Below are 219,592 nucleotides of genomic sequence, written 5' to 3' on the forward strand. Positions count from 1 at the left end.
TCTTCTAGGCAACAAAGCATTGGGCCTTGCTTTTTCATCCATTCAGCTACTCTGTGTCTTTCTATTGGAGAGTTTAGTCCATTTACATTCAATGTTATTATTGCTAAGCAGGGACTTACTCCTGCTGTTTTGTTATTTGTTTTCTCACTGTTTTGTGGTCTTCTTTTTTTTTTTTTTTCCTTCTTGTCTTTTAATGAAGGCGATTTTCTCGGGTGGTATGATTTTTTTTTTTTTTTTTTTGAGACGGAGTCTTGCTCTGTCACCCAGGCTGGAGTGCAGTGGCCGGATCTCAGCTCACTGCAAGCTCCGCCTCCCGGGTTTACGCCATTCTCCTGCCTCAGCCTCCCGAGTAGCTGGGACTACAGGCGCCCGCCACCTCGCCCGGCTATTTTTTTGTATTTTTTTAGTAGAGACGGGGTTTCACCGTGTTAGCCGGGATCGTCTCTCGATCTCCTGACCTCGTGATCCGCCCGTCTCGGCCTCCCAAAGTGCTGGGATTACAGGCTTGAGCCACCGCGCCCGGCCAAGGGTGGTATGATTTAATTTCTTGCTTTCTTGTGTGTGTGTATCCATTGTGTGTTTTTTCTTTTTGAGACACAGTCTCACGTACTGTGTGCTTTTTGATTTGAGGTTGCCATGAGGCTTGCAAATATTATCTTATAACTCATTATTTTAAACTGATGACAACTTAACACTGATTGCACAAACAAACATAAAGCAAAAAAAAAAACTAATAAAAACTCTACACTTGAACTTCATCCCGGCGCTTTTTAACTTTTTGTTGTTTCTCTTTGTCTTTTTTTGTTTTTGAGATAAAGTCTTGCTCTGTTGCCCAGCCTGGAGTGCAGTGACACGATCTCGGGTCACTTTAACCTCCACCTCCCAGGTTCAAGCGATTCTCCTGCCTCAGCCTCCTGGGTAGCAGGCGCCCACCACCATGCCTGGCTAAATTTTTTGTATTTTTAATAGAGATGGGGTTTCACCATGTTGGCCAGGCTTGTCTCGAACTCCTGCCCTCAGGTGATCCACCTACCTCGGCCTCCCAAAGTGCTGGGATTACCTGCGTGAGCCACCGGGTCCAGCCTCTTTATGTCTTACTGTATTGTTTATGTCTTGAAAAGTACTTATTATTTTTGGTTGTTTCATCATTTAGTCTTTCTAATTAAGAGTAGTTTACACACCACAGTTACAGTATTATAATACTTTGTTTTTCTGTGTGCTTACTATTACCAGTGAGTTTTATACCTTTAGGTGATTTCTTCTTGGTCATTAACATCCTTTTTTTTCAGATTGAAAAACTCCCTTTAGCATTTCTTGTGGGATAGGTCTGGTGTTGATGAAATCTCGCAGCTTTTGTTTGTCTAGGAGGGTCTTTATTTCTCCTTCCTGTTGGAAGGACATTTTTGCCAGATATGCTTTTCTAGGGTAAAAGTTTTTTTTCCTTCAGCACTTTATGTCATGCCACTGTCCCCTGGCCTGTAAGGTTTCCACTGGAAAGGTGACTACCCCATGTCATGTATTGGAGCTCCATTGCATGTTATTTGCTTCTTTTCTCTTGCTGCTTTTAGGTTCCTTTCTTTATCCTTGACCTTTGGGAGTTTAATTATCAGATGCCTTGAGGTCATCTTCTTTGGGTTAAATCTGCTTGGTGTTCTATAAACTTCTTGTACCTGAAAGTTGATATCTTTCTCTAGGTTTGGGATGTTCTCTGTTATTATCCTTTTGAATAAACTTTCTACCCCTATGTCTTTCTATTTTTTTTTTCTTTTTTTTTTTTTAGGTGGAGTCTCACTTTGTTGCCCAGGTTGGAGTGCAGTGGTGCAATCTTGGCTTACTACAACCTCTGCCTCCTGGGTTCAAGCAGTTCCCTGCCTCAGCCTCCTGAGTAGCTGGGATTACAGGACCCTGCCATGACACCCGGCTAATTTTCATATTTTTAGTAGAGATGGGGTTTCACCATCTTGGCCAGGCTGGTCTCAATCTCCTGACCTTGTGATCCACCCGCCTCGGCCTCCCAACATGCTGGGATTACAAGTGTGAGCCACTGCACCCGGGCCCCTCTGTCTTTCTCTACCTCCTCTTTAAGGCCAATAACTCGTAGATTTGCCCTATGCTTTAATAACTTTAATTATGATTTAGTAATAGATTTGCCCATAGATTTAAAACTCTGATGAATTCTTCAGTATGTCAGTTGCATTTTTTAACTCTAGAATTTCTTCTGGATTCTTTTTAATTATTTCAGTTACTTTGTTAAATGTATCTGATAGAATTCTGAATTCCTTCTCTGTGTTACCTTGAATTTCCTTGAGGTCCCTCAAAACAGCTATTTTGAATACTTTGTAAGGTCACATGTCTCTGTTTCTCTGGGATTGGTCCCTGGCACCTTAGTTTGTTTGGTGGGGTCATGTTTTCCTGGCTGATCTCGAGACTTGTGGATGTTTGCTGGTGTCTGGGCATTGAAGAGCAAGGTATTTATCGTAGTTCTTGCTGTCCGGGCTTGTTTATGTCTGTCCTTCTTGAGGATGATTTCCAGGTATTTGAAGGGACTTGGGCCCCACGATCAATAATGCTGTGGTTTTGGGGTTTTTGTTTTTTTGTTTTTGTTTTTTGTTTTTTGTCTTTGTTTTCTTTTTGAGACAGAGTCTCACTCTGTTGCCCAGGCTGGAGTGCAGTGGCGCAATCTCGGCTCACTGCAAGCTCCGCCTCCTGGGTTCACGCCATTCTCCTGCCTCAGCCTCCCGAGTAGCTGGGACTACAGGCACCCGCCACCACGCCTGTCTAATTTTTTGTATTTTCTAGTAGAGACAGGGTTTCACTGTGTTAGCCAGGATGGTCTCGATCTCCTGACCCCGTGATCCCGTCTTGGCCTCCCAGAGTGCTGGAATTACAGGCGTGAGCCACTACGCCCAGCAGTGTTTTTGTTTTTGTTTTGAGACAGAGTTTCACTCTTGTTGTTGCCCAGGCTGTAGTGCAATGGCATGATCTCGGCTCACTACATCCTCCACCTCCCGGATTCAAGCAATTCTGCCTCAGCCTCCCGAGTAGCTGGGATTACAGGCATGCACCACCACATCCAGCTAATTTTTTGTATTTTTAGTAGAGATGGGGTTTCACCATATTGGCCAGGCTGGTCTCGAACTCCTGACCTCAGGTGATCTGCCCATCTCAGACTCCCAAAGTGCTGGGATTGCATGTGTGAGCCACCCCACCCGGCCAACGCTGTGGTTTTTGAAACCTCATAGAGGTACCGCCTTGGTCTTGGATAAGAGCTGGAAGAATTGTCTGGATTAGCAGGCAGAGACTCTTGTTCTCTTTCTTTACTTTTTCCCAAACAAATGGAGTCTCTCTCTCTCTGTGCTGAGCCACCTGGAGCTGGGGGTGTGGTGATACAGGCACCTCTGTGGCCACCACCACTGGGACTGCACTGGTCACACTTGAAGCCAGCATAGCACTGGGTCTCACCCAAGGTCTGCTGTAACCACTACCTGGCTACCACCTATGTTCACTCAAGGCCCTAGGGCTCTGCGACCTGCAGGTAGTGAAGCCATCCAGGTTTGTGTCCTTCCCTCAGGGTGATGAGTTCCCCCAGTCCCTAGGTGGGTCCAGAAATGTTGTCTGGGAGCCGGAGATTATTGTCAAAAACCTTAGCAATTTGCCTCTTCTTCTATTCCATTGCAGCTAAGCAATGGAAAATACAATACAAAGTCCTTACAATACAAACTGCAATACAAAGTCCTTCCTGCTCTTCCCTCCACTTTCCACAGATGGGGATTCTCTTCCAGTGGCCCCCACCCCCGCCAGCCCATGGTGGGGGGTTCTGGCAGACCACAGCTGATGTTCACTAAAGCCCAAGGGCTCCTCAGTCAGCTTGTCGTCAATGCTGCCAGCCCTGGGACTCACCCTGCAGGGAAATGGCCTTCCCTCTGGCCCAGGGCAGGTCTAGAAATGCTGTCCAAGAGCCTAGGCCTGGACTCAGGGACCGCAAAAGCCTCCTTCGTGCTCTGCCCCACTGTGGCCAGGCTGGTACCTAGGGTGCAAGACAAAGTCCCCTTTACTCTTCCCTCTGCTTCCTTTTTTCACTTTCGCCACCAGAGCTGGGAGTGTGCCAGGTCACACCTGAAGTCAGCATGTCTCAGAGCCCAAGGCCCATGGTGTACTCCCTGGGTATTGCTACCGGTTATTCAGGGCCCACGGGTGATGAATCCTGCCAGGGCTGGGTCCTTGTCTCCAAGACAGTGGGTTCCCTTCTGCCCCAGGGTGTGTCTAGAATGCTGGTGAGCTAGGGCCTGGACTGGGCACCTCACTCCTCTACCCAGCGTCCTCTTCTACTGTGGCTGAACTGGTATCCAAGATGCAAGACCAAGTCCTCATTACTCGTCACTCTTCTCTCCTTGAGCAGAAGAAATGAGTTACTTTCATTGTTTTGCCAGCTCTGCACCCCGGGGTTGGGGGAGGGGTGGCAAGCACTCTCTGAGCCACCCTGGCTCCTGGCTCCTGGCTCCTGGCTCCCTGGGTCATGTGCCACCCCAGTCCTCTGGCTCTGAGCCGAGCCCAGTACTAGGAATTGCTGAGGAACCACAGTCCTTGTGTCCTAGACTGTCTTGCAAGTTTACCTAGGATCCCTGAGTACTTTGACCCGTGGTGGCGAGGCTTGCCCAGAAACTCAAGTTCTGGCCACTGGAATGGGCGATTCCCCTCTGGCTAGGGCTGGCCCAAATGCTCCCTTCTGGTGTGGGTGCTGACTGAACCCAGCGTGGCTTTGCTCTCTGCTGTGACAGGGCAGCCCTGAGTCCAGTGTCATGCACCCCAGTCACTGCTCTCTCCCTCCCACAAGTGCACAGACTCAGTGCTGCATGGCCTCTGCCAGCAGGTGAGGGAGCAGGGTGGTGTCAGCGATTTAAGACTGTCTTTCCCACCCTCATCAGTGCGTCTTCCTGTGATATGAAGTTAAAACCAGGTACTGTGATGGCTCAGCTGATTTTTGGATCTTGTGACGGTGCTTTTCTGTGTGCAGATAGTTGTTAAAATTTGGTGTTCCCATGGGGGTGAGGAGTGGAATGAATGCTTTGCCCCCTTTCTTTTTTCTTTTTTTTTTTCCCCCCTGTTACAGGGTCTCCTTCTGTGGCCCAGACTGGAGTGCAGTGTGCGATCACAGCTCACTGCAGCCTCAACTGCCTGGGTTCAAGAATTCCCCCACCTCAGGCTCCTAAGTAGCTTGGACCTGCGTCACCGCACACGGCTAATTTTTAAATTATTTGTAGTGACAGGGTCTCGCCATGTTGCCCAGGCTAGTCTCAAACTCTTGGACTCAAGTGATCCTCTTGCCTTGGCCTAAAGTGCTGGGATTACAGGTGTGAGCCACCACATCCAGCCTATCCTTTACTTCAATGTAGCCAATGGCACACAACAATAACCAAGGGATTGTATATTTAGCTTGTTTCTTGTTATTTTACATTTCCTTACACATCCACTGTGCCAGCTCCTTGGGAGTTGGTTCCATCATTTCTAAATTCTGTAACTAACTTTACCTCTCATAACTGATCACAGTGCAGCTACTGTGTCATGCCATAAGTGACACAGTAACTATGCAGGAATAAAGCTCCATCAGCCACCTCCTTTACCTTCCTTTTTCCAAGTTAAGCTTGCACCAAGTTTCAGAGAGGGTAATTCTAGTGAATCACACTTCTGAAGCCAGCTGTGTCGGGAGTCCCCAAGATCTGCCCCTCTCAGTTCAGTGATTTGCTATAAGAACTCAACGGAATTCAGAAATGCTGTTATACTCATTGTCATGGTTTATTACACTGAAAAGATACAGATAAAAGTCAGCAGAGGTCAGTGGTGCCCAGGACAGAGTCCAGCAGACACACAGCACAGAATTCCCACTGTTGTCTTCCAGTGCAGTCATACAGACAGTGCTGTATTCTCCCAGCCACAGTGTGTGACACATGTACAGGACACTGCCTGTAAGGGACCTCCACCAAGCCCTCATGTTCAGAGGAGTTCTGGGGGGTTGGTCTTGTACGTATGGAGTACTTGAGTGGCTGACATTAGGTATGAAGTCTCCTGCCCCCTCTAGAGGTCAAATTGATACAGGCAGATCCAAGGTCTCTACCATACATCACCTTGTCAGCAAACTGGCATGGCCTAAGGCTTCAGGAATTCAAAGACACTGTTACCAGGCAGAATACTACCAAAGCACACAGCTCATCTTCCAAAAACTGGTCGAGGTCTTGTTCTTTTTTCTTCAAGATACAGAGATGCTGCCTTCCCCAAGCTGATGAGTCGACCCTTTACTGCACAGAGGCTCCCTCAGCCTGGAGGCCCACATTTCAGGCCCAACTGAAGCCAACGCACCAGAGGCGGCAGTCCCACCAGCACCATCACAACAGTGACCTCTTTTCATAACAGTAGACAAAATTCAGCAGGAAAATAATGTTCAATGTAGAATTCTAGGCCAAGCATGGTGGCTTACATCTGTAATCCCGGCACTTTGGGAGGCTGAGGCAGGCAGATCACTGGAGGTCAGAGGTTCAAGACCAGCCTGGCCAACATGGTGAAACCCCGTCTCTACTAAAAACACAAAAATTAGCCAGGTGTGGTGGGCGCCTGTAGTCCCAGCTACTTGGGAGGCTGAGGGCAGGAGAATCGAACCCGGGAGGTGGAGGTTGCCATGAACCAGGACTGTGCCACAGCACTCCAGCCTGGGCAACAGAGCAAGACTCCATCTCAAAAAATAAAAAAGAATTCTAGACCCAACCAAACTGTTAGCCACATATAAAGACAGACATTTAAGACATCTTACGTCTCATAAATACCCTCAGATGAGCTGTGACATCTGCAGAAATAACACATTGAAATTTACCATTTGCTGTGCGACATGAAAAACCTGACAAAAACATCAGTCTCAACTTTTTCAGAAGTCTGGAAATTAACTAAAAGCTCATAAATACCCATGAGCATTTATTCAAGAAAAATGGAGGGCCAGGCACAGCAGCTCAGACCTGGAATCCCAGCCCTTTCAGAGACTGAGGTGGAAGGTTCTCTTGAGACCAGGAGTTGGAGACCAGCCTGGGCAACATAGCAAGACCCCGTTTCTACCAAAAAACAAAAAGAAAAGTGGCTGAAGCTGAGAATGGCAAGCTATGTGGTATTTTAACTTGTTCTGTTCATATCCCCCCTCTCCCCAGTTAGGAGACAGACTTGAAACAAGACAGTCTGCATGGCCCCACAGAAACCTGAGGAAGCCCCAGCAGCTGGAGCTTCAAAACCTCATTCCCAAGCCAGACATGATGGTGCATGCATGTAATCCCAGTACTTTGGGAGGCCAAGGCAGGTGGATCACCTGAGGTCAGGGGTTCGAGACCTGCCTGGCCAACATGGTGAAACCCTGTCTCTACTAAAACTACAAAAAAATCAGCCAGGCATGGTTGGTGGGTGCCTGTAATCCCAGCTACTCTGGAGGCTGAGGCAGGAGAATCACTTGAACCCTGGAGGCGGAGGTTGCAGTGAGCCGAGATTGCGTCATTACACTCCAGCCTGGGCGACAAGAGCAAAACTCCGTCTCAAAAACAAAATTATATGGGCTCAGTGGTGCCTGTAGTCCCAGCTACTTGGGAGGCAGGAGGTCTACTTGAGGTCACGACTGCAGTGAGCCGTGATCCTGCCACTGCACTCCAGCCTGGGCAACAGAGTAAGACCCTGTCTTTTTTTTTTTTTTTTTTAAGTCAACATATCCTGAACAAAGGATCCTCCATAACGTTCCCACCAGATTTCTAATCAGAAACATGGAGGCCAGAAAGCAGTGGAGGACGACGGCCCTCAGGCAGCCCTGAAGGATGTTGTCACAGGCTGGGGCAAGGGCCTTCAGGTTACTAACTGGAAGCTCTGGGAACAGCCCTGTTGCAAACAAGAAGCCATGGCCAGGCCGGAGCCCAGGAATGCGGGCTGGGCTGGGATCCAGGCGACAGCTTTGAGGCTCACTGGGAGCAGCCTCTGGACAGGAGAAATCCCACGCAGGAAACCTCAGGCATGGCTGAGAAGCGCAGTACTTGGTGCTGGGTCTGTATGTGTGTGTGTGACAATGCGTGTGCCGAGTGTCAGTGTGAGTCTGTGTGCACGTGAGTACTGTCTTCGTGTGGGTGATTTTGTGGGTGTGTGATCGTGTCCCTCCAAGTGTGGACAAGTGTCTGGGAGTGGACAAGAGGTCTGTGCACCATCAGGGGTGTGCATAGCGTCTGTGCATGTCAAGAGTGCAGTGTGAAGCGAAGGGACCAGGCCCATGGCGCCTCTGATCATCATGAGCTCCCTAAGGCCCCAGGTAAGTGCCAGTGACAGATAAGGGTGGTAAAGGCCACTCTGGAACGGGTAGGTGGGGTAAGGAAAGGGGAAGGCCATGTTCTGGAGGAGGGGTTGTGACCACATTAGGGTGTATGAGCCTAGCAGAGAGGTGGATGGCAGGGTGCAATGAGACCTTGGTTATCCCAGAAGCCTGTGCGGGCTTGAGAAGCTGGGAGTGGGGAGAGGGAGTGACTTCTCCAACCAGGCCCCTCCACCACCCTACCCTGGGTAAGGGCCTGGAGCGGGCAGCAGGGGCAAGGACCTCTGGAGCAGCCCCTACCCGCCCTGGCCTGACCCTGTACCCACTGGCAGTACAATCAAAACAGCAGGTTGGCTCACAGCAGAGGGCAAAGGCCATGATCAGCTTCCTTTATAAGGGAATGATCACGCACTTGGTGTGTTGAGAGTGTCCTGCCTGGTCCTCTGTGCCTGGTGGGGTGGGGGAGCCAGGTGTGTCCAGAGGAGCCCAGGGGGCAGTAAGGCAGCTATGGAGCTAGATGCACTGGTGCCCCTGGCTGTGACAGTGGCCATCTTCCTGCTCCTGGTGGACCTGATGCACCGGCGCCAACGCTGGGCTGCACGCTACCCGCCAGGTCCCCTGCCACTGCCGGGGCTGGGCAACCTGTTGCATGTGGACTTCAAGAACACACCATACTGCTTCGACCAGGTGAGGGAGGAGGTCCTGGAGGGTGGCAGAGGTCCTGAGGATCCCCCACCAGCAGCAAACATGGGTGGTGGGTGAAACCACAGGCTGGACCAGAAGCCAGGCTGAGAAGGGAGCGGGTTTGGGGGACTTCCAGGGGGAGGGCATTTGTGCATGGTACGAAGGACTGGATTTTCCAAAAACCAAGGAAGAGTAGGGCAAGGGCCTGGAGGTGGAGCTGGACTTGGCAGTGGGCGTGCAAGCCCATTGGGCACAATATGTTATGGAGCACAAAGTCCCTTCTGCTGACACCAGAAGGAAAGGACTTACGAATGGAAGACAAGTCAGGGTCTTTTAAAGTCAGGTCTTTAAATCAGGAAATCAAGGATGAAGGGTGTGCAGTGACCTGGTTCAAACCTTTTGCACTGTGGGTCCTCAGGCCTCACTGCTCACTGGCATGGACCATCATCTGTAAAATGGGATGCTAACTGGGGTCTATCGGCAATTTTGGTGACCCTTATAAGGTCATAGCTGGGTGATGCATCCAAACTGAGTTCCTCCATCATAGAAGATGTGAACCCCACCCCCACCTCAGGATCATGAGGCCGGGTCTCCTCCTTCCACCTGCTCACTCCTGGTATCCCCGGGGGTCGCCCAAGGCTCAGATAGGACTAGGACCTGCAGTCTGGGGGGGACCCTGGCTTGACGGAGGCCCTGACCCTCCCTCTGCAGTTGCGGCGCCGCTTCGGGGACGTGTTCAGCCTGCAGCTGGCCTGGACGCCGGTGGTCGTGCTCAATGGGCTGGCGGCCGTGCGTGAGGCGCTGGTGACCTGCGGCGAGGACACAGCCGACCGCCCGCCTGTGCCCATCAACCAGGTCCTGGGTTTTGGGCCGCGCTCCCAAGGCAAGTGGCGGTGGGCACAGAGACCTCATTTCCGTGGGCCCTGGGTGGGCGGTGACCGAAGTCCGAGCTGGGCGGAGAGGGCGCGGGGTCGTGGATGTGAAACAGAAAGGCCAGCCAGTGGGGACAGCGGGCCAGGAAACCACCTGCACTGGGGAGGTGTGAGCCTGGGGATGAGGGCGGGGCTTGTGACGAGTGGGCGGGGCCACTGCCCAGACCCGCCAGGAGCCAGGTGGGTGAGGATGGCGCCTTTCCCAGCTGGAATCAGGTGTCGACGAGGGGGACGGCGCATGCGGGATCTTCCCTGAGTGGAAAGGCGGTCAGGGTGGGCAGAGAAGAGGTGGGGCAAAAACCTGCCCCAGCCAGGGAAGCAAGGCAGGTAAGCAGAGTGGGCCCTGTGCCCAGCTGGACCAGGCGAGGGACTGCGGGAGACCTTGGGTAGCGCTGGGTTGGAGTGGGTGGCAGAGGGTGGGGCCAAGGACTTCATGGCCACTCGCACCTGCCTGTCCTGCCCCTAGGGGTGTTCCTGGCGCGCTACGGGCCCGCGTGGCGCGAGCAGAGGCGCTTCTCCGTGTCTACCTTGCGCAACTTGGGCCTGGGCAAGAAGTCGCTGGAGCAATGGGTCACCGAGGAGGCCGCCTGCCTCTGTGCTGCCTTCACCGACCAAGCCGGTGGGTGATGGGCAGAGGGGCACAAGGCAGGAACTGGGAAGGCGGGGGATGGGGAAGGTGACCCCTGACCCGCATCTCCCGCCCCCAGGACGACCCTTTCGCCCAAACAGCCTCCTGGATAAAGCAGTGAGCAACGTGATCGCCTCCCTCACCTACGGGCGCCGCTTCGAGTACGACGACCCTCGCTTCCTCAGGCTGTTTGACCTAACACATGAGGCACTGAAGGAGGAGTCAGGCTTCCTGCGCGAGGTGCAGAGCGATGGACGCCGGGGTCTCTGCAGGGCGAGCTCCTGAGAAGTGCCAGGGCTGCAGTAGGGCCTCCGAGGAACAGGATTTGCAGAGGGCTTGGGAAAGGACATTCCTAGAGAGTCCACTGCTAGAGGAAGGGCCTGGAGGAGAAGGGGAAGTCTCAGACAAGGTCATGGGAGAGGTGTGCCCGGGTCAGGGGGCACCAAGAAAGGCCAAGGACTGTGCCCCCTGTCCGTGGTGATTTCGATTTTGGGTTTCTCTTCTGGCAGCCCACGGCAAGGAGAGAGGGTGGAGGCTGGCACTTGGAGAGGTCAGTGGTGGAGACAGGCAGGCCCTGGGTCTTCCCTGGAGACAGCTGGGGCCTGAGACTGGTCCAGGTGAACACAGAGCACAGGAGAGATTGAGACCCCGTTCTGTGTCTGGTGTAGGTGCTGAATGCCGTCCCCCTCCTCCTGCGCATCCCTGGGCTGGCTGGCAAGGTCCTACGCTCCCAAAAGGCTTTCCTGACCCAGCTGGATGAGCTGCTGACCGAGCACAGGATGACCTGGGATCCAGCCCAGGCACCCCGAGACCTGACTGAGGCCTTCCTGGCAGAGATGGAGAAGGTGAGAGCGGCTGCCACGGTAGGGAGCAAGGGTGGTGGATTGAGCATCCCAGGAGGAATGAGGGGAGGCTGGGCAAAAGGTGGGGCCAGGGCATCCCGGCAAGCAGCATCTGGGCTGATAGGTACAGAATGGGAGGTCATTAGGGGGCTACCCCAATATGTCCCCTGAGCACCCTCTTGGCCCTGCTCAGGCCAAGGGGAACCCTGAGAGCAGCTTCAATGAAGAGAACCTGCGCATAGTGGTGGCTGACTTGTTCTCTGCTGGGATGGTGACCACCTCGACCACGCTGGCCTGGGGCCTCCTGCTCATGATCCTGCACCCGGATGTGCAGCGTGAGTCCAGCTGGGGCCGAGTGCAGGGGGCGAGGGAGGAAGGGTACAGGTGGGGGCCCGTGAACTTAGCTGGGACACCCGGGGCTCCCAGCACAGTCTTGAAAAGGCTCCTGTAAGCCTGACCTCCTCCAACACAGGAGGCAGAGTGTCAGGGCTACCCCCTAGGTGCTGACCCATTGTGGGGACGCATGTCTGTCCAGGCCGTGTCCAACAGGAGATCGACGACGTGATAGGGCAGGTGCGGCGACCTGAGATGGGTGACCAGGCTCGCATGCCCTACACCACTGCCGTGATTCACGAGGTGCAGCGCTTTGGGGACATCGTCCCCCTGGGTGTGACCCATATGACATCCCGTGACATCGAACTACAGGGCTTCCTCATCCCTAAGGTAGGCCTGGAGCCCTCCTCACCCCAGCTCAACACCAGGCCCTGGTGGTAGCCCCAGCATGGCCACTACCAGGTGGGCCCAGTCTAGGAACCCTGGCCACCCAGTCCCTTAATGCCATCACATCAACTGTCCCAGCTTGGTTGTGGGGTCCAGAGTAGAGGCAGGGCTGGCCTGTCCATACAGAACCCCAGTCTAGTGGGGTTCTGATCTGTCGATCAGGACCTGCCAGAATGTCGGACGACCCAATGCCTGTAGGGAGAGGGGGCAGCGTGGGTGCCCCTGAGAGGTGTGACTACGCCCTGCCATGGGGTCAGAGAGGGTGCCCAGGAGCTTCTCAGGTGCAGGACTAGTTGAGAGTCCAGCTGTGTGCCAGGCAGTGTGTGTCCCCCGTGTGTTTGGTGGCAGTGGTACCAACATCTTAGAGCCCAGTCCCCACTCTCACCCTGCATCTCCTGCCCAGGGGACGACGCTCTTCACCAACCTGTCATCGGTGCTGAAGGATGAGGCCGTCTGGGAGAAGCCCTTCCGCTTCCACCCCGAACACTTCCTGGATGCTCAGGGCCGCTTTGTGAAGCCAGAGGCCTTCCTGCCTTTCTCAGCAGGTGCCTGTGGGGAGCCCGGCTCCCTGTCCCCTTCTGTGGAATCTTGCAGGGGTCCTGCCCGGGAGGCAGGCTCACTGACACCCCTCCCCTCCCCTCCCCTCCCCACAGGCCGCCGGGCATGCCTCGGGGAGCCCCTGGCCCGCATGGAGCTCTTCCTCTTCTTCACCTGCCTGCTGCAGCGCTTCAGCTTCTCGGTGCCCGCCGGACAGCCCCGGCCCAGCCACCATGGTGTCTTTGCTTTCCTGGTGACCCCTTCCCCCTACGAGCTTTGTGCTGTGCCCCGCTAGAATGGGGTACCTAGTCCCCAGCCTGCTCCCTAGCCAGGGGCCCTGATGTACAATAAAGCAATGTGGTAGTTCCAACTTGGGTCCCCTGCCCAGGCCCTGGTTGGGAACGTCCTCCCCAGGGCAGTCCCACCCCTGCCTCATTCCTGCTTACCCCACCACCTGGCCGCGTTTGAGACAGGTATGTTGAGGTTGAGCAGATGTCAGCTAGCCTTGCCCATAATCCCATGTCCCCACTGACCCAACTCTGCCCAGATTGGTGACAAGAACTACATTGTTCTGGCATCTGGGGGAAGGAGCCAGAATGGGCTGACTAGAGGTGTCAGCCCTGAGTGTGGTGGAGAGGGCAGGAGTCAGCCTGGAGGCCCACATTTCAGGCCTATCTCAGCCCACCCCTCATCAGGGGCAGCGGTCCCGCCAGCACCATCACAACAGTTACCTCCTTTCATATGTGACACTCCAAAAAGGAAGACAAATCATGGCATCAGGGACTATATGCCAGGGCTACCTCCCAGACCTCAGTCAGCAGGTGCCAGAACGTTCCCTGGGAAGGCCCCAAGGCCCCATGGAAGCCCGGGACTAAGCCACCGTCCTCAGCCTCTGTCACCTCACCACACGACTGGCCACCTCTCTGGGTCCTCAGACATGCCGCTGTCCAGACCCCTGACCAGTGGCAAGTTTGCCCTCGGGGCCAGGCTGGAGCTGGAGAATACTTGCTGGGCTCCAACCCTAGGTGCCATCCTCCCGGTACGGGGTCAGGCAGGGCCCACAGGCTTGGCCAGGGGCCATGCATGAGCCCTGTGGGCCACAGGCCTGCCCTAGGGACAGGAGTCAACCTTGGGCCTATGAGGCACTGGGGCGGGCAGAGGAGGAGGTGGTGGCATGGGCAAGCTGAGAGCCAGAGACCCTGACCCTGACCCTAGTCCTGGCTCTGCCATTACCCCATGTGACCCTGGGCTTCTGTTTCCCTTCTGCCAATGAGAAGGCTGCTTCAGCTGCCCTGAGTCCTGTCTTCCTGCTCTGCCTTCTGGGGCTGTAGCCCTTGCTGGCCTGGAGCCCACCAAAGGCAGGGACCGCTGTCCTCTATGTCTGTCCTCACCGACATAATGGGCTGGGCTGGGCACACAGGCAGTGCCCAAGAGTTTCTAATGAGCATCTGCTTACCTGAGTCCTGGGCAGACCCTCTTAGGGAACAGCCTGGGATAGAGAACCACAGACACTCTGAGAAGCCACTTGAGACCTCTTTTGCCAGAGGACCCTACAGCATCCCTGGCAGCGGTTCCCGCCAGCATTTCTGTAAATGCCCTCTTGCCAGGGTGCGGCCCGGCTGTCAGCACGAGAGGAACGTTGGTCCATCCCCTGGCACCGAGTCAGTCGGAAGGCCGGCCAGGGCCCCCTTGTCCCTTCCAGAGACAATCCATTGTGGTGACGTGGCTCGGTGGCAGGAAGTGCTGTTCCTGCAGCTGTGGGGACAGGGAGTGTGGATGAAGCCACACTGGGTTTCTCTGAAGACGGAGGCCCCAAAAGGCAGCAGCAGGGCCTATAGCAGCAGCAACTCTTGGAATTATTGGAAACTTTTTCTTCACAGTTCTGAGTCTTGAGGGTGTTGGAGGCTGAGAGCCAGTCCAGGCAGAGCTCTGTCATGAGCACGGGGAACCAGTCCCAGGGCCTTATGCTCTTTGCTGTCCTCAGAGGCCTCTGCAAAGTAGAAACCGGCGGCCTTTTGAGTCCCCTGCTGGGAGCAAACCTCCCTCTGAGATGCCCGGGGGCCAGGTCAGCTGTGGTGAAAGGTAGGGATGCAGCCAGCTCAGGGGAGTGGCCCGGAGTTCCTGCCCACCCAAGGAGACTCCTAGGAAGGTCCAGGTACCTGACTCCTGGGCTGTTTCCCTCCCCTCCACAGCTCAGGAAGGCGGGAAAGGGCTGGGGTGTGTGTGACCCTAGCAGTCGCTGAGAAGTAGGATGGAAGCAGCGCCCTGCAGCACGCTGGGCCGGTGGTCTTACCAGATGGATACCCAGCAATTTCCTTTTGAACCTTTTTATTTTCCTGGCAGGAGGAAGAGGAACCCAGCAGTGAGATCAGGCAGGTTCTGTGTTACACAGACAGGGAAACAGGCTCTGTCTGCAAGAAGTCGGTGGGGCCAGGATGAGGCCCAGTCTGTTCACACATGGCTGCTGCCTCTCAGCTCTGCACAGATGTCCTCACTCCCTTGGGACAGCAGCTTGGCCTGCTGGTCTTGAGGTTGAGCCAGCCTCCAGTACTGCCTCCCTGCCCCGCTGCCTCCCACTCTGCAGTGCTCCGTGGCTGCTCAGTCGGACCCATGCTGGAGACATTCCAGTTGAAGCCCCGGGCTGTCCTTACCTCCCAGTCTGGGGTCCCTGCCACCTCTTCTTGCTCAGCAGGAATGGGGCTAGGTGCTTCCTCCCATGGGGACTTCACCTGCTCTCCCTCCTAAGACAAGACAGCAGCCTCCTCGGGGGCAGCATCATTCAGTCCTCCAGGTCCCCTGGGGATCATGACCTGCAGGAGGAATAAGAGGGCAGACTGTGGGCAGAAAGGCCTTCAGAGCACCTCATCGTCCCGTTCTCACACTGGGGTGTCGCAGTCCTGTGAAGTTCTTCCTTTTCAGTTGAGCTGTGGTAACCTTGTGAGTTTCCTGGAGGGGGCCCGCCACTACCCCCGGGACTCCCTGCCATGTGTCTGGGTCTAACTGAGCTCTGATAGGAGAGAGCCCCAGCCCTGAGCCTTCCAGGGGAAGCCTTACCTCAGAGGCTGGCTTCTTCCTACTCTTGACTTTGCGTCTCCACAGAGGGAGGTGGGAGGGGTGACACACAGCTATGAGTGGCGAGCAGTCCTTCCCTGACTGGCCCATCCTCTCCAGGTGCAGTCCCCCTTACTGTGTCAGCCAAGGGGGCCAACATAGCCACCGCACTCCAGGGGTAGAAGAGTGCCAGCCCTTACCCACCTGAGTGGGCACAGTGTAGCATTTATTCATTAGTCCTCACACTGGCCTGACAGTCTCCCCTATGGGCTGCATGACAAGGAGAGAGAAAAGGCTGAGGTGAGATCTGTCAACACCTCAACCTAAAAAATCTATAATTGAACCGGCCACAGTGGCTCATGCCTGTAATCCCAGCACTTTGCGAGGCGGAGGCGTGTGGATCCCCTGAGGTCAGGCGTTCAAGACCAGCCCGGCCAACATGGTGAAAACCCCGTCTCTACTAAAAGTACAAAAAATTAGCTGGTCGTGGTGGCGGGCATCTGTAATCCCAGCTACTTGGGAGGCTAAGGCAGGAGAATTGCCTGAACCTGGGAATTGGAGGTTGCAGTGAGGTGAGATCACGCCATTGCACTCCAGCCTGGTCAACAAGAGTGAAACTGTCTTTTTAAAAAAATCTATAATTGATATCTTTAGAAAGATAAAACTTTCCATTCATGAAATAAGAATAGGAGGCTCTAAAATAAAAATGTTCAAACACCCACCACCACTAATTCTTGACAAAAATATAGTCTAGATGCTGCAGCTCATGCCTGTAATCCCAGCATTTTGGTAGGCTAAGGCAGGAGGACTGTTTGAGCCTAGGAGTTCAACATCAGTCTGGGCCACCTAAGACCCTGTCTGTACAAAAAATTGAAATACTAGCTGGGTGTGGTGGCACACACCTGTAGTTTCAGCTGCTTGGGAGGTTGAGGCAGGAGGATCACTTGAGTCTGGGAACAAGGCTGCAGTGAACTATGATCCTGCCACTGCACTCCAGCCTGGGCAACAGAAAGAGACCTTGCCTTAAAATAAAAATAACATAATAATAGGAATGCAAAATCTAATCAAAGTATACAAGCTAAACTTGAAAAAAATATTTTCCAGAAAGAACAGAGAAGAGGTCAGGAGCTCCAACAGCTAAATTGTTTAGATGTTTCTGAAAGAGGCAGCAGAGACAACAGACTAGGAGGCAGGGAGAGATGTCAAATAAATACATTTCTTTTTTTTTTTTTTTTTTTTTTTTTGAGGCGGAGTCTCGCTCTGTCGCCCAGGCTGGAGTGCAGTGGCGCGATCTCGGCTCACTGCAAGCTCCGCCTCCCGGGTTCATGCCATTCTCCTGCCTCAGCCTCCCGAGTAGCTGGGACTACAGGCGCCGCCACCACGCCCGGCTAATTTTTTTTTTGTATTTTTAGTGGAGACGGGGTTTCATTGTGTTAGCCAGGATGGTCTCGATCTCCTGACCTCGTGATCCGCCCGTCTCGGCCTCCCAAAGTGCTGGGATTACAGGCTTGAGCCACCGCGCCCGGCCACATTTCTTTTTTGTCAAGACAAGTTCTCAGAGATGAAGAACATGAGTTTCCAGTTGAGAAGGAAACATCAACTGTTCAGGACAATGAATGAAGGGGACTCGCCCCTGATTTTGTTGTCAAGAAATTTCACAGCACCGAGGACAGAGCGGAACCTAAACACTTGCAGAGATACAAACAAAAAAGTCTGAGCTTTAGGAATTCAACATTCATCAGACTTCTCCACACCAACCTTTGAAGCTATAAGATAATGAAGACCTTCAAAATCTGAGAGAAAATATTTCCAATCTAGAATTCTATACCTAGCCAAATGCTATGCAAGTATGAATTGAGATCTTTTCAGATACATGTCTCAAGACTACCCCTCAGGAAGCAACTGGAGGTTGTACTTTACTAAAAGGAGAAACGGAAAAGAAGATAACATGGGACCCAGCACAACAGGCAGGGAGAGCCCCTGAGCATAAGGGTGAATGGGGAGCTCAGGAGGACAGCTAGGCAGCAGACCTCCAGGGTGCCCCACCCAGATGGAATCAGGGAGATGGAGGGCTCCTGAGATACGTCTCCATGAAAATGATCATATGGACAAATGACCTGATCTGTCTAAATGCATTGCAAAAGAGATTTCTATTTTTGGCAGAAAATCTGAATGAATGAATTATATAATAGATGCACAGAAAACTAAAGAAAGAGAAGAAAAACCAAAATCATGACTTAACTGGGACTACTGTCTACATTTTTTGTTTTGAGAAAGTCTTGCTCTGTTGCACAGATTGGAGTTTTTTTGAGATGGAGTCTTGCTCTGTCACCCAGGCTGGACTGTAGTGGCATGATCATGTTTCACTGCAGCCTCCACATCCTGTGCTCAAGTAAGTGACTCGCCCACCTCAGCTTCCTTAGTAGCTGGGATCACAGGGCACCACCACACCCAGCTAATTTTTTTTAACAGACAGTGTCTCCCAATGTTGTCCAGGCTGGTCTCAAACTCCTGGACTAAAGCGATCCTCCCACGTTGACCTCTCAAGTAGCCAGGACTACAGGCATGAGCCACTGTATTTTTCCAATTTTTTTTTTTTTTTTTTTTGGTACAGAGTCACACTATGCTGACCAGGCTGGTCTGGAACTTCTGAGCTCAAGTGATCCTCCTGCCTTGGCCTCTCAAAGTGCAGAGATTATAGGCGTGAACTCTCACGCCTGGCCTGTTTACATAGTTTAATAACATAAATCTTCGATACTGATCTAATAAAAATCGAAATATGCCTTTTAGAATGGCTTTCAAAAAGAACAAATGCTGGAGAGGATGTAGAACAACTGGAACCTCTTGGTTATTGCTGATGAGACAGCCACTTTGAAAAAGTTTGAGTTTCTTACAAAATTAAACTTACACTTACTATATGACCCAAAAATTCCACTGCTAGCTCTTTACTCAAGTGTAAGGAAAATCTATGTTCACACAAAACTTGTACATGAATATTAATAGTGATTTTATGCCCCAAACTAGAAACAGCCCAAATGTTCTGGCACATCCAAACAATGGACCACCACTCAACAATAAAAGGAACAAACTACTGATATACATGACTAGATGAATGTCAAATGCTTTGTGCTAAGTAAAATAAACCAGACTGAAAAGGCTACCATACATTTCCATTTATATGACAATCTTCCATTTATATGACAATCTTGCAAAGGCAAAACTACAGGAACAGGAAACTGTTCACTGATTGCCAGGGTGTGGGAGTAGGAGGAAGGGTTGACTACAGGTGACTATTGAGGATTTTTTTTTTTTTTTTGAGGCGGAGTCTCTGTCGCCCAGGCTGGAGTGTACTAGCGCAATCTCGGCTCACTGCAACATCCACCTCCTGGGTTTAAGGTATTTTTAGTAGAGACGGGGTTTCACTATGTTGGCCAGGCTGTTCTCAAACTCCTGACCTTAGGTGATCCACCTGCTTTGGCTTCCCAAAGTGCTGGGATTACAGGCGTGAGCCACCGAGGCCAGCCACTTTTTTTTTTTTTTTTTTTTTTTTAAAGACAGAGTCTTGCTGTGTCACTCAGGCTGGAGTGCAGTGATCACTGCTCACTGCAGCCTCAACATCCCACACTCAAGTGATCCTCTCACTTCAGCTTCCTGAGTAGCTGGGACCACAGGCACACGCCACCACGCCCAGCTACTTTTTAATTTTTTTTTGTAGAGACAGGGTCTCACTATGTTGCCCAGGCTGGTCTTGAACTCCTGGGCTCCACCAATCCTCCTGCCTTGCCCTCCTAAAGTGTAAGTGAGTCACAGTGCCCGTCCCTTAGATTCTCTCTTTAACCTCTAACTCCACCCTGTCTTCCTCACATTCAGCAGAGAACACAGGCACCATCAGATGGGCATTTCCTCAACTTTCGGCCACCAAACCCATTCACTCACCGGCTTCTCATGGGCCATTTCCTCTTCCGGGGGGGAAAAGAGGAGGCTGCCCTCCTGTCTCCGAAGCTAGCCTTGCTCCTGTGCCCCATTTCATCTGGTCTTCTCACCTGGGCATTTGGGGATCTCGTCTCACCTCAATATTCTCCTTTTCCTTTTTTCTGGCTCCTTCCATCAGCATCTAAACACATTGCTGATCTCTTCCATTAAAAAGAAAAAAGCCCTTCTCCCTTGAATCCATATTCCTTCTCCAGCTACTGTCCTAACTGACCCCCTACCCTTCACACCAGTCTCCTGAAAGTGGTGTTGGCAGGGGGTGTATTTACTGCTTTCTACCTCTCCCGCACTCCACAATCCACTTCAACCTGTATCTGTCCCTATAAGCCTCTGAAACCCCCTCACTAAGGTCACCAATACACTCCTAGTCACCAAACCCAGCTGACCCTTTCTTTTTTTTTTTTTTTGAGACAGAGTCTTGCTCTGTCACCCAGGCTGGAGTGTAGTGGCATTATCTCAGCTCACTGCAAGCTCCGCCTCCCGGGTTCATGCCATTCTCCTGCCTCAGCCTCCCGAGTAGCTGGGACTACAGGTGGCCTGCCACGAGGCCTGGCTAATTTTTTTTTTTAATTTACTTACTAGTAGAGATGGGGTTTCAATATGTTAGCCAGGATGGTCTCGATCTCCTGACCTCGTGATCCGCCCCCCTCAACCTCCCAAAGTGCTGGGATTACAGGTGTGAGCCACCGCGCCCGGCCCCAGCTGACCCTTTCTTTAACGACCTCGCCTTTTCTCTTGGCTGGTTGACCTCTCATGCTCTGGTTTACCTCCTGCCTCCCACTCCTTTCTCTCTCTCTCTCTCTCTCTCTGTCTCTCAGTCTCTGTCTATCTCTGTCTCTATTTCTGTCTCTGCCTCTCTCCCTCTCTGTTTCTCTGTCTCTATCTATCTCTAACTCTGTCTCTATCTCTGTCTCTATATCTCAGTTTCTGTCTCTCTCTCTCTGTCTCTATCTCTGTCCCTGTCTCTCTCTCTGTCTCTCTCTGCCTAAATCTCAATGTCATTTTTCTCCATGTCTTGCTGCTGACGACAAAGACTCTGAACTTCCACCTCAGACACTCACTTCTAGGCCTTTGCATGTGCTGTTGTCTACGCTAGAAATCTGCAGATAAGCCTTTTACCATATCAGTGTCAGGCAGCTTATCTACCCCCTCTTGGGCTCTACGACCAAACCCGAGAGGAGCATTGGGGCCCAGCTAACTCTGGGAGTTCAGTGCACCGGCCCCCCCTTTTGCATAGAGAGTGGTGTCTATGTGTGACATCATGTCTTAGGGGGACTTTATGACAGGACAACCTCTTCAACCTTGGCCAGAACAGCCGTCAAATGCCTCAGGGTGGCTTTAAATCCCCAGCAGTGAGAGACAGCCCCTTTGTACGTATCTCGTTGGTTCAATTCAGCACAAACAGTACTGGTTGAGCAGCTACAATATGCCAAGCTCTGTGTGAAGTCCCATAGAGACACAAAGGTGTGTAAGACTCAGTCTTTTTTCTTCCTTTAAGACTGAGTCTTGATCTGTAGCCCAGGCTGGAGTACAGCGGCATGATTGTGGCTCACTGCAACCTCTGCCTCTCGGGTTCAAGAGATTCTCATGCCTCAGGTTACCAAGTAGCTGGGATTACAGGTGTGCATCACCATGCCCAGCTAATTTTTTTGTATTTTTAGTAGAGACAGGGTCTTGTCACATTGGCCAGGCTGGTCTCAAACTCCTGGCCTCAAGTGATCTACCTGCCTCGGCCTCCCAAAGTATTGAGATTACAGGCATAAGCCGCCACTGCACCCAGCCAAGACTCAGTCTCACTGCATAATACAATAAGCATATTTTCTAAATCAAAAACAAGAACACCACCTAACAATTGAATGTCATCTATTCATTCATTCAACCAGTGTCCGCTGAGCTTCCATTTTGGTCCAAGCACTATGCTGAGAGAGTCAAAGGTAAACAGGATATAGAGCCTACCACTGAGGAACTTGAAGACTTCAAACAGACATCTTATGGTTCAAGACAATAACTTCTACCTTCCTCCAAATTTCTGTAAATGGAACAATAATTACAAATCTACAGGTGGTTGAAACTGAGGGATAGATGCCTCAGTTTCACATACACATGAAACATTCACCAAGATAGGCCATATTCTGGACCACAGAACAAATCTCAATAGATTTTAAATTTATTTCAAGTATGTCCTTCAACCACTGTGGAATTAAAAATTAGAAATCAGTAACAGAAAGATTCCTGGAAAAAGTATGAGCTCAGACTCACCTAACCCTGCCCCAACCTGATGGTATTTCCCTACCCACCCTGGTAGCTGATCACAAAAGCCATCAACTCTTGAGAGCTTTATGGCCCTGTCCACCACCTGAGAAATCCTAATACTTATCCTGACCAACTTAGGGCAAGCTTATATCCCCCTCCTAGTATTGCAGCTGGTGTTCTCTTGAAAGCGCCACCTCCTGGCTGGAAGTCAACCAAGTCAGGACATTACATCAACTCACAACAGAATAACCCTGCCCCAAGGAAGGCGAAAACAACAGCTAATTCCACTGTCTGCAACATCCTGGCTAACCAGAGCTCCTGAGTCTGTCCACGTGACAACTTCACTGCTAGCATAACCAGCATTTGAGAAAGCCAGTACAGTAAACAAAACTACAAGCAAGGACTCTCACACTCACAGTCTACTTTACTCCCCTCCCACCTCCACCAGAGCAGGTGCTGGTATCCATCGCTGGGAGACCTAAAGACGGATCACATCACAGGACTCTTTGCGGACATTCCTTAGCACTAGCCTGGAACCTGGTAGCCCCACTGGGTGGCTGGACCCAGAAGAGCAATAGCAATCACTGCAGTCTGGCTCCCAGGAAGCTCCATCCCTAGAGGAAGTGGGAACCCATCACACCAAGGGGTCACTCTGTGGGGCAAAAGAACCTGAACAGTAGCCCCTGAGTTCCAGATTTCTCCCCTGAAATAGTCTACCCAAGTGAGAAGAAATCAGAAAACTTGTAATATGACAAAACAAGGTTCTCTAATACCCCCAAAAGACCACACTAGCTCCCCAGAAATGAATGAAATCAAGAAGACATCTCTGAATTGCCAGATAAACAATTCAGATGGTTGATTATTAAACTGCTCAAGGAGATACCAGAGAAAAGTGAAAACAAACTTAAAGAAATTTAAAAAACAATACAGGCTATGGATTGGCCAGGCACAGTGGCTCATACCTGTAAACCCAGCACTTTGGAAGGCTGAGGTGGGCTGATCACTTGAGGTCAGGAGTTTGAGACCAACTAGCCAACATAGTGAAGCCCCATCTCTACTAAAAATACAAAAATTAGCCAGGCATGGTGGTGCGTGCCTATAATACCAGCTACTTGGGAGGCTGAGGCAGGAGGATTGCTTGAACCCAGAAGCCAGAGGTTGCAATGAGCTGAGATTGCACCTCAGAGACAGAGTAAGACCCTGTCTCAAAAAAAAAAAAAAAAAGAGAAAAGAAACGAAAAACAGAAAATATAGGCTATGGATGAAAAATTCTCCAGAGAAATAGATATTATAAGAAAAAAAATCACAATTTCTGGAAACGGGAGACACAGAGAGATACAAAATGCACTGGAAAGTGTCAACAACAGACTAGAACAAGTATGTAGGATACAGTAAAATTCCTCTTCAAAGGTTTAGCCTGTTAACTTCTTTGTTCTTTGTTCTCAAACTCAACTTTCTTGTTCTCTATGCCTCATTGCCCCTACGTACTGTAACTGTAAACAACATCCCTGTCAGTCCTAATCAATAACTCACATCTGTTCCCCTGGCTACCCGCTCTTCACCCATTCCTCCCTTGGAAACCGCACGTCCCACCACTGTAACTCACATTTCCCTTCCCTTCCTTATTTGGGAAAGTATTCACAAATAGCCAATCGGGTCATATTAGATGGTGCGGTCCAACCCCAGCCCATGGAGGAGTGACACAGAGGTAGGGATTGTGTTAGGAATAAAATCCCTGCTTTCCTTTGTTTGGTGTACTCTTGCAATCGTGATTGACACAAGCAGCACCCTTCTGCAAAAGTAAATTGCCTTGCTGAGAAAACTTTCATCTGAGTGCTGGTTTCACTTTGCAGTACCGAGCATTTATCTCCAACAAATCTGGGGCTTATCTGGGATTCCCATTCTCCTCCGGGGAAGGGGTCTCTGGTCACCTCTCATAAAGAGACGTGTCCCACTGCCTCGTTGCAGTGGCCTCAGGGTGAGGGATCAGGACCCAGCCGGTGTGACAAATAAACCTGGACTCTCAGCAATGTGGGGGAAAAAAGGCTTGCAACACCACAGTGACCAGGTAACTTTGTGCACAGACCAAGGTAAGAAACATCACTGGGGTGACAAAGCATTTCCTTGGTGGTCAGGATATTCTGGAGGTTGAAAGTGTGTGTGAATGATCGCAAGCATTACTGCTTGCAGTGCTGCTTGTGTGAATGGTACTAAGTACTACTGCTGTGTGGAGTGAGTGGGTCCTATCTGCGGTTCCATGGTCATCTCATACAGCTTAGGACGGATCCTGCTGTGGGGTTTATACTGACATGCCAATGCTAAGAGGGATCTAAATTCCCCTCCGGGAAGCGACCAGAGTGGACGAAGCAAAAGAAGGATGCAAGGAACCTCCAGCAGGTGGGGCTAAAGGATATAAATCTCTAGTATGAGGGATTGAGTCTCAAAAAGCCTCCAGAAAAGACGACGCAAGAAATCTCTAATACAAGGGATTAAGCCTCAGCAAGCCTCCAGAAAAGGATAGGCAATAAATCTCTAGTACAAGGGATTGAGCCTAACTAGGACTCAACATGGGAAATATCCCAAGCAAGACAGGGAGTAAAAAGGATAAAGATAGCAATAAAGATATTCCTGCTGTTAGTCCCCTAGGTCTCATGTTAAAATATTGGAAAGATAATGAGAGAACTAAACATAAGAAAAAGCAGGCCGGGCGCAGTGGCTCAGGCCTGCAATCCCAGCACTTTGGGAGGCCAAGGCAGGCAGATCATGAGGTCAGGAGATCGAGACCATCCTGGTTAACACGGTGAAACCCTGTCTCTACTAAAAACACAAAAAATTAGCCAGACGTGGTGGCAGGTGCCTGTAGTCCCAGCTACATGGGAGGCTGAGGTGGGAGAATGGCATGAACCCAGGAGGCGGAGCTTGCAGTGAGCCAAGATTGCGCCACTGCACTCCAGCCTGGGTGACAGAGCAAGACTCGGTCTCAAAAAAAAAAAAAAAAAGAAAAGAAAAGAAAAAATAAAGAGCAACAAATTAAAAAACACTGCTGTTTTATTTGGACTCAGGGACCCTATCCTCAAACTGTGATGTGTCAATTTTTTTTTTTGAGACGGAGTCTTGCTGTGTTGTCCAGGCTGGAGCGCAGTGGCACAATCTCATCTCACTGCAAGCTCTGCCTCCAGGTTCACGCCATTCTCCTGCCTCAGCCTCCCAAGTAGCTGGGACTACAGGCACCCGCCACCACACCTGGCTAATTTTTTGTATTTTTTAGTAGAGACAGGGTTTCACCTTGTTAGCCAGGATGGTCTCGATCTCCTGACCTCGTGATCTGCCTGCCTCAGCCTCCCAAAATGCTGGGATTACAGGCATGAGCCACCGCGCCCGGCCGCCAACTTCTAATTCAATATGTAGATAAAAGTCCAGTCTCTCAAGAAGAACAGGTCTATGCTCTTCGTTGGAGGCAGGGACCTGTCCTCCTCTTTCCCTTAAAGACAACTAGGGAAAAACCCAATCCAGCACCTCAAAATGAAGAGTCAGAGGGCCATCCTGCTTCTGTCTCCCAACATCAATGTCACCTCATGTCTCTCCTGACAAGCGGAAAACTTGGTGTTCCTTGGAAGCTTAACAGGATGCAGTGAGCTTAAGCCTTTCCAAGAGCTTACCCATCAGTCTGCCCTTACTCATCCTCAAGCAGATGTACGGTGGTACTGTGGTGGACCCTTACTGGACACTCTGCCAAGTAACTGGAGTGGTACTTGTGCTCTTGTCCAATTGGTTATCCCTTTCACCCTGGCATTTCATCAACCAAAAAAAACCACAACACTGTAAAATAAGAGAAGGCCCTTATGGTTTTTTTGACTCTCAAGTTTATTTAGATGCAATTGGAGTCCCATGGGGAGTACCTGATAAATTCAAAGCCCAGGACCAAATAGCTGCAGGATTTGAATCAATATTTCCATGGGTAACTATTAATAACAATGTAGACTGGATAAATTACATCTATTATAACCAACAGCAGTTTATTAATTACACTAGGATGCTGTCAAAGGAATAGCTGCGCAGTTAGGGCTGACCAGCCAGATGGCCAACAGAATGGCTAATTTTTTAGCCTAGGCATGATATTAGCTGAAAAAGGTGGAGTTTGTGTTATGATTAAAACTCAGTGTTGTGCCTTAATCCCGAACAATACTGGCCCAGATGGGAGTATAACAAAAGCCTTATAAGGACTTACCATTTTATCTAATGAATTGGCTAAAAATTCTGCAGTCAATAACCCTTTTTCAGGATGGCTAGACAGGTGGTTTGGTATACAGGTGCGCCACCACACCCAGCTAATTTTTGTATTTTTAGTAGAGACGGGGTTTCATAATGTTGGCCAGGATGGTCTTGATCTCCTGACCTCAGGATCTGCCTGCCTCGGCCTCCCAAAGTGGTGGGATTACAGGCGTGAGCCACCACGCCTTGCTGAGTAGCTATTCCTATATCACACAAACAGACTTTAAAGCAACAACAGTTAAAAAAGACAAAAAGGAACATTACATAAGGATGAAAGATCAGTCCAACAGGAAAATATCGCAATTCTAAATACATATGCACCTTAATGCTTAAGCTCCCAGTGTATAAAATAATTATTACTAGATCTAAGAAATGAGATAGATGGGCTGGGCACGATGGCTCACACCTGTTATCCCAGCACTTTGAGAGGCTGCGGCATGTAGCTTTTGTTAGAGTATTTTCTCTATGTATTTTATATTTTGGATGCTATTATAACTGGGTTTTAAGAAATTTTAATTCTCAATTGTTTATTGCTATTATATAGCAATATAATTGATTTTAATACAGTGATCTTGCATCCTTCAACCTTGTTAAGCTGTAGTAGTTTTTGGATGATCTCACAGCATTTTACACACAATCCTGTTATTTGAAAATACAGTTTTATTTCTTTCTTTCCAACCTTGCATTCCTGGGAGTGAATGCTATGGATAATGTTGAGGTCGGGAGTTCGAGTCCAGCCTGGCCAACATGGTTAAACCCCATCTCTACTAAAAATACAAAACTTATCTGGGTGTGGTGGCAAGCACCTGTAATTCCAGCTACTCAGGAGGCTGAGGCAGGGAAATCACTTGAACCTAGGAGGCAGAGGTTGCAGTGAGCCAAGATCATGCCACTGCACTCTAGCCTGGGCAACAGAGCAAGACTCCATCTCAAAAACAAACAAACAAAAACAGGTAAAGATGACACAGATTAACACCCTCATAAACACAGATGCAAATATTATTAACAAAATCTTATCACATTGAAAATAATATGTAAATATATACAACATTATCCATAGCACTTACTCCCAGGAATGCAAGGTTGGAAAGAAAGAAATAAAACTGTATTTTCAAATATCAGGATTGTGTGTAAAATCCTGTGGGATCATCCAAAAACCACTACAGCTTAACAAGGTTGAAGGATGCAAGATCACTGTATTAAAATCAATTATATTGCTATATAATAGCAATAAACAATTGAGAATTAAAATTTCTTAAAACCCAGTTATAATTAGCATCCAAAATATAAAATACATAGAGAAAATAATCTAACAAAAGCTACATGCAAAATCATATACTAATAATGAAAAAACATTCCTGAGAGAAATTAAAGATGATCTAAATAAATGAAGAGCCATACCATGGTCATGAATCAGAAGACTCAACATTTTAAATATGTCAGTTCCTCCCAAATTAATCTATAGATTCACTGTAATCACAATAAAAATTCCAGCAATTTTCTTGTTTAAATTGATTGCTGTTTCTAAAATTCACAGAGGAATGCAATGCAGGCCAGGCACAGTGGCTCATGCCTGTAATCCCAGCACGTTAAGAGGCCGAGTCAGGTGGATTGCTTGAGTCCAGGAGTTCGAGACCAGCCTGGGCAACATGGTGAAACCCCGTCTCTACAAAAGGACAAAAATTAGCTGGGTGTGGTGGTGCATGCCTGTAATTCCAGCTACCCGGGAGGCTGAGGCAGGAGAATCTCTTGAACCTGAGAGGCAGAGGTTGCAGTGCACCAAGATTGTGCCACTGCACTTCAGCCTGAGTGACAGAGTGAGACTCCATCTCAAAAAAAAAAAAAAAAAAATACAGGTATGAACATGCTTCAAAAAATAAAAATAGAGTCTCAGCATAGAAATAGGAGATATAAGGAAGAATCAGATAGAAATTTTAGAACTAGAAAATATAACAACTGAAATAAAAAGCTCAGTGAATGGGCTCAAAAGTGTAAAAGAGGACAACACAAGCAGTGAACTGGAGGACAGGACAACAGAAATTACCCAATCTGAACAACAGAGAGAAAATGGACTGGAAAAAGTAAACAAGAAAGAAAAGAAAAGAGGCCAGGCGCAGTGGCTCACACCTGTAATCCCAGCACTTTGGGAGGCCAAGGCGGGTGGATCACGAGGTCAGGAGATCGAGACCATCCTGGCTAACACGGTGAAACCCCATCTCTACTAAGAATACAAAAACAAAATTAGCCGAGCATGGTGGTGGGCACCTGTAGTCCCAGCCACTCGGAGGCTGAGGCAAGAGAATGGCGTGAACCCGGGAGGCGGAGTTTGCAGTAAGCCAATATCACACCACTGCACTCCAGCCTGGGCAACAGAGTGAGATTCCATCTCAAGAAGAAAAAATAAAAAAGAAGAAGAAGAAGAAAAGAAACAAACAATAAAAACAACCTCGGGGATCTGTGAGGCTATTAATAAAGGATCAGAGTGGGGCGTGGTAGCTCACCCCAGTAATCCCAGCATTTTGGGAGGCAGAGGCAGAAGGATTGCTTGAGTCCAGGAGTTTGAGACCATCCTGGACAACACAGTAAGATGCCATCTCTACAAAAAATACAAAAATTAACTGAGTGTGGGGGCCGGGCACAGTGGCTCACACCTGTAATTCCAGGACTTTGGGAGGCCGAGATGGGCGGATCACAAGGTCAAGAGATCAAGACCATCCTGGCCAACTTGGTGAAACCCCATCTCTACCAAAAATACAAAAATTAGCTGGGCGTGGTGGCAGGTGCCTGTAATCCCAGCTACACAGGAGGCTGAGGCAGGAGAATCACTGGAATCCGGGAGGCAGTGGCTGCAGTGAACCGAGATCATGCCACTGCACTCCAGCCTCACGAAAGAGCAAGACTCCCACTCAAAAAAAAAAAAAAAAATTGAGTGTGGTGGTGCACACCTGTGGTCCCAGCTACTCTGGGGGCAGAAGTGGGAGGAACACTTGAGCCTGGAAGGTCTAGGTTGCAGTGAGTCATGATTCTGCCACTGTACTCTAGCCTGGGTAACAGAGTAAGACACTGTTTCAAAAAAATACATTAATAAATAATCAAATGAACAAATATTCAAAGAAAACTTTCCTACTTGGTAAAATGCATAAAACAATAGATTCAAGAAGCTGAGAGAATTCCAATCAGGATAAACCCAAAGAAGTTCACACTGGGTTTTCTGGAGCAAGATGGCCAAATAGGAACAGCTCCAGCCTCCAGCTTCCAGCACGAACGACACAGAAGGCGGGTGATTTCTGCATTTTCAACTGAGGTACCAGGTTCATCTCACTGGTGAGTGCTGGACAATCGGTGCTGGTCAGCTGGTGCAGCCCAACCAGCCAGAGCCGAAGCAGGGCGAAGCATCGCCTCACCTGGGAAGCGCAAGAGGGAAGGGAATCCATTTTCCTAGCCAAGGGAAATTGAGACACCCAACACCTGGAAAATCGGGTAACTCCCACCCTAATACTGTGCTTTACCAAGGGTCTCAGCAAACGGCACACCAGATTATATCCCACACCTGGCCCAGAGGGTCCCACGCCCACGGAGCCTCCCTCATTGCTAGCACAGCAGTCTGAGATCTAACTGCAAGGCGGCAGAGAGGCTGGGGGAAGGGCGCCCGCCATTGCTGAGGCTAAAGCAGGTAAACAAAGCCTCCAGGAAGCTCAAACTGGGTGGAGCTCACCGCAGCTCAAGGAGGCCTGCCTGCCTCTGTAGACTCCACCTCTGGGGACAGGGCATAGCTAAACAAAAAGCAGCAAAAACCTCTGCAGATGTAAAAGACCCTGTCTGACAGCTTTGAAGAGAGCAGTGGGTCTCCCAGCACGGAGATTGAGATCTGAGAACGGACAGACTGCATGCTCAAGACTGCATACTACATGCTTGAGTAACCCAACTGGGAGACATCCCCCACTAGGTGCAGACCAACACCTCACACCTCACATGGCTGGGCACACCTCTGAGACGACGTTTCCAGAGCAAGAATCAGACAGCAACGCTCACTGTTCAGCAATATTCTATCTTCTGCAGCCTCCGCTGCCAATACCCAGGCAAACAGGGTCTGGAGTGGACCTCAAGCAAACTCCAACAGACCTGCAGCTGAGGGTCCTGACTGTTAGAAGGAAAACTAACAAACAGAAAGGACACCCACACCAACCATCAGTACGTCACCATCATCAAAGACCAAAGGCAGATAAAACCACAAAGATGGGGAAAAAGCAGGGCAGAAAAGCTGGAAATTCAAAAAATCAGAGCACATCTCCCCCTCCAAAGGAACGCAGCTCATCGCCAGCAACGGATCAAAGCTGGACAGGGAATGACTTTGACGAGTTGAGAGAAGAAGGCTTCGGTCAATCAAACTTCTCAGAGCTAAAGGAAGAACTACGTACCCAGTGCAAAGAAACTAAAAATCTTGAAAAAAGAATGGAAGAATGGATAACTAGAATAATCAACACAGAGAAGGCCATAAACGAACTGATAGAGATGAAAACCATGACACGAGAATTACGTGACAAATGCACAAGCTTCAGTAACCAACTCGATCAACTGGAAGAAAGAGTATCAATGATTGAAGATCAAATGAATGAAATGAAGTGAGAAGAGAAGTCTAGAGAAAAAAGAGGAAAAAGAAATGAACAAAGCCTCCAAGAAATATAGAACTATGTGAAAAGACCAAATCTACGTCTGATTGGTGTGCCTGAAAGTGAGGGGGAAAATGGAACCAAGCTGGAAAATACTCTTCAGGATATCATCCAGGGGAACTTCCCCAACCTAGTAGGGCAGGCCAACATTCAAATTCAGGAAATACAGAGAATGCCACAAAGATACTCCTCAAGAAGAGCAACTCCAAGACACATAACTGTCATATTCACCAAAGTTGAAATGAAGGAAAAAATGTTAAGGGCAGCCAGAGAGAAAGGTCAGGTTACCCACAAAGGGAAGCCCATCAGACTAACAGCAGATCTCTCGGCAGAAATTCTACGAGCCAGAAGAGAGTGGGGGCCAATATTCAACATTCTTAAAGAAAAGAATTTTCTTTTTTTTTTTTCTTTTTTTTTTTTTTTTTTTGTTGAGACGGAGTCTTGCTCTGTCACCCAGGCTGGAGTACAGTGGCCGGATCTCAGCTCACTGCAAGCTCTGTCTCCCAGGTTTATGCCATTCTCCTGCCTCAGCCTCCCGAGTAGCTGGGATTACAGGCGCCCGCCACCTCGCCCGGCTAGTTTTTTTTTTTTTTGTATTTTTAGTAGAGACGGGGTTTCACCGTGTTAGCCAGGATGGTCTCGATCTCCTGACCTCGTAATCCGCCCGTCTCGGCCTCCCAAAGTGCTGGGATTACAGGCTTGAGCCACCGCGCCCGGCCAAGAAAAGAATTTTCAACCCAGATTTTCATATCCAGTCAAACTAAGTTTCACAAGTGAAGGAGAAATAAAATCCTTTACAGACAAGCAAATGGTTAGAGATTTTGTCACCACCAGGCCTGTCCTACAAGAGACCCTGAAGGAAGCACTAAATATGGAAAGGAACAACCAGTACTAGCCATTGCAAAAACATGCCAAAATGTAAAGACCATCGATGCTAGGTAGAAAATGCATCAACTAATGAGCAAAATAACCAGCTAATATCACAATGACAGGATCAAGTTCACACATAACAATATTAACCTTAAATGTAAATGGACTAAATGGTCCAATTAAAAGACACAGACTGGCAAACTGGATAAAGAGTCAAGACCCATCAGTTTGCTGTTCTGGAGACCCATCTCACATGCAGAGACACACATAGGCTCAAAATAAAGGGATGGAGGAAGATCTACCAAGCAAATGGAAAACAAAAAAAAAGCAGGGGTTGCAATCCTAGTCTCTGATAAAACAGACTTTAAACCATCAAAGATCAAAAGAGACAAAGAAGGCCCTTACATAATGGTAAAGGGATCAATTCATCAGGAAGAGCTAACTATCCTAAATATATATGCACCCAATACAGGAGCACCCAGATTCATAAAGCAAGTCCTTAGAGACTTACAAAGAGACTTAGACTCCCATACAAAAATAATGGGAGACTTCAACACCCCACTGTCAACATTAGACAGATCAACGAGACAGAAAGTTAACAAGGATATCCAGGAATTGAACTCAACTCTGCACCAAGTGGACCTAATAGACATCTACAGAACTCTCCACCCCAAATCAACAGAATATACATTCTCAGCACCACATCACACTTATTCCAAAATTGACCACATAGTTGGAAGTAAAGCACTCCTCAGCAAATGTAAAAGAACAGAAATTATAACAAACTGTCTTTCAGACCACAGTGCAATCAAACTAGAACTCAGGACTAAGAAACTCAATCAAAACTGCTCAACTACATGGAAACTGAACAACCTGCTCCTGAATGACGACTGGGTACAACACGAAATGAAGGCAGAAATAAAGATGTTCTTTGAAACCAATGAGAACAAAGATACAACATACCAGAATCTCTGGGATACATTTAAAGCAGTGTGTAGAGGGAAATTTATAGCACTAAATGCCCACAAGAGAAAGCTGGAAAGATCTAAAATTGACACCCTAACATCACAATTAAAAGAACTAGAGAAGCAAGAGCAAACACATTCAAAAGCTAGCAGAAGGCAAGAAATAACTAAGATCAGAGCAGAACTGAAGGAGATAGAGACCCAAAAAACCCTCCAAAAAAATCAATGAATCCAGGGGCTGGTTTTTTGAAAAGATCAACAAAATTGATAGACCACTAGCAAGACTAATAAAGAAGAAAAGAGAGAAGACTCAAATAGACACAATAAAAAATTATAAAGGGGATATCACCACCGACCTCACAGAAATACAAACTACCATCAGAGAATACTATAAACACCTCTATGCAAATAAACTAGAAAACCTAGAAGAAATGGATAATTTCCTGGACACTTACATTCTCCCAAGACTAAACCAGGAAGAAGTTGAATTCCTGAATAGACCAATAACAGGCTCTGAAATTGAGGCAATAATTAATAGCCTACCAACCAAAAAAAGTCCAGGACCAGATGGATTCACAGCCGAATTCTACCAGAGGTATAAGGAGGAGCTGGTACCATTCCTTCTGAAACTATTCCAATCAACAGAAAAAGAGGGAATCCTCCCTAACTCATTGTATGAGGCCAACATCATCCTGATACCAAAGCCTGGCAGAGACACAACAAAAAAAGAGAATTTTAGACCAATACCCCTGATGAACATCGACGCAAAAATCTTCAATAAAATACTGGCAAACCGAATCCAGCAGCACATCAAAAAGCTTATCCACCATGATCAAGTGGGCTTCATCCCTGGGATGCAAGGCTGGTTCAACATATGCAAATCAACAAACGTAATCCAGCATATAAACAGAACCAAAGACAAAAACTACATGATTATCTCAATAGATGCAGAAAAGGCCTCAGACAAAATTCAACAGCCCTTCATGCTAAAAATTCTCAATAAATTCGGTATTGATGGAACATATCTCAAAATAATAAGAGCTATTTATGACAAACCCACAGCCAATATCATACTGAATGGGCAAAAACTGGAAGCATTCCCTTTGAAAACTGGCACAAGACAGGGATGCCCTCTCTCACCACTCCTATTCAACACAGTGTTGGAAGTTCTGGCCACGGCAATCAGGCAAGAGAGAGAAATCAAGGGTATTCAATTAGGAAAAGAAGAAGTCAAATTGTCCCTGTTTGCAGATTACATGATTGTATATTTAGAAAACCCCATCATCTCAGCCCAAAATCTCCTTAAGCTGAGAAGCAACTTCAGCAAAGTCTCGGGATACAAAATCAATGTGCAAAAATCATAAGCATTCTTATACACCAGTAACAGACAAACAGAGAGCCAAATCATGAATGAACTCCCATTCACAATAGCTTCAAAGAGAATAAAATACCTAGGAATCCAACTTACAAGGGATGTAAAGGACCTCTTCAAGGAGAACTACAAACCACTGCTCAGTGAAATAAAAGAGGACACAAACAAATGGAAGAACATTCCATGCTCATGGATAGGAAAAATCAGTATTGTGAAAATGGCCATACTGCCCAAGGTAACTTGTAAATTGAATGCCATCCCCATCAAGCTACCAATGACTTTCTTCACAGAATTGGAAAAAACTGCTTTAAAGTTCACATGGAACCAAAAAGGAGCCCGCATTGCCAAGACAATCCTAAGTCAAAAGAACAAAGCTGGAGGCATCACGCTACCTGACTTCAAACTATCCTACAAGCCTACAGTAACCAAAACAGCATGGTACCGTTACCAAAACAGAGATATAGACCAATGGAACAGAACAGAGCCCTCAGAAATAATACCACACATCTATAGCCATCTGATCTTTGACAAACCTGACAAAAACAAGAAACGGGGAAAGGATTCCCTATTTAATAAATGGTCCTGGGAAAATTGGCTAGCCATAAGTAGAAAGCTGAAATTGGATCCTTTCCTTACTCCTTATACGAAAATGAATTCAAGATGGATTAGAGACTTAAATGTTAGACCTAATACCATAAAAACCCTAGAAGAAAACCTAGGTAATACCATTCAGGACATAGGCATGGGCAAGGACTTCATGTCTAAAACACCAAAAACAATGACAACAAAAGCCAAAATTGATAAATGGGATCTAATTAAACTAAAGAGCTTCTGCACAGCAAAAGAAACTACCATCAGAGTGAACAGGCAACCTACAGAATGGGAGAAAATTTTTGCAATCTACTCATCTGACAAAGGGCTAATATCCAGAACCTACAAAGAACTCAAACAAATTTACAAGAAAAAAACAACCCCATCAAAAAGTGGGCAAAGGATATGAACAGACACTTCTCAAAAGAAGACATTCATACAGTCAACAGACACATGAAAAAATGCTCATCATCACTGGCCATCAGAGAAATGCAAATCAAAACCACAATGAGATACCATCTCACACTAGTTAGAATGGCAATCATTAAAAAGTCAGGAAACAACAGGTGCTGGAGAGGATGTGGAGAAATAGGACCACTTTTACACTGCTGGTGGGATTGTAAACTAGTTCAACCATTGTGGAAACAGTATGGCGATTCCTCAAGGATCTAGAACTAGAAATACCATATGACCCAGCCATCCCATTACTGGGTATATACCCAAAGGATTATAAATCATGCTGCTATAAAGACACATGCACACATATGTTTATTGCAGCACTATTCACAATAGCAAAGACTTGGAATCAACCTAAATGTTCATCAGTGACAGACTGGATTAAGAAAATGTGGCACATACATACCATGGAATACTATGCAGCCATAAAAAAAGGATGAGTTTGTGTCCTTTGTAGGGACATGGATGCAGCTGGAAACCATCATTCTCAGCAAACTATCGCCAAGAACAGAAAACCAAACACCGCATGTTCTCACTCACAGGTGGGAACTGAACAATGAAATCACTTGGACACGGGAAGGGGAACATCACACACTGGGGCCTATTGTGGGGAGTGGGGGGGGGAGGGATGGCACTGGGAGTTATACCTGATGTAAATGACGAGTTGATGGGTGCAGCACACCAACATGGCACATGTATACATACGTAACAAACCTGCACATTGTGCACATGTACCCTAGAACTTAAAGTATAATAATAATAATAATAATAAAAAAAGAAGTTCACACCAAGACACATTATAGTCAAACTTCTGAAAACAAAACAAAAAAATTTTTTGAAAGCAGCCAGAGGAAAACAATTTGTTACTCATATAGAAAAAATAATTTGAATGACAGCTGATTTCTCATCAGAGACAACAGAAAGCAGAAAGAAGTGACACAGCATTTTTCAACTGTTTAAAAAAAAAACTATCAACTCAGAATCTCATATCCAATGAAAATATCCTTCAAGAATGCTGGGGGAAATCAGAAAATTCTGAAAGGAAGGAAAACTAAGAGAATTTGTCACCAACTAATATGCCCAATTGGTTTTTTTATAAAGTGCTGATGCAATTCAACAGAGGAAAAATGGCTTTTCAACAAATGGCTCTGGAGTAATCAGATATTCATAGGCAAGAAAATGAACCTTGAACTAAGTCTTACATTATATACAAAAATTATGACAAGGTGTAGTGGTTCATGCCTATAATTCCAGCATTTTGAGAAGCTATGGAGGGTAGATCACTTGAAGTCAGGAGTTCAAGACCAGCCTGGCCAACATGGTGAAACCCCGTCTCTACTAAAAATACAAAAATTAGCTGGGTGTGATGGTGTGCACCTGTAATTCCAGCTACTTCAGAGGATGAGGCACTAGAATCATTTGAACCTGGGAGGCAGAGGTTGCAGTAAGCCAAGATCATGCAACTGCACTCCAGCCTAGGTGAGGGAGTAAGACTCTGTCTCAAAAAAAAAAAAAAAAAGACCACATAGACCATGGACTCAAATGTAAATCATCAAACATCTAGGAGAAAATCTAGAGCTACGCAAAGCATTTTTAGTCTTGACACCAAAAGCACAATCCATAACAGGAAAAATAATAAACTGGATTTCATCAAAACTAAGCACTTTTGCTCTGTGAAAGACCCTGTTCAGAGGATGAAAAGGCATAGAGGGGATAACATATTTGCAAACTATGTATCTGACAAAGGACTAGTATCTAGAATATATAAAGAACTCCCAAAACTCGAAAGTAAATAATCTAAATAAAAAATGTACAAAAGACATGAAAAAGCACTTCACTAAAGAGAATATACAGATTGGAAATAAACTTGGGAAAGGATGTTCAATATCACTAGCCATTAAGGGAATGCAAACTAAAACTACAATGGGATATCCTGTACACTTATCCAAATGGCTAAATGTAAAAAGTTGCTACACCAAATATAGGAGAGGATGTGGAGAAACTGTATCACTCATAAATTGCCAATGAGAATGTAAAATGATACACTTATTCTGGAAAACAATTTGGCAGTTTCTTTTTTTTTTTCCTGAGACAGTCTTGCTCTGTCACCCAGGCTGGCATGCAGTGGTGTGATCTCAGTTTACTGCAACCTCTGCCTCCCGGGTTCAAGCAATACTCCTGCCTCAGCCTCCCAAGTAGCTGGGATTACAGGCAGACACCACCATGCCCGGCCAATTTTTGTATTTTTAGTAGAGATGAGGTTTCACCATGTTGGCCAGGCTGGTCTTGAACTCCAGACCTTGTGATCCACCTGTCTCAGACTCCCAAAGTGCTAGAATTACAGGTGTGAGCCACTGCACCCAACCTAATTTGGCAGTTTCTTAAACAACTAAATATGCAATAACCATGTGACCCATTGCACCTGGGCATTTATACAGAGAAACAAAGACTTACGTTGACAGAAAAGCCATACACAAATGTTTATAGTAATTTGATTTGTAATAGCCAAAAACCAAAACAACCCACATGTCCTTCAAGGGGTGAATGGTTAAACAAATTGTGGTGCCTCCATACCATGGAATACTACTCAAATGTAAAAAGGAATAAAGTATTTATACATGTAACAAGCTTGATGAACCTCAAGAAATTGATACTGAGTGGAAAAAAAAAAAAAAAAGCCTAGCCAAAAGGTCATATAGTGCATGATTTCATTTATATCATAATCTTGAAATGATCAAATTATAGAAATGGGTACAGCAAGGTGGCTCACGCCTGTAATCCCAGCACTTTGGGAGGCTGAGGTGGGAGGATTGCTTGAGCCCAGGAGTTTGAGACGAGCCTGGGCAACAAGGTAAGACCCAGTCCCTACAAAAAAAATACAAAACAATTTAGCTGTACATGGTGGTATGTGCCTGTAGTCCCAGCTACTTGGGAGGCTGAGGTGGAAGGATCTCAAGGGGAGGCTGCAGTGAGTGAAGACTGTATCACTACACTCCAGCCTGGGCCACAGAGTAAGATGCTGTCTCAAAAAACAAAAATTACAGAAATGAAGTTCCTTTGTCAGGGACTAAGGAGGGGGAGAGGGAAAGGCAATATGAAGAATCCTTGTAGTGATGGAGATAGTCTGTATCTTGATTATATTAATGTCAATATCCTAGTCGTGACATTTTACTACCGTTTTACAAGATGTTACCATTGGGGGAAACTGGGTAATGGGTACACCTGACCGCTCTGTATTACTGATTATACAAATGAATCTATATCATCTCAACATAAACATTTAATTTAAAATGTGCCATATAATATAGGAAAAATGATAAAAGTCACTCTCTTCCTTATCGAGACAAGAAAGAAAAGCAGAAGTATGAGGCAATGTGTGGCTGTTATGTGGGCTCTGAGGAATTGTTTCCAGTTCCTGATACCTCCCCCTTGCTTTGGCTTGCATCTTGGAGCCCTATGAGCCCATATGCCACTGGAATAAAAAAGACCCTCTGCTCTTAACACTGACTTTATTGTGATCTCAGAGAAGAAGGACACAAACAGATGCTTGGCCATCTTAGGCAGGGGATCTTTAAACTGAAGCCAAAAGAGGGGTGGGGGTGAGGAGAGAGGCAGTAAAACACTGAACTGGGGTAAGAAATTCTGGGATCTGGTTCTCACTCTACTAGCAACTACACAAGTCCTTTAAATGCTGAGGGCTTCAATTCAACCCAATTTAACATTCTCTGGGCACTAAGGACAGTGGCGAAAAGAGGCCAGGTAGGTAGTTAACCCTTATCCCTATCTATGTCAACACCTATCACCAAAAAGAGCAATATTATTTGCTACAGACACTGACATTTCTCAATCTTGGATAAAAGTGCATGAAAGGGGCCGGGCGTGGTGGCTCACTCCTGTAATCCCAGCACTTTGGGAGGCCAAAGCAGGTGGATCACCTCAGGTCAGGAGTTTGAGATCAGCCTGGCTAACATGGCAATACCTCGTCTCTACTAAAAATTCAAAAATTAGCCGGGCATGGTGGTGGGTGCCTGTAATCCCACCTACTCAGGAGGCTGAGGCAGAATTGCTTGAACCTGGGAGACAGAGGTTGCAGTGTGCTGAGATTGTGCCACTGCACTCCAGTCTGGGCCACAGAGCAAGAATCCATCTCAAAAAAAAAGTACATGAACCTACCTTTAGAAATCTCTATTTGGGCCAGGCGCGGTGGCTCTCGCTTGTAATCCCAGCACTTTGGGAGGCCGAGGTGGGCAGATCACAAGGTCAGGAGATCGAGACCATCCTGGCTAACACGGTGAAACCCCGTCTCTAGTAAAAATAAAAATAAAAAAAAAATTAGCCAGGCGTGGTGGCAGGCGCCTGTAGTCCCAGCTACTCATAGCACCAGCTACTCAGGAGGCTGAGCCAGGATAATGGCGTAAACCCAGGAGGCGGAGCTTGCAGTGAGCCAAGATCGCGCCACTGCACTCCAGCCTGGGCGACAGAGTCAGACTCTGTCTCAAAACAAAAAAAGAAATCTCCATTTGTATTAATCCATAATTACAATGTAAGTAAAAAATAAGAGGCTTAAGATGCAAACGCAGTTTGAAGACAATCTGCTGGATGTTCTCCAACCATCCCCCTGAACAAGGCTGCTGCCCTTCAGTGGCTCTTAGTCACTAAGATCTACTCTGAAAGGTGTGAAGGCTGAGATTAAAGAAAGTTAACAGAATTCTCATAATCTGATTAGTAGACAAAGGAAAAGAAAACTAACATTTATCAAACATCTGTGTCCACCTGACACTCTTCTAGGCACTTCTTATTATATACGTTGTCTCATTTAATCCTACTGTGTGGTAGTCATCCTTATCCCCATTTTATACATGCAGAAACCAAAGTTCGTGGAGGAAAGGTAACTTGACATACAGCTTGTAGCTGATGTCAGGGTCTGACTCGAAAGTTCAAATTCTTTTTACTATATACTACATTGCCTCTATCACTATGGAGGATATTTATTTTCAGAACTGTTCTGTTCTTTCCCAATTTTCTAAAATTACTCTTGTTAATAAGAATAAATAAGGTTTTTTCCCCTTTTTAAGGTATGATAGCAAAAAGGCACCATTCACTAAATTACACTGAACTCTACACATTTAAAAAATGATCAAGGGCCATTTCCGCCCCTCAGTGGCTTTACTGTGATGTAATTTACATACTATAAAATATCTCCTTCACCCATTTTAAGTGTAAAACTAAATGAATTTTAGTATATTTTAAAAGTTGTACACTGTCATCACAAACTAATTTTAGAGTATTGCCATAAGTCTTAAAAGAAACCTTAAGGCCGGGCAGGGTGGCTCACCCTTGTAATCCCAGCACTTCGGTAGGCCGAGATGGGCGGATCACAGGTTAGGAGTTCGAAAACAGTCTGGCCAACATGGCAAAAACCTGTCTCTACTAAAAATACAAAAATTAGCCAGGTGTGATGGTGCACGCCTGTAATCCCAGCTACTTGGGAGGCTGAGGCAAGAGAACCGCTTGAACCCAGGAGACGGAGGCTGCAGTGAGCCGAGATCGCACCACTGCACTCCAGCCTGGGTGACACAGTGAGACTCCTCTGTCCACTGCCCCCTGCCCAAGAAAAAAGGAAACCTTGTGCCTTTCACATTCAGTCCCCATTTTCACTCTCAGCATCTGATAACCACTCATCTTCTGTCTCTATAGATTTGTCTCTTCTGAATCCTTTATATAAGGAGAATAATATGATATGTGCTATTTGTGTTTAGCTTTTTTCGCTTAGTGTATTTTCAGGGTTCAACATTGCTGAACAGTATCCATTACATGGATATACCACATGTATTAGGCCCTTCTTGCATTGCTATAAAGAAATACCTGAGGCTGGGTGATTCGTAGAGAAAAGAGGTTTAGGCTGGGCGTGGTGGCTCATGACTGTAATCCCACACATTGGGAGGCTGATGTGGGTGGATCACTTGAGGTCAGGAGTTTGAGACCAGCCTGCAACATGGTGAAACCTTGCCTCTACTAAAAATACAAAAATTAGCCAGGCGTGGTGGCGTGCGCCTATAATCCCACCTACTCGGAAGGCTGAAGCAGGAGAATCACTTGAACTCAGGAGGCAGAGGTTACAGTGAGCTGAGATCGTGCCATCACCCTCCAGCCTGGGCAACAGAGCAAGACTCCACCTCAAAAAAGAAAAAAAAGAGAGAGAGGAAAAAAAAGAGGTTTAATTGACTTAGAGTTCTGCAGGCTGTGCAAGCATGGCTCCAGCATCTGCTCCTGGTGAGGGCCTCAGGAAGCTTCTAATCACAGCAGAAGGAAAAGGGAAAGCAGGGATGTCACATGGTGACAGCAGGAGCAAGAGAGCAAAGCGGGAGATGCCATACACCTTTAAACAACCAGATTGCAGATGAACTCACTCATCACCAAGGGGATGGTGCGAAGCTGTTCATGAGAGATCTGCCTCCATGATCCATTCACCTCCCACCAGGCTTCAACTCCAACACTGGGGATGACATTTCAACATGAGATTTGGAGGGGACAAACATCCAAACCATATTACCATTATTTTGGGTTTTGTTTAGGTTTGTTTTTTTGTCACCCAGGCTGGAGCACAGTGGTAGGATCATAGCTTATGGTAAGCTCGAACTCCTGGGTTCAAGAAATCCTCCTACCTCAGCCTCCTGAGTAGCTGGGACTACAGACACGTACCACCATGCTCAGCTATTTTAAACTAATTTTTGTAGAGATGCAGTCTCACTACATTGCCCAAGCTGTTCTCAAACTCCTGGCCTCAAGCAATCCTGAGATTATAGGAATGAGCCACCATGCCTGGCTGACAGACCACATTCTATTTATCCACTTATCAACTGATAGCCATTTGGGTGTTTTTAGTTTTTGGCTATGGTGAATAATGCTGCTATGAACATTTGCATACAAGTTTTTGTGTGGACAAAAATTTCTTCAGGGTAAGTACCTAGGATTGGAATTGTTGGATCATATAGTAAGTCTACGTTTAACTCTTTTTTTTTTTTTTTTTTAAATAGAGTCTATTTTGCCTAGTCTGGTCTCAAACTCCTAAGCTCAAGCAATGCTTCTTCCTGGCTATATTTAACTGTTTAAGAAACTGCCAGACTGTTTTCTCAAATGGCTACACCATTTTACATTCCCACCAACAAAGTATGAAAGTTCTAATTTCTCTACATTCTTGCCAACACTAACTTTTGTCCTCTTTTTTTTTTTTTGAGATGGAGTCTTGCTGTGTCACCCAGGCTGGAGTGCAATGGTGTGACCTTGGCTCACTGCAACCTCCACCTCCCGAGTCAAGCAATTCTCCTGCCTCAGCTTCCCTAGTAGCTGGGATTATAGGCACGCACAACCATGCCCAGCTAATTTTCCTATTTTTATTAGAGAAGGGGTTTCAACATGTTGGCCAGGCTGGTCTCGAACTCCTGAACTCAAGTTATCTACCAGCCTTGGCCTCTCAAAGTGCTGGGATTACAGGCGTGAGCCACCGTGCCTGGCTGTGTCTGTCTTTTTTATTCTAGCCATTCTACTGAGTGAGAAATGCTATCTCATGAGGGCTTTGATTTGTATTTCCCTAATGGTTCATGATGTTAAATGTCTTTTCATATACGTATTGGTCATCTGTATATCCCCTTTGGAGAAATGGTTATTCAAATAATTTTCCCATTAAAATAAAAATTTCATCTTTAAGAGCAGTTTTGAGTTCACAGCAAAACTGAACAGAAAATACAGGGTTCCCCTACCCGCCCCCACCATCAACATCAGGCACCAGAAGAAACATTTGTTACAAGCAATGGCGCTATACTGACACACCAGTATCACCCATATCCCATAGTTTACATTCGGTTTCACTCTTGGTGTTGTACATCCTGTAGGGTTTGACAAATTTGTAATAACATGTATCCACCCTTATATCGTCCAGAGTAATTTCACTACCCTAAACATTCTCTGTGCACCACCTCTGTGCATTTCTCCCCACTCCCAGCCCCTGCCATCTTTTTACTCTTTCCATAGTTTTACATTTTCCAGGATGTAATATAGTTGGAATCATACAGTATGTAGCTTTTTCAGATTGGCTTCTTTCACTTAGTAATATGCATTTAAGGTTTCTCCATGCCTTTTCACGGCTTAATAGCTCATTTCTTTCTAGTGCTCAATACAGTTCATTGTCTGGATATACCACAGTTTATTTATCCATTCACCTGCTAAAGGACATCTAGGTTGCTTTCAAGTTTTGGCAATTACAAATAAAGCTGCTCTAAACATCCATGTGCAGGTTTCTGTGTGGACATAAGTTTTCAGCTCATTTGGGTAAACACTAAGAAGTGCAATGGCTGGATCTTCTGATAGGAGTATGTTTAGTTTTGTAAGAAAGCCAAACTGTCTTCCAAAGTTGCTGTATCATTTTGCATTCCTACCAGTAAGGAGAGTTCCTGTTGCTTCACATCCTCACCAGCACTTGTGTTGCCACCCTTGCCCATTTCTAAATTTGGCTATTTGTCTTTTCATTATTGAGTTGTAAGAATTTTATGTATGCTAGATACAAGTCCCTTATGGAACATGTGATTTGCAAAATTTTTCTCAGGCCGGGCGCGGTGGCTCAAGCCTGTAATCCCAGCACTTTGGGAGGCCGAGACGGGTGGATCACGAGGTCAGGAGATCGAGATCATCCTGGCTAACACGGTGAAACCCCGTCTCTATTAAGAAATACAAAAAACTAGCCGGGCGAGGTGGCGGGCGCCTGTAGTCCCAGCTAGTCGGGAGGCTGAGGCCGGAGAATGGCGTGAACCTGGGAGGCGGAGCTTGCAGTGAGCTGAGATCCGGCCACTGCACTCCAGCCTGGGTGACAGAGCGAGACTCCGTCTCAAAAAAAAAAAAAAAAAATATTTTTCTCTCGGTTTGTGAGTTGTTTAGAGGTCTTTTTTTTTTTTTTTTTTTGAGAAAGGGTCTCACTCTGTCACCCAGACTAGAATCCCGTGGCGCAATCTTGGCTCACCACAACCTCCGCCTCCCAGGCTCAAGCAATTCTCCTGCCTCAGCCTCCCGACTAGCTGAGATTACAGGTGCCCACCACCACGCCAGCTAATTTTTGTATTTTTAGTAGAGACAGGGTTTCACCATGTTGGCCAGGCTGGTCTCGAACTCCTGACCTCAGGTGATACACCCGCCTTGGCCTCCCAAAGTGCTGGGATTACAGGTGTGAGCCACCACCCCCGGCTGATATACTCATTTTATAGATGAGAAAACTGAGGCACAAAGAGACTAAGTTACGTTACAGCATTGGGGTTGAAGCCCAGGCAGCTGGTGCCACAGTCGGTTTTCTGACTCTCACAGCACCTATACCATGATATCTACCTGTGTGATTCTAACTGCACCATTGCAGTCCAGTCTAGGTGAGTCTCACTCTGTCTCAAAAAAAAAAAAAAAAAAAGGATATATCAACATTATCTCACTGGTGTGTTGTGGGGCCTAGCCAAGTTAATGTACCTAGAAAACTAGAGAACAGTGGCTACTAAGGACATCTAAGGACACTTCATATAAACCTTAAGTGTGTTACAACTTCTTAAGTCAGTACTGAAGTTCAAAAGCTTCCATTTTATTATTATGCTTTATACTTTATGTATGTTACGTGCTTCCTTTTTTATAGCTCACTTGAATATACATATACATTTTGGAAGATAATAAGGAAGAAAAAAGTATATCTGGTCTTTTAAACCTTCGAAATGGGAAAGTTTGGACTAGATGCAGGGGTAAGCTCAGTCCTGGCCCCTGGCCCTTCCCCAGTACTCACAGGCTCCTGTCAACTGCACCTTCAGAAAAAGACCGAGACTCTTAGGCAGGAGTCAGGCAGGTGGGGGGCGATCTGTCACGTGACCTCGACTCCGGCCCACCTGAGTTTCCTCATCTGTAAAATGGGGATGCCGACGGTACCTACCTGACCTGAGAGCGGAGAACACTGAGATATCTTGCCCGTGGCCTGCCCTGTGGTTAGCTGTCCTTTTTTCCTTGACACTTGTAGGTTCCTCTCGTGGGAAAACGCCAGCGAAGAGAGACACCCAGAATGGACGATCTAAGGTTCCTTCCAGCTTCCAAATTCTGGTCTGCTTTTCAGAGATCCAGGGCTCGGGATGCGAATGTCCCTGTCTACGATGGGGCTGCCGTTACAGCCTTCCTCCCGGGGCTCTGGAGACGCGCCGGCGCTTTGACACCTCTCTTGTGCTAAGGAAGAGTCGGTTTACAGAAAAACAAGTATACCCTGGCCCTGCAGAAAGCCGCCAGGCGGCAGGGCAAGCGCCACCGCAGTCCAGGCGCCATTATCTGCCTCAGCAGTTACCTCGGGGGCCCGCCGCGAGGAGGTTCTTCAAGGCCTGCGCGTCCACGGACACTACCAGGGAGCGCGGCGGGCAGCCGGATAGCAGGACGCTGACAGAAGTCCCGCAGTCGCTCGGCGTCCTCGGCGCCAGCTCACGACCCAGCGACCACCCTGATGCCCAAGCGTCCCCTGGCGGCGACGCCGGCCCGTTAGCGCGACAGATAGGTTAGTCCAAAGGCCAAGCGGCGCTTCTGTAGATGAGCATGCGCAACCCCCACCCTTCGCTCAGCCAGAGAGAGGCTTCGCAGCCAATCGGAGAGCCTTACAGTCATCCTCCCGCCCACCCAGCATACAGGCGGGGCATTCCCCCTCAGCCAATGAGAAAAGACATTCGCCCGCGGGTCGCACGCGCGGCTTGCAAAGAGGTGGGGTTGTGGAGTGGATACTTTGGCAAGATGGCGGCGAGCGGCGTCCGCCAAGCTGCGTCTACCGCCAGCACCTTTGTGAAGCCCATTTTCAGTCGGGACACGAACGAGGCCAAGCGGAGGGTGCGCGAGCTCTACCGCGCCTGGTATCGGGAGGTGCCGAACACTGGTGAGAGGTAGCGGCTTACGTGGGGACCCGGAGGCCGCCGCTCAAGGTCGTAGCCGGCCCAGCCGGGGTTTCTCATGGGCCGAGCTGAGGTCACCAATTTGGGCAGAGGCGATTGCGGGTGCTTCAGGGGAAGAGCGTCACCGGAGCCTACCACGGGCCGGATCCGGCGGCGCCGTGGTCAGACCGGCCGTCCCCAGCATTCGTACGGTGCCCTCGGAGCTTTGGTTTGTCCCCCGCAATTGGCAGGAGGACGAGGACTGTCAGTGACACACTCACTTTGTGGGTGAGGCAGCGGAGGCACCGAGAGGCGAAGTGATGTGCCCAGGGCCCAGGCCGAGCCACTGGTGTACCTGGAACCCAAAGTCTAGAGTTGCAGAGTGTAATTTAGATGCCCGTTGGATTTTTTGTTTTGTTTGTGACAGAGTCTCGCTGTGTAGCCCAGCCTGGAGTGAAGTGGCACGATCTCGGCTCACTGCAACCTCTGCCTCCTGCGTTCAAGCGATTCTCCTACCTCAGCCTCCCGAGTAGCTGGGACTACAGGCGTTCGCTAGCACGCCTGGCTAATTTTTGTATCTTTAGTAGAGACGGGATTTCACCATGTTGGCCAGGCTGGTCTCCAACTCCTGACCTCAAGTGATCCGCTGGCCTTGGCCTCCCAAAGTACTGGGATTACAGGCGTGAGCCACTGCGCCCGACCTGACTCGGTGTTTTCACATGGCGCGTAATGCTAGTCGGAGAAAGAGGTGTTTGGTTTTTTGTTTTTGTTTTTGTTTTGAGACGAAGTCTCAGGCTGGAGCGCAGTGGTGCGATCTCGGCTCACTGCAAGCCCCGCCTCCTGGGTTCTCGCCATTCTCCTGCCTCAGTCTCCCGAGTAGCTGGGATTACAGGGGCCCCCCACCACGCCCGGCATATGTTTTTGTACTTTTAGTAGAGACTGGGTTTCACCGTGTTAGCCAGGATGGTCTCGATCTCCTGACCTCGTGATCCGCCCGTCTTGGCCTCCCGAAGCTTGAGAAAGAGGTGTTTTTGAGTGAGCTGGAGCATGGTGCCACTCCTCAGGGCTGTCTTGTCCCTGCTTGTGTGTGTGTGAAGAGGCGGTAGAATGTGGTGGTTAGGAGCATGGACTTTTATCCAGGCGCTGTCCTCAACTAGCTATGTGACTTTGGGCGAGGTATTTCATCTGTTCCTGTTTCTTCATCTTTAAAATGGCAATGTGGCCGGGCGCGGTGGCTCAAGCCTGTAATCCCAGCACTTTGGGAGGCCGAGGCGGGTGGATCACGAGGTCAGGAGATCGAGACTATCCTGGCTAACATGGTGAAACCCCGTCTCTACTAAAAATACAAAAAACTAGCTGGGCGTGGTGGCGGGCGCCTGTAGTCCCAGCTACTTGGGAGGCTGAGGCGGGAGAATGGCGTGAACCCGGAAGGCGGAGTTTGCAGTGAGCCGAGATCACGCCACTGCACTCCAGCCTGGGAGACACAGCGAGACTCCGTCTCAAAAAAAAAAAAAAATTAAATAAATAAATAAAATGGGAATGATAATTCCTTCTTCAGAAAGTTACTGTATTAAGTTAAAAATATCTAGAGTGCTTAGAACAGGGCTTGGTGCATATTTAACTCATTAAATATTAGCTGCTGCCATTGTTTTTGTTGTTATTTTTGTTATTTATAGGGCTTACCTTAGCAGCAGCTTCCAAGCAGAACCCGGTTCTTTGACATATGAGAACCGTCTCTGCTCCACAGAGTCCCTGTCCTCAAGCTGACTTTTGGAAAAATTGCTACTGACTAGAACTTAAACCCACGCGTTACTAGAGAAGGAGAAACTTGAGTGATCCGCTGGTTCAGGGGCTGCAAATTCAGATGCCTTCAGGGGCAGGCAGATAAAAGATGTGTGTGGGGAGTGACAGTAGCAGTGTGTATGTGTATGTGTGTGTGTTTTGGGGTGGTGCATTCAAATTCAGAAGTTTGAAAACATAATGTTTACCTGGCAGAATACTTCTAGGAGTACCCAGAACCCTCTCTGGTTGCAGGAGGAAGGAGCTGGGGGAAGGAGGACCACATTGAAAAAGGGTGGCTTGTGAAGGGTAAATCAGTGGCCAAGTAGAAGACAGAACTCAGGTATCCTGACTCTGAGAATCCAGCTCTTTCTAAACCATCCCCTCCCAAGACCTTCCCTCAAATTCTGTTTTGGGAAGAAAGTCCTAAAGTCAGAAGGGTCTTGAGAGGAGGAAAAGAAGGCAGAGGGTTACAGGAGCCTAAAGAGCAAGGGAAGAGGAGAGAAAAGAAGGGGTCAAGGAGTGTGCATCCCTTTGGGGAAGATCAGTGATCTGCAGCTGGCCAGTTACACAGACCTGTGCCACATGGGTTTTATGGTATCCATCATCAGGACTCCAGCTGAGGAATCAAATCAAGGAAGGGGAAAATAGTGTCAATAACTTAGACAGCCTGAGCATTAATAAACAAAAGTAAAATTTTAAGTATTTAATGAAAAAAATAGTATTGATAACTCACTTTTTTTTTTTTTTTTTTTTTTTGAGACAGTCTCGCTCTGTCTCCCAGGCTGGAGTGCAATGGCGCGATCTCGGCTCACTGCAACCTCTGCCTCCCGGGTTCAAGTGATTCCCCATGCCTCAGCGTCCCAAGTAGCTGGGATTATAGGTGCGCGCCACCATACCTGGCTAACTTTTGTATTTTTAGTAGAGATGGGGTTTCACCATGTTGGCCAGGCTGTCTCGAACTTCTGACCTCAGGTGATCCGCTGGCCTCAGCCTGCCAAAGTGCTGGGATTACAGGCATGAGCCACTGTGACTGGCTGATAACTAACATTTATTAAAATGCTTACATATGACTCACCACTATGCCTTATTTTAGGGTGGGCTCTAATAGTGTCCTTGCCTTGTAGATGAGAAAACTGAGGCACATAAATTTGTCTCAGATGACATCGTTAGGAGGTAGAAGAGCCTACCTGTAAACCCCTAATACCCGGCTCTTAGCTTCTACTGCAGTTTTCCCTGAATCTCCCAGGGCCCAGTTTTGCATGGGAGCACAGGGATAGAACTGCCTTTGAATCCTTCCTTGGAAAAAATATGACATGCTGTTTGCTGGCCGTAAGGTAACAGGAGACTTTCTATAGAAACAGTTCATTCATTTAATTTCCATTTCATTAAGTATCTGTTGTACTTCAGAGTCAGTACTAGATGCCTAGAGAGATACAAAAATGAATAAAACACAACCCTGCCTTCAAGGGTCTGATGGTCTAGTCTTATGGTCTAGTCTATTATAGGCATTTAACCAGATAATTAAACCCAAGGTATTATAGAGGTATGGGGGAAAAAGTGTGACAGTTTTAACAGCCAGCATTTGGATCATGCTTTACAAGGTGTCACTTGATTTTTCACTATATTCCTGTAAAAGAATTAGGTTAGAGTTTATTTTCTTTCCTATTTTTTTTTTAGATGAGATGACAGGCTAAGGAGGCTGTACCCCAGGCAAGATCATAATTTATAATGATCTGGAGACCTTACCCAGCTTATTTGACCCCTAATCCCACATTATTTTCCATTATACTATGCTGCCTTCCCATCTAAGAATACAGGCCTTGTGCCTTGTATGAATGCAACCAAAATGAATTGGAGCAAATAACTGAGAGCAGTATCGGATTGTCCTTCCGAATCTGTCAGAGCCTTCTGGACTCAAGAAAGCCTTAACAATAACTTCAGAAAAGCACACAGAGACTGTGGAAAAGTCACCTTCACCCAAAAGGGGTACTTCCTTTTGAGCCTCTCAGATTTTTTCAAATTGAAATAGAAGTATTCAGGATTCAAAGAATAAGCCAGGAATTTGTGAGTTGAGAAAGAACAATTGGAACTGATTTACATCAGGGTTTCTCAACAGTGGCATGTGGGCTGGACGATTGCTGTGCAGGGCTGTCCCCTGCATCATAGGATGTTTAGCAGCATCCCTGGCCTCTACCCACAAGATGCCAGTAGCACCCACCCCATGGGTGTGACAACCAAAAATGCTTCCAGACACTGCCAAATGTTCTGGGGGGCAAAATCATTGCTGGTTTGCCACAGATTTAGACCAAGGAACGATTCAGTCTACGGCTAGGCTATTTCCATTTGCTTTTCTGCAGCCTTTCTCGCTGGTTGGGGGGTGCATTCAGAGTGTTGGGATGGGAGGAGGGAGCCTGGGACAGACCTATATGGAATTTGTCTTTCTAGAGACAAGGGTTCTTAATCTGAGGATGGGCACTCAAGGATCTGTAACCTCCTGAAACTGTAAGTAAAATGTTGCATTTATGCATGTGAATATTTTGCTGATGAGAAGATTCATCACCCAGTGCCCTGCTGTGTAGTAGTTCAGGAGATCATGAGGAATGGGAGCTGATGGGCACAAGCTCCCATAAGTATGCCCAGAGAAATACTGTTTTTTTGTTCCCAAAGTTGGTCAGGAATCTAAAATAAAAAATGCAGGAAAGATAAGCACTGATAGTAGGGGAAGATTCCTCATAGTCTCTTCCTTAAAAGAGCACTGGATTGTAAAAAAAAAAAACAAACCCTGGATTCTAGACACACGTGTACCAAGGACAGGTTTGGTCAGGTGTGGTAGCTTACACTTGTAATCCCAGCACTTTGGGAGGCAGAGGCAGAAGGATCGCTTAAGCCCAGGAGTTCAAGACCAGCTTAGGCAATGTAGTGAGACGCCCGTCTCCACAAAAAACTAAAAAAGTATGGGCGTGATGGTGCGTGCGTGTAGTCTCAGCTACTTGGGAGGCTGAGGTGGGAGAATTGCTTGAGCCGGGAGGTCAAGGCTGCAGTGAGCCATGATCATGCCATTGCACTCCAGCCTGGGTGACAGAGCAAGACCCTGTCTTAAAAAAATAATAATAAAATTCCAGGTTCCATATTAGTTTGCATTTATTTTTGCATCTGTCTTCTTATTGTCCCTTTGTCTGCTCTTTACTGGAATTCCTAATATACCTTGGTGAACAGCTCTGTGGGAGGTAGAACTCAAATTTATAGTGTTTGCCATTTTCCATGGTATAAATACTCCCACTATGATTGATTTTTAAGTGAAGTCAGTGTGGACGGATTTGGGAAGAGATATGTAAAGTTGGCTCTCCATGAGAGCCTGCTCCAGCACACCCTAGACACTTACTTCTAGTGAATGATCCTCTGTCCTCTGTGGTGTTAACATTGACCTATCAAGCTGGGATGCCAGTTCTCCTAGTAGATTTCTGCTGTTGCTTTTTCCTTGGTTGGATTAGAAACTTTGTTTTCTTTGCAGCATGGCCTGATATGTCTCTCAGCAGAGGCTTTATTTTTCTATCACTGTCACTAAGTTAGGAGTAAAAAGATTCAGGTGAGGTGCAGTGGCTCATGCCCATAATCCCAACACCTTTTGGGAGGTCAAGGATTGCTAGAAGCCAGGAGTTCCAGACCAGCCTGGGAAACATAGTGAGACCCTGTTTCTACAAAAAAAAAAAAAAAAAAAGGCCAGGCGCGGTGGCTCAAGCCTGTAATCCCAGCACTTTGGGAGGCCGAGACGGGCGGATCACGAGGTCAGGAGTTCGAGACCATCCTGGCTAACACGGTGAAACCCCGTCTCTACTAAAAAATACAAAAAACTAGCCGGGCGAGGTGGCGGGCACCTGTAGTCCCGGCTACTCGGGAGGCTAAGGCAGGAGAATGGCGTAAACCCGGGAGGCGGAGCTTGCAGTGAGCTGAGATCCGGCCACTGCACTCCACCCTGGGCGACATAGCGAGACTCCGTCTCAAAAAAAAAAAAAAAAAAAATTCAGGTTCAAACTTTATTGCTAATTCAATCAGAAAATGGCCTTCATCGTTTTCAGAGCTGGTTATGATAGTTCTGTAGGCCAGGGTGAACATGTCACAGGAATGGCCACAAGACAAGGTATTCCAAAGGAATACACTGGTTTCCTTCACTACAGTGCTCATTCTAGCCTGGGAGCCTTGATTTTGCTGTCCCCACAGCCTAGTGTACCTCTGTCACCCTATGTGTATCCCACCTACCACGTAAGACCTTGTTCATGACCTTGTCATCAACAAATCCACTGATGGCTGAGCGTCCCAGGGGGTGGTAATGCATGTAACTAAAACCTAATTTTCAAAGGATATCCGTACGTCTCATCTGAAGTTCCAGGTTACTGAATCTTTGTCACTATTTTAGGAGCTTAATCAGGGATTGTTGAATATTATGATTTTATGTTTATATTCATAGCTGGCTGTCCCTCCAGTCAGAATTTAACACCTAGACAAGTGGAGCTACATCTTAAACTTTGCTTCCTCTAAGTAACCTAAGATGGTATTAATTGCTTGTTGGATTGAAGCCTCCCTAACCTGCATAAACCCCTAGCAGTCTCCCTCAACTCAAAGTTTGTATAGTACTTAACAGCCTAGGCCACATCCTTTTACATTAATTTCAATCCTGTTTTCTTTTGCCGATTGTTCCATATAAAAATAATGCTAATGTCTATTGAGAGCTTATTCCATGTGAGGCACTATTGTGAGCATTTTGCGTTGTCTCATGAAATCTCCACAAGAGCCCTGGAGTTATATGTGCTGTTATTGTCTTCATTTTATTGATAAATAAATACACTCAGCCAGGACAATGGCTCACGCATGTAATCCCAGCAACTTGCCGGGCTGAGAGGCAGGAGGATCACGGGGGCCCAGGAGTTCAAGGGTGCAAGTAGCTATGATCACACAGAGCAAGACCCTGTCTCCAAAAAAATAATTTTTTTTTTTTTTGAGACACAGTCTCACTCTTTCACCAGGCTGGAGTGCAGTGGCACCATCTCAGCTCACTGCCACCTCCGCCTCCCGGGTTGAAGTGATTCTCCTGCCTCAGCCTCCCGAGTAGCTGGGATTACGGGCGCCCGCCACCACGCCTGGCTAATGTTTGTGATTTTAGTAGAAATGGGGTTTCGCCATGTTGGCCAGGCTGGTCTTAAACTCCTGACCTCAGGTGATCCACCCTCCTCAGCCTCCCAAAGTGCTGGGGATTACAGGCGTGAGCCACCGCACCCGGCTAAAAAAATAATTTAAAAAAAATACACTCAGGCACAAGAAAGTTAACTTACACAGGATCATATACCTAACAAAAGTTGGGATTTGAACCCAGGTTGTTCAAACTCTTGAACAATGCTTTACTGCCTCTTCAAATTCAGTGGTCTTTTTCCCCAAACAAAATAATAAGTTCCTTGAGAGCAAATGCCATGAATCACACGTCTCATCCTCAGGCACCTAGCCTAGGGTCAGGCTAATTTTTGGTGAAGGAATGAATGGGCGACCTGTATGTGTTCAATGAGTATCCTTTGACTCTAGGTTTTAAAAACATGTTTTAACCATACAATTTCTACCCTGAGTCATGTTTTTCTCTCTAGTACACCAATTCCAGCTGGACATCACTGTGAAAATGGGACGGGATAAAGTCCGAGAAATGTTTATGAAGAATGCCCACGTCACAGACCCCAGGGTGGTTGATCTTCTGGTCATTAAGGTAACTGACCCTCCCTGACCAATTTAAAAGATCACCAACTTGTTCACTACTTCTCAGTCTTTCCAAATGAACATTTTGTCTCCAAGTTTAGAAAGCAGCTACTGGTTCAGCAGTGATTATTGCTGTATTTCAGAGAAATACTTGAACTTGGAGGTTATCATCTGGATAAATAGATAAGATTCATCAAGGCAACATCCACTGGGACTTGCATTTTATAACCAAAAAAAAAAAAAGATGTAGGGAGGAAAGTTTGAATTCTTCTTGAACCTCATCCCTAGAAGTTACCACTTCACCTGAATGCCAGTTTACAGCTGGAAGAGGCAGTTAGGCTGGTTATGAGTCCTGTATAAATGGGGTCAAATCCTGGGGCTGATTCTGTCCCCCTGGCCAGTCACATTAGCATCAATGGGAGCTTCAGCATAGACCAGTCAGTAACAGAAGAAATGATAAGCAGAAACATAAGCCAGTCAGGTTAGGTGGTCATGGGATAAGAGCCTGTTAACCTATATGTTTCTCCTCTTGGTACCAGTTAACCACAGAGTTAAAGAATCTTTGAAAGGTCTCAGAAATCATTTACCCCAACCATCTCATTGTCCAGACATAGAAACTTTGCCCAGACAGAGTAGTAACTTGCCCAAGGTCATTCAACAAGTCCATGCTGAGCAGAGAATAGAATCCTGGCCTTCAGTGTCATATGCCTTCAACTTGACCACTGTGACTGACGACCTCTCTCCTCACTGTTCAGGGAAAGATGGAACTGGAAGAAACAATTAAAGTATGGAAGCAGCGGACACATGTTATGCGGTTCTTCCATGAAACAGAAGCGCCAAGGCCAAAGGATTTCCTATCCAAGTTCTATGTTGGCCATGACCCATGAAGTCACTCAGTGGAAAGGTTCATGTTGATATTATTTTAGAGCACAAATAAACTCGCTATACGATGGTCACTTTGTGATAGAATTCCATTGATAAACCAATTTTCTGAAGCCTGTTTTTGCCTGAGCAAGTGGGGCTTTGGTATACACACCACCTGTTCTTTCCCTTTTCTTGAAATGTGGTGTTTGCTGTAAATTGGATTGAATTCTTTTTCTCAGAGCCTTGCATGTCAGTAAACAGGAAGGAAGGAGGCCATCTGTTCAAAAACTCTGACACTGGCCATGAGGCTGGATAACTTGTTAATGTAGTAGTTTCTACAGTCCCCATGATTAGACACCTTTGTGTCAGGGCACAGATTATCCAAAATTAGCCAGCTCTTGCTGTCAGAGAGGGATCAGAGCAGCACTAACAGGCGCAAAAGTAGAGCTGTCAAAATGGGCTAGTTTTCCTTGGGTTCTGAAGAAAATGGATGTGCAAAGGCTTGGCTCCACTACTTGTAACAAGCTCTAGCCCTTAAAATGAAATTAACTTCCTACTCAGGCACCCTGCTAGGTGCACAGCTATTCAATATACACACAGAGAACAGAAATATTTCTACTGTCTTTGCAAACTCTGGTCTACCTCTCAGTGGCAGGAAAATAAACATCAACCCCAGTTCAAGAACTGATCTCTGTTTGGATGGTAGTCTTCTCTCGTCCTTCCCAGGGCAATCCAAATGATAGAGAACGGGGTTTGGAATCTATAGGCATCATCACTGAGGAGTCCCATACTTTTTTTTTTTTTTTTTTTTGTAGAGATGGGGTCTCCATTGCCCAGGCTGGTCTTTTTTTCTTTTTCTTTTTTATTTGAGATGGAGTCTCGCTGTTGTTGCCCAGGCTGGAGTGCAGTGGCGTGATCTTGGCTCACTGCACCCTCCGCTTCCCGGTTCAAGTGATTCTCCCTGCCTCAGCCTCCCACGTAGCTGGGATTACAGGCGTGGACCACCATATCCGGCTAGTTTTATATTTTTAGAAGAGACGGAGTTTCACCATGTTGGCCAGGCTGCTCCCAAACTCTTGACCTCAAGCAATCCACCCGCCTTGGCCTCCCAAAGTGCTGGCGTGAGCCACTGCGCCCAGGCTGGTCTTGAACTTTGGGCTGAAGTGATCCTCCTGCCTCAGCCTCCCAAAGTGTTGGGACTACAGGCCTCAGCCATTGTGCATGGCCCCAAAACTTAAGGCACCAAGGATCCCTTTATATTTTCACCTTAGGAACCTGAGGAAAAAACTCAAAAATGTTTTTGTGTTCTCTCACTCAGTAACAATAAACACGTAAGGCCGGGCGCGGTGGCTCAAGCCTGTAATCCCAGCACTTTGGGAGGCCGAGGCGGGCGGATCACGAGGTCAGGAGATCGAGACCATCCCTGGCTAACATGGTGAAACCCCGTCTCTACTAAAAATACAAAAAACTAGCCGGGCGTGGTGGCGAGCGCCTGTAATCCCAGCTACTCGGAGGCTGAGGCAGGAGAATGGCGTGAACCCGGGAGGCGGAGCTTGCAGTGAGCCGAGATCGCGCCACTGCACCCCAGCCTGGGCGACACAGCGAGACTCCATCTCAAAAAATAAAAAAAAAAAAAAAAAAAAAAAAAAAAAAAAAAAACAATAAACACGTAAGACTTCTGTGATCAAACGTATGAGGGTTTCTCCCCACACTAAGCAAGCAGTCAGTTCTGCAGCAGACACCAGCTGGCTGTCCTCCAATTCTCTTCCAACACTATCTACCTGGAGATAGCATCAGATTCCACAGGTTTGGGGCTCAGTCCCACAAGACTGCTCCCACCCCCATTAGACAACATTCACAAGTCCAAGCCTCCAGCACTTGTGAGGTTCAAGTTGGAGTTCCCATGACCCCTTCTTTTTAATTTGCTGGAGCAGCTTACAGAACTCGGGAACACTTAGGTCCATTTACTGGTTTATTGTAAAGGATATCACAAAAGATACAGATGAAGAGATGCATAGGGTGAGGTATAGAAGAAGGGACATGGAGCTTCCAAGTTCTCTCCAGGCATGCCACTTTCCAAAGCCAAGTGTTTTGTTCTCCGAAAACTCTGAACGTGTCTTCTTGGGCCTTTTATGGAGACCTCATTGGATAGGGATGATTGAAGCATGGACAACGGTGGAAAAATGGGAGTAGACAAAAGAGGCATAATCTAATACAGATGGAGTGGGGAAGTCCAACAAGGCCTGTCCACATTTCTTCCTCCCAGGTAAGGGAAAGAATCCCTTCTGAAATGGGGGTCTCATGACCTAAAATCAGACAAGGTAGGTCAGAGAATTCTTTTTATGGCCAACTCGAAGACAGGCAAAGGAAGATTATACTTTTAGTTTCTATGGCCTGCCTTGGGGAGAAAAAGCAGCAGGTGAAAGGAGGTCAGGAGAAGGTCTGAGAAAGAGACTGTTGTTTTCTGAGGCCCAAAGTGCCCAACATTGTAACAAAAGCCTAAAACAAGGGCTTTGGGAGTTATAAGCCAGGAAATAGATGAAAACCTATATATATCCTCATATCACAGAACCCAAGTTTTGAATCATTCTAGTTATATTTAAGTAGTATGCTAACAAGCAGAGCGTACTACTTAAATGACTGGCACTGAACACAGAATGGCATGAGGCTTTAGTTAGGCCATGTAGCTTTCTTAAGGGAAAATGCGCAGTTTCTGTTGGGCTTTTGTAAACAATGAAAATCGTTCCCAGGCCCCCAGAATAGTTCACCGGGCTCCACTGCAGCCTGGATAGCCTGGGCCTGTTTCTCTCATGAATAAAGGACAGCAGAAACAACCGCACCAACTAGAGCCTAGGCATACTGAGAAACTGCAGCAATCACTCAGTCACACACAGCTGATATTTATTATGTTTATTCATAATTTGATTGCTTGTTTGTGCAGTGCTTAGTGGACAGCACATCTCAGGGAGCCTGCCAGAGCCTGGGGTAGGATATGGTCATGGACCATACAGGAAGCTTCACCAGACTGGGAGGCTGAGGGCCTTCCCTGAGCCCTTCTGCTGATAGGGAAGGCAGAGAAGCTGAGAGCATCACCATTTCTTCAGTTACTGCTTTCTCCTTTCTGTAATGCCTGGAAGAAAGGAAAGCAGCAGTGAACTGGGCAACAGAGTAGCCTTCCATCCGCAGACTGAAAGAATTCCACAAAGTGCTTCTATCAAACATGGCAGGAGAAAGGCAGCTTTGAGCACGTTTGATTGTTTATGCATATGTTAACTGGGCATTCACCACGGGCCAGGCACTGGGGGCCCAAATGTATAAAAAACGTCCCCTGCCAGCAAGAAGCTCAGAGTCTAGTAAAATTTTGGTTTGAGTGTGTTTAGACACATGATACCGAGTATTTGAAGAGAGGTACTGGAGGTACTGGTTGCTCAGAGGAAGGAGTAGTCAACTTTCAAATGAAGGGAGGAAAGGAAGACTTCAAAGGCACTGTAGAATGGGGTGGAATTAAGACCCAGAGCTCTCGGAAACAGCCTTCCATGTGGGAGGAACAATGAGCCAATGTTTGGGGGTGGGTATGAGTGTGAAAACTCAAGAAATGGTGAATACTGGGAATCGGTGTGTGGCTGGAAATATGGAAGATGAGACTGGAATAAGAGGTGTGACCAGATTATGGCAAGCCTTGAATGCCAGGCTAAGGAGTCAGGAGTGTCCTCATCTCTGACAGTAATGCCATGAAGCACATATTAGAGCACATGAAGTTGGCTGGGCGCAGTGACTCACGCCTGTAATCGCAGCACTCTGGGAGGCCAAGGTGGGTGGATCACCTGAGGTCGGGAGTTTGAGACCAACCTGACTAACATGGAGAAACCCTGTCTCTACTAAAAATACAAAATTAGCCAGGCATGGTGGCACATGCCTGTAATCCAAGCTACTCAGTAGGCTGAGGCAGGAGAATCGCTTGAACCTGGAAGGCAGAGGTTGCAGTGAGTTGAGATCGTGCCATTGCACTCCAGCCTGGGTAACGAGCGAAACTCCGTCTCAAAAAACAAAAAACATTAGCCACCAAGTGGGTCAATTCATTAAAGCTTCTGCCCTCATTGTCCAAATGCTGCTACCAGGCCAGACTGCATCACAGACAGATGCTCCACCCTGCTTCCTGGTCCATCTAGGGTAAAGCAAGTCTTACCTGTTAGTCATCATCATCGTCATCCTCTGGAACAAAAATGTCATGTTCCTCAAGTAGAGCAGCAAAGTTCTTGCTAATGAGTGTCCCGACATAGAGAAAGGGGATCACAATGGAGAACACACGAAGAAGGCCAAAGGACATCTGCAGAGGGTCAGAGTGGCAGCTGTGAGCTCCAGAGCCCACTCTGGCAGGACCAAAGAAGACCTGGCCCTCTCACGGACATACCCTCCTGTGGACCTCAGACCCATCATAAGCAACTTGATTTTAAAATCCTTGGAAAAATTCAGGGCAAGAAAAGTAATTAGAAAAGGAGAGGGCCAGGCAGGGTGGCTCACACCTGTAATCCCAGCACTTTGGGAAGCCAAGGTGGGTGGATCACCTGAGGTCAGGAGCTTGAGACCAGCCTAGCCAACATGGTGAAACCCCGTCTCTACTAAAAATACAAAAAATTGGCCCAGCGGCCGGGCGCGGTAGCTCAAGCCTGTAATCCCAGCACTTTGGGAGGCCGAGACGGGCGGATCACGAGATCAGGAGATCGAGACCATCCTGGCTAACACGGTGAAACCCCGTCTCTACTAAAAAATACAAAAAACTAGCTGGGCGAGGTGGCGGGCGCCTGTAGTCCCAGCTACTTGGGAGGCTGAGGCAGGAGAATGGCGTAAACCCAGGAGGCGGAGCTTGCAGTGAGCTGAGATCCAGCCACTGCACTCCAGCCTGGGCGACAGAGCGAGACTCCGTCTCAAAAAAAAAAAACAAAAAAACAAAAAAATTGGCCCAGCATGGTGGCGCACGCCTGTAATCCCAGCTACTTGGGAGGCTGAGGCAGGAGAATTGATTGAACCCAGGAGACAGGGGTTGCAGTGAACCAAGATTGCACCATTGCACTCCAGCCTCGGCAACAGAGTGAGGCTCTGTCTTAAAAAAAGAAAAAAGGCCAGGCGCAGTGGCTCATATCTGTAACCCCAGCACTTTGGGAGGCCGAGGCAAGCAGATCACGAGGTCAGGAGTTCGAAACCAGCCTGGCCAACATGGTGAAACCCCATCTCTACTAAAAATACAAAAAATTAGCCGGGTGTGGTGGTACACGCCTGTAGTCCCAGCTACTCAGAAGACTGAGGCAGAAGAATCACTTGAACCCAGGAGGCGGAGGTTGCAGTGAGCCGAGACTGTGCCATTGTACTCCAGCCTGGGTGACAGAGTGAGACTCCATCTCAAAACAAAAAAGAAAAAGGGATAAGGTGACTGTTATGGCCATCAAAGTGGATGAAAAGTCCACTGGAAAGAAAAGTCTCAGGCACCCTAGACATCTAAAGTTAGGACACAGCCTGCTAATTACTTTAAATCCCTACAGGCAGACGGGTGCACCAGTACTAGGAGGGCCAGACTACGGTGAGCTCTATCTGAACACGAAATACACGAAAACCGATGACAGAAAGATGTACACTGAAGGGATATTCTATACAGTTCATTAAGTAACACGTTCCCTGATGCCTGAGAAATTTGATTTAAAAATTTTAGAAACAGATGTATTTGAAAGTAGGCATGTATTTACACTCAAAGACTATTTAAATGGATTGGGAGAATGTCAGTAAAATCTCAGCAACGTTTCTCTCGTATTCCTAGAATTTAAAAAAAAGTTTTTTGCAACTGTTTTGATAAGGCAGGTCTTTCCCAACATGGACCTGCAGTCAACTGTGTGAGTTAGCATAGGCCAGACTAGCTTTAAGAGAATGTTTTTTTTAACTCCCACACCACACAGCCCTGCAGTGCTAAAGCAAACTTTTGTTGGATATAAGGGACTGTTTCCGTTTTCCCTAGAAAAACTCAAGCATGTGACAGCGTTCAGTGTTGGAAAAAGATAGAACCTGATGGGGACGGTACCAGGAAGAAACCCGGATGCCGCGGCCTCAGCGATGGCCTTGGATACTAACTTCACCGCTCTAGCCCGATTGTTCATTTGAAAAACCGTGATTTTAATAATTCCCTGCACATCTATCAGGACTGTAAATCACATGAATACTAGGTGACAACTCATAAAAAGATGAGGCCCATCCCACGTACCCTTTATTTACAGAATCCTTTCACAATTCATATTTCATCCCATAAACTAGGAGACAGGCAGGGCAGAGATTACAGGACTGGTCTAAGCTAGAAGCACACGGCCTAGTCTTCTGACTCCAGAGGTGCAGAGCACCCCACCTCTCATGACAAACTAATGTGAAAGGCCATCTTCCTCAGCGTTTCCCCCCATCTTCTGTCTACCTACCATTTTCTACACACCTGTCAAAATTAGCAACTCATTAGCGTATTTATTCTTGGTCCGCCTTCCAGTCTAAGGTAGTCGTTATGATTGGCCTTCGCTCCCGTCAATCAGCGCCGCCCTCACGCACTCCCCACAATGATTGGCCTCAGCCCCTTCACCCCGTCTCCAGGCAGACACTCACTTTCACCGGTTTGGGTAAAATGGCGCCGCTGCGGGTAACGATGACTGACCTCGACGGTACCAGGCTCTGGCCTAAGCCACTCCGTGCTGCGGCGACATCGCCATCTTTCCTCAAGCTAGGACCGCTTCGGAGAGCCCCGGACCTGACTGGTACCAGTGCTAGCCAGCGAGCCGCTCCGGACGCCATGCCCCCAGCTCCGCCCCTCACCAGGGCACCCGGACCCCACCGCCCGGCCCCGGTGCCGCCCTCGGGAAGAACGCCGCCCGAAGCCTCGCGAGACTTTGAGGAGCACACGAGAAGCCCAGCCCTCGCATTCGCGCAGTGCTGGCGGCTCCTGGGGCGGTGGGAGGTGTTTGTCACTGGCCGGCGTAGTGACGTCACGAGAGCAGCGGCGCCGCCCCGGCTCCCTACGTCCGCGTCTTCCGGGGCGGGGCCGCGGTCCTGGGTCCCGCACCTAGGACTGCACGGTGGCCGGAGCAGGACTTAGTGGCCGGCTGTAGAAATAAACCCAGGGAGACGAATGAGTAATAATGAAAAAGCTTTACTAGTGTTTTAACCGCGTACAAAACACTGTAGTAATAAGAGAAGGGCCCGTCAACAAAATGCAGTGGCTGCGGAGCTTCCAGGCAGGGCTGGGGAACAGGCCGGGCGCCCGCCCTGGGCGCATCTCCGCCTCCTGGGGGTAAGAGGCTCCGAGCGTCCCCCTTAGGCCTAGTTGGGTGCGGGTCAGCCCTGCCCAAGGCCCCACTGAGGGGAGCCGAGGCCAGGAAGAGGCAAGTTTTGTGTGTTTGGGAGGGGGTGTCTCCTCCCGGCCTCTGCGTCTTCCCCCCTGGGGCGTCAGTCTGGTTAGGCTCTGGTGACCCAGCCGCTTTGCCTCCCAGAACAATAGAAAAATCACGCTCGATGTTGGGAAGAGTAGCAAGGAAAGGTCCTGGCAAGTACACCCTGGGTGACAAACAGGGCTATGAGAGTTTCCAGGTGGTTTCTCGAGCAGCTTCAGTTTACCGGAGCCCAGCCAGGAGGGAGAATTTTAGCACAGGAAACGGAATCCCGTGTCCAAACTTCTAGAATACCCAGGACTGAGAACCAAAGCAACAAACATTACCCAGGGAGCCACGCTGCCTACCCACCTCTTCTTTAACCCCTCACTTGGCAGCTCCAGGAGTTGGCTGCTGAAGACAGAGTACAGGAGGGCATTTCGTTGACATAAAAAAGCTACAAGCCCCTTCTGGGGCAAGGTCCAGCACCATCTGTTAACAGGGGAGCCGGGGAGAAAGGATGGGACCCCAACACTCTGAGCAGAGTAAATCTTCACTGGCCGAAGACCCTCTGCCTCAAAGGGCCCTACCCAAACTGCTGAGTGAGGATCCCCAATCTTCCCACCCCTCTCAGGAAGAGCTGGGTCCCAGAAACTCCTGTGACACAATAAATCCACTTTCTCTGACAGTGTCAGAGCCTCAAGCCAATACTGCAGCCTACCTCGGATTTAAATGCACACGAGACTCCCCAGGTTGGAAATTATGGCTCCAGAGCCTGGTGTATAGGTCAAAGGTAGGGCAAGTCTGTGACACTCTCAGGTGACATTTCCCACTTCCTTCATTTCATTAACATCCCCTGGGAGGGGCCAGTCAGGCCAGTGCAGTCAGGAGATAGGGGTCTTGCTCTGTGGTGTCTAAGTCTCCTTTCCTCTGTGGACCTCAGGAAATAAAGAGGATGGAAGGAATGGTCCCTCAGTCCCTTCCAGACACACGGGTGGATCTGGAATCTGGAGAATGCCTAAATAGCAGGAAGGAGAGAACCCATGTCCCCTCCCAAAACACAACGTTGGAAATGGGTAAACATTTAACTCCTAAAAAAGAACTGGCCCTGGTTTCCTGACTCAAAGGGTCCAGACTTAGGGCTTATCCTGTTCCTCACATTTTGGCTGGCTCCTCTGGGCCCTCTGCTGCCAACACTGCCGCAGCTCCATGATCTCCTGGCCATACCAGTCATGCAGGGTAGAGAAGCAGGAGGTCTCAGGGGACACAGGGCTCTGCCCCCTGCCTAGGAGGAGGCTGGCAGGGCCCTGCAGCTCCCACTCAGCCAACCCCCGCCCTGAAGACCTGCTGCCCCCTTCTTCAACCAAGCCCACGGGGCTGCTGTCCTTGGAGAGGGAGTGGCCATTCTCCAGGCCCACAGATCGGTGGTTAGGAGCCTGGGGCTTACAGCGGCTGGCAACAGACTTCCAGGATGAGCGGCGTTGCAAAGCCAGGCTCTGGCGTGCGTCCTGCAACTGGCTCTCCAACTCACGTACCACCAGGCGCATGTAGCCAAAGCTTGCCCGAGACAGCGCCTTCACCCAGGCCTCCTGGGCCGCCGGCCCTTCTGCGGCCAGCAGGTGTGGGCGCACTCCAGGAGCATCAAAGCAGATGGCAAAGGCAAACTCCTCAGGCACGGGAGCCTCAGCCAGCTCCACTGTGCAGCCTTCCAGCACCACCAGGCTCAGCGGGGCCCGGCCCTCGCGACTCTCAAAGGAGAACAGCAGGTTGCCCTTGAGGACAAACCAGCATCTTCGGCCAGTGCCACTAGGGGTTGATGGGGTTCCTGGGCCCCCCCAGGTGCGCAGGAAGCCCGTGTGGTCTGCTGGGGAGTCGCTGAGTGCATAGTGGGCTACACTCCTCTCGTTCAGCTTCATGGCTCCCACAGGAACTGTGAGGCGAGAGAGATGGCAGCGGATCAGAGAGGGAGGTGGTTCTGTGCCCCACTGGGGAAGAGCACTGGCTCCGGAGGTGACCTGGACCCCAGCCCTGGGGCTCCTACTCGCTTGCTGTGTCCGTAAGGCCCCTAAAGTCTCCTGAGAAGTGGGCTCGTCTTTCCTTCCTTTTCTCTCAAAGGGATGTTGTGAGGATCATGCAAAAAAAAAAAAAACTGGACGTTGGCGGACTTGGAGAAAAGAATAACAAGACTGCATCAGACAGGAGGCATGGCAGGACCTGGGCAGGGCTTTCTAAAATCCAAACAAACAGGCGTCAGCTGAGCTGAAATGGACCCCAGACCCATCGAAACCACTGTGCTTAAACTATTCCCTGATCTGGGGTCCTCTCAACTCCAACTCTGAGGCCAAGCTTCCAGGGTTTCCATGACCCTCCTGGGCCTCTACTGGCCTCTTATTTGCATATAGCAGTTGAATCTTAGTGACCTAAAGGCAGAAGCTGAGGCACAAAATACAACTTTAAAGAATTTGGCCGGGCGCGGTGGCTCAAGCCTGTAATCCCAGCACTTTGGGAGGCCGAGACGGGCGGATCACGAGGTCAGGAGATCGAGACCATCCTGGCTAACACGGTGAAACCCCGTCTCTATTAAGAAATACAAAAAACTAGCCGGGCGAGGCGGCGAGCGCCTGTAGTCCCAGCTACTCGGGAGGCTGAGGCTGGAGAATGGCGTGAACCCGGGAGGCGGAGCTTGCAGTGAGCTGAGATCCGGCCACTGCACTCCAGCTTGGGCGACAGAGCGAGACTCCGTCTCAAAAAAAAAAAAAAAAAAAAGAATTTACTTGAGTGAGAATAAGGACAAAACAAACTTCTAAGTTGTCATGGGGTGTGATGCATTGGGCCTTTCCTACAAGCAGGTTTTTATAGGCAGAAGGGGGCAAGGATGACAAAGTTGTTTGGCATGAATTCTCCTTGGTTTATAGAAATAACATTGATTGGCGGGGTGCGGTGGCTCACATCTGTAATCCCAGCACTTTGGGAGGCCAAGGTGGGGGTGGATCACCTGAGCTCAGGAGTTCAAGACCAGCCTGGCCAACATGGTGAAACCCCATCTCTAAATACAAAAATTAGCCGGGCACGGTGGCGGGTGCCTGTAATCCCACCTGCTCGGGAGGCTGAGGCAGGAGAATTGCTTGATCACAGGAGGCAGAGGTTGCAGTGAGCTGAGATTGTGCCATTGCATTCCAGCCTGGGTGACAAGAGAGAAACTCCATCTCAAAAAAAAAAAAAAGAAATAATATTGATTAGTGATTGGCTATACATTGTTGAACTATAGGGTAAGAACTGGAGGGTGTCCAGTGTACAACATTTTATGGCTACTTGGTGTCGCTCTAGAGCCACATAGCAAGTGGCTTCAAGAGGTAATTCTTGATCCTTTTGTAGTTCATGAGTGTGATGATTGGGTGTTCACGTGCATGTGTGAGCCATGCCACCCTCGAACCTTGTTACCATGTGGGCACATTACTGACCTGACATGAAGAAAATAAAAAAGAAAAAGAGATAATTCTTCAGCTCAAGGGAGGAGTAAGACTTGACAGCTGTTGCATTTCAATATGTCTGGGCCTGATTATTTAAAGGGGCTCCAGTTCCTCAGATAAAACATTATTTTTCTCTCTCAATCTGCAGCCTTCAGGGCCAGATGGGGACCTGCTCTGTAAACAAGAGTGTAGCATAAACCCAGGTACAGCTGAGAAGATCTAACCGCAACCATTGAATGTGGGTGCCCCCAGGATCATGAACGACACTTAGTCCAACTGTCCTTACTCATGGAAAACCAAGGCCCAGCGCAGGGAGGGGAACTTGCCCAAGGTTACATGACCGATGAAACGCAGAGCTTCGTCTCCCAAATCTCTCACACTGTACCACTTACCGGCAGGGCTCACTGGGGGAGGGCAGGGACCTCTTGTCTGGCCACACAGCTCAGCCCTTGGACCACCTGGTTCCCAGGGAGCCTGCAAAACAATTCTCAAGCCCAGTCAGCTTATCCCAAAGAATGAGAACTCCTACTCCACCTTCGAGGCCTAATGAAACCACAGCCTCCACCAGGAAGCCTTCCGTGACCCCTGAGAATCCCCCCACCCATCTACCCAGCCAGGAACCCCTGAGCAGCTTAAGGGGCTGGGTCCCCTTTTCTTGACCTTTACTCTTCAGACCCCAGCTTTCTGCCTGAGTCCAGGTCAGAGCTACACGTGCCCTCATGGTTCCTAGCTTTTCCCTTCTAGCACCTCCCACTCAGTTTCTTTGTGGCTTTAACTGAAGTCACCTAATCTGGGAGGCCCTGCATGATCACCATATCATCTAAGGTGGCCCTGACCACCAAGGTGGCCTGACCTGAGGTCATCTGACCAGTAGACCCCCCATTTCTGGTTTCCTTCATCTCACGACCATGTCATTTGTGTTTACAGCACTGTTCCCAGCCCCAGAATGTCTAGGGTGGGGCTCGGCTAAGTTCTCAGGAGAACCCCAATATCCAGCACTGTGCAGGGCTCAGAGAGGCCCTCAGGAGGGATCTGTTGAATTAATGGGAATACATCAGTGGACAAATCAAAGTCTCCCGCCCTCCTGGAGCCTACAGTCCCACAGGGAGAAACACACTATAGGCAAACAAAATAAATGCTAATAAATTAATGAAAGAATAATTAGTGAAATAAGAGATACCAAAAGGACCGGTAATACTAAGGGTTATGGAGAAAAACAAGTCAGGCCCCTGGATGGGGAGAGAGGCCATTCCAGTAGGGGTGGCCCAGGAAGCGGGAGGAGGAGATCACAGATATTTGCCAGAGGAGTGGCCTCACTGGGGGTCCTGGGCCCAGCACTGGGGCACACGGAGGGGGTGGGCAGCCCGTGAGGCCATGCCCCCTCCCCTCTCCCGCGTCCGGGGAAGGGCGCTTCCTCCTCTCCACCAGCAGGGGGGCCAGGCCGCCCGCACACCCGGCCTCCCGCCTGCCCCGTCGTCTTCCTGGATTCTTTTGTTGGAGGAGAGGCGAGCTGGGGTGCGGGACCGCAGTGCCAGTGGCCACTGCGGGGAGCACCAACCCGGCTGTCGCCCTAAACAGGGGTCATCTCGGTCAGGGTCTCCCTGGCTACCGCCTCGGTTTCCCCGTCCTCGTGTCGGGGCTGTTACCCACCACGTCCCCGCGGCCACGCCTTCCCTGGGGCCACTTCCTCCCGGAGCCCGCCGGGTCCACTCTCACCTCCCGCCGCCGATCGCACCGATGCCCAAGAGGGCGATCTTGGCTCGAGACCCCTCGCCTCCGCCTGGGCTGCAACGTGGCCGCGGGAGCTGGGAGACCCCGCCCGGGAGGCTGGAGTTACCGCCCCTCCCCGCCCAGTATTCAACCGGCCCGGGATCTCCGAGGCGGCCTCGGGATCAGCGAGGGCGGGAAACTGAGGCCCGAGAGGGCGTTGAACTGCCCGAGCCACAGAACTGGTCGGTGCGGGCGGCCTCGAACCCAGAGGTCCCCCTCAGATGGTCCGCGGGCCTCGGTCCCGGCCCACCGTCCGGAAAACTCAGTCCATCTCTTCCTCTCTGGTCCCCCTCTCCCTGCTAGGCCTACTTCCCCGGCAGAGCCAAACCAGGGACGTCTCGCTCTGGGCACCTCCTAAGGGCGGGCTCCTACACAGCCCGCGAGGGCTGGTCAAGCTTTTTGGGCCGGTCAAGCTTTTTTGGCCACCCACCGGCCCACCGGGGTCGGCTGATTTCTGCCTCTGGAAATTACCCATTTCTGCTTCCCTGGCCTGAAGCCCACCAGCAGCCCCCAGGCTCTGCCCTAGTGGGTCCAGGAGGCGGCCTGCGGTGAAGGTCTCGGGAATGCACAACCAAACCCAAGAGACTAGAGCTTCTGGAAGGCCCTGGAAGCCGGAGGTGTCCTCAAACATCTGCCCATGAACTTGGCTCCCACCTCAGAGCCTTTGCCCTTACAGTTCCTGCAGCCTAGAATGGCCTTCCTTCCCACCCCCAGCCGCAGCTCCACTCCTCAGGATGCCTCTGGACGCAGATTTGAGTCTCTGCTCAGAGGTCCCCTCTGGGACCATTGTAAAGCAACCTGCCCTGCAGTCTGTGTCCCATCCCTGGGGTGTTATTTCCATCAGAGCACTCACTGCTAGAGTAAACTCTCCTATGCTCATGCTTTTATTTTCTTGTTTATTGCCTGTCTCCCCTACTAAATTTTGTTCAGTTAATACTATATAATAATAATAAATGTGTTAGAAGGTAATAAGTGGCACGGAAAAAACAGAGGAGGATAAGGGAGACGGGAAATTGTGGGAGTAGGGAGGTTGCAATTGCAAATAGAGTGGTCAGGGTAGGCCTTACTGAGAAAGTAACATTGGACAAATACTTGAAGGAAATGAGGGAGCCAGTCATGCCAATTCCAGGCAGATGGAACAGTCAGCGCAGTGGCCTCAGGCCTGCTGTGTAAGAAGGCCAGTGAGGCTGGGAGGCCTGGGGAGGGGGTGGCAAACAGTAGGAGGTGGGGGTGGAAGGGGTGGGATGGGGCTCTGTAAATCTGGGAGGGCTGTTAGTCTAGACAGGGCTGTGAGGAGGGACCTGAGAGATTTCAAGGCGTACTCTCGCTGCTGTGGCGAGAATCAATGTCAGTGGAAGCTGGAGACCAGTGAGGAGCCTGCTGCCACTATCCAGGCGAGATGTCACAAGGGCGGTGAGAGCAGGGAGGGAGAGGCAGCCAGATTTAGAATGGCTTTTGAAGGTAGAGAACACAGGATTTGCTGAGGAGTTGGATGTAGGGAGTGAGGGAAAGAGCAGGAAGGACTGCACAGTTTTGGCTTGAGCACCTAGGAGAGTTGTCATTATCTGAGATGTGGAAAGTGGCCGGTGCTTGGTCTGGGTTATGTTTGAGATGCCCAGTGGTCATCTGAGTGAAGGTGCTGTTAGGGGTCAGAAAGCGATGCCTAAAAAGATGACACTTGGGCATGCTGAGTACTTTGAACCAAAGGACACTGGAAGAGCCTCAGAAGCCAAGTCTCTCTCTGACCTTCTCCTGCCCCCCTTCTTTCTCCCATTTTTCTCCTGCAAGGCAGGCCATAGAAACTGAAATTCCTCCTCCTTAAGGTGAGTTACAGAAACTACAAATATTGGCTGGGCGCAGTGGCTTATGCCTGTCATCCTAGCACTTTGGGAGGCCAAGGCGGGCGGATCACAAGGTCAAGAGATCGAGACCATCCTGGCCAACATGGTGAAACCCCGTCACTCCTAAAAATACAAAAATTACCTGGGCATGGTGGCGTGCGCCTGTAGTCCCAACTACTCGGGAGGCTGAGGCAGGAGAATCACTTCAGCCTGGGAGGTGGAGGTTGCAGTGAGCAGAGATCACGCCACTGCCCTCCAGCCTGGTGACAGAGGGAGACTCTGTCTCAAAAAAAAAAAAAAAGAAAAAGAAAAAGAAAAAAAAGAAACTACGAATATTACTGGAAACATCCCCCACCTTTCTGTGTCAGGCCTGGCCATAAAGGAATTCTCTGACCTACCTTGTCTGATACTAGGCCATAAGACTCTCATTCCAGAAGGGGTCCTGCCCTCTTCCCAGCAGGAGGGAATGCCACACAGAGAGAACAAGAAGAATCTGAACAGACAGACATTACTGGGTTTCCACACTCAGCTATTAACATCAAATCATTCCCTTTTGTCTAATTGCATTTATACAATTGTCCATTCCTTATTCCTTTTTTCTGTTGCCCAGGTTGGAATACAGTGACATAATCACAGCTCACTACAACCTCAACTTCCTGGACTCAAGCAATCCTCCTACCTCAGCCTCTCAAGTAGCTGGAACCACAGGCACCTGCCCGGTTTTTTTATTTTTTTGTAGAGACGGGGTCTCACTATGTTGGACACAGGCTGTCCTTAAATGTCTGGCCTCAAGCAATCCTCCTGCCTCAGCCTTCCAAACTGCTGGGATTGCAGGCATGAGCCAGCAGACCTGGCCAGGGGTGTCCATTCTTCATCAGAGACATAAAAATAAAGTTTTCCCTGAGTATTTGTGTCTTCATTCCTGAAGGCTCCCAAGTCACATAAAACATTGTGTAAATCAATCTGTTATGCTTTTTTCTTGCTAACCTATATTTTGTTTATAGGAGTGTCCGCTGTGACCTTTGGGATGAGTAAGGAAAAATATCTTTCTGCCCCTACAATGCCCAGAACAAAGCATTTGCCAGCTAGCAGTTTCTCAATAAATACTTGATGAATGAATGAAGAAGGAAGTAGCCGAGCCTGTGCGAGCAGTCCCTGAGCGTCAGGCGGGGAAGGGGAGCCGGCTGCCTTTGCTGGAGCTGCGACCGCCTGCTTTGCTGCCTCCCACGCATCCTCCTCGTAGAGACGATTAATCCCAGACTTCCATTTTCCTAGCGGCTCACTAGGGTGGACCTTGCTTCAGAGCAGTCTCTCATTTCCTCTAATCAAAGCCCTCAGCAGGTATTCACTGCACGGCCGCTTACTGAGCGCCCACGGTGAGGCTGGCACGATCCTCGCCCTCGTGGTCCCCACAGAGGTGGAAGCCTCGCGGTGTCCGGGCCACGAAGGACAGCCCCAAGCCGGCTCTGCCAATGCTAGCCTCGCTAGCACGCAGGGCGGGACCCCAGTGGGGAAGGGCTTGGGGAGGCTGGGAAGCTGGGCCCCTATGGGCGGGGCACAGCGTTGCTAGGGGGGATTCTGATAGGTTGCGCGGAGGGTTGCCTTCGTGAGGCCCCGCCCTCACTGGAACGCTTCAGGCTTATCAGGTTACCGGAATCGAGTCCGAAGGGGCCGCGGGTCTGAGCGCTTCGGTAAGATAAGTGCGGCGGGAGGGGGCTCTGCGGTTTTGGGGGGCCCAGGGCGGGAACCCGGACCCGGCTGGGAGTCCGGAGCCTGGCCGCAGCCCTGCCCCTCCGCTCTTTCTGGGCGACCTTAAGGCGGTCGCTGCCTTTTTCTGAGCCCTGACCGGGCCGAAGGCGGCCCGTAGGCGCTCAGGACTCCCAGCACTGCAGAGGGTGTAAGGTCTGACATCCAACACACATTGTTCAGTATTTCTGAAGGAAGAACTCAAGCTCCGGGAAGTGAGGCTGGGGACTGGGCGGGCAACTTGGGGACCGAGTGTAGGATCCACGTCCAAGGTTGAGGGCGGCCGAACTAGCCAGGCAGCCGTGACCCCAGTGCTTTTCTGACGTTTCTTAGCTTCCAGAGCCCAATACATACAGCTGATACACGCAGACCAGATCTGGTCAGGTTCTCGGAAGCTGAGTCCAGAGCAATGCTGTTGAAGACAGGTACCTACACCGGCTGGGGTGGCTTGGGAGGTAGGGGTGAGTGCTAGAGTGCTACAAGGAGGGCTTTGACTGGTGCTTCTTCCCTAATGTGGGTATGTGGGGAGACAGGTTCCCTCTCTCTTTTACTTAGAGCTGGGCAGGAAGGGAGGAGATGCTTCCCCATACAGGAATCATTTATCCTTTAAAGGGGCCCTTCCTTTCTCACTTCCTCCCCCTCAAGTACAGAGGCCCTATCTGATGTGATATCAACATGTACGGAGAACCGCCTGTACAGTCCCTACAGTAACTCCATATTACAGATAAGGAAACTGAGGCCCGAGGAGGAAAGGGCTTACTTAGGTGAGCTGATTGGGTGCCCGTCCTGGCTGGCTTACTTCTTAAGCCTCTCTGAAGCCTCTTGAGGGTCTGTGGTAGAGAGCAAAGAGCCCTAGACCGGGGCTCAGGAGTCCTGGAGTCTGGCTAATGGCCCCGACTTAAGGATTTTTCAACTTTACTGTGGAGTGAAAGCGACACACATTCAGTAGAAACCACAGTACCTATACAACCATTGTGTTTCAGTATTCAGTAAATTGCATGAAATATTCAACAATTTATTATAAAATAGGCTTTGTGTTAGATGATTTTGCCCAGCTGTAGGCTAATGTGCGTTGTCGCACCTTTTTTTTTTTTTTTTTTGAGATGGAGTCTCACTCTGTCACTCAGGCTGGAGTGGAGTGGCGTGGCGCAAGGCTCACTGCAACCTCCACCTCCCAGGTTCAAGCAAGTCTCCTGCTCAGCCTCCTGAGTAGCTGGGACTACAGACACTCGCCACCTCAACCCGGTATTTTTTTTGTAGTTTTAGTAGAGATGGGGTTTCACCATGTTGCCCAAGCTGGTCTTGAACTCCTGATTTAACGGTGATCCGCCCACCTTGGCCTCCCAAAGTGCTGGAATTACAGGCGTGAGCCACCGTGCCTGGCCTGTCGGCATTTTTAAGGTAGGCTAGGCTCAGCTATGATGTTTGGCAGGTTAGGTGTATTAAGTACATTTTTGACATAATATTTTCTTTATTATTTTGAGATGTGGTCTCGCTCTGTCACAGCCCAGGCTAGCATTCAGTGGCACGATCTCAGCTCACTGCAGCCTCCGCCTCTGGGGTTCAAGTGATCCTCTTGCCTCAGCCTCCCGGGTACAGCACACGCCACCACGCCTAAGTTTTTGAATTTTTAGTAGAGACAAGGTTTCACCTTGTTGGCCTGACCTCAAGTGATCCACTCGCCTCGGCCTTCCAGAGTGTTGGGAATGCAGGTGTGAGCCACTGCACCTGGCTGATGTGATATTTTCAACTTACACTGGGTTTACGAGAACATAGTTCCATGGTAGGCCTAGGAGCATATGTACTGTTAAGTTCTGTATATGGGATGGGAGGAGCTGATGGGGGTTATGGGAAGGACATAACTTCAGGTGTTAGTTTTGCTAATTCAAGCACTGCTGTGGTGACAGCCAGACTTCAAGCCACTGCCTGGCCCAGGCACCATCCTCCCACTTACTGCTTTGCAAGAGCCAGCCATTGCAGGAAGAGCCAATTCTACCCTAAACCCAGAAGTCTAGTTTCCCTTATATATAAGCAGGCAGCCTCTGTAGGGCTGAGCAACATACAGATGGGATGGGATGAGGGCTGGAGCTGTGGGGGCAACTGACAGTCACCATCCCCTCCTCCCTTGCCCCCTAGTGCTCTTGCTGGCGCATGTGGCCCAGGTGCTGATGCTGGACAATGGGCTCCTGCAGACACCACCCATGGGCTGGCTGGCCTGGGAACGCTTCCGCTGCAACATTAACTGTGATGAGGACCCAAAGAACTGCATCAGGTGAGTAAGGTCCACACCCACCTAATGAGCCTTGCCCAGGGCCCTGCAGAGTTGGGGGCAGGAAGTGGAGGGTCCAGTAGAAAACAGGACAAGGTCAGAGTTCTTCATCCCAGAGACTGCAGCCAGAAGTCACTCGGACTGTCTGACACCTAGCCCCGTGACCTGCCTGGGGCCTCTGTAGGGACTGTCAGGCCCCAGCCTGGTCACGAGGCAGAGACCTTACATGAACCCAGCCCCTGAGATAACTGTTAGAAGGTCAGGCCAGGCCCCGGTACTTCCCCTGACCCAGTCCTGCCTTTTGGCCTGGGGCCAGCCACTCCTTTCAAGCCAGCTTATGGCTTATGGCACAATCCCTGGTGGTCATTTACACTGATACCTGGCTTAGGGCTCAGCAAGGTCATGGTTTTTATAGCCCAGATTCAATCAGAGCTGAGGCAGGGTGTGGGTGAGGGCCGGGCTGGGTCCCTGAGCTACCCCATCCCTCCGCCCCTCACTAGTGAAAGGCTCTTCATGGAGATGGCTGACCGGATGGCACAGGATGGATGGCGGGACATGGGCTACACATACCTCAACATTGATGACTGCTGGATCGGTGGGCGCGATGCCAGTGGCCGCCTGATGCCAGATCCCAAGCGCTTCCCTCATGGCATTCCCTTCCTGGCTGATTATGTGAGCCTGACCCCTGCCCTGCCCTTGGCCTCAGGGCTAGACCACTTCTTTCACCCTGCCTTGCTCAGGGCTCATTTACATGATTGAGATCTCACAGTCTAGCAGGGGGAAACAGACAAATGAACACCAACTTTGGGCCCACTGTGGTGAGAGCCAGAAAGGGCATCTCACGCAGTCTGGGATTCCAGGAAGGTTCCCTGGAGGAGGCAGTTCTTGAGCTGAACCCAGAGAGATGGCATTGGAGGCGGAGAGGATGGCAGGAGCAAAAGCCTAGGGGCAAGAAACAGCCGCTGGGAAGTGTGTGTTGGGGAAGAGGTGGGCCATCATGGGCAGAGGCCAGGCCAGCATGCTGGGATCACCTCCTTTGGTCAGTGGGAGTCACTGGAGGTTTAATGGAACCGGGTCAGATGTGCCTTGAGGAGGCTCTCTGAGGGTCCTGCTTGAGCCCACTGTGTCCTCAAATCCCCACAGGTTCACTCCCTGGGTCTGAAGTTGGGCATCTACGCCGACATGGGCAACTTCACCTGCATGGGTTACCCAGGCACCACACTGGACAAGGTGGTCCAGGATGCTCAGACCTTCGCCGAGTGGAAGGTAGATATGCTCAAGCTGGATGGCTGCTTCTCCACCGCCGAGGAGCGGGCCCAAGGTGAGTTACACAGCTGGCTGGAGTACACAGGCAGATGGGGAGGGTGGCCATGGAGACCCACCCAGCGCCCTCCTGGCTGAGCTTCCCAATTCCCCCCACCCAGCGGTTAGGGGGATTGTGGCTCCCAGGCTCCCTAAATATGGGTGGCAGCATAGCCCACCCCAGAAGCATCTGAGGCTCTGGGTATGTGGGAAGGCACCTACTCTTTGGAGCTTGTGTCTTCACATCTGTTGGGAAAAGGTCTGGGCTAAGGCCCCAGACTGCCTCCTGCCCCTCCTCAGGACTGAAACAGACTGGGCTTTCTCTAGGGTACCCCAAGATGGCTGCTGCCCTGAATGCCACAGGCCGCCCCATCGCCTTCTCCTGCAGCTGGCCAGCCTACGAAGGTGGCCTCCCGCCAAGGGTAAGCCATTCTGCGCCCTGCCTGATGGCGCTTCCCACACCCAGGCCTCCTTGCCTTCTGAGTGCCAGGCTTCAGGGATGGGGCCTTCCAGAGCCAGGGCTGCTCTCACCACAGGTGCCCATATAGTGATTTGTAGGTGTCTAGAGACCTGTGTAAGTACCCCAAAAGAGCTGATGGGCTCAGCCAGCCCAGAGAGGTGTGTGTGTTGGAGGGAGGGGCAGGCCTTAGAGAAGAAGCCCTTGTGAAGTGGGCTGAAGGAGTTGAGATCAGAGGCAGGAGAGCCATCTGTGCTGGCACACAGCGCCCAGGATCCCAGGAGGTGCCCATTAGACAAGGAGACCCAGAATGCTGGGGAGGTCAGGCAGGTGGGGCCGAGCCTCGGAGTGGCCTGTGGGCTCATGAGGGGTCCCTCAGCATGTCTGACACCAAAAAGGGTGGGCTCAGGCCTGTGGAGCTGAGAAGACAGCAGACAGCGGTTTCTCATGAGAGAACATGGGGGTGGGTGGGTGTCAGGGAGGGTTGTTTGTGGGTGCACCAGCCTGGGCCCACACCCTGGGCTTGACCCAAGCTGGCATGAGAGGGCAGGGTAGGCTCCTGGCACCAGCATGCACAGAGGGGAAACCCCAGTAGCCCCAGAGCAGGGCCACCCTCTGAGGCCCTCCTCATCCTAAGCAAGCTGGTGGGTCCTGTTCTCTTCCCCCTTTCCCACTCTGTGTCTCCTACTGAGCCTCCCCAACTCCTGTGTGGGTCTCTGGGCTGCAGCATGTGATTCTGGTGCTGGACTCTGCGTTCCCCTCGACATCCAGGTGAACTACAGTCTGCTGGCGGACATCTGCAACCTCTGGCGTAACTATGCTGACATCCAGGACTCCTGGCAGAGCGTGCTCTCCATCCTGAATTGGTTCGTGAAGCATCAGGACATACTGCAGCCAGTGGCCGGCCCTGGGCACTGGAATGACCCCGACATGGTACCAGGATGGAGGGGGATGTCCCTAGGCCCACCATCTGTGACGACCCTGTTCCCCACTGCCCTGTGCTCTCTTCCTTCCTGGAGGCTCACTGCCGGGTTCTAGGTCAGCACTTCTGAAATTTGTCCCTGAACTAGTTGCTTTAGACTTGACCTAGAAGCTGGTTTCCAGGGCCCCATCCCCAACATTTTTTTTGTTGTTGTTTTGTTTTGAGACAGAGTTTCGCTGTCTCCCAGGCTGGAGTGCAGTGGCTGGATTTCGGCTCACTGCAAGCTCCACCTCCCAGGTTCACGCCATTCTCCTGCCTCAGCCTCTCGAGTAGCTGGGACTAGACACCCACCACCATGTCCAGCTAATTTTTTGTATTTTTTAGTAGAGATGGGGTTTCACTCTATTAGCCAGGATGGTCTCGATCTCCTGACCTCATGATCCGCCCACCTTGGCCTCCCAAAGTGCTGGGATTACAGGCGTGAGCCACCGCGCCCGGCCCCATCCCCCACATTTTGCATCAGAATGTTTAGGGGAAGAACCTGGGAATGCCCACTGTTAACCATCTCCCCAGGCAATTCTGTTGTTTCTGAAAGCTCAAGAACTTGGGTCTGTAATGATCCTGGAATAAGATGTTATTGCTGTGCAGGTTGAAGATCATGACCTTGCTATTCCTAGTGCCTGGACTGCCCTCCCCCGTCTGCCTCTGATCCTTTTGTCAATGCCCTGCCTTGTCCTCCACAGGCACGACTGGCCCTCACAGTCCTGCTTCTAGCCCTTCCGTTTTATCTCAGTCATTGCCCTGTGACATTTTGTTGTTGCTGCAATTTATAGCTTTATAATTATGTTAGTCAACAAGCATTTACTACCTGATTGATTCTATGATTATAAGAATTACAAGTGCTAAGCCAGGAGGAGGGAGCAACCTGGAGGAGCAAGAACTGGCCTGCTGTGGAGTCCCAGCTCTAGCTCTGCCAGTTTACCTTGGGCAAGTAACTTAATTTGTTCTGTGCCTCAGTTTTGTCAATTGGAAAATAAGAATAGTAGCTACCTTATAGGGTTGTTTTGAGCGTTAAAATAACTGAAATGCTTGGCACAGTGATGGACACATACACAGTGCTTAAATTGTTGTCACTAAGCCTGTAACTTGTGTCCTGACTATGGACTGCTTGCCCTGGGGTCAGGAGTCCCCTTGGTCCATTCAGCTGTGGCTAGGGCACATGGGTGTGGCCAGTGGTAGGTGCAGGGACTTTGTCCAGTTCTGTTTCCTACCACTGTCACCCTGGAACATTTATTGACTTTACCTAGTTTATAAGCTTTTTGACAACAGGAGCCCATTTGATCATCTGAACAAACCGCAATGTAGCCAGGGCATATTACCACCCCCATCATCCCCGCGGGGTTTTTGTTTTTTATTTTTTGAGATGCAGTCTTGCTCTGTTGCCCAGGCTGGAGTGCAATGGCGTGATCTCTGCTCACTGCAACCTCCGCCTCCCAGCTTCAAGAGATTGTCCTGCCTCAGCCTCCCGAGAAGCTGGGACTACAGGCGCCTGCCACCATGCCCGGCTAATTTTTTTTGTGTGTGTGTATGTTTTTAGTAGAGGCGGGGTTTCACCATGTTGGCCAGACTGGTCTCGAACTCCTGACCTCATGATCCACCCGCCTCAGCCTCCCAAAGTGCTGGGATTACAGGTGTGAGCCACCACACCCGGCCTATTTATTTATTTAGAGACAGAGTTGTGCTCTTGTTGCCCAGGCTGGAGTGCAATGGCATGATCTCTCGCCGCAACCTCCGCCTCCCAGGTTCAAGTGATTCTCCTGCCTCAGCCTCCCAAGTAGCTGGGATTACAGGCATGCACCACCACGCCTGGCTAATTTTGTATTTTTGGTAGAGACGGGGTTTCTCCATGTTGGTCAAGCTGGTCTCAAACTCTTGACCTCAGGTGATCTGCCCTCCTTGGCCTTCCAAAGTGCTGGGATTATGGGCGTGAGCCACCACACCTGGCCTTTTGTTTTTTGAGTCAGAGTCTCACTCTGTTGCCCAGGCTGGAGTGCAGTGGTGCAATCTCAGCTCACTGCAACCTCTGCCTTCTGGTTCAAGTGAATCTTGTGCTTGAACAAGTAGCTGGGATTACAGGTGTGCACCACCACGACTGGGTAATTTTTATATTTTCAGTAGAGACGAGGTTTTGCTATGCTGGCCAGGATGGTCTCTAACTTCTGGGCTCAAGTGATTCACTTGCCTCAGCCTCCCAAAGTGCTAGGATTACAAGCATGTGACACCTCACCTGGCCATCTGTCCACCTCCCTACCACCGACTCCATGTTCTTGATGGAAAATAAAAGCTGATGCTCAGATGGAAAGTAACTTAACTCCCCCAAGGCCACAGGGCTGGGGAATGGTGTTTGCTGAACCAGGCCTCCTCCACATGCAGCCATCTTTCCCTAATCCCTAATTGCTCTTCCTCAGCTACAAGTTTGGGGATGGTCCCTGTGTCTACCTCCTTGAGGAGATCAGAGCTGACTACTCCTCTTCTCTGTCCCCAGCTGCTCATTGGGAACTTCGGTCTCAGCTTAGAGCAATCCCGGGCCCAGATGGCCCTGTGGACGGTGCTGGCAGCCCCCCTCTTGATGTCCACAGACCTACGTACCATCTCCGCCCAGAACATGGACATTCTGCAGAATCCACTCATGATCAAAATCAACCAGGATCCCTTAGGCATCCAGGGACGCAGGATTCACAAGGTACTGGGGTGTGGAGGGAAGGAAGGGGAGGGCTGAGGAACTGGGCTCTCCTGAGAGAAAGGCTGCCAGCCTCCCTGGGGGCAACACCTGGGGAGGTACAGGAGTTGCCCAGTCCCCAACCAGGGCTCACCCATCTGGTTGCTTATGATTGTTGAGGACTGTGCTAGGAGCTGCTCCAACTGTCCTCCTCTTGCTGGGTGAGACCAGGGCTGAGCAGGACAGCTGAAGGGAGTCGGGGATGAGAGGCATCAGCCATGTAAGTGCACACAGGAAGGGTGAGGCACAGGGCTTCTATACACCTGCGATGGCCTGCGGAGAACTTGGGCTTCCCTCCACAGCAGGAGGAGCTGGTTTGTTTTTGAGACAGGGTCTCACTCTGTGACCCAGGCTGGAGTGCAGTGGCACAATTTCGGCTCACTGCCATCTCCACCTCCCGGGTTCAAGCAATTCTTGTGCCTCAGCCTCCTGAGTAGCTGGTACTACAGGCGCCTGCCACCACGCCCAGCTAATTTTTGTATTTTTAGTAGAGACACCATGTCAGACTTGTCTCCAACTCCTGGCCTCAGGTGATCCACCTGCGTTAGCCTCCCAAAGTGCTGGGATTACAGGCATGAGCCACTGCACCCGGCCAGGAGAAACTGTTACAGTCAAGGAATACAACGACTACTAGTGGCTGCTATTTATTGAGTACCTACTATGTGCTGGGAGTTTTAGATACCTTTTCTCAGCAAGGTAGGTATCTTGCCATTTTACGAATGAGAAAACTGAAACTTCAAGAGTCTGAGTAACTATATCGCAAGGCTACACAGTTGGTACAAACAAGACTGGACTTCAGTGTCACCTCAAAGCCTTTGCTATTTTTTTTTTTTTTTTTTGAGACAGAGTCTCACTCTGTCACCCAGGCTGGAGTGCAGTGGCCGGATCTCAGCTCACTGCAAGCTCGGCCTCCCAGGTTTACGCCATTCTCCTGCCTCAGCCTCCCGAGTAGCTGGGACTGCAGGCGCCCGCCACCTCGCCCGGCTAGTTTTTTGTATTTTTTAGTAGAGACGGGGTTTCACAGGGTTAGCCAGGATGGTCTCGATCTCCTGACCTTGTGATTCGCCCGTCTCGGCCTCCCAAGGTCCTGGGATTACAGGCTTGAGCCACCGCGCCTGGCCTTTTTTTTTTTTTTTTTTGAGATGGAGTCTCACTCTGTAGCCCAGGCTGGAGTACAGTGGCGCCATCTCAGCTCACTGCAACCTCTGGCTCCCAGGTTCAAGCAATTCTCCTGCCTCAGCCTCCCAGGTAGCTGGGATTACAGGTGTGCACCACCAAGCCCGGCTAATTTTTTTTTTTTTTGTATTTTTTTCAGTAGAGACAGGGTTTCACCATGTTGGCCGGCTAGTCTCAAACTCCCGACCTCAGGTGATCCACTGGCCTTGGCCTCACAAAGTAATGGGATTACAGGAAGCGTGAGCCACTGTGCCCGGCTGCCTTTGCTCTTTACCAAATCCTGGACTCTGGTAAAAAGAAACCTACAGAACTACAGAAGGCACCCATAGAACTGGTGATGCCCAGAGGAAGTAACAATTCCCTGCCAGAGGGGCTGATGGTGGAGCTGGGCCTGGAGAACCTTCTGGAGGATGGCAGTTCACATCCAGCTCTACTCTCCACCCTCCTGGAACAGAGATCACTGTTCCCACTGGACAGAACCCTCTAGGCCAGCACTGGCAGCTGTTTGGGGCCGGCACTCACGTGCTGTACTGTCGTTGCTTCCCCGTTTCTGCGTTTATCCCTCCCATTGTCCTATGAGCTTCTGGGGCAGGGCCTCATGCAGCATTTGTCTCAGTGTGCTCGCATAGGGGTCGGGCTCAGAGTAGGTGTTGATGAGTATCTGCTGAGTCAGGGAAGGCAGGCAGGTAGGGTTAGATAAGCTGGGGTGCTCGAGGCCTGTGGCATCCTCCCCAGCCTGTGTGATATGGAGCTGTGAATTGGGGGACCCAGAACTCAGGGAGGGCCAGGAAGGCAATGGTAGGTCCTGTCTAAGCAAGGGACCCCAGCCAGTAGCCATCTTCTGTGCCCAGGAAAAATCTCTTATCGAAGTGTACATGCGGCCTCTGTCCAACAAGGCCAGCGCCTTAGTCTTCTTCAGCTGCAGGACCGATATGCCTTATCACTACCACTCCTCCCTTGGCCAGCTGAACTTCACCGGGTCTGTGACATACGAGGTGAGCACCCGGCTGCCTGCAGCCATCCACCTGGGCTTCAGATTTCCGTGGGAGGGTATTGTGGGGGGTGGTTGTTCACATATGGCCTCCCCTGAGCCGTGGGCTTAGGGCCTCTGGCAGGTGCCCATGGGGAGTTGCAGGCACTGAGAGCTGCAGCCACAGCCGTGCTCTGCACCAGTGTTTTCAACCTATGCAAACAGAACTACTGCATATAAATATGAATCCCATTAGCCTCTAGGGCTGTACTCCTCCCTCCCAAGGGTCAGCCCTTGCTGGCACATTCCTCACAGTTTTCCAGGGGCTGGGGCTTTCTCCACTGCCTGTGCTTGGGCATCTGTTGGATTTGCTGGTGGAGAAGTGATGGGGATTCGGGGCTCCCACTTCTGTAGGGCATACTGGAAGCCCGGCACAGACAGGCCAAAGTCCAGGAAGAAGGCTTCTACATCCTCTAGGGGGGGTCTCTGTGCAGCCATTCTCATGGTGGCATTGGTGATGTCCCTCCCCACTGCAGGCCCAGGACGTCTACTCAGGTGACATCATCAGTGGCCTCCGAGTTGAAACCAACTTCACAGTGATCATCAACCCTTCGGGGGTAGTGATGTGGTACCTGTATCCCATCAAGAACCTGGAGATGTCCCAGCAGTGAGGAGCTGGGACATAGGACAGGCTGTGATGGCACCACTGAGCCTAGACCATGGATCCTTGGCATGCCCAGGGCAAGTGGGCAGGTTCTCTGCTCCCCAGGCCTGCTTGGTGACTGACCCCATCATACCCAAAGTGCAATCTCAGGGCCAGGTTCTATGCCCTGCCCAAGCGTAAACCTTCTTGGAAACTTTTGGGGCAATTTTCCTGTGGCCTTCCTGGCTTCTACTTCGTGTGCGCAGCCCCACAGACGTTGCTGAGCAACTCGCCAGCCTCCCAAGCCCCATGCCCATCAGGACTCTAGCCTCTGACCTTGCTGCTGACTCTGAAATCAGGATTTGGAATTTTTCAAATTAGGAGTAAAGAGATCTGACCTCTTGTCAGGAATGCCCATGAATCGTGTGATTGGCTTTTCTACCCATAGAGGGCCTTGCAGGCTGATACCACCTGGGAGTGAGGGTCACAAAGGAGACCTTGGCACCTTCAGGTCACCAATAAACCTGTTCTTTAATCAAGTAGTTGTAATATGGACCTGGGGTACCTTTAGTTAGGGACTCTGGTGGCACTACACGGGGTGCTGGATTCAAATCTCACCTCTATCAAGATGTTTGGCATCTTCTGGCCCGTCCTTTTCCAAAGTGACCGGAAGATTCTACTTCCAAGAGATGCCAGATTTGCCTCACACCCAGGAGCTGCCCCTGCTGTGCCTGGTATGCTGGCAGTGGTGATGGTGACCTCCTTTGCAGCCAGGTTGTCACAACACAATGAGGCCAAATAGCAATGCTCCTAGGTCCTGCAGCTTGTGCTCTGCCCAGCAGTGCCCCTGATCCAGCACTTCAGCCTGCTCTTCTCTCTGGTGGCTCCACCCCCACCCCTACTTCTTTCCCTTTATTATTTCTCTCCCAACCTGGCTGCAAAGGAGGTTCATATTCCCCAGATGTGTCCACAAACCTGTCCAGGAGTTGTGTCTTAAAATTGATTTCCTGTTCCTCTTCCTTAGGACAGGGGTGACAGTCAAAGCAAAGGAATGATGGATTCTTGCCTATCTTGCTTTGGTCCTTATTTCCCAAGCCTTCCTCTTTTAGCCAAGGCTACAGGGCATTTGTCTTCCCTGGTGGCTCTCTCCCCTTTGGAGAGAGCAGGTGGCAGAGCAAGCTAGCTAGGTCCTCCTTGGGCTTTGAATGTGGGAGCACCCAGTGCCCCAGGCCTTGCACTGTCCTGCCCAAGGAGTATTTCCTGGGTGGATCTCCCATACTCCTCAGGGTTCTGAGGTCCTTGTATTTAGGGTATGGTGTAAAAACTTACATGTACACATTTTGTTACATCACTTAAGATTACTGGAGCTTTGGCCGGGCGCGGTGGCTCACGCCTGTAATCCCTGCACTTTGGGAGGCCGAGGCGGGCGGATCACGAGGTCAGTAGATCGAGACCATCCTGGCTAACACGGCGAAACCCCGTCTCTACTAAAATACAAAAAATTAGCCGGGCGCGGTGGCGGGCGCCTGTAGTCCCAGCTACTCCGGAGGCTGAGGCAGGAGAATGGCGCGAACCCGGGAGGCGGAGCTTGCAGTGAGCCGAGATGGTGCCACTGCACTCCAGCCTGGGCGACAGAGTGAAGACTCCGCCTCAAAAAAAAAAAAAAAAAAAAGATTACTGGAGCTTCACTGGTTAAATATAGGGTCACCAGAGAAAGTTCCTTTCCCCAGTTGATATCTTGAGGCTGTTGAGAAACTTAGGACAGAAGCCTACCTCATCCCAGGCCTCTGTCCTTGAAGGCCTGCCCCTCTGTGCATAGCTCTGGCTTTGGGTCTTGTTCATAGTGCTGTTCAAGCATAATGGAATAGTCTCAGGTGGGGACACCTCTTGCCAGCTCCAGGAAGGCTTTCCCACCAGTCTGGGATGTGGTGGGAAATGAGTTGAGACCAGGGACTTGGGAGTTGGGTCAGAGTTGAGCCTGGACTTAACCAATTAATTCCCTTGCCTTTCAGCCCAAGATAGCTACATGTCTTTACTTGCTGTGTAAGTTATCCTTTTGTCCTGGGAGCGCCTGATTGATCCTGTCTCTTCACCCTTCATTCTTTCAACAAACATGCCATCTATCTCCCAGGACATTTATTCCTTTCTATTCAAGGCCAGTTAGGAATGCAATTATTTTTTCTCAGTTCAATACAGACTTGTTTGGACCCAAGGTACCCTTTCTCTTTTTAAAAACTTTTTATCATGAAAACTTTCAAATACAAAAATAAAATGGTAGAGTGAACCTCCATGTATCCAGCATCCAGCTCCAATAACCATCAACTTGTACCATTATTTAATCTCTCTTCCTACACATGCTCTTCTGATGTGTGAGCTAGAGTATCTGAAAGGAAATTTCAGAAAACCCTAAAAACCACTATGTCTCTAACAGATAAGGGCTTTAAAAATACATACATGGGCTAGGGGTGGTGGCTCATGCCTGTAATCCCAGCACTTTGGGAGGCCAAGGTGGGTGGATCACAAGGTCAGGAGATCGAGACCATCCTGGCTAACACGGTGACACCCCATCTCTACTAAAAATACAAAAAATTAGCCAGGTGTGGTGGCGGGCGCCTGTAGTCTCAGCTACTTGGGAGGCTGAGGCAGAAGAATGACGTGATCCTGGGAGGCAGAGCTTGCAGTGAGCCAAGATAGCGCCACTGCACTCCAGGCTGGGTGACAGAGCCAGACTCCATCTCAAAAAAAAAAAAAAAAAAAAAAAAAAAAATATATATATATATATATATATACACACACACACACACACACACATATATATAACGTTAATACAATTTTCCTATCCAACAAAACATAATTTTAAAATAATCTAATAACCAGTCTATGTTCAGTTTTTGGCAGTTGTCTCAACAATCTCTCTCTATCGTTTGTCTGAATCAAGATCCAGTAAAATGGTACAGCACGAACCACTGGAAGTTTGCTCCCTTCATAAAAGCATTGAAAAACCTGCCACATACTATCAAAATCAACTTTCACAGAACTCTGGAAATTAGCCAAAAGCTTGCAACCCAGAAAACTTCAACTAAAAAAAAAACACACAATTGAATTCCAGTAGGAACAGCAAGCTACGTGGTATTTTACCTTATTACCAGATTTTAAATCAGCTATTTTAAACACGTTCAAAGAGCCAAAGGAAGCCAGGTCTAAAGAAATAAAGGAAAAAGAATAAGAATGATGTCCAAACAGAATAACAAAAAAGAGAGAAAATATAGTGGGGAAGAAAGCACAAATTCTGAAGTTGGAAAGTACAATAATTGAAATACAGAATTCACTGAAGAGGTTTAGCAGTAGATTTGACAGAAAAAGAATCAGCAAACTTGAAGATAGATCTGTTGAAATTAACATCTCTGAGGAAAAGAAAGAAACAAGAATGAAGAACAATAAGCAAAACTTCCAAAACCTTTAGGATACCACCAAATGTACCAATATACACATAAAAAAAAGAAAGGGGCAGAATATTGGAAAAGAGAATGGTTGAAAATGTCTCACATTTGATGGAAAATATCTACCTATCCAAGAAGCTCAATGAACTCCAAGTAGGTTAAACTCAAAGAGCTCCATACCTGGACATATCATAATCAAACCCTCAAAAGACAGAATGTTGAAAGCGGCAAGACAAAAGCAACTCATCACACAAAGTAGTCTCAATAGGATTAACAACTGACTTCTCATCAGAAACCATGGGAAAACAAGAAGGCAATGGGTACATTTAAAAATAACCAAGAGTATAATTGGATTGTTTGTCACAAAGGATAAATGCTTGAGGAGCTAGATACCCCCTTTTCCATGATGTGATTATTACAGGAATGCAATGTCTGCATCAAAACATCTCATGTACTCCATAAATATATACACCTACTATGCATCCACAAAAATTAAAAATGAAAAAAGGCAGTGGGTTGACATATTCAAAGTGTTGAAAGAAAAAGACTATCTATGAAAAAATCTGTATTTGATCAAACTATCTTTCAAAAATGAAGGCAACATGAAAACATTCCCCAATAAACAAAAACAGAGTTCATCTCTAGCCAACCTGCCCTACATAAAATACTAAAGGATGTCCTTCAGGCCGAAATGGAAGGAAACTAGAAGTAACTTGACTCCACATGGATAAATACAGAGCACCAGTAAATGGAACTACATAAGTAAATACAAATGATTTTGGTTTGTAACTCATTTTTTTGTCCCCATTAAAAGGCAACTTAAATGCAGTAATTATAAACTAAGATGGGTAGACCATGTATAAAGATGGAATTTGTAACAATAACAGCATAAAGGAGGAGGGGAACAGCCATATAAGAAGCAAAATTTTTATATACAAGTGGCATGAATTAGTATTAATCAGAATGAGATAGTTGAGAATAAGATGTTAACGGTAATCCCTATGGCAGCCACAAAAACTTTAAAAATATAGTAAATATATGACAGATAAAATGGTACAAAATAAAATGTCTAACCCAAAAAGAAGCAGTAATGGAAGAAATGTGGAACAAAAGAGATTTAAGACATAACGCACAAATAGTAAAATGGCAAATGTAAACCTTATCAATAATTATATGTAAATGGATTAAACATAGATCGACAGAATGCATTTAAAACATACACACACAAGTACACACACAATCCAAAAATGTGCTTTATTTAAGAGACACTTTAGACTCAAAGACATAATAAGTTGGAAGTAAAAGGGCAGGAAAAGATACACCATGTAACTGGTAGCAAAAGTATTAGGGTTGGGGGGGTCTATGTTAATATCAGAAAAAGACTTTAAGACAAAAATTGTTACTAGATCCAAGATTTTATAACATTGAAAGGATCAATCCACCAAAAAGATATAATTATACACAGTAGTATACCTAGCAAGAGTCCAAATATATAAAGCAAAACCAGACACAACTGAATAGAGAAATAGATAATTCAACAATAAGTGTTAGAGACCAACACATCACTTTCAATAATTGATAGAATGAGACAGAAGTTCAGCAAGAAAACAGAAAACAACATTATAAACCAATTAGACCTAACAGACATCTATAGAACATTCCACCCAACAGTAGCAGAATATACATTCTTCTCAGTACAAATGGAACATTCTCCAGGACAGACCATATGTTAGGCTATAAAATAAGTATCACTAAATTGTAAAAGACTGAAATTCCAGGCACGGTGGCTTACACCTGTAATCCCAGCACTTCGGGAGGCTGAGTTGGACAGATCACCTGAGGTCAGGAGTTCCAGATCAGCCTGACCAACAGGGTGAAACCCCATCTCTACTAAAAATACAAAAATTAGCCGGGCTTGGTGGCAGGTGTCTGTAATCCCAGCTACTCTGGAGGCTGAGGCAGGAGAATTGCTTGAACCCTGAGGCAGAGGTTGCAGTGAGCCGAGATCGCACCACTGCACTCCAGCCTGGGTGACAGAGTGACACTCGGTCTCAAAAAAAAAAAAAAAAAAAACTGGGCATGGTGGTGGGTGCCTGTTGATGCAGGAGAATCTTCTGAATTTGGGAGGCAGAGGATGCAGTGAGCCGAGATCACACCATTGCACTCCAGCCTGGGTGACAGAGTGAAACTGTCTCGGAAAAACAAAAAAAAAAAAAAAAAAAAAGACACACACTTTCAATCTCAGTATCTACCAAAAAGCTACAGTAATAAAAACAGTGTGGTACTGGCATAACAATAGATGTACAGTTCAGAGTCCAGAAATAAACCCATACATCTATAGTTAATTGATTTTTTTTTCTTTTTTAGACACCAGGTCTCACTCTGTTGTCCAGGCTGGAGTGTACTAGTGTGACATAGCTCAGTGCAGGCTTAAACCCCTGGGTTCAGGCGAACCTCCCACCTTGGCCTCCCCAAGCACTGGGATCATAGGCATGAACCACTGCATCAAGCCAGTTAACTGATTTTTTTTTTTTTTTTTTTTACACAAAGGTTCTAAGACCCTTCAATTAGAAAATAGTCTTTTAAATAAATGGTGCTGAGACAACTAGATATCCACTTTTATATGATATTCATTTTTATATGAATGTAACTCAAAATGCTTAAAAGACCTAAATATAAGACTGAAAACTATAAAACTCTTAGAATAAAACATAAGTGTAAATCTTAGTGACTTTGGATTATGCCACAGTTTCTTAGATAGGACACTAAAATCAGAAACAGGCTGGGTATGGTGGGTCATGCTTATAATCCCAGCACTTTGGGAGGCCGAGGCAGGTGGATCACCTGAGGTCAGGAGTTCAAGACCAGCCTGGCCAACAAGGTGAAACCCCATCTCTATTAAAAATACAAAAAAAAAAAAAAATTACCTGGGCTGAAGGAGGAGAATTGCTTGAACCTAGGAGGTAGAGGTTGCAGTGATCGTGCCACTGCACTCTAGCCTGGGTGACAGTGTGAGACTCCATCTCAAAAAAAAAATTTTTTTTAAATCAGAACCAATCAAATAATTTAAAAAAAGGTAAGTTGGACTTGATTAAAATTCAAAACTTTTCTGTGCCAAAGTATACTGTCAAGAAAATTAAAAGAGGCCAGGCACAGTCGCACACACTAGTAATCCCAGCACACCGGGAGGCTGGGATGGGAGGATTACTTGAAGCCAGGAGTTCAAGAAGAGCCTGAGCAACACCGTAAGACCTTGTCTCTATGTTTTTTTTAAATAAAAAATAAAGTTAAAAGACAACTCACGGGATGGGATGCAACATTTGTAAATCATATACTCCAGTTAGGGTCTAGTATCCAGAATATATACAACTTAATAAAAAAGACAAATGACTTAATTAAAAATAGGCAAAGAATGTGAAGAGACACATCTCCAAAGAGTTATACAAATGACTAATAAGCTCATGAAAAGATGCTCAACATTGGCCAGGCGCGGTGGTTCACGCCTGTAATCCCAGCACTTTGGGAGGCTGAGGCAGGTGGATCATGAGGTCAGGAGTCCTAGACCAGCCTGGCCAACATAGTAAAATCCTGTCTCTACTAAAAATACAAAAATTAGCCGGGCATGGTGGTATGCACCTGTAGTCCCAGCTACTCAGGAGGCTGAGGCAGGAGAATCACTTGAACCCAGGACGTGGAGGGTGTGGTGAGCCGAGATCATGCCACTGCACTCCAGCCTGGGCGAGTGACTCCGTCTTAAAAAAAAAAAAAAAAAAGGCCGGGCGCGGTGGCTCAAGCCTGTAATCCCAGCACTTTGGGAGGCCGAGACGGGCGGATCACGAGGTCAGGAGATCGAGACCATCCTGGCTAACACGGTGAAACCCCGTCTCTATTAAGAAATACAAAAAACTAGCCGGGCGAGGTGGCGGGCGCCTGTAGTTCCAGCTACTCGGGAGGCTGAGGCCAGAGAATGGCGTGAACCCGGGAGGCGGAGCTTGCAGTGAGCTGAAATCCGGCCACTGCACTCCAGCTTGGGCGACAGAGCGAGACTCCGTCTCAAAAAAAAAAAAAAGGCCGGGCGCAGTGGCTCACACCTGTAATCCCAGCACTTTGGGAGGCTGAGGCAGGTGGATCATGAGGTCAGGAGTCCGAGACCAGCCTGGCCAACATAGTAAAATCCTGTCTCTACTAAAAATACAAAAATTAGCCAGGCATGGTGGTATGCACCTGTAGTCCCAGCTACTCAGGAGGCTGAGGCAGGAGAATCACTTGAACCCAGGAGGTGGAGGGTGTGGTGAGCTGAGATCATGCCACTGCACTCCAGCCTGGGCGAGTGACTCCGTCTTAAAAAAAAAAAAAAAAAAAAAAAAAAAAAAAAAAGGCCGGGCGCAGTGGCTCATGCCTGTAATCCCAGCACTTTGGGAGGCTGAGGCGGGCAAATCATGAGGTCAGGAGATCGAGACCATCCTGGTTAACATGGTGAAACCCTGTCTCTACTAAAAATACAAAAATTAGCCAGGCGTGGTGGTGGGCACCTGTAGTCCCAGCTACTCAGGAGGCTGAGGCAGGAGAATGGCATGAACCCGGGAGGCGGCGCTTGCAGTGAGCTGAGATCACGCCACTGCATTCCAGCCTGGGCGACAGATGCCCATCATCATTAGTCATCAGTCACTGTAGAAACCTGCCTGGCAGTTCCTCAAAATGTTAAACAAGTTACCATATGATCCAGCAATTCCACTCTTAGGTAGATACCTAAGAGAAATTTTAAAATATGCCTACACAAAGACTTGTATGTGAAAGCTCACAGCATTATTCATAATAACCAAAAAGTATAAACAACTCAAATGTCTATCAACTGATGAATGGATGAACAAAATGTGTTATATCGATGCAATCCACACAGCATATCCATACTGACACATGCTACAACATGGTTGAACCTTGAAAACTTTATGCTAAGTGAAAGCCAGACACAAAAGGACAGGCATTGTATTAGTCCATTTATATGAAATGTCTGGAATAGACAAACCTATAGAGACAAAAAGTAGATAAATGGTTGCCAAGGGATGGAGGGAAGAGGAAATGAGAAGTGATTACTAATGGTTATGGCGTTTCTTTTTGGGTAATGAAAATGTTCTGGAATTATAGTGCCTATGGTTGCCCATCTCCCTGTTCAAATAACACGTGACTTTTGTTTCCTGACTGGAGCCTTTCAGGTATACAGAGAGCCTACAATTAGTTGCTGTTCAAGGATCCAGGTGAGAGACAGGGAGGCTGGGACAGGGGTGACTGCAGTGAAGATGAAGAAGAGGGACTGGCCAGATCTCCAAGACTCAGTGACCATTGGGAGGGGCTGCCAAGGCAATATGCACAGACCAAAGACACATTGGTAAAATAAAGACAAAAGAGAGGGGAAACTGTTGAAAAGTACCTATTTTGCCACTCTTATTTCCAGCAACAGTCTAGAATTTCTGGACTCCAAGGAAAAAATACAAGTAGGTTCCAGGCCTGGCACAGCAGCTCATGCCTCTAATACCAGCACTTTGGGAGGCTAAGGTGGGTGGATCACCTGAGGTCAGGAGTTCAAGACCAGCCTGGCCAACACGATAAAACCCTGTCTCTACTAAAAATACAAAAAATTAGCTGGGTATGGTGGTACACACCTGTAGTCCCATCTACTCAAGAGGCTGAGGCACAAGAATCACTGGAACCAGGTGGAGGTTGCCTGGGTGACAGAGCCACACTCCATCTCAAAAAAAAAAAAAAAAAAAAAAGAGGGGGCCGGGCGCGGTGGCTCAAGCCTGTAATCCCAGCACTTTGGGAGGCCGAGATGGGCGGATCACAAGGTCACGAGATCAAGACCATCCTGGCTAATACAGTGAAACCCCGTCTCTACTAAAAAATACAAAAAAACTAGCCGGGCAAGGTGGTGGGCGCCTGTAGTCCCAGCTACTCGGGAGGCTGAGGCAGGAGAATCACTTGAACGCAGGAGGCAGAGGTTGCAGTGAGCCGAGATCCGGCCACTGCACTCCAGCCTGGGCAACAGAGCGAGACTCCGTCTCAAAAAAAAAAAAAAAAAAAAAAAAGAGGGAAAAAATACAAGGTGGTTCCTGTTTACAGGGCTTCAAGAAGTTCTCAGAAACTATTCCTCAAGACAATCCCTGGAGAGGCTGTGTGTGAAGTCCTACAAAGAGAGACCTTTACCTCTACAAAGACCCTTTACCTCTCCAGGTTGGAACAAAGCCATCTGCACTGACTTGGGGTATGTAAAATAATAAACTGAGATGATTTTCCTTACTAAAAAGACTGACCAGTTTATAGAATGAGAATAAGATGGTAATTTAGTTGTATATCCTAATATCTAGATTTAAATCCTCGCTTCACTTACAGCTGTGCAATCTTGAGCACTCTACTTAATCTCTCTGTGCTTCTACTTCCTCTACAATGGGGATAATGTATTATAATATTCTATTTCCTTTATAATGGGGATAATAGTTCCTACACCTCATGGGATTATCGTTCAGGTTTTAAGTGAGCTAATTTGTGTAAAGCACTGAGAATGGCACCTGAATAAGTATTCAGGCCCAGGCTTTTCTAGGGTTTTTGCCACCTAGCTTGGGAGCCCTAGGACATTTAAAAAGCTGTGGGAAATCACAGTCTCTCCTTCTAAATGGGCTTCCCATCCCTCCCTTGACCCCAGCCTTTTAAAGACCAGATTTAGGTTTCCTGAACAATTAAGCAGAAAATGAAGAGTTCCCATATACCCTCTCTTCACTCATTATTTCCCCTATTGTTAACATCCTGCATTAATGTGGTAGATTTGTTATAATTGATAATACTGATAAATTATTATTAGCAAACATTCATAATTTACATTAGGGTTCACTATGCTATACATTCACCGGGTTTTCACTAATGTATCATGAGGCACACCCACTGTTACAGTATCATACATAATAGTTTCACTGCCATAAATATTTGTTCCACCTGGTTCATCCCTCCCTTCCCTCTCCCCGACTCCTGGCAATCACTTATCTTTTCACTGTCTCCATAGTTTTGCCTTTTCCAGAATGTCACAGAGTTTGAATCATACAATAAATAGCCTTTCAGATTGGCTTCTTTCACTTAGCAGTATGAATTTAGGGTTCCTCCATATCTTTTCATGGTTTGATAGTACATTACTTTTTAAGCAATGTACTTAAATGAATAATATTCTATTGTATAGATAATACCACTGTTTATCCATTCAACTATTCAAGGACATCTTTGTTGCTTCCAGGTTTCAGTAATTATGAATAAAGCTGCTATAAATATTTGAGTGCAGATTTTTGTGGACATAGATTTTCAACTTATTTGGATAAATACCAAGGAGCACAACTGCTGGGACATATGGTAAGAGTATATTTAGTTTAGTAAGAAACTGCCAAACCGTCTTCCAAAGTGTACCATTTTGTACTCCCATCAGCAATGAGCGTTCCTGTTGCTCCACATCCTCACCAGAATTTGTTGTCAGCATTTTGGATTTTAGCCATTCTAATAGGTGTATAATAGTATCTGTTTTAATTTGCAGTTCCTTAATGACATATGATGTTCAGCATCTTCTAATATGCGTGTTTGCCATCTGTTTATGTTCTTTGGTGAGGTGTCTGGGTCTTTTATCCTTTTTTAAATTAGGTTTTTTGATGGGCTGGGGGAATGGAGTCTCACTCTATTGTCCAGACTGGAGTGCAGTGGCATGATCTTGGCTCACTGCAACCTCCACCTCCTGGGTTCAAGAGATCCTACTGCCTCAACCTCCTGAGTAGCTGGGATTACAGGCATGCGCCACCACACCCAGCTAATTTTTGTATTTTTTTAGTAGAGACGGGGTTTTGTCATGTTGGCTAGGCTTGTCTCAAACTCCTAACCTCAGGTGATCCACCTGCCTCGGCTTCCCAAAGTACTGGGATTACAAGCATGAGCCACCACGCCTGGCCCAGATTGGTTTTTATGTTTGTTTTTTTAATTATTGAGTTATAAGAGTTGGGTTGTTTGTTTGTTTTTAGAGACAGGGTCTTACTCTGTCACCCAGACTAGAAGGTAGTGGCACAATCATTGTTCACTGCAGCCTCAAGCAATCCTCCCACCTAAGCCTCCCGAGTAGCTAGGACTATAGGAATGCCCAGCTAATTTTTATAGTTTTTTGTAGAGACAGGGTCTCGCTATGTTGCCCAGACTGGTCTTAAACTGGCAATCTTCCCACTTCAGCCTCCCATAGGTTACAGGCATGAGCCACCTGTAAATTTTAGATATAAAAGATGGCAGAATGTGCCACACCAAAATGTGCCACCTTTTTTTTTTTTTTTTTTTTTTTTTGAGACGGAGTCTTGCTTCTTTACCCAGGCTGGAGTGCAATGGCGCAATATTGGCTCACTGCAACCTCTGCCTCTCAGGTTCAAGCAATTCTCCTGCCTCAGCCTCCCCAGTAGCTGAGATTATAGGCACGTGCCACCACACCTGGCTTATTTTTTATTTGTATTTTGTATTTGTATTCAACCTATCGTTTTCTTTTTCTCTTTTTTCATGCTTTTGATGTTGTTTCTAAAGACTCACTGGAAAAGCCAAAATGTTCTTTTTTTTTTTTTTTTGAGACAGAGTCTCGCTGTCGCCCAGGTTGGAGTGCAGTGGCCGGATCTCAGCTCACTGCAAGCTCCGCCTCCCGGGTTTACGCCATTCTCCTGCCTTAGCCTCCTGAGTAGCTGGGATTACAGACGCCTAACATAACACCAAGCTAATTTTTGCACTTTTAGTAGAGATGTGGTTTCACCATGTTGACCAGGCTGGTCTCAAGGCATGAGCCACCACGTCCGGCCATGGTTTTGGTACCTACAAGTTTTTGGTCTCAGAGTATGAGTTAGCAAGTGTTCCTCTCTACTCCTATTTTCTGGAACATACTGAATTTACCAGTGAACTCACCTGAGACTGGTGCTTTATTTTTTGGAAGGTTATTAATTATTGACTCAATTTCTTAAATACATATAGGGCTATTGAGATTGTCTATTTCTTCTTGTGTGAGTTTTGGTTGTTTGTATCTTTCAAGGAATTAGTCCATTTCATCTAGGTTATTGAATTTGTGGGCAGAGAGTTGTTCACAATATTCCTTATAATCCTTGTAATGCCCATGGGATCAACAGCGATTTTCTCTTTCATTTCTATGAAATTTCACTTCACAGAAATTTGTCTTTTTTCCTTAGCCTGGCAAGAGGTTCTTTTTTTTCTTTTTTTTTTTCTTTTTTCTTTTTTGAGACAGAGTCTTACTCTGTCACCCAGGCTGGAGTGCAGTGGCATGATCTGGGCTCACAGCAAGCTCCGCCTACCGGGTTCACGCCATTCTCCTACCTCAGCCTCCCGAGTAGCTGGGACTACAGGCGCCCACTACCACGCCCGGTTAATTTTTTGTACTTTTTTTTAGTAGAGACGGGGTTTCACCATGTTGGCCAGGATGGTCTTGATCTCCTGACCTCATGATCCGCCCGCCTCGGCCTCCCAAAGTGCTGGGATTACAGGTGTGAGCCATGGTGCCCGGCTGAGGTTTTTATCTCTTATTGATTTTAGACTGGGCATAGTGGCTCATGCTTCTAATCCCAGTGCTTTGGGAGGCTGAGACAAGAGGACTGATTAAACGCCAGGAGTTCAAGACCAGACTGGGCAACATAGTAAGATGCCTATCTCTCTTCAAAAAATTAAAAAGAAATAAAGAAAAAAAAATTAGCCAGGTGTGGCATGTGCCTGTAGTCCCAGCTATTCAGGAGGCTGAGGCAGGAGGATCAACTTGAACCCAGGAGTTCCTAGTTACAGTGAGCTATGATCAAGCCACTGCACTCCAGCCTGGGTGACAGAATGACATCCATCTCTACAAAATAATTTTTGTGTTTTTTTTTTTTTTGAGACAGAGTCTCGCTCTGTCACCCAGGCTGGAGTGCAGTGGCGTGATCTCGGCTCACTGCAAGCTCCATCTCCCGGGTTCACGCCATTCTCCTGCCTCAGCCTCCCGAGTAGCTGGGACTGCAGGCACCTGTCACCATGCCCGGCTAATTTTTTTTGTATTTTTAGTAGAGATGGGGTTTCACCATGTTAGCCAAGATGGTCTCAATCTCCTGACCTCACGATCCACCCATCTCGGCCTCCCAAAGTGCTGGGATCTGGCCGGGCGCGGTGGCTCACGCCTGTAATCCCAGCACTTTGGGAAAAAATTTATTTTCTGGCCGGGCGCGGTGGCTCACGCCTGTAATCCCAGCACTTTGGGAGGCCGAGGCGGGCGGATCACAAGGTCAGGAGATCGAGACCACAGTGAAACCCCGTCTCTACTAAAAAAATACAAAAAATTAGCCGGGCGCGGTGGCGGGCGCCTGTAGTCCCAGCTACTCAGGAGGCTGAGGCAGGAGAATGGCGGGAACCCGGGAGGCGGAGCTTGCAGTGAGCCGAGATCGCGCCACTGCACTCCAGCCTGGGCAACAGCGTGAGACTCCGTCTCAAAAAAAAAAAAAAAAAAAAAATTTATTTTCTGAGACACAGTCTCTGTCACCCAGGCTGGAATGCAGTGGCACGAACATGGCTCACTGCAGCCCTGACTTCCTGGGTTCCAGCAATCTTCCTGCCTTAGCCTCCCCAGTAGCTGGGACTACAGGCACACACCACCATGCCCAGTGAAAGTTTTTTATTATTTGTAGAGACAGGGTCTCCCCTTGTTGCCCAGGCTAGTCTCAAATTCCTGGGCTTAAGCAATCCTCCTGCCTTGGCTTCCCAAAATGCTGGGATTACAGGCATGAGCCACTATACCTAGCCAAAACCAAAATTTTTATTGATCTTTTCAAATAACAAAATTTGGTTTTCTTGATTTTCTCTATTAATTCCTGCTATGGCTTGAATGTTTGTCCCCTCTGAAACTCATGTTGAAACTTAATCCCCAATGGGGCTGTATTGAAAGCTAAGGCCAGCTGGTTGTGGTGGCACATGCTTATAATCTCAGCATTTTGGGTGGCTGAAGTGGGAGGATTGCTTGAGGCCAAGAGTTCAAGACCAGCCTAGTCAACATAACGAGACCTTGTCTGTAGAGATAAAAAAAGATTTAAAAAAATTTAGCTGGACATGGTGGCACACGCCTGGTGGGATAGGGACAGGGATGGATAGAAAGCATTCTAGGCACAGACTTGGTGAAACAGGAGAGCAAGGCACGTTCAGGTAACTCTTCTCCAAACTGAAAAGATAACTATTGCCTCTCTGAGGCAACAGAGAAGGAAATCTTTTCTTTGGTTAACAACTTCAAACTCTAGCTTCAGGGCAGGAGAGGTGGCTCACGCCTGTAATCCCAGAACTTTGGGAGGCCAAGGTGGGTGGATCACTTGAGGCCAGTAGTTCAAGACCAGCGGCCAATATGGTGAAACCCTGTCTATACAAAAATACAAAAAATTAGCCAGGCATGATGGCAGTTCCCTATAATCCCAGCTATTTGGGAGACTGAGGCAGGAGAATCACTTGAACCCAGGAGGTGAAGGTTGCAGTGAGCTTAGATCGTGCCACTGCACTCTAGCCTGGGTGACAGAGCAAGACTCCATCTCAAAAATAATAATAATAATAATAATAATCTAGTTCCAGTAGTTTTGGCTAGGGTGTCAAAGATTGTTGAAAGAACATTTGGACTTTAAAAGCAATTTGCTTTTCCTCAGTTGTGCACATGCATGCAGCTGATCCAGAATGGTTGCTGGCCCTTCCCTCCATGCACATGCTCACAACTGGCCCTTAAATTCACATGGATGCACACCACCAACCCCATAGCTACACACACACACACCTGCCACTGTGTGTGTGCCTAGAGTCAACTCCAGCCCCTGCTGTTGGTCCTGGCCTTCACCACAATATATGCCCAAATCTGGCCATTGCCATCACACATGTGCCAGCAGCTGGCTCCCACAACTGAGCATATACACACCACCAGCCCTAGTCCCCACCACGGCTTGTTCCAGTCCCTTACTGCTGCACCTGGAAGCATTGCAGAGAACCTCAACAGCCCTTGCAGCCACTGTAGGCCCCCACACCTCTTGTCACCAAGGACCACACAGTTGCTGACATCACTGACCCAGCTCCATGAACCAATAAAACACTGTACTGCTCCATGAACCTGGAGCTGCCACATGCCCCCACACTTTGTGGAGGACCACTAGAACCAATGCCATGGCACACTGCAGCATGCTGCTCACCCACTCCTGAGAACTGAAAGTCTTTCCTTACCAAAGCTACTCTATAAAACCTAGAAGAGATGGATTGCTTCTTCTCCTTTTTTTGTTTTTTTCTTGGCTCACTGCTACCTCTGCCTCCTGGGCTCAAGGGATTGTCCCACCTTAGCCTGCTGAGTAGCTGGGACTACAGGTGTGTAGTCCCACCATGCCTGGCTAATCTTTGTATCTTTTTTGGTAGAGACAGGGTTTCACCGTGTTGCCCAAGCTGGTCATCTTGAACTCCTGGGCTCAAGTGATCTGCCCACCTGGGCCTCCCAAAGTGCTGGGGTTACAGGCATGAGCCACCATACCCAGCCAATGATTATTTCTCTAAATGCGCAAACACCTATGCAAGGCTAGGAGGATCACAAGGAATCAGGGAAACATGACAACACCAAAGGAAGAAAATAAGCTTCTAGTAAATAATCCAAAGAGATGGATATCCATGAACTGCCTGATAAAAAATTCACAATAATTGTTTTAGAGAAATTCCACAAACTACAAGAGAACACACATAAACAATTTAATGAAATCAGGAAAAGAATATAAGAACGAAATGAGAAGTTCAGCAAAGATAGAGGAAAATTAAAAAGAAACATTCTGGAGCTGAAAAATACAATGACTGAACTACCAAATGCAATACAGAACTTCAGAAGATAACTCAAGTAGAAGAAAGAATCTGCAGACTCAAAAACAGGTTATTTGAAATTATCCAATTGGAGGAGAAAAGGGAAAAAAGAACTAAAATGCATGAAGAAAGCTTACAGGATTTATGAGACACTATCAAGTGAACTAATATACACATTATGGGGTTATGAGATGAAGAAGAGAGAGAGAATGGAGTAGAAAGTGTATTTGAAGAAATAACTAAAAAGATTTCCAAATCTTTGGAGAGAAATAGACATCCAGACTGAAAAAGCCCATAGGACCCCAAATAGGTTGAATACAAGTCTACAACAAGGCACATCACAATGAAACTGTCAAAGTCAAAATTTGAAAGATGCAAGAAAAAAGCAACTTGTCATTCAAGGGAATCCCTATGAGACTATCAGATTTCTCCACAAAAATTTTGCAGGCCAGAAAAGAATGGGATATTTTCAAAATATTGACATAAAATGGCAACCAAGAATACTATACCCTGCAAAGCTATCCTTTAAAAATAAAAGACATAGTTTTTCCCACATAAACAAATACTGAGTTTGTCACCATTAGACCTGTCTTACAAGAAATGCTTAAGGGAGTTCTTCAAATGGAATTTAAAACATGCTAATCAGCAATGTGAAAGCATAAATCTCACAGGCAAAGGTAAATATACAGTCAAATACAAAATAATCCAACACTGTAATGGTGGTACCCAATTTACCCATAACACTAATACAAAAGTTGAAAAACAAAAATATCAAGAATAACTATAACCAGAAAAATTTGGTAATAGATTCACAATATAAAAAGAAGTAAACTCTGACTTGAAGAATACATAGTGGAGGGGAGTATGAGTGTGAAGTTTTTGTATGCAATTGAATTTAAGTTATTGTTAAATTAAAATAGATGGTTGTAACTGAAAGAAAATGTAGCCAGGTACGGTGGCTCATGGTTTTAATCCCAGCACTTTGAAAGGCCAAGGTGGGTGGATCACTTGAGATCAGGAGTTTGAGACCAGCATGGCCAACATGGCAAAACCTCATCTCTACTAAAAATACAAAAATTAGCCAGGTGTGGTAGCACGCACCTGTAGTCCCAGCTACTGGGGAGGCTGAGGCACGAGAATCACTTGAACCCAGGAGGCGGAGGTTGCAGTGAGTGGAGATCATGCCACTGCACTCCAGCCTAGGTGACAGAGTGAAAATCAATAAAATAAAATAATAAAATGAAATAAAATAAACATATATGCAAGAGTCACAGGAACCACAAAGAAAAACCCTGTAGTGTATACACAAAAGATATAGACAAAAGAAGAATGAAAGCAAACCAAAAAAATCATCAAATAACAAAAGAAGGAAGAAAACAAAAGAGCTACAAAACAGACTGAAAACAATTAACAGAATGGCAATATTAAGTCCTCACCTACCAATAAATACTTTAAATGGAAATGGATAAACTCCCCCCAATCAAAAGGCATAGAGTAGCTTAATGGATTAAAAAAAAAAAAAAAGGGGCTGGGCGCGGTGGCTCAAGCCTGTAATCCCAGCACTTTGGGAGGCCGAGACGGGCGGATCACGAGGTCAGGAGATCGAGACCATCCTGGCTAACACAGAGAAACCCCGTCTCTACTAAAAAATACAAAAAACTAGCCGGGCGAGGTGGCGGGCGCCTGTAGTCCCAGCTACTCCGGAGGCTGAGGCAGGAGAATGGCCTAAACCCGGGGGGCGGAGCTTGCGGTGAGCTGAGATCCGGCCACTGCACTCCAGCGTGGGCTACACAGAGAGACTCCGTCTCACAAAAAAAAAAAAAAAAAAAAGATCCAGTAATATGCTGTCTACAAAAGGCTTACTTTAGCTATAAGGACACTCAGACTAAAGGTGAAGGGATAGAAAAAGATACTCCATGCAAATGGTAACCAAAAGAGCGCAAAGGTGGCTATACTTGTATCAGACAAAACAGACTTTTTTCTTTTTTTTTTTTAAAGACAGAATCTCGCCCTGTTGCCAGGCTGAAGTGTAGCAGCATGACCTCGGCTCACTGTAACCTCGCCTCCGGGTTCAAGCGATTCTCCTGCCTCAGCCCTCCGAGTAGTTGGGACTACAGGCGTGTGCCACCACGCCCAGCTTATTTATTTATTTATTTATTTATGAGACGGAGTCTTGCTCTGTCGCCCAGGCTGGAGTGCAGTGGCCGGATCTCAGCTCACTGCAAGCTCTGCCTCCCAGGTTTACACCATTCTCCTGCCTCAGCCTCCCGAGTAGCTGGGACTACAGGTGCTCGCCACCTTGCCCGGCTAGTTTTTTGTATTTTCTAGTAGAGACGGGGTTTCACCGGGTTAGCCAGGATGGTCTTGATCTCCTGACCTCGTGATCCACCCGTCTCGGCCTCCCAAAGTGCTGGGATTACAGGCTTGAGCCACCGCGCCCGGCCAAATTTATATATTTTTAGTAGAGATGGGGTTTCACCACGTTGGCCAGGATTGTCTCGATCTCTTGACCTCATAATCTGCCTGCGTCAGCCTCCCCTCCCAAAGTGCTGGGATTACAGGCGTGTGCCACTGTGCCCAGCCAAAACAGACTTTTAAGTCCAAAACTGTTACTAGGGACAAAGAAAGTCATATAATGATAAAAGTTTCAATTCAACAGGAAGCTGTAACAATTATAAACATGTATGTACTGAACATCAGAGCACTTAAATATATAAATCAAATGTGGACAGATATGAAGAAAGAGGTTCAAAACAATATAATAGGCCGGGCGCGGTGGCTCAAGCCTGTAATCCCAGCACTTTGGGAGGCTGAGACGGGCGGATCACGAGGTCAGGAGATCGAGACCATCCTGGCAAACACCGTGAAACCCCGTCTCTACTAAAAAATACAAAAAACTAGCCGGGCGAGGTGGCGGGCGTCTGTAGTCCCAGCTACTCGGGAAGCTGAGGCAGGAGAATGGCGTAAACCCGGGAGGCGGAGCTTGCAGTGAGCAGAGATGGTGCCACTGCACTCCAGCCTGGGCGACAGAGTGAAGACTCCGCCTCAAAAAAAAAAAAAAAAAAAACAACAAAAACAACAACAACAATACAATAGTAGGAGAATTCAATACTCCACTTTTAATATTGGATAGCACATTCAGGTAGACAACCAATAAAAAACAACTGACTTGAATAACACTATACACCAAATGGACCTAACATACAGAACTTTCTAGCCAACAGCAGCAGAATACAATTTCATCTCAAGTATACATGGAACATATTCCAGGATAGGTCACATGTTAAGTCACAAAACAAGTCTTAACAAATTTAAGAAGACTGAAATAATACCTGGTATCTTCTTAGGCCACAGTGGAATGAACTAGAAATCAGTAACAAAAAGAAAATAGAAAAATTCACAAATTCATAAAAACAATACACTCTTGAACAACTGGATAAAAGAGGAAATCAAAAGAATTTTATTTTTTTATTTTTATTTTTATTTTTTTATTTTTATTTATTTTATTTTATTTTTTTTTTTTTTGAGACCGAGTCTGGCTCTGTCGCCCAGGCTGGAGTGCAGTGGCCGGATCTCAGCTCACTGCAAGCTCCGTCTCCCGGGTTTACGCCATTCTCCTGCCTCAGCCTCCCGAGTAGCTGGTACTACAGGCGCCCGCCACATCACCCGGCTAGTTTTTTGTATTTTTTTTAGTAGAGACGGGGTTTCAACGTGTTAGCCAGGATGGTCTCGATCTCCTGACCTCGTGATCCGCCCATCTCGGCCTCCCAAAGTGCTGGGATTACAGGCTTGAGCCACCGCGCCCAGCCAAGAGGAAATCTAAAGAATTTTAAAATATCTTGAGACAAAAATCAAATTCCAACTTTTAAAAATTTACAGGAATCAGTAAAAGCAGTTCCATAAGGGAAATGTATAGCATTAAACACCTATATTTAAAAAGAAGGACGATATCGATCAGGCGAGGTGGCTCACACGCCTGTAATCCCAGCACTTTGGGAGGCCTAGGCAGGCAGATCACTTGAGGTCAGGAGTTCAAGACTAGCCTGGCAAACATGGTAAAACCTCGTCTCTACTAAAATACAAAAAATTAGCCGGGCATGGTGGCAGGCACCTATAATCCCAGCTACTTGGGAGGCTGAGGCAGAAGAATTGCTTGAACCCAGGAGGCGGAGGTGCTGAGATCCCACCATTGCACTCCAGCCTAGGCAACAGAGCAAGACTCCGTCTCAAAAAAAAAAAAAAAAAAAAAAAAGAGAGAGAGAGAGAGAAGATAGATCTCAATTAAAGAACCTAACTTTGGCCAGGCATGGTGGGAGGCCAAGGTGGGTGGATCACTTGAAGTCAAGAGTTCGAAACCAGCCTGTTCAACATAGTAAAACCCCATTTCTATTAAAACCACAAAAAATTAGCCAGGCATGGTGGCGCCTGCCTGTAGTCCCAGCTACTCTGGAGGCTGAGGCAGGAGAATCGCTTGAACCCAGGAGGCGGAGGTTGCAGTGAGCTGAGGCTGAGCCACTGCACTCCAGCTATGGGTAACAAAACAAGACTTCGTCTCAAAAAAAAAAAAAAAGAAAGAAACAAAAGAAAACAAAACAAAAAACACACCTAACCGTACAAATCAAGAAACTAGAAAAGAGGAACAAACTCAACCCAAACGTAGCAGAAGGACAGAAATAAGAAAAATTAGAGCAGAAATAAACAAAATAGAGAACAGAAAAAACGTAAGAGTTGGCTTTTTAAAAAGATCAACAAAATCAACAAGCCTTTAGCTATATTAAAAAAGAAGATTCAAATAAATAAAATCATAAATAAAATCATAAATAAAAGAGACATTACAATGAATGACACAGAAATAAAAAGGATCATAAAGGACTATTATGACAACCTATATGCCAATAAACGGAATAACCTAGAAGAAATGGATAAATCCTTAGCAACACACAAACTACCAAGACTGAATCAAGAAGAAACAGAAAGACTGAGCAGACCAATAACAAACAGGGAGTTGAATCAGTAATCAAAAACATTCCAGGCTGAGTGTGGTGGTTCACACCTATAATCACAGTACTTTGGAAGGCTGAGCCAGGAGGATTGCTTGGGCTCTGGAGTTTGAGACCAGTGTAGGCAACACAGGAAGACCTCATCAATACTGGGAGGGGAAAAAAAAAAAAAAAAGCCTGTAATCCCAGCACTTTGGGAGGCCAAGGCAGGTGGATCACCTGAGGTGAGGAGTTCGAGACCAGCCTGTCCAACATGGTGAAACCCTGTCTCTATTTAAAAAAATGCAAAAATTATTCAAGCATGGTGGTGGACACCTGTAATCCCAGCTACTTGGGAGGTTGAGGCAGGAGAATTGCTTGAACCCAGGAGATGGAGGTTGCAGTGAGCCGACACGGTGCCACTGCACTCCAGCCTGGGCAACAGGGTGAGACACTGTCTCAAAAAAAAAAAAAAAAAAAAAAAATAGCCAGGAATGGTGGTATGCACCTGTAGTCTCAGCTACGTGGGAGGCTGAGACAGGAGGATCACCTGAGCCCAGGAGATTGAGGCTGCAGTGAGCAATGATCACACCACTGCACTGCAGCCTAGGCAACAGAGTGAGACCCTATCTTGAAAAAAAAAAAAAATTCAACAAAGAAATGCCCAGGACTGGATGGCTTCATAGGATAATTCTACCAAACATTCAAAGAACACTAGCCCTTCTTAAACTCTTCCAAAAATTAAAAAAGAGAATGCACTCCCAAACTCATTTTGTAAAGTCAGCATCACCCTGATTCCAAAGCTAAAGATAACATAAGAAAATTACCAGGCAATATCCCTGATGAACATAAATGCAAAAATCCTTAATAAAACACTAGCAAACCAAATTCAACAGCACATTAAAATGATTATACAACATGATACAGTGGGATTTATCCACAGGATACAAGGTCAGTTAACATATGAAAATCAGCCAATGTGATAAATCACAATAAGAGGAATGAAACACAAAAAACAGATGATCACATCAACAGACCTAGAAAAAGCATTTGACAAAAGTCAACATCCTTTCATGATAAAGACTCAACAAAACAAGTATGGAAGAAACTTACTTCAATGCAATAAAGGTAAATTATGACAGGCCCACAACTAACATCATGCTCAATGGTCAAAGACTGAAAGCTTTTCCTCTAAGACCCAGAACAAGGAAAGGATGCTCACTCTAATCACTGTTAATCAACATAGTACTGGAAGTCATAGCCAGGGCAATCAGGCAAGAAAGAGAGAGGCTTCCAAGTCAGAAAGAAAAAAGTAAGATTATTTTTGCCTGCCATGATCACATACGTAGAAAACTCAAAAGACTACACACGCACTCTCTCACACACACACACACACACACACTGTCTCTCTCCCCGCCTCACCCACCTCCCCCCAAAACTGGTAGAACTAATAAATGAATTCAGTAAAGTTTCAGGACACAGAATCAACATAAAACTCCATAGCATCTCTATACACCAAAAATGAACTATCAGAAAGGGAAATTAAGAATGCAATCTCATTTACTTTAGCAACAAAAATTTTAAAATACTTAGGAATTTATGGGACTCAGCAAAATAAATGACACAAATAAATGGAATAAAAACACAAGTAAGTGGAAAGATATCTCATGTTCACAGACTGGAAGAATTAATATTGTCAAAGTGTCCATACTACCTAAAGCAATCTACAGATTCAATGCAATCGCTATCAAAATCCCAATTGCACTTTTTTTTTTTTTTTTTTTTGAGACGGAGTCTCGCTCTGTCACCCAGGCTGGAGTGCAGTGGCCGGATCTCAGCTCACTGCAAGCTCCGCCTCCCGGGTTCATGCCATTCTCCGGCCTCAGCCTCCCGAGTAGCTGGGACTACAGGCGCCTGCCACCTCGCCCGGCTAAGTTTTTGTATTTTTAGTAGAGACGGGGTTTCACTGTGTTAGCCAGGATGGTCTCGATCTCCTGACCTCGTGATCCGCCCGTCTCGGCCTCCCAAAGTGCTGGGATTACAGGCTTGAGCCACTGTGCCCGGCCCCAATTGCACTTTTTACAAAAATCCTAAATTCATATGGAACTACAAAAAACCCTGAATAGCCAAAGAAATTTTGAACAAGAACAAAAAGCTGGAGACATCACACTTCCTGACTTCGAATTATCTATCTTACAAAGCTATCACCAAAATAGTATGGTGCTGGCATAAAAACAGACACAGACAAAATGGAACAGAACAGAGAACCCAGAAAGAAACTCACATATTAATGAACAACTTACTTTGACAAAGGTGCTAAGAACACACAATCGGGAAAGGATAATCTATTCAATAAACAGTACTGGAAAACCTGGATATCTACACGCACACACACAAAAAAGAAATCTGACCCCTATCTCACACCACACAACAATCAACTCAAAATAGATGAAAGTCTTAAATGTAAAACTTGAAACTGCAAAATTCCTGGAAGAAAACATTGGGAAAACCTTCCTGACATTGGTCTTACAATAATTTTCTCAATATGACACCAAAAGCACAGACAATGAAAGAAAAAATAGACAAGTGGGATTACATCAAACTAAAAAGCTTCTGCAGAGCAGAAGAAATAATCCAAAAAATGAAAAGGTAACCTACAGAATGGGAAAATAATGTTTGGAAACTATATATCTGATAAGGGATTAATATCCAAAATATATAAGGAACTCATACAACTCAATGCTAAAAATACAAATAACTGGATTTAAAAATGGGCAAAGAACCAAAATAGATATTTCTCAAAAAAGGAAATTCAGATGGCCAATAAGCATATTAAAATGTGTTCAACATTTGTAGTCATCAGGTAAATGCAGATCAAAACCATAATGAGATATCACTTCACACCTTTCAGGCTATTATCAGAAAGATAAAATATAACAAATGTTGTCAAGGATGTGGAGAAAAGAGAACCCTTGTACACTGCTGTTAGGAATATAAATTCAAACAGCCATCATGGAAAAAGTAGGACAGTTCCCAAAAAATTAAAACTAGAATATATGGCCGGACATGGTGGCTCATGCCTGTAATCCCAGCACTTTGGGAGGCCGAGGCGGGCGGATGACGAGGTCAAGAGATCTAGACCATCCTGGCTAACATGGTGAAACCCCATCTCTACTAAAAAAAAAATTACCTGGGTGTGGTGGCGGGCACCTGTGGTCCCAGCTACTCTGGAGGCTGAGGCAGGAGAATGGCGTGAACCCAGGAGGCGGAGTTTGCAGTGAACTGAGATCACGCCACCGCACTCCAGCCTGGTCAACAAAGCGAGACTCGGTCTCAAAAAAAAAAATAAAAATAAATAGAACATATGATCAAACAATCCTACAGGATAGTAAAGGGATATCTGTATTCCCATGTTCACTGTAGCATTTTGCACAATAGTCAAGACATGGAAACAACCTAAATGTCCTTCAATGGATGAACTGATAACGAAAATATGAGTATACACACATACAAAATGGAATATTATTCAGCCTTTAAAAAAGAAAATCCTGCCATTTGTAACAAAATGGATGAAGCTGGAGGAAGTCAAAATAGGCAAGACACAGAAAGAGAAATACTGCATGATCTCCCTTTTATGTCAAATCTAAAATAGTCAAACTATAAAAACAGAAAGTAGGATTGTGGATGCCAGGGGCTGGGAAGAGGGGGAAATGGAGGATGTTGGTCAAAGGGTATAAAAATGGTAACTATATACAGGTAATAGATATGTTAATTAGTTGGAATGTGATGGTCATTTCACAATGTTTCACAAAAATTCAGTTGTAAACCTTAAATATATATAATTTTTATATGTCATAAAAATTAAATTATCACAAAACAATTTAAAAGACAAAAAAGTGATTCACCAACTGTGCTTAATAGCTACATATTAATGATGGCAGCAGCAGGCCATCTGGAGCAGCTGCTGCCATCACGCTGGCTGCAACAACTAGGCATGGCCAGGGCTGCATGCTCCATGGAGAAGGCAAAAGCCAGGGATAAGCAGGAGACCCGCCCCTTCCAAGTTGAGGCAGGAGCTCCCTGGATGCTGCTGCAGCCGCCCAAGCCATGGCTGCAGACCCTGGCATCCCTGCATTGTTGGGGGCCCAGGAAGGCCTCCCTTGCCTTTGCAGGCATGGAAATGCCTGTTCCTACTGCCTAGCTTCTTCCTGCCTTCTCTGATCACAGAGCAAAGTTGGGCAGTGCTGACTCACCAGCCCCCTACCTCCTCAGCCCCCTCCAGATTTTGGGCACCAATGAGCATAGAAGGAAACCAAGGGGAGCTGAGAGCAGCTTGGCTTGGCACCTATAGCCTGGGTACCATGAATGGCAGGAGGCAGACAGATTCCTGAGTAGAAGGGGATGGGTCCCTGGTGAGGTCCCACCTGCAGGCCAGGGAGGGCTTGAAAGCTGAGGGTCAGGATGCCAGTCCCACGGACTGGAGTGAGAACTTGTGGTGCCTTTTCTGGGCCTGCCCATGGCCACGTATGGACCAATCGATATGCATTTCTTCCCCTCTGAGGCCCATAAAAGCCCTGGGCTCAGCCAGAGCTAAGCAGATGTTGGGACAACCAGCTGCAGGGAGGAGCTACCCACTCCAGGACCTCCTCTCTGCTGAGAGCAGCAGACATCAGGACAACTAGCTGCAGTGAAGACCTACCCACTCCAGGGCCTCCTCTCTGCTGAGAGCTGCAGAGATGACAGGAAGACCTGCCTGCAGATAGGAGCTACCCACTCCAAGGCCTCCTCTGAGCTATTGTCGCTCAATAGCTGCTCTTTGTCTTGCTCACCACACTTGTCTGTGTACCTCATTCTCATTGCTCACCCTCTACTTGTCTGTGTACCTCATTCAATAACTCTGGACCCACCAAATGAGGCTAAAAGACCTGCAACACAAACAGGGCTGAGACATGCCCCTTGCTCACCATGTTGTGGACAAAGAGAAGAAAAAAAGAGCTGCGACCCGTTGGGAAGCCCAGATCTGGGAGCTCTCTGAGCCAGGGCTGTGACTCCCTCTTTGGGGCCCTACGGTTCCTGGCATCTCCAAGTTTCTGGGCGCCACCTTTTCACTGGTGCCAGCTGTGGAAGCTGCTTGGAGTGTGACTGGTCCAGCTGCAGCCTGGCAGAGAACTGGCACCCATGCTGGTAACTGAAGCTGACCACCCCCTGCAGCAGCTGGCACGTCTGACTGAACAACAGCCAGACCCCACACTTCCCCACACGCCCCTTGTCACTCCACGCAATCTCCCTTGGCAGGCATGGGATCCAGGCCAGTAGCATGAGCCAAGTGCAGCCTTCCAGGCAAGGTGGGTGGAATGAACACAGTGGGCCCAAGCAAAACTTGGGCAGAGGTGCCACTTGGCCACAGAGGTTTCTGGCCAGAAAAGTGACACCCCAAAGATACCATAACATTAATAACTCAATTAATACCCTGTTTTATTATTTATAATAAATTCCAATTACTAAAAATTACACAAGTTTCTTATGTTGGCTACTAAATCACACATCTAAACTAATCAAACTGCTGATCACATCTGTATAGACCCTTTCCCTTTGACAGAACCCCTTCTTTCTAATCCATTTTGGAAGCTTCAAAAAAAGTTTATTCTCTAGCAGTCCATGGTTGTCTGCCCCACCCTCTTCAGGCTCCAGAAGACTCTCAAGGCAAAGGCCAGGAAGAATACCTTATGTTTCATTTCCTACCTGACAGTGAGGTAATCTGTATAACAGAAAAATTTTTTACATTATTAATTTGAATTGGGCTTCTACATTTTATACATATACATACATGATTTTCAAGCAAGCAACCAAGTGCTGGGCAAGGAAAGCCAAGTTAACATGAAGGCAAAGGCTTTCTATTACCTTTTGTGTAAACCCAAATCCTGAGATTTGGATTAGGGTAGATGCTTAAGAGATGGAGGTGATGCAGACCAACAGCACAGCTGAGAGGGCAGAATCTGGAAGTTTAAGGAAGGAATTGTGAGATTCGCAAGGATAAGGAGGGCTTTGGGGTCCTACTCCCCAGCTCTAAGGAGCAATATGGTACACAGAGTTGGATCTCTGACACCCTGGTTCTAAGCCCCACCATTCTGGGGTCCCAAGGAAACAAGCTTTTAGACTTGATGGAACTGCCAGGACTGGATAGTGGCTGTTTCAGAAGCAGCCTGATGACCAAAAGAACCTTCTCAGCATCTTGGTGCCAAATGAAATCTGGATACCTTTGCATAATCTTAGGATTTGTGAGAAGCCCACCAACAAGGCAGATGGTGGTGGGGATCTTGGTAACAGAAATAAATTTACAGAAAACAAAGACATGCAATATTTCTTGAACATATTAATCTATGGATTGAAAAATTGGCCAGGCAGCTGGGCGCGGTGGCTCACGCCTGTAATCCCAGCACTTTGGGAGGCCGAGGCGGGCGGATCACAAGGTCAGGAGATCGAGACCACGGTGAAACCCCGTCTCTACTAAAAAAAATACAAAAAATTAGCCGGGCATGGTTGCGGGCGCCTGTAGTCCCAGCTACTCGGGAGGCTGAGCCAGGAGAATGGCGGGAACCTGGGAGGCGGAGCTTGCAGTGAGCCGAGATGGCACCACTGCACTCCAGCCTGGGTGACAGAGCGAGACTCTGTCTCAAAAAAAAAAAAAAAAAAAGAAAGAAAAAGAAAAATCGGCCAGGCACAGGCCGATGCCTGCAATCCCAGCACTTTGGGAGGCCGAGGCGGGTGGATCACTTGAGGTCAGGAGTTCGAGACCAGCCCGGCCAACATAGTGAAACCCTGTCTTCACTAAAAACACAAAAATTAGCCGAGCATGGTGGCAGGCACCTGTCATCCCAGCTATTCAGGAGGCTGAAGTAGGAGAATCACTTGAACCTGCAGGCCAAAGGTTGCAGTGAGCCAAGATCATGCCACTGCACTCCAGCCTGGGGGACAGAGCCAGACTATCTCAAAAAAAAAAAAAAAAACAAAAAAACAAAAAACAAAAAAAACCAAAAAGAGAAAAATCACACCAGCTAGATTTCCTCCTGATATCTCAGGGTAGCTGAGCCAGGAAGGTTCTGCTCCAGCAGGCTGGGGAGCATCCACTTACCCATGAAAAGGATTATTTGGAGGTTCATTTTAGGGGCCAATACCAGATAGTCCAGGACTAAAAGGTCTTCTTATTTTTATCCCTTTATATTTCTAATAGGAAATGAAAGAGTAGACAACAGAGTCTAGTTTCTGTATTGCAGCTGGGGAAGAGACAGGGAGAACGGAATCCACCAGCACAGTGAGTGAGTCAGAAAGAAAGTATTCAGAATGTCAGTGAGGAGCTGAGGAACTCACCACATGAGTGCTTTGAGCATGCAAAAGGCTCAGCTGAATTCTGACTAGATTTGTCCTAAGCAAAGCAAAAACCAGGGTCCTTTGAATATACGGGACACAAAGCTCTTCTTATAGAACAAATTTGACTGAGTCTTTGGGGAAACAACTGCATCAGACAGTGGGAGCTAACTAACAGTGGGTGTGCCACACAGCACCACGTGGCTCCAACCTGTGGCTCCAACCTGTGGCTCCATTTGCTTCTATCCTTACAGTCACAGCCTTTGGTTGTATTGGGGCAGTTTGGTGGACCAGGTAAACAGGTACCCTTTGCACAGGAGAACACCTTTAAGAAACTCGCACCTGCTACACTTTTCAGGTAACTGGACCTCACCTCAAATCTACCTAGTACAAGTATAACTAAAATTAAGAGCAGAAGAGAAGTCTAGTTTGTATTCTTTTAGAATTCTAATCCCCAAATATTTGCCAGATATCAGTTACTCAGAAAACTTTCTGATATAAAAAAGGCCTCACCCATTTACCCTGTTCCCAACTTACCGTCACATTCCAGCAGACACTGAAAAGCTGAACAAGGGAAACCTTATCCCTGCTCGAGTTGGTTGAGTTTCTCCTCTCTTCCTCTCCTTGTCACTGTTGCCCACATACTGTAGTTTGGAAGTAAGAAAAGAAGAAACTCTTAAAAATATCTCGTTATTTTCCTCTAAAAATTTTAGGGATAAAAGCACCAGATCCTATGACCCATGTCTGAGATCCAATATTGCCTGGATTCCCTGTTTGGAAACTTTAGAGAGGTTTACAATCACACTTTCCCTTTTCACTTCTTCCCTTCATGCCAGTTGCCTGGGCAAAGTGGCTGTCCTTGTGTTTTGACATTCCAGCTTCCTAGACCCGTAACTCTATCCCAGTAATTTCTGAGAGAAGCAGCAGCTACTTTCTATATATTATATCTTCAAGATGTCCCGCCCTGCTTTCTGTAAATTGGACATAAAGCTCTTTTTTTTTTTAGAATGGAAGGAAGAATCATCTTTTGACTTGTCTTCATTTTTGGAAAGAGCTTTAAGGTCTAGCATACTTCTGATACCTGAAGTCCGTTCTAATTATAATATCCCATAATTCCAGAAAATGTTTCTCAAAGTTTGTTCCACTGAACAAAATATTTACTGAATATTCTAAAATCAAATAATTTTGAAAAAACTGTAAATTTTGAAAACCTCCCCTTCTTGGAGATTATGTCCATTAGTATAGTCAAGGCTCTAAGAAATTGTAAAGATACCAGTTTTCTTGTCTTTTTCAATTATATTTAACCCAGTTACTCCATTTCACATAAAACCCATTAATATCTACCTGACTTCCTTAAGAAAGGCTGTCCTCGAAAACATGGGTGCATCTGGTTTCCTAATTTTCACAACGCAGATCAATCAATGACTCTAAGCTGTGTTAAGGAAAGCATTTAAAACTTTTACAAAGCTCCATATACAAAGAAGTTAATCACGAAGTTGTAATAACAAAAACCTGGAAACAAATACCTTAAAAGAGGGATTGAGAAAATACATTATGGTGTGATTGTGTCACAGAATATTATGTGGTCACTAACAATATTTACAAGCATTTCTTAAAAACCTATGAAAATGTAAAATATCTGGTGAAACACTATATAGCATGATTTAAACTACATATAAGAAATATGCATACAGGTGCAGTGGCTCATGCCTGTAATCCCAGCACTTCAGGAGACTGAGATGGGCAGATCATTTGAGGCCAGGAGTTCAACACAAGCCTTGCCAACATGGCCAGACCCCATCTCTACTAAAAATAAAAAAAATTAGCGGGGCATGGTGTTACCTGCCTGTAATCCCAGCTACTCAGGAGGCTGAGGCACGAGAATTGCCTGAACCTGGGAGGTGGAAGTTGCAGCGAGCCAAGATTGTGCCACTGCACTCCAGCCTGGGTGACAGAGCAAGACTGTCTCAAAAAAAAAAAAAAAAAAAAAAAAAAAGCATAGAAAATATATTGATTTAAACGTCATCTGGGTCAACTGCGCACAACACCTGGCTTTTTTTTTTTTTTTCCTCTCCCTGCTAGAGACAGGGTCTTGCCATACTGCCCAAGCTGGTCTTGAACTGGCCTCAAGTGATTCTCCCATCTTATCCTCCCAAAGTGCTGGGATTACAGGCATGTGCCACCACACCTGGCTGCTAATATATTTTTAAGGCCTCCCTTTTAAGTGGCTTGATGAGCCTACAATAAGATAAGGAAAGGCCAATGAAATTAGGAACTTTGCCTACCTTGCCAGTGTGGGAGAATGGTGAGTTCTGAAGGGGCTAAAAACCTTGAAACAGTCTAGAATAGTGGTCCTCAGCAGGGATGGTACTGCCCCTCAGGGAGCAATTAGGAAATAAGTGGGAGCATTTTTGGTTATCACAGTTAGAGGCCATTATTGGCATTTAATGGGTGAGGAGTCGAAGATCAGAGACATCCTGAAAGGTACAGGGCAGTACCTTAATTGTCCTATGTCTCCTGACTTTCAAATGGCTCTCCAGCCAGTGATGTAGGTGAAGCACATTTATAATCATTTGAGCCTAGAGCCTAACTCTGTTTTATATTACTTTAATATATACAGAAATTTTCAGGAATTCCACCACTGTGTAAATCAAGGGAAGACTAAACTTTGTTTTATTTGGAAAATTTTCAAAGGTTGTTCACCATTTTGGAGAACAATATTGCCAATAGCAATGGTATTCAAGTCACCAAAGCAACATATTCATATCAGTTAGCATTTCTAGACTTTATACCTATGGTGACTATGTATATGGGAGTGAACCCTTGATTACTTCAGTATGTCTTCTAGTGTGGTAGAATCTGAGCATTTATGTATTAAAACACTTAAAATTTTACTACAAACTCCTTTTATTTCCTCTATCACATTTATGGCATATTAATTTTGGTTGAAATGGTGTGGAATCATATGCAATTATCTACAAACTTCATTGAAGTGGAGACATTACAAAATATTTGTTATAATCATACAAATATAAACGTTTATTATAAAATGTAAATATTTGTTATAAAATGGGGCATTCAGTCTGATGAGGCTGAAAATCACTATAGTATATGCTCCCTACAACTTGCTTTTCTCCTTATCAAGTCTTAGAAATTTCTTTTTTTTTTTTTTTTTTTTTTTTTTTTGAGACGGAGTCTTGCTCTGTAGCCCGGGCTGGAGTGCAGTGGCCGGATCTCAGCTCACTGCAAGCTCCGCCTCCCGGGTTTACGCCATTCTCCTGCCTCAGCCTCCGGAGTAGCTGGGACTACAGGCGCCCGCCACCTCGCCCGGCTAGTTTTTTGTATTTTTAGTAGAGACGGGGTTTCACGGTGTTAGCCAGGATGGTCTTGATCTCCTGACCTCGTGATCCGCCCGTCTCGGCCTCCCAAAGTGCTGGGATTACAGGCTTGAGCCACCGCGCCCGGCCCAAGTCTTAGAAATTTCTGCATACGTAGTATGGGCATACCATAATCTATTCATATATTTCCTATTAATGGACATACAGGTTATTTCTAATTTTGTGCTATTAGAAACAATGAATATAATGAAATCTTCCCACATGCACTTTTGTGCACACGTGCAAGTATTTCTCAGAGGTAGATTTTAAGATGTGAAAGTGCCAGATCAAGAGTTTTAATATCTGTAAATCTTTGGAGATAAAAATGTTTTCTCAAGTTGCATTTCCCTAACACTAGTCAAGCTGAACATCTTTTCAAACATTTTTTGGCCATGCTATTGTCTTGTTTGTTTGGCAATTCATATTTCTGTCATTTTGGGGAGAATTGATTTATAGTTATTCACATATTCTGACTATAATATATATGTTGGAAATCACTTTCTCCTATTCTGTTGCCTATCTTTTAACTTTTATCATAGAGAAGTTTTAAATTTTGATATAGTCAAATTTATGATTTTATTTGTTTTTGGCCTCCTCAAAAGGCTTTCTCTACCTCTAGACATAGTTTTCAACAGATGTATAATACTCCATTTTATGGATGTACCACAATTTATAATACTATTGAAAATTTAGCTTTTTCAAACAACTAAGTGTTCAACATGATGTTTTTGTTTGGTTTTTTTTTTTTTTTTTTTTTTTGAGACGGAGTCTGCCTCTGTCGCCCAGGCTGGAGTGCAGTGGCCGGATCTCAGCTCACTGCACGGGGTTTCACCGCGTTGTTTTTAGCACGCATCTTAGTGCCTAGCAAACAGAACATAATAAATGTTTCTTGAATGAGAATGGGAAGACAGGAACCTTGAATGCGAGTGTGGAAAAAGTTATGCTTAAAAATGCAACCCAGGCCGGGCATGGTGGCTCAAGCCTGTAATCCCAGCACTTTGGGAGGCCGAGACAGGTGGATCACGAGGTCAGGAGAGCGAGACCATCCTGGCTAACCCGTTGAAAACCGGTCTCTACTAAAAAATACAAAAAACTAGCCAGGCGAGGTGGCGGGCGTCTGTAGTCCCAGCTACTCAGGAGGCTGAGGCAGGAGAATGGTGTAAACCCAGGAGGCAGAGCTTGCAGTGAGCTGAGATCCGGCCACTGCACTCCAGCCTGGGTGACAGAGCGAGACTCCGTCGCAAAAAAAAAAAAAAAAAAAAAAAGCCGGGCGCGGTGGCTCAAGCCTGTAATCCCAGCACTTTGGGAGGCCGAGGCGGGTGGATCACGAGGTCAGGAGATCGAGACTATCCTGGCTAACATGGTGAAACCCCGTCTCTACTAAAAATACAAAAAACTAGCCGGGCGTGGTGGTGGGCGCCTGTAGTCTCAGCTACTTGGGAGGCTGAGGCGGGAGAATGGCGTGAACCCGGGAGGCGGAGCTTGCAGTGAGCCGAGATCGTGCCACTGCACTCCAGCCTGGGAGACACAGCGAGACTCCGTCTCAAAAAAAAAAAAAAAAAAAAAAGAAAATGCAACCCAATGTCAACCAAATTACTGGGGAATTAGCCCTACAACAGTACTCTTCCTTTAGCCAGCTACTCAAGAGTTGATTCTGCTTCTAAAATCTAGGCGCAGAAGTAAAGCTTCATCTTCCCCCATAAGATTGCCCTTCCAAAGAGTGGAACAACTACCTGCGAGAAGCCTGTGATCACATACCTGAGTCCTCCTCCTTATCCTGACTTCAATTTTAGGGTACCTCTTTGCTTGATGAGTCTTCAAGGTTTACATCTTAGAAGGTTAAGAATGGACCTAAGAAGAGGAGGCAGAGGGAAGAGAAGCCTCGTTTTCAGGAGCCTGGGCTGCTGCAGATTCATGAGGTCTGGCTCCAGATCCAGCAGGTGAGGCTCTGTATCCCGCAGGCAGGCCTTCATTTCCTGCAGGTGGGGCTTCATAGCCAAGAGGTGGAGCTCCATATCCTGCAGGTGAGGCTCTGTATCCCACAGGCGGGCCTTCATTTCCTGCAGGTTGGGCTCCATATCCTGCAGGTGGGGCCCCGTATCCGGGAGGTGGGGCTCCATACCCTGCAGGTGGGGCTCCATATCCGGGAGGTGGGGCTCCATACCCTGCAGGTGGGGCTCCATATCCTGCAGGTGGGGCTCCATAGGCAATAACTGGGAATTATAATGAGAAGGAAAAAAATTCAGTTACCTTGAAGTCAAGGAATATGTGAGAAGGAAGAACTTAAAAAATAATGCTGAAGCAAACTGACGCAAGAAGAGAAGTCAGGCAGAATAATGCTAAAGCGATTTCCTCCAGCTATCACCAATTGAAGGCATATCACTTCCTGTTGTGCAGGGATTCAAATCAACATGAAAACAACCCTATGAATAGATTGGTGCATTACTTATACTTGTGCACAGACATGTGTTTTACTTAATAAAGTTTGATGATGAAAAAAAGTAATACATGCTTAATGAGGACTATCCGTTTGGAAAATAGAGAAAAGAGGAGTGGAAAAAAGTCATCTATAATTCTACCACCAAACACTTAATATTTTGGTGTATTTCTTTGTAGAATCTCTGTGAATATTCTTTATATAATCATGATCATATCAGCCATATTATTTTTATTTTATTTTATTTTTTTTGAGACAGAGTCTCGCTCTGTCACCCAGGCTGGAGTGCAGTGGCGTGATCTTGGCTCACTGCAAGCTTCGCCTCCCAGGTTCACGCCATTTCTCCTGTCTCAGCCTCCCAAGTAGCTAGAACTACAGACGCCCGCCACCATGCCCAGCTAATTTTTTTTGTATTTTTAGTAGAGATGGGGTTTCACCATGTTAGCCAGGATGGTCTTGATCTCCTGACCTCGTGATCCGCCCACCTCGGCCTCCCAAAGTGCTGGGATTACAGGCCAGTCACATGATTTTTTAAATCTGGCTCTTTTACTTAATATTATAAGAAATGTCTTTATACTGTTAATTTACTTCATAAATTCAAAGCTGGATAATATTTCATCATATGGATAGATGATACTTTTTGTTGTTTCTGACTTTCCAATTAACCTTACAATAAACACGAGTTTTACTTACTACCTTGGGTTACATTCCCCAAAGTGATTTAACTGGATAAAGTGAATGGACAGCTGTAAAGTTATTTTGCTTTAATCCAAAATTTATTACAAAACTATTGTAATCAAGACAGTGTGTTACTGGCACGAGGACAGACTTAGAGACCGATGGAATAAATTAAGAGTCCAGAAATAAACCCAAGCATCTATGGACAGCTGATTTTTGACAGAATGCCAAGACCATTCAATGAGAAAAAAATAAGTCTCTTCAAAAAATGATTCTGGGACAACTGGATATCTGCATGTAAAAGAATGAGGTTCCTCCCTAACTTCACTCTACAGACAAAAACTAACTTGTAATGAATTAATGGCCTTAATATAAGACAGAGGTGGCCAATCTTTTGGCTTCCCTGGGCCACATTGATGGAAGAATTGTCTTGGGCCACATATAAAATATACTAGTACTAACGATAGCTGATGAGCTATTTTAAAAAATCTCGTAACGTTTTAAGAAAGTTTATGAATTTGTGTTGGGCTGCATTCAAAGCCATCCTGGGCCATGGGTTGGACAAACTTGATATAAGAGCTAAAACTATAAAATCCTTAGAAGAAAACAGGGATTAAATCTTCATGACATTGGATTTGGCAATGAATTCTTAAATTTTACATCAAAAGCATGAGCAACAAGAGAAAAAAAGAGAAATTTGATAAAAATTAAAAACCTTTGTGCATTAAAAGCCATTTTTGCCTGGGCACAGTGGTTCACACCTGTAACCCACTGGCCGAGGCAGGCAGATCATTTGAGCTCAGGAGTTCTAGATGAGCCTGAACAACATGGTGAAACTCCATCTCTACTAAAAATACAAAGATTAGCTGTGCATGGTGGCGCACACCTGCAGTCCCAGCTATTCAGGAGGCTGAGGCACAGGAATCACTTAAACCAGGGACGCAGAGGTTGCAGTGAGCCAAGATGGTGCCACTGCACTCCAACCTGGGTGACAGAGGAAGACTCTGTCTCAAAAAAAAAAAAAAAAAAAAAGGCATTATCAAGAATGTGAAAGAAAACCTAAAAATATTTGCAAATAATATATCTGACAAGGATTTCATATCCGGACTATATAAAGAATGCTTACAACTCAACAACAAAAAGACAAGCAATCTGATTTAAATTAAAAAATATATATATGCAAAAGACTTAAACAGACAGTTCTCCAATGAAGGTATACAAAAAGCCAAAAAGCACATAAAAAGATGTTCAACATAATTAGTCATTAAGGAAGTGCAAATTAAAACCACAATGAGATACCACTTCATACCCACTAGGACAGCTTTTATATATATATATATATATATATTTTTTTTTTTTTTTTGAAAAAGGAAGGTAAGTGTTGCTGAGGATGTGTAGAAATAGGAACACTTACATTTACATAGGAATGTAAAATAGTGCAGCACTGGAAAATAGTTGGTGGTTCCTCAAAAAGTTAGAGAATTAACATATGACCCAGAAATTCCACTCCAAGATGTATATCCAGGAGAAATGAAAACATATGTTTACGTAGAAACTTATATACAAATGCTTATAGCAGCTATTATTCATAATAACCAAAAGGTAGAAACAAGACAAATGTCCATTAATGGACGAATGAATACACAAATTGTGGCATATATGTACAATGGAGTATTATTCAGCCACGAAAAGAAATGAAGTATTGCTACATGCTACAATTTGGAGGAACCTCAAAAACGTTATCCAGAGTGAGATAAGTCAAACACAAAAGATCATATATTGTATGATTTCTTTTATGTGATATATTCAGAATAGGTGAATCAATAAAGACAGAAAGCAGATTAGAGGATACCAGGAGATCAGGGAGGAGACAATGGGGGAGTAACTTCTTAGTGGGTATGGGGTGATAAAACGTTCTGAAACTGGACCAGGTGCTGTGGCCTACACCTGTGATCCCAGCACTTTGGGAAGCCAAGGCAGTAGACTTGCTTGAGCCCAGGAGTGTGAGACCAGCCTGAGCAACACAGTGAGACTTTGTCTCTACAAACAAAATTTTTTAAAAAGGCTGGCAGGGATGGCTCATGCCTGTAATCCCAGCACCTCAGGAGGCCAAAGTGAGTGGATGGCTTGAGCCCAGGAGTTCCAGACCAGCCTAGGCAACATAGGGAGATTCCCATCTCTACAAAAACACATAAAAAATTAGCTGAGCATGGTGGATTGTGCCTGTGGTCCTAGCCTACTCTGGCTGGGGGGCACTGAGGTAAGAGGATCGCTTGAGCCCAGGAGGTCGAGGCTGCAAGGGGACATGATAGTACCACTGCACTACAGCCTGGGTGACAAAGTGAGACCCTCTCAAAAAAAAAACCAAAAAAACAAAAAAACACCACCTTTTGAAACTAGAGAGAGCTGATGGATGTATAATATTGTGAATACATCAAATACTGCTAAATTTTACACTAAATACCACTGAATTGTACACATTAACATGTTAATTATATGTTATGTGAATTTCACCTCAATTGAAAAAATGTTAAACCCTAGCAACACTTACTTTAGATTCTGAATATTAGATTGTAATAACCTTTAAAAACCAAGGTAACTATTAAGGTTATAAATAAGTAGCCTTTAAGTTACATACAAAACTAAAGGCCCATGGACATGCATATCAAGTTCCAAGGAGAACTCAAGAGAAGTCCCATATTTTTGGGGGGTTGGCAGCATTAGGAGACCCTTGGTGGCCCACCAGTAGGCAGTGGACCATGTTTGAGAGTTACTTCCCAGAAACCCCATTCAGTCACAGTGGACTTTAACAGCACAATTGTTAAAGGGCCCAGGGCTTGAGTCCTCAGTGAGGTTGAAGGGTGTGGCACAGGTATGATGACTGTGCTATGTGAAATGGAAACAAGGAAGTGGGCAAGAGCATATATTTTCTGCTCAGGCTATAAACAGGAAGTGACCCTTCCCACTAACAGGCGTTGCCCAAGTATGCTCCAGGTTTGTACATATCATTAAAAGTAAGCCTGAAACCAAAGCCCAGTCACTTGCTGACTTTGCCACTGGGTTTCAATCTGAAAACAAAGTCACAGACGTAACCATTTTCCAAGCCCCTAAACCTCTGCCGCTGCTCCTGCAGGAGAGCTGGAGGCAAGCCTGCAATAGACAGATCTTTGAGCCTCCGGCATAATTTTCCACCTTCCAGGAAGAACCTCTCTGCCATACCTTACCTGAACAAGGCATCTGTGGAGTGCATATATTCCCTTCCCCAGTAATTACATAAATTCTCATAGAGCTGAACCAGTCATTTAAGGTTCTAAGTGGAAATCCTCGGGCAGCTGGAAAGACAAATTTGGCAAAATAGGAACTCTTTTAATTAAGTCAGAAGTATAGCAGATACCAACTGAACAATAACAGAGTATTTAATCACCACCTTACATGTGTTTCCAACAATGTTCTTGAGATACAAGATAAAAAAGAAACATGGGCTGAGTGCAGGGACTCACACCTGTAATCCCAACACTTCAGGAGGCCAAGATGGGCGGATTGCTTGACCCCAGGAGTTCAAGACCAGCCTGGGAAACATGGCAAGACCCTATCTCTACAAAAATTTATTTAAAAATTAGCCAGGCGTGGTGGTACATACCTGTCATCCCAGCTACTCACGAAGCTGAGGCAGGAGGATTGCTTGAGCCTGGAAGTTTGAGGCTGCAGTGAGCCTTATTTGTGCCACTGCACTGGAGCCTCCAGCCTGTGCGACAGAGTAAGACCTTGTCTCAAAAAAAAAAAAAAAAAAAAAGAACTATGACCCTTGTCCTGAATGGCATGCTTCTTAAGAGCAGAGATTGTGTCTCATTTGCCTGTGCTTATTCCAGGCCTAGCATAGCACCTAATCATAATAGATACTCAGAAAAAACTTCTAAGGATTCTACCAAGTTGGTAAGATATATCCATTAAAGACCAATGTAAGGCAGTGTGGTACAGAACACTTTTGTCTTGTCTCCCCTCTGCATCTCTCTCATAAGAACACTTGTGACGGCATTTAGGGGCCACCTAAATAATCTACAGAAATCTTGTCATCTCAAGATCCTTAAATTAATTACATCTACAAACACCCTTTTTACAAACAAGGTAACATTCACAGGTTCTGAGGATTGGGATGGGGATATATCTGTGGATCCATTAGCAGCCTACCACACTGAGTTCTGCCTATGGCATGTAACCAGACGTAACGTACAGTTTCCAGACCTGGCCCATAAAAATTTCCCAGGGGAGATCTTTATTCCCTTCTTTGTTGGCCGTACAAAGAGGCCATGGGAGCCATGGGTTAAAGATCGCAAGGACCGGCCGGGCGCGGTGGCTCAAGCCTGTAATCCCAGCACTTTGGGAGGCCAAGAAGGGCGGATCACGAGGTCAGGAGATCGAGACCATCCTGGCTAACACAGTGAAACCCCGTCTCTACTAAAAAAAAAAAAAAAATACAAAAAACTAGCCGGGCGAGGTGGCGGGCACCTGTAGTCCCAGCTACTCGGGAGGCTGAGGCAGAATGGCGTAAACTCGGGAGCTGGAACTTGCAGCAAGCTGAGATCCGGCCACTGCACTCCAGCCTGGGCGACAGAGCGAGACTCCATCTCAAAAAAAAAAAAAAAAAAAAAAAAATCGCAAGGACCGGCCAGGCGTGCTGGCTCACGCCTGTGATTCCAGCACTCTAGGAGGCTGAGGTGGGTGTATCGCCTGAGGTCAGGAGTTCGAGACCAGCCTGACCAACATGGTGAAACCCTGTCTCTACTAAAAATACAAAAAATAGCTGGGTGTGGTGGCAGATGCCTGTAATCCCAGCTACTTGGGAGACTGAGGCAGCAGAATCGCTTGAACCTGTGGAGGTTGCAGTGAGCCGAGATCACACCATTGCACTTCAGCCTGGGCAATAAGAGTGAAACTCTGTCTCAAAAGAAAAAAAAAAAAAAAGATAGCAAGGACCCTATTACCCTGGATCATCCCTGAATAACTATGTGGAACAGAGCCTCCTTTTGCCCCTGCTGATTGGTCTTTATATAAGCAGTAATATCTACTGTCTTAAGCATTGATAATTTGGAGTTTATCTGTTTCAGCAGCTAGAATTATTCTAATTCACTATAAATCTAAAGTTGCCCTTCTTCCCTTATCACCCTCCTTGAGGACCCTCTGTGTCCTTTATAGTAATTCCAACAGTAAGTATTTTATTCACTTACAAGTTTGCTTTTTATATGACTCTAACTAGACTATAAGTTTATAAACACTACATGTGTCTTATTCACTGCTGTGTTCCCAGCTGTCTCACAATTGGGAATTTGGTTCACAATAGGTACTCAACATACATGTGTTAAAAACATAAATCAAGAGCCCTGACATATCAACTCTGCGAGGGAAAGGGAATCTTTCCTAGTCAAAGAATCAGATCATAAAGATGATTAATAGTTAACTCTAAGGGCCTCAAGGACATTTATCTTACAAGCCCTGGCTCTTGTGGGGGCAGGTGGGGGTGGGGAGGAAGTTCCCCACATCTAAGCCATGATATAATCAGAAGACTCAGGCCGGGCATGCTGGCTCATGCCTGTAATCCCAGCACTTTGGGAGGCCGAGGTGGGTGGATCACGAAGTCAGGAGTTCAAGACCAGCCTGACCAATATAGCGAAACCCCGTCTCTACTAAAACTACAAAAATTAGCTGGGCGTGGTGGTGTGCGCCTGTAGTCCCAGCTACTCAGGAGGCTGAGGCAGGAGAATGGCTTCAACCCAGGAGGCAGAGGTTGCAGTGAGCCAAGATCGCCCACTGCACTCCAGCCTGGGTGACAGAGCGAGACTCTTATCTCAAAAAAAAAAAAAAAAAAAAAAAGACCCAGAGCAGTTCCAGACATTGGGCAAGTTCACGTAAGTTGCCTAAACCCTTTTCAAGTGGCTATGCAACTGCTGAGATGCTGAACCTTCTTGGCTAGCTTTGCGAGCCAAGAAGTAGATCTTAATGAGAGTACAGAGAACCTCAAAAGTTGCCTGACCCCCTTAGCCCATAATCCTAAAAAAGAAGCCCTCTTCAGTACTATGAGGCCAAAAGTAAGAGTGAATTCAACACTCAGTATGCAATTGTCCTGAGTTGCCCAGATGTCTGTAGCAAAGAAGTACTAGACTTCCAAGTGTCCCCTGTCTCTGGATTTCCCACTGTCTCTGGATTTCCCACAGCTGTACTCGTCTGTCTGCCAGGATAACCTGCAATCCAGTTTCAGGCTTCCAGATGCTGTCTGCACTCTGGACTACCAAACAGCTGTGGGTTAGGTACAGCTTGTGAACTTCTTGGCCTCCTTATCTTTGCACTGTATCATCAAAGGTAACTAAAAATTTTTCTTACTTCTTAACTTCCCAGAATATGGCTCTTCCACTACCTCTCTTCTCCAGCATTTCACTGAAATCTCTCTTGCTACCATCAACAAACTCTAATTACCACATGCAATGCACACTTTTCAGTCCTCATTTTACCAAACATCTCTAGAGCAGCTGATATGGATGACCATCCCGTGTCTCATAACTTTCTCCTCCATTGACTTTTGGTATATTAAACTCACTTGATTCTCCTCATTTATCACAGTCAGCCCCTTCTCAATCTTTGCAGATGGCTAATTCCTTTCCCTTCCCTTAAATGTTAAGAACCATTGGAACTCTATCCTCAAATCACTGAGGAAGCCCATCACTCACATGGCGCCAGAGACAACCTGTGTGCTGAAGATTTCCAAATCAGTCTCTAGACACAGCTCATCTTTGGAGCTCCAAGCTGCATGTCAAGTGGCCTCCTAATGTAACTCACACTTAATATGGTGTAGGGGTCAAGAGTATAGGCTCAAAAGGACACAACATCACTTATGTAGTATTTCTGCCAAAATGTATGACCTGAATATAATCATGAAGAAACAAACTCAAATTAAGGGATATTCCACAAAACAATAAGTCTATATTCTTTTAAAAATGTCAATGTTGGTCGGGCACAGTGGCTCACGCCTGTAATCCCAGCACTTTGGGAGGCCAAGGCGGGCAGATTACGAGGTCAGGAGATCAAGACCATCCTGGCCAACATGATGAAACCCCGTCTCTACTAAAAATACAAAAATCAGCCAGGCGTGCTGGCGTGCGCCTGTAGTCCCAGTTACTCAGGAAGCTGAGACAGAAGAATCCCTCAAACCCGGGAGAGGGAGGTTGCAGTGAGCCGAGATCGTGCCACTGCACTCCAGCCTGGGCGATAGAGCGAGACTCTGTCTCAAAAAAAAAAAAAAAAGAAAAAGTCAATGTCGTGAAAGACAAAGAAAGGCTGAGTTCCAGATTAAAGCACATAAAAGAAATAGGACAACTAAATTCAATGTGTGATTCAGAATTAGATCCTGGACTGGGGGAAAAAAGTGCTATTAGAATGAGGAACAGTAACAGGACAAGCATCTGAATTTGAATATAAACTATATATATATAGATATATATAGATTTTTTGAGACTGAGTTTTGCTCTTGTCACCCAGGCTGGAGTGCAGTGGCATGATCTTGGCTCACTGCAACCTCTGCCTCCCGGGTTCAAGTGATTCTCGTGCCATAGTCTCCCAAGTAGCTGGAACTAGAAGCACACACCACCATGCCTGGCTAATTTTTGTATTTTTGTACAGACCGGGTTTCACCATGTTAGCCAGGCTGGTCTCAAACTCCTGACCTCAAGTGGTCCACCCACCTTGGCCTCCCAAAGTGCTGGGATTGCAGGCATGAGCCACTGCACCCGGCTGAATATAAACTACATATTAAATAACAGTATTCTGTCAATGTTAAATTTTCTGAATTTGATAAGTACACTGAGGTTAGATAAAATGATGCCCTCATTCTTAGGAGATACACACTTAAATATTTAGGAATGAAGGAAATAATCTTTGTGACTTACTCCCAAATAGTTCAGCAAGAACAAAAGCAAAAAAAGAATAATAAAGAGCAATAAAGAATAATAAAGGGGGCCGGGCGCGGTGGCTCAAGCCTGTAATCCCAGCACTTTGGGAGGCCGAGGCGGGCGGATCACAAGGTCAGGAGATCGAGACCACAGTGAAACCCCGTCTCTACTAAAAATACAAAACATTAGCTGGGCGCGGTGGCGGGCACCTGTAGTCCTAGCTACTCAGGAGGCTGAGGCAGGAGAATGGTGTGAACCCAGGAGGCGGAGCTTGCAGTGAGCCGAGATCGCGCCACTGCACTCCAGCCTGGGCAACAGCGTGAGACTCCGTCTCAAAAAAAAAAGAATAATAAAGGGAAAATGCTGATAACGGGCGAATCTAGATGAGGGAAGTTGATCGTAATATTCTTGCAACTATTCCATAGATCTGATTTTTTTTACCAATAAAAGACTTAAAAAGAGAAAGTAGGTTTAGAGTTCAAATCCCAGCTACATCACTTGCTAACTATATAGCCTTGGGAAATTATATACCACCACTGACTCAGTTTCCCCAGCTATAAACTGGGGATAATAATAGTACCTACATCATAAGGTATAAGGTTTTTGCAAGGATTAAAAAAATTGACAAACGTAAAGGGCTTTGAACACTGCCCAGTATACAGTAAACATTTCTTTTTTTTTTTTTTTTTTTTTTGAGACGGAGTCTCGCTCTGTCGCCCAGGCTGGAGTGCAGTGGCCGGATCTCAGCTCACTGCAAGCTCCGCCTCCTGAGTTCACGCCATTCTCCCGCCTCAGCCTCCCGAGTAGCTGGGACCACAGGCACCCGCCACCTCGCCGGCTAATTTTTTGTATTTTTTAGTAGGGACGGGGTTTCACCGTGTTAGCCAGCATGGTCTCGATCTCCTGACCTCGTGATCCGCCCATCTCGGCCTCCCAAAGTGCTGGGATTACAGGCTTGAGCCACCGCGCCCGGCCAACATTTCAATATATGTTAGTCAGTGTTTCAGTGTTATGTCTAAAATTGAACTCATTTCTTCTTCAACTTAGACTGTCTCTTATATTCTTTTTTTTTTTGAGACAGAGTCTTACTCTGTTGCCCAGGCTGGAGTGCAGTGGCACGAACTCAGCTCACTGCAACCTCCACCCCCCTGGGTTCAAGCACTCCTCCTGCCTCAGCCTTCCAAGTAGCTGGGACTACAGGTGTGCACGACCACGCCGGGTTAACTTTTGTATTTTCAGTAGAGACGGGGTTTCACCATGTTGCCTGGGCTGAGCTCAAACTCCTGAACTCAGGTAATCCGCCAGCCTCGGCCTCCCAAAGTGCTGGGATTACAAGCATGAGCCACCATACCCAGCCTGTCTTTTATATTCTTGAACACGGTTTATAGCATCCCAATCCACTAAGTCTTCTAAGCTAGAAAGTTTACTCCATCCTTCTGTGTGTCCCCAACACTTTGTCCATGCCTTTATTACAGCATATTCTATGAGACACAATAGTGGATCTGCATATGTCTGTCTCTACTAGAGCATGTTTGTCTCAACTAGATTGAAGTTGGGGGTGGGTGGCAGGGAGAAAAGGAAGAGCATTCCAGACACAAAAAATAGCATGAAAGTTCAGAGATGAGAGAAAATAAAGCACAAAGAAGTCCAGTTTGATTGGAATATAAAAGGTAAGAGAGTGAGGGGCATGAAGTGAGACTAGACTAAATAAAAATATATAATAGCAGGGCACGGTGGCTCACACTTGTAATCCCAACACTTTGGGAGGCCAAGGCAGGTGGATCACCTGAGGTCAGGAGTTCAAGACCAGCCTGGCCAACATGGTGAAACCCCACCTCTACTAAAAATATAAAAATTAGCTGGGCGTGGTGTCAGACACCTGTAATCCCAGCTACTCAGGAGGCTGAGGCAGGAGAATCGCTTGAACCCAGGAGGCAGAGGTTGCAGTGAGCCAAGATCGCGCCATTGCACTCCAGCCTGGGTGACAAAGCAAGATTCTGTCTTCAAAAAAAAAGAGAGAGAGAGAGAGAGAGATATATATATATATATATATATGTGATTTTTAAAAATTATATTTAGTCAAAGTTTGAAAGAGTTCTGTGGTACATCCATTAGATCAGTGCTGTAAGTCTTGACAGTACCTCTACCCCCTCTCATGTAAGATGGGGACTAAACCTGAGAAAAGCAAAGGCAAGTCCGGAGAGAAGAAAAAAATTAAAAGCCACACCAAAGGAAGAATAACTAAGGGCTCCCTGACCCAAGGAAGAGACGCTCAGTGGATATCTGAGGTCAGTGTTTAAATGGACAAAAGACTATCAGGTATAATTAGTCACTTGGGTGTGTGGCTGTAAGCTCCCACTAGATTGCAAGGTCCTTCAGGACAGGAAGGGACCGAATAATCTTTGTGTTCCTACCCTGTAACATGGTACTTGACAATTGTAGGTAGGCCCAGGAAATGCCTGCTGAATATGTATGCAAATACCAACTGCCTGGCCACAGAGGCCAGCAAATCTTGGCTTAGTAGAAGTCCTGCTTTAATTCCACAAGCCTTAAAACCCCCAAAGTGGGCTGGGCGTGGTGGCTCATACCTGTAACCCCAGCACCTTGGGAGGCTGAGGCAGAAGGATCATTTGAGTTCAGGAGTTTGAGACCAGCCTGGGCAACATGGTGAAACCCCGACTTACAAAAAATACAAAAATCCCTGTCTCAAAAACAACAAAACAGCAACAACAAAAACAAAAAACCCAAACAAACAAAAAACCCAAAGTGCTTAATATCTTTATCCGCATCACTTACCAGAAGAGGCAGCTTTCACCATCAACTGGGCAAATTCAATGGCACCTCCATTTCTGAAGACTAATTTAAAAGTAGCTTGTCCTTCCCAGCCACCTGGGGGAAGAAATGGCACACACTCACTAAGAAACTGGCATAGCTGACAACAGAAAGACTGCCACAAACACCAAGGGAAACACTACCTGACAAAGCAGAGCAGCTTTTGTTTGAATTTCTTTTTTTTTTTTTTTTTTGAGACGGAGTCTCGCTGTGTCTCCCAGGCTGGAGTGCAGTGGCTGGATCTCGGCTCACTGCAAGCTCCGCCTCCCGGGTTCACGCCATTCTCCCGCCTCAGCCTCCCAAGTAGCTGGGACTACAGGCGCCCGCCACCATGCCTGCTAGTTTTTTTTTTTTTTTTTTGTATTTTTAGTAGAGACGGGGTTTCACCATGTTAGCCAGAATAGTCTCGATCTCCTGACCTCGTGATCCACCCGCCTCGGCCTCCCAAAGTGCTGGGATTACAGGCTTGAGCCACCGCGCCCGGCCTTGAATTTCAACATGGCAAGTTTGAATCTTAAACTTTCTAGAAGATTTTAAGGGAAAACAAATACACACTTCTGAGGGAACACTTACCATATGGAGCTGCCTGAATAGTTCCCTTAATGAAGTTTGCAGCAAATACTGGTTGTTCAACGGTGAGGTTCGTTATCAGATCAAATGGCATCATAAAAGACAGCATGGGATCATTGATGGAGTGCGAAGTTATGAAAATCACCTATGCAAGGACAGAAACTTTGGAAAAGGAATGCAAAATTCGTCCATGGATTGAGACTTACAAGAGCAAGGTGCATTCTGGTCTGACTGAGAAACATCATATTTTCTTCCATCACCCTTCAATGTGGAAAATCCCAAAGTGCACATGTTTAAAAACACTTCAAAAGTCAATGTTTAACTTTTCTTCATTTTAAGGAAAACAAATGTAGAGTTAATCAGCAAATTAAAGCAGAAGTAGAAATTACCCGGTATGAAGTGAGAAACAATGTTCCTGTCTTTGTACCACTAAAGACATTGGAGCCTTCTGATTGCCGTGGGAAGGAGAGCTCCACATTCAGAGACTGCTTCAAGAGACTGTAGAAAACGAGGAACAGACAGCATACAATAAAGAATGTATATAAAATGACACACATAAAGTTCTTAACGCAGTTTTTTTCCCCAGAGTAAGCACTCAATAAACATTAGCTGCTGCTACTGCTATTATTACTAATACTACTATTTTATTGAAATAAAAAGGAATTCAAATGATCTTATTCTCTGACAGTTTACTCTTATTCTTCTCCCTCTTCATCACTGGATTCTTTTTCTTGTCAAATCTACTCCTACTCTCAATGTGTGTTCATTAATTCTTATACTTCTTGTGTGGTAAGGGTAAACCACTGTGCTAATAGAAATGGTTCTTTGACGCTGGTAAAGGTAAGGCAGCAGACTGCCCCAGCCCCCTCTGACATGTCCCCTCAGCCTGTCGTGCTCTCTCCTTACTGTTAACCTGGAAAACTTGGACTCACCTTATTGTCACTCATCAAATCCTGCTGGGTTCTATTTTTTCCTTTCTTATCTTTCTTTCTTTCCTTTTTTTCTTTCCTTTATTTCTTTCTTTCTCTCTTTTTATTTCTTCTCTCTTTCTCCCTCCCTCCCTCACTTCTTTCTTTTCTTTCTTTCTTTTCCTTTTCTTTTCGCCTCGGCCTCCTAAAGTGCTGGGATTGCTGGGATTACAGGTGTGAGCCACTGCACCCAGCTCTCTTTCTTCTTTCTGTCTGTCTGGTTTTTTTTGAGACCGGGTCTCACTCCATTGCCCAGGCTGGAGTGCAGTGGCATAATCTCCACTCACCACCCTCCGCCTCCTGGGCTCAGGTGATCCTCCCACTCAGCCTCCCGAGTAGCTGGGACCATAGGCAAGCACCACCACGCCTGGCTAATTTTTTTTTTTTTTTTTTTGAGAGAAGTCTCGCTCTTGTCCCCCAGGTTTGAGTGCAATGGCTCAATCTCAGCTCACTGCAACCTTCACCTCCCAGGTTGAAATGATTCTCCTGCCTCTGCCTCCCAAGTAGCTGGGATTAAGTCACCTGCCACCACGCCAGGCTAATTTTTGTATTTTTTGGTAGAGACAGGGTTTCTCTCTATATATATATGAAGATATATATATATCTCTCTCTCCAATGTATACCTTAATGATCATTAAGTACAATGTCTGCCTTCTTTGCTACTCTAGCCCTAGCAAACAGTGGGTGCTCTAAATAGTTATTGAAAGAATGAATGAAAACATGAATATAGATCATAATGCAAACAATATATGACATAATATAAATGTATGTCATACATTTATTGGTAACAAAATGTCATAGCAATTTAGTGGAAGAAGAGATTAGTTTTAGTTCAAGTAATTAGGAATGACCTAATAGAAAGACTGCAATTTGAGCTGATTAAGAGATGGGTAGCATTCTGGCTGGGCACAGTGGCTCACACCTATAATCCCAACGCTTTGGGAGACCGAGGCTGGCGGATCATTTGGGGAGTTTGAGACCAGCTTGATGGGGTTTAGTGAAACCCCATCTCTACTAAAATACAAAAATTATCCAGTCATGGTGGTACATGCCTGTAATCTCAGCTACTCGGGAGGCTGAAGTGGGAAGATTGCTTGAGCCATAGGGCAGAGATTGCAGTGATCCACTGCACTCCACCCTGGGCAACAAAATATGATCCTGTTTCAAAAAAAGGGAGAGAGAGAGATACGGATAGTGTTCAGTAGGCAAAGGTGACGGTAGAGAACAATCCAGATGGGAAGCAAACAACATTCATGGAGGTGTAGGAGCAGATATGGAAAGCAAACTGCATACTTGGGAGAAGCCTAGTGGTATGGCTTCATCAAAACATAGTGTGGAAGTGAGGTTAGGAGAAACAGTGAAATAAAGTTGGAAAGTTATGCTGGAACTACAGCTTAAAGACATCGTTTGATAGGCAAGGAGAAACTGTGAGCTTTAGATTTCTCAACAGGAAAGTCACATAATCAAGAAGGTACTGTATCAGAGGGATCAGTTTAAGAATTCCTAAAATAGTTCTGATGCAAGGTAAAAACTGGAACTAGGGTGGTAATGTGCAGATTAAAAGGGGAGGATTTTTAAAAGACTATGAAAATATAGGACATTAGCAAAAAACAGTGGAATGGGAACCTTTAAATGTCAGTCTAGCCATAAAAGCAATAAATAAAGCAAAAGAAAACCTGTCAGAATCAACTTTTTCAGAACTCTAGAATCTAATCAAAAGCTTATAGCAACTAGGCGAATGCTTAAACAATTTAAGAAAAAAAGCTGAATCTCAGTAAGTAAGCTTTATGACATTTTAACCTACCCTGGTATCATCCCCCACTACTAGCTTGGCAGCAGCTTTGAAGACAACAATCTGTATTGCCATGATAGATACCGAGTACTGGAGGGAGCAGAACACACTTATTTTAAAAAATTGTAGTTTGACTTGTCTGGTGGCTCCTTGAAGGACTGGCTCAAAGGGCATGTAGTTAATTTGTAATTTTCCCAGGATGGATGAGGCTGCCAGGGGGCATTTGTCAAAAACATTTCTGGCTGGGTCACGCCTGTAATCCCAGCACTTTGGGAGGCTGAGGCGGGTGGATCACCAGAGGTTGGGAGTTCGAGACCAGCCTGACCAACATGGAGAAACCACATCTCTATTAAAAATGCAAAATTAGGCCGGGCGCGGTGGCTCAAGCCTGTAATCCCAGCACTTTGGGAGGCCGAGACGGGCGGATCACGAGGTCAGGAGATCGAGACCATCCTGGCTAATATGGTGAAACCCCGTCTCTACTAAAAATACAAAAAACTAGCCGGGCGAGGTGGTGGGCGCCTGTAGTCCCAGCTACTCGGGAGGCTGAGGCAGGAGAATGGCGTAAACCCGGGAGGCGGAGCTTGCAGTGAGCTGAGATCCGGCCACTGCACTCCAGCCTGGGCGACAAAGCGAGACTCCGTCTCAAAAAAAAAAAAAAAAAAAAAAAAAAAAAAAAGCAAAATTAACTGGGCCTGGTGGCATGTGTCTGTAATCCCAGCTACTTGGGAGACTGAGGCAGGAGAATTGCTTGAACCTGGGAGGCAGAGGTTGTGGTGAGCCAAGATCTCGCCATTTCACTCCAGCAACAAGAGCAAAACTCCATCTCAAGCAAAAAAAAAGAAAAAAATTCCAAGTCAATGTATTAGTTGCTGCTACCTAGCAAAAGGGATGACAGCTGGGGCAAAAAAAAAAAAAAAATAGACAAATTGAAAAGCTAGAGGAAAGGATGAGCAATGAAATGCTTTGAGAAATAAAGGTAAAAGCTCACACATATTCCTGAGAAACAAGAAAGCCATACACATACATGTCCAGGGCTAGATTCATACTAAAAACAAAAAATGAAACACACACACACACACACACACACACACACACACACACAGAAGAGGCACTAAGCTTTCACCTCTGATTAACAATTAGAAGTGATGCAAAAAGGCCTCGGTGCGGTGGCTCACGCCTGTAATCCAGCACTTTGGGAGGCTGAGGCAGGCAGATCACCTGAGGTCAGGAGTTCAAGACCAGCCTGGCCAACATGGCGAAATCCCATCTCTATTAAACATATAAAAATTAGCTGGGCGTAGTGGTGGGCACCTATAATCCCAGCTACTCAGGAGGCTGAGGCAAGAGAACTGCTTGAACCCAGGAGGCAGAGGTTGCAGTGAGCCAAGATCATGCTACTACACTGCAGCCTGGGCAACAGAGCAAGACTCTGTCTCAAAAAAAAAAAAAAAAGGAAATGATGCAAAAAAAGTGAAGGTGAAGGCAGAGTTGTAAACTGCCTGGTTTAGTGAGAAAGGCACATTCATGCTCTAACACACACACAGTCCATCTGTAAGGGCTGGGAGATTTTGTTGTTGTTCCAGACATAGAAGAAAATTTCTGTCAAATCACTAGCTGGCCACTGAGGTAACAGAACTGAGACTCCAGTGGCCACAAATAACAAATAATACAGAAAAGTCACTGTACAAATAAATATCAACTACAACAAGCAACAAAAATAAACCCTGAAGAAGAGGGGGATTCTACTTTCCAGAGTTACTACATTAAAATATTCAAAATGTCCAGTTTTCAACAACGAAAATCACTAGGCATGCAAAGGAACAAGAAAGTATAGCAATACACAGGAACAAAAGAAATTAATAAAACTGTCCCTGAGGAAGCCCATACATTGGATTTATCAGACAACACTTTAAATAAACTATTGTAAATATACTGAAAGAGTTAAAGGAAACCATGTCCAAATAACTAAAAGAAAGAATACGAACAAAGTCTCAGGAAGTAGAGAACATCAATAAAGAGGCAGAAATTATTAAAAGGAACCAAATAGAAATTCTAGAGTTGAAGACTACAACTGAAATGAACAATTTAATCACTGGGGCTCAATAGCCGATTTTGGCAGGCAGAAGAGAGAATTATTTAACTTGAAGTAGATCAATGGGAATAACGGTTACTACCTGAGTAACACAAATGGGAAAAAAGGAAGAAAAATGAACGGAGTTTAAGAGACCTGTGGGACACCATCAAACACACCAATATACCTACAATGGGAATTCAAGAAGGAGAGGAGAGAGAGAAAGGGGAATAAAGAATATTTGGGGCCAAGCACGGTGGCTCATGCCTGTAATCCTAGCACTTTGGGAGGTCACAGTGGGCAGAATGCGTGAGCACAGGTGTTCAACACCAGCAAGGGCAACATAGTGAAACCCTGTCTCTACAAAGAATACAAAAAATTAGCCAAGCATGGTGGAGTGCACCTATAGTCCCAACTACCCAAGACACCGAGGTGGGAGGATTGCTTCAGCCTGGAAGGTCAAGGCTGTAGTGAGCCATGATTGCACCACTCCAGTCTGGGATTGCACTCCAGTCTGGGCGACAGAGTGAGACCCTGTCTCAAAATAAGAAAAAAGAATATCTGGGCCGGAAACAGTGACTCATGCCTATAATCCCAGCAGTTTGGGAGGCTGAGGCGGGAGGATTGCTTGAGCTCAGGAGTTTGAAACCAGCTTGGGCAACATAGTGAAACCTCACCTCTACTAAAAATTTTAAAATTTGCTGGTGGGCTGCGGTGGCTCATGCCTGTAATCCCAGTACTTTGAAAGGCAGAGGCAGGTGGATCTCCTGAAGCCAGGAATTCGAGACCAGCCTGAACAACATGGTGAAAGCCCATCTCTACTAAAAATACAAAAAATAGCCAGGCATGGGTGGCGCGTGCCTATAATCCCAGCTACTCGGGAGGCTGAGGCAGGAGAATCGCATGAACCCAGGAGGCAGAGGTTGCAGTGAACCGAGATCGCACCAATGCACTCCAGTCTGGGAAACAGAGTGAGACTCTGTCTCCAAAAATAAAAAAGTAAAAATTAAAAATGTAGTCAGGTGTGGTGGCATGCATCAGTAGCCCCAGCTACTCAGGAGGCCGAGGCAAGAGAATCACTTGAGCCTGGGATGTCGAGGCTGTAGTGAGCTGTGATCGGGCCACTGCACTCCAGCCTAGGTGACAGAGACCCTATCTCAAAATAAATAAATAATGGCCAAAATCTTCCCAAATTTAATGAAATACATGAATCTACACATCCAAGCTCAACAAACTCCAAGCAGAATCAAGTAGAATAAACTCAGATCCACACTGACATGCATTATAATCAAATTATTGAAAGCCAAATTCAAGGAATCGAAATTAGCAAGATAAGTGACTCATCATGCACAAGGAATCCTCAGACTAGCAGCTGATTTCTTGTTGTTTTTTTTTTTTTGAGATGGAGTTTTACTCTTGTTGCCCAGGCTAGAGTGCAATGGCACAATCTCAGCTCACCACAACCTCCGCCTCCCAGGTTCAAGTGATTCTCCTGCCTCAGCCTCCCGAGTAGCTGAGATTACAGGCATGTGCCACCATGCCCAGCTAATTTTGTATTTTTAGTAGAGATGGGGTTTCTCTATGTTGGTCAGGCTGGTCTCGAACTCCCGGCCTCAGGTGATCTGCTCACCTCGGGCCCCCAAAGTGCTGGGATTACAGGTGTGAGCCACCGCACCTGGCCAGCAGCTGACTTCTTATTGAAATCATGGAGGCCAAAAGGAAATGGGATGACATATTCAAAAAATTCCTTTTTTTTTTTTTTTGAGACAGAGTCACGCTCTGTCACCCAAACTGGAGTGCAGTGGCGCTCTCTTGGCTCACTGCAACCTCCACCTCCTGAGTTCAAGTGATTCTCCTGCCTCAGCCTCCTGAGTAGCTGGGACTACAGGTGTGTGCCACCATGCCCAGCTAATTTTTTGAATTTTTAGTAGAGATGGGGTTTCACCATGTTAGCCAGGATGGTCTTGATCTTCTGACCTCATGATCCACCCACCTCAGCCTCCCAAAGTACTGTGATTACAGGTGTGAGCCACTGTGCCCAGCCCTAAAAACAAAAAACTCTTAACCAAGAATTCTGTAAGTGGCAAAACTATCCTTCAAAAATTAAAGAGAAATTAAGACATTACCAAATAAACAAAAAATGAGAGCTCATCACTAGTAGATTTGAAGTATAAGAAATGCTATATTTTATAATATGTTTTCTGATTACAATGGAAAGAAACTAGAAATCAACAGCACAAGGAAAACTGCCATAAATATGTGGAAATTAAACAATACGCTCTTAAGTAAACAATGAGTCAAAGAAGAAATTGGGGAAATTAGAAAGTACCTAGAGAAAAATGAAAATGAAAACACAACATATCGGCCGGGCGCGGTGGCTCACGCCTGTAATCCCAGCACTTTGGGAGGCCGAGGCGGGCGGATCACAAGGTCAGGAGATCGAGACCACGGTGAAACCCCGTCTCTACTAAAAATTACAAAAAATTAGCCGGGCGCGGTTGTGGGCGCCTGTAGTCCCAGCTACTCGGGAGGCTGAGGCAGGAGAATGGCGTGAACCCGGGAGGCGGAGCTTGCAGTGAGCCGAGATCGCGCCACTGCACTCCAGCCTGGGCTGGGCGACAGAGCGAGACTCCGTCTCAAAAAAAAAAAAAAAAAAAAGAAAACACAACATATCAAAGCTTATGGGATGCCATAAATGCAGTGCTAAGATGTTTATAGCTGTAAATGTGTATTTTAATAAAGAAGAAAGATCTCAAATTGACAACCTAACTTTATACAAGGAACTAAAAAAAAAACAAATGAAGCCCAAAGCTAGTAGAAGGAAGAAATAATAAAGATTAGAACAGAAATAAATGAAAGTGAGAATAGAAAAAAAAATACTCTTAGCTAGATTAAGAAAAAGAAAAAAGTCTCAACTAAAATCAGAAATGAAAAAGAGGAAATTAAAACTGATGCCAGCCAGGCGTGGTGGCTCATGCCTGTAATCCTAGCACTTTGGGAGGCCAAGGCAGGTGGATTACTTGAGGCCAGGAGTTTGAGACCACCCTGGCCAACATGATGAAACCCGATCTCTACTATAAACATACAAAAAAAATCAGCCAGGCGTGGTGGTGGGTGCCTGTAATTCCAGCTACTAGGGAGGCTGAGGCAGGAGAATCACTTTAACCCAGGAGGCAGAGGTTGCAGCAAGCCAAGATTTCACCACTGCACTCCAGCCTGGGTGACAGAGTAAGACTCTGTCTCCAAAAAACAAAAACAAAAACAAAACAAAACAAAACAACAACAAAACTGATGCCAAGGAGTTACAAAGGATTATAAGAGAAAACCAAGGACAACTGTATGTCAAGTTGGATAACCTAGAAGAAATGGATAAATCCCTAGAAAAAACACAACCTACCACACTGAATCATGAACAAACAGACAATATAAACAGACCAATTAACTATTAAGGAAATTGAATCAGTAATCAAAAACCTCTCAGCCAGGTGTGGTGGCTTATGCCTTTAATCCCAGCACTCTGGGAGACTGAGACAGGAGGATTGCTTGAAGCCAGGAGTTTCAGACCAGCCTGGGCAACACAGGAAGACCTCATCTCTACAAAATATATATAAAAAAAATAGCTGGGTGTGGTGACACACACCTGTAGTCCCAGCTACTCTGGAGGCTGAGGTGGGAGGATCACTTGAGCCTTGGAGGTTGAGGCTGCAGTGAGCTGTGATCATGTCACATCACTGCACTCCAGCTGGGGTGACAGAGTGAGAACCTGTCTCAAAAAGAGAAAAAAAAAAAAAAAACTCTCGACAAATTCTTTTATATAAAACATTTAAAGAATTAACATTAGCCGGGCGCGGTGGCTCAAGCCTGTAATCCCAGCACTTTGGGAGGCCGAGGCGAGCGGATCACAAGGTCAGGAGATCGAGACCATCCTGGCTAACACGGTGAAACCCCGTCTCTACTAAAAAATACAAAAAACTAGCCGGGCGAGGTGGCGGGCGCCTGTGGTCCCAGCTACTCCGGAGGCTGAGGCAGGAGAATGGCGTAAACCCGGGAGGCGGAGCTTGCAGTGAGCTGAGATCCGGCCACTGCACTCCAGCCTGGGCGACAGAGCCAGACTCAGTCTCAAAAAAAAAAAAAAAAAAAGAATTAACATTAATCTTTCTGAAACTCTTCCCCAAAATTAAAGAGGAAGAAACACTTCTAGGCTCACTTTATGAGGCCAACATTACTCTGATACCAAAGCCAGACAAAGATACTACAATAAAATAAAATTACAGGTCAGTATCTCTGATGAATACTGATGTAAAAAATCTTCAACAAAATACTGGCAAAACAAATTCAGCAGCATATTAAAAGGACTATACACTATGATCAAATGGGGTTTATTCCTAGAACGCAAGAATGGTTCAAAATAGGAAAAAACCATATGATCATCGCAATCGATGCAGAAAAAGCATATGAAAAGATTCAATATATTTTCATGATAAAAACACTCAACAAAGTAAAAGTAGAGGAAGTTACCTCAACATAATAAAACTCATATATGAAAAGCCTGCAGCTAACAGCATACTGAATGGCAAAAGACTGAAAGCTTCCCCTCCAAGGTTAGAAACAAGGCAAGGATGCCTGCTTTCACCACTTCTATTCAACATAGTATTGGAAGTCCTAGCCAGAGCAATTAGGCAAAAAATAAAATAAATCAATAAATGGTATTCAAATTGGAAAGGAAGAAGTAAAATTAACTCCTTTCACAGATGGCATGATCTTATATGTAAACAAACCTAAAGAGTCCACCCAAAAGCTGTCAAAATAAGTGAATTCAGTAAAGTAGCAGCATACAAAATCAACACACAAATATAGTTGCATTTCTATACACTAACAATGAACAATCCAAAAAGGAGATTAAGGAAACAATTTCATTTACAATAGCATGAAAAAGAATAAAATACTTAGGAATAAACCTCGTCAAGGAGGTGAAAGGTTTGTACACTGAAAACTATAAAATATTGGTGAAAAAATTGAAGACATAAATAAATGGGAAGGTATCCCATGTTCATGGATTTGAAAACTTAATATGGTTAAGATGTCCAGGCTACCCATGTGATTCAGAGATTCAACACAATCCCTACCAAATCTCAACAACAATTTTTGCCCAAACAGAAAGTGACATCATAAAATTCATATAGAATTGCAAGGGACCCAAAAAGCCAAACAATTTTTAAAAAGAAGAACAAAGAGGACTCACACTTCCTGATTTCAAAGTATATTACAAAGCTGCAGTAATCAAAACAGCATGGCACTGGCATTAAAGATAAATAGACCAATGGACTAGAATAGAGAGAAATAAATCCTCACATATATGTGAGGATTGATCAAATAATCTTCAACAAAGGTACTAAGATGACTGAACAGGAAAAGGACAATCTATTTAACAAATTATGTGCTTTTAGAAAACTGGATATCAGGCCGGGCGCAGTGGCTCAAGCCTGTAATCCCAGCACTTTGGGAGGCCGAGACGGGTGGATCACGAGGTCAGGAGATCGAGACCATCCTGGCTAACACGGTGAAACCCCATCTCTACTAAAAAATACAAAAAACTAGCCGGGCAAGGTGGCGGGCGCCTGTAGTCCCAGCTACTCGGGAGGCTGAGGCAGGAGAATGGTGTGAACCTGGGAGGCGGAGCTTGCAGTGAGCTGAGATCCGGCCACTGCACTCCAGCCTGGGCGACAGAGCGAGACTCCATCTCAAAAAAAAAAAAAAAAAAAAAAAAAGAAAACTGGATGTCCACATGCAAAAGAATGAAGTCATACCTTTAACTTACGTCATATGCAAAAATTAACCCAAAGTGGATTAAAGACTTAAACATAAGGCCCAAAATTACAAAATTCCTAGAAAAAAACATAGTGAAAATCTTCATGACATTGGACTTGGCAATGACTTCTTGGATAAGAAAACAAAAGCATAGGCAACAAAAGAACAAATAAACAAATGGGACTATATCAAACTTTAAAATTGTGTATCAAAGGACACAATCACCAGAATGAAAAAGCAACCTATGGAATGGGAGAAAATATTTGAAATTGTATTTATGATAAGGCCTTAATATCTAGAGTATGTAAAGAGCTCCCTGTAATCCCAGCACTTTGGGAGGCCAAGGTAGGTGGATCCCCTGAGGTCAGTAGTTCGAGACCAGCCAGGCCAACATGGTGAAACCCCGTCTCTACTAAAAATACAAAAAATTGGCCAGGTGCAATGGCTCACGCCTGTAATCTCAGCACTTTGGGAGGCCGAGGCGGGCAGATCGTAAGATCAGGAGATAGAGACCATCCTGGCTAACACGGTGAAACCCCGTCTCTACTAAAAAATAGAAAAAAATTAGCTGGGCATGGTGCCAGGCACCTGTAGTCCCAGCTACTCGGGAGGCTGAGGCAGGAGAATGATGTGAACCCAGGAGGTGGAGCTTGCAGTGAGCCAAGATCATGCCACTGCACTCCAGCCTGGGCGACGGAGCAAGACTCCGTCTCAAAAAAAAAAAAAAAAATTAGCCAGGTGTGGTGGTGGGCACCTGTAATCCCAGCTACTCAGGAGGCTGAGGCAGGAGAATCACTTGAACCTGGGAGGCAGAGGTTGCAGTGAGCCGAGATCGCACCATTGCACTCCAGCCCAGGCAACAACAGCAATAATACACAAATGGCCAATGAGCATATAAAAAGATTGTCATCACTAATCATCAGAGAAATACAAATCAAAACCACAATAAGACATCACTTTGTGCCCATTAGGATGGTTAATATTTTAAAAACCAACAGGTCCAGGCATGGTGGCTCATGCCTGTAATCCCAGAACTTTGGGAGGCCAAGGTGAGTGGATCATTTGACACTAAGAGTTTGAGACCAGCCTGGCCAACACAGCAAAACTCCATCTTTACTAAAAATACAAAAAGCTGGGTGTGGTGGCATATGCCTGTAATCCTGGCTACTCAGGAGGCTGAGGGCATGTGAATCACTTGAACCCCGGAAGCTGAGGCTGCAGTGAGCCAGGATCCTGCTGATACACTCCAGCCTGAGTGACAGAGTAAGACTGTCAAAAAAGAGAAGAGAGGGGATGAGAGGGGGAGGGGGAGGGGCAGGGGGAAGAAGAGAGGGAGGGAGGGAGGGAGAGAGGGAGGGATGGAGGAAGAGAAGAGAAGAGAAAGGAAGAGAAGAGAAACGAGTGTTGGTAAGGATGTGGAGAAACTGGAACTCTTGTGCACTGTTGCTAGAACTGTAAAATGAGTAGCTGCTATGGAAAACACTCTGGAGGCTCCTCAAAAAAATTAAAAATAGAACTACCATACAAGGTAGCAATCCTGCTTCTGGGTATACATCCAAAAGAGTTGACAGCAGTGTCTTAAATAGATATTTGAATACTTATGTTGATAGCAGCACTATGCACAATAACCAGGAGGTGGAAGCTACCTAAATGTCCATCAGTGCATGAATGGATAAACAAAATATGGCACATACATACAACGGAATATTATTCAACCTTAAAATAAGGAAATCCTGTCACATGCTATAACATGGATGAACCTTAAGGATGTTATGCTAAGTTAAATAAACCAGCCACAAAAAGACAAATACTGTGATGACACTTACATGAGGTATCTGAAGTAGTCCAATTCATAGAAACAGAAAGTAGAATGGTTGTTACTAGGGGTCATGGGGACAGGGATAGAGGGAATTGTTTAATGGGAACAGAATTGTTGGGAAAAGTATGGTGAAGTGGGCACTCAAGAGCACTGAGAGGAATGTAAATTGATATAATTCTGTAAGGCCACTCTGCAATAAGTATATTTTAATGTATCATCATGTATATTTTAATATTTTGGACAATGATTTTTATATTTTCAATATATATATTTAATCTCTTTTTAAAAGTCTATATCCTCTGATCTCACAATTCCCCTTTCAGGAATAAATTCCAAAGAAACATTTTGACAGGTAGGCAAAATTATGTTTTCAAAAATGTTCAAGGCAGGAATGTTTATAGTAATGACCAAAAAACCACAAACAAACAAAAAACAAAACAAAAACCCAGACTATTCCAGATTAGGGGTTGAGTAAAGATTTATGCACATTGGAATACCAGCCATTGAAAATAATGATGTAGATACACTAGAAAACATTCCCAATACACTGGTAAATAAGGAAAATAAGTTATAAAGCAGTTGGAGAAAAAAACTTTATTTCCATGTGGAAAAGTACAGAAGGACATATACCAAAATGTAAACATTACTGGTAAAAATTTGGGATAACAGATGTTTTTCTGATTTTTCTATAATGACAGGTTATCAGCACACGTTTTTAACAATGCATAAAATAAAACAACTCAATGATTCCCATTTTACAGTAGAGTCTGGCCCATATGTTCATGACTTCTCAGGTGGGGTCAGAAAAAAATCTCTACAAAACACAGCGAGCTGGGATGAATTTCTTAACTGTGTATTGTGAATAGGCAAGAGGAGTCAAAATATAATGAGAACTTCGAACAGTTCATGGAATTAAAAGATAACAACAAAAAACATAAACCTTATTTCTCAACATAAGTTCCAACAAGTTCAAGACACTTTAGTAAGCTATGACACAAGCCATTTAGTCCACCCCTAAAGAACTGAGTGTCCTGGGAATGTAATCATGCCAAGGCAGTCTTTTTTACATTTTTAACAGAAGAAAAATGGGTGCCCAATAAAGATTTTTAAGATTAGGAAACAAAGCCGGCCAGGCGCAGTGGCTCACGCCTGTAATCCCAGTACTTTGGGAGGCCGAGGCAGGCGAATCACAAGGTCAGGAGTTCGAGACCAGCCTGGCCAACACGGTGAAACCCCGTTTCTACTAAAAATGCAAAGAATTAGCTGGGTGCGGTGCCAGATACCTGTAATCCCAGCTACTAGGGAGACTGAGGCAGGAGAATCGCTTGAACCTGGAAAGCAGAGGTTGCAGTGAGCTGAGATTATGCCACAGCACTCTAGCCCAAGCAACAATGCAAGACTCCGTCTCAAAAAAAAAAAGATTAGGAAACAAAGTAAGTCAGAAGGAACCTAATGATCCGTGAATGCCTAATGATTTCCCATCAAAACCCTTGCAAAATTGCCCTTGTTTCATGAGAACAGTGAATAGGAGCATTGTTATGGTGGAGAAGGACTCTCTAGTAAAGCTTTCCTGGGTGTTTTTTTTGGTAAAGCTTTGGCTAATTTTCTTAAAACAAAGTAGATATTACCGTTCTTTGGCCCTCCAGAATGTCAATAAGGAAAATGCCTTGAGCATCTCAAAAAACTGTTGCCGTGACTTTTGCTCTTGACCTGTCTGTCCACTTTTGCTTTGAGTGGACCACTTCCACATCTTTGTAGCCATTGTTTTGACAGTGCTTTATCTTCAGGATCATACTGGTAAAGCCATGTTTCATTTCCAGTTACAATTACTTGAAGAAATGCTTCAGGATCTTGATCCCACATATTTAAAATTTCCACTGAAAGTTCTGCTCTTGCCTGCAGCTGATCTGGGCACTATAGTTTTGGCCCCCATTGAATGGAAAGTTTGCTCAACTTTAATTCTGTAAACTGAAGCAAATGATATCTGTACAGTATTGGCTATTGTTTCTGCTGTTGATAATGATTCTCTTCATTTAGGGCACGAACAAGATGAATTTTTTTCTCACAAATTAATGTGGATGGTCTGCCACTACAGGCTTCATCTATTTATTTATTTATTTTATTTTTTTGAGACGGAGTCTCACTCAGGAGTGTCACCCAGGCTGGAATGCAGTGGCGAGATCTCCACTCACTGCAACCTCTGCCTCCTGAGTTCAAGCAATTCTCCTGCCTCAGCCTTCTGAGTAGCTGGGATTACAGGCACCCACCACCATGCCCAACTAATTTTTGTATTTTTAGTAGAGACGGGGTTTCATCATGTTGGCCAGTCTGGTCTCGAACTCCTGACCTCAGGTGATCCGCCTGCCTAGACCTCCCAAAGTGCTGGGATTACAGGTGTGAGCCACCATGCCCGGCCTATTTATTTATTTATCTAAGATAGAGTCTTACTCTGTTGCCCAGGCTGAAATGCAGTGGTGCGATCTTGGCTCACCGCAACCTCCGCCTCCTGGGTTCAAGCAATTATCCTGCCTCAGCCTCCTGAGTAGCTGGGATTATAGGCACATACCACCACGCCTGGCTAATTTTTTTATTTTTCATAGAGACGAGGTTTCATCATGTTGGTCAGGCTGGTCTCGAACTCCTGACTTTGTGATCTGCCCACCTTGGCTTCCCAAAATGCTGAGATTACAGGCATAAGCCACCACACCCAGCCTATTTATTTTTTGAGATGGAGTTTTGCTCTTATTGCCCAGGCTGGAATGTGTGATCTCGGCTCACTGCAACCTCTGCCTCTCAGGTTCAAGCGATTCTCCTGCTTCGGCCTCCCGAGTAGCTGGGATTACAGGTGCCACCACCACACCCAGCTAATTTTTTATATTTTCAGTAGAGATGGGGTTACCCCACGTTGGCCAAGCTGGTCTGGAACTCCTGACCTCAGGCAATACACCCACTTTGGCTTCCCAAAGTGCTGGGATTACAACTGTGAGCCACTGTGCCCCACCCAGGCTTTGTATTTAACATAATCTTGTCCCTTCTCTTTTCTGAGACAGGGTCTCACTCTGTCAACCAAGACTGGAGTGCAGTGGCACAATCTCAGCTCACTGCAACCTCCACCTCCCAGGTTCAAGTGATTCTCCCACCTCAGCCTCCCAAGTAGCTAGGACTATAGGCACATGCCACCACATTGAACTATTTTTTTGTGTTTTTAGTAGAGATAGGGTTTTACCATGTTGCCCAAGCTGGTCTTAAATACTCCTGGGTTCAAGTGATCCACCCACCTCAGCCTCCCAAAGTTCTGGAATTACAGGCATCAGCCATTGCACCCACCCCTTGTCCCTTCTTTTTTAATTTTATTTATTTACTTATTTTGATATGGAGTCTTGCTGTGTTGCCCAGGCTGGAGTGCAGTCATGTGATCTCAGCTCACTGCAACCTCCACCTCCCGGGTTCCCACAATTCTCCTGCCTCAGTCTCCCAAGTAGCTGGGATTACAGGCATGTACCACCACGCCTGGCTAATTTTACGTATTCTTAGTCGAGACAGGGTTTCACCATGTTGGTCAGCTGGTCTCAAACTCCTGACCTTAAGTGATCCACCTGCCTCAGCCTCCCAAAGTGCTGGGATTATAGGCGCGAGCCATTGCACCTGGCCTCTTGTCCCTTCTTACTACATTATCCATTTGTAAACTGCTGATTTATTTGGGCCATTTCCCCATAAACTTTTCCTAAAGCATCAATGGTTTCACCATTCTTCCACCCAAGTTTTACCATAAATTTGATGTTTGTTCTTCCTTCAATTTTAGCAGTATTCATGTTGCTCTGATAGCCCTTTTTCAAATTGATGTCTTATTTTTCTTAGTGCCTCAAACTAAATCCTGTTCAGTTATATTATAACAAGTTAGTATGAGTTAATTTTGGTGGAAAAATAATCTGGAATCCATGCATAGTTTCTTCGTAACTCATATTTTCCATGATCGTTTTGAAGACTCCTCATAGAATCAATCTTCTCCCACTCTTTTTTTTAGGTTTCTTTTTTTTAATAACATCTTTTATTTGTATACAATTATAAAGTACAAACTTGTTTTATTAGGATTTTTCTTATTTTTTTAAAAAATGTATTTTTAATCAACTTACTCCCTTTTATTTACCAGCAGTTTGCTCTGACAGAATAAATTACAAACTATTGTTTTGCTTAATCCTTTTAACCACCATGTCAGGCACACAGGTTGGAGGATATCAGCTCCCATTTTACAAAGAGTGGAAACACTGTACCCACATTTAGCGTAAGACAGAGCTGGGATATAAGCCTTGGGCTTCCATAGTCACAACTGCTTTTTTCCATAACTTTGTAATACATCATTTTAAAGTAATCTGATTTCACAAGGTTTTACAGTATAAGAGTAACATCTATAGCATCTCTTCTTGGCAGGTTACCTCTGGAGAGAACCAATCTAATTACCTCATAAGCTGGTACTTTTTTTTTTTTTTTTTTTGGATGGAGTTTCGCTCTTGTTGCCCAGGCTGGAGTGCAATGGTGTGATCTCGTCTCACTGCAACCTCTGCCTCCTTGGGTTCAAGCGATTCCCCTTCCTCAGCCTCCCAAGTAGCTGGGATTACAGGCATGTGCCACCATGCCTGGCTATAGTTTCATTTTTCTTTCTTTTTTTAAATTTTATTTTGTGAGATGAGGTCCCAGTATCTTGCTCAGTGTGGTCTTGAACTCCTGGCCTCAAGTAATCCTCCCACCTCAGCCTCTCGAATAGGTGGGACTACAAATGTGCACCACTATCTCTGGTTCTTTAGTTTCTATCCAGGAAGCTAGGGTACTAATAGGTCCTTCTTTGGTGAGAAGAAAACAGAGAAAGAATCCTTTTCTTTTTTGAGGGACAGCTGGAGTAGAGGAGTTAATGCACAGTACCTAAGTTCAAATCTAAATTCAAGCTCTCCCACACGCACTTTAAGCAAATTACTTCCTTTTGTTTTCCCACCTGTGAAATGAGGGAAACAGTACTGATCTTCACTGTAGATAGACTGCGTTTTTTTTGTTTTATGATACTTTGAGCTCACCCTGTTACCCAGGCTGGAGTGTAGTGTCACGATCTCAGCTCACTATAACCTCCCCTCTGCCTCCCAGGCTCAAGCAATTCTCATGCCTCAGCCTCCTGAGTCACCGGGATTACAGACATGCACCACCATGCCCAGCTAATTTTTCATATTTTTACTAGAGGTGGGGGTTTCACCATGTCGGCCAGGCTGGTCTTGAACTCCTAGTCTCATGTATCCACTGGCCATGGCCTCCCAAAGTGCGGGATTACAGGCGTGAGCCACCATGCCTGGCCGATAGAGTGGTTTTAACTACAGTATAAAGCTCTTGGAACTAAGAACAGTACTTGAAATATTTAAGTATTCAATAAATGCTATTAAGTATTCAGGAGCACAAAATGGATCCCATGACCGTAATTCAAAGGACCACAAAAATCAGCGTTTCTGTGTTTTGTTTTTTAAAACATGCTTCCTTCCCTTCCTCCAACACACAAGCAGCAAAGTAGAGAGACACCCACAGCCGAAGCGAGAAGACACCCAAACACCAAATTAGAAATGGCTTCACAGGCAGTCCGAGTCAAAGCCAGTTCCCAGACCAGTCCCATCCCACAGCAGCCTGCCTCCTCTTTTCAATATGACGGATGCCGCTGTGTCCTTCGCCAAGGACTCCCTGGCAGGTGGAGGGGCCACAGCCATCTCCAAGACGGCAGTAACACCCATCGAGTGGGTCAAGCTGCTGCTACAGGTGCAGCATGCCAGCAAGCAGATCACTGCAGATAAGCAATACAAGGGCATTATAGACTGCATGGTCTATATTCCCAAGGAGCAGGGAGTCCTGTCCTTTTGGTGCAGTAACCTGGTCAATGTCATCAGATACTTCCCCCACCCAGGCTCTTAACTTCGCCTTCAAAGATAAATACAAGAGGCTCTTCCTGGGTGGTATGGACAAGAGGTCCCAGTTTTGGTGCTACTTTGCAGGGAATCTAGCATCAGGCAGTACCACTGGGGCCATGTCCTTGTGTTTTGTGTACCCTCTTGATTTTGCCCATACTCGTCTAGCAGCTGATGTGGGCAAAGCTAGAGCTGAAAGGGAATTCCAAGTCTTCGGTGACCGCCTGGTTAAGATCTACAAATCTGATGAGATTAAGAGACTGTACCAAGGCTTTAACATGTCTGTGCAGGGTATTATCTATCGAGCTGCTTGCTGCCTACTTCAGTATCTATGACACTGCAAAGGGAAAGCTTCCAGATCCCAAGGACACTCACATCGTCATCAGCTGGATGATGCACAGACTGTCACTGCCGTTGCTGGGTTGACTTCCTATCCATTTAACACCGTTCGCCGCTGCATGATGATGCAGTCAGGATGCAAAGGAACCGATATCATGTACACAGGCACACTTGACTGCTGGAGGAAGATTACTCATGATGAAGGAGGCAAAAGCTTTCTTCAAGGGTGCATGGTCCAATGTTCTCAGAGGCATGGGTGGTGCTTTTGTGCTTCTCTTGTATGATAAAACCAAGAAGTACACGTAAGTTATTTCCTAGGATTTTTCCCTCTGTGAACAGGCATGTTGTATTATATAACATATCTTCAGCATTCTTTTTTTTTTTTTTTTTTTTTTGAGATGGAGTCTCCCTCTATTGCCCAGGGTGGAATGCAGTGGCACAATCTCGGCTCACTGCAACCTCCACCTTTTGGGGTCAAGCAACTCTCCTGCCTCAGCCTCCTGAGTAGCTGTGACTACAGGCACCTGCCACCATTCCTGGCTTTTTTTTTTTTTTTTTTTGTATTTTTAGTAGAGACGGGGTTTCACCATATTGGTCAGGCTGGTCCTGAACTCCTGACGTTGTGATCCACCCGCCTCGGCCTCCCAAAGTGCTGGGATTACAGACGTGAGCCACCGCACCCAGCTATCTTGAGCATTCTTGACAGACTCCTCGCTGTCAATTTATCAGTGGCAACTATTTATTGGTTGGAAATGGGAAGCAATAATATTCATCTGACCAGTTTTCTCTTAAAGCCATTTCGATGATGATGATGATGGGACCCAATTATATTTTTTATTTCAGTCACTCCTAATAAATAACAAATTTGGAGAAATAAAAATATCTTTAAAAAAAAAAAAAAGAAAAGAAATGGCTTCACACCTTGGAATGACAAATGCTCAAATGGCTCCCAGTAAGTGCGCTCGGGGACACCACTGTCAGAGTGGTGAGCAATCATCTACCACAAAATGTAACAAAGCAGCAGAGGTACATAGGAAGCACGTGAGGACATACAACCTCTAAGGCCCATATAAATCTGTCAAGAAAACTTTCTGGAGGAAGGAAAGATAGAAGAAAAGATTTGGGTATCAACATTTGGTAATGTCTACCTCAATCTTCCTGACTACATTCAAACTGACCTTGGTATGCTGGTCCCAAGCACATCATCCAGCTTGAGTTTCAACGCTAGGTGGAAGAAAAGGAAATTGAGGGCAAGTCAGAGCCCAGAAAGGAGCGTAATTTAGAACTGCACAGCGGGGGAGACTGAGTTTGAGTGTGGGAAACGGGAAAGGGGGCGTGTGGGGTAAAGAAGGGAGTGCAGTGGAGTCAGCCCTTAGTGAACAAGTCTGCCTTGAAGGTGGAGATGTGCACCCCTCTGGCTGAGTCTGCTCCAGCAGAGAGCTCAGGGGCCAGCAGCAGGCACCACAAGGAGCAAAGCAACTGGTGTAAGTCCCACAGCTTCCCGCGACCAAGAGTGCTTCATTCTGCCCAGGCATCTGTTCAGTCCCATCTTTTATTTTAAGACCGGATCTGGCTCTGTCACCCAGGCTAGAGTGCAGTGGTACAATCTGGGCTCACTGCAGCCCAAACTCCTGGGTTCAAGCGATCCTCCTACCACAGCGTCCCAAGCAGCTGGGATTATGGGTGCACACCACCACGCCCCGCTAATTTTCTACTTTTTGTAGAGATGGGGTCTCACTGTGTTGCCCAGGCTTGTCTCAAACTCCTGGGCCACTTCAGCTTTCCAAAGTGTTGGGATTACAGGCATGAGCCACTGCACCTGGCCTCAATCTTTTCAATCTTCTGTTTTTAAAAGCAGACATCTCCCTGGTTGGAGCAAGGAGGAAACAGGGCTTTGGAAAGTTCTGAGAGCCAAGGAGAAGCCCCACAACAGTTCGAGATCTTTCCAGAATAATCCACACTCCACCTCCTCATCCCTCTTACCAAAGGGCGACACTTTGTTCCTGGGAGTAGGGGGAGATATACGCCCAGTACCTGTCCTCATCAAACAAAGTCACAGGCACCCAAGGGCAGCCGCGCTGCCACCGAGGGCCCCCGGCTGCTCACCAGCACCAGTCAGCTCCTGCCTTTCTTAAAAGGAGACACGCGGCTCGCATCCCCTCCCCGCCCTGAGGAGGCACGCGTCTCGGCCCTGCGCCATGAAGAGGCACCTTCCCACCCCCGCCCCTCAAACGCGCGAGGCCACACGTTCCGACCTCCGCCACCTCCACAAGCCGCAACACTAGTGAGTGGGCGCCCGCTCCCAACGGTCGGGGGCGGAGCTAAGAGCGCCGCGCCCAAAAAAGGCGGCAAAGTCCCTGACTCGCTGAGATCTTGCGAGCTGCGATGTCTATCCCCTTCATCTCCTCTCCTCCGACAGCACGCCGTGATTCCCCTAAGGCACCTTTCACCGTTAGGGATGAGGACCCCGCGGCGGTTCTCGGTGTGGCTCTGATTCACCGCCATCTTGCTTCGGGCCTCCTCCTGCCGCCCCGCAGATGGAAAGGGACGGGACCTGCGCCAAGTCGTGTGGCGTGGCTCTGAGGGGGAGGGCGCAGATTATGACGTAAGGAGGAGGAGGAGGAGCGAGAGCGGGTCACGTGGCGAGGCAGGGCGGGGGGCGGGGTCAGGGTGGAGGCCCCCGCCGAGAAAGGGGATAAAGGGGCGGGTCCTGAGAATTGGCTCCGCCCCCCAGAGCAAGAAGGGGTGAGTGATAGGTGAGTGGCCACCCGACCTCACCTGCCCCATTAGCCCCCTGCCTTTAGGTATGGACTTGGGTTGGTCCTGTTAGGAATGAAAATTAAAGGCAGCCGTCACGAGAACCCCAGCCAGGATTTCCCTGTTCCCTCCTCGCCCGGCCAGGAAACCGCTGCCTTTCAGAGAAAGGGTCCAGAACAACTCCTCGCCTCCCTAGGCCCGCAGAACTTTCTTCCACCAGCGGAGGCCCAGAAGCCCTTGAGCGAGTCCCTGCCAGTTTCAGGATCGAGTCCCTGCCAGTTCCAGGATCGAGTCCCTGCCAGTTCCAGGATCGAAAGCGCCTTTGTCTCTGGGTTATCTTTCATGCCTGCCCTGCTTCCTCCAGGGTGATGGTGGGAATGGGGTGGGACACGTTATACCGGAATTGCTTTGAGGACTAAAATGTTGTACATGTTCTTATTTCCTTTAAGCTTCACAAATACAGGCCGGGCGCAGTGGCTTACGCCTGTAATCCCAGCACTTTGGGAGGCCCAGGCGGGAGGGTCGCTTGAGCTCAGGGGTTCAAAACCAGCCTGGGCAACATAGTGAGCCTTGTCTCTACCGAATTTTTTTTTTTTTAATTAGCCAGGTGTGGTGGCTTACACCTGTAGTCCCAGCTACTCAGGAGGCTGCGGCAGGAGGATCGCTTGAGCCAGGGAGATGGAAGCTGGGGATGGCAGTGAGCGGTGATCACACCACCACACTCCAGCCTGGGCGGCAGAGCAAGACCCTATTTCAAATAATAAAAACAAACTTCACAAATAGTATCAGAGATCTTCAAAGAGATTAAAAAGATCTTCAAAGAGATGTAAACCTCTTCTTGACTACTGTATTTCATGGAATTTAAGATGTTATTAAGTATAAGATGCAACAATTTTTCATGTACCGAGGAAAAAAAAAGTTGCCAAATAAACTGACATCCCATCAATTGTAAATGTACCTTGATTTCAGAAAATTTACTTCAAAATACAAGACTTACTAGAGCAACCTTGGGCAAAGATTATTATGTTCTCGGGACTTCAGTTTCCATGTATCTGTATGAAGGCATTGAATAGAAGAGCTCTCAGGTTTCTTTCAGCTGTGACATTTTATGTTCATCAAACTGCTTTGTAACTCACATTTCATTTCTCTCCATCTCAGTGTCATGATGCTACTCTACTTCCTGCCCTTATCATTTTACTTCAATCACTCCAAGAGCCTCCTGCCTCGTCTTCCTCCAACTCTGACCCCTCCAAACCACTTCCCACCATTCATCTGTACCTTGCACTCAGCCTACAGAATGTTGAGGCCTCAAACATAACTGCCTACAGTTGTCACGTTCAGAGAAATAATATATAAGGAAATACTGTGTTATTTGCTGGCTACCATAAAGAGTGTGCACCTTAAGGAGAGGAAGGGTTGGTTTAAGTTCAAGAAAGATACAAGCTAGTGCTTAAGTTTTAATCCTTATTCACTGTAAAATAAGCAGGTATCTAGGTAAGATGGGTCCACTCCTTTTATTTTATTTTTTATGTATTTATTTTTGAGACAGGGTCTCGTTGTATTGCCCAGGCTGGTCTTGAACTCCTAGGCGCAAGTGATCCTCCTGCCTTGGCCTCCCAAAGTTCTGGGATTACAGGCATGAGCCACCACGCCCAGCCAGGTCCACTCCTTTCATAGACTTGGTCCTTACACATTCAGGAAAAAGGAGGGGAAAGCCAGAAAGTTAACTGAATGGAAATAAGCATAATTTTCACCGGAGACAGGCTGTGCTTTCCACAGCATCCTTCAAGGTCAGGTGCGATAGTTCCATCACTCATTTTGTTGTTTTTTTTTTTTTTTTTTTTTTTGAGACAGGGTCTTGCTCTGTTGCCCAGGCTGGAGCACAGTGGTATGATCTCAGCTCACTGCACCTCCAACCTCCCATGCTCAAGCCATCCTCCCACCTCAACCTCCCATCCATTACTCACTTTGGATATAAAACACTAGAAAATAATGACTGAGGCCCGACCTCACGCCAACTGAACATGAACTGACCTCACAAGGTGTTTTCATCTCTAATATCTGTAGCTATTTCTTACCAAGAGAGTCTCACCCTCCACACATGGGTGAGATGACATAACGGCTGATTTGGTCAAGGAGCACAAATAAGACAGGCCAAGCAGTTACTGTTCAAACAGCAATGTTTAGTTGTACAACACATAAAGTCTAGCAACAATTACAGGACCAGTTTGAGTGTCTGTTTGCTTGTTTTCAATTGGGAAATTTAACTGTAATGTCACCATAAGATTGGCTGGGACTGGTAACATTTTAGAAATGGGTCGTTCTTGCATCCCCTAGGTATGGGCCTCTTGCTCCATCAGGACTTGGTTGTAGATGAATGGCCCACAAGTCACCAGCCTTTGAGCAAGTTGTGTCCAGGTGGAGACAGGGAGGGGGTGGGCAAAGGGGAATTCTATAAAGACACAGTGTGTGGGGCAGTGGCAGTCAACATTCGCAAACATTCATGCATCTGATGGGGGGCTTTGCCCTCCCTTGGGTATTTTCCATTAGCCTACAGTGACCACCTGTGGCCAGGCTAATTCATTACTCACATTAATGGGGAAGGGGGTTGGGGGTAGAAGTAGGTAGGGTAGGTGGGAAGAGATCCTTCTTATTGCTGAGTGGACAGAAGGGTGTTAGTTTTTCCTTAGCATGTATGTATTGTGGGTTTCTGGGGGTTTGTGTATTTAGTTTTTGTTTGTTTGTTTGGACAGAAGAACGTCAACTCCAGCAATGTCTTCTTAGGAAAACCACTCTTCCTTGGTAGCTGCGTTATGAGGTGAGGAGGATGTACAACCGCACTCTGGGCCAGCCACAAGTGGTGATTTTTTAAAAAGTGATCCTAGCCCTTGCTCCCCAACATCTGTAGTGACCCACCCTCATGAATACTTTTAAGTGATGAAGGAGACACCCTTGTCCCACGTTGGGGCTCACACAATTGATCTCAATGAATCTAGTAAGCAGAAAAATTGCTTTCTTGACTTTTTAAGGAAGCCAAGAGTAGCTCATGCAGATGAATGAGTAGGGAGCAATGCCATTGCCCTTAGAGATGGTTACAAGTAGCTGGGATGGGCTTACAAGGGCAGAAGAAACTCTTAATGAGTTCTTTCGCCTTGCAGATGGGCTGGGACCGGCTGACACAGATGATGTGGTAGGGCAGTGCTGGCAGAACCCCACTCCACTGGGAGGAGAGGAGTGGTTTGGATAAATGGAAGATGCAACTGTCCTAAAGAGGCAGCTGGCCCCTCCCACCTACTGAGGGCTGAGAGGGGCTGTGGTGGTGAGCTGGACGAGCACAGCACTAAAAAGGGCCTGGCCCTGAAGCAATAACAGCTGAGAGGAATGGAGGGAGAAGCAGCGCTTGAAATGGACTTCATTCAGCAGTGGGGCAGGGGGTGGCTGGCACAGGTGGAAGGACAGTGCCCAGGAGGCCTTCTCCCTGCAGGGGGGTTGAGAACGGTTGAGGGTGTGGAGACCAGCAGCTGGCAGAAGACATATAAAATAGCTTCTCCAGGGAGGCTGAGATTATGGTTCAGGGGTGCCAGGCACCATTCCTACTCAGCCTCTCCAACGCCCACCTCCCATGCCCATAGATCTTCCCCTGCTGGTCCAAGGTCTCCAAACAGGACTGCTTCTATAGCAGCCAAGGATCCCTGTTCTGTTGAAGTGTAGTAACCTCTGGGCTGTAGCACTGCTGCTGTTCTATCCTGACAGGTGCCTACCCTGTAACTTTGTGAGCAAGGGAGGATGAGGGCTGGGTTGGCAGCCTCCAGGAAAGATCGAGACCATAGGTTTGGGGTCACCAGTGACCTGACCACCCCCCACCTTTCTCCTGGTCCACTGAATCTTGGGTCTTGAGTCTATGTTTTTTCCTAGCACCTGAGTGATAAAAGACTGGGATTATAAGTGCTGGGATTCGTAGAGGACCAGTGAAACACCTAGGCTGAAACAGGAAATGGGACAGGAGGTTGTATGAGGTTATTGTAAACAGTTTCACTTGGTGTTTTCCCGTTCCTAAGGCTAAATTGTTTCCCCGGCCCCAAATTTCATGAATCTTACAGATTAAAGGAAAAGAGTAACTTACTTGTAAAACAAATGGGGAAAATATATGCATTAATAAATATAGGGCTTCAGGGAAAGGCAAGAAAAACCTAAATGTATGAGGGTGGGTATCATTGGGAATGTCTGTAGGAGTCGGGAGGAGAGGGAATTAGGGAAAAGCAGAGAAAGACAGACATAAATGTAATTAGCTTCAGCACAAAAGTGATGGGGAATTGAAAAGAGAGGTCAAGTATGTATGAGGCAAATGGAGCAACAGAGAAGCCTGCTTAGAAGGGAGAGAAGTCTGACAGAGAAAAGGGAGGTGTGGTCAAAATTCTGTCTTTGAAGCCAAATCACTAAGAAAGACAAATAATGTATATTGTTTCTGATACTTCTTTAGAATTAGTTCTAGTATCTGATGTCCCCATAAAAGGTTGTCTCACGTGACTAGCATGTGCGCTTCCTTTAACTAGACACTGGGAACTGCATAACTCACTGTGTTTCCCTCTTTGCACTGGCTGCCTATGAGCTCAGGGCCTGTTCCAGTGCTTGACTACAGAAACTTTCTTTCCTATTCCTTTCTTTGCCCCAGATTTCTCTGGCAATCTCAGTTTATACTGTCCTGTACTTTTGTGATTTTATGTGAAGGCAGCCTAAAGTCATTTCTGGAAGCAGACTGGGCATAAATGCTAAATATAGGAATGAACCTAAAGTAGATTCATCTAAAAGGAAGTGAGAGATGTCAGAGACAGGCAGGAGAGAGGGAGAGAAAGCAGTGTATGAGGGAAGGAGGGAAAGGGAGAAAGAAGACAGAGTGGGAAGCAGAGACAGGCACTGACCCGGCAGCAGAGGCCAGGTGAGTGGAGAGCAGCAGTAGGCTCTGGTGACAGGTGGTAGCTTTGGGACAGTGAACACGACACAGAGTGAAGGGTGGAGCTCCACTTGTAGGCACTGATGCTTTCTGCAAGAACCCAGCTCTGGCCTACTTCTCTGCCTTCTCATGGCCTTTCTTGTCCCAGGAGGCCCCTGCCTTACCTCCAGACCACCCCCCACTTACAGGGAGGGTTGTCCTGAACTCCCTGCCCCCTACTCAGGTCTAGTTCTGCTGCCATCTGTCCTTGGAGAATCTCTATAGCCCCAGATTGTGTGCAGGTTCCGAGAGAAGAGTTGCCTGTGGCTCACCTGCTCCCAACACTTTTAAATGAAACCTCCCCGAGATCTCCTGAGTGAGGCAAAACAGCTTTGTTTTGGGACACAAGGAAAGGAGACAGATAATGGACAGGCATGGAGGAGCCAAACTTACAAGGGACTCTCCAGGGAGGGCAGTGAAAATACCTCACCCCTGCATGCACACACACAGGCTCTCTCGCTCTCTCTTTCACACACACACACACACACACACACACACACACACACAATGTAGACAAGATGCTCCACAAATACCAGACAGGCCTGCCTGCGGGACAGAGTTGAGAGGAAGAAGGTGGTTGGTGGTGGTATTTGGGATGTGTGTGTGTGAAGTGGGTATGTGTGATGACACAGAGAAGTGGTCGTCATGGGTTACTGTCGTGGCTTTCCTCTGTGTCCACGCTCACCGGAGGGAGGCCTCCATTGTCATTGAGCCGCTTGGCCCTGTAAGTCTCATAGTGGATGTTGTGTGTCACTTCCTTGAGGTCCTGGAGGTGGGTCCTAGAGGACACAGGGTAAGAAGAAGAGGGCTGCAATTAGGGGCAGGAAGAGGAGGCGGTGACACACATCACTTCGAGTGACTGGACCCAATGACTGGGACCCACTCCCAGGAGCTAAGGATTCTTCTACAGCCCCTTCCAGTCTGTGACAGGAGCTGGAACTGGGGCAGAAAGCTCCGTCAGAGAGACCTGGAGATGCAGGAGATGAATCTGAATATGTAGACCCTGACCCCAAATAATTCAGCTTGCCATCAGAACACAGCTGGAGGGGAGACATCCTACCTGATGACAAAGTCTCGAAGCAGGGCAAACTCACAGTGATTGAGGTTTTCCACTATGAACAAGACAAAACAAAGCAAAACAGGTAGTCAGTTCATCAATACAGCAACACCCAGGAGGTGAACGTCTGTTCGGGTCACGGAGGCATTTAGGAGAAAGCTATGGGACAGGTTATTTTTTCTAACCCTTCCAGAGGTTTGCTTACTTGGGTGTACTGGATTTGATTCATTGAACAAATATTTATTAAGCAGCTACAATGGGCACAACACTCTTCTAGACGCTGTGGAATAGTAGCCAAGAGGGACTAAAATTTTTACCATTTTATAGAAGAGAAAACTAATACTGAGTCTGAGAAACTGGCCAAGGCCTAAGACACACTTCCCATTCTTCAGAAGCTTATAATCCGATTGGAAGTACCACAGAGAAAATAATTGAGCCATTTTAAAAAGGTCATGCACTACATGACAAATCCAATTCAACATATATTGAATACCTAGTATTTGCAAATCACTGGCAAAGCACTGTTGGAACAGAATGAAGATTAAGACAAGGGGCTGGGTGCCATGGCACACGCCTGTAATCCCAGCACTTTGGGGGGCCAAGGCGGGAGGATTACTTGAGCCCAGGAGTTCGAGATTAGCCTGGGTAATATAATGAGACCCCACCTCTATTAAAAATAAAAATAAAATTGCCAGACATGGTGGCTCACACCTGTAATCCCAGCATTTTGGGAGGCCAAGGCAGATGGATCACCTGAGGTCAGGAGTTCAAGACCAGCCTGATCAACATGACAAAACTCCGTCTCTATGAAAAATACAAAAATTAGCTGGGCTAACTTTTTTGGCTCAATAAAAAATACAAAAATTAGGGTCTGCACCTGTAGTCCCAGCTACCTGGGAGACTGAGGCAGAAGAATTACTTGAACCCAGAAGGCAGAGGTTGCAGTGAGCTGAGATTGGGCCAGCTCACTGGCTGGATTGTCATCCAGCCTGAATGACAGAGCAAGATTCCCTCTCAAAAAAAAAAAAAAAAAAAACAAAATCTGCGTCTGAAATCAAGTTTCACCACTAACGAGTTATGTGACTTTGGACAAGGCTTTTAACCTAAGCTTCCAGTGCTTTAGTGGCTTATAGTCTGAGAACAGGAGCACCCACCCTCCTCCCTTCATAGGGTTATTATATTGAATGAAATCATTGAAGTGATTCTTTGACCACTTTCAGAATCATCAAGACCCGCCCAAGGTCACATCCATTCATAATAAAATGGAAATAGCAACAGCTGAACAACCCTTCGGCAGTTTGTCAGATCACATCCCTCTTCCTATGAAAACCTTCCTCCAGTTTTTCCAGGCCTTACTAATCTCTCCATGTTCTGAACTCCTTTGATGCACCAAGTCAGTGCCACCCAGTCAGGTGCTAAATCAGTCTCTCGTTACTCCTGCCTGTAAGCATCATCTTCTCAATGAGACTGTAATACAGCTCCTTATGAGCAGAATCTGGCTGGCATTCATTTCATATGTCCTGAGACAGTGCCTTGATCTATAGATGCTTAATAAATGGTGACTGGATAACTGATCAGCAACCAGTTCTTTCAGAAGATGCAGTGAATTACCTTCGATGATCCCCCATGGAGTTTTTCGGCCGAGGACCCTTTTGCCATTCACTTGGTACTCCTTGTCACTTCCCACCACAGCAAAAGGCATGCTCTCCTGCTATATGGGGCAGAAACACAAACCAGACACATGTGCACCGTCATCCTCCAACAACCTGGACATCCAGGAGCAGGACGGCATATGGTCCTCTAGCCTTGAACCACACACCTCTGATGCTCATTCAGAGATACCACTGATGGCAAGGGCAAGGCTTGGTCTCTTGAAAAGAGCACCTGACTGAGATTCAAGAGTCCTGGGTCCAGTCCTGATTGTACCACTGCCTGGCTGGTTAACCTCAGGAATCAGCTGTCCTTAAGCTGCAGAGAGCTTTGTACTTTCTTTTTTGAGACAGAATTTTGCTCTTATTGCCCAGGCTGGAGTGCAATGGCACGATTTCAGCTCACTGAAACCTCTGCCTCCTAGGTTCAAGCAATTCTCCTGCCTTAGCCTCCCGAGTAGCTGGGATTACAGGCATGCGCCACCACACCCGGCTAATTTTTGCAGTTTTTGTAGAGATAAGTTTTGCCGTGTAGCCCAGGTTGGTCTTGAACTCCTGGGCTCAAGTGATTCTCCTACCTAGGCCTCCCAGAGTGCTGGGATTACAGGCATGAGCCACCACGTCCAGCCAATTTAATTTTTTTTAAGTTATTCTAGAGGGGGAAATAGCCTATAAGCCACTCAATCTAAGCCCTGCATTTCACAGAGGAGAAACTGAGGCAGGGTCTGACCAGAGCATAGATCATCCTGGACCCCAGCCCAATGCTCTTCGTGCCTGCTGCCCCTCCCATCACCTCACATACTGTTTTTGCCAGACCTTGTCGGGGGAAAGAAGGCTTTTGTGTGGTCTGGGGATAGAAGGCTTTTTTGGTATAGGGAGCCCTTTTGTGGGTTCACAGTCCAGGGCCATAGTCCTCCTCCTCCCCCCATGTCACTTCTGGTATGGGTCAGGCAAGGTTGGGGGGAGTACAGAAAGTGAAAAGACAGAGGATGTGCACAATACACATCCCAGAGGTCCCAAGGGGGCATCTGTGGAGCAGCAGTGCCCCAGGCACCCACCCTGATTTTGTCATTCTCCGTCTTATCCTCCAAATCCTCATCAAATTCCTTCTGGGGGTAGAATTCAATGCCATTTACTTCAAGCTCCTTGCGAACCTAGAGGCGAGGAGAAGAAGCAAGGTAGTCAAGTGTCAGGATAATGGAAAAGAGGGGTGTGTGCACCTATGTGTGTGAGCTGAGGTCAGAAAGCCGAACCCAGCCTTGGATAATCCACAGTCATCTCTGAACTCTGAGACCCTGAGCAGCAGGAGGATGGTGAATAAATGCAAGCCCCAGCTATACAATTACAGCCTAGCCTGAGAGGAGGAAGAGGCTAGGTGGTGCAACTTCAGGTCTCAGGTGCCTCGCAACCAGCTTGCTCATCTCAGAGTCCATGAGACTGAGATTTACACAAGCAGCACAGCTGAGTGCACTGGGGAGTGCTCAGATCCCTGCATGTTATATTCCTGATTGGAAGGAAGAAAGGTGAGGCTCCCCCTACTCCGAGACTGCCCTCTTTCAAGGTCGACTTAAGTCTTGCCTTCTCCAGGAAACCATCCAGGACCTCTTCATTGTTCTATTTGATTGTAAGTTTTGTCTGTCTGCTTGTTTGTTTGTTTGTTTGTGACAGTCTTGCTCTGCACAGAGTGGTGCGATCTCGGCTCACTGCAGCCTCCACCTCCCGGGTTCCAGTGATTCTCCTGCCTAGGCCTCCCGAGTAGCTGGGATTACAGGCATATGCCACTACGCCCAGCTAATTTTTTAATTTTAGTAGAAATGGGGTTTCACCATGTTGGCCAGGCTGGTCTCGAACTCCTGACCTTAGGTGATCCACTCGCCTTGGCCTCCCAAAGTGCTGGGATTACAGGCGTGAGCCACCGACCCCAGACAATTGTAAGTTTCTTAAAGGCAGCAATTGTCTTTTCATTTCTCTCACATCTCCCCTCCCCAACCCTGTACATCCAGCACAGGACTGAGCTTATAGAACATGCCAGTGACGGCCAGGCGCGGTGGCTCACGCAGTGGCCATGAGCCTGTAATCCCAGCACTCTGGGAAGCCAAGGCGGGCAGATCACGAGGTCAGGAGATCGAGACTAACCAAGACCATCCTGGCTAACACGGTGAAACCCCGTCTCTACTAAAAATAAAAAAACAAAATTAGCCGGGTGTGGTGGCAGGCACCTATAGTCCCAGCTACTCAGGAGGCTGAGGCAGGAGAATGGTGAGAACCCGGAAGGCAGAGCTTGCAGTGAGCCAAGATTGCGCCACTGCACTCCAACCTGAGCAACAGACAGAGACTCCAAAAAAAAAAAAAAGAAGAAGAAGATGCCAGTGAGGACTAGTGGCCAGATGACTAAATCATCAGTCTAGTCGTCAAGTCCTTCAAGTAGGCTAACGTTTGAGGAGTGATTTCTTATGTTCACAGTGATACATGTATTCAGTGGTCTTCACAGACAGGTTTGGAAGGTGGGAAGAAGGCAGCCTGGAGCTGCGCCATCTTTTCTTCATCATAATCCCCAGATACCACCAACCTCAGCCCTTTGAATGGTTAAGTAGGGGCTGGGGTGGAGAACTGGGGGAGGGTTGAGGGTGGGGGTAAAGGCAGAATGATGAGGGCTAGGACATGGCCTGAAGCCAGTGGAGAGAAAGGAGGGGATGGGAACAGGAAAAGAAGACAGGAGGCCTTCTCACCCTCTGCTTGAATTCAGACTTCTCCTCCAGGGTCATGGTGTCAGCCTTAGCGATGACAGGGATGATGTTCACAACCTTGCTGAGGTGTTTCATGAACTCGAGATCCAGAGGTCGCAAGCTGGGTCACAGAAAAGGTGGGATCGTCAGAGCCACCTCGCCCTCCCCAACTCAGCCACCGCCACCACTCCAGGACACCGCAGGAGAAGAGGACTGGGCTGGGCATCTGGCTGAGGTCCAGAGGCTGCTACCTCTCCTCTCCGACACAGCCCCACTGCCCTGCCATCTGCAGAGCAGCCTCAACACCTGCCTTTTTCTTCTTCAGTCCCCATGCAGATCCTGCCTGTCTGTAAGCCCCCCTCAAACCACCACTTCATGACATCTTTTCTGACTCAGGGATTTCTTTCTCCTTGGAGCATCTGTGGACTGTTGTCTCTACTCATATGTCTTTGTGCGTGTGTGCCTTTTTTCCTTTTTTGTCTGTCCTAAAAATAAAAAACAAACAACAACAACAACAACAACAAAAAATGACACTGTGTGTGTGGGGTTTTTTTTGTTTTTTTTTTTTTTGAGACAGGGTCTTGCTTTGTCGCCCAGGCTTGAGTGCAGTGGTATAGTCATTGGCTTATGGTAGCCTTGACCTCCAGGGTTCAAGCAATCTTACCACCTCCAGAGGAGCTGGGACCACAGGTGCACACCACCATGTCTGGCTAATTTTTAAATTTTGTGTAGAGACAATGTCTTGCCATGTTGCCCAGGCTGGTCTCGAACTCCTGGGCTCAAGCAGTCTTCCTGCCTTGGCTTCCCAAAGTGCTGGGATTATAGGCGAGAGCCACCATGCCTAGTGTGTATGCCTTGTTCTGCCTATCAGACTACTTCTTGACAGGTCTCCTCCTAGCCCCCAGAGTTAGTTCTGCAGGGCCAAGCTAGGGGCCCTGCCCTTCCCACAATCTGACAGTCTATGCCCCCATCCTACCTCAGGCTCTGAGACCCCAACTTGGCTCTGTTTTGCAACCTCGGGGACTCATTAAGTCAGGTTGTCTGATGGTTCATTCTGACTGGGGGGGTCGAAGCCTAGGGAGGGATAAAACCAGCCTTCTGTTGAGTTCCCAGGAGTCTTGTTTCATCTCTCTCCTCCCCCTACCATCACTGCTTGGTTCCTACAAAATTTGGGGCCTAACTTGCTTGTGCCATTCTCTGAAGAGTTTAACTCTGGCCCAGCATCTGGGCTTAGTAACATTAGGGGACCCCCTCCCCCAATCTCTGCAGGAAGGTTGCTGGCCTGCCCCCTGGGATCTCCATTCTCTGCCTGTTCCCAGCACTTCCTTCATGGGGTCCACCCGTCACTCACAATCAGAGTTCCCAACACGCTTGTGTGTGTCTTATTCTGCCTATCAGACAGTACTTCATTATAAGGGTTGGCCTTCATCTCTGGACACACGATGCCTCACTCCAGGCTGGTACCTTCCAAATGTCTACAGCTGGGTCCCTACGCTCTAAACACCAGCCCCAATGCGGGAGCCCTGCCCTGCCCTGGCCTATTTCACCCTTCTTGCTGCTCCCCCCAACTCCAATTATTTTCCAAAGCAGGTATTTGGTGAATAAATGAAGTGCCCTCTGCTCACACACACCAAGTCCTCTTTGCTGATACAGTTGTGCTGTGCTGCTGGGACACCAGTGGGCAGATACTGGTGGCTGATGTTGGACAGTTTTAACCTCCTAGCAAGGAAGTCAGACTTCCTCACGGAAAGTCTGAGGAATAGCAAGGTCACGGGCCATGACTATATTCCAGCCCATCTGGCCCTCCCTAGCTGAGTCAACGGATGGATCATCCAATCCAGAATGGACACAGATGATGCAAACCAGACCGGGCCTGGCAATAGGGGCGGGGTTGGTACATACGAGTGTCCTGTGGGGGAGATGAAGTAAAGGCAGCAGTGGACACGAGTGTCAGGGATGCGTTTCTTCCTGGCGATGTTCACCTCCTCCTTCAGGAATTTCTCGTACTGCTCATTGATGTACTTCTCAATGGGCTCCCAGCTGATGGGGGGGAAAGTAGATAGATGCATCAGAAGAAGAAGACCTAGGGATCAGTTTAGGCATGGTCTGGTAGCAATCTCCTTACATCCATCTCATTCCCTGGTGGGCCTAGAATACTTGCTGCTGGATTCCCCCTCAGCCCCCGCATCGATGGCTTTCCTGGATGGTTAGTTAGCAGGGGTGGAGCTCCCCAGGGACCCTGGCCTCTGCCTGGGCTGTCAGGAACTGCGGAGCATGGAGGGTGCAGATGGTTCTCAACGTAAATGAATCTGCACCATAGTAAGTATCTTCCCAGCAGAGTCTTTAGGGCAAAGATCTCAGAGGCAGACAGATACCAGTTTTCATTGTTGATTTGGTCTCCAAAGCCCGGGGTGTCGATGACGGTCAGCTTCATTTTAACACCACCTTCCTCTATCACTGGGGGTGAAAAGAAAATGTACCAGAGAGGTCAGTCCTACAGCTGACCCCGGGTACCTGGCAGCCTACTAGCTAGGGAGACCCAGGCCTCTTCTTCAGGATCAGTTATTGGAAAAGTCAAATTTAGGGTCTTCTCCATCTCGATAATCATGGCTCATGCTGTTCCCTGTACCTGGAAACCCCTCTCTACTCATTTCTTTTTTCCTTCTTCTTTTATTTTTTTTAAGAGACAGGGTCTCACTCGGTCAGCCAGGCTAGAGTGCAGTGGTGCGATCACTGCTCACTGTAGCCTCAAACTACCCAGCTCAAGTGAGCCTCTTGCTTCAGCCTCCCCAATAGCTAGGACTACACGTATGCACCATTTTACCCAGCTAATTTTTTTTTTAAGAGACAGGGTTTCAGGCCGCTCACGGTGGCTCTATCCCAGCACTTTGGGAGGCTAAGGCAGGCAGATCACGAGGTCAGGAGATGAAGACCATCCTGGCTAACATGGTGAAACCCCATCTCTACTAAAAATATAAAAAACATTAGCCGGGTGTGGTGGCGGGCGTCTGTAGTCCCAGCTGCTCAGGAGGCTGAGGCAGAAGAATGGCGTGAACCCAGAAGGTGGAGCTTGCAGTGAGCCGAGATCGCGCCACTGCACTCCAGCTTGGGCGACAGAGCGAGACTTCATCTCAAAAAACAAAACCAAAAACAAACAAACAAACAAACAAAAAGAGAGACAGGGTTTCACTGTGTTGACCAAGATGGTCTCGAACTCCATGACTCAAGCGATCCTCCCACTTTGGCCTCCCGAAGTGCTGGGATTACAGGCATGAGCCACCACACCTGCCCTCTCCTTACCTCTTTCTACCTGTCCAAATCCTGTACTTTATCATCCACCTCAAATCCCCCCTCCTTCCATTTGAGCTCCCTGCTCTCTCTTCCCTGAACCAGCAGTCTAAGGGGTTTGCTTCAGAGTGCAGTACTCAAGTGTGTTCTGTCTTAAGGTTGCCTTTTATTGGTCTTATTCCTCAATAAGCCCCATTCTTTCCCCTTTCCAGCAGAGGCACTCACTGAACAAAGCCCATAGGGGTCCCTGCCTGGTCCTCACCATGCCCGATAGCTTTGATCTCCACTGTCTTGGGGATCTTCTCCTCCCGGTTCCAGCTGGAGGCTTTGCGGCTCACTTGGGATTTGAAGAGCGTGTTGACCAGCGTTGATTTGCCCAGTCCACTCTGGCCTACAGCAAAGCAGGAGGAGGAGGTAGGGAGACTCCGCATCCACCTTCTGAGCCTAATACTTCCCCATAAGCTTACAGAATTCTAGAGCCATGATCCAGGCCAACACCTTGTCTGACTACTCACTGGGGGATGGTAGGCAGGTGGGAATGGTTTCCTGCTTACTGCAGGGGGCCTTGGGGAAACATCACTTGGATTCCATATTCTCTCCTTCCCAGAGTCCCAGGACCACTGGGAAAAGGGACAACCTCTGCATACGTCTAGTGTCGTGGTTGTCTGTTTTGTTGTGATTCGGTTTTTTGCTTAGGTTTTCACTTTTTAATGATACTAAAAGGAAAAATAGAAGGACTTTGCATCCTGATACTGCCTCACGGTGCATATTGTACATTCACATTTGTTACACAAATCTTTGTATCAGCCCTGTGGATCCTGAAGCAGAACTATCTTTATCCTCAGTCGAGATAGTCCTAGAGAGATGAATCCCCTTCTAACAAAATATGTGCAGAGCAACATAAACTAATACATGCAAGACCAGGAACTCGAACCCAAAGAACATCTTGTCTCTATATCCACTCTTCATTCTACTGTAGTGGTTTTTAGATTGTGCTCCCAGAAGCCTTAGTGTCCTGTGAAGATACATGTCAGAGAGGGCACTGTGAGAGGAGGAGGAGGCTGGGCAGGCAGGGCCTCTGCCTCCACTTCCTTCGCTATGGCTCCCTTTCACCTGTTTTCCAGATGCATATCTGCAAAAGATTTCATTTCAAGAAAAAGTTTCACAGCTACAGAGCATTTGAAAACCACTGGTCAGGCCAGGTGCAGTGGTTCATGCCTGTAATCCCAGCACTTTGGGAGGCCGAGGTGGGTAGATCACAAGGTCAGGGGCAGATCGAGTCCATCCAGGCTAACATGGTGAAACTCTGTCTCTTCTAAAAAAAAATACAAAAAATTAGCCGGGTGTGGTGGCAGGTGTGCCTATAATACCAGCTACTCGGGAGGCTGAGGCAGGAGAATGGCATGAACCTGGGAGGCGGAGCTTGCAGTGAGCTGAGATCGCACTACTGCATTCCAGCCTGGGCGACAGAGAGAGAATCCGTCTCAAAAAAAAAAAAAAAAAAAAAACACCACTGGTCAGGCCAGGCACAGTGTCTCATGCCTGTAGTCCCAGCACTTTGGAAGGCCGAGGCAGGCACATCACTTGAGGCCAGGAATTTGAGACCAGCCTGGCCAACATGGCAAAACCCTGTCTCCACTAAAAATACAAAAATTAGCCAGGCATGGTGGCACATGCCTGTAGTCCCAGCTACTCAGGAGGCTGAGGATCATTTGAACTCAGGAGGTGGAGGTTGTAGTGAGCTGGGATCATGCAACTGTACTCCAGCCTGGGCAACACAGCGAGACTCTGTTTCAAAAGAGAGAAACCCACTGGTGCTTCTCAAACTTCAACATGTACAAGAATCCCACAAGAAAGACTTGCAATTGACAAGCAGCCTTGGCATTGTCTAGACACTAGTAGGAAATGCAGTCTCAGGCCCCACCCCAGACCTATGATTCCAAATCTCCATTTTAACTGGGCTTCCAGAAGAGTCCTATAGACAGTAAGATCTAAGAAATACTGGGCTATGGCCGGGCGCGGTGGCTCAAGCCTGTAATCCCAGCACTTTGGGAGGCCGAGACGGGCGGATCACAAGGTCAGAAGATCGAGACCATCCTGGCTAATCCGGTGAAACCCCGTCTCTACTAAAAAATACAAAAAACTAGCCGGGCGAGGTGGCGGGCGCCTGTAGTCCCAGCTACTCGGGAGGCTGAGGCAGGAGAATGGCGTGAACCCAGGAGGCGGAGCTTGCAGTGAGCTGAGATCCTGCCACTGCACTCCAGCCTGGGCGACAGAGCGAGACTCCGTCTCAAAAAAAAAAAAAAAAGAAAAAAGAAATACTGGGCTAGTGCATTCTTGTGATTATATTAGAAAAAGAACCATGCTGGGGGACAAGGGCCTAGAGTTCCAGACCCGCCTGCATTGTTTTCCCTGAATGCCTTTGGATTAGTCATGCCTTGGTTTCTTTACTGATAAGACGGTGAGGAGAGAGGATATTGGACAAGACCAGGGATGGTAAATAAGGTGTATTTCTCATTCCTGCTGATTATCTGGTAGTAGCCACCTAGATCATTATGTTAAAAAGGCTATGTCTGGCCTCAGCACTGAACACGTGCCATGACTGACCAGCAGTCTGCCATGCGCACCACTGGGGAGAGAAGTGGCTCACAGGTCTTGGATTTGCCATGCTTGCTCTGAGATGTTTTCTAAGAGCATTCATTCATTCATTATTCTTAGGTGCCAAGTGTTGTCCTAAAATTTGGAGGTACTATGGTGAACAAAACATCATCCTTACCCTCAAGGAGCTCTTTAGTGTGAGAGAGACCAAAACATAAGCAGACAATTATAGTATGTTGCAATAACCAGTATGAAAGAGAATAACCGCAGGGTATTGAAGCAGCATTGCCAAGGGAATCCAACCCAGTCTCTCTGGGACTAAGGAAGACTTCTGGAGAAATGCAACTAAGCTGAAACCGGAAGGTTGATTTCAAAAAAGTCATGAGTTCTAGCCAGAGGGAACAGCAGACGCGAAAGCTCTAGGGTAGGAGAGAGCATGGCACGTGGACGAGCACTGCCTCTTATGAGTGAGGAGTAGAATGTTAGATGGGAAGTGGTCAGAGATGAGTTGGAGAGGTAGCATCAGGGCAGTCTAGGAGTTTAAACTTATCCTGAGGTTAAAGGAGAGTTATTACAGAGTTTTAAGTAAGTTGGGTGACTTGATAAGTTTCGCAAGGTGGGAAGATTATTTGGTCACTGGTGGACAGGGGATTGGAGAGGAAAGGAGACAGAGAGCTAGGAGGGTTGGTGCCACTCCGAGTGTGGCCCATAGTGGCCCAGCTGCCAGGGTCCCTGAACCATTTGCTACCAGTTCTTGAGATAAGAAGTCTGCCTCAGGAGAGAAATCTACCTTGTCACTGAGCACACTGTTTAGCTCAGCGGAGGTTTTTTATAGCAAGATTTTCCAGATGATTTATACTCTGGCCCAAGCCCCAGCTGAGCTTATCTTGCTGCAGGTCAGCACTTTGACAGCACAGAGTCAGGTGGCCACGGCAAGCCAGGTGAGAGACCTAGCTCAGTATAGGGTGGCAGCAGGAGAGAGGAGAGAAGTGGGCAGACGTAAGAGGTATTTGTGAGGTAAAATGGACAGAACTGGATGACTGATTGGGGGACGAAGGAGGAACAGTACAGAAGGATGAGGCCAGATTCCTTTTTCAGCACTGACTGGCCATCTCACTGAGATGGGGCAGAGGTCCTTTCCCACTTTTTTTTTTTTTTTTGAGACAGAGTTTCACTCTTGTTGCCCAGGCTGCAGGCTGGAGTCCAATGGCACCGTCTTGGCTCACTGCAACCTCCGCCTCCAGGCTTCAAGTGATTCTCCTGCCTCAGCCTCCTGAGTAGCTGGGATTACAAGCATGCACCACCATGCCCAGCTAATTTTTTTGTATTTTTAATAGAGACAGGGTTTCACCATGTTGGTCAGGCTAATCTCAAACTCCTGTCCTCAGGTGATCCACCCACCTCAGCGTCCCAAAGTGCTGGGATTATAGGCGTGAGCCACCACGCCCAGCCCCTTCTTACTCTTTTATTTTGTTTTGAGACGGAGTCTCACTCTGTCACCCAGGCTGGAGTACAGTGACCAGATCTCAGCTCACTGCAAGCTCTGCCTCCCGGGTTTACGCCATTCTCCTGCCTCAGCCTCCCGAGTAGCTGGGACTACAGGCGCCCACCACCTCGCCCGGCTAGTTTTTTGTATTTTTTAGTAGAGACGGGGTTTCACCGTGTTAGCCAGGATGGTCTCGATCTCCTGACCTCGTGATCTGCCCATCTCGGCCTCCCAAAGTGCTGGGATTACAGGCTGGAGCCACCGCGCCCAGCCGCCCCTTCCTACTCTTACATTCTGTGATGCAGTGATGCTACTCAGTAACCAAATCCCTGGAAATTCTCTCAAAGTTTTTTTGTTTTTGTTTTTTTGTTTTTTTGGAGACAGAGTTTCACTTCTGTTGCCCAGGCTGGAGTGCAATGGTGCGATCTCGGCTCACCGCAACCTCCACCTCCCGGGTTCAAATGATTCTCCTGCTTCAGTCTCCCGAGTAGCTGGGATTACAGGCATGCACCATCACACCTGGCTGATTTTGTATTTTTAGTACAGATGAGATTTCTCCATGTTGGTCAGGCTGGTCTTGAACTCCTGACTTCAGGTGGTCTGCCCGCCTTAGCCTCCCAAAGTGCTGGGATTACAGGTGTGAGCCACCATGCCCGGCCTTCTCTCAAAGTTTTAAAGCACTACAAAAGAGTAGAAATAAGACCACCCTTCATCCAATCCTCCCACCATATCTTAGAGCTAAGGAAGGACATTGCTGATTCTCTCATGTCACAAACCCGAAAGCAGGCTCAGAGTGGTGAAGGGGCTGCCTGTGTACACCCAGCTGGTGATGGGGCTGGCCTGGCATCCACCCGAAGCTCCTACCCCTAGGTCAGCTAGTCTTAAGGGGAGACAGGGGTCAGGCCTTTGTGATCAGCATGGTGAAATTCTCCCTTCTATAAACAGCTCATCTTAGAAGAGCCAGGGTCACAGCCATTCAGGGGAAAGAAATGGGATCCTTGGTGCTGCCCGCCACCAGGCCTGCAGCAGTCCCACAGCCTTCCGTACCGACGACCATGATGTTGAAGTCGAAACCAGTCTTCATGGTCTTCTTGCGCATCTGCTCGATGATGGTGTCAATGCCGATGTAGCCCAGCAGGTTGGAGTTGATGCTCACGGGCTTCATGGGCACCGCTGGCTTAGGCCTGGGCTCAGGCACCAGCTCTGACATGGCTGCGTCCGTCCTGGTCTCTGGGAGCCCTGCAGAGCCAAGGTGGGAGAGGTTGGAGGAGTGATCAGGAGGACAGCAGAAGTCACATGGAAACCATGGTATTTTTCTCTTGCTACAGAATCATACAAAGTTGAGCCTGGAAAGGATCTTAATATCATCCAGTCCAGGTCCCTCATTTCATAGACAAAGAGACTGAGGCCTGGAGGAGAAAGAACTCAACTAAGAACACAGAGCAGGTCAGAGGCAAAATCTGGGCCAGTGCCAGGTTCTCTGGTTGCTGGGCACTTTCAAATGTACCTCACGCTCTGAAGCCCACATCTGTGCGTCTAACCCAGGGGCTTCTCCATCTTGGCACTAATGACATTTGAGTAATTCTTTATTGTGGGAGGCTGTCACGTGCATTACAGGATGATTAGTGGCACCCCTGACCTTAGTAGCCCCCCAGGTTGTGACAACCCAAAATGTCTCTAGACGGTACCAAATGTCCCCTGGGAGGCACCATTGCCCTGGCTGAGAACCACTGGTCTAGAAAATGTGTGGGGTTATTCAGACCTGAGTTGTGCCTCCCTCCCTGAATAACGGGCAAAGATGTTTTAGGATCTTGCACTAACATCTATTAACTGTCACTGACCTCGGCTGCTTCATCTTTTAGAAGCAAACAGGGCTACCCTTCTCTGAAAAGTGGCCATCACTCTCGTCTCCCAGCCTCGATGTCCTCTCTGTACCATGAGCACCACTGCAGAGTAGGGGGGTCTGTGCCTGGAGGAGCCCAGACACCCTCCCAGCCATTGTTCTGAATCTGTGGGACCAGTGGGGAGGGGATGAGAACCAGATAAGGGCATCACTTGCCTAAGACGACACAGTGTGCTCTTGGAGTGGTGGATGGCAGATGAAAGAGGAGGCTGAGGAACCAGCCCCTCCCTAGTGAGGAAGGGCAAACATCTCCCTGGGTTTAGTGGATCATGGGTGTGTTCACACACAGGAGAAATTTTTGGGTTTCCTTATCAGGCCACCGGCCACCAGGGCAGGTTCTAGAATAGAGCAGTTCCATTTCCCCATCCATACGATTGGGGTGTGGGGTGAAGTGGAAAGAGCCTGGCTCTGCTACTTCTCAGCTTTGTGGACTTGGGAAGACCACCTCCCCACTATGAGCCTGCATCCCCCTCTATAAAATGGTAGGATCATCACTAAGACTGTGGTGAGCATTCATGAGACATAATGCGGCCGGGCGCGGTGGCTCAAGCCTGTAATCCCAGCACTTTGGGAGGCCGAGATGGGCGGATCACGAGGTCAGGAGATCAAGACCATCCTGGCTAACACGGTGAAACCCCGTCTCTACTAAAAAATACAAAATATTAGCCGGGCGTGGTGGCGGGCGCCTGTAGTCCCAGCTACTCGGGAGGCTGAGGCGGGAGAATGGCGTAAACCCAGGAGGCGGAGCTTGCGGTGAGCTGAGATCCGGCGACTGCACTCCAGCCTGGGCGACAGAGTAAGACTCCGTCTCAAAAAAAAAAAAAAAAAAAAAAGAGACATAATGCTTAGAAGCACTGAGCAATGGCCAGGCGCAGTGGCTCACGCCTGTAATCCCAGCACTTTGGGAGGCTGAGGCAGGCGGATCACGAGGTCAGAAGTTCGAAACCAGCCTGATCAACATAGCGAAACCCCATCTCTATTAAAAATACAAAAATTAGCTGGGCGTGGTGGCGGGCGCCTGTAGTCCCAGCTACTCGGGAGGCTGAGGGAGGAGAATGGCATGAACCCGGGAGTCAGAGCTTGCAGTGAGCTGAGATCCGGCCACTGCACTCCAGCCTGGACGACACAGCGAGACTCCGTCTCAAAAACAAAACAAAACAAAACATGAGACATAATGCTTAGAAGCACTGAGCAATGGCCGGGTGCAGTGGCTCACGCCTGTAATCCCAGCACTTTGGGAGGCTGAGGCAGGCGGATCACGAGGTCAGGAGTTCGAGACCAGCCTGATCAACATAGCGAAACCCCATCTCTATTAAAAATACAAAAATTAGCTGGGCGTGGTGGCGGACGCCTGTAATCCTAGCTACTGGGGAGGCTAAGGCAGGAGAATTGCTTGAAATTGGAAGACGGAGTTGCGGTGAGCCGAGATTGTGCCACTGCACTCTAGCCTGGGCGAAAGAGTGGAACTCTGTCTCAAAAAAAAGAAGAGGCACTGAGCAATAGGTTCCAGACCCTTTTGCCCCAGCCCCTTTCAGGTCTGTAGGGGAAATGAAACAGTACATGTGAAAGCATTGGTTAAAGGAAGGTGTCCCCAGATGCCAGTTACACAAGCATGGTTATTGGACTCCATGTGCTCTTGAGGACACCTTCCAGCTCTGCCGTTCTAGAATCCTATGTTTCATGACTAACACCCTGCAGAGTCTCAACCTTACAGGGAGGCCTGATGGAGCAGCAGATGGAGGAGAGGGAGAGGGGACAGGAGTGTTCCCTTCCTGCCCCTAAACCCAGCCAGGAGTCTACTCTCATCTCTCTCCACCTGGTCCTTCCACTAGTACTGGCAAGACCCTCTCTCCCAATGGGAAACTGTCCTTTCTTCTGTCAGTCCCAGGCACAGCCAAATCTGCCAAAGCCTCAGGACCTCCCCAGGGCCTGGCATGGCCCTCTCTTGCTTCCCAGGAAGCTGTTCCCAGCCAGGCAGCTCCACATGGCAGCAAGATTGGCTCAGCCCTGCAGCAGCTGACTCTCAGCAGCCTGGCCCTTCTCCTCCACTCTTGCACGTGGCTCACAGGCCCCACTCAGCACACCTGCACTGGGACCAATGCCCCATTTTTCCTGCCCAGCTGCTCACACAAGCTGGGCCTTTCTATTGCCCCTTATGCCTCTGCAGCTGAGCCCATTTGGTCTCAACCTGTGTTATAAGATAGAGCCACGTGGTTTTGGGGGGGGGATGATCTTATCCCCATTTTACATACTTGGAAAGTATGCCTTGTATTTACTATGAGAAGTTGTGTAAAGATTCCTATAAAGTGTTTGTTCTCACCATGGCCTGCTCAGCCCTGGCCTGCCAACTGCAGCATCCTAAAGGAGCACTCCCAAAAGATAGACCCTGATGGAGAGAGGGTCCTACCAGATTCCCAAGCAGCATCTAGGGGCTACCACAGGCCCGCTGCAGGACCAGGACCTGGTAGATCTCACTTTCATTCCCTCCAGCAAGCACATATGAGCACCCATTGTGTGCACTGTACAGAGTGCCTGCTGCCAAGTCAGCCTCCCCACCACATGCCCATGACATGCCAGTCACATGCTAACAAGCCACCCATCAGCCCCAAGTACAGAAAATATGTGCAGGTCACAGTGCCACAAGCTTTGCTGGAAGATCCTGTTCCCCCTCCAACCCCTGGCTCCCTCCTCCTCCTCCTCCTCCTCCTCCTCCTCCTCCTCCTCCTCCTCCTCCTCCAGCATTCAGCCCCACTGCTACTCACAGGAAAGCCTCTGCTTTGCCATCTGATGTGAATGGCCCTCTTCTGTACCCGCTGCAGGTATTCTGGTACTCATCACATTCATTCATTCATTCATTCCATCCCATGCAGGCCATTTCATATGCTGTCAAATGGGGGTCTACACCAGCGAAGCCCTAGGCTAAATTCCAAGGACACTTATGTACCCCAGACAAGGTTGTTGCCCTCAAGGACCCACTGGCTGGTAAGGGTGCCTGACAAATAAACAAAGATCTCTGGGGCACAGAACCAATGCTGCTCTGGAGCTGGATTCTGTAGCTCCATCCTCTGCCCCTACAGCTCCCCTGTTCCCACCATGTCAACCTCAGATGGGCAGGTGACCCAGGCTTGAATCCTGGCTGGGTGACCCTTGTGAGCCTCATTCTCTGCTCAGAAAACTGGAGATAGAACCTACCTTGCTGGGTTGCTATGAAGGTTATATAGAATGAAGGATGTAAATTATATGGCACAAATACATACTAGTTCTCACCCTTCTTTAGGGCAGGGCCATGTCTTATTGATCTCTGTGCCCCAGTCTACCTAGCATACCACAGGCACTCCTCAATAAATGAATGAATGAATGATAGTGAATGAGAGCTTCAGAGTGAGGCGGGTATCAGAGACATCACCTTTCTCTTCCCTCAGATGCTTCTCCCCGTGCAGAGCAGCTGACCCCCAGTGAGCAATGGCTGTTGTCTTGGCCACAGTCAAGAGAGTAGAATTGTTGAGACCTCCTTCCTCCTCTGCAACAAGGATTGGAGGGGGGCTCCCCAAGGATGGGGAAGAGCTCAGGTCGGGCTCACAGCAGGGTGCAGCTCAAGTCTGCCATCCTGGCTAGACGGTCCTTGGGGCCCCCTTCAGCTCCTGGCTCTCCCAGGGCCCCTAGAGAAGGCGGATCTGCCTGCAGCACCCTCTGCCAGAAGCTACCTGCCCCATCAGTGCTCCAGGGAGAGGCACCATCCACCTGACTGGGCGCAGCCAAGTCCCCCACAGAAACAGCCCCTCCATTCCCATGCTAAGCAAAGACCCTGGCACTTCCTTTTACAGGCAAATGAATGGTTTTGGCTTTGTCTGGCCCAGGGACACCACCCCTCTGTGGGAAGGTGGCAGCTGGGGGAGGGGACCTTTCCAAAATAGCACCTGCTTAGTGCAGGCCCCCCTCTTCCTTCCAGCCTGAAGGGGGATCTTCCTCAGCCCCTAGCAGCCTTCAAGACCCCACCACCCCCAACAGAGGCAATTCCAGCCCACCCCAGCACCAGCCCTAGGCTCTGGGAAAAGGAATCACCGAAAGCTCTCTCGGTCCTTTCTCATTCGCAGGAGTGGAGGGCCCTGGGACACCCCTTCCCCCATCCCAGTCCTCCGGAGGCCAACGGGTTCCCTTGGAGACCACCAGCTGGTGCCTGTCTCAGCGTGTGCCTGTGGGGGCTGGGGGAGAGGGGACGTATGTATCAGTGCACAGGTCTCTCATCCGGCTGGCATGGCCCTGGCACCTGTGCATGGTGTGTGTGCGTGTGCGTGTCTTGGTGTACTCCAGCGTGGGGCTTTCTGTGCGCATCGGGGTCCCTGCTTGCGTGTCCGTGGGTTCCTGCGTCTCCCCGCGTCCTGTGTCTGCCCCTCTGCGAGACTGTCTCCCTCGAGGTGGGTGCCACCGTGTGTGCGTGTGTCCGCGCATCTGTCACCGCGCGTGGGCTCCTCGGCGCGGAAACCCTCCCCCGGGAGCGCCTCCGGCCGCGCTGGTCGGGGCCGCAGCCTCCTCCTGGCGGGTGCTGGTGGCCCGGCCGGCCGCCCTACCTTTGGACATGAATCCTCCTTTGTCTCGGTTCCTCCAGGGAGATGCTCCGGGCGCGGGGCTGCAAGGCTGAGCGGGGCGCGGGCTCCCCCGGGCCGAGCGGCCCCTGCAGCCGGGCCTCGCCCCTTCGCGCTGTCCTCCCACCCGCCCGGCCCGCGGCCCCGCCGCGCCGCCCCTGCGCCCCGCGCCGCCGCACCCGCCCGGGACCTCGCCTCTGCTCGCTCGGCGCCGCGCCGCCCCTGTCCGCGCGCACCGTTGCCGCCGCCGCCGCCAGCCGCCGCCGCTGCCACCCGCACCACGTGACCGCGCGCCCGTCGGCCCCGCCGAGGGCCCCTCCCCTTCCCCCGGCGCCCGCGCCCGCACGCGGGAACGGGCCCCGGGTCCAGGCTGCGGGCGGCCCAGGAGCCGCACCCGCGGGCTCCAGGTGCCCGGCCCGGAAAGGTGCCTGCGTCCCAGTCCCATCTGTCCCCCTGGATCCGCTCGCAGCCCCTTACCCGCTAGGCTGCGGCAGGGAGGGGCGGTGGGAGCAGGGGACCAGTGGCAACTGCGGGCGGCCGTGAGCGCGCGTGAGTCACGCGGGGGCTGGGGTGTTGCGCGGGTGCCTGTAGAGCCCTGAGTCAGGGGCCCGGGTTCCAGGCCCTGCTCGGGGATGATGAACCAATAATCTTAAGCCAGCCAGGAACTTCCCTGAGCCTCAATTTGCCCATTAGAAAAAAATGTCATGCATTCAGTGGATACTAATGGACAGCATATTGCCAGGCCCTGGGAGCACAGGGGTGAGGACAACCATCCCTCCCCTTGAAGGTTCTGGGTCTAGTGGAGGAAACAGGAAGATGGAATGTCCTAATGCAGGGGCTGCGGTGCACACAGGGGACTGAGGGTGCAGGCAGGTGGGCACCCTGGGGAGAGGGGGCTTGGAAGACTTCTTGGAGGAGATGAGGGCCAGATGGAAAGGCAAATGGGAGTGGAAGGGAAGAATGGAAAGGGAGAGGCATTCTGCAAAGAGAAGACAGCGGAGGTGAGGGGGGCCAGAGGTGAGAGCTGCATGGTGCTGGTGGACAGCCCAGAGTCCTTGGTGTCGCTGAAGCAGAGAAAATTCCAGACAGGTGTGCAGAGCTAAATAAGAGGCTGGAGAAGTCCACACGCAGCCTTGGAAGCTGGACTTTAATGGAAGGTAATGGTGAATCACTGACGAATATTAAGCTGAAAGTGCTGCCATTCAATATATAAGTCTATAAGTCGTTGCAGCAGTTGTGTGTGGACAGGGAACAAGCCAGTGGGTGGGAGGTGGCCTCACAGGGGCAGAAGGATGGAGAGGAGAGGACAGCCAGCCAGATAGTTGAGTACTGAAGAGATAAATCAACAAAGTGGGAAATAGACTGGAAGAGATGGCAAGAGAGAGATGAGGAAGAAGAGGATACCCAGGTTTCTAGGTACCTGATAGAAGGTTAGGCGATGCCTACAGCTGAGAGAGTGAGATCAGGGAGGCAGGAGTCAGTTCAAGAAGAAAAGGGCTACCTCTGGACAAGTCTGGGAGACATCCGGAATGTCTGGTAGATAAACCAGCTAGCTGCTGGCTGCCCACATCTGCACTTCAGGAGACAGGGCTGGGCTGCAGAAGGAGGGAGAACTGAGGTCTGGTAGGGAGAAGTGAAGACCAGAATTTAGGTGAGGTGCCCAGACTGAGTGTGCGGGGTGGAGGGAAAGGGGTCTGACAATCTAAAGACTCAATTCAGGTGTTAGACTGGATGCCTTCGAGGCACCCTTCCAGACCCAGAAACTCTGAGCCCTTGAAATGTTGGGAATGAGGCTGCCCAAAGTAGAAATTTCAACAATCTGGATTCCAGTCAGCTTACTGCCACCAGCCAGCTTTGGTGTGACTTTAGGCATGTCACAGGCTTTCTAAGACCAACTGAATGTCCAGCCCTTGTGTTGACCTATTTAGAGTTCTGTGTAGGACTTCCATATATACATGGCTCCAACTTACCTTTCAGGATTAAAGGGCTGGGGGTGGGGGATCAAGAAAGAGACATCCAGGTAAGGCACCTTTTAAGCAGCAAAGGTGAGTGTAAATGGATTTGGAAAGTTTCAGGTGAGGTCATTATCTCACATCCAGAGGAGGCTGCAGAGACTACCTATTAGACAAATCACAACTTCCTGAAGTGCTAGTCAGTATTTTCACATAGGAGGTAGGAGGCTTGCTTTTTTTTTTTTTTTTTTGAGATTCCATTGCCCAGGCTGGAGTACAGTGGCACAATCTTGGCTCACTGCAACCTCCGCCTCCTGGGTTCAAGCATTTCTCTGCCTCAGCCTACACACCTAGCTAATTTTTTTTTTTTTTTTTTGAGACGGAGTCTCGCTCTGTCACCCAGGCTAGAGTGCAGTGGCACCATCTAGGCTCATTGAAAGCTCCGCCTCCTGGGTTCCCGCCATTCTCCTGCCTCAGGCTCCCAAGTAGCTGGGACTACAGGCGCCCGCCACCACACTTGGCTAATTTTTTGTTTGTTTTTTTGTTTTTTTTTTTTTGAGACGGAGTCTCGCTCTGTCGCCCAGGCTGGAGTGCAGTGGCCGGATCTCAGCTCACTGCAAGCTCCGCCTCCCAGGTTTATGCCATACTCCTGCCTCAGCCTCCCAAGTAGCTGGGACTACAGGTGCCCGCCACCTCACCCGGCTAGTTTTTTGTATTTTTGTATTTTTTAGTAGAGACGGGGTTTCACTGTGTTAGCCAGGATGGTCTCAATCTCCTGACCTCGTGATCTGCCCATCTCAGCCTCCCAAAGTGCTGGGATTATAGGCGTGAGCCACCGTGCCCGGCCACACCTGGCTAATTTTTTGTATTTTTAGTAGAGATGGGGTTTCATCACCTTGGCCAGGCTAGTCTTGAACTCCTGACCTCGTGATCCACCTGCCTCAGCCTGCCAAAGTGCTGGGATTACAGCTGTGAGCCACTGCTTTTAAAGCTGGACACACCTATTGATCACCAGATTATTCCACCTCTTCAGGGAACAAAGAAACAACCCCAGGAGATGCTAAAACGAGGACTCACCATAATTGCTCCTCCACAAGTTACCCCTGTTAACCTTTCTTTTCCTTTTTCTTCTTCTTTTTTTTTTTTTTGAGACAAGGTCTTGCTCTGTCACCCAGGCGGCGAGAGTGCAGTGGCACAATCATGGCTCACTGCAGCCCCGACCTCCTGGGCTCAAGCAATCTTCCCACCTCAGCCTCCCCATTAGCTGGGACCACAGATGCATGCCACCATGCCCTGCTAATTTTTTATTTTATTTTATCTTATTTTATTTTTTGAGACAGAGTCTTACTCTGTCACTAGGCTGGAGTGCAGTGGCACGATCTCGGCTCACTGCAGCCTCTGCCTGCCAGGTTCAAGAGCTTCTCGTGCCTCAGCCTTCCAAGTAGCTGGGACTATAGGCATGTGCCACCACACCTAGCTAATTTTTGCATTTTTAGTACAGACGAGGTATCACCATGTTGGCCAGGCTGGTCTTGAACTCCTGACCTCAAGTGATCCGCCCACCTTGGCCTTCCAACGTGTTGGGATTACAGGTGTGAGCCATTGCGCCCAACCCTTATTTTTTTATTTTTATAGAGATAGTCTCACCATGTTGCTCAGGCTGGTCTTGAAGTCCTGCCCTCAACCAATCCTCCCATCTCAGCCTCCCAGAGTGCTGGGATTACAGGTATGAGCCACCACACCTGGCCACAACCTTCTTTCTGATAGTTTCCCTCAGCCTGACCTCAGACTGGCAGGTTATAACCCAGCTCAGGGTACAGTCCCTATGTCTGGCCCTACAACCCCCATTTCTTTTTCTCCCAACCCATTCAACTCTGACCTTAGAGTCCTTCCTCCCTTTCCCAACCCATGCAAGCATGATCCATCTCCAAGCTCACCCACTTCCACCTCTGCCGGCAGCCTAGTCCATCCCCAACCAAGTTTCTGCATTTACCTTTGGATTCTGTGGCCAGGTCCAGGGAGGCAGGCTCTGTGGCTCCATCCGTGGCAGCATTAGTGTGGTCTAGGGCTGGGTCTGTGGATCTGATTGGCATTAGCAGGCATGTAGCAACATCTGATATGGTTAGGTTATTAACACTCCCCAGTGTGATCTTCCCAGTGGCTAGGTCTGGGGTTACTGGCACAACTGAACCCAGAGCTGTACCCATCCTACTTGTGTCCAAAGCAAGAGAATTCATAGCCGTGCCCAGCTTGGCTCTGTTTACTCTGGCCAAAGCCATGGCTGTTTCCAACCTGGTGGTGCCCACTGTAGCTGTGATTGTGTCCAGCTTGACTGGGTCTGATGTTGCTGAATCCATGGCTGTGCCCTTTGTGGTCATATCTGGGTTGGCTGTGCTTCTTGTAGCCATGGCTTTGCCCAGCTTCTCTGGGTCTGAGGCTATCAAATCCATGACCATCCCTGGCTTGGTTGTCCCTACTGTAGTCAGATTCATGGCTGTGCCCGGCTTGATTCTGCCTGCTGTAGCCAAGTTCGTGGTTTTGCCTGACTTGACTGTCCCTACCGAAGATAAGTCTCTGGCTGTGCCCAGCTTGATATCCACAGCGGGGAACTCTGTGCCTGTGTCCAGTCCGGATGTATTTGGTGTGGCTAAATTGATAGCCAAGCTAGGTCTCTTGGTGGCCATTGTGGCTAAATGTCTGGCTGTGTCTGTCCTTGTATCCATAGCAGTCAAATTCACAGTCGCGTTGGCCCTTTGGAGACGCCCCCGGGGTCTGGGGATCCCCCTGGCCCGGGGTTTGCCTTTTCCTGGAGAAGCTCTGGTAGGCGTGTGGTCAGTCACTGAGACAAGGTGCCCCTGGCCTACTGAGCCTGGCTCTGCAAGGACTGGTGCACTCTGGGCTAACCGGGATTGGAAAGGTAAGGCCAGGTAGGAACTCACCAGGGGCTTCTCTGTGGCAAGCATCCTGCTGGATTTGGTCAGACCTGAATTCCCTGGGCCCTCAGAGTGGACCCTGCCCCCTGGCACTAGGGTCACAGGTGGTGAGCCTGGCGAGGACACCCTCTCTCCTTCATGGGGAGCAGCCTTCTTTCCTGGGGTAGGCAACTCTTCCCAGTGAGAAAGTGGGCGATCCAGGGACCGTGCCTGGATGTTCTGACGGAGAGTCAAGGAGATGGAGCTGAGCTTCCTGGGTACAAGGCTGCTGGTGGGCAGGGGGCTCAAGGAAGCCCCCAGAGCAATGCCCATCTCCTGTGGGGGCACACTCCGGGTCCTGGCTCCAAGGCCCAGCCGACTGGAGGTCTGTGGGATATGGCTTTGGGGGAAGGTATCCAAATGGATGGTCTTCCTGAGGACGGGGGTGAGGGGGGACCCTCCTCCAGGGAGTCTCGAGGGGCGGGTAGGGCGCCCCAGCACATGGCTGTGGGAGAAGGAGGTTCCCGGGCCTGGAGCTCCATGCGACTGCATCTCTGGAGGAGAAGGCACCAAGTCGTGGTCCATCCAGGTTGTTTGTCTTCCCCTGAGGCAATCAACAGAGAGAAGAGGCCAGGCAGGGGTGAGGAACTCAGGCCTGGAGGTCTCAGCCCTCCCCTTCCTGACCAGCAGCTGAGCATGCCAGGTCTGAAGGGGCCTGGTTCTGGGGACTGTCCAGTCCTTAGTGGAGGGCACATGTAACTTCCTTCAGTCCCCCTATGGCTCCTACCTGCTGCAGACCGACCTGTACCTCATACCCACCCCACCCCTGGCCAGCTATCACACAGTAGGGTGGGCATGTCTAGTGAGCAGTCTGCCTCCAGCATGGGGGAACTCAGGCCGGGCTTATATCTCCCTTTGCCTGAGCCTGAGTGTGGCCCCCGTCTCTGTGGACAGGTCTATGGAGGTCATATACATGTTCAGGGACTCCAGAGGAGGGCAGTGCTTACTGGAGATCTCTCTCCCTTTCTGTCCCAGAAAGAACCAAAGGGTTGTGGGTTCCCATCCACAGCAGCCAACATAGGAGCTCAGGTGTCCAGGTAGAAGGATGAGAGAGGACCAATTTGGCTTGGAGCCCCAGAACCAAGGAAGAGCCCTGAGCTGGCCTAGTGCTGGAGTCGGAAACAGAGCCAGCCCTGCAGAAGGTGAGGTTGGGAAATGGAGAGGCAGTGAGTGTTCACAGAAGGAGCTTATCTGGTGAACAAGCCATGGTCCCTGCCCTTGGAGAGCCTGCCGTGCCCAGGGATGCCAGGGAAGGAAGTAGGCAGGGCTCCGCCAAGCTAAGCATTAGGGGTAAAAAGGCGGGAGGCTAGACCTGAGCTGGGGCTATTCCTACAGAAGGCCCAAAGGTGAGAAAGTGTGGCATCTTTCTGAAAATCCAGCATGGGGCTCCTAGGCTGCATCTAGCAGGGAGGGGAGAGCAAAGGCTGCGGGTGAGCTGGGGTCCAGCCCAGGCTACAGCAATGCTCAGGCCAGGGAATGTGACCCATTCAGATCTGCAGGTGGGAATGGCACTCAGGGGCAGTGTGACGGAGGGATCCGAGGGGAGAGGATTGAAGCAAGGATCCCATGAGGACACAGTTGAAACTCTCTGCTCCCTGGGCTGTGGAAGGGGCAGGGCTAGGGCTGGGGCTGGAGGAGGCTGCATTGCACAGGGGTAGAAGCAGCAGGACTGCCCGGGCTAGGGAGTAGGCACAAAGGGGTGTCAAGGATGAAGCTCAGGACTCTGGCTATGGTCTTAGTAGATGGCCACTCCCTGCCACTCTGGACTCCAAGTAACTCACCCTCTGGAACAAAGTTGGTTTGGCTGCTTTTAACACAGCAGGCTGGGACCTGCAGCTGGGGGAGAAGGCCAGGGCTGGTGGGAGGAGTCAGTTCCAGAGGGTTCATGGGGAGGGGAGTGATCATGTAGCCAGGTCCTTGAGGTCTGGAGCAGGGAGGGGGAAGGCAGGACACCAGACGGGGAAGGCATCACCCCTCACAATGGTGCCCCCAGCTCCACATCCCTCTTCTGTCATATATTTGTATCCAAGACTGCCCTGGCCTCCAACCCTTTCCCACCTGGCCTATCGCTGCAGCCCTAATCTCCTGCCTGCTCCTACACAACCACATACACTTGGGCACACACGTTTACCCTGCACTTAGCCACAAACAGCTCCCCTCAGTGTGCACACCCACACACAGAGAGCAGGCCAGAGGACAGGTTGTCCGAGGGCGTCACCCGACCCCCATCACCTCACGGCACTCCCATCTTCCAAGGATTGCTTGGTCCTTCCCCACCCCACCCCCCACCCCCCCACACACACACCTACCTTGATCAGAGGACAAGAAGGATCCAGTGGAAGATAAGGCACACGCAGGCCCCTCACCTCCCCTTTACCCAGAGTCTGGCCATGGTGGCCAGCTGAGGGGCCTTGTCCATCTGGTCCCCTCATGGGCTCCTGCTCAGCCTCCGGGCCACGGTCCCCAGGCACAGGGCCTAGCCCTCTGCTAACTGTCCCACCAGCTACATCCCGCGGAGACTAGGCTGGACTGGGCTCTGGTGCAGGGAGGAGCTGGCTTTCTAGGAGTGGGCGGCTGTGAATGGCTGCTCTGAGCCTCTGGAATCCTGAAGAGCCATGGGAGGCTGGTAATGGCCAGGCTGGCACTCACGGCCACCTGCGGGGTGGTTCCCTGCAGCCTGCCCTCCCCAAATCTGCTCTGTCTCCCACAGACTCTGATGCCTGGGGAGTATGCAGTAAAAACAGGGATACTCCAAATATGGCTGTACTCCCATGGTCCCAGCGCCAATCTCCGTCAGGCTCTCCCTCTGTGCCCTTTATGCCCTGTTCAGCTCTGCAACCCTCAGGCCATCTTGCCCACTCACCTGGTCTTTCTTCAAGGGGGCTGGAGTTCCCAGAGGCTAGAGCTCCTTCAACAACTATTTCCTGAGCCCCAGCTTGCTCCAGCTGGACCCTGTACCCAGACCCTAAGGGTGTGAAGAGGCCCCTAGGCCTGCCCCTGAGGGGACCACAAAGGCACCCAGTCTGGCTCTGGCAATGGAGACTCTCAGCAGCCCCTGGCCCTGGGGCCGGGATGGGAGCCCTCTTCTGTGTTCCCACAGCCCCTGGCTGCCTCTGTCATAGCAATGGTGATAACAACGATGGTGCTGATAACAGCTACTATTTCCTGAGCACTTGCTCTGTGCCCGGCACCATGCCAGGGCTGGGCGGAGCTCACAGTCTGCTAGGAAGATGGGTATGTAAACAGATCCTATAGTACTATCCTTTACAGTGATGGCAGATGTCCTCTGAGCACTCACCCTGAGTCAGGAACTAGGCTAAACATTCTCCTGGCATCTCCTTTAATCTCCGCCTCATCACCTGCTTTTTGCCGAGGAGGACATTGCAGCCCACACAACACTGTGTTGTCTGGTCTGCTCTCCTGTGTGTCTCTCTTTAGCGAGTAAGCTTCTGGAGCTGCACTGGGCAATAGAACTTTCGGTGATAATGGAAATGTTCTATGTCTGCGCTGTCCAGTACAGTAGCCACTAGCCACAGATGGCTACCGATCACTTAAAATGTGGCTATAGTGACCAAGGAACTGGATTTTTTACTTTAATTTGTGGCTACCATATTAGCTCAGCTCTGTTTCATTTGTTGTTGTTGTTGTTAGTTTTTTTGAACAGGGTTTCACTCTGTCGCCCAGGCTGGAAGACAGTGGCGCAATCATGGCTCACTGCAGCCTCTTGGGCACAAGCGATCCTCCCGCTTCTGCCTCCAGAGTAGCTGGGACCACAGGCATGCACCACCACGCCCAGCTAATTTTTTATTTTTTGTAGAGATGGGGGTCTCCCTGTGTTGCTCAGGCTGGTCTCAAACTTCTGAGCTCAAGCAATACTCCTACCTCCACCTCCCAAAGTGCTGGGATTACAGTCATAAGCCACCATACACGGCCGACAGCTCAGTTCTGAAGGGCCTGGATCTTCTCTGGGCCCCATGGCCTGACAAGAATTGGCTTCGGTAAGTTTATTTTTCTTGAGAGTCTCAATCTGTCACCCAGGCTGGACTGCAGTGGCGGGATCTCGGCTCACTGCAACCTCCACCTCCCAGGTTCAAGCCTCAGGATAATCCTACTTCAGTCTCCCAAGTAGCTGAGATTACAGGCATATGCCACCATACCTGGTTAATTTTCATATTTTTAGTAGAGATGGGGTTTCAACATGTTGGCCAGGCCGGTCTCGAACTTCTGACCTCAAGTGATCCATCTGCCTCAGCCTCCCAAAGTGCCGAGATTACATGCATGAGCCACCATATCCGACCAGTAAGTTTCTTTAGAAAGAAATAATAAATGAATTAATTATGATTGAATGGTGATTGTGTGGGCCTAGCACCCATCCCTCTTCTTTTTTCTTTTTTTTTTTTTGAGACGGAGTCTCGCTCTGTTGCCGAGGCTGGAGTACAGTGGCGCCATCTCAGCTCACTGCAAGCTCTGCCTCCCGGGTTCACACCATTCTGCCTCAGCCTCCTGAGTAGCTGGGATTACAGGCATCTGCCACCATGCCCAGCTAATTTTTTTGTATTTTTAGTAGAGACAGGGTTTCACCATGTTAGCCAGGATGATCTTGATCTCCTGACCTCATGATCTGCCCACCTCAGCCTCCCAAAGTACTGAGATTAAAAGTGTGAGCCACCACACCCGGCCCCCATCCCTCTTCTTATCCTTTCTCTCCCCTTACAGCTTTAGGTTCTCAAACTTGGCTGGGCTCTGGTTACCAGGGCAACCTGCTGGGATCCCAGTGGATGGGGGAGGGGAGCTATCTGGTGCTTCCTTGCTTTGAGGCCCTCAGGACCAGCCTGACTTAAGGAAGAACAGAGGGTGCTGGGAAGGAGAGGGCACAGCTCTGCCGGGACAGACTGGAGCAATGGAGACTTTCCTGGGTCCAGCCCCATTGGATTACATGATCTCTGTGAGATAAGCAGCCTAGAGCTGAAATCAGGGGCCCTGGGTTCTCTCCCCACTTTGGCCAACGATTCACCAGGCAACGTCTGTCAGATTAACTTGTGCTTCTGGGACTCAGTTGCCTTTTAAAATAGGGATCAGATGCCCTCATGTGGTCGGTCTCTTCTACTTCAAGAGCTACAATTCCTCCATCTTGCTCCCTGCCAGGCTGTTAGGGCTTTGAGAGCAAGGCCTGAGTCTTGTTCATCTCCACATCCTCCTGCCCATCTGCCCTGCTTAGAGGCTTAGAGGACACTGCCTGCCCAGTAATTACAGGCCAAGGTTCAGCTGCCCTCTAGGGGCCCAAAGTGACAATGGCCCACTCCTATCTATACATATGATGCTTTCCCATCAAAGAAAAGATCCATAGGCCTGGAAGTGGCCTCAGAGAACAGAGGCCTCCACTCAACCACAAAACCATCTTGGTGACCTCCCAGACAAGTGGCATAGGCTCTGGAGTCCTTCAAGCCTGGGTTTGTTAAACTATGTGATTTCCAAACAAGTCAATCCCCCTGAGCTCCCATCTCATCTGTAAAATGGAGATTATATTAGTCAGGACGAGTCAAGTTATGCTGCAGTAACAACCATTCCCAAATCCCAGTGGCTGATAACATATTTATTTATTTATTTATTTATTTATTTTTTTATTTTATTTTATTTTTTTTTTTTGAGACAGGGTCTCACTCTGTTGCCCAAGCTGGAGTGCAGTGGTGCAATCACAGCTCACTGTAGCCTCGACCTACCCAGGCTCAGGTGATCCTCCCACCTCAGTCTCCCATGTAGCTGGGACTACAGGCATGTGCCACCACACCCAGCTAATTTTCCTTTTTTTTTTTTTTTTTTTTTGAGATGGAGTTTTGCTCTTGTTGCCCAGGCTGGAGTGCATGATCTCAGCTCACTGCAAACTCTGCCTGCCAGTTTCAAGCAATTCTCCTGCCTTAGCCTCCCAAGTAGCTGGGATTACAGGTGTGGGCCACCACACCCAACTAATTTTGTATTTTTAGTGGAGGCAAGGTTTCACCATGTTGATTAGGCTGGTCTCAAACTTCTGACCTCAAGTGATCCACTCTTCTCAGCCTCCCAAAGTCCTGGGATTATAGGCATGAGCCGCACCCAGTCTAATTTTTCTAATTTTTATAGAGACAGGGTTTTGCCATGTTGCCCAGGCTGGTCTAAAACTCCTGGCCTCAAGTGATCCTCCTACCTCAGCCTCCCAAAGTACTGGGATTATAGGCCTGAGCCACCACACCTGGCCACGATGATACATTGATTTCTCATCCATGTCTCATGTCCACAGTAATTTGGGTCCACTAAGGCTCTGCTCTGTGCCCTCTTCCCTCTGGGACCCAGGCTGCCTTCTAGTGCATTGCTAGTCATGTGGCAGAGGAAAGGAGGGAGTGACAAATTGTGGACTAGCCATTAGATGCTTCAGCCTGTACTCACTTCTAATTACAACTAATTGGTCAAAACTAGTCATATGGCCCCACTCATCACAAGGAGGCAGGGAAATTTAATCCTACCATATGCTGACAGCTGGAGAGTCAGAAACCTTTGGTGAACAGCAGTGAGGACCCACTTGCATGGTTGCTATAAGAATGCAATGGGGGCCAGGCACGGTGGCTCATGCCTGTAATCCCAACACTTTGGGAGGCCGAGGCGGGCAGATCACGAGGTCAGGAGTTCAAGATCAGCCTGGCCAACATGGTGAAACCCTGTCTCTACTAAAAATACAAAAATATTAGCTGGGCGTGGTGGTGGGCGCCTGTAATCCCAGCTACTTTGGGAGGCTGAGGCAGGAGAATCACTTGAACCCGGGAGGCAGAGGTTGCAGCGAGCCTAGATCATACCATTGCACTCCAGCTGAGTGACAAGAGCGAAATTCTGTCTCACCAAAAAAAAAAAAAAAAAAAAAAAAAATGCAATGGGGGCCAGGTACGGTGGCTCACACCTGTAATCCCAGCACTTTGGGAGGCTGAGGCGGGCAGATCACCTGAGGTGAGGAGTTCAAGACCAGCCTGGCCAACATGGCAAAACCCCATCTCAACTAAAAATACAAAAATTAGCTGGGCGTCATGGTGGGCACCTATAATCCCAGCTACTCGGGAGGCTGAGGCAGGAGAATCACTTGAACCCAAGGGGCAGAGGTTGCAATGAGCTGAGATGGTACCACTTCACTCCAGTCTGGGCGAAAGAGTGAAACTCTGCCTCAAAGCAAACAAACAAAAAACTGCAATGGGCAATTGCTAGTCCATGAGCTCAGTCCATGTTATCCATTCAAATTGTTGCCTTGGCACTCTGATTTCCTTTTTTAGGTATGATTTTTATGTATCCTTCCATGATTTGCTCTGACTTTCTCATCAGTTCCAGCTGTTTATAGCTGCAGAAATAGAGGGAAATGGAGCTGCCAAGGTTCACACAGTGAATCAGTAGCTGGACACCCAGGTCTCCAGGCTCCAAATACTGAGCCCTTTGTACCTTATGAGGGAAGGAGAAAAAAGCTCTGCCTACCAGGGGTTCTCTGAAAGGGTGGTTGACTGGGACTGTGATAGTCTTTTGAGAGAGCCTGTAGCCTTTGCTCTTCTCCCAAAGCTGGTCTCTCAGCCTTCCCAAGCCCTTCCTACTCAGCCAGTGTGGAGAACTGTGGGGGCGGAACAATGAGGAGCCTGTGCCACCCTCCAGGGCTGGAATCTGAACATTGCAGCCATTCTTACTCAGGGACCCTGTACATTCCCGCCTCCTGTCCTCCTGTTCTGAGTTGAACCCTGACACACCTGCCCTTCCCCATCCTGACAGCTCTCAGATGATGGGAAAGCTCCCAGGACTCTGCAAAACCTCTCAAAGCATTTTAAAAACCTGCACACAGCGTGACGCCCAGGAAACCTCCAAGCCCTTCTGAAATCTTGGTTTCTAAGCAAACAGGCAACCCCTGGCAGGAATTCCAAAGAAACTAGCCCCATTCTTGCCACAGGCAAGCTTTCAAGGAGGCCCTGCCCAGTGCCAGGCAGGCTGCAAGCCAAGATGAGAAGATGCGGTCACTGCTCTCCACTGACATGAACAAAATCACGACACAAGATTAGCATTGTGGAAAGCCGCTGGTAGGGCCAGGGAAGGCTTCCTCGAGTAGGTGGTAATGGGAAGGTCATCGGGTTCTCTGTCCGGGTCTAAGCCTTCCTTGAAAAGCCACTTTCTGGATGCTTAATCCCCCTGCTCTCCTGCCACTGGCTCACTCGCATTCTGTGTTTTGGCCACACCACTCACAGTCTTCAGAAAGGACTAGGTTCTCTCCGGAGTCCGTGGCTTAATACTTGCAGCCTTCTTTTCCCTTTGCAGGGAAAACTCTTATTCCACCTCCAGAACCCAGATTACTAGTCATATCCTCCGGGACGCCTTCCTTGACAACCCCCTTCCCCAAGAATTAGACACTTCTTCAGTTCTGTTTTTAGTTCTGTACACATACTTCTCTTGCGGCAGGTACAGTTTTATAATTTGTCTGTTGGCCGGGCACAATGGCTCACACCTGTAATCCCAGAACTTTGGGAGGCCAAGGTGGGCGGATCACTTGAGGTCAGGAGTTCGAGACCAGCCTGACCAACATGACAAAACCCAGTCTCTACTAAAAATACAAAAATTACCCTAGCATGGTGACGTGCACTTGTAGTCCCAGATACTTGGCAGGCTGAAGCAGGAGGATTGCTTGAACCTGGGAGGCGGAGGTTGCAGTGAGCTGAGATCACACCACTGTACTCCAGCCTAGGCAACAGAGTAACACTCCCTCACAAAAAATACTACTACTAAATTAGCTGGGCATGGTGGCACTTGCCTGTAGTCCCAGCTATTCGGGAGGTTGAGGCAGGAGAATCGCTTGAATCCGGGAGACCGAGGTTGCAGTGAGCCGAGATTGTGCCACTGTACTCCAGCCTGGGCAACAGAGTGAGACTCTATCTCAAAAAAAAGAAAACACTACTACTAATAATAATAATTTGTCTGTTTATACCTCTGTACCCTCCAGTTTGTGAGCTCTTCTGATGCAGGGATATCCTCTTCTCCATTACATTCTTGGTGCCAGGCCTAGGTATGCAACGTGCCTCTGTAGAGTTCAAGAGGATAGCTATGGGCCAGGCGCAGTGGCTCATGCCTGTAATCCCAGCACTTTGGGAGGCTGAGGCGGGTGGATCACGAGGTCAGAAGTTCAAGACCTGCCTGGCTAACATGGTGAAACCCCATCTCTACTAAAAATACAAAAATTAGCTGGGCATGGTGGCACATGCCTGTAATCCCAGCTACTTGGGAGGCTGAGGCAGAAGAATGGCTTGAACCCAGGAGGCAGAGGTTGCAGTGAGCCAAGACCGTGCCACTGCCCTCCAGCCTAGTGATAGAGCGAGACTCCTTCTCGAAAAAAAAGAAAGAAAGAAAAAAAAAAAAAGAGGGTAGCTGTGTGATACACGGCTTTTATACAGTGCTTTCTTCCCCACTATCTCTTTCGACATCTGCCATCACCCAGTGAGGGAGGTAGGCCAGGAGTGATATGAAAATGAACAGGGCTCAGATGGGCATGGTGGCTCATGCCTGTAATCCCAGCACTTTAGGAGGCTGAGGTGGGCAGATCACAAGGTCAAGAGATTGAGACCATCCTGGCCAACATGGTGAAACCTTGTCTCTACTAAAAATGCAAAAATTAGCTGGGTGTGGTGGCACACGCCTGTAGTCCCAGCTACTCAGGAGGCTGAGGCAGGAAAATTGCTCCAACCTGGGAGGCGGAGGTTGCAGTGAGCCGAGATCGCGCCAATGCACTCCAGCCTGGCGACAGAGTGAGACTCCGTCTCAAAAAAAAAAAAAGGAAAAAAAAAAAAAAAGAAGTGAACAGGTCTGTATGGAGAACCTGACAGGAGCTGAGCACAATGCCAGACACCGGCAGGGGACATTTATGTGGGCTTTAATCATCTGTGATTCTCAGTACCTGACACAAAAATGTGTGGTTGTGTTTCTGAGAGCTCAGGAAACTTGCCCGAGGATGTGCAATTTAAATCAATGGTTTTATAGGATTTACTATTATCAAGTCTTGACCTCGAATCGCTCCTAGTCCAGTCCTCTGACATCCCCTGGCAGATGGAAGAAACATTCTGCCTCCACGGGCAATGGCCTGTTTCTGTAGACTCTGCCATCTGGGTCAAACCTTCCCTCCCCTTCACTGTGTTGCTTTTACTATCCCATCTGAAGCATTTCTTTTTCCTATTTAGAACCAGAAAAAGGTTGGGTGCCATGGCTCACTCCTGGAATCCCAGCAGTTTGGGAGGCCAAGGCGGGTGGACCACTTGAGGTCACGAGTTCAAGATCAGCCTGACCAACATGGTGAAACCCCGTCTCTACTAAAAATGCAAAATTAGCTGACCATGGTGGCACGTGCCTGTAATCCCAGCTACCGGCAGAAGAATCGCTTGAACCCGGGAGATAGAGGTTGCAGTGAGCCGAGATCGCGCATTGCACTCCAGCCTGCGCAACAAGAGCGAAACTCTGTCTCAAAAAAATAATAATAGGCCGGGCGTGGTGGCTCAAGCCTGTAATCCCAGCACTTTGGGAGGCCGAGGCGGGTGGATCACAAAGTCAGGAGATCGAGACCACAGTGAAACCCCGTCTCTACTAAAAATACAAAAAATTAGCCGGGCGCGGTGGCGGGCGCCTGTAGTCCCAGCTACTCAGGAGGCTGAGGCAGGAGAATGGCGGGAACCCGGGAGGCGGAGCTTGCAGTGAGCCGAGATCGCGCCACTGCACTCCAGCCTGGGCAACAGCGTGAGACTCCGTCTCAAAAAAAAAAAAAATAAAATAATAATAATAATAATAATAATAATAGGCCGGGCGCGGTGGCTCAAGCCTGTAATCCCAGCACTTTGGGAGGCCGAGACGGGCGGATCACGAGGTCAGGAGATCGAGACCATCCTGGCGAACATGGTGAAACCCCGTCTCTACTAAAAAAATACAAAAAACTAGCCGGGCGAGGTGGCGGGCTCCTGTAGTACCAGCTACACAGGAGGCTGAGGCAGGAGAATGGCGTAAACCCGGGAGGCGGAGCTTGCAGTGAGCTGAGATCCGGCCACTGCGCTCCAGCCCCGGCGACAGAGCGAGACTCCCTCTCAAAAAAAAAAAAAATAATAATAATAATAATAATAATAATTTGTCTTTCATGAAGAGTGAATCTCTCCCTTCTATCACATAACAATAAAAAGATGGGCCAGGTGTGGTGGCTCACGCCTATAATCCCAGCACTTTGAGAGGTGGGAGGATTGCTTGAGCCCAGGAGTTCAAGACCAGCCTGGGCAACATAGCAAGAACCCATTTCTAAAAAAGAAATAAAAAGTCTGGGCATGCTGGCTCACGCCTGTAATCCCAGCACTTTGGGAAGCTGAGGCAGGTGGATCGCCTGAGGTCGGGAGTTCGAGACCAGGCTGACCAACATGGAGAAACCCCATCTCTACTAAAAATACAAAATTAGCTGGGCATGGTGGTGCATGCCTGTAATCCCAGCTGCTTGGGAGGCTGAGGCAGGAGAATTGCTTAAACCCAGGAGGCGGAGGTTGCAGTGAGCTGAGATTGCACCATTGCATTCCAGCCTGCACAACAAGAGCAAAACTCCATCTCAAAATAAATAAATAAATAAAATAAATAAACAAATAAAGACCTCTTTGTGTTTCCCCTTTCCCTCTCGCTGCCAGGAGGCTTAGAGACAAGTAATAATAACAGCATTACAGTAGGAGTCAGAGTTAAAATATTTCCTCCTTACTCCTATGTTATATGGCTCCTTCAGCTGAAACCTTCTTGAATCTTTTAGGGGAAGAACAGGTGTAAATAAACATTTATGTAATAAGCCCAGGGGAGAAGTCTGGGAAAGGATCCAGGTTGAAGAGCAGAGTGCTTGGATGAATCTCTCACCCTCCCTTTGATGGCAGCCTAGGGTGAAAAATCTTGGTACAGCCCTTGAACGGAGGCAGCTCTCCTAAGAGAAGGACTGGCCACCTTGAGGCCTCCGCAGGGTCACAGTCAGCACCCTCCCTGCCCAGGCTGTGAAGCTCGTGACCATGAACACATTTACACTTCAGACTCTCTGTGGCTAGAATTTTTATTTTTAAGGAGGAGTCAGAAAAAGAGATTCTAGTGTGAAATCTCCTGACTGGTGAATATTGGCAACTAATTTGCATTTTTTCAAAACACTATGTGGGACAAATCAAACTTGGCTGCAGGCCAGATCACTCCTGGAGGCCCTCCCTCCCTGAGCCAGTGCTCAGCCAGTCGAGCCTAATCTACCTCCAAAAGAGTCTGTTTGTTGTGATGGAGGTGGGGTGGGGAAGTTTACATCATTTCTCCTGAAACCTGCCTTTTCCTCTCCCTACATCCCAGGGGATCTGCCTTGTTCTGAGATGACCCACGCTGAACCCACAGACTTTCACCCCCAGGACACTGCCCCAGCCTTGGGTGACTGGCCTAACATGGACACTTGACCTAAAATGAGGCAACGAATCCTACCCCAGAGATATTTGCGCTGGGGGCAGAGCGAGGGACTGGTAGCTCCAGGGGCTGGAGCTGTGAGGTACAGAACTTGCCAGCAGCTGGCTGCTGTGTTTTCCATGCTGAGGGTGTGACAGTGGTGACTAATAAGAGAAAAGATCCTAAGAGGGTCTGCATGCCTGGCTGTAGTTGTCCTAAGCCCACTACTTGAACACCCCAGTGTCCTCATGATATCTGGCCTTCTTGGCCAAGCTAGGAGAGTCGGGTTTCTGTACCTTGCAATGATCACTCCTAACTAGATTGGCTTGGGCCCTTTTCAGTCCCACCTCTGACCATGGCTGGGAAAGAGTTTTCTGGGTTTTTTTGTTTTTTTTTTTTTGAGACAGAGTCTGGCTCTGTTGTCCAGGCTGGAGTGCAGTGGCACGATCTCGGCTCACTGCAAGCTCCGCCTCCTGGGTTCACGCCATTCTCCTGCCTCAGCCTCCCAAGTAGCTGGGACTACAGGTGCCCGCCACCATGCCCAGCTAATTTTTTGTATTTTTTTTAGTAGAGACGGGGTTTCACCATGTTCACTAGGATGGTCTCGATCTCCTGATGTTGTGATCTGCCCGCCTCGGACTCCCAAAGTGCTGGGATTACAAGCATGAGCCACCGAGCCCAGCCCAGTTAACATTTTTGATTGTCCTAACAGAAGAGGGGGCAAGCAACTGGCATCTATTGGGTAGAAACCAAGGTTGCTAAACATCCTACAATGGGCAGGACAGCCCCCTACAACCAAGAGTGATCCAGTCCAGAATGTCAGTACTGCAGCTCTTGGGAAGCCCTGGCCTACCTTCCCTGAGATTTAGTGTTCCCATCCCTAAAATGGGGACTATGGAGCTGTCATATTTTTCATGAGGACCCAGTGAGCTGACAGACATGATCCTCCTTTCAGGAAAAGACACATTCCTGCAGAGATCATCATGAAGTCTTTATTATTGAGAATAAATTAAGATGGAAGCCCCAGCGAAGGGGGGCGGGGTGAGGCAGGTTGCCAATCTGTGTCCAAAGTGGGGCAACAGAGTCTCCACACAGGAGGAGGGTTCTAGGGTGGGCTTGGAGTCTGGCGGGGCCTGGCTCAAGGGGGCTGGGCTTGGCCCCAGAAGTGTGGCACAGGACAGGGAGGGAAGGTAGGGGCTCCTGCCTGCTGCCTCAGTCTTGGAGCGGGGGGAAGGGCTAGGAAACTCCAGCAGAGAGAGGGGGTTGGGACCCACTATGGACAGTCCTCACACAGCCCACGGAGTTCACCCCGTTTCCACCACCTCCTGCCCTGCCTGGGGCCCCCACGCTCTCTCTCACATGTACACATCTCCTCATCTCCCCAAGCTTTCCCCCTCCCCCCAGACTTTCTCTCTCTCCCCTCCCCAACCCTCTACCTCGGTCTTACCCTTCTGCACACCCCCACCACACACCCTCACCAGTTCCAAACCTGAGCCCTGCGGGGTGCGGCTGGGCTGGCCCAAGCTGACATCCCTCCAAACGAGGTTCTTAGGTTCTTTCCTTGGGTTGCCTTTGACGCCTGCCGCCTGAAGCTGCAGGGCCGGTGCCACTGAGTGGAGGCGGGGGAGCTGAGTGGGGAAACAGGATTTCACGAAGAAATGAGGGCTCGGGAGGCTCAGGACAGGCAGCCGTAGCCATGCCTGACTCCAGTGGAGGGGCAGAGTGCTGCGCAGCACAAAGGCACTGGGGCCCAGCGGAGGATGCTCCTGAGCTTGGGAGAGTGGGCTCTGGGTGACTCAGCTTGACACGGAGAGCAAGCCCTGGGCCAGCCAGGCACCTAGCTCCCCGACCTCCACTGCCAGCGCACCTGGGGCCTCTGTCGGGAGAGCCCAGGCTACAGAGGGATAGCGCGGAGGGCCAAAAGACCGGCCTCCCTCTGCTTTGGGGGTCTCCGGGCTGGGCAGGCTGGGGGAGGGCGCCCGGTGCCGCCCGCCCATCCCCTTCGCAAGTCAGCTCAGACCTCGGGGCCGCGGAAGGCCAGGTTGTCGCGCACCATTAGCGTCTTGCGGAGGTCGCGGTCCACCAGGGGGCGCTGCATGCGCCACTTGTGCGCCTCCTGCAGGCCCGGCTCGAAGTAGTAGATGCAGGCGCCGAAGCCCACCAGAATGAGGACGGAGATGACCAGGTAGACCGGCACGAACCAGTCCAGGAAGTGCGGCATCGCGGCGGCCTTGGCTGCGGAGACACAGGGTAGTGAAGGCCAGCAGAGGTGCCCCTTGTCCCGCCCATCCAGAGGGAGACCTTCAAGCTTCACAGAGCCGGAGGCCCAAGCATCACTTTACAAATGGGAAGACTGAGGTCCATTTGAGCAAGGGCGGAGAAGCGGCTGATCAAGACCACGTGGTGACTCAGCAGCCCAGGCCTCCTGGGCAAGCACAAAGCTGTCGCCACGCCATGGGGACACCCAGCTCCTATTCACCCTTTAAGGAGACTTACGCTGGGCGTGGTGGCTCACGCCTGTAGTCCCAGCACACTGGGAGGCCGAGGTGGGCAGATCACCTGAGGTCAGGAGTTCAAGACCAGCCTGGCCAATATGGTGAAACCCCATCTCTACCAAAAATACGAAAATTAGCCGGGTGTGATGGCACGCGCCTGTAATCCCAGCTACTTGAGACAGGAGAATCGCTTGAACCTGGGAGGTGGAGTGAGTTGAGATCGCGCCACTGCACTCCAGCCTGGGCAACAGAGCGACTTAGCCACAGGCAGTTCTGATTGAGTCTCTTGCCAGGATGTGTGCCCTTGGGCAAGTTGCCTAACCTCGCTGGGCCTCAGCTTCCTCCCCTACGTAAGGGGAAAGGGATAACACCTCTACACTGGTCCTAGTGAGTATTCACTGATCCCTGGATAGGGCCTGTGCAGGGCACTCAGTAAAGGACAGATTGGGCGATGCCTCCTCTGGTCTCCCTGCGCCCCTGAGCCCTGGGACCCAGCCCTGACTGCAGCTGCCATGGCTGCCAGTTGCCAGCACCTGCCCCTGAGATGAGTGGATCTCCCAGCCACCTGCATGCCCTAGCCAAGTGTGGCCTGGTGAAAGTGTAGTGAACAAACACCCATTGAAGGAGACCTGGTTGATATCAATGGATTCTACACAAGCCCAGTTTCATAGTTATAAGGGCATGGCCCCTAGCACCAAAACATTTGGGCAAGATATTCAGAGCTTTGGTTTCTACATCTATAAAATGAAAATGAGGCTGGACGTGGTGGCTCATGCCTGTAATCCCAGCACTTTGGGAGGCCGAGGAGGGTGGATTGCTTGAGACCAGGAGTTTGAGACCAGCCTGGGCAACATGGCAAAACCCCGTCTTTACTAAAAACTCAAAAAATTAGCTGGGCATGGTGGCACACTCCTGTAATCCCAGCTACCCAGGAGGCTGAGGTGGAATGATCACCTAAGTCTGGGAGATCAAGGCTGCAGTGAGCTGTGATGGTGCCACTGCACTCCAGCCTGGCAGCCTGGAGCAAGATCCAGTCTCAAAAAAAAAAAAAAAAAAAAAAGAAAAGAAAAGAAAAAGTAAAGAAAAAGAGAAAGAAAAGAAAAAGGGAATGGTAACAAGTACCCAGGTGATAGGGCTTTTATGTCTGCTGAATGAGTTAATTTATGTAAAATATTCAGAACTAGTGCCTGGCACATAACAAGTGCCACACAGTAAGTTTGTTCTTATTCTCTGAGCCTCAGTTTCCTTATCTGTACAATGTGGATAGAAATAGCACCCACGTCCTAAGCATACTTCAAATTTTTAACAAGACAATGCCTAAAGAGCATTTTGTGGCTGGGCATGATGGCTCACGCCTGTAATCCCAGCACTTTGGGAGGCCAAGGCGGGCAGGTCACCTGAGGTCAGAAGTTCAAGACCAGCCTGACCAACATGGTGAAACCCCGTCTCTACAAAAAGTACAAAATTAGCCGGGTGTGGTGGCCCGTGCTTGTAATCCCAACTACTCAGCAGGCTGAGGCAGGAGAATTGCTTGAACCCAGGAGGCAGAGGTTACAGTGAGCCACGATTGTGTCATTGCACTCCAGCCTGGGCAACAAGAGTGAAACTCTGTCTCAAAAAAAAGAAATAATTAAAATAAAAAAGCATTTTGCACCATTCTGCCTGGCACAGAATCAGCACTCGGTCAATATCAGCTATTGTTATTTCCACTGAACCAGAGGCGGAGAAGGCAGGAAAGTGAAAGCAGGTGTAAGGTGAGTTGCAAACCTTATATACATCCAGACTCTTTTTTTTTATTAGTTTTTTTTTTTTTTTTTTTTTTTAGACAGAGTCTCGTTCTGTTGCCTAGGCTGGAGTGCAATGGCATGATCTTGGCTCCCCACAAACTCCGCCTTCAAGCGATCTCCTGCCTCAGCCTCCCTTGTGAGTAGCTGGGATTACAGGCACCTGCCACCACGCCCAGGTAGTTCTTGTGTTTTTTAGTAGAGACGGGGTTTTGCCATGTTAGCCAGGCTGGTCTCAAACTTCTGACCTCAAGTGATCTGCCCACCTCGGACTCCCAAAGTGCTGGGATTACAGGCATGAGCCACTGTGTTCGGCCCACCCAGACTCTTTAGAATGGCCCAAAGGTGCCCATCTGCTCCCTGCCAACCTCCCCCTCCTCACATCGCCCACTATGTGCAGTCACATGGAACTGCCTGTCTGTCACCTACATGCGCCTACACATTATGCAGTCCTCATCTTTGCATATGCTTTCATTTTCTCTAGAATGTTCTTTGCATTCTTGTTCACTTGGCAAATTCCTACTCATACTTCAAAAGCCAGATCACAGTCTGGCTGTGGTGGGTCACGCCTGTAATTCCAGCATTTTGGGAGGCTGAGGCAGGTGGATAAGGCCAGGAGTTCAAGACCAGCCTAGCCAACATGGAGAAACCTCGTCTCTTCTAAAAGTACAAAAATTAGCCAGGGGTGGTGGCAGGCACCTGTGATCCCAGCTACTCGAGAGGCTGAGGCAGGAGAATTGCTTGAGCCTGTGAGGCAGAGGTTGCAGTGAGCCGAGATGGTGCCATTGTAATCTAGCATGGGCAACAGAGCGAGGCTGTTAAAAAAACAAAAACAAAAACAAAAAAAACACTTCAGGAGGCCGGGATAGGTGGATCACAAGATCAGAAGATCGAGACCATCCTGGCTAACACAGTGAAACCCCGTCTCTACTAAAAATACAAAAAATTAGCCAGGCATGGTGGTGGGGGCCTGTAGTCCCAGCTACTTGGGAGGCTGAGGCAGGAGAATGGTGTGAACCCAGGAGGCAGAGCTTGCAGTGAGCCGAGATTGTGCCACTGCACTCCAGCCTGGGCGACAGAGGGAGACTCTGTCTTAAAACAGAGAACAAAAAACAAAAAAACACACAGATCACAGATCATCTCCTCCAGGGATAGGATGATGCAGGGCCTACTGAACCCACCCCCAACCTTCCCTAGTTATAAGAAAGGGGTGACGTGAGGAGCCCACCTCTGCCTGCCCGGCAGGTAGAGCACTGTTTGAGTTCTTCCACAAACCTCACAACAGGCCTATGGGGCAAGTGTCACTATCTGCATTTTACAGATGAAGAAACTGAGGCCCAGACAGGCTCACTAACTTGCCCTGGCTTACCCAACTGGAAAGTGGCAGAGCTAGATGCCAAACCCCAGTGATGCCCTGACGCTTGCGTCCTCCAGGGGAGGGAAAGGCACTGGAGCAGGATGAAATGAGCTGATGCCCACCTTGCTTCTGGGGAGGGAAGCAGGGGGATGGATGGAGAGAACTCCAGGTAAGTCAGAGGGAAGCCCTCACTCCTCTGACCTCCGTCTCCAAACTCCAGTTCCTCTTGTCTCTCTACTCCCAGGTGGGCCTGTGAGGGGAGCTGTGGCCCCAGGGGAGGGAAAGATGCTGCTTCCTGGTCCTGCATCCATCTGGAGCCCCTCTCCTACCCCCAAGGTCCTCACTGGCTGTTCTGAGGCACCGACATTGTCTTAAAGCGCCCTATTGGTGGAGGAACAAAATGAAAAGTGCACTGATTGTCCAAAGTAACTAGCACAGCCAGGGCAGGGGAGCGTGTAGGACCCAGCACCTCTTACCCAGCTGCCTTTCTGGGGAGCGGGAGAGAATGCAGGATTGCCTGGTGCTGCCAGAGTTGGCGAAGGTAGGGAAGGAGCACCCCAGGCAGGGAGGCTGCTCCCTGTGTGACTTGACTGTGTCCAAGGTCACTCACACCCCCTGCCCAGGCCCAGCCAGGCCCCCAGTTTCCTTCCAGCTTAAACATGCGAATGGGGAGCTGGGGCAGAACAGAAGCCATTTCAGCCGTGATGCTGGGAGGTATGGAATAGAGATCAAGGCCCCCCAGCCTTTCCAGCCCTGTGCACAAAATCCCAGGTATTCTGAGGCTGACTGAGGACCCCGTGGTCTCTTCCTGATTTCTCAGGGAACTGACCTAGGTGGAAAAGCAACACACACACTGGCCTCTTGTGTGACCTTGGCCCCTTCTTCACCCTCTCTGGGCCTCAGGGTCCCCTGAGCACAGTGACGGGGTGGGGATGGGGTTACCAGATGATCTATATGGAATTTTCCAGCCTCATTTTAGCCAAAGTCCTGCCTGAGACAGTGTGAGTTTGCAGAGCCCCTCTCCCTACCTCCCAAGCCATTGGCACCACTCGGTGCCCTCCGTGTGCCCAAAGACCCACCTCACGCCCTGCAGATGCCAGTTCCGGGGGCTCTGCGCTGAGCACACCGCCTCAGCCTGAGCAGCTCAGCGTCAGCCCGTGGACTCATTCGCAGCTGCTGTCCCCAGAGACACCGCTATCTGCAGCTGCCCTGGGTGCTGGAGGCAGAGATAGGGCAAGGCCAATGCCACCCACGGGAGATGGAGCTTCTCACACCCGGGGGCTCTGAGTGGGCCAGGAGGGGGCAGTCCTGGACTGGCTCAGCATCCTGGTACCTCTCCCGGCCCATCAGAGACCCTTCACCCTAGCCCCCACTCTCAGGATGGCAGGAGGTGGGACCTGTCTCAACCAATCAGCAGCCTGGCAGAGCAAGGGCTTTATCTTCCGTTGCCCTGGCAACCAGCCTTCTCTTCTGGATCCCTGGTACTGTGCACGTGGTACAGCAGATGACAGGGCGGCAGGATTGGGGGAGTGCAGGGAGGGCGAGTCATCCAGCAGGCTGCAGCACCCCAAGCCTGGTGGGCCTAGAGAGCAGAGGACCACGGCTGATAACTCTAAGGGTTTGATGGTTTGCCATTTGGGAAGCAGGGAGAGACTGGGGTAACTGGCAAGTGCGTGGGGACACAGAATCAGTGACTAGTAGAGCCCAAGGGGGTCATATGTTATAGAAGGAAGAACCAAGACTGAGTCTGAGAGTTCAGACACACTGGCTCAATGTAACATTTCCTATGCACCAGACACTGTTTTTAACACTTTGATTATATTAACTCATTTCTCATTCATGGTCACACAGCAAGAAAGTAGCAATGCCAGGGTCGGAGCCCTAGCCTGGCTTTCAGGACCCTCGCAAATGGCTGCCCCTCCCCATTCTGCCTCATTTACCCCACAGCACCCCTGGCTGGTGTACAGCCCACAGCATCCCTGGCTGGTGTACAGCCCACAGCACCCCTGGCTGGTGTACAGCTAGCACAGGCATTGAGCACTCCCATCTGCCAGCTGGCCCCACACATCACTTCCTGCAGTCCTCCCAGCTGGATTGGTGTTGAGACCCCATTTTGTGATGAGGCAGAGAGGTGAAACTGCTGGCCTTCTCCTTCTCCCAGAGCCCTCAGCTTCTCAGTGACTGAGCTGGAGTTCAAAGCCAGGGGCTGACGTAGGGGGTGGGGTCCACCTTCCCAAGTGTGGATCCTCCCCCTCTCCCTATGCCATAGATAAGGTGTCTGCCACGTGTTCAGGGCTATTGTCTCAGGAGGAGACAGCAGCCCCCCAGGGCCCATAGGGCATGGCTGGGAAGAGGCTTCCAGGAACCACCTCCCTAGGGAATCCATTCCCAGAAACCTGGGGATGGGCAGGGAGAAAGGATCTGGGTGAGGTTGCTTCAGGACCTAGGTCCCCCACCACAGACACCTCTGGGGCCATCTAGGGGCTCTTCAGGTATGACGGGTCCTTTCCAGCATATGTGGGACGAGGGGTGTGACTGTGAGTTCACAGAGGGTTTGTTTTGTTTTGAGACAGAGTCTCGCTCTGTTTGCCAGGCTGGAGTGCAATGGCGCAAGCTCGGCTCACTGCAACCTCTACCTCCGGGGTTCAAGCAATTCCCCTGCCTCAGCATCCTGAGGAGCTGGGACTACAGATGCACACCACCACACCTGGCTAATTTTTTGTATTTTAGTAGAGGCAGGGTTTACTATATTGGCCAGGATGGTCTCTATCTACTGATTTCATGATCCGCCCACCTCAGCCTCCCAAAGTGCTGGGATTACAGGAGTGAGCCACCACGCCTGGCCTTTTGCCTTGTTTTTTAAGACAAGGTCTTGCTCTTTCACTCAGGCTGGAGCACAGTGATGTGATCATGGCTCATTGCAACTTCTGCCTCCTGGGCTCAGGTGATCCTCCCACCTCAGCCTCTTGAGTAGCTGGGACCACAAATGCATGCCACTATGCCCAGCTGATTTTTGTGTTTTTGTAGAGACAAGATTTTGCCACGTTGCCCAAGCCGGTCTTGAACTTCTGGCCTCAAGCTCTCCTGCCTCAGCCTCCCAAAGTACTGGGATTACAGGCATGAGCCACCACCTGGCCAAAGTGCTTTTGAACATTTTGGGGTAGGAGAGCAGAGGAGTTGGGGGAAGAATCATAAAGGGGCAGGAGTAAACTTTTTGGGATGAAGGATATGTTCAGTGTCTTAATGGTGACGGTGGCTTCTTAAGTATATACATATGTCAAACTTATCAAATTGTACCCTTGAAATACGTGTAGTTGATTATATGTGTCCCTTATGCCTCAATAAATCTGTAAAGTATGTGATCCATGGCCTGTGGGCATTGTTTTAGCCACTGATTCCTTATTCATACAAAAGCTTATGGGAAGCTCAATACATAACATAGACAAAGCTGAGGTTGCTTTGGTTCAGTGGTAGGGTGGGGGTGGGGGTTCTGGACCCAATCCACTCAGAATCCCCCCTGTCCCTCACAGGACCCCAAGTCATCTCCCCAGGGCTCCACAGAAGCTGATTTGAAAAACACTAGCCCAGAGGACTCTGATGACCCTGCCAGCTTGGGTGTTCAGGATGTAAGAACCTCCAGGCCTCGATCTGGCCTCTTCCCCATCCCTACCCTTCATCACATATGGATCCTACACACAACTACTTTCTGTCCCCAGAGACTCGGGGCAGCTTCCCCTGGGTTCCTGCTGTTCCTGGCTGCTCCCCAGTGGCCTCTCCCACTACAGTGTCTTGTTTCTTGTTACCAGTGGTAACTCCCTGAAGCAGGTTGGCTCCTTTGGGACCAGGGTCCCCAGGGCGGGCACTCAGCACACACTGACTGAATGGGTCTCAGCCCGGCCCCTCCTGAAAAGTCCCCACCAGAGTCCAAAGTCTTTTCCCAGCCCACCACTCTCTAAGGGCCTCAGTCTCCGGGAGCTCAATCACCTCCGTGGCCTCACCTCCTCCCCTGTTCTTCTTACTCCACCTGCCACAGCCACCGGCCTCCTTGCTACGCCTTGGAAGTGCTTCCCCCTCAGGGGCTTTCCACTTGCACTGCCTTCTGCCTGAGGCCTCTTCTTCATCATACTTAATGGGCTCCTCTCTCACTGAATTCAGACATCTGCTCAAATGTCACCTTAGGCAGGCCTCCCTGCTCTAAAATAGCCTCCTCCCATTCATCTCTTCTCCCAGTCAGCTTTAGTTCATCTTCTTCTTCTTTTTTTTTTTTTTTTTTCCTGAGACGGAGTCTCACTCTGCAGCCCAGGCTGGAGTGCAGTGGCCAGATCTCAGCTCACTGCAAGCTCCGCCTCCCGGGTTTACGCCATTCTCCTGCCTCAGCCTCCCAAGCAGCTGGGACTACAGGCGCCCGCCACCTCGCCCAGCTAGTTTTTTTTTTTTTGTATTTTTTAGTAGAGACGGGGTTTCACCGTGTTAGCCAGGATGGTCTTGATCTCCTGACCTCGTGATCCGCCCATCTCGGCCTCCCAAAGTGCTGGTATTACAGGCTTGAGCCACCACGCCCGGCCTTCTTTTTTTTTTTTTTTTTGAGATGGAGTCCCGCACTGTCGCCCATGCTGGAGTGCAGTGGTGCAATCTCGGCTCACTGCAACCTACACCTCCCAGGTTCAAGCAATTCTCCTGCCTCAGCCTCCCAAGTAGCTGGGATTACAGGCGCCTGCCACCACCACCACACCCGGCTAATTTGTTTGTTTGTTTTTTGTTTTTTTGTGTGTGATAGAGTTTCACTCTTGTTGCCTAGGCCAGAGTACATTGGCATAATCTCAGCTCACTGCAACCTCCACCTCCCAGGTTCAAGCAATTCTGCTGCCTCAGCCTCCCAAGTAGCTGGGATTGCAGGCAAGCGCCACCACACCTGGCTAATTTTGTATTTTCAGTGGAGACGGGGTTTCACCATGTTAGTCAGGCTGGTCTTGAACTCCTGACCTCAGGTGATCCACCTGCCTTGGCCTCCCAAAGTGCTGAGTGCTGGGATTACAGGCGAGAACCACTGTGCCCCGCTTTTTTTTTTTTTTTTTTCGAGACAGGGTCTCACTCTGTCACCCAGGCTGAAGTGCAGTGGCGTGATCTGGGCTCACTGCAACCTCTGCCTCCCCGGTTCAAGTGATTCTCCCACCTCAGCCTTCTGAGTAATTGGAACCAAAGGTGCATACCACCATGCTCAGCTAATGTTATTTATTTATAATAATTTTTAAAATTATTATTATTTTTTTTTTTTTTGAGACGGAGCCTCGCTCTGTCACCAGGCTGGAGTGCACCAGTGCCATCTTGGCCCACTGCAACCTCTTGACTCCCTGGTTCAAGCGATTTTCCTGCCTCAGCCTCCGAGTAGCTAGGATTACAGGCACACACCTCCACGCCCAGCTAATTTTTGCTTTTTTGTTGTTTTGTTTTGTTTTGAGACAGAGTCTCGCTCTGCGGCCAGGCTGGAGGGCAGTAGCGCGGTCTTGGCTTACCGCAACCTCCGCCTCCTGGGTTCAAGCGATTCTCCTGCCTCAGCCTCCCAAGTAGCTGGGATTACAGGGACGTGCCACCATGCCCAGCTAATTTTTGTATTTTTAGTAGAGATGGGGTTTCACCATGTTGGCCAGGCTGATCTTGAACTCCTGACCTCGTGATCTGCCCACCTTGGCCTCCCAAAGTGCTGGGATTACAGGCATGAGCCACCGCACCCAGTTAATTTTTGTATTTTTAGTAGACACAGGGTTTCACCATGTTGGCCAGGATGGTCTCAGTCTCCTGACCTTGTGATCTGCCTGCCTCAGCCTCCCAAAGTGCTGGAATTACAGGTGTGAGCCACCGCGCCCGGCCTATTATTATTATTTTTGAGATGGAGTTTCACTCTTGTTGCCCAGGCTGGAGTGCAATGGTGCAATCTCAGCTCACTGCAACTTCTGCCTCCCGAGTTCAAGCGATTCTCCTGCCACAGCCTCCCAGGTAGCTGGGATTACAGGCATGCACCACCACGTCCCGCTAATTTTGTATTTTTAGTAGTACAGACGGGGTTTCTCCATGCTGGTCAGGCTGGTCTCGAACTCCTGATGTCAGGTGATCCGCCTGCCTCAGCCTCCCAAAATGCTAGGATTACAGGCGTGAACCACCGTGCCCAGCCTGCTCAGCTAATTTAAAATTTTTTTTTGCAGAGATGAGGTCTCACTATATTGCCTAGGCTGGCCTCAAACTCCCAGACTCAAGTGATTCACCCGCCTCAGTCTCCCAAAGTGCTGGGTTACAAGCGTGAGCCACGGTGTTCAGCTTGCTTTATTTTCTTGTCATAGTGCCTACTACTACTTGATTTTCAGGAAGTCCTCTCCACATCCCATGCCATGAGGAATCAAAGCCCTATCTGTGCTGAGGGCAAGGGTTCTACGGGGCCATTTACTTCCTGATCTTTCCAAGCAAGACATAGTTAGTTTAGTCTGCAGTTTGAAGGATTTAGGCTAGACAGTGTCTCTGCTCTCCCAGATATTACAACAATGAGCACACTGTCATCATTGTCTATCCCATCCTCATCACACTAAGTTAATGAATAATGTCTGATTCAACTGTCTTCCCAGGGCCGGGCATTGCGTCTGGGCATAGGAAATGATGAATAAATGACTGCTGAGAATGAATGGATGAATGTAATCCATCCATTCACTCAACAAATATTTATTAACTATGACATACCAGGCACTTTTAGAGTGCTGGACATACAAAGTGACAAAGTCTCTAACTGCTTGTTTCTTACATTTTAGATGGAGAGACAATTAACAAGTTACTATATAACTGTTGGGAGAACCAGTTCGCAATGGGCCCTGGGCGTCCCTGCATGTTCTTGCTGGGTATGCCAAGAAAGCAAGACCCCGACAGCTCTGTACCCAGGCTGCGTTTGCAGCAAGGAACCTTGAAAGATGAGCTAAAGTCTCCCACCCGACAAAGAACAGCATGCTCACCACTCGCTATAAAAGCAGTAAATTGGCAGGGCCTGCTGATGTGCATCGGTAGTCCCAGCTATTCAGGAGGCTGAAGCAGGACTGCTTGAGGCCAGTAGTTTAAGAGCCGCCCGGGCAACATGGCCAGATCCGCTTGGTGGCACTTGCCTGTAGTTCCAGCTACTCAGGAGGCTAAGCCAGGAAGATTACTTGAGCCCAGGAGTTTGAAGCTGTAGTGAGCTATGATCATGTCACTATACTCCAGCATGGGCAACAGAGTGACACTCCAACTCAAAAAAAAAAAAAAAAAAGGCCAGGCACGGTGGCTCACGTCTGTAATCTCAGCACTTCAGGAGGCCGAGGCACGAGGATCACTTGAGGCCAGGAGTTTGAGACTAGCCTGGGCAAGCTGGGGAAATCCCATCTTTACTAAAAATACAAAAATAAATCAGGCGTGGTGACGCACGCCTGTAATCCCAGCTCCTCTGGAGGCTGAGGCAGGAGAATCGCTTAAACTCAGGAGGCAGAGGTTGTAGTGAACAGAAATCGCGCACATTGCACTCCTGTCTGGGCCCCAGAGCGAGACTCCGTCTCAAAAAAAAAAAAAAAGTACTGTGTATGAGCATGAATGAACGAAAGTGTACAAAGAAATCACTACAAATCTGCTTACTGTGGAGCATGGAACAAAAGGCCTGTCCACCACGTGTTCCGCGGGTGGTGCTGGAATGCCCCTCAGAAAAGGAGATAAACGTTCGGTTCCTTTAAGAGGCCCAGTCCCGTCCCGCGAAGCCCCGCCTATAAGGAGGTACGTGCCCCCAGGCCGCGCTCTAGGGGCGGGACTCAGGGCGGTTTGAAAGATCGGCGCGCACAGCAGGAGCGGCGGTCGGCCTTGAGGCTGTGATGTCGGTGTTGAGGCCGCTGGACAAACTGCCCAGCCTGAACACGGCCACCATCTTGGTAGGTGCCGGCGGCCCCGCTTCCCCCGCCGGCCTTTACCTCCTGGGCGGCGCTTCAGCCACTAGGTCAACTGAGCTCCCTAAGGCGCCGAGCCAGTGAGCGCTACCGTAGCGGGACGGGGAAAAGGCGGAGAGCCACGCTTTGAACCAATCGGAGTAGCCGCTCTCTAAGGTTGAGAGACGCACTCACCAATAGGTGCTCGGCGGGCCCTTCCCATCTTCTGATTAGCGGGTTCCCGCGCCTGGATTTGGTTTTTCCGCGTCTGGGGGTCTGGCTTCCTGGAGAGGCCGGCGGTCTAAACGAGGATCGGGTAGTAGAGAGTGCGGTGCCCACAGGCCTGCAGCGGGTCCAAACCTCAGGACCCCAGCCTGTGCCGCATCGCGGGGTCCACTTCTCGGGAAATGTCCTCGGAGCCGCCTGCTGGCGGCGGCCCGATCTCCCCGGGAGTGGGTCGAAGGGCCAGGCCCTCCCCAGGGGTTGCTGTGCCTCTGGCTCGACGGTCCGCTCTCTCTCCCTGCGCAGCTGGTAGGCACGGAGGATGCTCTTCTGCAGCAGCTGGCGGACTCGATGCTCAAGGAGGACTGCGCCTCCGAGCTGAAGGTGTAAGTAGCCGCGGCTGTGGCCTGGGCCCACGTGTCTCTCACTCCAGAGGGATTCAGTCCTAGCTGCTAAACCCCGAAGCCCAGCGCCCCCTCCTCTGAGGCTGGTCCTTCTCCCAGCATGCAGCGTAGCTGGCTAGGCCCATGCCGTCTTATATCCCAACCTCCCCTTGCCGAGGTGGTGACTAAACAGAGGCCCTTTCTGGCAGAGGGAATCAGACAGGAGTAATGTGAATAGGACCGGCCGAGTCCTGCCTCTGTGCTGGCCCAAGGAGTTGTGGCCGCAAGAGCCTCGGGTGGCTAGGATGAGGTGGGGAACCCTTGACGGCCTCTTTCCCCATGAAGGGCACCATTTAAACGGTCGCTGTGAAGGCGGTACGCTTATCTTGAGTCCTGCAATTTCCTGTTTTTCAGCCACTTGGCAAAGTCCCTCCCTTTGCCCTCCAGTGTGAATCGGCCACGAATTGACCTGATCGTGTTTGTGGTTAATCTTCACAGCAAATACAGGTGAGAGCCAGAGGAAGGGGCAGTCAGGGCTTAGGCAGGCCTGGCTCAGAAGTGTGCTGGGAGAGTGACCTAACTTGTGATGGAAGTGGTGAGGATGGGAGAGGCTGTCTGAGGTCAATCCTATAGGGTGAGGAAAGAGGAGGCAGTGGCCAGTGCACAGTGTTTAAAAGACAACGGCCAGGCACAGTGGCTCACACCTGTAATCTCAGCACTTTGGGAGGCCGAGGTGGGCAGATTGCCTGAGACCAGCCAGGGCAACACGGTGAAACCCCGTCTCTACTAAAATGCAAAACATTAGCCGGGCGTGGTGGCTTGCGCCTGTAGTCTCAGCTACTCGGGAGGCTGAGGCAGAATTGCTTGAACCCAGGAGGTGGAGGTTGCAGTGAGCCGAGATCGGGCCACTGCACTCCAGCCTGGGCAACAAAGCGAGACTCTGTCTCAAAAAAAAATTAAAGTCCACCTATAATAAAGAACGAAAGCATAACCTTTGCAGCAACCTGGATGCAGCTGGAGGCCATTATGCTAAGTGAATTAACACAGGAGCAGAAAATCAAGTACTACATGTTCTCACTTGTAAGTGGGGGCTAAACATGGGGTCCTCATGGACACAGAGATGGCAACAATAGACATTGGGGACTACTAGAGCAGGGAAGGAGGGAGGGGGCAACGATTGAAAAACTATTAGGTCCTATGCTCAGTACCTGGGTGATGGGATCATTTGTACCCCAAGCCTCAGCATCACATGGTATACCCATGTAATAAACCTGTACATGTACCCCCTGAATCTAAAATAAAAGTTGAAATTATTTTTAAAAAACATTAAAGGACATAATGGGGCATGGTGGCTCATGCCACTTTGGGAGACCGAGACCGGTGGATCGCTTGAGGTCAGGAGTTTGAGACTAGCCTGGCCAACATGGCAAACCGTGTCTCTACTAAAAATACAAAAACTAGCTGAGCGTGGTGGCATGCACCTGTAATCCCAGCTACTCAGGAGGCTGAGGCAGGAGAATCACTTGAACCTAGGAGGTGGACATTGCAGTGAGCCAAGATCGCACTACTGCATTCCAGCCTGGGTGACAGTGAAACTCCATCCCCCCCCCAAAAAAAGGACAAAGTATTTCTCCAGAGAATGTCACCCTCTTGTCATTCTCTGGCCTCTAGGATCAGAGAAGCAAGGGCTTCTGCCTTCTCTGTTGTAAAGTTTTGTTCTCTGGTGTGTTCTCTCACTCTGGCCTGGCCACCCCAGCCTCCAGAACACCGAGGAGTCCCTGCGCCATGTGGATGCCAGCTTCTTCTTGGGGAAGGTGTGTTTCCTTGCCACAGGTGGTAAGTACGTCCTTCGCCTGTTACCACCCACCCCCAGCCAAGGGAAAGCTGGGGCGGGGATAGGCTTCTCGCTGAGGCACCCTGGGTGATGGAAAGAACATGTATTTTACACACACTGGGGCCTATCAGAGGATGGAGGGCAGGAGAAAGGAGAAGATCAGGAAAAATAACTAATGGGTACTAGGCTTAATACCTGGGTGACAATCTGTACAACAAACCCGATGACACAAGTTTACCTACATAACAAATCTGCACATGTACCCCGGAACTTAAAAGTTAAATTTAAAAACCGAAAGAACACATATACACATACTTTGGAATCTGACCTGTTGTCAGCGTAAGAGTGAATCTGAGCAGATAACTCTGCTGTTGCTTGGAGTTGCCTAGTGGTTGCCTGTGGCTTTCAGTAAAATCCAAACTCTAAAGACACAAAGCACTTTGCAGTTTGGCGTCTGCCTTCTGGGCTGGTCTCATCTCCGGTTACTCTCCTTCTCTGGGTCAGCTGCTGTTCCTGAGACTTTGTAATATTAACAGTGAAAATAATAATGGCTAACCTCTTTTGAGCTCTCACTGTGAGGCAGACACTGTAATTGCTTTGTTTTCATATTAATGTTTGAGGTAGGTATTATTACCTCCGTTTTAGAGTCATGAGGTTAAGTTGCCCAAGTCCCCTAGATAAAAAGAGATAAAAAGTGGTAGAGCCAAGGTTCACACCTAGGTAAGTCCTGTTGCAGGGCCCAACCTTTTTTTTTTTTAGTTGGAGTCTTGCTCAGCTGCCCAGGCTAGAGTGCTGTGGCATGATCTCGGCTCAGTGCAACCACCGTCTCCGGGGTTCGAGCGATTCTCCCATCTTAGCCTCCCGAATAGCTGGGATTTCAGGCACCCGCCATCATGCCCAGCTAATTTTTGTAGTTTAGTATAGATGGGGTTTCTCCATGTTGGCCAGGCTAGTCTTGAACTCCTGACTTCAGGTATCCGCCCGCCTCGGCCTCCCAAAGTGGTGGGATTACAGGCGTGAGCCACTGCACCCAGCCGGCCCGTCTCTTTTTGTTTACTCTAGGCTGCTCTCAAATACGTTTCCTCTTCTTTATCTTGCTAACCCCTACAAATACCTCAAAACTCAGCCCTGGTGTCTCTGCGGCATGCATGAGGTGTCTGACCTGTCTGCCCTTCCAGCTGAACTGTTAGCTCCTTGAGCAGAGCGCCTGGCACGGCACAGATAATTCTCAAGAAGCTTTGATGAGCAAATGCAGGCCAAGCAATTTCTAGATGTCAACTCACTGATTCTAGAGTGACTCAGTGGGGTAGGAGCTATTATTATCTTCATTGTCTAATTTGATATTCTTGACTACCTAGAAAAGAAAGTAGAATAGGACTGTCACCCTCAGAATAGAAAGAAACTGAGCCAAAGAGTGGGGAAGTGAGGGACTCTGCCCAGCACTTCCTGAATTCCAGCCAGGAAGGTAGAGATTGCAGCTATAGCACTCATGACTTCTTTCCAGCTGGGCGGGAGAGCCACTGCAGCATTCACCGGCACACCGTGGTGAAGCTGGCCCACACCTACCAAAGCCCCCTGCTCTACTGTGACCTGGAGGTGAGCATGCTGATCACAGAGACCAACACTACACTCGGGTGCGGGGAAAGGGTGGTCAGCACACAGTGGGCACGTCGGGAGTGGTTATCGAAGGACTCAGTATCCCAGCGAGGCAGCTTCTGAAGTGGAGGGAGACAGGATCCTGGTTTGAGTCCTGACGTTTCTGTTTACTGGCTGTGACCTGAGTACACAGGTGTGAAGCGGGGGTGATGTGCTTTCATCTGGAGTGCATCTTATATGCCAGGCTCTAGCACGTGCTGCCCTGCTTTTCCTTTTGCTGAGTTTCTGCATGCTTAGTTATAACTAAGTCTTACGTGTATGTATCTGTGAGTCTCCTCTCCTGCTGGGGTGTAAATGATTGAGGCCAGGCGTATGTCCGTCTCATTACCTGGTGCATCCTTGTGTCCCCTGGGAGTCAGAATGCCTGATTTGGCCTTAACTCCCTGTATTTCAGACCTTGTCTAGTCCCATCCCAAGCCAGGGTACCCAGCAGGCGGTAGGGATGTTTGTTGGGTGGGCGGGTAGATGGTTGGATGGATATGTAGGGTGTTCTGCCCCGACTGGATTCTATTGGTGTTTCCCACAAGGTGTAACTAATCATGAGGGGTAGGAAAGTAGCCTTTTTGTTGTTGTTGTTTTAGATAAGATATTGCTCTGTTGCCCAGGCTGGAGTGCAGTGGTGTGATCATGGCTCACTGCAGACTCGAGCTCCTGGGCTCAAGTGAACCTCCCACCTCAGCCTACTGAGTAACTAGGACTACAAGCGTGCACCACCGCACCTAGCTAAGTATTTATTTATTTATTTATTTACTTTTTAATGTAGAGATGAGGTCTTGCTGTGTTCCCCACACTGGTCTTGAACTCCTGGCCTCAAGCGATCCTCCCACTTTAGCCTCCCAAAGTGCTGGGATTACAGGCATGAGCCACCGCGCCTGGCCTTTAGCCCCTTTTTATGCAGGATAAATCCTGATGACTTTTTGCTACAGAGGCCTCAGCAGGAGTTGATGTGTTCCCCCCGAGGGGTCTACTGAGGGGCCCCAGGGCCCACACTGCCACACCCATGCGCCAGGCCTGCTCCATTCCTTTGGAAACCTATTCATTGGTTTTGAGATACATTTTGAAGAGTTGTGTTTCTGCTCTGTTCTGGGTCTTGTGCCTGTTACCAAAAGCAAAGTGATGAAATGCAGGAAGAACCGAGTGAGCACACGATCTGTCACCACCAATCTGTCGCCACTGTCTAGACCGGGGTCCCTTATCCTAGTTTCGGCACTCCTCTGGTCTAAGGGCAGAATTCAGAGGATAGCAGTCTGTGGCTGTCACCGTAGAAATGGGGATGTTTTCATATCACATTAGGATTGGGCAGGTCTCATCATGTGGCAGCAGCCGTTAGGCCTGCCCCTCAGTCGATGCATCGATCACGATACACACTTGACTCATGCATTTGTTTTCCTATTTGATGACTACTTTTCGAGCGCCTGACCAGACCAGCACTCTGATCTCATAGATGGGACCCTGAGGCCTGGGCACACCTGAAGTGCCTTCACCTGCCAGGCTTTCCTCCCAGAGAGACGAGGTGACTTGCTCAGGGTCACACAGCTCATGAGTGAGGGGTAGAGCCAGCTGTTCTCCTTTACTAGCCTGCTGACCATGTGACCTTGATTAGGTCACTTTGCCTGCCACAGAGCATTAGTTTTCTCATCTCTAAAGGGGAATCACGATCTTTGCTCCATAGTTCAGGTGCTGGTGGGGGACAATGGTGCCTGCTCACCTTGTGACAAGTGGTGCAATTCTGTCTGTGGCCATGAGGTGGCGGGCCAGACCAGGTCCTGGGTTCTTTCATGGCCTGGGCAGGAAGCAGGAGGCCCCAGCCTGGTTCTAGCTGCAGCAGGAGCTGCAGAAATGCCTGCTCAGAACATAGGCCTGCATCCCTCAGATGGAGCGCCCAGGGTTTGAACAGGCCTCCCTCTTCATGCTGGTGTTGTCCTCTTTAGAACACTCTTCTGAATAATTGAGTTTGAGCCCCACCATGTATCTTGAGGCCTTTGCATGGCAGGAATTACCAGCCCCGTTTCATTGATGAGGAAATACAGGAAGGTGTATGATTGGCCCAGTGAGATAACTGCCTAGGTCTGCTGGTAGGGCTCTGTGCTGGGCCCTGGGAACACAAATGACTCAGATATTGGCCCTCCCCTCTCAGAATCTCATGAAATAAGCAGACATGTAACACACGCAACAGCAGAAGGATTTGCTGAGCTTTGGGAGCCTGGTGGTAGAATTAGGTCATTTCTTCCTGGATGTCATGGGCAAAGTCATGACTGTGGTCAGACCTGGGCATTTGGGTCATGTCTCTGGAGTGACGTGGATTGGAGGAAGCCTGGCCAGAGGCAGGAGGCTGGGTCAAGGCTGCTGCAAGAGGCAAGTTGTGGACCTGGAGATAGATTTTGGGAACAAAGTCCACCAAACTTAGAGTGAGAGGATTTATTAACACTTCCTGAGTTTCTGTGGTGCCAAGCACTGTTCTAGGCTCCAGGGACACAGCACGGAACAAAACAGTCAAAAACCTCAGCTTCCTGCTGGGCGCTATAGCTCACGCCTCTAATCCCAGGGAGGCCGACGTGGGAGGATCACCTGAGGTCAGGAGTTTGAGACCAGCCTGGCCAACATGGTGAAACCCAGTCTTTACTAAAAATACAAAAATTAGCTGGGCATGGTGGCACGCTCCTGTAATCCCAGCTACTCAGGGGACTGAGGCACAAGAATCGCTTGAACCTGGGAGGCAGAAGTTGCAGTGAGCCAAGATGGCGCCACTGCACTCCAGCCTGGGTGACAAAGCGAGACTCTGTCTCAAAACAAAACAAAAAGCCCCAGCTTTGTTCTAGTCAAGGAAACAAACAGGGTAAATGAGGTGCTGGAAAGTAGAGGCGTGGCGTGTCAGGTGGTGGTAAACAGGCAAGAGTTAGGCAGGGTGACCAGGGAACGCCCCTGCAAACAGGACTTTTAAATAAATAAAGACCTGAAGGAAGTAGGCGGGCAGGCCATGGAGATACCTCGTGGCAGGAAGAACAGCAAGTGCATGGGTCGAGTGTGGGACTTGCCTGGTGTGCTCAAGGTCTGGCAGGGAGGCCTGGGTGGCTGCAGCACAACAGCAAAGGACGGGTTGGGGTGTAGAAATCAGGAATGGTGGGGCTGGATCAGTGGAGCCTGGTCGGGAGCTGCTGGAGGGCTCAGGGCCAGGGAGGGATGTGGCCTGACTTGGGTTTTAAATGGACCCCTTTGGCTGCTAGCAGGAGAGTGGGCTGAAGGGAAACTAGGGCAGAAATAGAGAGACAGGTCTGGAGGCTTTTTTTTTTTTTTTTTTTTTTTTTTGAGGCAGACTTTCGCTCTGCTGCCCAGGCTGGAGTACAATGGCGCGATCTCGGCTCACTGCAACCTCCGCTTCTGGGGTTCAAGTGATTCTTCTGTCTCAGCCTCTCGAGTAGCTGGGATTACAGGCGCCCGCCACCATGCCCGGCTAATTTTTGTATTTTTAGTAGAGACGGGGTTTCACCATATTGGCCAGGCTGGTCTCAAACTCCTGACCTCCTGATCCGCCCGCCTCAGCCTCCCAAAGTGCTGGGATTACAGGCGTGAGCCACCGTGCCCGGCCTGGAGGCTCTTTCTAGGGGAGTTAAGCATGGACTCAGTGCTGGCCAGGAAAAAGGATGGTGGGATAGTCTATGACACTGGCTGCTTCTAGGATGGAGCCAGCCAACTGCTCTGTGGCCAGAATGTGAGGCATGAGAGAAAGAGGAGTCCTCGCTGACTCTGAAGGTTTTGCCAGCTGACTGGAAGGATGGAGTTGTCTTTGGCTGAGCTAAGGAAGCCTGCAGGAGGAGCAGGTTTTGGGGGCTTCAGGGGCTCTACTTTTGGCATGCAAAGATTAAGGGGTCTATTAGCCACCTGGGTGGAGAAATCAAGTCAATAGCTGCATACATGTGTGACATTCAGAGGGAAGACCTGGAGGTGTAATTTGGGTGTTATTAGCAACTGGGTGGTTTTAAAGCCACAGAACTGGACGAGGTCACCGGGGGACTGAGTGTGGGAGAAGAGATCCAAGGACCGAGCTCTGGAGCCCCAGCATGTAGATGCTGGGCAAAGGCGAGGGAGCCGCCTGTGTGGGAGCGGAACCCTGGGTGAGTGCGGGGGCCTGGGAGCCAGGCAGAAAAAGCGTTTCAAGGAGGGAGTAAACAGCTGTGGTGGACTCTGTCAATAGCGCCAGTGCGGTGAGGACTGAGAAGCTGCTGCTGGGTCTAATACCAAGGAGGTCATGGTAGCAAGCGGTGGGAGTAAGAGCAGGGAAGTTGAAGATACCCTGGTCTCTACTTTGGGTGGGTGGTGACACCCCAACCTGCCCCCAGCTAGAGAGGAAACAAGGTAAGATGCTTCTGAGGCCACATGTCGGACAGGGGAAGACACTGGCCAGCATCGTGATCTTCCAGCAGACATGTCTAGAGCATCTGTGCCCGGGCCTGGAGCAGTCTTGTCCGTCTCTGGCCCCACAGCTCCCCCAGGCCCATTCCTTTTTGATGGCACCTTATCTGTGGTGAGGGCCACCTGTTCTCCCTCCCTCCATCCCATCCCTGTGAGTATCTTCTGCTCCCTGGTCTTGAGCCTCTGGGGCCCGAGCTGCCCGGGCATTGGTTGGAGGCAGCCCTGGTTCAGAGCGCAGCTCTGGAGTCACTAGCTGGGTGATCCTTGACAGTTTGTTCGACCTAGCCAGCCTTGCTAAGCCTTCATTTCCTCTTGAGCAGGAGGTCAGGCTCTGGATGTCTCTGGAGGTTGTCTGAAGGTTTGGGCAAGCTGAGGCAGTTGGAAGTTACTCTGAGGTGTGGCATGAATGAGGGCATGGCTGTGATGGGCAGTGATGACCTGAGCTACCCCCGAGTCCCCCCCCGCCAGCCCTGCTCTGGCAGCCCCTGCAGCTGCTCTGAGTAAGGGAGCAGGGCCAGCCACTGCATTCTGTCTCACTGCTGTTCTCTGCTCTCCCCGCAGGTGGAAGGCTTTCGGGCCACCATGGCGCAGCGCCTGGTGCGCATGCTGCAGATCTGCGCTGGCCACGTGCCCGGTGTCTCAGCTCTGAACCTGCTGTCCCTGCTGAGAAGCTCTGAGGGCCCCTCCCTGGAGGACCTGTGAGGGCGACTGGCCCCTGGGCTGCCTCTCCCCATGGCTTCATGCTGACTCCATAAACATTCTCTGTTGAGGATGTCCAGTCAGGGCTTGACAGGCCCAGGCTCAGCTTCCAGTGGTTGGGAAGGTTCCCTGTAGCACCTGTGCTCCAGCAGGGAGAGCTAGGCAGAAGCAGCGAGGGGGCCCAGCTGGTGGGACTCCAGCCCCCTCCCACTCCCACACTCACTCTTGCAGAGCCTTGTGTCTTTAAGCAGCTGGCGTGTTACATCTCTATTTAAGGTTTCCTTCGAATAAAAGGTCTGTGACTAAAAAAAGTTGAGAAATCACTGGTCTCATTCACTTTACAGGTAAGGAAACTGACTCAGAACAATTAAAGAGTAGGGCAGGGTGGGCCGGGTGCAGAGGCTCACGCCTGTAATACCAACACTTTGGGAGGCCAAGGTGGGTGGATCACTTGAGATCAGGGATTTGAAACCATCCTGGCCAACATGGTGAAACCCCATCTCTACAAAAATACAAAAATTAGCTGGACATGGTGGTGGGTGCCTATAGTCCCAGCTACTTAGGAGGCTGAGGCAGGAGAATCACTTGAACCCGGGAGGCAGAGGTTGCAGTGAGCTGAGATTGCGCCACTGCACTCCAGCCTGGACAACAGAGTGAGACTCCACCTCAAAAAAAAAAAAAAAAAAAAAGTGAGACCAGCCTGGCCAACATAATGAAACCCTGTCTCTACTAAAAATATAAAAATCAGCCAGGCATGGTGACACGGACCTGTAGTCCCAGCTACTCGGGAGGCTGAAGCAGAATCACTTGAACCTGGAAGGCGGAGGTTGTGTTGAGCCGAGATCATGCCACTGCCTGGGCAGCAGAGCGAGACTCTGTCTCAAAAAAAAAAAAAAAAGTCTGGGCGCGGTGGTTCACGCCTGTAATCCTAGCACTTTGGGAGGTAGAGGCGGGCAGATCACAAGGTCAGGAGATGAAGACCATCCGGGCTAACACGGTGAAACCCTGTCTCTACTAAAAGTACAAAAAAATTAGCCAGGTGTGGTGGTGGGCGCCTGTAGTCCTAGCTTCTTGGGAGGCTGAGACAGGAGAATGGCGTGAACCTGGGAGGCAGAGCTTGCAGTGAGCCAAGATCGTGCCACTGCACTCCAGCCTGGGCGACTGAGTGAGACTCTGTCTCAAAAAAAAAAAAGAGTAGGGCAGGGTAAGGGGAGCTTGAACTCAGGAAGCCAATCAGACTCGCCTCCTGGCCCTGCTGTCATAGAACGTGGTTGTTGCCTCTTGGAGCTGTTTCCTCATGTGAATGGAGATGTTCTGCTCACCTTGTCACATTGTGAGGATTGAATGAGATGATGGGGGACATGCCTGGGACCGTGTGACCCCCCCCAATGCCTGTGTGTAGGTTGCTGTGTTCATAATGTGTTAATGCCTTGCACCTTGCTATGTAGGTACTCAGTGAACAGTAACTATTTGAAATCACATGGGAAGCTGAGGCGGGCGGATTGCCTGAGCTCAGGAGTTCGTGACTAGCCTGGGCAACACGGTGAAACCCTATCTCCACTAAAATACAAAAAATTAGCCAGGCGTGGCAGCCTGCGCCTATAGTCCCAGCTACTTAGGAGACTGGGGCGGGAAAATTGCTTGAACCCGGGAGGCGGAGGTTGCAGTGAGCCGAGATCGTGCCACTGCACTCTAGCCCGTGCAACAGAGGGAGACTGTCTCCAAAAAAGAAATCACACAGCAGAGTTCAAAAACTGGTGCAAATTAGGAATTATACCACTGTCAGAACTTTGCAAAAAGTAAGAGAAGCTGGCTGGAGGTCTCGTTTTGGGGTTGATGGCGAGAGATTGTGCAGTGACAGTTGCTTTCCTTCTCCCTTGGGTCTCATTGGAGATTGTAGAGGCATCAGAACTGGACTCTAGAAACCCCATAGCCGGGTCAAAGCTCCTGCCACTGCACAGAGCGGGCTTGGCACGTGGGAGCTTGTGGGTGAAGGGGGTGTCTGGAGGGAGAAACTTCAGGAAGAGAGCTGGGTCCTGACTCCCTTGGAACGTGACAATGCCCTCCCCACATTAACCCTGTGTGTGCCAGGGAGTGCCCACCAGCCTCAGGCCTCAGGATGGACCCCAGTTGAAATCCTGGGCAGCACTGCACCAGCACCTTGGGGCCTCTCTGCATTTTTTTTTTTTTTTTTTTTTTTTTGGTTGATGGGGGTGGAGTCTCGCTCTGTCACCCAGGCTGGAGTGCAGTGGCGCGATCTCGACTCACTGCAACCTCTGCTCCCTGGTTCAAGCGATTCTCCTGCCTCAGCCTCCAGAGCAGCTAGGATTACAGGCGCCTGCCACCAAACCTGGCTAATTTTTGTATTTTTAGTAGAGACTGGTTTCACCATGTTGGCCAGGCTGGTCTTGAACTCTCGACCTCAGGTGATCTGCCCGCCTCAGCCTCCCAGAGTGCTGGGATTACAGGTGCGCACCACCATGCCCAGCTGATTTTTGTATTTTTAGTAGACGTGGCGTTTCACCATGTTGGTCAGGCTGGTCTCAAATTCCCGACCTCAGGTGATCCGCTAGCCTCGGCCTCCCAAAGTGCTGGGATTATAGGTGTGAGTTACTGCGGCTGGCCTAAGACCTCTCTGCTTTGATGTCACCACTGCAGCTGGGCCCATGCCCTTCACCGAGAGGTGGGCCACCTTCTAACTCGTAGGTGTCGGGGGATGTGGCCCTGTCTGCCCCTTTCTGTAGGTTCCTTCTGGAACTTAGCTTGGGCCCCACCCCTAGTGCTCAGTAAGGGTTTGTAGACACCTGCCTGACTTCCTGGCAGTCCCTTGGGCTCTGCTGAGGACCTCAGCCACGTAGATTCCGGTCGAGGCCCCACATGTCACCTGACATTTGCAGGGCACGTCATGCTTCACAGAGCTCTTCTCACACAGCAGACCTGTGAGGTAGATGATGTTTCCCCAGTTTACAGTTCATGAAACAGACCGTTGTCATGGGAAGTGTGTCGCAGTCACACAGCTAACTGGCAGCAGAGCCAGCCCCAGTCCTCTGCTTCTCTCCAGTTTTTCTGTGTGCCTAATCCTTGAATAAAGGTTTGAAGGCCGGGCGCAGTGGCTCACACCTGTAATCCCAGCACTTTGGGAGGCTGAGGTGGGCAGATCACTTGAGGTCAGGAGTTCGAGACCGGCCTGAGCAACACAGTGAAACCCTGCCTCTACTAAAAATACAAAATTAGCTGGGCTTGGTGTCATGTGCCTGTAATCCCAGCTACTTGGGAGACTGAGGCAGGAGAATCACTTGAACCCAGGAGGCAGAGGTTGCAGTGAGCTGAAATTGCATCACTGCACTCCGGCCTGGGTGACAGAGACTCCATCTCAAAAAAAAGGGGTTTGGGCATTTCCACTGGGCAAGCCCTGAGCTGGAATACAGAAGGTGGAGACAGCCCGTGTACCCCCAGAAAGCAGCAGTCTGCAAGCCATGGTTCCTGCCTCGGGATGAGACCACTAGAACACTGAGCATTGTGAGAGGGCAGGGGGTGGCAGGATAGGCCAAGGGCAGAGGCCCTTAGCGTGGGAGCAGAGTGGTGCAGGCACTGGCCCTAAGCAGGCCTTCCCCAGCAGCAAGAAGCCCCTCGGGCACTCGGTTGGGGAAGCCAGCCTCTGTGCTGGAGGAGGGGTGGCTCCAGGGCAGAAGGAAGAGGCTAGAGGTGAACCTTCACATTGGTCCCTGAAGGGATGGGCAGTAGCAGCAGAGGCCCGGAAGGCCCACCTTCCCGGAGAATGACCTTGTCTTTGGCCCTTCTGTCCTTGTCCAGAAAGGGTGTCTTTGCAGGGTAACTGGAGGCTAGGGTAGGTCTTTGCGGGGGCTGGTGGAATGGGGGTCCAAGCAGGGGAGGAATGCAGTGTGGACGCAGCCTGCCTGCTCTTCTGGGATGTCACTTTTTACTGGTGACCAGGAGGAGAGGCCTTCCCCCACACCCCCTCCCCCCAGGCCTGCATGGGGCTCCTCTCTCAGGTCCCTGTGCCACATTTTCCTTGCCACCTGGTACCATTTAACAAGAGAAGTGGCATTGCATTCTCCAGCCAAGGGTCTGGGAACCTTCCAAGCACTGGGGAACACAATGCTGTCACTGCCGCCAGCTCCCAGCCGAGCTTGGCAGGGGCCCTGGAACCAAGAGGCCTCCCCTCTAGAGTTGGGGGCTGGCCTGCCCCTGCCTCATAGCAGAGCTGAGCCACACTTAAATGGCAGGCAGGTGCCCTCAGACCTGCTGTCCCTGGACGGCGGGGGATGGGTGGCCAGAGAGTGGGGTTGCTTCGTGCCATCTGGAGACCCAGTGGCATTGTCCAGGAGACAGTTTGGCTGAGGGAAGTAATGGAAGATCAGTGTGTGCCGGAATTGGTGCTTGGTACTGAGGTGAGGTGGAGGGAGATGGGAGCGGCTGGGCTTGGCTGCTTGCTTGGTAGGGTGACCTCAGGCAGGTCGCTCACCCTTGGCAAGCCTCAGTTCCTCAGCTGTAGCATGCCACCAGGTTAACTGATGCCTTTCTTCCTAGCTGGTTGAGGACTGGCAATGAAGACGCCACTATTTTATGTATTTATTTAGAGATGGGGTCTTGCTATGGTGCCCAGGCTGGTCTCAAACTCCTGGCCTCAAGCCCATTATTTTGAACATAAAGCTTTAAACAAATGTCAAATGTCTCAGGGTGGCCATGGTCATGATGTGGTCACATTGGAGGACGTTGTTGAAGGCAGGCAAGAACCCCCTACAAGAATTCCCAGCCTACAGGCTGGCAATGGGGGCTGAGGCTCCTGGAGGCGGCGCCTCTTCAGCTGGGCCTGGAAGCTGCCTCATCCATGCTCCTATAAGCCGGAAGGAAGGTGGTGTTTGGGCCCCACTCTTAGAGGAGTAGAGCTGACTCGGGGTCACACACTCATTTGTCCCCCTCAGTCCACCTGGCTATGAGCAGTCCTTGGGACCCCGGAGAGTTCACATTCTCCATGGCCAGTGGTCCAGGCCTGAGTGTCCTGGCCCCAATCTGATGGTGTTCCCATCCCTGCCAAGGAGGCAGGACCTTCCTAGCAAGGAGGGGCTCTGCAGCCTGGGCCCCCTGTCTCCTGCACCCCCGGTGAGCAGAGGCAGGAGCAGCCCGGCTGCAGAGGGGAAGTGGTGCAGTGGGAACAGGCCCAGCCTCTGGGTCCCATCGACTTGGGGTCTGTGGCCGATCTGCAGTGTGACTTGGGGCAGCCCACTTCCCTCTCCAAGCCCCACTGCCTGCCCCCCCTTCAGGTCTTGTGAGGCTCGGAGAGAAACTGAAGAGCCTGACTCCCTGCCGGCCCTTTCACCCTCCACAGACAGTGGCTCGGTGCAGGCTGGCAGGCTGGTGGGCGAGGAGAGCCGGGGGCTTCTTGAGACAACGCCCTGTTACAGTTGTGCCCCAACCCACACACACCAGGGGTGCTGGGCCAGGCCTGCTGGCAGGGCTGGAGCACAAAGGGACCTTTTCTGGAAGGTTCTGTTGGCTTAGCCCCTTCCCTCCAGTGTCCCTTGGGGCCAGAAGGACACAGGCAGAGTCTCTGTGACAGAAAGTCTCACACTTGTGGGCTGAGGGAGACAGTGGGGTGGGCTGCCAGGTCATGTACCCTAAGTCTGCGGGTCCTACCTGAGTATGGTGCTGTGGACCGGGGACTGCTGAGGGCAGCTCCTGGGGGAGAGTGGGTGGGTACTTCCCAGAGCCCCAGACCTGCACAGGAGGCAGCCTTCCCTGTACCGCCCTCTTCCATCAAAGGGGATGCCAGCTGTACTTGGAGCCCCTGCGAGCTGGCCAGGCCCAAGGGGTCCCCCAGCCCTCCTCCTCCAGTATGCTTGGCCGGCCTCCCTGTGAGGACACAGACCCCTGGGCCTCAGCCCCACCCCCTCTCCCTGCCGCTGTCCACACACAGGAAGAGG

At 48.4% G+C, this 219,592-nt stretch overlaps 9 protein-coding genes, 8 long non-coding RNA genes, 1 other non-coding gene and 1 pseudogene across 73 annotated transcripts; 11 read left to right on the forward strand and 8 right to left on the reverse strand.

Annotated features, from left to right (window-relative positions):
* The first annotated feature begins 7,600 nt into the window (after window positions 1–7,600).
* On the forward strand, window positions 7,601–13,133 carry LOC678691 (cytochrome P450 family 2 subfamily D member 6). Of its 3 annotated transcripts, none has more exons than XM_077948053.1 (9): window positions 7,601–9,004; window positions 9,713–9,884; window positions 10,400–10,552; window positions 10,641–10,801; window positions 11,230–11,424; window positions 11,597–11,738; window positions 11,939–12,126; window positions 12,587–12,728; window positions 12,837–13,133. In XM_077948053.1, the coding sequence occupies exons 1-9, from the start codon at window positions 8,825–8,827 to the stop codon at window positions 13,013–13,015; spliced, it is 1,512 nt and encodes a 503-aa protein (XP_077804179.1). In that variant the 5' UTR covers window positions 7,601–8,824; the 3' UTR covers window positions 13,016–13,133.
* On the reverse strand, window positions 9,330–45,809 carry LOC107000678 (uncharacterized). The gene is made up of 8 exons (XR_013398973.1): window positions 45,562–45,809; window positions 45,163–45,446; window positions 39,384–39,515; window positions 15,372–15,530; window positions 15,014–15,131; window positions 14,177–14,710; window positions 10,705–10,941; window positions 9,330–10,185 (listed from the first exon to the last, which is right to left on the reverse strand). It is a non-coding gene; the product is annotated as an uncharacterized LOC107000678 (long non-coding RNA).
* LOC144331655 (uncharacterized) lies at window positions 16,319–18,863 on the forward strand. The gene is made up of 2 exons (XR_013398998.1): window positions 16,319–17,053; window positions 18,120–18,863. It is a non-coding gene; the product is annotated as an uncharacterized LOC144331655 (long non-coding RNA).
* On the forward strand, window positions 19,296–40,611 carry LOC144331645 (uncharacterized). The gene is made up of 2 exons (XR_013398987.1): window positions 19,296–20,277; window positions 39,603–40,611. It is a non-coding gene; the product is annotated as an uncharacterized LOC144331645 (long non-coding RNA).
* Window positions 36,442–39,439, forward strand: LOC144331653 (uncharacterized). The gene is made up of 2 exons (XR_013398996.1): window positions 36,442–36,571; window positions 37,968–39,439. It is a non-coding gene; the product is annotated as an uncharacterized LOC144331653 (long non-coding RNA).
* Window positions 45,810–45,976: 167 nt separating the features above from the next.
* NDUFA6 (NADH:ubiquinone oxidoreductase subunit A6) lies at window positions 45,977–54,603 on the forward strand. Its single transcript, XM_001106675.5, has 3 exons — window positions 45,977–46,134; window positions 53,542–53,657; window positions 54,403–54,603. The coding sequence occupies exons 1-3, from the start codon at window positions 45,996–45,998 to the stop codon at window positions 54,532–54,534; spliced, it is 387 nt and encodes a 128-aa protein (XP_001106675.3). The 5' UTR covers window positions 45,977–45,995; the 3' UTR covers window positions 54,535–54,603.
* LOC144331636 (uncharacterized) lies at window positions 47,112–51,629 on the reverse strand. The gene is made up of 3 exons (XR_013398976.1): window positions 50,983–51,629; window positions 47,522–48,578; window positions 47,112–47,371 (listed from the first exon to the last, which is right to left on the reverse strand). It is a non-coding gene; the product is annotated as an uncharacterized LOC144331636 (long non-coding RNA).
* Window positions 54,604–55,298: 695 nt separating the features above from the next.
* On the forward strand, window positions 55,299–61,502 carry LOC144331643 (uncharacterized). The gene is made up of 2 exons (XR_013398985.1): window positions 55,299–55,553; window positions 59,819–61,502. It is a non-coding gene; the product is annotated as an uncharacterized LOC144331643 (long non-coding RNA).
* LOC144331667 (uncharacterized) lies at window positions 55,653–57,557 on the forward strand. Its single transcript, XR_013399010.1, has 2 exons — window positions 55,653–55,842; window positions 56,186–57,557. It is a non-coding gene; the product is annotated as an uncharacterized LOC144331667 (long non-coding RNA).
* On the reverse strand, window positions 57,391–61,395 carry SMDT1 (single-pass membrane protein with aspartate rich tail 1). The gene is given in 3 exon segments (NM_001194351.1): window positions 57,391–57,641; window positions 58,698–58,838; window positions 61,142–61,395. Coding segments are annotated over 2 exon segments (324 nt in total). The 5' UTR covers window positions 61,328–61,395; the 3' UTR covers window positions 57,391–57,641; window positions 58,698–58,700.
* A 164-nt stretch (window positions 61,503–61,666) lies between the features above and the next one.
* Window positions 61,667–70,446, reverse strand: PHETA2 (PH domain containing endocytic trafficking adaptor 2). 21 transcript variants are annotated; one of them, XM_077948595.1, is made up of 5 exons: window positions 69,734–70,413; window positions 69,123–69,240; window positions 65,762–65,843; window positions 63,945–64,127; window positions 61,667–63,829 (listed from the first exon to the last, which is right to left on the reverse strand). In XM_077948595.1, the coding sequence occupies exon 5, from the start codon at window positions 63,813–63,815 to the stop codon at window positions 63,036–63,038; it is 780 nt and encodes a 259-aa protein (XP_077804721.1). In that variant the 5' UTR covers window positions 63,816–63,829; window positions 63,945–64,127; window positions 65,762–65,843; window positions 69,123–69,240; window positions 69,734–70,413; the 3' UTR covers window positions 61,667–63,035. The 21 variants fall into 21 exon arrangements, with proteins under 21 accessions (XP_077804721.1, XP_077804703.1, XP_077804704.1 ...); XM_077948577.1 differs by lacking the exon at window positions 69,123–69,240 and adding an exon at window positions 64,995–65,105 and having other exon boundaries at window positions 63,945–64,000; window positions 69,660–69,768; XM_077948578.1 differs by lacking the exons at window positions 69,123–69,240; window positions 69,734–70,413 and adding exons at window positions 64,995–65,080; window positions 67,086–67,223 and having other exon boundaries at window positions 63,945–64,000.
* On the forward strand, window positions 65,263–65,366 carry LOC114670701 (small nucleolar RNA U13). The gene has a single exon (XR_003720396.1). It is a non-coding gene; the product is annotated as a small nucleolar RNA U13 (small nucleolar RNA).
* Window positions 70,447–70,610: 164 nt separating the features above from the next.
* On the forward strand, window positions 70,611–86,942 carry NAGA (alpha-N-acetylgalactosaminidase). 2 transcript variants are annotated; one of them, XM_015150490.3, is made up of 10 exons: window positions 70,611–70,671; window positions 71,060–71,151; window positions 72,863–72,998; window positions 73,496–73,667; window positions 74,139–74,316; window positions 74,625–74,719; window positions 75,526–75,687; window positions 78,222–78,419; window positions 80,483–80,626; window positions 81,138–81,783. In XM_015150490.3, exons 2-10 carry the CDS (start codon window positions 71,136–71,138, stop codon window positions 81,270–81,272), a joined length of 1,236 nt encoding a protein of 411 aa, XP_015005976.3. In that variant the 5' UTR covers window positions 70,611–70,671; window positions 71,060–71,135; the 3' UTR covers window positions 81,273–81,783. The 2 variants fall into 2 exon arrangements, 1 of the variants encoding a protein (XP_015005976.3); XR_013398964.1 differs by lacking the exons at window positions 80,483–80,626; window positions 81,138–81,783 and adding an exon at window positions 86,722–86,942 and having other exon boundaries at window positions 78,222–78,787.
* LOC144331652 (uncharacterized) lies at window positions 86,861–98,268 on the reverse strand. Its single transcript, XR_013398995.1, has 3 exons — window positions 97,202–98,268; window positions 95,500–96,020; window positions 86,861–86,932 (listed from the first exon to the last, which is right to left on the reverse strand). It is a non-coding gene; the product is annotated as an uncharacterized LOC144331652 (long non-coding RNA).
* A 16,867-nt stretch (window positions 98,269–115,135) lies between these two features.
* On the reverse strand, window positions 115,136–148,984 carry WBP2NL (WBP2 N-terminal like). 2 transcript variants are annotated; one of them, XM_015150484.3, is made up of 8 exons: window positions 148,915–148,984; window positions 147,650–147,695; window positions 146,508–146,746; window positions 128,128–128,236; window positions 127,742–127,883; window positions 127,133–127,225; window positions 119,624–119,731; window positions 115,136–115,497 (listed from the first exon to the last, which is right to left on the reverse strand). In XM_015150484.3, exons 3-8 carry the CDS (start codon window positions 146,513–146,515, stop codon window positions 115,136–115,138), a joined length of 822 nt encoding a protein of 273 aa, XP_015005970.3. In that variant the 5' UTR covers window positions 146,516–146,746; window positions 147,650–147,695; window positions 148,915–148,984. The 2 variants fall into 2 exon arrangements, with proteins under 2 accessions (XP_015005970.3, XP_077805661.1); XM_077949535.1 differs by lacking the exons at window positions 146,508–146,746; window positions 147,650–147,695 and having other exon boundaries at window positions 148,915–148,976.
* Window positions 145,743–146,865, forward strand: LOC144331633 (ADP/ATP translocase 2-like; annotated as a pseudogene).
* A 2,406-nt stretch (window positions 148,985–151,390) lies between the features above and the next one.
* SEPTIN3 (septin 3) lies at window positions 151,391–188,263 on the reverse strand. Of its 21 annotated transcripts, none has more exons than XM_077949478.1 (13): window positions 187,404–188,263; window positions 182,590–182,739; window positions 177,454–178,976; window positions 168,070–168,261; window positions 163,201–163,329; window positions 162,026–162,107; window positions 161,553–161,690; window positions 159,654–159,771; window positions 157,983–158,078; window positions 156,887–156,986; window positions 155,279–155,330; window positions 154,904–154,997; window positions 151,391–152,706 (listed from the first exon to the last, which is right to left on the reverse strand). In XM_077949478.1, exons 3-13 carry the CDS (start codon window positions 178,955–178,957, stop codon window positions 152,641–152,643), a joined length of 2,571 nt encoding a protein of 856 aa, XP_077805604.1. In that variant the 5' UTR covers window positions 178,958–178,976; window positions 182,590–182,739; window positions 187,404–188,263; the 3' UTR covers window positions 151,391–152,640. The 21 variants fall into 21 exon arrangements, with proteins under 21 accessions (XP_077805604.1, XP_077805605.1, XP_028683480.2 ...); XM_077949479.1 differs by having other exon boundaries at window positions 156,887–156,983; window positions 187,404–188,259; XM_028827647.2 differs by lacking the exons at window positions 182,590–182,739; window positions 187,404–188,263 and adding an exon at window positions 180,742–180,970.
* A 3,592-nt stretch (window positions 188,264–191,855) lies between these two features.
* Window positions 191,856–204,521, reverse strand: SMIM45 (small integral membrane protein 45). Of its 9 annotated transcripts, none has more exons than XM_077949541.1 (3): window positions 197,601–197,885; window positions 192,939–193,120; window positions 191,856–192,513 (listed from the first exon to the last, which is right to left on the reverse strand). In XM_077949541.1, exons 2-3 carry the CDS (start codon window positions 193,104–193,106, stop codon window positions 192,259–192,261), a joined length of 423 nt encoding a protein of 140 aa, XP_077805667.1. In that variant the 5' UTR covers window positions 193,107–193,120; window positions 197,601–197,885; the 3' UTR covers window positions 191,856–192,258. The 9 variants fall into 9 exon arrangements, with proteins under 9 accessions (XP_077805667.1, XP_077805673.1, XP_077805668.1 ...); XM_077949547.1 differs by adding an exon at window positions 196,644–196,783 and having other exon boundaries at window positions 191,856–193,120; XM_077949542.1 differs by adding an exon at window positions 196,723–196,902 and having other exon boundaries at window positions 191,856–193,120.
* On the forward strand, window positions 204,309–213,961 carry CENPM (centromere protein M). Of its 4 annotated transcripts, NM_001194334.2 has the most exons (6): window positions 204,330–204,449; window positions 204,972–205,051; window positions 205,463–205,555; window positions 206,805–206,884; window positions 208,387–208,478; window positions 213,510–213,961. In NM_001194334.2, exons 1-6 carry the CDS (start codon window positions 204,393–204,395, stop codon window positions 213,648–213,650), a joined length of 543 nt encoding a protein of 180 aa, NP_001181263.1. In that variant the 5' UTR covers window positions 204,330–204,392; the 3' UTR covers window positions 213,651–213,961. The 4 variants fall into 4 exon arrangements, with proteins under 4 accessions (XP_028683150.1, NP_001181263.1, XP_077804685.1 ...); XM_028827317.2 differs by lacking the exon at window positions 208,387–208,478 and having other exon boundaries at window positions 204,309–204,449; window positions 213,510–213,958; XM_077948559.1 differs by lacking the exons at window positions 204,330–204,449; window positions 213,510–213,961 and adding an exon at window positions 212,038–212,650 and having other exon boundaries at window positions 204,647–205,051; window positions 208,387–208,516.
* Window positions 213,962–219,592: the final 5,631 nt, after the last annotated feature.

This window comes from Macaca mulatta, chromosome 10 (genome assembly GCF_049350105.2).
Source record: "Macaca mulatta isolate MMU2019108-1 chromosome 10, T2T-MMU8v2.0, whole genome shotgun sequence".
Lineage (NCBI taxonomy): Eukaryota > Metazoa > Chordata > Mammalia > Primates > Cercopithecidae > Macaca > Macaca mulatta.

Coding starts and splice junctions, on each gene's coding strand:
- NAGA (XM_015150490.3), top strand. Junction 73,668..74,138: donor TTCCCTTCCTGGCTGATTAT/GTGAGCCTGACC, acceptor AAATCCCCACAG/GTTCACTCCCTGGGTCTGAA. Junction 78,420..80,482: donor AGGGACGCAGGATTCACAAG/GTACTGGGGTGT, acceptor TTCTGTGCCCAG/GAAAAATCTCTTATCGAAGT.
- NDUFA6 (XM_001106675.5), top strand. CDS start 45,996: ATGGCGGCGAGCGGCGTCCGCCAAGCTGCGTCTACCGCCAGCACCTTT. Junction 46,135..53,541: donor TCGGGAGGTGCCGAACACTG/GTGAGAGGTAGC, acceptor TTTTCTCTCTAG/TACACCAATTCCAGCTGGAC. Junction 53,658..54,402: donor TTGATCTTCTGGTCATTAAG/GTAACTGACCCT, acceptor CTCACTGTTCAG/GGAAAGATGGAACTGGAAGA.
- PHETA2 (XM_077948577.1), bottom strand. CDS start 65,074: ATGCAATGGCACAATCTCAGCTCACTGCAACCTCTGCCTCCTGTGATC. Junction 64,001..64,994: donor TGCCTCAGCCTCCCGAGCAG/GTGGGATTACAG, acceptor TTGAGAGAAAAG/GAAGGAAAGACGAGCCCACT. Junction 63,830..63,944: donor GGGCCTTACGGACACAGCAA/GCGAGTAGGAGC, acceptor CTCGCCTCACAG/TTCCTGTGGGAGCCATGAAG.
- WBP2NL (XM_077949535.1), bottom strand. CDS start 148,976: ATGGCGGTGAATCAGAGCCACACCGAGAACCGCCGCGGGGTCCTCATC. Junction 128,237..148,914: donor CTCATCCCTAACGGTGAAAG/GTGCCTTAGGGG, acceptor CGTTTTCTACAG/TCTCTTGAAGCAGTCTCTGA. Junction 119,732..127,132: donor GGTGAAAGCTGCCTCTTCTG/GTAAGTGATGCG, acceptor TTGTCTTTCCAG/CTGCCCGAGGATTTCCACTT.
- SEPTIN3 (XM_077949478.1), bottom strand. CDS start 178,957: ATGGACCACGACTTGGTGCCTTCTCCTCCAGAGATGCAGTCGCATGGA. Junction 158,079..159,653: donor AGTCTGAATTCAAGCAGAGG/GTGAGAAGGCCT, acceptor CCTCGCCTCTAG/GTTCGCAAGGAGCTTGAAGT. Junction 154,998..155,278: donor CTTCGAGACTTTGTCATCAG/GTAGGATGTCTC, acceptor TGTGTCCTCTAG/GACCCACCTCCAGGACCTCA.
- SMIM45 (XM_077949541.1), bottom strand. CDS start 193,106: ATGCCGCACTTCCTGGACTGGTTCGTGCCGGTCTACCTGGTCATCTCC. Junction 192,514..192,938: donor ACCTCCGCAAGACGCTAATG/GTGCGCGACAAC, acceptor TTCCCCACTCAG/CTCCCCCGCCTCCACTCAGT.
- LOC678691 (XM_077948053.1), top strand. CDS start 8,825: ATGGAGCTAGATGCACTGGTGCCCCTGGCTGTGACAGTGGCCATCTTC. Junction 9,005..9,712: donor CACCATACTGCTTCGACCAG/GTGAGGGAGGAG, acceptor CTCCCTCTGCAG/TTGCGGCGCCGCTTCGGGGA. Junction 12,127..12,586: donor AGGGCTTCCTCATCCCTAAG/GTAGGCCTGGAG, acceptor TCTCCTGCCCAG/GGGACGACGCTCTTCACCAA.
- CENPM (NM_001194334.2), top strand. CDS start 204,393: ATGTCGGTGTTGAGGCCGCTGGACAAACTGCCCAGCCTGAACACGGCC. Junction 205,556..206,804: donor AATCTTCACAGCAAATACAG/GTGAGAGCCAGA, acceptor TGGCCACCCCAG/CCTCCAGAACACCGAGGAGT. Junction 208,479..213,509: donor TGCTCTACTGTGACCTGGAG/GTGAGCATGCTG, acceptor CTCTCCCCGCAG/GTGGAAGGCTTTCGGGCCAC.